The sequence below is a fragment of the Camelus dromedarius genome, chromosome 14 (genome assembly GCF_036321535.1).
Source record: "Camelus dromedarius isolate mCamDro1 chromosome 14, mCamDro1.pat, whole genome shotgun sequence".
NCBI lineage: Eukaryota > Metazoa > Chordata > Mammalia > Artiodactyla > Camelidae > Camelus > Camelus dromedarius.
In genome coordinates this window covers 59,359,589-59,585,421 of record NC_087449.1, presented here as the reverse complement: position 1 = coordinate 59,585,421, position 225,833 = coordinate 59,359,589, and the positions used below count along the sequence as shown (strand labels likewise).

At 53.2% G+C, this 225,833-nt stretch overlaps 1 protein-coding gene across 7 annotated transcripts; it reads left to right on the top strand.

Annotated features, from left to right (window-relative positions):
• The first annotated feature begins 28,628 nt into the window (after window positions 1-28,628).
• On the top strand, window positions 28,629-179,427 carry ARHGEF10L (Rho guanine nucleotide exchange factor 10 like). 7 transcript variants are annotated; one of them, XM_064493999.1, is made up of 27 exons: window positions 28,629-28,924; window positions 78,331-78,406; window positions 84,961-85,143; window positions 85,939-85,972; window positions 97,458-97,549; window positions 99,198-99,281; window positions 102,839-103,008; window positions 110,352-110,460; window positions 112,846-112,952; window positions 115,077-115,154; window positions 116,109-116,288; window positions 117,288-117,404; window positions 118,814-118,906; window positions 119,630-119,803; window positions 123,781-123,926; window positions 125,693-125,874; window positions 128,700-128,815; window positions 129,300-129,427; window positions 130,749-130,849; window positions 139,392-139,513; window positions 143,909-143,995; window positions 145,137-145,363; window positions 147,010-147,164; window positions 152,476-152,624; window positions 169,733-169,907; window positions 177,024-177,146; window positions 178,366-179,427. In XM_064493999.1, exons 2-27 carry the CDS (start codon window positions 78,373-78,375, stop codon window positions 178,902-178,904), a joined length of 3,705 nt encoding a protein of 1,234 aa, XP_064350069.1. In that variant the 5' UTR covers window positions 28,629-28,924; window positions 78,331-78,372; the 3' UTR covers window positions 178,905-179,427. The 7 variants fall into 7 exon arrangements, with proteins under 7 accessions (XP_064350069.1, XP_031320048.1, XP_064350070.1 ...); XM_031464188.2 differs by lacking the exon at window positions 28,629-28,924 and adding an exon at window positions 45,294-45,364; XM_064494000.1 differs by lacking the exon at window positions 28,629-28,924 and adding an exon at window positions 62,064-62,116.
• The last annotated feature ends 46,406 nt before the right edge of the window (window positions 179,428-225,833 follow it).

Below are 225,833 nucleotides of genomic sequence, written 5' to 3'. Positions count from 1 at the left end.
CGCCAGCCCCCCAGCCACCGTCCTTCCGCTTTCTGTCCGTGGGGTTTTGACTACTTTAGGACTCATCATGTAAATGGATACGAAGTTTCTTGAAAGTCATTTTTAAATATGAAAACAATGCTGAGATGGCTGAAGCAAAGTAGAAAGATAACAGGAAAGGAGGGAGGAGACTGTCTAATTGAGACAGGAGGGAAGGGGGCAGGGCAGAGCCATTCAAGGAATGACAGCAATTTAACACCAAAACGATGGAAGATTCAGCTCCCAATTGGCCTTGAGGATTAAGTTGGCGGGAGCTTTGGCTTCTGGTAGACCTTGAGCTTCATTGTGTGCGCATTGTAACAGCGTGATAAATAACATGCCCGCAGGTGCCATGACAGCCCCAGGGCTAACTGCAAAAGGCCAAAAAAATCCCAGCCCGTTCCCCAGGGCAGTTGAAATGATCCCACCTATAGGCGTGTGAAGCTACTGAGCCCATAAAAACTGGCAACACCACGCCTGGCGGCCTTTTTCGCTCCCTCCGCTTCAGAGGTGGCCCGCACTCTGTCTATGGAGTGTGTACCTACTTTTACTTTAACGTGAGCACCCAACTCCCACACCTCTTTCCTTGTCTTTCTCTTGCACTCTGTGCAGTATGTCTCTCTCTAAATAAATCTACCTTTACTCAACTGTGACTTGCACTTAAATTCTTTCCTGCGTGAAGCCAAGGACCCACACTTGGCGGGGCACGTCCCAGGGGCTCAACCGAGGCCTGGGACATGGCCCTCCTCACGCCCCACATCCATTTTTCCTGCATCATAATGACCCATCACTTTGAAAATATGTGTGTATTTCCTTTTCCAGCGGTACTTTCCGGGAACCATCAAAGCCAACTGCTATTATAAGTCAACTATACTTCAGTTAAAAACCAAAACGGCTGCATTTCATGGCAAGGGGCTCTAGCGAGTTGAAACTGATAAAAGATCATGAACTTGGAGTGGCCTGGGGCCAGACTCAGGAGACCTAACTGAAGACGTTTTCCTGACCCACTGAAGGAGGATTAATAAAATGGCCGCACTTAGGCTAACAGATTGCTTATTCTTGTGCTTGCCCTTAAAACGGTCAACTCATCTGACCAGTTGCTACTTACGGTTCCGGGCCCATCGTTAACACTAAAGCTATTGATCTTACAGTTTCTACTTTATTCCAGTAATTGAAGGTAGTAATCAAGCTTGGTCTCTGAGTCCTTCTCCAAGGAAAAGGTCACAGGACTGTAACCTTACAAAATAGCCCGAATTACCAAGAAGACCACACCTTGAGTACTTATGAGATAAAGAGATCTAACCGCTGACCTCTACAGAATTGGTCGCCTGGAGGCATCCTGACGCCATTCTGTCTTCTGATGAGAAAATGATTCTGTTGCTTGTTACCGATGCTTTATTGTTTGAGCTCTGGCTATATAACCACCCAGCCCCATCCCCAAGGTGGGGTCACAGTTTTGAAGGCACTAGCCTGCTGTGACTCCCCTTTGCCCTGCAAAGCAATAAAATTGCCTCTTTTCTTCCAAGCTCCAAGACCTTGTCTCTGGGTTATCTGGCTCATCAGGGATGGGGGCCGATCTTTTGGCAACACCATGAACAGCAGAGTTTTTTTTCTTCCAGCATAATTGAGATATAATTGACACACAGCGCTGTGTAAGTTGGAGCTGTATAGCATAACGATCTGACTTACATCAGTGGGGCTTGTTTCCACCAACCACCTACAGACCCAGGGCCTCACTTGGGCCTCTCCAGGGTCCTAGTTTTCCAGGCTTCACCTGCACAACACCATGAACCCCCTTTCCAGGGCTGAAAGCCACTGATCGCCCCCTCCCAAACCCACGCGGTATGTCTCTCCACTGCCCTGTGTTCCCTTGCCCCTAGTAACTCAGCCAAATAATGTTTTCCATCTGATGTCCTTCAGTTTTTAAAACCTAAACACAACCAGTATCCATTTTGGCTGATTTTGTTTGGGTGGGGACCAGATCAAGGACCAGTGGCTAAACCTCAAATTCCCGTTGCAGTGGGGCTGGGCCCTTCGAAAGCCATTTAGTTCCTGCCCCGAGGGGATCTAAATGCTAAGCAGAGGCCCATCAAGGGCCGGAAAGAAAGCTGGCAAACAAAGGCCACCTGTTTTGAGAAATCAATCAAGATTAGTGCTTTTTCTAGGAAACGTTGGGTACTTAACACATGTTATTTTATTGGAAGTAGGCTTCCAATTGTCACTTCCAGGAGATGGAAGCTCAGAGAGATGAATTGATTAGCTTCAGCTCAAACAGTAGGAATAGAATAAAGCAGGGATAATGATTATGGTGATGGTCGTACATACTGAGCACTTACTAGGTGCCGGGCAAAGGTTCATGTACCATATAGATGTGTACGTTTATACAATTCTCATTAATAACATTATGAGATGAGCACTATTTTCATCATATCCCCATTTTACAGATGATAAAACTGAGAAACAGGGAGAGCCTGTCTTAAAGCAGCCTAGCTAGTCCTCAGGGGAGCTAGGACTTCAACCCAGGTCATTCACACCACCTGTTGTTAACCTTTGGCTTACCCTGACCCCCGACCAACGGGCTGATTCTAAAGCCCTCCCTCTCTCCAGTCACCCTGTACAAGTGAGACAAGAGGGCAGGGCACAGCCATTAAAAGAATGACACAGCAATTAGCACCAAGATGGTGGAAGATTCAACTCCCAGTAGACCTTGAGCTTCATTATACCTTCACTGGAATCTATTAGTATGGTAACTGGCACTCCCACAGGTGCCATGGCAGTTTTAAGGCACCATAAAGTGTCAAAAAGTGGGTGGTGGCCCACTTCCTGGGACCCTAGCCCCTTCCCTAGAGTAGTTGGAATAATTCACCCACTTGTTAGTGTATAAGGTTACTGAGCCCATAAAAAGTAACAACCCTGTACCTCCTGGCCTTTCTCTTGCCTTTTTTTTTTTTCACTTGTGGTCATTAAATGTCAATTTCTGCTGACTTTGCATTTTTAATTAATTTTTTTATTGAAGTATAGTCAGTTACAGTGTGTCCATTTCTGGTGTACAACACAGTGTCCCAGTCATGCATGTACATGCATATATTCATTTTCATATTTTTTTCATTAAATGTTGTTACAAGATATTGAACATAGTTCCCCATGCTATACAGAAGAAAGTTTCTCTTGCCATTTGAGATGGCCCACACTCTGCCTTTGGAGTGCACATCTCTTTGAATAAATCTACCTTTATCCAACTATGGCTTGCTCTTGAATTCCTTCCTGCGCAGAGCCAAGGACCCTCATTTGGTGGGGCGGGTCCCAGGGACTCTCCTGGGACCTGGGACCTGGGGCCTGGCCCTCCTCTCGTGCCCCAGTTTTCCTCTATCACGTGGATAACACTAGCAAGTTCGCTATGGGCAGACTTGTGGTCTGGGGTTTGAAATGATTCCATCTGATCTCAGGCAGGAGCCAGGACGGGGGGATTCAGCTTCTACCCCTGGGGACCACCCGGGTCTCCCGTGAGAAGGGCACCGGCTCCCGAGCCTCAGAGATTCTCCCAGGGACACCCCCACCTCCCTGTGGTGGAGTGGTTATCTTTCAGCAAAGTCTGAGAGATCGTGTGCCCGGCTCCTCACAAGAATTTGCACGTCTGGCCCCACCTCCGTTCAGGACTGGTGAATAAAACAGGCTCCCTATGTGGGTTTTATGTCTGCTTTCTCAGTTAAGAGTTTTAGCACTTTTCGGAAACAGCTTTTTCTACCTTCCAGGTCCTTCAGGCTTGCTGGGAGGTTAACCCTTTGCTCTCCCATCCTCTTTTTCTCAAATGGAATCTTTCTCTCCCTCCTCCTTTTTTTCCCCCTTAAGACTCTTTTCACTGAGGTGTAATTTCCATATAGTGAAATGTGTGGATTTTAAGGTACAGTCTGATCAGTTTGGACAAATGCATACAACGGTGTAGGCCGCACCCCAGTCAGGATGATGAATGTGCCCATCACTCCAGAAAGTCCCCTTGGTCCCTTTTCTCCTTCGTGAGCCCTGGGTGAGGGCATTCACAGGATGCCGAGTGATCCACCCAGAGGTCCAGTGCCTGGCCCTGAGCTGGGTGCCTGTTCTCTATCGTCTTGGAGCAGAGGGATACTCAGCCTTAGCCTCCTTGGGGCTGCCTGGTTTCATTACGTGGGAACCTAGGCAATGAGAGGTTGATGTGAGCTACAGAAATAGCCCAGCAGAGGGCCTTTCTAGCTATGGGGAAAATGCGGGAGGGAGGCCAGGTAATTTACGAGTGTGTGTGTGTCTGCGTGCATAAAACCCCTCCATGACAATGTATGCTGTTAAAGAAAGAAAAGTTGCACTGGACACTAGTTAAAAATCATAGGAGGATTTTGCAAAACTTTGCAGTAGGGGAGAGACTACTGCAATATGGAGAGAGACTGAACTCAACTCTGAATACATCACAGATGGTGGTGGGGAGGGGGTGGATTTATAGCCAAGTGGCAGAGTGAGGCAGGTGAATAATTTTTCTTTAATAGGTACCCCTGCCAGGAAGGAGGCTCACCTGATTTATCCATGATGTTTATTTGCCCCTGGCCCAGATCAGGGAGACAAACTTAGAGTATTTCTGCAAATGGGGGTGGGTTCGCCCTACATGTAAATTAGTTTTTTTGGGGGGAAACTGAGAGGTGGAGATGGGGCAGAAGTGAAAGGATAAAATTAAAAGGTAAACACTTGTTCAGAGTTAAGGTGACTATCTCAGAATTAATTTGATCTGAAGGGGAGCAGACCATGCCACCCCCAAAATACACCATTTTGTCAATATTGATTATTTTGAATTAAAGTTACTTGAGAAACAGCCAGTGCAAGAAGAACATTCTGCTCTCCTGTGTCCCCTGAAAGTAGGAGATAAATCTCCCACGTGAAAGGTGCCCTCCCTGTACCAGGACGAACAAGGGCATCTTCTCGCCAGAGGGAATTCAGGGCTGAGAAGCTTTAAACAAAACTTGTTACCTCCTCACTCATTTACTAGCCCAAACCCAAGCTTCTTTGTCTTGTCAATTCTTCACAAACTTGTTTCTTTGTCTAAAATGTATAAAGGCTTCCTGCTTTGGTCGCTGCTTTGAGTCTCATGTTTTTATGAGTACCTGTACATAAGAAATGAAATGTGTTTTTCTCCTGTTCGTCTGTTTTATGTCAATTTAATTATTAGACCAGCCAATGAACCTAGAAGGGAGGAAAGGAAAATTTCCTCCCCTACACTTGCTTTCCTTTAGACACCTGCCCTAGTGTTCCATTCTTTCAAGGCACCAGCTTTTGGACGTATTTCTTTGACAAATATTTACTGAACACTGACTGAGCCAGGGACTGTTCCTGGTGCTGGGGATACAACAGTGACCAGACAGAGATTCTGCCCTCTTGGGGCTTCTATTGTAGTGTGGGGAGACAGATATTAAACACGATAAAGAAATGAATTGCAGCAGGTGTTAGGGAAGGATGCCATGGAGGGGAAGGAGAGAAAGAGGACCATGTTGAAAGGCTTAGAGTTGCAAACAGCAGAGGGCAGGGACAGTTTCACCCAAAAGGAGACATCCTGGCTGGGGAGTTAGCAGGGACATAGGAGGATACCTGGGGGAAAACACTGGGCAAAGGGGAAGAAAGGAGATGCAAAGACCCTGAGGTAGGTGCACGCCTACAATGTTGAGGACCCATAGTCAAGGAGGCTGGTGTAGCTGGAGATGAGGGAGAGAGGAATAGAGGGGAGGAGATGAAGTAGGAGAGGTAGGGGATGTAGAGTAGGTCACCTAGGGCTTCCTCTGGATCACATTGCTGCTCCTGGAGATCACTGAGCAGAAGACAGACACAATTGTCTTAGTTTTTAAATGGATTACTTTGCTATGTTGAGAACGGGGCAAGGGAGGCATCAGGGAGGTCAGTTAGGAGACCAATGTGAAAATCCAAGGGAGGACTGAGGTCGGGGAAGGTGGTAAGAAAAGGTCACATGGAGATTATCTTTTGAAGATGGTGCCATTAGGGTTCATTGGCTCTGGGCTAGGGGGGAGGACAAAAGGATGACATGGGAAGTATGGAGTCATTGTCATCAAAGGAGAGAGGAAGCCCCACCTGGGTAGAAGCAGGTTGGAGCCGAGTGTAAGGGGAACAGATTAGAAGAGGGGGACCACTTGGAAGCTCAGTTTGGGAGATGCTGACATGAGATGCCATTGGACATCCAAGCGGAGATGTCGAGCAGGTAGCTGGCTCTCAGAGCCTGGAGTTGGGGGGAGGTTTGGAGATATAAGCATGAGTCATCTGCTTCAGCGTGGGTGTACTATTTAAAGCCTTGAAATTACGTAGGAATAGAATCTCAGATAATAGCTCTGGAAAGCCTCTCACAGCTCCACCAATCCAATGCTCAAATTTCACAGGAAAAAAAGGGAAGCTCAGAGAAGGGAGGTTACTAGTCTAAGGTCACACAGCTCACTGATGGCAAAGTTAGGAAGACCATGATTCTCTGGTTGCTAAGATCAGCGCCTTTTCCTACACCCAGCTTGTTATTGTATTTTTTATGATGAATAAGACTCACAGGTCCTAGCACTGTCATGTGACCTCATGGCACACTCATGTGACCTCCCCCAGCCTCATGGCGGGTGGGGCTGAAGGACTTCTGACTCCTGGTCCAGTGCTCCATTTTCCCCAGTCCCCTGTCTCTGCCACCTCCTCCAGGAAGCCAGCTACCTCTCATGTTTGGACTATCCCTGGACCTTCTTTGTCCTCTGCCCATCTGCGCAGACTCTGGATTCCAGGTCTTTGCCACTATATGTCCTCAGCATTTAGTGGTGACAAAGATTCTCTTCTTGACCAAACTCTATGCAGGGTCCTCTTGAGACAGGAGTGAAGGGGGCAGGACACAACCATGGAGGAGAGGACAAACACTGGTTAGAACTGAGTAGCCCCAATGTTGTAGGAAAGTGGGGCGTGAGAGGATGGCCATGTCCCAGTCCCAGGTCAGTTCCTGGGATGCGCCCCATCAAGCGAAGGTCCTTAGCTTTGTGCAGGAAGGAATTCAATAGTGGGCCATAGTAAAGTGAAGGTAGATTTATTCAGAGAGATGCACACTCCATAGACAGAGTGCAAGCCATCTCAGAAGGCCAGAGGCCATGAGGCACGAGGGGTTAGTTTAAAGTAAAAGTAGATACACACTCCGTAGACAGGGCGTGGGCTGTCTCTGAAGGGGAGAGAGAGAGACAGACAGACAGACAGGCTTAGGAGATACACATTCCATAGGCAGAATATGGGCCATCTCAAAGGGCAAGAGGCAGCCTCAGAACACGGGGTCATCTAAGAAAGTGAGATTGGCCATGAGGTGTGGGGGCAGTCAGTTTTTATAGGCTCAGTAACTTCATATGCTAACGACTGGGAGGATTATTTCAACAACTTTGGGAAAGGGGCGGGGATTCCTAGGAACTGGGCCACCACCCACTTTTTGACCTTTTAATGGCCAGCCTCAGAACCGTCACGGTGCCTGTGGGAGTACCACTTAGCATCCTAATATATTTCAATGAGCGTGTAATGAAGCTCAAAGTCTACTGGGAGTCGCATCTTTGATTGCTGTGCCATATTCTTCTAAAGGTTGTGCGCTATCCCCTTCCTTCCTTTTCTCACCAAGATGGTGGGAGATTCGACTTCCAGCAGACCTCCGGCCTCTTTATACGCTCACTGTAATACATGCACAGTAAATGGTACGCTGCAGGCACCCTGACCATAAAAGGCCAAAAAGTGGGTGGCGGCCCAGTTCTTGGAAATCCCCGCCCCTTCCCCCAAATAGTTGGAATAATCCTCCCACTTTTTAGCCTATGAAATTATACAGCTCATAAAACCCACAATCCCACACCCTGGGGCCTCTCACCTTCTGGGACAGCCCACACTCTGTCTATGGAGTGTGCATCTCCCTGAATAAATCTCCTTTCACTCTACTATGGCTTTTAAATTCTTTCCTGTGTGAAGCCAAGGATCCTCACCTGGCGGCCTGTCCCAGAGAGTCACCGGGGACCCGGGACGTGACCATCCTCTGTCCCCCCAATTTCCTGAAACACTGAATTCTCTTTTCAACTGGGCCCTGACTTGTGGGCTTCTGTGTCCGTCTCTGCATTGTCCTGCGTTCTCGGCAAGAATCCAGCCAAGTCAGTTCAGCTGGAATCCCCCATTGATATCTGATCACCCTTGATATCTGATCGGGTTCCTCATCCACCACCTCCCCCAGGTGATGTCAGATCACCCTGACCTGCCTTCTGCAGGAATCCTGCCAGGTGGGTGTGATGCTGTGATTTATAATGAGGAAGAGGTAGCCTTCCTCCTGTTTCTGGCACAGGGCTCCTAAAACCCCTGTCATTTCTGATAGAAGAGCCATCAGGGACATCTTTTGTTGCCATGTTTATTTTTGTTCTCAGTTCCTGAAATAGCCTCACAGTGACAAATGTGAAATTTTGTTGTCCCTAACAAGGCCCCTTTCAACCACACTTTAATTTATGTTAATGAGGTGACTTTTGGGAAGCCCTTAAGGATGGGGGCTGGTTGTCAGAGGCACCCACCAGGACTAGAAGTTTGGAAATTTTAGCCCCACCCCTCAAATTCCCCTACCTCCAGGAAGGGGAGCAATACTGGAGATTGGGTTCAATTACCAACGGCCATGGTTTAATCATAAAATCTAGAAGATGGGGGTTTGGAGAGCTTCTGGGTTGTTGAACACACGAAGATGCTGGAAGCTGGTGCCCCTTCCTCACATATTTTGCTTTATCTCTTCCACTGGGCTGTTCCTGAGTTGTATCCTCTTATAATGAATTAGTCAGTTACTAAGTAAAATGTTTTCCTGAGTTCTGTGAGCCATCCAGCCAATTAAGCAAACCCAAGGAGGGGGTCACGGGAACCTCTGCTCTGTAACCTGTGAGTCAGAAGTGCAGGTAACCACCTGCACGGCAGCTGGCGTCTGGAGTGTGTGTAGGTGAGCAGCTTGGTGGGACTGAGCCCTTAATCTGTGGGGCCTGGTGTGAATTCCAGGTAGACAGTATCAGGATGGAGTTAAATTGTAGGACGTTCAGTTGGTGCTGAAAAATTGCTCGGTTTGGGACCCCCATTCCACCCCACCACCACATTTGGTGACAAATACAAAAGTGTGTTTTTTCTTCACAGTCCAGGATCCCCCTGACTGCTGTCTCCTCTTTGTAGCTGCCCATCCACAGACCCCCACTCTGCCCATTGGCTATCCATTCCCACTTTTTCTGGTCGTGTTCTGAGTTGAGAGATTCCTCCTTTACTGCGGAACCTCCTTGTGGGGGTCCCCTCCTATTGCAGTGGTCCCTGAATCCAGTCTGCCTTGCTGTTCCCCAAGAGCCCTGCATAATTTTCTCTTCTTCTTGCAGGAATAACCCCCTGGGGGCGGGACCCTGGTGGCTGGCCATCTCTGTAAACTGCTCGGGGCCCAGTCCAGCACCAGGGACACGGAAGTGACCCAGTGAAGATTTGGAAGGTCCGCTTGCTCAATCTTGTGCTCCAAATTCATGCTTTTGAGGGGACATGTCCACAGCCAGTGGGGAAGGAGGACACATCCAACGGCCTTCCCTATCCTTCAGGCCAAGCTCTGGGTGTGAGTCTGGGGGGTTTTGTCTCTTGTGGGAAAACCCGGATTAGCTTCCTTCCGCTCGGGACCAGTCTCTTTGCTAAAGAATTTCCCTCCCCACTTAGCTCCTGAAAAGCGTCGTCTTTCCTAGGTCTGTGAACAGCTCTTACTCGTGTTCTTGAGCTAATACGGGGGTTTTTCCGGCAGTCCTGACACTGGGGGCCTGGTTAGCCTCGAGGGTAGGGCCGCCCTGTGCGCAGTAGGTGTTTGGCAACCTCCTTGGACTCCACCCGCTCGATGCCAGTAGCGCCCCCTTCTCAGTCATGACAACGAAATGTGTTTCCAGATGTTGCCAGATGTTCTCTGGGAGCAAAATTGCCTCCCCCGCCCGCCCTCGGTTGAGAATCAGAGTTACTGGAAAGAATTGTTTTCAGCTGTGGTAGCAGGAAGGGAGCTGGAATGGGGCCCCTACAGGGGGAGGTGACCAGAACCAGATGTATTGCTTTGATCACTACACTGAGGACCATTTTACGGCCACGTGTTTTATATCTAGTGGGGGCCTCAGAGACTGCTTCTCTCATTGTTATAAACTGCCCTGGAGGTGGGGGCAAATTCTGAGAGAATTACCAGGCTCCCTTGGTACAGTGAAAGGTGATGACACGCAAATGATGTCTTGATTAGTGAAGGAAGAGCCAATTCCACAAAGGGAAGGGGAAGAAGAGAGAGTTTGGGATCTGATCCTGGCCCAGCTCTAGATGGCTGTGTGGCTTCAGGCTAGACACTTAACCTCTCTGGGCTGTGAGGATCAAATGCACCCAGGGATGAGGGGTGCCCAGTTGACCTGTCCAATAAATGCAGATTCCCCATTTTAACTCTTAACGATGCTGAGCCTGATGGCGACCAAAGTTTCCTAATGGCCTTGTGATGTTGAATTCTGCAAAACCAAAACCAAATGTAAGGATTGTCCAGCCAGTGGTAGATGAGAGGGCAAATTAATGCTTGGTAATTATGCTCTGCAAGCAGCAGTGAGAGCCAGGATGGTGCCTGTTTCTAGGAAGAAGAATCAAAGAGTTAGAGGTCATTCAATGACTTTTGCTTCATGCTGAACTGGCTCAAATGTTCTCAGAAAGTTTGATGTTTTCTTAAAAATGTCTGTGGGAGATGAAATACAAACATATAGCTTTTATTTATTTTTATTTTTAATTTTTTTCTGAATAGCTTTTAAAGGAAGGTTTGACAGCTAAATTCCATGTCCTTTATTTGCAGGGCCAGCACATTGTACCCACCCAGCCCCCTGCAAATCCCTAATAAATAAATCTACATAATAATGTTGGAATGGGGTTGGGGAGTGGGTGCAGAAATCCCATCCAGGTTTGCAGATGGCGTGATGACCACAGAAACTAGTACCAAACTAGTTTGAACTAGTACCAAAGAGAAAAGAACAAGTTATTCTCTCTTAGGCTGTGGAGAAAAGGGAGCCCTCCTACACTGCTGGTGGGAACGCAGTTTGGTGTAGCCACTGTGGAAAACAGTATGGAGATTCCTCAAAAGACTAGGAACAGACTTACCATATGACCCAGGAATCCTGCTCCTGGGTATATATCCAGAAAGAACCCTGCTTCAAAAAGACACCTGCACCCCAATGTTCATAGCAGCACTATTTACAATAGCCAAGACATGGAAACAGCCTAAATGTCCATCAACAGATGAGTGGATAAAGAAGTTATGGTGTATTTATACAATGGAATACTATTCAGCTATAAAAACCGACAACATAACGCCATTTGCAGCAACATGGATGTTCTTGGAGAACGTCATTCTAAGTGAAGTAAGCCGGAAAGAGAAAGAAAAATATCATATGAGATCGCTCATGTGTGGAATATAAAAAAGCAAAAAACAAAAAACAAAACATAAATACAAAACAGAAACAGACTCACAGACATAGAATACAAACTTGTGGTTGCCAAGGGGGTGGGGAGTGGGAAGGGACAGACTGGGATTTCAAAATGTAGAATAGATAAACAAGATTATACTGTATAGCACAGGGAAATATATACAAGATCTTGTGGTAGCTCACAGCGAAAAAAAAATGTGACAATGGATATATGTGTGTTCATGTATAACTGAAAAATTGTGCCCTACACTGGAATTTGACACAACATTGTAAAATGACTTTAACTCAATTTAAAAAATGTTAAAATAAATAAATAAATAAATAAATAAAACAATTTAAAAAGTATATCAAATCTTAAAAAAAAAAAGTTAGTTCTCTCTTGACTAATATTGGACGAAAAATTGAGCCGGATCCACTGAAGAACTGGCCACCCAGGGCTGATCATTTTGAGGCTCTTTTCTTCCTGGGGTTCTGATTGGATGGCTCAATGTTTTGTCCTGGATTTGAAGCTCTGAAAGAGCTAGATCCTCTCCCTGTCTCCTTCTTCCTTCCCCCTTCCCTCCCTCCCTCCCTTCCTTCCTTCCATTTCATCCATCCATCCATCCATCCGTCCATCCATCTATCCATTAAAGATACTAATCAGGCAAAACCCTAACTAGTTAAATGCAACCCTCCTTGCTCTCACCCAATCTTTATAAGTGAGATGAACCTTTAAATCACCTGTATTCCCAGGACACAATTTACATTTTAGTATAAGAATTATCTGCATCACTATCAGTTTTCTACAATTTCCAGAGCTATAAGTTACATTAAGACTACGAAAGGTGGAGGTGGGCAGCTATCAGGACCTCCACTACATTTCAGTCTTCCACTCCTCTTGTCTCCTCTCTGCCCTTCCCCCTTGTTCACTCCGGTCCAGCCACACGGCCCCCTTTCTGTCCCCTAAGCTGAATAGAGCCCTGTCCTCAGAGCTTTTGCCCTGCCGTCCCTCCTTGCCTGCAACGTGCTGCCCCCAGACATCCCGGAGCTCTTCAGACCTTGTCTCCCTCAGAGCTCTGCTCAGGGGTCACCTTCTCAGGGAGGTACCCTTCCTGGCTTTATTTCCCCCTCCAGCACTTCCTATGACCCGGCTTCCTCTGCATTTCCTTGTAAACCGTGGAATCCTGTCTCCCCTACTAGACATTTGTTGAATGGAAGATTGGAGTGACTGGTAGGTCCCTAGGAATTATATTATTTTTAGAGTCGTAAGAAGGTTTAAGATCTTTTTGGCACCCCGTTATGTTAAGGACAAGGAAAGGAAGAGCAAGAGAGGAAGGATCAGGACCCAGGAAGGCAGTGGGAGGTAGGGGTGTTCCAGAACCTGCTGCTGGGCTCAGCCCTGTCCTTGTCATGTGACACTAGACCGAGTTCCTTCACCTCCTTGAAACGGTCTCCTTACCTTTAGAACCGAGGTGCTGCTGTGGCTAGTGCTTGTTAAAAGGATGTAGGCGAACTGTGCAGCCCAGCACCACTGAGCAATGCATGTCTGAAGGGGATTAGAAGTGCAACCGAGAACTGTTTTTTTGGAAGTCTGAAGCAGAGCCCAGGACCCTCAGGGATTGCTTAGAGCAGTGGTGATCCAACTTTAGCATCACCCACAGCGAGGGTTGGGGGTAGATGGGAAGAGCCTTGTTTGATAATCTGCATTTCCAGCAATTTCCCAGGTGACAAGGTGCTACGAGCTATGCCGGCTGGCAGCCCAGCACTACTTCTCTTTCTCCACCATCGCTCGCGGTCCACTCTGAACTTGCGGCTTCTCTCCTACCTGCTCAGCCCAGCTCCCAGCCCTTCCTCCACCCTCCTGAATCTGGCCTGAGATTTCCTCTTCAGTCCTTATGCATCTTTACACATGTGGTTCTTCTCATCCTTCTGGCCCCACTAACTCCTTCTCATTCTTTAAGATTCAGCTCAGATAACATTCTTGGCTTTTTTTTTTTTTTTTTTTTTTTTTTAAATAATGGGTAAGGTGGCCTATGCCAATTGCCCTGGCTAATTAAACCTAAATTGTTTCGGCCTCAGTGAATTGGACTCCTGAATCAGGCTACCCACTGTGCTTTGCAGATCACCTCCTCCAGGAAGCCTTCCTGGACTCCCCAGGCTCAGTCAGGTGTTTCTTCTGAGCCCTGTACTTACCTCTCTCATAAATTTCCTCTGAGGGGACTGTGAGTCCACTGGGGCAGGGATTATGCGTTATTCATCTCAGCATCCCCAGTCCTTCTTTTCACTGAAGCCAGCAGAGGGCGCCTCAGCACCGTGATTCTGCTTGGCTGGGGTCAGCCTCTGGGTTGAACAGCCAAGACCGTCCTGTCCTCAGGACGTCTTGGGGCAAAAGGGAGGCTTCCCAGTTCTTTGAGAACCAGGTCACCTGTGGTTAAGTGCCTGGGACTTGGGCCCAGACATGCCTAGCTGTGTGATCATGGGCTTTGTGACGCGCCCATCTGACCCTCTCAATTTTCTCTTCTATAAACTGGCTATAATAATGCCTCTTGGGAGTTTGTGAGTATTTAATAAAATGAGCGTGTGAATTGCTCAGCTCAGAGCCTGGATCGAGAGTAGCACGTCTACCATTCATTAGTTGGGTGACCACGGACTAGTGATTTCACCAGTCTGTGCCTCAGTTTCCTCATCTATAAAATGGGGATAATTTAAACTCCCTCCTCATAGGCTACCTCCTCATTTCCCTTTATTATTATTGTTCCTTGATGATGATAATGATCAAGCCTCGATATTTACCTGTTCCACTGTGACTGGTTACAGGTTCAGAGTAAAAGCTGCTTCACCACGTGTTCCTGGGCTCCCCTTGCTCCCTCTGAGCTATTGCTCCTGGTTGGGGTGAGATCAGCATCCCAGCTTTTCCTGGGAAGGGTCTGTTGAGGCTCCTAGCCTGAGCTGAGGTGCCAGGGGAATCTGGAAACTTGGCTCCCCTGAACCTGGCTGAAGCTCACGGCAAGAGTGAGAGTCCAGGGTGCTCCCAGGATGTCCCCACACCCACCCCATGGAAACCAAGATTTCCCTGGGCCCCTGAGCAGGCCTTGCTCTCTATGAGGGGGAGGGGGAGCAGGCAGCAGTGGGGCTGGTGGCTGGGTGAGCCCTATAGCCAAACGAGGGGCAGGAGCTTGGACCACCACTCTCTTCCTCCATCCACCCAGTGGGGACGATAAAACTTGTGACCTTCTGTCTCCATTGCAGGGCTGGCTGGCAGAGCAACATCTTTATCCTAGAGTCAGATGTAGGGGAAAAGCCCACATTTTGGAGGCTGATGACTTGCCTTTGAACTCTGAGTCTACTTCCTACCAGCTGTGTGACATTGGGCAAGAGACTTAACCTCTCTGAATCTCAGTTTCCTCAGAGTGATGCTTGGAGGACTGAAAATGTTCTATACATGTTGTGTGTGTCTAATTGTTTATATTATGTTAGAAAGCAAATGAGTTTCTGTGCAATCTTCAGTTAAACCATACGCAATAATATTCCCCAGGCCGGCGCCTTGACACTAGCGGTGGACCTGACCCTCTGCCCTCTACATACATGATTTCTTTGATTCCTCATAGCAACGATGAAAGATCACATCACCATCCCAATTCACAGATAAGAAAACTGAGGCTCCAGGAGGTGGAGTGACTTGTTGAAGACCTGCATTTGCAGGACCAGGTAGTTCCAGAGGCTGTGTCTGGGGTGGAGGAGAGGGCGTGAGAAGGAGCCCAGTTCCACCCTGGACACATCCCACCGTCCTGACTGCTGTGCCCAGGGCACAACACCAGGGGCACATTCATACTGCAGCATCCTCCCAATGGGACCTGGCCCCCGGGGCTGTCCCTCTGAGCCACAGCTGCGGCCGACTACTGATTCCTGTGACGACAGTCTGTGAGGACAGCATTGGAGCTGGTAATGATCCATTATGCCCATCACTGGCCTCTTGGGACCTGACCCCCCTCCAAGCCATTGGCTTCTGCCCCCGCTCTGACTTGCTTTCTGTTTCTGCAATGTCTGGAGTGTGTCCCAGCTGTTTGTGCAGTGAATTTAATTCCCAGGGTGGCCCTGAGCTTGGCAGGAGAGAGACACAATAGGAATCTGACAGATGAGAGGGTGGCCAGACAAATAGATACAAATTAGTTGTGCCTCTGAATCTCACAGCGGGGGCTAACTCATCCTTAGAATACTGTTCAAGGGCCTAAGCTGGAAAGGGAAGAGGCTCAAGTTCAACACCAAGCAACGTGAGTGTTGGTGACTTGAGCTGAGACTAGAGACAGGACGGTGTAATGGTGAGGTGATGGGCCTGTGTTCAGATCGTGGCCCAACCACTTTACAAGTGACAAAAATGGCCACCATGCCTTGTTTCTACCAGTGGTGTGGAGTCTATTTCTACACTCCTTGTTTTGACCAACAGAACGTGATGGAGATGAAGACATGTGACTTCCAAGCCAGGTCTCAAGAAGGCTTGCCCACCTGCACGTTGTCTCTCTTGGACCTTTGTAACCTTCATATGTCATGCGTGTGTGCTAGAGTGCTGGGGGTGAGGGGCCACGTGGAGGAAAGCATCCCAAGTGAGGCCACCCTAGACCCGCTGACAGCAGACCCAGGAGCCAGCCAAGTCCAGTCGAGATCAAGTTTGGTCCTGGCCACAAGAACCGTACAGTTACCATGAATGGATGCTTATTGTTTTCAGCCATGGAGTTTGGGTTGGTGTATCATGCAGTGACAGTTTATCGATCAGTCACATATCATGGTCAAGTTGCTTGCCCTCTCTGAGCCTCAGTTTCTTTCTCTGCAGATGGGCGGGTGTGGTAATCGTCTGTGTCTCAGAGGATTGACACGAGGAGTGAATGATACACATGTAAAATACTGAGCACAGTGCCCGGCCGGGCGAGGATCAGCAGGAATGGGCCTGGTTGTGTTGCCTTAAGACACAACTTCCAGAGAGGGAGGGTCTAACTCAGTGCTAGAGTGCATGCTTAGCATGGTTCGATCCCCAGTACTTCCATTAGGAACATTAATTAAAAATAAATAATTAGTATGGAGATTCCTCAAAAGACCAGGAATAGACTTACCATAGGACCCAGGAATCCTGCTCCTGGGCATATATCCAGAAGAAACCCTACTTCAAAAAGACACCTGCACCCCAATGTTCATAGAAGCACTATTTACAATAGCCAAGACATGGAAACAGCCTAAATGTCCATCAACAGATGACTGGATAAAGAAGTTATGGTGTATTTATACAATGGAATACTATTCAGCCATGAAAAACAACATAACGCCATTTGCAGCAACATGGATGTTCCTGGAGAATGTCATTTTAAGTGAAGTAAACCAGAAAAAGAAAGAAAAATACCACATGAGATCACTCATATGTGAAATCTAAAAACAAAACATAAATACAAAACAGAAACAGACTCACAGACATAGAATACAAACTTGTGGTTGCCGAGGGGTGGGGGGTGGGAAGGGATAGACTGGGAGTTCAAAATTTGTAGATACTGACAGGCATATGCAGAATAGATAAACAAGATTATACTGTATAGCACAGGGAAATACATACAGGATCTTGTGGTAGCTCACAGTGAAAAAAATGTGACAATTAATATATATATGTTCATGTATAACTGAAAAATTGTGCTCTACAGTGGAATTTGATACAACATTGTAAAATGACTATAACTCAATAAAAAAAAGTTTAAAAATAAATAAATAAACCTAATACCCGCCCCCTCAAAAAAGAACAACCTCCAAATCTCAGTGAGTGAAAACAAAGCTCTATTTTCTGCTACTTGTCGATGGCTGTGGTCCGGAGGATCAGTGCATGGTGGTTGCTTGGAGTCCCAGGCTGATGAAGTTCCCCATCCTGATAAGTGCCATGCCGGGCACAGGGCCAGAGAGGAAGGAAACTCGGTGCGGTCTCGCTCTGCCCGGAAGTGGCACAACTCACGGCCCCAGCCACCCCAGGGGTCAGGAAGTGCCATCCTTCATACCAGGAGGAGAGAGCCGGAAATATTGGGTGAACAGCGTTCCTTAATGTTAGCTATTGTTTCCTGCTTTTCAAGTCCAGGGAGTAGAAAAGCCAAAACAATAAAAGACACACTGCTCACACAAGGAATAATCGCAGCTCCATTTCCTGAGGGCCTACTGTGTGCTGGGCACAGCGAGAGTCCCTTACATGTGCCATTGAGTCCTCGTTTCCCTTTGACGGGGATGTGCTACGGGACCTGCCGAGGGTCCGGGTTGGTGGCAAAGCCGGCATTTGGACCTGGGACTCTAAAGCTCACTTTCCTTCTGGTAGACTACGTGGTCTCTTTTCAAAGCCCCTCAAAGGCTGTCCCTGGGCTCCTATTAGTTACGATCAGAAACCCAAAAAGCCATCTGCTTTTGCACTTTCATTCCTCCTGCTCCTTCCAGTTTCATAATACATCTTCCCTCGGAGGAATTCCAGTGTGCTCTGGGATGTGCCAAGAGGCTAGGGCTTTCTTATCCCCATCAGGCTGGGTGCAGGCTCCTTCCCTTTGCAAAGCTGCTCATAAGCACTGCCGTCACTCACTGCACTCTCTCTGTTTGCCCCCAGATGCTAGTGCCTTGGAAGCATTTTCTCACTGAAACCTCTCTGCAGCCCTCTCATCTCTATTTTACACAAGTGGGAATGGGTGCACAGAGAGGTTAAGAGTCTTGTCCAAGGTCACACAGCTAGTGAGGAACTGGGATTGCAGCCCAGGTAGCCTGGGCCCACTCGAAACCACTAAGGTATAAAGGGCTTTCACATCCTTGAGCTCATCTCATCTTCCCCTAAACACACACATAGACACACACACACACCACCACCACCACCAAACCTGAGAGATGAGCAAAGCAGGTATTACTCCAATGCTGCAAACATGGAATCTGAGGCCTGGGGAATGGACATGTTCAAGGACTGGTCACCCGGTTTTGAGGACAGTGCTGTTTCCACCCTTGGGGGTTCAGAGGATGCAGTGTGGGTGCTCGCATTCTGATACCTATTGCTGCGTAACAAACAGCCCCAAAACTTCATGGCATCAAACAACTATTTTATGATGCCAAAAGACTCAGGGATTTGGACAAGGTGCACTGGAGACGACTTGTGTCTGCTCTGTGATGGCTGGGTCTCAGGTGGAAGACTTAAAGCCTGGGGTGGGGTGGGGACTCGGGAGCTGGGCACTGGAATCATCTGGAAGCAATTGCTCCCAGCTGTGGCTGGGACTCAGTGGGACCTCTTCATGTAGCTTGGGCTTCCTCAAGTCATGGCGGCCTTGGGGGGTCGTTGGTGTTTACATGGTGGCTCTGGGGGTAAGTGTGGGCTAATGGGATTGAGAACACATGGCCTCTTTTGACTTAGCAGTAATGCTTCTGCTGCATCCTGTTGGCTACACAAACCTGCCCAGATTCAGGCATAGACCCTACCTCTCCATGAGAGGGGAGTCAAAGCATTAGTGGACATGTTTAAAAACTGCTCCAGGTGGATAGCATCAATACCTGACCAGCCCTCAGGGCCATGGGAAGCTGGCAAGAGAGTGTGGAACCCTAATGGGATGGTGCAGAGGCTCAGATTAGCATTGCTCTCCAGCATCCCATCACTGTCTCTTGGCCAAACTGGGTCTTGGTGTCCTCATCCTGGGGGACATGCTTCTGGTGGCCAGCAGGGGGCGCACAATACCCCTTGGCATCCAGAGGTCAGGAGAAGGGAACAGCGGACACTCTGGTAGCCTTTCTGGATATAACTGATCTCACTGCCCAGGGAACTCCAGCTTTGTCCACACTGTGTCGGCCCCCTCCCCACAAACTCCACAAAGGACTCTTGATGGCTTTTTCTGCTTCTCATCAGCTGTGCCAGCCCCACAGAACCCCCTGGGACAGCAGCCTAAGCAGGGGGTCCAGCACTGGCTTTGCAGATGGCAGATCATGAGCTTGGGAAAATCACATCTCTGGTCTGGACTTCGGATTTCCCAGATGCGAGACCGAAAGATTGGACTACGTGATCCTTCGGTTTCTAGGGCTCCAATTATCAACTGAATTTCTGAAAGCCTCACCTCCCAAGACTGACTGCAAGCTCCTTGAGGGCAGATCATGTCTTCTTGACTCTGGGCAAGGCACTGCCCCACTCTGGGCCTCAGTCTTCTCATCTGGAAAATGGGGATGCCGACAATACCTGCCTTAGGGTGTCGTTGGGAGGTAGACAGACTTATGGAAGCGACTGGCACCTTAGTAGGTGGTCACTGACAGCTTTTTTGCCATCTTGCTTTGCTGCAAGAAGAACCCATGGAGATGGGTTCATGAGTCACTGGTCTCCTTGGGTCCCCTGAGGGTTTAAGGAGAGTGTGGATGGTTGAGAGCAGTCCATCAGAGCTACTGGGTGCAGAGTTTCAGGAGGAGACCTCCTGAAGCTACCCTTTTGTGGCTCCAAATGGGAGCTGAGTAAGGTTTCTGAAAATACTCCTTGTCTTTACAAAATGACCTTCTCTCCCGGGCCTCTGCCCGAGGCCTCCTGCTGTGCGATGTGGGCACCATGTTGGATTGTGGGTGGGCATCAGGCCCGGGGGCCACGGGAGATACTGGAGAGTGGGGTGGAGCGTTGTGAGGCCCCAGCTGAAGAGCTTTCTTGGCAATAGGAATCACTTATCTTTTTCTAACATTCCTTCCTCCCAGGTTTGTCCTGTGATCCTGAAGCCTGTTTGGAAGATTTTGAAGAAGCAGCATTAACTTTTGAAAGCATAGCCTGCCATCACCATCGGGACCCACGGGCTTCAGAGAGGGCAGGGGTGGGAGAGAAAGGCCTCTGTGAGGGGGCCACTGGAAGGGATCAGCCAATCAGCCTTTAGCCTTTCCAGGACTCAGGGGGAGGGGGAGGGTTGCCTTTGGTGCAGCCAGGCCCCCTGATGTCACAGCTGCCCCATTCAGGCTTGTGGGCCGAGGGCCGTACCATTCGGGGGCACCATACATGTGACGGCCCCACTCCAGGTGTGCATTGTGGCTCCCCTGCCTTATGCCCAGCCAGCTTACATCTTCCATGTCCCCCTTTCCTTACCTGTCCTCCATACCTGGCACCTGCCTCAGTTTCCCCAGGCTGGGCCCTCATGCCTTGCCTGTCTCTTGCAGTGGAGAGGGGCTGGGTCCTCCTTTCTGGGCCCAGGCGTTGAAGAGATGGCCCCAAATAGCAGTGCTACCAGCCTCCTAACACTGAATGATGCCACCTGCTGGATGTCACTGTCGAGACCCCAGCCTGGGATGGATGTCTGATGGGCTGACGTTTGCCCACATCGGGCCTGAACTGAACAAAACCGAAGGCTTCACATCCCACCTCTGCCTCTTTCTCTCTGTGGGATCACGGACAAGACTGTCCCATCATTCTGAACCTCAGTGTCCTCACCTGCAAAATGGAGATAATACTAATAAACCTATAAGAAATCTAGAAGGGTGACTTTTGGTGGCACAGTAATGGGGGTGGAGCAGCCATTTAGCAAATACCAGCTGTCAAGTTCCTCCCCGTGGAGCGCTACCTCCAGGTAAGTTTTCCCCACCTGTGTCGCACCTAGACCCTCCTCCCTCCTTCCACTCAGCTCTGGATGGTCAGTGCAGATGGGGCAGCTGAAATCCTGAACTCCAAGGGGAGAAGTTTGTTCTCTTCTATGCATTTGTTTTTTGTTTTTTTGGGGGGGAATTAAGTTTATTTATTTTTAACAGGTACTGGGGATTGAACCCAGGACCCGTGCATGCAAAGCACACGCTCTACCCCTGAGCTCTGCCCTCCCCCTAATTCTATGCATTTTTAATGAATTGCCTTGGCCTGGTAGAGCTTTTCAGTGGGTCTGTTTAAATGACAGATAAGAATCATTTGCCGTTAGCCTGGCCGTCATTAATGTAAATGGGGCTCCTATATTATTCACTTCTGCTTTCTTAAATTTACTTTATCTGTTTATTCATTCAGTCAGTGATACTTAAACCCCTACAATGTGCCAAGCCCTAGGTTAGGTGCCGAGGACACAGGTGAATCAGACAGGTGGGCCCCTGTGTTTATGGAATTCCTAGCAGAGTTAATGGCAGAGATAAAATCCAAGCAAACACACAGATACACTACAAATTGCATAAATACTTTGGAGGAAGAAAACTCATTTGCTTATTAAAGCTTAAATGATACAAAGGTAAGTTTCAGCCTAACCCATGGAACCAGAAGTTTTCCTGGGATACTATGATAAAAATGGTGATAACCATTGACGGTCCCTGTAGGTATCGGTGGCCTGCTAAGACCATGTATGTAAATGAAGGCTTTATATAAATGAATTCCTTCACTCAGTGCAACAGCCCTCCTAGCTGTGTCATCCTCATTTTACAGACAAGCTTACAGAAGTCAAGGGGTCAAGTGACTTGTCCAAGGTCACATGGCTTGCTAAGGAAGCGGAATTCAAACTGGAATTTGTTTGATCCATCCCTGCTTTAATTATAGACCTCGTCTGTGCAGGGCTGGCTGGGGCTCGTGCTAAACTGTTTGTCTTTTTGTTGTTAAGCTGGGCAGGGAGCTTTGAAGCTGCGTGGCTGGAGGCCTGGGAGAGCAACAGGAGAGAACTGACTACTGGGACATGTTGTCTCCCTTGGGGATGAAGTCTCCTGTCTGAGCTGGGACACGGGATGGGAGGGCAGTGAGACTCAGGGCTGGGGGTTGCTAATGTCCAGGCGCAGCCCAGAGACTTGTCTCTTAACAGGTGGTAGCAAGTGGTGTCTTTCTCCAAGATGCACTGTCCTTTCCACCTGGAAAAGAGCCCCTGGCCTCAAGTTTGTTGGCAAAACTGGATGAGAATGATGGGGTGGGGGCGGGAGCTCAGACTCTGCGTCCACATAGCACCTGATGGCCAGCATGTCTCATGGCTTTGACCTTTCACGCTCTCAAGGCTGTGGCCAGGTGGCTTAGGAAGTTGGGAGCCAATATGAAGAAACTCAAGTTCAGCATCTGGATTCCCTTCTTCCTGTCTTCCTTGCCATCCGCAGCCCCCATTCTGTTCTCCCCGTGGTTAAGAGTCTGGGCCCTGGAAATTAAAATAAACCTAGATGGAAATTCCAGCTCTCCCACTTTCTAGCTGTGTGACTTTTGACAAGTTACTTCACTTCTCTGAGCCTCAGTTTTGTCATCTTTCAAATGGGCATAAGAAGACCTGCCTCTCAAGCTGTTTGGGAGATTACGTAAGATAATTTTCATCAATATTTCATCCAGCTTCTGGATGATCACCTAGTCTCAGTCGATGAGCATCGCGTCAAATCCGATTCTTCCAGGAACGTGGGGCGTCGGCATCTCCTGAACTGATGTGAAGAGTCCGCAGAACAGAGCGTGACTACAAATTTTCGTCCTCTGAGTTTGTTCTAACTGCATGAATGCTTATCCATGCAAGAGACTATTGATCCTTCAGAGTGGTCACCTGCCAGGAGGCTGTTCTGGGAACTCAGCGTTTGGAAATGTCTCAGAACCTGTGGCACAATTCTGAATGTGCTTGTTAGAGGCACATTCATCCTCTGAGGGCGGGTCTGCTGTTTGGAATTAGCAAGGAACCTTTTGGACCCAAGACTGCTGACTTTGGGTGGAGGTTTGAGCTGGGAAGTGCTGACAAGGGAAAATGAGAGTTAAAATACAGGGGGCGGGGGAGGGTGGAGGGTGGAGGAATGTTTTCTACCTTGGAGGGCTGTGGGTCTAATTTAAGCAGTTTTAAAATAAATGTGCAGAGGAGGGTTCTATTAAGGGTCAGGAAGAGAAGCTTGGGGTATGAAGGTGCCAGGCCTTTTTGGGGACTGACCTTGGGCAGGAGGTGACACCCTCCCAGAAATAACTGTCCCCAGATACTCAACTAAGAGCCTTTCATTTGCCAGTACGGAGCCCTGCATGGATGGGTATAAGCAAAAAAGGGAACATGTATTCCGGGAGTTCAGGGGTGTCCCAGAAGCCCAGAGAGCTGCCCTGGCCTCATGAGGGGCTGAAACCAGGAGCTGGACGGCTGTTGGAACCCAGGCAGCCTCTGCTCCTGCCTGTCTCTATTCCTATGGTCTCTCTTTTCCTCAATTTTGATAAAATATATATATTATAAGATCTATAATTGTGACCATTTTTTTATTGAAGTATAGTCAGTTTACAATGTTGTGTCAATTTCTGGTATACAGAATAATAGTTCAGTCATACATACGTATATTCTTTTTCATATTCTTTTTCATTATAGGTTACTATTAGATATTGAATATAGTTCCCTGTGCTGTACAGAAGAAACTTGTTGCTTATCTAATTTATATGTAGTAGTTAGTATCTGCACATCTCGAACTCCCAATTTATCCCTTCCTACCCGCTTCCCCTGGTAACTGTAAGCTTGTTTTTTATGTCTGTGAGCCTCTTTCTGTTTTGTAAAGAAGCTCATTTGTGTCTTTTTTTTTTTTCCTTAAGATTACACGTATAAGTCATATCTCATGGTATTTTTCTTTCTCTTTCTGGCTGACTGTTTTTAAGTGTATAGTTTAGTGGCTGTCAGTGCATTCACAATGTTGTGCAGTTGTCACCACCATCCAGCTCCAGAACTTTATCATCCCAAACGGAAACTCTGCATCCGTTGAAGAACAATTCTCCGTCTCCCCTCCCCCAGCCCCTGGTAACCAGCATCTGCTTTCTGTCTCTGCGAATTTGCCTATTCTAGGTACTTCATATAAATGGAATCATATAATACAACCTTTTGTGTCTAGCTTATTTCATTTAGCATAATGTATTCCAAGTTTATCCATCTTGTAGCATGTGTCAGAATTTTACTCCTTTTTAAGGCTGAATAATATGCTATTACATGGATGGACCACATTTTGCTTATTCCTTCATCCATCAATGGACATTTGCGTTGGTGCTGCCCTTTGGCTGTTGTGAATAACTCCAAAAGCCTTATCTCATCCCTGCTTCTCTCCTTTCTTCTGGGACTGGATTCCTCAGTGTCTCTGGGCATGTGGCAGAGGGTGGCCACCCCACAACTTTTGAGTCACAAGTGCTCAGTTCCAGCCACCAGCAGAAACCCAGTTCCAAATTTCAGAGTCAGAGACCGTGACTGTCAGATGTGCTCGCCAGGGCATGAGGTCATGCGGGGCCAACATGGAGTCCATCCTTGGAAGTAGGGGATGGTTGTCAGAAAGGAAGTGAGAGTTGTTTGGGACTGGGCAACCTCCCCTTCAACAAGAAACTCAGCCAGAATACCCTCCGATGGAAGTACTTCCATGTTTGATGAACCTATCTGGAATTTTTGACTCAGAAGACTCAGAAAGATGCTGTGCTAATCTCTGCCTGCAGGCATGCTTTGTGTCATCTGGCTTGTTGTTTTTAAGTATGGGGGCCTCTGCACCTCATCCTGGACCCTGGCTGGGCTGACATCGTGACCTGGCCTGGGGACCTGCTTACCTCGGAGCCTGGTTGGCTGCAGGTCCAGGAGGAGGGGGTGCCGTTTCAGACCCTCTGGGGCCGGTGGTCCCTGGTGTCTCCCTGCATCTGCTCCAGCATCCTCACGCATCCTTCAGGTCCCCAGGAGACCGACTTGTACCTTTTCCAACTTCTGTTTCATGAGGATGAGCCGCTAACTAGCTGACATGGGACACATATCTTTATGACATCTCAGTTTTCTTATTGATAAAATGGCTAATAACACCTGTCTGTTTTCTCTAGCCATTGGTGCAGATGTCACATGGAACTGATGACTACAGAGCAAGGGTTCTCAAGGTGGGGCTGTTCGCCCCCTGCCCAGAGGGCATTTGGCAATGTCTGGAGACATTTTTGGTTGATACAACAAGGGGGTGGAGGTACCACTGGCATCCAGGGGTTAGAGACCAGAGATGCTGAGAAACACCCCACAGGGCACAGGACGGCCCCCACCACAAAGAGTTATCTGGTCCAACATATTAGTGTAGCGCCAAGGGTGACACACGCTGGTTTAGAGCTGCTTGGAAGAGTCATTCATTCTGCAGATCTTTCTGAGCATCTTTTGGTGCTGGGTTTGTGGGGAGGAGAGGGGGTGGTAAGGATTCAAGGACAGAAAGGACCCAGCCCCTCCCTATAGTGGGAAGAGGGCAGAGAGCCTGGCATGTAGCAGGCTACTTAGATACTTAGATATTGTTTCTACATCAAAGTTTAGCCTCAGTTAGCGGCAAGCTCAGTGTGGGACTGTGTAGGCCCTACGCAGATGGCAGAGAAGACCAGGGATAAAGGCTTGGTGAGTGGGGGTGGGGGCTCTTGGGTCCCTGGATCAGCGAATAAATCACGAGCTGTGGGTAAGCATGGCCACTGCTGGCAAACAGGGGCTTCCAACATGCTGCCCTGCAGCCTTGCCTAGCAGAGTGTTCTTAGGCAACCAGTTGCTGTGTGGAGGGTAGAAAGCAAGCCTCGCTTAACCTCTTGGAGGGAACAACAATTTGGGAAAAAGGAGTGGAGGTGGATTGATTGAATTATTTTTTGAACTCGTGGCTTTTTCTCAGCTAATATTCAGTCTCTCCTCTGCCCCTGGGCCTTGTGGGTGGGTGAGGAGAGGAAGGGCCAGAGAAGAGAAGACCCCCAGAGAGCAGGAGAGGGAATTCCAGAGGACTTCATACCCTTCAGAAGGTGGGGGGATGATGTGGTGGTCCAGGTGTCCAAAGGAAACACTGAGAGTGACTCTGGCCCCTCCCACCCTCCTTCCATGACCTTTGGTGCTGCTGCTTCTGGGAGCTGAAGGCCCAGGCCAGCTCTCCTGGGTGGGTGGAGGCAGTGCCCTCTGGGGTGGGGCTCTGGGGACAAGAGAGCAGCCTCCCAGCAGTGGCAGCCTGTCCCCAGCCAGGGCCAAGGGGAGGTGCGGGAATGGAGGCCAGGGAGGCAGTAACGGACAGCATCTCTCCTCTCCAGGCCCCCAGGACCAAGAACCACCCCTCCCAGGCTAGGCCTTCTTGAAGGGCGAGCCCCCCACCGCTGCTCCTGCGGGTGAAGGGGCCGCTCCTCCATGGCCTCCCTTTTGCTCACACTTCAAGCCCTAATAGTAATGTTGGCCAAACTCTAGCCCTGATGGAGGGCTTCTGGGGGACTCTAATTCTGCAGTATTCACCTTCCCACTTCACAGTTGGCTCGTGGAGGAACCAGGACTCAAACTGAGGCAGCCTGCCTCTGGTCCAGAGGTTGGCAGCCTTCAGGGTGGGAATCCAGGGAACTGGGCCTGTTTACTTTCTCCCGTGGGGCAGAACTTCCAATCCTACTGGAGTTTGCATTGTGCCCCAGGCCTGTGTGTTTGCCAGAGGCTTCTGCTTCCATCAGGCCGTGATTCAGAATATCCATCTACTGCACATTGTGTGACCTTGGGCAAGTTACTGATCTCTCAGAAGCCTCAGTTTCCCTCTCTGTAAAAGGGGGAGACACTTCTGTGAGGCTTATACGAAGCTATGCATGGAGAGGTTTTTAGTGGATAAAACGTGTAAAAGCCAAAACCCAGGATTAGCAACATCATCATCACAGTCACCACCACCACCATCATCATCTCCATCATCGAAGGCAGGGATGAGCCAGCTTTCTCTATAAGGCCAGACAGCAAATATTTTTGGCTTTGCAGAACCTGCAGTCTCTGTCACTACTCAGTTTTGCTGTTGTCTCTTCAAAGCAGCCATGGGCAATAAGCAAATGGGTGTGCCTCTGTTTCAATAAAACTTTATTTACAAAAACAGGTGAAGGGCCGGATTTGGCCCGAGATAGTTTGCCCCTCTCCACCCACCATGTTCCCAATCTAAGACCCCGAGGCTTGCTTGCTTGCCAGTGTCCTGCAGCAGAAGGCGGAGCAGGGTCCAGGTCAGGTTTGGGTGTGAAGTCAAAGCTGTCTGTCAGCATTTTAAGGGCAGGGCTGACTTCCTTTGAGACCCCTTCCTGGGTTCTTAGGAGCACATAGTTAGGGTAGAATAAGTGTGTGTAGTTAAATGACTTTTTTCCCCTCATGTCCAGATACTCATGCTCATAATCAGCTCAGCAGATGGTTGACTAAAATCTGGGGGTGGTTAATACTGACAATGAGAATGCAAACAGGGCCAGCCCCGAGTGTGCCATCCTACTTTCCTGAAAAGGCATCTTTGTGTTCAGAGTGCCGTGTTGTCCGTCCTCTAGCCACCGGGACTCCAGCCCCCTATCTCTACACAGTCTAATTTAATTCTTGTGAGAGCTCTGTCATATAGGAACTATTATAATTACTCCAATTGACTAAATGCCTGTTGACAGATGAATGGATAAAGAAGATATGGTATACACACACACACTGGAATGTTATTCAGCCATAAAAATAATGAAATAATGCCATTTGCAGCAACATGGATGGATATAGAAATTATCATACTAAGTGAATTAAGCCAGAGAAAGATAAATATCATATGATCTCACTTATATGTAGAATCTAAAAAAATGATATAAATGTACTTATTTACCAAACAGAAATACACTCACAGACACAGAAAACAAACTATGGCTACCAAAGGGGAAAGAGGAGTGGGGAGAGATAAATTAGGAATTTGGGATTAACAGATATTCACTACTATATACACAATAGATAAGCAACAAGAACCTGCTGTAGAGCACAGGGAACTATATTCAATATCTTGTAAGAAGCTATAATGGAAAAGAATCTGAAAAAGAATATGTACATATATGTATAACTGAATCACTATGCTGTACACCTGAAACGAACACAACATTATAAACCAACTATACAGCCATTAAAAAAAAATCACAGTAATTACTCCAGTTGAACAAGGGGGAAACAGGCTTGGAGAGACAAGGCCACTCAGCTGGAAAGGGCAGGAATTCAAACCTGAAATGTTCCAACTTCAAAGTCATGTTCTTTTCCAGCTTCTCTGGTTATAAGAGTCCTAGGTCATGGAGGAACCTCCCACCCTGCCCTGTGCCCATGCCGTGAGCCCCTTCCCGGGCCAGTAGGCAGCTGTCAGCACTCAGCCCTTCTGCTCAGAACCCCCTTTTAGAGGCCCCCCCCCTTTGTTCACACCCGTCCTTTCTTCCTACCCTGGCAACTTCCTGGTCCTCCCAGCCCAGCCCTGCCCTGCCTGGCTTGACTCAGTCTAGCCCTTCTTTGTGGGCTGCTCGGGGCCGCCTCCTGTCCTCCTGCCCGCCTGCCTGGCAGGTCTGGCTGGTGAGTGACTCACACACCTGCGCCCACTGCATGCGCAGCAAGGGAGCCAGTGAACGTGACCCCTGAGCTCCTGCCCACCAGCTGAAACAGACGAGACCCCTCCCTGCCGCTGGAGCCTGCCCCCATCACCTGCACTCACTTCTCCTGTGGCTGGAATTGGACTGCACAGAATCCGGGTCAGGCTTTTGGTTTTTAAACATCTCTGTCCCTCGCTGAGTTGGAGGAGAACGCTTTGGAGGTCACTGGGTGAGTGTCTGGGTCTCTGTTGTTGTTGACACCCTTGGGCTCCAGGCCCAGGGACACCCTGCTCCCTCTCAGGTGGTGGTGGGGCTTGGAATGCCTTGTGCTGGACTCAGGGAGGAGAATGCTGCTGGGAGCCTCAGTGGCCAGGACCCTGACCTTTGTGGCTAACTTGTGGGGGCAGGTCAGGGTAATGCCGGGGTGAGGGAAATAGAGGGAGCCTCTCAGGGGGGTGTGTGCGGTGGAAAATTTCCCCAACTCCCTTCTTAGGGTCACAGAGTTTGATAGTTGCGGCTGGATGTGGCCTCAGAGGACACCTAGTTCAACAGCATCATTTTACTGCTGGGAAAACTGAGGCTCGGAGGAGAAGGAGTAACTCAAGGTCACACTGTGAGTCGGTGGCAGAGCGGGGACAAGAAGCCAGAATGAGCTGCTGTCACCCCGCCCAGTGCTCCTTCCTCGCTCCTTAGTGCCTGCTCCTCTGTTTCTGCCTCCCGGGACCCCCCGACCCCCCTGGTAGCCCTCTCCCATCTCATCCTATCCTGGCCATGTTAGAAGGGAGGAATTACTGCATATGCAATTTCATAGACGTGATTTCACGGGCTCACAGTTGGAAGCATTTTAAAGGTCACCCGGGCAGTCCTGGCTGTGAGTCTCTGACAGGTGGCTGTTGAGCCTCAGCTCGAGTATCTCCGGTGATGGAGAGCTTGAGGCTTTTGGAGGCAGCCGGTTCATCTGTGTGGCCAATGTCTGGGGAATGACGGTATCATGCTTGCTGGGCGCTTACTCTGGGCCGGGCACTTTGCTAACCAAATACCTTACATGTATGAGCTCATTTAATCCTCCCAATGCTCCTAGGAGGTAAGTTTTATTATTATCATTCTTGTCTATAGCTGAGGAAACAGGCACAGAGAGGTTAAGTAACTTACTCATGTTAGCACAGCTTGAGAAAGGGGAGCTGAGATTTAAGCCAGACTAGTCTGGTCCTAGAACCCGACTGAGCCCTCACTCTGTCACTTGACTGCTACCAGGCGATGATGAGACTTCCTGGGGCTGGGTACCTGCTGGGCTGGCGAGGCTGAGGTTTGTAAGGGGGATTTTAGATGACTGCGTGTCCCTCTGGCTGACCTCCCAGAGGGATAAGGCTCAGAGAGGTGAGGTGACCTACTTGAGATCATACAGCTGTGAGGTCAGGCCCTCCCTCCTGGCTCCTAACAGAGTCTCTGCCGCTGTACCAGGCTGGTCCCTCCTTCCAGTGGCTTTTCCTTCAGAGAATCCTTGTGCATCTGGGACAAAAGTGTCTGAGTGATGCTGCCTCCCCAGCTTTCAGTCCCTGAATCAGGGTCTCCTGAAGCTCATTTGGGAACCACCCCTTCTCTTCCTAGGCTGAGCTCCCTAGAGTGATGCCACCAGTCCTCCCAGTGGGGTCTTTTCAGTTGCTGGGACTTTGGAGTCTTCAGGGGGTGCTGGTTTGGCCCCACTCACATCCCTACCACCTACAAGGTGAGGGGAGTCTCTAATGTCTCCTTCCAGAGCTTCTGCCCTAGAACAGTCACTTGGGCAAGAGGTTCCCATGGTGATTCCGTTCCATCTTCTCCTCCTGGTAGTAATGATGATACTAACAGTGATACTGACTGCGCCACTGTTACTACATTTCCATTTATCGGGCACTCACCGTATACTAAGATCTGGGTCAGGCAGCCTGCCTGCCACAGCTCACTTAGTCCTTCGGAAAACTCCCATTTCACAGGTGAGAGAGCTGAGGCTCAGAGAGGAGAAGTCACTTGCCCAGGGTCACACAGCTGGCCAATGGCACTGAAATCATTGGCAGAAAGTTGCAAGCTCACGTCATTCAACGTGGTGTGCTGAGTTCACAAGGCCATGGGTCCAGCTTGGTTGACCCCAGATTTCAAGCTTTTCCCACTTGGCACCTCTGGGCTGGGCTGCGCTGAGGTAGGATTTGAGAACCATGGGTTCTGGTCGCATTCTGCCTCTAAATACTACAGGACTTTGGGCAAGCCACTCAGCCTCTGGAGGCCTAGGTCACCCCATCTGGGTGCAGGAGTTGATAATTTCTTTCCTATGATCTCACCAAGGTCTGTGAATTACAGTAACAGCTGTGAATGCCTTAAAATCCTTGACACCACAGGCATGCAGAGAATTAGTGTGAAGAGAGGTAAAGAATGACCCAAGCAGCATCTCCAGTCCCCTCTGTCCCTGGGACAGCTTTGACATTTAGTCCCCACAACCACCTTGGGATGCAGGGACACAAGCCCGGCTCTACAGCAAGGAAGCTGAGACTCGGGAAGTGCAGTAACTCGCTTTTGGTCACAGGACTAGCAGGCAGGGAAGCAGAGACTTGAACCCGGTCTGTGTCCCCAGAAGTGAACACCCCCATCATGATGAGAGACAGCTCCTTGGGGATGGGGGTCTCCCAGGATACACAGGCCAGGAGTAATGAGTGGGTTTTGAAACACTGACCCTTTGGATTCAAGGAGGTCAGACTCACAGGAGCAGGTTCCCAGGAGCTCAGCAGGTGGGTAAAAGGCAGGTGGGATGGTGCTGCCATGAAGTCAGTCCCTGGCTCCCCTGCTAGGCCTCTCCCACTTGGCCCTTCAGCAGAAAGACAGGGACCCCCTCCCTCATCCTTCCTTGTCTCAGGGACAGAGGCAGTCCTTGTTTCAAGGATGCCAGGAAAACAGGGAGCTCTCCTGAGCCATCGTGGGACCTGCTCTGCAGGTAACCTGGATCCCTCCTCCTGGCTCAGCTCAGCCCATCTCAGCCACTGTCTGATGCCCCAGCAGAGGGAGGGAGGCAGCGGGGCTGGGTAGCAGCTCTGCTCACCTCCTCCCTCTCCATCTTTCCCTATCCTCTGGTTCTCCTCCAGAACAATGTCGAAATTAAATCTGATAGTCATTCATTCTATCTGATAAGAGGGGTTCCAATGTCATGGCTTGTTTGAGACTGGCTGGGGTTGGGGAGGGGACCCTGGGCTGGAAGCCAAGAGGCTACCACTGCTCCCATTTCATTCTTCATGTTCTGTGCACCCTTGAGCAAGTCCTCTGCCCTCTCCTGGCCTCAGTTTCCCCCTCTGTGAAAGGAGAGGTTTGTTTTGGATCATCTCTAAGGGCCCTGCCAGCTCTGAAAGTCTCTGAACTGCCTGAATGGATGGCCCCGAGGTGCCCTGTGAGCCTGCTGTCAGCCCTCTCTCCTCCCCACTTGGCCTGGCCAGCAGAGGAATGTAGGGGAGGCTCCCATTTGCTTCTGATACATGGGGACCGGAAGACAGAAGTGATCTCCATAAAGACTAGCTCCTCTTCTGTCTCGCTGATTTTTGGAATAAACCCAGGGGGGCAACATTTGTCCTGAGGTGGGAAGCCCCATGAAAAAGACTGCAGGACCCCCAGGCAGGGCCACTATCCTCCTACCAGCACCATTCTGTTCCCTGGCCCTGCAGCATTATCTCGCTTTTTAAACTCTGAAATGGCTTACTTCTAGGAAAGCAGAACTTATCCCTAAGATTCTATTGGTTCCCTGAGCTAACTCCTGATTGGTCTACTTCCCTCACTCCTGATTGGTCCATTTCTCTCACTCCTGATTGGTCCATTTCTACAAAGCTTGTTCCTAGTTAGTCAACTTTGTTATACCTTATTTGCATATGATGTTACAAAATGTTGCAAAGTCTAGACTGGTAGCCTATAAAAGCCTGTGTAAACCTCAGATGGGATCCAGAGCTTGAAATGTTAACTCCTTTGGTCCCACTAGCATAATAAACCTGAGTTCTCCAACTCTAAGTGCTGCTTGGTCTCTCACCCAAATCCAGGTTGCTGTCACAACTGAGCTGTAACACACTTTACTGCAACAGTCTGACTGCAGGGGAGAGGCTGCTTGAGGCCCCTTCCACCTTATTCCTGGAAAAAGGATGGACGTGGGGGTCAGACTTGGGTTTAAATCCTAGCTTTGTCCTTTCTGATGCTGTGAATTTGGGCGGGGTTGCTTGGTCTTCGTTTTTGCATCTGAAAAGGAAGGTAACAGTACTGAGCTCACTGAGGCAAGTTAGGAGGGTTATCCCAGGCAGGGCACTTGGCCCAGTGCAAAGTAAATGCTCAATAAAGGGGAGGACATGTCCATGGCACAAACTCCTCTTGACTCCAGAATGACAGGATGCCTCAGTGTGCTGTCCGGGACCTCGATACCATATTCCACTTGGAAGAGCGGTCTCTGGGTGTGATGGGGATGCTGTGGTGCTAGTTCTAGTCTTTTCTCTCCCTCTTTCTTAACATGTTCCGGAAACTACAAAGCTGAGCCACATCCCTCAATGCCTGCTTTCCTGGGACTGCTGGGCTTTTCACCCCGAGTCCTCCTTTCCCCATGAGACACTGGAAGCTCTAGGCTCCAGCCAGGGAATAGTTGGGGGTGGGGGGCAGCCTGCTTCACACTGACCTCACCCCCAAATCCTGCTGGCTGGCTCAGGTGACCGATCAGAATTTACAGGGTATGAGGATTTGTGGGTCAGGATGAAATCTCTTTAATTAACTAGAGAGCAAGCCCCCTAAAGCTCAAGGCTCCTGGTGGGTGCTGCAGAATTCCAAAAGAACACCCAGGGAAAAGGCAGGGGCTTAGATCAAACCCCAGGGTCCGGCGCAGCTCTGTTCCTCAGCGCAGTCCTGGAGCTACACGGCAGGGAGGTTACTACAGACGCACATTTTACAGCTGCCCCAATTCAGAGACAGGTGTTTTGGGACTGAGCAGATGAAATTCCCTGGCAAAGTGGTGGTGTCTGGGAAGGGTAACGTGCCTGATAAGGCTACACGCTGTTATCTCAAAGCTCATTACCCCAAAGACACTTCTTTTTCCCTTCCCCTAAAGATCTGCATACTTTTCTCTGCACTTCCTGGAATCCTGGCTGGGGGATTTTCCAGTTAGCAGAGAAACTTGCTTCCTCCTGCTTCACTGAGGGCATCCGTGGTTGGGAGTTGGGGAGTTATTGTCCTCTAGTTCTTTCCTTATTTTCTTTCTTTCTTTTTTTTTTTTTTTTGTGGGGGAAGGTAATTAGGGGTTTTTGTTTTGTTTTATGGAGATTCTAGGGATTGAACCCTGGAATCTCGCATGCTAAGCACACACTCTACCACTGAGCTATCCCCTCCCCCTCCTCTTATTTTTCAGTTGCGTGCATCCATCTGTCCAACTATCCATCCATACATACATCCATCTGTCTATCCATCCATCCAAAGACTGCTTATTGAGCATCAGCTCTGTGCCAGACACTACATTCTGGACATAAACTGTGTGTAACAAAGACACACTCCTACCCTTAGAGAGATTATAGTGTAGCAGGGGTGACAGACAATTTAGACAATACACTACCTCAGGTGCTATGGCCTTATCTGTTTATCAGTTTCCTTATCTGTTGCATGGGATGATAACAGTACCTACCTCCCAGTATTATTGTGAAGATTTGATGAGATAATACAGGCAAAGAGTTTGCCCAATTCCTCCCTGTAGCAAGTGCTCAATAAACGTTAGCTGCGATAATACCAATGATCACGAGCATTGAGGAAGATGATGATTGAGATCACCTAAAACAGTGCCTGCTACTGACTAGTATCCATGTACATCTGAGAGTTGTTCTGGGCAGGCTGGCTCTCCTCAGCAGCAATAGTAGGTAATAGGGGAATGGTGACCAAGGTCCGGTCCCAAGCCAGTTTCTCAGGGTGGGGCAGCTCATGAGTTAATCATCTCAACAAAGGGGCCGTGGATGCTGGCCATGCCATCTGGCGGCAGGGTGTGTGGGTCTGAGGGCTTCTCATGAGAGCCTAAGCCAACGCAGCTGCCCGTCTGGTTGGCCCAGTTAGGAGTTGGTTATGAAGCGTCTTAGGATGAAATCAGCGTGTGACCAGAAGCTGTAGACTGCTTGGGCTTCTCAGGGCTGGGGCAGGCTATCTGAAAAGTTCCTGGAAGCTGAGAGGAGGCAGGGCAGCCAAAGGCAGCAGAGGTGGGGATGAACCCCTGTGTTGGGGGCTCAGCAGGGGGAGGCCGTAGATGAAGTTCTAAGGGAGAGCAGCCAGAAGTGGTCAGGGGTTCCCTGCTGGTCCCCCATGGGACTGATGGGGGCTAAGGATGGCAGTTTTATTCACCAGTGTACCTCCAGCTTCTGGAACATTGCCAGGGAAATCTTAGGCACTTAATTGGGAGGATTAGTTGAACGCATGCTGTATGGTCAGGCCACCCAAGATGGCTGTTCTCTTGTTCTCTGTACATCCTCTGCTCGACCAGTCCCTGCTTTACCTACACTCTACACACATGACTGACTTTTTTTCTTGATCACAGAGCCTAATCAGTAAATGCCTACATACTTGCCCCCTGGCCCCAGCTAGCGATTGCTCTAATCTTCAGATCAGAACTTCTCCACCATGACTTATCAAAGGGGCAGTGAGGGGCGTGTCCTCTGCTGGTTTCCCTGGTAACCAATGAGCCAACCCGATGTCAATTCCCTCTGTAACCAGTAACATCCCTTTCCCCACTGTAGCGAAGATTGTCACCATGTCCTACCCACCATCTGCCGCACATGGTGGGGTGTCGTGCCAGGACCTCACTTCAGACGTAAGACCCCCCTGTCCATTAAACCATTGATGTCTCTGTCACTGACTCTAGGCTCTTTCTTTGGTCTGGAGGCTGGGCAAGCACAGGGCTTGCAAGTCTGTTGGGTGCAGCCCAACACACACCAAGGGTCTATTGGGATGGTCGTTTTAACTAGCATGCTAGCTTACCTCTAAGAAGCAGTGGTTCTGGAACCCACAGAAATGCATTCAAATCCTGGTACCCCACTTACCAGCTTTGTGGGACCATGAATGAGACGTTTCCTCTTTCTAAAACTCAGTTTCCTCATCTGTAAAATAGGAATGACAAGATCAGCATTGAGGGTTGTTGTGTGGACAGGAGATGATCAAGGAATTTAGAAGTTACCCAACAAAGAGTGACTGCTATGGTCACCATCCAGGCATCTGGGGTGACACCCAACGTTGTGAGTCAGGGCCGTGGGATTGGGCTGGTGGAGATGGGGTGTTTGCTGAACTCCACATTGTGAAGTTTTGGGGAGAGGTGGTAGGTGGAGTCAGATAGACCTAGAATCCATTGCTTACTTGCTGCGTGACCACAGAGACCTACCTCTCTGTGCCTAAGTTCCTCATGTGAAAAAATGGAGATCTTGAAAGCAGTCGTTCTGTAGAGCTCTTGCAAGAGTAAATGGGATCACGCATGAAGAGCACAGGGCCTGCATATCCATCAGTAAAAGGGGGTTTACTGCTCAGTAAAGGGGGGCTGGCATTATCATTGGTGGCCATCAGGGGAGGAATGGGGTGAAAGGGCTTTGTGAGCATGAATGTGAGATATAGCGAGGGACTCTGGGTTTCACCCAAGGGAAGGGGCTCAGGTCCCTCCCTGATGTGTTGGGAATCCCAGCCGGCTGTGTCTCTGCTGACATATTGTGTGGGCGAACAGGACCATCCTGGTGAAGGCTTTTTGGTCTCAGAAGATGCTTGTTTCCAGGAGAAAACTGAAGAAAACCATTCGGCTTAATCTCTTGGGTTCCAGGGGGTAGGACTTGAATGATCTTAACCTGAGGCCACAGGATATGGAGGAAGAAGCAAATTCTGGATTCAAATCCCAGCTCGGGGTTGGGGGGATGGAGTGGGGTGGGGTGGGTATAGCTCAGTGGTAGAGCACATGCTTAGCATGCAAGAAATCCTAGGTTCAATTCCTGGTACCTCCGTGAAAAAAAAACCCTCACACAACAAATCTCAGCTTCTCTACTCTCCCACTGTGTGACCCTGGGCAAGGCACTTAACCTCTCTGGGTCTGTTTCTGTATTCATAAAACCAGGCAAAGCCACCTTCCTTGCAAGGTTCCTTGGAGGCCTAGCACACAGGGGGCCTCTGTGAATGGGAGTGAGTTGGGCAGGTTCCACGGAGGGCGAGGGAGTAGATGTTAATGAACACTGGGGCTGGTCCAAAAACCCAGTCTATAAAACTCCTGCCTGCAGCTTCTGGTGCGTTGCTAATGGGAGTTTATGTGAAGGACACAACGGGATAAGGGCCCATTGTTCCGAGTGGGGACGGTTTTATGACTCTTAGAAAGCGTCTTTCATCTGGGAGACCAGGGAGCTTACGGAACCTCCCAGCCCTGGGCGGAGAAACTAGGGGCTGCTGAAGGTTTCTGGGGCTGGTGCCAGGCTGCAGCCACGGCCAGGCCCTCCCTTGGCAGGGGCTGAGGCCTCCCTGGAGTGTCACTGCAGCGACAGGCTGACAGCTGCCCAGCTTCTCTTTCCCCAGGCCCAGGACCTTTTCTCCTGGAGTCCTCCTGTCTGGACCCCAGTCCCTAGCCTGGTCTGCCTGGCAAGGCTGGAGGCTCACGGGGTCTCCTGCGTTCCCTTTCTGCTTCCCCTCCTCAGCAGCCCATCCTTTTCATCCTTATGGAAGCTTCTAGAATAGGCTTGGGCCCTGTCTGCTGTCAGCTGACAGGCTATTCTCATTGCCTGGGAGCCTCGCCTGGCACCCCCAGCCCTGGGTAGAGGCAGTAACCTGATGCCAAGAAGTGAAGACCTTGTCTCTCTGTCCTTTCTGGCTCCTTGGCCAGGCCCCAAGCAGAGAAATCCAATCTCCCCTTGGCTCAGCACACACCCCTGAGCCCTCTGCCTGCTTAATCCCAGTGGAGGCTCCAGATACCCTGAGGGGTGGGTGAGGCTGGCTTCCCAGTGTAGATGGGGCCAGCACGCCGGGCCTGTGGGGTCTGGGCTGAGTGGCGGAGAGAGCATCTTTATGTGTTTGCAGCTGCCTTCGATGGCCTGGACTGGACTTTTCTATTTTTTTTTTTTTTAATGGAGGTACTAGGGGATTGAACCTAGGACCTGGTGCAGGCTAAGCATACGCTCTAGCATTGAGCTATTTCCCTCCCCGCCAGGCTGTAACTTTTCCCTTTCCCCGCATCGTCTTTTCCACTTGGGGCGATGCAGAAAGGCTAGAGCAGGATGTTTGGGTACATTAATTGGTCCCAGGACCTCCCCTGATTCTGCACCAAGACAGTAGCCATGAGCAGTGGGCACTTCCCTCCTCTTGTTGTAGGAACAAAAATCCATCCAGGTGAGTGCAAGTGAAGGTGGGGAGGGGCTCTGTAAGGACACAACAGGTCAACTCGGGCGGACATTCAAGGCTAGGACAGAATGTCTTTGTACCTCAGTTTCCTCATCTGTAAAACAAGTATAAAAGTACCTATATCATAAAGTTGCTGTGAGGAAGAAATGAGTTAATACGTGTCAAGTGATTAAACAGGGCCCAGTATAGAGACTTATGGAAGAGTCTGCTACTATTTTTGCTATTAACTTTGCTAGGGCTAGATGACCTCTGCCTAAACTGTCTTTTTCTCCCCCTTTACTCTGCACTCCTGCTTTTTTTTTTTCCCCCCTGATCCTTCAGAACCTCAGCTGGAACTTGGCTGTGGTTTCTTGCAGCATGAATGCTGGCCCCTGGCTCTGCACCATCTTTCAGGCTCAGCGTCTGTGGTCATTTGACCCACTCAGTCTCTCAGCTCTCCAATTCCAAATTCCTGGGCGAGGCAAGCTGATTGGCTCGATTTCGGTCAGATGTTCTCCCTCTTGTCCAATCAGGTGTGCTGGGGAGGAGTGGGCTGTCACTGCACATGGAGGCGCACGCGTCCTGGCACGTCCAGCCCGGCCTCTCGAGAGGCTCTATCAGAGCAGCAGAAGAACTGTGAACAGTGGTTTGGTGCTTTTTTCTGTCCATCCACAGAGGGTGTTCCACATTTCTAAGCATTCAGGACAAGCTTTCAGAACTCCTGCTGCTGGCACTTGGAGCCTGTTTGGCTTACCAATTGTTGGCCCATTTAAAATCTCAAATAGTTGTCAGAATTAAAAATCAGGGGATTTCGTATAGAAATCTGGATTTCTAGCTTCTCTTGGGGAGAAAAAACAAAGCTTGGGAGACACTGGGCATAGTGACTCTTCTACTAGACCTGGGTGGTGACTGCCTTTTCTACCTGGGGTGATGCTTTCCAGGCCTCCAGGGTCCCCTACTTCCTTCATTTAGTGTCCCCAGCCATGAGACCTCGTGTTAGTTGTCACATTCAGCCTGCTTCTCCAATTTCCATCTCCCACCTGGCCCTCCAGGTCCTGGGGTTTGCCCCCTTACTCCGTATCCTGAGAAGGGACCTGCACAAGGAAAAAGAAAAGTTATATAGCTTTTCAAAATTTGGAAATATGTATATGAGCCCAGTTCTGTGTTAGGCAGTCCACAAATATTATCTTATTCAGTCCTCTAAACAACCTCATAAGGTAGGTATTATTACTTTCATCCATACTATACAGATGATGACACTGAGGCTCAGAGAATGAAGCACTTTGCTCTAGATTGGCACAGGCCATCTGACTTTAGAAATGACTTCAAACTTACAGAAAAGCTGCAAGTATAATATGACTTTCCCTCTGAAGCATCTGTGAGGAAACTGCTGACTTGATGTTTCTTTACTCTGGGTATTTAGTGTGTGTTTCCTATAAACAAGGACACGCTCCTGTACAATCACGATAGAAACACCAAAATCAGGAAATTCACATAATGTCTTTCTACCATCGAATCCTCAGACCCTATTCAAGTTTTGCCAACTGTCCCAATAATGTCCTTTATGAATAAAGGATGGAGTTCAGAACCATGTGTTGCCTTTGGTTGTCGAGTCTTCTTGGTTTCCCTCAATCTGGAAAAGTTCCTCTGTCTTTCCTTGACTTTTGTGACCTTGGAGAAATGGCTGAGTCCAGGGAAAGAACAAGTGGAGCCTGAAAGATATTGTTGGGCCAGAAATTAATAAGCTGCTCAAGAAGTGATGGGAACATAGCAAAAGGACGTGGAAACCAACTCAAGGAGGCTTCCACTAGCCAAACCAAGGGCAATTTGAGCATCAAAATGAGTAACGAGCGTAAGGATTTATATTACATTGAATAATAGGGAACCAAGAGTCCATGCTGATGTGAATAAATAAATGAATAAATCAGAAGACACTTAGAGGAATGTCCCTCTACTTGGGTGTGTTTGATGTTTGCTCTTGATTATGTGAGTTGTGCATTTTTGGTAAGGATAGCTTAAGGTGATGTGTCTTTCTTGGTGAATGACATCAGGAGACTCATGATGTCCAAATATCCCCCGACTGGTCATGCTAATCTAGTCTGACCACTTGGGTGAGGAGGTGTCTGCCAAGTTTCTCTACTGTAAAGTTGCTCTTCTCCCCTTTGTGGGGAAACACGTATTTTGCGGGGAAGTACTTGGAGGCTGTGTAAGTAGCATTCCTAGCTTCTGATTTATTCAATTATTTATTCACATCAGTATGGACTCTTGGTTCCCAATTATTCAATGTAATATAAATCCTTACGCTCGTTACTCATTTTGATGCTCAAATTGCCCTTGGTTTGGCTAGTGGAAGCCTCTTTGAGTTGGTTTCCACGTCCTTTTGCTATGTTCCCATCACTTCTTGAGCAGCTTATTAATTTCTGGCCCAACAATATCTTTCAGGCTCAACTTGTTCTTTCCCTGGACTCAGCCATTTCTCCAAGGAGCTCTGGTTTCTTTTCACAGAGAATGGGATTTAGAAACCATGACCTGTCTTCTAAGTATGTTCATTGCCACTGGGTGTCCTTGCTCCCAGGCCCTGTTGGTGGACCGAGCTATGAGCTGACCCCAGTATCTCCAATTCCAGTCCCACACTACAGGGTTCATTTCACTTTTCTCTTTCATATTTATAATTCCCTTCCCCAACAGTGTTTAGAGTTTGAACTCTTGACTACCGCTATACCAGGTGGCCTCTTCTAAATAACAGTTATGATTTTTTATGATAATATAATATCAAACTGCACATTTGTCTAATTTTGTCAGTGAGCTGTTAGACTATATATGTTAATCTCTATTAGACTGTGTTAGATCGATCTTTCAAAGTCCCATTGGACAGAAGAGGGCAAAAGGATTATTGTTCCTTTACAGGTATTGGGACCAAGTGGAGGAGGTTAAGGACTGGTCTCAGGTCCTATGGAGAGCATGGAGTGGCAGAGCCCTGTACTGTGTGTGTCCAGCCCACTGGGCATGAGTGTCCATCACCCCCAGTGGTTGTTTTGAGAGAATCTGAGACTACATCTTCAAGAGAAGTTGCTGCTCAGGCTGGCCTCTCCCTTTCACCAATGTCCATAAAGTGGTAGCTCAGAAAACTCTAATTTCCTTCTCTACCTGGGCCCCCAGAACCACCTATGGCTGTGCCTTTGACCTCAGTTTGTTTCCCTACAAATGCAAGTCTTGAATTGTAAGGGAACTGGGAGGTGGTGGGGAGATTGCTCAGTGCATCCCAGCCCCCTTCAAAATCCATCATACTGAACAAGAGCAGGAGTGTTCTGGGAAGAGGGTTCATCTTGGTAAGACAGACTCTGTCATCCTCACTCATAATCAAAATGCGATCCAGCCTCTCTTAGATAAGAGCTAGCCGCTTTCTGCACTCCCTCCATTCAGACTGCCTATGCGAGAGTGGTATCTGGACTTGGGAAGTCCACTTTCCCATCTACCCACCTCCTTTCAATCTGCTACAAGGCTGGGCTGGTAAAAGGGGGGCCAGGCTGGGAGGCAGAGGGGAGCCCTGGGTTCCTATCCTCTCTTTGCCACCAGCTTGCTCGACAACCTTGGGCAAGTCACTCAGCCTCTCTGGGCCAGTGGGAAATACCACCATGCCCTCCCTCCCTCCCTCCCTTTTTCCCAGGTCAGCAGTGGAGACAGAGAGAACAGAGGCCCAGGCCCATCCAGATGTACCATTCATGATTATGCTTACACAATAAATCCTGTACCACCAGCACGCTCAGTGAGTGGGAAATTCTGGTTAATTGAAAGTTCTGGGACATGGAAATGTTCCCAGAAATCCCTTTTGTTCCTTTCGTGCCTATTGAAACCATTTGCTCATCTATTTAGCAAATATTTGCCTCATGCTTATGCTCCATCAGGCTCTGTCCCAGGTGCTGGGGATTCCAGCATGCACGAGGCAGCAGAGTCCCAGCCCCCGAGGACTCACTGTCCAGGGGAAGACATGGGGCAAATACAGCACACAACACAGTAGGATGCGTGCACTGAGGAGGGGACCATAGGATGCTATGGGAGCCTGGAGCCCAGTCTCAGAAGCACTAGAGAAGAGATGCTGAGAAGGTGTTATCTTCATGGAGAGTATCAAAAAGCCACCGTGTTTGGGGGATGGAGCAGTAATGGCATTTCAGGCAGAGGGAACAGCATAGGCAAAGGCCCAGTGAAAAGCCTTGTACATTCATTCATACTGTGGAGCTTAGAATGTGAGGCTGGGGAGCCAAGAGAGAAGGGGTGTGTGTGTGTCAGGATAGCCAGATGGTGGAGAGAACAAGAACGCAGGACAACTGGCCTGAACTGGGGCCTGGCCTGGCCTAGTTGAGGGCTGCAGGCTCATTTATTCTCGAGTGTGTGTCTCATGATGTGATTTTTTTTTTCTTGTATAAGTAGAATGTAGAGGGAAAATGAAATGAAAACACTAATTCACAGAGGAGGGGCCTCAAGGTCCATGGATGACACAGGGCTGGAGAGATGGTGGTAAGTGGAGGAACACAGCTCTGTGTAAGAGGTCACCTCTCCTTGGGACCTTCAGAGTGTGACTAGGGGGGCCTGGCATTACCAGATCTTTGGATTTGTTAAGAGAAGCCAGCAATCAGGCTATTTAGGGTAAATTTCCCAATGGTTAAATGTTGGTAACTAATTAACAATAATAAAACCACTGTGGGCAAAACAAAATGCTTAAAAAATTTTTTTTTCAACTTATTCTTTTTTTTGAGCACCTTTTTTATAATTGCACATTTAAAGAAATTTTCTTAAATTTACTTTGGGGGGGAGGTAATTAGGTTTTTATTTACTTATTTTTAGTGGAGGTACTGGAGATTGAAGCCAGGACCTCATGCATGCTAGGCAGGCACTCTACCACTGAGCTATACCCTCTTCCCATCCAAGATGCTTTTGTAAGCTCTATTTGGTCTATGGTAGATCACAACCCCGGACTGAGAGGGTTCTATTGATAAGGGTTTGAAGGTGTCCAGTCCGTGTGCCCCTAACCTGTGCGGGGCTCTGGGGGCACAACGGGGGCCTGAGGCATGGCCTCTGCCCTCAAGCACAGATCATAGCTGCCCTCAAGCTGGAGACAGGTGAAATCAGTGTGTGCCCAGAACCAAAGAACAAAAACAAAAGCAACTCACCAAAGCAGAAATGCTGTAGAGCTCAGGGGAGAGGTGGTCAGGGAACAGAGGCCACAAGGGGGGCTTCCTGGGGATTCTGGGCCTTCTAATAGTCCTGGGAGGGAGGGTAAGCCTTAGTGCCTCCAAACAGGGGGCGGGCATTCCAGACTGGAGGACTCAGGAGGGTTCAGACTCAGGAAGGAAACAAGATAGCCAGGGAGGGAGGTTGGAGTAGGTCTGAAAGGCTGGGAAGTGCAGGTCCAGGGACCTGTACTTGGCTCCGTCTATGCCAGCAGGACCTGAACCTCTAAATTCTGGTCCAAAATTTAGACATTATGAGCCCTGAGGTCACTCGATGGATGTCTGTTCTTGCTGCTTTTCTGGCGTTTCAGAAACTTCCCTCCATGCTGTCATGTCGTCATTTTTTTGTCCCTGGAATGGATGCCCCAGCAGGGCAGGGGCCTTGCCTGTTTTGTTCACTGATGTCTCCTGCATGCCTAGAATGATGTCTGGAACATAGTAAGTGCTCAACAAATATTTACTGGCTACACACTATGAGCCTAGTGTTCCCTAGGCCTGGGGGTTAGGACAACTCTATGAAAAATTCTTAGGAAAAGCTCTATAGAGCTTATGTTCTTGTGTGGAGATGGACAATAAACAAGCAAACAAATCAATGAATAAGATGATTTCAGAGAGAGTGGACTGGTATGGCTTGTCTCGCTGCACTGTAGTGGTCTGTTATCTGTGTCTCCTCCTAGTCTATGAAAGCCGAGGGGGCAGGGATGGGGTATGTCTGGTTCCTTGTTCCATTCTTAGCCCCTAAGGCTGGTGCCTGACAAGTAGGGAGTAGTTTTTAAAAAAAAGTTTTTGCTGGTGGTATGTTTTTGTACACAGGCCAACACAGACTCCAGCCAACATACACCTGTGCCCTTGGAGGCTGCAGACTTCATTATTATCATCCCAGGAGTAATTGCTGATAAGCCTGAGTGTGATTTTCTTTGCAAACAGAGAGGTAGCAGGGAAGTGTTTAATAACAGCAGGGATAATCTTAATTAACGACCTGATAACTATAATTAATTGCATCATATCCGGAGGCCCTCTTTGGAATTCTGAGACAGAGTAACTAGCGTTTGGCAGCTCTAGGGGCTAGAAGGGAGGGGTGTGCTAGGATCTCGGTTTGACCACTTCCTTGCTGGGTGAGCTTTGGCAAATTACTCACAGCTCTGAGTCTAAGTTTCCCCATCAGGAAAATGGAGCTACATGGTTAGGGTGATTACTAGTTCAAAGCCCTCAATGACAGTAGCTGCAAGGACCATGGTTCCTGAGGTTATTAACTGAAACCAGGATGCAAGGCTGATCTAAGGTGGTTAGGAGGGGATGGAGGGGTCTCTGCCGCTGAGATTGGGTGCGGTCCCATCACAGGTCTGGGTTTTCCTCTGGGGCCAACCCGGGAATCCCTCACTCTCTGAGGAAGCCCTGGGCAAACTGGAAGCCAGGGAGAAGCAAGCAGGCAGCGTGGGTGCGGGACCTTTCAGGAGAGCGCCTGGGAAGGGGGAGGGTATGTGGGAGCTTCTGGTGGGAGAACTGGGGAAGAGAGAGGGGTCATGGAGGGGGTGAAGGGGTGAAGTGGGTCCCTGTGTGACCCGAGACCAGGCTCCACCCCTGATGGCCTCAGTTTCCTCACCCGTGTGGCCAGAGGCTGGGTCGACGTGACTCCGGGACGGCCATCGGGAGGGATCGATCCCTCCTGTCGCGGGGGGTGGCTGGGGGCAGCTCCCCGCCTCCCGGGGGTCTCCGGGCGCGGCCGCGGCGGCCCGGCCACCAGGGGTTAAGCGGTGACTTCAGCCGCGGCGAGCCGGCCGGGCGGCGGGCGGCGGGCGGGGGCGGCGCCGCGTCGCGCAGTGCGCGGCGGCGGGACCAGGCCGCTTGGCGGCGGCGGCGGCGGTGGCGGCGGGCGCACTCCCGGCCGGGCCGTGACCTCGCAGGCGGCGCGCGGCGCGGCCATTGGCTCGGGCGGCGGTGGCGGCGGCGGGCCGGGCGGCTGGGGCGCGGGGCTGGGCCGGCCCGGCCATGGGCGCCCGCGGCCGCCGGGGCAGCTGAGGCGCGGGGCGGCCGCCGGCGCCTTTGTGAGCGGCGCGGACAACAAAGGCGCGGCCGAGCGGCCGGAGCCGGTGAGTGCGGCCCGCGGGGCGCGGCGGGGCGCGGGGCCGGGCTGGGGGCCGGGTGGGGGCCTCCGCCGGCGCCCGCGGCCCCCGAGACTTCGCCAGGGAGTCCGTGTGGCCCTGGATCTCTCCGGGGCCGTGGGCGTCCCTGGGCGAGTGTCCCCGAGTCCAAGGTCCCGGTCGCCCGTGTGGTCCCGGCCCCTGCATGCGTCTCCGCTTCTGCATGATCCTGTGTGTCCCCGATTCTCCGGGGAGAGTGTCTCCCGGACCCCGTGTCTCCTCCGTGTGCCCTGGGTGTGCCTGCGAGTGTGTATCTGTGTTTCTGGGGGTCAGAGTCCCGGGGCCGGAATCTCCTCTCTGCGTGTAGGTCCCTCCAGTGTCATTGAAGTGATTGTATCACTCGTGTGTGTATCCTCTTACCCCACAAGTGTCCCATCCCTCTGCGTAACTCTTGTCTGGCCTTTGTGCATCGGCGTGTGTGTCTGAGTGAGTGTGTGACCTTAGCAGGTTCTGGGAGGGACGGTTTGGGAATCACCACCCCCACGCTCTGCTTTACTTTCTCTTCGGTCGGGGAGGGGTGTGCTTTCAGGTCTTGCTGTCACCGTGGTTCACCTCCCCCTGGACTGACCTGAGGGTCCCTGGGTTTACACGGAGTCAGGGAATGTACTTCTTGCCTCTGTTCTGGGCCAGCTTCTCCCCCTCTGGGCCCCTGCAGAACCGGGGCAGCCTCCTGGAGGAGGGGAGTGTGGGAGGCAAGATACCGGGGTCAGCTGGAAGGCCATGGCTGCACAACCTGCTCAGGCCTGGACACTCCTTGAGGCAGAAAAGTGTGTCCGGAGTGGGCCCTGTGAAGATGGAGACCTGCCTTCTAGGGCTCCAGGGGTGGTAGCTGATGGGGAGGCCAAGCCCGATGTAGGAACATGTGGGGATAGTTCTTCCTCCCTCTCCCAGGCCGGGTTCCTGGGGCAGGGGGTCAGGAATCTCCCTTTAGCCTTGAGAGCCTGAGGGTGGTGACCCTGCCTCGGGCTACAGTAGGGGAGTGCTGGTGGGGGCTGGGGTGGGATGCACTTCCCACTAGCTTTAGAGCTGAGATATTGCCTCTGCATCCTTAGCCTTCCCGAGGGATTCAGTCAGGAGAAGTCACCCCCGCCTGCCAAAGCCCCATCTGCTCCTCCTCGGATGCTGGGGAGAGAGGACAGGTTGTGCAGGCTCATTAACATGCTCAGTCCTTCCCTGCAGGTCCTGCCTGGTGGCCCTGAGCTGTTGGTTCCTCTGTCCATCCCCCCAGCATTTGTCCCATGGTGTCCAGGCCTCAGTACATAAACTAGAAAGGAGGGCACAGTCTGGAAATCTCCAAGCTCCCTGTGATTGGGGGGTTAATGGTGAAGCTCGGAGCCCTTCTTATGACTTGTGAGGCTCCTGGTGGTACTCGTGTCTTTCTCACTCTGCTCCATCATACTTGCCTTCCCGAGTTCTCCTGTTTCTTCCTCTTCCACCAAAGAGCCTTTGCCCTGACTGTTCCCTCTCTCTAGAAAGCTGGTCCTATCCTTCCCCTCTTTGCTTCTCACTCAGGGATCTCCTCCTCTCTGGGCAGCCAGGCTGGCCCAAGAATTCCTGTTCACAATGCTCTTAGAGCCCTCGCTGTGGTCTGGGTAGCTTTTCATACCTCCCAGTGGACTGCAAGCCTTTGAGAGCAGGACCATGTCTGTCTTGATCACCAGCCTAGAGCAGTGCGTGGCACATAGTAGGTGCTCAGTAAACGTGGGTTGTGTGGATGTCCAGGAACTGTTTGCTAAATTGTGCTGTTTCACAGTTTAGCTGTGGAGGAGTCTGGGGAAAGGGGAAACTTGGGTGACTTTTGGGGGCCCAGGTACCAGATTAGTTTAAGAGGAAGGCCTACGGTTATTTAAATCAATAATAAATTGACAGATAACTGTAAATTAGCAGATCTTTGTTGCATCTGGTATGTGCCAGATGTTGGGCTAGCTGCTGCACATGTGATCTCTTAAGCAGTGGGAGGGAGCAGAGGGGAAAGAATATAATCTTAGATAAGTTTTGAAAAGATAAAAGTGTGTGATATGTACTGTGTACCCGTGTATGATAATAGTAACTTAGATTTATATCACTCTTTCATGTCCACTATCGTTTCTACAACAGCCCTGATAATTAGGCAGTGAAGATGGGCTCATACCCACTTTACAGATGAGGAAGATGAGGCACAGCATTTAAGTGACTGCCTAAGGTCACAGTCAGTGAAGGACTCAAGCCGGGGTCTCCCTGACCACCCAGCCCCTCCTCTCTTCTGCAAGCTTGTCTTCAGTACCTTTGTATTCTTGTCTACCATCCTTGCCCTCAAGTCCAAGGGAGAGAATCGGGCTCATAAACAGCCAAGTGGGACAATGTTCTCTTTCTGCCCTACTGTGCCGCATGGGCCCCCAGCTCAGCTCCTTTCTTGCCACGTGTCCGGGAAGAGTTCCTTGTCTCTCTTTGCCTCAGTGGAGGGCATCAGAGTCACCTTCCTTTGGGGACCTTGTCTGATAGAGCTCCTGGGAGTGACCTGTCCTTGCTTGGCCATGCTGGGCCCCGGGCAGTGGTGTGCTGGAGTCAGTTTGTACCGAAGCATGAGAGCTGATTGCTAAATTTTAGGAATTTCGTGAGCTGGCTTTTCAACGTAAGTTTATAGTATATAAATTGGCTGTAGTATATAAATTTACAATGAAATAAATCATACTAAAAACAGGGGTGGTAAGTACTCAAAATACAGTACTTCTGAATTATTTTGCTGTTTTTCACCATTACTTATGTATTTGTGGTTATTTGTGTCTTTTGTTTGTGTATATTCATGCGGGTCTTCCTCAGCTTACAGTGGGTCCTGATAAACCCTTCGTTAAATTGAAAATGCGTTTAATAGATCGGACGTACCGAATAGCATAGCTTAGCCTGATCTACCTTAAATGTGCTCAGAGCACTTCCATTAGCCTGAAGTTGGGCCAAATCATCTAACCCAAAGCCTATTTTATAATGAAGTGTTGAATGTATCATGCAATTGATTGAATACTGTACTGAAAGTGAAAAACAGGATGGTTGCCTGGGGACAGAATGGGTGTCAGCGTATGGGCTGTTTCCCCTCGTGATTGCGTGGCTGGTTGGGAGCTGGGACTTGCTGCCGCTGCCCAGCATCACGAGAGAGTGTTGGACTGCATGTCAGCAGCCCGGGAAAAGATCCAAATTCAAAATCCCAAGTACGGTTTCCACTGAATTCCTATCACTTTCACACCATAGTAGAGTTAAAAAAAAAATTGTAAGTTGAGCTCTTGTAAGTTGGGGGCCGTCTGTAATGTACATACTGGCATGCTGCTGCCCATGTGTCCCAGCTCTGTTCAGTGGTGTCACCCTGTAGCTTGAAATTGGCCATAGTGAGAGAATTCACATCACCGAAATTGGAAGACACTGCAAATCTAGGTTCCCTCTGCCGAGAACCAGTTTGTTAAACATTTACTATCACACCATTGGGACCCAGCAGTGAGCGACCTGGGCATAGCCTCTCCCTGGAGTTTGCATCCTGATGTGACAAGACTGCAGGGCTGCTTTAGGGTCCTCACAGGAGCAGAATGGGATCGGCAGCTGCTGGGCTGGGTCGGCTCTGATGGTAGGGTTATAAGTTGCCCTCAAATGAGCTCTCCAGTCCAGAAACAGTTGCTCATATTACCACGCACCAAGAAGAGGGGATGTAGGATGAGGATAAATTTCAGTTAATTGAGAGCCTGCTTTGCCATTGATTGAACAACCACACTCAAGATGACCCAGGTATCTGGGAAGCAAAATGGCTGTGGTGTCTGAGGATGGACTGTGGACAAGTCACATAGCTCGGGGCTGGTGAAGTTGTGATGGTCAGGGCACAGGTGGCTAGAGCTGTCTAGGGGTGGCTTAGGCCACAGTGGGCAGGACCGTCTATTTGGACTCAGGGGCAGAGTAGATTCAGACTTGAATGGACAGACTAGCTCTTGTACAGTCTGAGAGCTCTGGTTGGGAGAGGGCATGTGCCTAGTTACTTACAGTGGAGGTGTGTGCAGAGGACAGCAGAAGAATGTGGGGAGAGGGCAAGGGTCTGGGTAGAAGGAACAGCACGTGTAAAAGGCTCAGAGGCATGAGCTGTGGGAATTTCAGTCTGGCTCAGGTGTCGGGTGAACCGAGTCTGCAGAGTTTGTGCAGAACTGGTGAAGTCCTGAGCCTTTCTCAAGTCAGAGCACACAGCATCATCTGGGTACCAGCAAAGGAACCCTGCCAGTCCTCTTCTGTGAATCACTGCCCATCACCCTGCAGATCTTTAAGTTTTCTTGGTAGTTTCTTGTTATCCCCAAAGCTTGCTGCTGCTTCAGCCCCAGCATGTAGCTGGTGGCTTCTTTTTCTTTTTAAATTTTTATTGAAGTATAGTTGATTTACAATGTTGTGTTAATTTCAGGGATTCAGTTATACATATTCATATATATATATGTGTGTGTGTGTGTGTGTATTCTTTTTCAGATTCTTTTCCATTGTAAGTTATTACAAGATACTGAATATAGTTCCCTGTGCTATACAGTAGGAACTCATTGTTAATCTGTTTTGTATGTAGTAGTTTGTATCTGCTAATCCCAAACTCCTAAGTTATCCCTCCCCCTAACCCCTTTCCCCTTTGGTAACCATAGTTTGTTTTCTATGTCTGTGAGTCTATTTCTGATTTATAAATAAGTTCATTTGTATCACTTTCTAAGATTTCACATATAAGTGATATTATGTGATATCTGTCCTTCTCTGTCTGACTTTAGTATGATAATTTCCAGATCCATCCATATTGCTGCAAATGGCATTATTTCACTGTTTTTCATGGCTAAGTAATATTTCGTTGTATTATATATGTGTATGTGTGTGTGTATATATATACACACACACATACACATATATACATATATACATACATACACACACACACACACAAACCACGTCTTCTTTATCCATTCATCTGTTGATGGACATTTAGATTGCTTCCATGTCTTGGTTATTGTAAATAGTGCTGCTATGATCATTGGGGTGCATGTATCATTTCAAATTAGAATTTTCTCTGGATATATGCCCAGGAGTGGGATTGCTAGATCATATGGTAACTCTGTTTTTAGTTTTTAAGGAACCTCCGTACTTTTTCCATAGTGACTGCACCAATTTACATTCCCACCAGCAGTGTAGGAGCGTTCCTTTTTCTCCACACCCTCTCCAGCATTTATTATTTGTAGACTTTTTAATTACGGCCATTCTGATTAGTGTGAGGTGATACCTCATTCTAGTTTTGATTTACATTTCTCTAATAATTAGTAATATTGAGCATCTTTTCATGTGCTTGTTGGCCAGTTGGATGTCTTCTTTAGAGAAATGTCTATTTAGATTTTCTGCCCATTTTTTGATTGGGCTGTTTGTTTGTTCATTTGCTTGTTTTGATATTTTGCAAATTTGTTTATATATTTTGGAAATTAATCCCTTATTGGTCTCATTGTTTGCGAATATTTTCTCCCATTCCGTAGGTTGTCTTTTCATTTTGTTTATGGTTTCCTTTGCTGTGCAAAAGCTTTTAAGTTTAATTAGGTCTCATTTGCTTATTTTTGCTTTTATTTCCATTACTCTAGGAGATGGATTGAAAAAAATACTGCTGCAATTTATGTCAAAGAGTGTTCTGCCTATTTTTTCCTCTAGGAGTTTTAGAGTATCCAGTCTTACATTTAGGTCTTTAATCCATTTTGAGTTGATTTTTGTATCTGGTATTAGAGAATGTTCTAATTTCATGTAGCTGTCCTTTACATATAGCTGTCCAGTTTTCCCAGCACTGCTTATTGAAGAGACTTTATTTTCTCTATTGTATATCCTTACCTCCTCTGTCATAGATTGATTGACCATAAGCATGTGGGTTTATTTCTGGGCTTTCTATCCTGTTCTATGAGTCTGTTTTTGTGCTAGTACCACACTGTTTTGATTACTGTAGCTTTGTAGTATAGTCTGAAGTCAGGGAGTGTTATTCCTCTGGCTCCGTTCTTCTTTTTCAAGATTACTTTTGGCTATTTGAGGTTTTTTGTGTTTCCATACAAATAAAAAAAAAATTTTTTTTTTTGTTTTAGTTCTGTGAAAAATGTCATTGGTCATTTGACAGGGATTGCATTGAATCTGTATATTGTCGTGGGTAGTATGACCATTTTAACAATATTTATTCTTCCAATCCAATAACATGTTGTATCTTGCCATCTGTTTGTGTTGTCTTTAATTTCTTTCTCAGTGTCTTATAGTTTTAGGATTGGCTGGTGGATTCTTAAAAATAGGTTTCCATTTTAATATCAGGCCCAAAACAAACAAACAAACAAACAAACAAACCCCAGAATTGGGAAGCTGGGTCTGCTGCCCTCCCTCCACCCCCAATAATACTGGAAAGGCCAAAGATAAAAATAACTGTTACTTAGGTTATCCAGTGGTTTTGGTTACATACCTCTGCTACTTTATGCCCTTCCTTTAGTCAGATCATTGGGAGCTTGTTTGTTTAAAGACAACTCGCATTTGTACTTTAATGCTTGTATATAGCAGACATTTTTCGTGCATTGATTAATTTAATTCCCATCCCGATCCTGCAGTTGGGTCCTCTTATCCCATTTTATAGATGAGGAAACTGAGGCTTAAGAGGTTGAGTGACTTTCCCAAGGCCACAGTGTATGTGGCCGGGCTCAGACCAGGTGGGCCCTGAGATCTTTCTACTATTCCCCATTGTTCTGTTTTCCCTTTCCCTTTGAGGAGGGGAAGAAGAGAAGATTTGACAGATGTCTGGAATCTTAACACACCCTGTCATTCTGTTGGAAGTGAATGCGTTTTTTGTCACCCGCAGAGCTGGATTCATCACCCTGTGGTGTGGTTTAGGGTCAAGGCCCAGAATAGAGCTCAGTGCCCAGATGAGCCCCTGGGCCTTGTGTCTGGAAAGAGCTGATACTAATGCCTGTATTTACGGGAATAGCAGTAGCTCTGCTGCTGAGTGACAGGCATGCGGGAGCTTGTCTTCGGTGGTCCTGAGGAGTGGGTGCTGTCATCAGCTCCTTCCTGCAGCTCAGGAAAGTTGTCTCGCTTGCCCAGAGTCACGGAAGCAGCCTGGGTTAACCTGGTTCTATCTGCCCCGGAGCCCCAGCTCTCAACCCTGGTCCTGGAGCAGCGCCACCCCTTCCAGGGCCTGGCCTGGCTGTGCCTCTGACGGCCCCTGGCAGCAGGGCCCACACGCTGTGGGAACTAGGGGCGGGCAGGCCATCTCTTGGCCAGAAACGCAGGTTGGGCCCACCACTTGGTGAGAGCCTGTGCTGAGCCAAGGGCTTCATCCTTCCCTGACCTGTCCGTCCAGAGGGCGCTCCCTGCCAACGAGTTCGCCTCCCCACCCACCTGTCTTGGGCCCTGGCCTCGCCACCACCTTCTTGCTGCCGCCCACCCTCAGTCCAGGCAGTGCAGGTGCCTTGGGGTGGCCTCTGCCTGTGAGGCGGCATTTCTGGGTCTGGACCCCCTCCTTCCTGAGAGCCTGGCCTCTCCAGGATGCCCCCTCCCAGCGGCCGCCTGATTGGTATGCATCCCTGAATTCCAGCCATTAGCACCGGAGGCGGGAACCAGCTCCCATCCCTTCCCTCTCTTCATTGTTTGAAGTGGGCAGACTTGGAGTGAGCTTTGAAAATGCAGGCTTTTTATTCAATTTCCCTAGAAAAACAATGGTTTAAATTAAGTAGAGGAATAATAGTCTCTGGAAATTGAAGAAAAATATTCCTGAACCCAGACATTACCCAGAACTTTGAATTTCTTTTAAAATAATGGTTTATTTTACTTTAAATTATGCCTGTATTATGTGACCATTGGAGAAAACTTGGAAAATAAAGAGAGAAGAAAATGAGAATTCCCCTTCATTGCACCACCTGAAGACAGCATCTCTCAGTGTTGCGTTGTGTAACATTTATTTATTCAGTTACCTATTTAGGGCCCCCAGAGGGCTGGAGCTGTGCTGGGCCTGAAGCGGGTGTGGGTAAATGGCACCCTGCTCCCTGCTGGGCCTCTTTCTAGGCTGGACGTGGGGCAACTCACTTGGCCCCTCTGTACCTCAGTTTCCTCATCTGTAAAATGGATATAACTCAAGTACACTGCTTGGGACAGACAGTGCCTGGTCCACGGAGGAGCTTGGCAGTGTTGGCTGTTGTTACAACCGTGAACAGGCCAGCTGTACGGAGCCTCGCCCTTGTGGCTCTCGTGTGATGGTGGAGACAAAACCCAGAGGAGTCAAACAGATTAATAGAGTAACTGCATGTCATGGAATTCGTCCTGCGAGGGAAACAACCTAATGTGGTATCATGGGAATAACTGGGGGGTGGGGGGTGGTGTTGGGAGAGGAGGGGGTGTACGTGGGGGGTTGTGGTGCAGAATCTGTCAGCTGGAGGTGGTTGGGGGGGTCTCTATGAAGAGAGGCATTTAGGCTGAGACTTGAGTGACAGGGAGGACCCCCCCATCCCATCCCCCTGCAAAGAGCTGAGGGAAAAGTGTTCTAGGTGTGTGCACAGCAAATGCAAAAGCCCTGAGGCCAGAATGATCCTGGCCTGTCTGAGCAGCAGAGAGCCCAGTGCCTGCAGCAGGCAAGAGGGAGAGGGCTGTGTAAAAAGAGGCTGGGGAGAGCACTGTGGTTCAAGGCAAGCGGTCAGGACAGTCAGTCCAGGTGCAGTGGGCCCGCCATGGGCCATTTCTTTTGTTTCCCATGAATACCTTTATTAACAAAGTGCAGTCCCAGGATTCTGGCTGTTAGTAGCTCGTACAGAAATATACCTTTTCCAGACAGTTTGTTCAGGAATTACTTACTGGGTGCCTATGACGTGGAAGCACTTGAGTGGGTGCCGCGGGGCGGGAGACGGACACACAGATGAGTGAGGTGATGCCTCGCATTTTGGTGACCATGTGCCTGCCTTCCATCCTGCGTGTGGGCTCCGACTGACCTCAGGAAGGGGCGCTCTGGCTGCGGGGGAGGGGGGAACTGGCCGTGGGGGCGGGGGTGGAGCTGGGGCCTGGAGGAAAGGTGAGGTGGCTTGGGCTTGAGTGGTGGCAGAGGAGTTGGGGAGAAGTGACTTATCAGAGAGAGAATTGACTGGAACTGCTGGTGGATTGGTCACAGGAAGTGAGGAAAAGAGAGGATTCCAGCAGTCAAGTGTGACTTCTAGAATCTTCCTCTGAGTATCTAGGTGGGTGGTGGTGTCATTAACAGAAGGTAGTTAAAGGGGTAGGGGAGCATGGGTTTTGGAGAATCCAAGAATCCAGCTGGGGATAGGTTCACACTGAGAGGTTGCTTAGAAGTGCAAGGGAGTGGCGGGGCCCCTGGGCTGGGTGTCATTAGCATATAGAGGGTGCAGGTGGGACAACCCAGAGGGGAGGTGAGGGAGGATGAGCCAAGAGAGGAGCCCGGGAAGGGGCAGCCTAGGTGCCAGGGGGAGAGGGAGTTGGGTATCTGGGAAGCTGCCGTGAGGACTGTTTCAGAAGAGAGCTAGCGGTCAACAGGGCTGCAGGGCGTTGAAGTAAGGTCAGACTCTGGAGGCGGTTTGGGCCTTTATAAGAACACTTCCGGAGGAGTGATGGGGCTGGAACCTGAAGTGGGAGTGGCTGCGTGGATGGGAGGGGAGCAAGGAGAAACAGTGTTTGTGGACAGTGCTGAGATGTTGGGCAAGTGAAGGGGAGGTGGGAAATGATGTCCTGGGTGGAGGGAAAGGGGGTGGGAAGGGAGAGTGCTTTGTGTTGGTGGCCGGGACTGCTCTGAGAGGGGACAGGAGACCTGGAGCAGACACAGAACCTGGATCTTTAGGGAAAGGGGAGAGGGTGGTACCCAGTGTGATGATGTGGGGTTGGCAGGAGGAGGGGTTGACCTTTGATGGGAGCAGGGATGCTCTTAGGAAATGGAAGAAGATGAGTGGATTTGGATTATACAGGAGGGGATGTAGGAGTCAGTCCCATCTGATGACCTCATGTTTCTCAATGAAACCTTGACCAGAGGAGGGTGGGGTAAAGGCCCACCAAGACTGCCCACCCTGGGAGAGGTCATTCTGCCACCACTAAAGGAACTGACAGAGATGGCTGTGTCCCCACAACAATGGAGGCAGCCTCAGCCCACTTTTGTATAGAGAAAGGATCAGAGAGGTCTGTGGTTTGTCTGAGGTGGCACAGTGGGCTGAGCCTTCATTTCCTGACTCTGTGGGGCTCACATTCTGCAGGGCGCCGGGCTGCCGGGGCGTGGGGCCCTTGCTGGCAGATGTGTCAGCATTCGAGCCAATTGGGAGTGTGGTGTCAAGGGAACTCGGTCCCTGCAGCAGAAGCTTGCTGCCCTGTGCCTCCCTCCCAATTTTCTCCCGCAGAGTTCAAGTGCCAGGACCTCGCCTGTCTGTGCCAGGCACTGAGCTAAGCACCGGGAGATTAGCTTATTGCGTCCTCACCGTAAGTGAGGTGTGGGTGCTCTTATCCTCGTTCTCCGGTGGGTAGAGAGACCCCGAGATGTGACATACCACCCCGCAAGCCCGTGCCAGCTACGGGAGGGGCGAGGGTCCACACCCAGCGAGTCCGGCCTCCTCTCCCACGACACTCACCGCAGAGGAGGATGCCAGAGCTCGTGCATTAGTTAATGTGTTTTCATTTGCCTGTCCTCACAGTTTTCTCTCAACACACATTTATTGGACTCCTACTGGAAGCCATACACAGGACTGGGAGCTCAGGATGCGTGAAATATGGTGACGCTCCTTCTGGGTGGGATGGGGAGTCGGGGCGCAGGCAGGTGACGTGGAGAGAGGGGGAGTACCTGACCCAGGCATCACATCGGGGCTCAGAGAAGCTTCTTAGGGATTGCAGAATGGAGCAGCCGAGAGGCAGAGTCAGTTTAGGGCAGGGGGTGGTAAGCGTCCCAGGCATGTGGAAAGGCTCCGGGTGAGTGAGCGCAGAGTAGGGCCCTGCCCAGTCGGGAGGGGCTTGGTGGAGGGACACCGCTTGAGAGCTCTGGACATCTCAATAGGACCTGGCACTTTATCTTGGCCACGGGGAGCTGATCAAGTGTCTCTAACTAGGGAGGGACCTGATCAGCATGGTCAGAACTTTTTGTCTTGAGTGGAGACTGAGTTGGAGGGACCAGAGACATCAGGGAGACCCTTAGCGGCTGTTACAGGCTCTCTGATTCCTGCTGCTCCCCTCCTGCTCCCCAAACTTTGCTTGTTTCACACTCAGAGAGGTTAAACAACTTTCCGGAGGTCACACAGCATAACAGGGCATCCAGGCTCAGACTTGAATGAAACAGCCAGAGCCTCAAGGGTGGAAGCAGGTGGTGAGTAACTCCAGGGAGGGCTCACCGGAGGCTCCCTTAGAATGTCACCATCTGTGGGTTCCCTTGTGCCTTTAAATGTTGCCCATTTGCAGTCTCAGAGAATGGGTGGTGCCTCTGGGAGGGAGGAGCTGGGTCTGCTGGGAGCTGGGAGGTGGCCTTCCCAGGAGCCAGGGCCCTGTGTTTAAGCAGCTTCCTGGGGTATTGGCTTCCTCCCCAGTGAGTGATTGGAAAACTCTCTGGGGTTGGGCCAGGTCATGTGAGGCCAGTGAGGGAGGCGGTACCCGCTGGGGAGGGCAGCTGTATTTGACTGAAGCCGGGCAGAGGCCTCATTCTTGGGGGCTGGGAGAGATGGGGAGCAGTTCCCAGAGCCCTGCGCCTTAGGAGCCCCATCACTTTGGCAGGTGTCTTGCCTGTCTGGAGTCCTGGTTACCTCATCTGTGAGATAGGGATACTACTAAACGTGTTCCCAAGGGATTGACAGAATGCCCAGTGTTTGCTGACAGGAATCCCAACATCCCAGAGCCCAGGGCCTCTCAGGAAGAGTGCCGGCCTGGGAGCCAGGCTCCTGGGTTCCAGTCCCGCCTCTTCCTCAAGCCAGCCGGGAGGGCTTGGGCAGCATTTCATCCTGCCCCTGACTTCACCCTAAGCCTCAGTCTCCTCTTCTGCAGAGTGGCCAGGTGGAGAATCTGGGGCCTCTACCAATTCTAATAATCCACGAGTGGAAGATTGCAGGTTGCTGGGAGTCTGCAGGAGTCAGACATCTGCCGTTGTTTCCTACTTCTTGTCCTCTGTCTCCTGAGGGACAAGAGGAGACTAAATTGAGAAAACAGCTCAGGAGCCCTATAGTTAGATAGCAGTCTAGGATCTAGTTTTATGTGTGGGACATCTCAGTCTGGAGAAGGACTGTGACTTGCGCCAGGTCACAAGCCAGTGGCGGCCAACCTAGGAACAGAAGAGGGTTTGGGAAGCTGGATCCTCAGCCTCACCTCCTGGCCTCTTTCATGGGCATGACTTCCTGCCCAGGCCCTGTACCACCCGCCCTCTCTCCCTCCCATCAGAAGAACAAGAACAGAGCCACAATAGTAAATGAGAGGAATCCTCTTGCTGAGTGTAAGGACAGTGGTTGTCGTCGGCGCGGACTCTGGAGGCAGGCTGTCTTGCTCAGGTCCCACCGCCCCCGCTTTCCAGCCCTGTGACTTTGGGTGAGGCATGTAATTCCTTTTAGCTTCCAGCATTCTTCATCTGTGTCTTGATTTAGGCAGTTTCTGAAATTGCAGGACTTTTCAGTGCCTTTAACATGCTGAGTATTGTTAGTCTCCAGGAGGGAGATTTCTACTCTGATTCTTCCATGGCCTTTGACCATTGAATACCTTTTTTTTTCAGTGAATATATATTCACATATTTCAGGACATAAGTGCTCCCCCAGATATGCAGATTGAGAAACACATGTCAGTGGTTCCTCGGAACTATTTAAACATTTAAACTCAGGCCCTGTGGACTGATTGTAGGGGCTGGGGTAGCATCCCTACTGAGCTGTGACACAATCAGCCCCCTCAGCACTCTCCCTGGGATCAGCATCACCACATCCACCCAGGCTGTTTCTGCTCGTTCCGTTCTCTGATGCCCCCTTCTCCCTGGAGTACGAGTTGCTTTATCACCATACGTGGTGGAGAGGGAAGGAGCCTCCCATGATTGGAGCCAACCTGTCTTCCTGGGGCAGCAAGAGTGGCTGAGATATCCAGGGCTGGCAGCCGCTGCCCCGCTGCCTGGCTCACCTGGGAGCATGTGCAGAGGCTGCGAGGTAGGGTGAGCCTGGGGCATGGCCACCTGGCTTAGGCAAGATGCAGGGCTCCCTAGGCCTCAGTTTCCACGTCTGTAAGGTGAGGCTAGGCTTAGTGACGTGTCAGTTCCCTTTGGGGCTGATGTTCTGAGGAATGGGCGCAGCTGGTACCTTTTGGCCTCACGCCCTTGTTTGCTGGGTTTCTTAGGGTCATCCAGGATGTCCTGACAGGAACTTTTCCCTCTCAGGAGGTTAGGTGTGCATGAGGTGCTGGACACAGCAGGTGTTCTGAGCACTCGGGGAACCATGAGCCGGTGATTCTCATACATTCGTGTGTGCCAGAGTCACCCAGACAGCCTGCAAAGAATGCAGATTCTCGGGTCTCCCCAAGAGACTCTATAAGTTTGTAGGTTGGGGTTGGACCTCAGAATCCACATTTTTAAAAAGCCTCTCCATCCTTTAGGTTGTTCTGAAGTCAGTGGTTTAAGGACCACACTTTGAAAAAGGCTTTTAGACTCTCTTTGAGCTAAAAAATGATGAGGAGAGTGACAACCTGTTGGGTTTGGCCATAACTCTGTGCAACCCTGTCCTGAGCTGCCCTCATTCATGGTCACAGCCCTCAGTAGCCGGCTACTCCTCTGCCCTGCAAGCAACTGTTTCCCAAACCTGGTTGATTATCAGAATCTCCAGGAAGCTTTGGAACAAAATACGAATTCTTGAGTCTCACCCTTAGTGATTCTAAACCAGCAGATCTTGGCTGGGACCAGAAAGCTCCATGTTTAAAAAGCTCTCTAGGTCTTTTGTTCATTTGTTTCTCATTCATTCAGCAAATATTTATTGAGACTTGTGATGGTCTAGGTGCAGGGGAAGGTGCTGAGAACATAATTTTTAGGCCAGACACAGTCCTGGACATTGTGTCACGTGTGCTACAGCCTGGTGAAGTAGACAGACAGCGTCACGTAGGGATGCTCAGCCAGGGTGGGGAGGTGCGTGTCTAGAAATTGGTTGGGTCAAACTAAATACCTGGGGCGAAGCTGGGATCCTGGATAGCTGAGCTCCAGTAAATTCCAGATTGAAGTAGAACCCTGAGCCCAGTGGCCTCTGGTCACTGCTTATAGACTCCTGTCATTTGTTCATTCACTTATTCATCCACCCATCCATCCATCCATCCATCCATCCATATATCCACTAATCCACCCATCTACCTATCCATCCATTGATCCATCCACTCACCCACCTACCCATCCACCCATCACTCTTGAATCTCTGCCGTGTGCTGAAGACTGCACTGGGTACTGGAGAGACAGAGATGAAAAGCATTGTCCCTGCCCTCAAGGAACTCATAGTCTGATGCGGGAGTCAGAAAACAAAGCAAATGATTCCAGTCCAGAGTGTTAGTTGCTCGGAGGGGCAAGTGGCAGCCTCTCCCAGTGGGCTTCATCATGCAAGATTTCCCTGAAGTCGGCTTGTATGAAGCTCAAAATGTAGGTAGGGCCCGGCTTCCAGGCCAAGGAAGGGTCTTGTCCTGGGCAAGGCAGGTCATTGTGGCTGGGGCAGGTTGGGGAGCCTCTTCTGCTCCTGAAGCTCAGGCTTCCTCGGCTGGAAGGTGGAGAATGGAGGGGCCCCAGCTCTCACCTTCCTCAGCTTCCCCAGCCTTCAGCTCTCTTTGTGCGGATCAGAGCCATTGCGTCTCTGGAACCTCATTGAGCCCATGGCTCCTTTCCAATAGTGGGTCTCTCCTGCAACCCAAGGGCTCTGCCTCCATCGGTGGGTGAGGAGGAGAGGGTGGGGGGGGGGGCAGGGGGTGTGCCAAGATGCAGGGGTGGCTAAGACCTTTGGCCTCGGGAATCGGCCTAGTTTTGACTCTCACTTCTGACTCTTGTCAGCTATGTGTCCTGAGGCAAGTGTCTCAGCCTCCCTGTGTTTCAGTTCAAATGGAATAATACCAGCTTCTCCCTCATCTTCTTGGACCGATTAAAAGAGTTGTCGAGGGTAAAGCACTCAGAGCAGTGCCTGGCACCTGGGAAGCACCTGATAAACGTTAGCTGAAATGTGGTGCTTTGGTGGCAGCTGTGCTGGGGTGATTGGAGCCAGAAGACCTGGTTGGGATCCCACCTCTACCTTTGACCTTGGCAGGCTGACTCAGGCTCCAAGCTCGGGTTTCTCATCTGTGCAATGGGGATTGATACCCCGAAGGGTTGCTGGGAGGAGCGCTGAATCTGGTGGTCCCTTCTCTGCACTGGCCTTATTACTGAAATCCGAAAACGTGGGTCTTAACAGGTGGAGTGAAATCTTCATCTGGTAAGAGTGGTGTGGATGGTCACCTCCACAGCCCACAGAATCTGGGGCCTCATGTCTGTATGGCTGCTCCTCTTAGTCCCAGCCTCCCCCTTCACATGCCCTCACTGGTTTCCGAGATCCTGTGGAAATGGATCATCATATGACAGGGGCTGGGGTCTTCAGAGCAGGGTGCTGTGGCGGGGTGGGTTGCATAAGGGCACAGGGAAAGGACTGTCCTTCCCCAGCCAGTCTGGTTGTGTGCCCTGGAGAGACCAGAGTTCCTGACACCTGTCCTGGACCCAGCACCCTACCTCTCCCACCTCATGTCCCTGCTTGGTTTGAATTCTCAGGGCTGAGTGACTCAGGCATGCCTGATGCCCCAGAAGATTGGGGTCACAAGCAGATAAATATTAACCCCAGATATCTAGCTCCAAATGTAAACCTGTTTGGGCTGGCTGCCTGGGCGACTGCCAGGTTCTGAGCCTCCCGGCCCAGCTGATGGCCAGGATAGGCGAGTGCCTTCCAGGGGAAGAAAAGGCACCCGATTTGTTCCATGTGACTGCATTTATTTGCCATTACCGTCTGGGGTTCGGGGGCTGCTGTGTCTATTTCACAGTGAGGAGGAAACCGAGGCAGAGAGGGCAGGAGGTTGGCTCAGGTTTACACAGCTAATGACGTGGACCTGGGGTTGGACCCAGGAGGGTTTCCCTGCAAAGCCCAGGCTTTCCCCGCCCCAGGCCCCCAGGCCCCCCGCAGTCTTCTCGCTGCTGGAAGGGCCATGCTAGGATGCCTTGTGGGCACTGATGCGGAGGTTTGCTCTCTGGCTCCTCTGAGCCTGGGCCTCAGATTCCCCTTTTGCAAAGTGGGGACAGGCTGGCAGGCAGGACCCAGCCCAGGCCATCTGTGCAGTGATGCCGTGGGCAGCATCACGGGGAGCTCTTCCTGTTTGCAATGTACAAAATTCTCCTGGGACCTGGGCGGGGGTTGGGAAATAACCATCTGGCCAACCAAACAAGCCTCTTGAATATCATGTATGAGGCACCCGGGGGACACCCAGGGCCCAGCCACAGATCCATCCTCTGGGAGCTGACCCACGAGCAGGAAGAGAACACAGATTTGGAGCTTCAGGACTGGGTTTGAATCCTGGGTCTTATTAGCTGTGTGATCCTGGGCAGGTGCTTTCGTTGGGCTCAGGCTTGGTAGCTCCCTCATTGGGCCGTCGTGAGGAGGAAGTCAGATGGTGTTTACAAAACTAGTATAAAGTTGACTTCCTTCTCAGGCCTTCAGGTGATAGTCTTCTAAGGCTGAAAGTGACCAGCAGGTCTGTAAGGTGAGTGAAGTCTGCTGCCCCAGGGATGCCAGCCGCCCAGGAGTACCATAGGGTGGTTCTGCAGGCAGCTGGAGGTGGGGCAGAATGGGGCCTTCCTACCCACAATGGAGCGGGTAGGAAGTGGGGCTGAACTTTGTCGGGGAGAGAGGGAGATGCTGGCTTTTACATGGCCCCATCCACCAACCTCCAGTCCTGTAGGCAGCGGCAGCCCCGGCGTGGCCCTTGGCCGTTTTCACAGACCGGGAAAACCAGAACCCTGGGAGAGGTAGTGACTTGTCCAGTGCTGGTAGGAGTTGGTGGCAGAGCCAGCCTGACCTCCAGCCCCAGGCCCACGCTGTCCTGATGCTGCTCTGTCAGCCACCTGGGGTAGGTCCCTGGGGCTGTGGGCCTCCCTGGCCTCTCTGCCTGCGCGGAGACAGCTATGCACGGAATATTCTGGGGCACATGACTCACAGGCTGGCCCTTCTTTCACCAGGGTGCTTTTGGTTTTCCTGTCTTTATTTTTCCCTAATAAGGTCTCAGGCGGCGCTTACCTCTCCTTTCTTGGGGCTTAGAAGGACGATGTTTTTTGCCCCAGGAAGCATGTCCTGGGAGGGCTGCCGTTAGATGGCTGCTGGACTGCAGGTGCTCAAAGGTGGGAAAGTTTAAAGGGAGGCCAAGTGGGGACATCGGAGCTGCGCAGACCTGGGTCTGCAGCTCACTGCCCACGCTCCAGCCATGTGACCTCGGGCAAGTCGCTTTGCTTCTCTGAGCCTCAGTTTTCTGACTCAGTTCAGTGCAACCCACATTTACTGAACACCTGTTAGATGCCAGGGTCGGTGCTGGATGTTTCGGGGAGAGCAGCGAACAGATTCAGCTGCTGTCCTCCAGGAGCCTGGAGAGTGAGCGGGGAGTCACACGGGGGCCTGGCTGTCCACCCCGAAGCATTGGGATCTTGTGAAATAACACGTGAGGCACCACACATGGCTCCTGGTTTTACTAGAAGCTCAGAGTATCGTTGTGAGCCTCGGTTTGGTTCCCAGCTGGTGAGAGCAGTAGCTGGGATTTCATGTGAATTACCATCGCTTTGATTTCACGCTTACTAGCAGGAAAGCACAGAACCTACTTCCGGAGGGACGACCTTGATCTTCCGTGCACACTGGTGATTTGAGTTAGTGTCAGCTGAGGCTGTCAGCTGAAGCTGCCATGTTTCCATGTGCCCCCTGACCTTGGCAAGGAGGGAACTGCAACCTAGGTGATGTTCCAGTCCACCCCCTGGCACGGAGTGGGCACCAAGAAGCATTTGTTGAACTAATAAGAGGGGCAGTGGCAGTCTGGAACAACGTCCTGGTGACGGTGTGATTGACACGGGGAAGGAGGGAAGGCTTATGGGTGTCCTGTGCAGGAGGGAGGAGCCTTGTTCTGAGAAACTCCAGAGGATGAAATGAGGGCAGGTTTAGACCTTTCTAACGTGGGAAAGTGAGTCTTCTGCCAAAGGAGGAATTCAAATATGTGAACGTGATGTGGGACATGACTCAGGCTTGGGTGTAGGCGGGGCATATATGGAGTCACCACTCTGTGCCAGTCACAAGGCTGGGCTCAGTAAGCTCCTTCGGGCCGGGAGGCTTTTCCTTTTTTGTTCTCTGATGTATCCCAAGCACCGAGAACAGTGCTTGGTTCACAGGGGTGCTTACTAAACATGGGTTGAATGAATGAATGAATGAAGTACTTAATTGGGTTCCAGAAGTATCATTATACCCAGTTTGCAGATGAATAAACTGAGGCTCATGGAGGTCAAGTCACACATTTGCTAGATTGTGGGGTCAGGAGTTGGAGTCAGGGCTGCCTGATTTCATACCTGATGCTCTGACCCACCCATCTGCTGGGCTCCTCAAGAAGAAGTTCAGCCTCTCAAAGATTCCCCTCTTCTGAGAGTGACCATTTGTGGGAAAATACAAATGGCTTGGCTCAAACAGTGGCAGGGCCGGTTCTGCGAATCACAGTAGATACCCTGGCTGTTAGCTCCTGCTCTGATCAGCGGGTGCCCTTTTATTTTTATTTATTTATTTTTAATGGAGGTACTGGGGGTGGAAGCCAGGACCTCGTGCATGCTAAGCATGTGCTCTACCACTGAGCTATACCCTCCTCCCTGTCCCCAGTGTGTGTCCTCTTAAGGAGCCAGGTTAAGAGGGGACTTGATAGTGCCAGCCCTACGGAGGTTCTTCTGGGATTGATCTGCCATCATGATCTTCTCAGCCATGGCAGGGGGGAGGGTGCTGGCTCAGGCAGTGTCTGGCACACATCTGGCACAGTGGGGCCTGAATCTCGGGCAGATCCTGCCTGGGGGTCTGCTGCAGGGTGGTGGCTGGGTTGGCATGGGTGAATCCTCCGTGTTCACAGGGATATGTACCTGTTCTCAGCTCCTAGGTGGTTCCGGATGAGACTGGCCAGAGACGTGTAATATGTGTGCATTCAGCTGCCCCAGGAGGGGCTGCTGGTTGAGTCTTTGTTGGGGGCAGTGCAACTCGAACCTTCGCTGGGGGCCCTGGGCCAGAGCACTTTGCTGGTCCCCTAAGTTCTCCTCCTGATGTGCTGCCCCTCAGGGGCCCTGTCCCATCAGCTCCCCATGAGTAGGGCCCTCATGGTCCCATCTGCTCACCTGAGCATTTCCCAGGCAGCCCAGGAGCCCAGCAGATGGGTAACTGGCTAGTGGCTGAGGTCTGAAGGTGCAAATCCCATAGGGGTTCAAGACACAGCCCTGCAGCCAGCTGGCCTGGGATCAAATCCCAGTTTCCCCATGTATTGACTGTGTGACCCTGAGCAATTTTCTTACCCTCTCTGTACTTCTGTTTCCTAATCTGTAAAATGGGGATGATAGTAGTTCCGCTCTCAGAGGGTTGTTGTAAAGGTTAAAGTAATTGTAGGAGTACAGGGCTTGGAATGGCTCTGGGCATTTAATTAAGCAGTTAATAAATGTTAGGCCTTGTGACGCACTCTCTCCTTGGGGGCACTGGGCAACCCGCGGAGCTGTTGCCTTTTTTCTGTGCCCAATGCCAGGCCCTAGATACCACCCACTCAGTACTGCTTTCGTGGATGAGTGAGTACTTGGGCCAGGTCACCAGGGAGATATGAGAAATGGCAGCGTAGGGACCCCTGACTCCCATCGGAAGCCCCCTTTCTCCCTTCCTCCCTCCCTCCCTCTCTCCTGCTCATGTGTTCTCATTGCTACCGTGCCCCAGGCCTTGCAATGATGAACAATTCATGCTTTTGCTCACTGTGTCAAGGAGCATTAGCTGACGCTCCCCCCATCTAAGTTCAGGGCCACCCGCAGGAGTTCCCACGGGCCTCCAGGTCTCCCCCACAGAAGCACTGCCTGCTGTTTACTTTAGGTCCCCATTCAGTTCACCTTCCCCTGCTGGACTGTGGCTGTGTCTGTCTCTCTTAGCCCTGCGCCAGCCCAGCGGGCCCAGCCTGGTGCCCAGCACGCTGGAGATGCCTGATGGATAAGTGTTGAGGGTTGAGCCGCGCACGAGGCTCGGGGATCAGAGTGGAGCCGGGACAGCCCTGGCCCTGGAGAGCTCACGATCTGGTTGTTTATTCATGAACTGAGAGACAGCTGCTGGATGCCAGGAACGGTGCCTGGTGCTGAGGACACGAGAGGCAGAAGACGTGGCCCCCGCTCTGAAGAGGTTACAGTCTGCCCTGTCTCCCTCCTTCCTGCCCTCGCCCCCACTTCCTGTATTCCAGATGCTACCCCAGGTGGTGGAGGCACACGGGGAAGCAGGTTGTGATCTCTGTCCCCAGTCTAGTGGGGAGATCCGCGGAAACAAGTAGCCAGAGCATAATGCACTTTCTTTAGAGACTTGTAGCCTGGTATTTATCTGCCATGGAGACCAGTGGCAACAACTTTGGTCTTTGTATCCCTGTGACTAATAACAGTAACACTACCCTGCATCAACAAGCCAGTGCCTGCTCTGGATCCTCAAAGGAGTCGACCAGATGCCCCAAGAACAGAGGTTTTTCCACTTTGGCACAGTCGGCCCTTGAGCCGGATAGTTCTCTGTTGTGGGGCTGTGCTGTGCACTGTAGCATGTGCGTAGAATCCCTGGCCTTCACCCCCTACATGCCACTAACATCCCCCTCTCCCCCAGTTGTGACAACCAAAATGTCTCCAGACGTTGCCAAATGTCCCCAGGGGGACAAAGTCACCCCCGATTGAGAACCACTGCCTTAGATGGATCAGTAAAACCGTAATTGTGTAAATCAAGATGGAATGGAAAATTTGGAATCCAATACTCCCTCCAAAAAAAGCAAAAGAGGAAAAAAGTGCCCACAACATCCTGTCTTCCTTGGGTGCCTGCGGAATCTGGTTTGGCATAAAATGCAAATGTCCATTGGGAGGTGGGAGGGCCCTTGGAGGCCGGAGCAGTTGTGTGCCTTGGCCCAGGCCTCGCAGAGCCAGAGCCTCTGGCAAAATTAATGGGGCCATCGCCAGGTCTTATGTCCCCTCGCTCTGTGTGGTTACAATGGAGGGCAGGTCATCTAATGAGTACGTGGAGCACACGGGACCAGCATTGGTCCTGGGAGAGTTGGCTTGGAACATTTGTCCGCCTCAGTCTCAGTTAAGCCCTGGTGTCCTCCCTCACCTCATAGTGTGTGTCCTGGTTTGTAACGATGTATGGACTTGTGTAATTGTTTAGCGTCTGCCTCCCTGGGGCACTGTGGACTTCAGGAGGGCAGGAACCAAGTCTCCAGAACCTTGCATGGTACTTGGCATACAGTCATGCTCAATAAATATTTGTGGAACAATTAAGGGCTGTTGTTGGATGGATCCAGAGATAAAGACTGGCTTTTCTGCCCTCCCCTTGAGTGCTGTTAAGTCCCCAGAATGAGGCAGGGGGGCCTGGAGACCTCAGTTCTGACATTCATGGCACATGTGTGGAGGATGTGACCTTTATCTCTCACTTCCTGGTTTGCACCGTAAGGTGAAAGGAGATGGTGTCTCCGTACTCAGACCAAGACCTTGGCCACAGGACAGACGTCAGATGAACCTGGGAAAGGCTCAGCCGCGGCAGGGACTGTGCGGTGGTCCGTGCGTGCACCTGCCCCTCCGTCTAGCATTTTTAAGCACATGTTCGGTGTGCTGGCTGCTGGCAGGAAAGAGAGCCCTGGATTCTGCCTTCCCAGGCCTGTCTCTTTCCACAGGTCACTGGACGATGCTCCTGATGCGGTGTCAAGTGACAGTCGGGGGCAGGCTGGGGGTCCCTGTAAGTTTGCTGCCTGGAGAGGGGTCGCTGACCCTGAACTTAGCTGAGTACATTTGAGTTCAAGCAAGGAAATGGAGCATCCTGATATTTGCAACTCCCCCTAGGGCTGATTCTCCAGCCAGGGTGCTTTACGTAAGGGCCATATCTGCAGCCAGCTGCGAGGCCCCACCTCTGCCTGACCGCACGAATTCAGGCAACTGGAACATCTCCCTGGCACCAGGCGCTGAGTTTGGTCATTGACGCTGCGTTTCATACCAATTAAGAGAGCTCAGCATCACTGCCTCTTCCTGGGGTCCTCCCCTTTTCTGACTGTGACTCCTTCCCTGGAATCTTGACTTTAAAAGGGGCAGGAGGCCAGTGGAGGCTTTGGGGATCTCACATAGCTGAGTGTTAGCTTCAGGGCCAGGTCAGGCTGGTGGCTGTCCCAGAGCGTGGCAGTGGGCAGCCCTACCCCTGAGTCGGGGGCACTGTATGGTCAGGTGCTGCAGGAGAGGCTGTCCCCCTCTAACCTGGCTTTCACTGACCCAGAAAGGCTCCAGAGGGCAGTGATGGGGAGGGCTCTGAGACTGCTCAGCTCTACCTGGGACACCCCCCACCCCTCTTGTAGGCGGAGCTGCTGTTCAGTTAGAAGGAGATGGTCATTCACTCATTCGTTCATTCATTAAACAAACATTTATTGAGCACCTACTGTGTTTCAGGTTCTCAGGGAGGCATTTTATGTAAATTATGATCTTATTTAATGCTTATAACAACCCTATACATTGGGAATTCTTAAGAGTTTTCCTACGAAGGAGAGAACCAGGGATCAGAACAGTGAAATAACACCTTTGTGTCCCAGTGAGTAAGTGGAGAGCTGGAACCCAACCAGGTTTGATGGCAGAGCTTACTCTCCTAACAACCAAACCTGGGGCACGATGGTGGCAAAAATGGGGTACCCGAGGGACACACCCCACAGGACCAGAGACTGCTTCAGAGTGGGGGCACCCTGAGTGCTGTGGGCCCCCCATTTTCCGCTGGGCAGCTGGGTGTAGGCAGAGGTGGGCTCATAGCTCACAGCTCCTGGTGAGGTTTCAGTGCCAAGGGCAGAAGGACTGTGAGGAGGGAGGGTAGGAATTCTCTGTAGAACCTGCCTGTGGGCGGCATCCAGTTCCCCGGTCCCTCATGAGTCCAATTACAGGGTTGATGAGCACCGGTTCAGCTCTTGCCAAAACTGATAATAAAAGAGGACTGGTTCCCTGTGGGGTCATAGTCCAGGATCTGACTCCACCCAGAACAGCAGGATTCAAGGCAAATCTATTTCATGGTTGGAACCTCTACTCTCTCCCCACAGCCCCTCCAGCCCACTCTCCTCTGCCTGCTTCCCAGAACCCAAGGCAGCATCTTCTCAGAGGTGTGAGGTTAATTGCAAGAGAACGGGCTGGATCCCTTGGCCTGTAGAGGGAGAGGCAGTCAGGTACAGGGGAGACTGGACCGACCTCTCCACCTGGGGCTTACTCATGGATCTGCCCTTGATAAACTTCTGGACTGTGGACAAATCTCTCTACCTCTCTGAGCCTCAGTTTCCTCCTTTGTAAATTGGATGCCCCACCCCTTTGTCCCCCTTTGGAGGACAGGCATTTCTGTCCCTCCCTTGCAGGTGCTGAGGACGGGGAGCAGCTGGAATGACACGTCTTCCCTGGGCGAGGGTGCCACGTTGTTAAGGGGGTGGTTTGATCTTAAGTACTAGGCCTCGGGGCTGAGGCCTCTGGGTCCCCAAGGGCTCCACGCAGGGCTTGCGTTTCAGGAGACCTCAGATGCTGCCCAGCCAGCTTGCCCAGCCAGCTTGCCCAGCCTTAGCTGAGTGGGCTGAGCTATTTTTAGCTTGAGTTTTGCAAAGGTTATTTCTTTCTGCCCAGATCTCTCTTGTGGGACCCAGTGGATGGCCCCCTCCCTGACAGAGGCAGAGCTTCAGCCAGAAGAAGAGACTGGAGCCAGACTGAACCCTTGTGGGCTTTGAAAGGGAAGCCGTCTCCACTCTCTGTGGCCTGCCAGCTAGGGGTTCCTTCCCTGGAAATGTGGGTGTGTGCCAAGGTCCCTCACCTGCCCGAGCAGGAGAGACAGTGGTGCACCTGCCTGCCAGAGCGGCCAAGTGTGGCAGCCGCTGGGGCTTTGGGGTCTTGTCCCCTCTCCTGGACACATGCTTCTGACTCGCCAGAGCAAGAATGTGGTCTTTTGGGGAGCGAGCTTGTGAAATAGTCCAAGTCCTTCCTCCCACCGTGCCCTGCCCCTCTTCTGATCACACCCTGGCAGGGGCCCCAGACCTCCTCCCAAACTGGTTTGGGGGAACCGCCTCTTGGACCGCTCGGCAGTGACTCTGTGAAGTGCTTCTGGGAGGAGCCGTCCTGGATGCAGGCTGACTTCAGACAGTAGGAGGCACAGCCCCAGGACTGAGGGACCCCCCCACCCGGGCCCTAGCCGCCTTCTCCCCTCCGCTGCTGGTGGGGGTGGGACTGACCCTGGGGCTGTTGTGAACTAGCATCTCTTCGTTCATTCAGCACGTGTGTGTTGAGGTCTGCTGTGTGCCAGGCACTGTTCCATGGCTGTGGATGGAGCAATAAACTTAAGTGACAATGTCTACATTCTGATAGGAGGAAACCGGTATAAACAACTAAAATATACAGATGCCCACGGGTGTTAAATGCTACGAGGACAGGGAAAACAGGATCAGCAGGAGAGTGATGGTGATACGTGTGTGTTGTTCTGAAGAGGGTGGTTGGAAAAGGCCTCTCTGACATAGTGACCTCTGAGCAGAGCCCTGAAGGAGGCGAGGGAGCCATCTATATGTGTATCTGGGGGAAGATTATTCCAGGTGGCGGAAACAGCAAGTGCAAAGGCCCTGAGGTAGGGCATTTGAGGAACTGCATGGTGGGTGGTCGTTGTGACTAGAGTAGAAAAGCTGTGGGGAGAGAGGTGGGATCTGAAGTCAGGGAGGTCGTGAGGGGACCGCATCTTGTAGGGCCGTGTAGGCAAAGGTGAGGCCCCTGGTTTCCACTGTGGATGAGGTAGGTGGCACAGTCCTTGCTGTCCTTTTCTGGTTTCTGGGTGTGTGTGCAGTGGGGCCCCATCGCGTGGGCCACCCAGGATGCGGCTGATAATATGGGACCCTCCAACTGGCATTTTTTTGCCTGACCCTTCAGCCTGGGGCCTCCTGCCTGGACTGGATCGCTGGGGACAAAGGGGTTAATGTGCCTGGGGACTTGAAGGAGCAGGAGGAGGGGCTGGGGGCTGTTCTGGCAGCACCCCCTTCCCCCGGGGTCCAGCAGCTTCTCCAGGCTGGCTCTGGTTTCCTAGCAACAGCCCCCAGGGGTCCCTTCTGCCAGGAGCGGGTGGGCTCCTCTGCCCAGAGGCCTCCTTTGGGGTTGGGGGTGGGGATCCTCTCCTGACCTGTTCTGCCAGGGATCATTGACCAAGGGCTTACCTAAGGGGTCAGTGGGGGTCTCGAGAGGGGACGCCTACTCTAGGCAGGGACAGAGCTGCCATTGTCTGAGGCTTCAGCCATCGGCCAGCCTCACCCCTGCCCGCAGCAGGAGGGCCCTCCTCTCAGAGCCTCCCTCCCCCTTCCCACCTCAGGAAGCTCACTGAGTGGCCTGGCGCCTAGTGGGCAGTGAGAGGAGCTGGCCCTGTTGTCTGTCGGGCTCCCTCTGGGAGGCTGCTCCCCCCACTCACCTGTGCGCTCACCCACCACTTCTTTACCCAGGTGCTGGCACCCTGTGAGGACCAGCCTGAGGGTCCCTCCTGGCTGTCCCAGCTCACAGCCTAGGGACCCTGCTCAGCAGCTGCGTGGCCTTGGGAACGTCCCTCAGTCTTCCAAGCCTCGTGGTCCTCATCTGCTGTGGGAATTAGACAAGCAGTGACAAATACTCGGCGGGGGGTTTGGTGCCTGGCAGCGCTTAGAAGATGCCAGCTGTTATCATTTCAGTGACATTAATCTTGTGATCTCAAGGATGATGAGGGTCATGAAGGTCAGGGCTGGTATTCAGGTGGATGGTCAGCCCAGACTTAGTTGAGCAATCTGTAGAATGGAGCAACACTGTCCTCAAGGAATGGCAGGAGCTCTGGGAAGGGAACTAACATTTATTAAGAACCCAGTGGCATTGTCAGACCTCATTCCACTGACGTCTGCATCTGACCAATGAGGACAGGAAGCACAGAGACAGTGAGTAACTTCCTGAGGTCTCGCCACTGGAGAGCGGCAGATGGAGCATGTAAAGCTGGTCTCTCCAGCCCCAGGCTGAGCCCTGTCCAGGCATTTCGCCTCTCTCTTTCCAGAACTCTCAGTTCTGGATGTAATCCCCTTGCTATGGCTCTGCCTGTGTCTTTTTGCCTAAGGAGCCCCTGGAGCCATCCCCCTCCAGAGTCAGCAGCAGGGGGCCCTGTGCACTAAGGGACTCAGGGCAGAGCTGCCACCCTGCACACAGGGGCTGCAGGTCCCTCTTCTTGGCCAGACTCTCCATCCAGCTTGCAGCTCCTCCTCTTCCTCCTGGTCCTGGTCTTTCTGGGCAGGGCAGAGGATACCTGGGGGGCTAAGGTTCCCAACTGGGCCCGTGCCCCTCCTTCCCCTGGATTGGAAGCCCCGTACCCGCAGCCACCCCAGGCCCAGGGACACCCCAGCCTCAGAGGTTCCTCAGTGAGTGGATCCTAAGCAGATGAAGTTTTCAGGCTCTTGGGGTCTCAGCCTCTGGGCTTAATTCGGTGGAGCCCAGCAGCTGTGGTCTGGCCTGTGAGCTAGTGCTCCAGACACAGACGGAAAGCTCAGTCTAGGGAGGGAGACAGTTCTCATAGGCGCTGTGGGTGTCCCTGCATCACCTGTGTCTTTGAAAATAGACTTTCTCCAGCTGCACCCATGAGCTGCTGAATCAGAATCGTGGACCTGGGACTTATGTATTTTTTAAACCAGGCTTGGCAACCATTGCATGAGATGGGTCTAGGGAGGCCTCACAGAGAAGAGGGGTCTGGGTTTTGAGGGTTGAGTAGGAGTTGGCTTGCTGGTTCTAAGAGAGAGAGAGAGAACTCTCGGCGGAGGGAACAAACAGCCTGAGCAAAGGCCCAGAGATACAGAGTAGATCTGCGCAGTGATGGGCCTGAAGCCCTTCGTGAGGGCTGGAGCAGTCAGGCCAGGCGGGGGAGCTGCTGAGACCAGAAGCCGATGGGGAGGTGGAGGGTTGAGTCAGTGAGGGCCTTGCTTAGGCCCTGCACTTCATTCCCAAGGTGGCGAGGAAGCGTCCGAAGGTGTGCGTTGTGGAAGAGTCACTGCAGCAGCAGAGGTGGGGATGGGTTGGCCAGGCACACGTCTGACAAGGGCTGAGAGTGAGAGAGGCCTCTCGGAGGGTATCGATCGTTCCACGAGGATCTTGGGTCCTGACCAGCCCACACCTCTGGGTTGCCCCCATCCCGTACTTTTTTCCTGGCTTGCAGGAGATGGACATGGTGCCTCTGAGGTCTGAGTCGGAGTTGGATGCCTGGACCAGAAGCTGTTCCTTGTTTTCCTCTGTGCAGGATGGGGCGGCATTTATGCTTCCTCTAGCCAGGCTGCCCGACTTGAGTGGGCCAGCACCTGTGCTCCCCCACCTTCTGGGACCGCCTGCCTGCCTGGACCCCTGCCCACCCTCCCCTCCCCAGCCTTCCCTGTCCTCAGACTCCTAGCCTGCCTTGGGCAGCTTCCCTGACTTTCAGGAGCCTTCCCAGTATATTTCTCCAGGCCTCATTCCAGGGGAATTGATGGGACCACTCAACTAAGTGGGAGGTGGGAGGTGGGAGGTGGCCCAGGAAGGAGTGCGCCTCGTGGCCAGGTGAGGCTTGCCAGCTGGAAGAGGGTTTCTTGCTGGGCCTCTGGGCTGGATGGACCTTGAACTCTAGAGGAAGGGGGAACTGATAAGCACTTGATTAAATCAGAGCCAGGAAGACACCTGCTGTGGTGAGCAGGACTGCCGATGAGGGGAGGGGAGGGAAGGGCCGATTCTGGCTGCTCTTGGGTGGTCCTGGTCACTGAACTTGACCTTCTGGGGCACACCTGGAACTGGGGACTCCCTCCCTCGCTCCTTTGCTCCTAGCCCTGTCTGATTGGGTTTGAGACGCACAGCTTCCTGTCAGCCATTCTCTGCCGTGTAGTGGGAAGAGCACTGTTCAGGGGTTCTGCCTGCCGCCCAGGCTTGGCGGTCATTTTTAGAGAGATGAGCCCCAAGAGAAGAAAGTCTCCCACCACCCACGTGGAGTGCTGCTAACATCGCTGTGACAACTGTGGCCGCTGCACGCTGAGATCTTGCTGTGCGGGAAGCAGCCGCATGCACCACAGCACAGGACCCCTGCGAGGCGGGCGCTGGGGAGAAGGATGTCAATAGTTACAGCGACAAGTGGCAGAGCTGGGATTTGAACTCAGATCTAGCGACAGATCCCACGCTTTCAGCCCCTGCCGTGGCGTCAAGTCCCTTCCCCTCCTTTGGACTCACTTTCCACATCCGCAAAGCAGGAGCAGCGCTGCCGTGCAGCTGCTGTCTGGTCTGACCTTTTGCTTTCGTTCTCTTTTTCAAAACGAGAACCCTTATTTCCATCTTCCCTCCTTATGCCGCCCACTGTAGAAGATCAGCAAAATTCAGAAAAATTGAAAGAAGGTCAAAAGAAAATCTCCTGCAACCCTGCCACCCAAGCAAACACTGTTCCTATTCCTCGGTGAGTTTCCTCCGGTCCTTTTCCTCTCGGCACTTTAAAAACACAGTCGGAAGTAGAGTGTAGAGAGTTCTGTGCTCAGCTGGTCCTCTCTTGGTTTTCAGTCGACTCCTCCACCAGCCAGTCTGCCTCTTTTGCCAGAGACCGCCGTGGCAGGAAGGTTCCGGAAGAGAGAGACTTATTTCTGAAGCACCACACTGCATTTCCTCTGGCTCAGACTCCCACCGTGAAAGCCTCCAGACCATGCAAGCCTCAAGGAAGACATTAAAAAAACAATAAAAAAGGAAATAGCTGAGCAACCCCACCTGTTTGCTTAGCGAGTTCATACCTATGCCCTGGCTCCTGGCTGGAGCAGCCCAGGGCATCATGTGGGTGGGTGCTGTCAGGCCCACTTTACAGAGATCTAGCCCCAAGCTCCGAGAGGCGGAGGGGAGAGGGCGAGACATAGCCCAGCCTGCAGGTGGACCAGGCTGCCCTCAGATCCCCATAGCTTGAAACCCTGGGGGTTCCTCTTTGAGCATCCACCAGGGTCTCTTACACTCCTGGGATGTGGAATCCAGACACGTGGTCCCATTTGCTGTTTCCCATTTTGGTAGTAACATGGCAAGGACCGGCATCTTGGCACTGGCCAAGCCTGCTGGGGCTTTGTGGTTGATCTCATGGATGCCCTTGGGAGTCCTGTGGGCCAGGTAGCAGGACCCCCATTTAACAGATGAGGACACTGAGGCTCGGAGATTCAGCCTGGGTCTCTGTCTCCCAAGGTGGAGCCTGGGCATTGTTTCTTGTCTTATCGCAGAAAGAATTCAGAGATGGAACGTGGACGTTAAGAAATTGAAGCAGGGATTTATTAAGGGATAGACTGCACACTGTCGAGGGGAGAGTGGGCAGGCTCAGGTGAGCAGCTGTGCTGAGTTTCTTGGCAAGTTAGCTACAGAGAGTGTAAAATGAATGGGCAGAATATTCATTGGGGAGGGAAGGGTTTGGGGTCGTATTCCCTGATTTTCATCCTAGTTCCACCTTCCTGAGGGGAGGAGGGATTTTTGTCTTTATTTAGTCTGGACTGGAAGTGTCATGGCATTGGTGCATGATGGGTACTTCTAATCTGCAAGGCTAATTTTATTGTAATGAGGGCATAATGAGCAAAAGGTTACATTCAGATACTGGAGATTCCTGCCTTTTCTCACCTTTCTTTGTCTGCCTCCAGGACATTTGTCACCCCAAAATGTGTGATCTCTTATCAGAGGGGCAGGGTCCTGCTTTACTCTGTCCACTCAAGGACCCTCATTGTTCACATGATGTATGGTTTCCTGCCCTCCCATTTTTTGCCCAATTCCTGCCATTTGGCCTGGATCTCCCATTCTCTGCTCATATCTTGTTATCTGCCTGCTCTAACAGTCATCAGAGCCTGTGCCCTGGGTGTTGACAGCTGTAGACTAGTGTGTCCCAGGGACCCTTTCAAGAGCTTTACTTGTATTAACTCTTAGTTAAAAACAAACAAACCAACCAACAAAAAACTCTGTGAGGTGGATACTTTTAAACCCCCATTTTGCAGATGAGTAAACTGAGGCCCAGAGATGGGGGTTCAGTAACTCATCCAAGGTATTATAGCTACTGAGTGGTGGGACCTAGGTGGTATCAGGTAGCCCTGAACTCTTTCCTCACTGTTGTGCCATTAGGCTCTCTAGCAGGGGCATTGGGCTGCTCTGAGCCATCCCTACTCCCTCGCTCATATCCTTCTAAGACGTGGGGCGTATGTGTACAAAACAGTGGCCACAGGCCTGTGGGTGTGCATGGGACTTGCTGACCTGTGTCCTTGCCTGGGGACCTCACTACCCCAGATTAGTCTGCAGCAGATGCCTCCCAGATTCCAGCCCTGAAGTCCAGGGAGGCCGTGTGATTAAAGGAGTGAGACTAGGGTTTGAGGTCAATGCTCCCAGGTTGAACCCTGGTGTTGTCAACTTATTCCCTTGCCTCTGTGACCTTGGGCAAATCGTTACTTCTCTAAGCCTTGGTTTCCTCATTTACTAATTAATAATAATAATAATAATAATAATAATAATAATAATAATAATAATAATAATAATAATAATGCAAATAAAGCTTCTGACTCCTTAAGTATTCGTATCTCTCTTCCTTTCTGGGGAAAGCTTTGGGCTTGGAGGTGAGGGCAGGAATTATCCCTGAAGATGAGGAAAAACAGGAGGACATTGGACTTTCTGGCCTAAAGGGAAGGATGCTGGGTTTCTGCATGATCAGAAAATTGTGTTTAATGAGCAGGTTGCACAGAAGCCTGGGCTCGGTGCCTCCCTTTTTCTTCCTGCAAAATGGGTATAAGTCTCCTTGCTCCTTCTGAAGTGTTTCTGAGTGAGCCCACAGGGAGGACGGACCTGCAGAGGAACTGCTGTGCAGCTGCTGTTTGATTTTTCAGCTTGCAAAGGGATTTGCAGACATTTTAGTTTGCTTTCCTCAACCCTTTGCTGAGAGTTTTCGGTGTGAGGCTAAAAGGCACAGACACACACTTAGTGGAGAGCAATTTTGCATTCAGTGAAAGTGAAAAATGTAATTCTCTCAATTACCCAGCAGATCCTTGTCTAGGAATGTACCTCACAGGTTCACGCATCCATTTGCTCAAGGCCCTGTGAATGGAGGATGGTTTATAACACCAAAGCCCGGAAACAACCTCAGTGTGCTGATAGGGATGATGTCAGTTACGGTATATCCTACTCCCCAGAATATTATGCAGCCATTAAAAAGTGAGATTAATTTCTAAGTACTGTTCTGAAATTATCACAGAGATTGTTTGTTTTTGATGGACGTACTGGGGATTGAACCATGCACTCTACCACTGAGCTATTCCCACCCTGCAGACCATGGAGATTCTTAAGCAAAAAAAGGTGGTTACAGCACAGTGGGTGGAGGGTGCTTCCTCCTGTATAGAACAAGGTGGATATACAGGTATACAAGCCGGGACATACATGGCATAGTTCTGGAAAGACTGATAAGAAACCAGTAATGGTGGTCACTCTTGGGGTATTTGGGAGACTTACTTTTTGTTGTACACCCTGTGTATTGTTTGGAATTTGAGAGACAGCAGAGCACAGTGGTTACTTAATGAGCACACACTGGGGCCCATGGCCTGAGTTCATACCCTGGCTTTGCCGCTTGCTAGCTGTGTGATCTCAGGCCATTTACTTAACCACTCTGGGCCTCACTTTCTTATAATTTGGATTAATAGATGTTCATGTTTGTAAAGTACTTAGAATAGTGTCTGAGATACAGGAGGCACTGCATGGATGTTTGCTGTTATTAATTAACTGCCACTTACATGCATTCTGTTTTTATTGAGGAAGCCAGCTAATAAAAATAAAGGCTTTAGAATTGAAAAGGAAAACAGGTGCGCAGCCAGTTTGTGGTAGGGGCTGATTAGAAAGGAGGTCTCTGTGCTTTCTCTCCTTCCCAGGGAAATCTAGCAGGACCACCTCTCGCTCAGAATTGGGGTGTGAATAGGGAGTAGGGAGAACCCTTTCCCTCACTGCTTGGCAGGGGACATCTGGCAAGGTTGGTCCCAGGGCCCAGGAAGCCCAGTGGAGGCACTGGCCTCTTGGTTGCAGGAGCCTCCACTGCGAGGCCAGGAGAGGCTGCTCTGAGCATTTGGTCTTCTGCCCCCATCTCGAGCCATCTGCCTCTCTGCTGCTCTGTTCCTCCCTCACACCCACGTGCCATGGCCTGGTGGCCCCTTCCCAGCGGCCAACCTTGTGTGGGCAGCACAGGGAGAGACAAGGAGTGATTGGCCTTCAGTGGGGCTGTGGGGGCGGGGGCAGTGAGAGGGGCTGGACCTGAGGGCACCTGTGGTTGCTGGGCAACCAGGAGGAGGAAATGTCCTGGCCACGTGTGATCCAGCCTCTGGAACCCGGGGGCTGATCCTGATCCTGGCCCCTGAGGCTGGAGCTTCACCTGTGAGACTGAGGGGACCCACCTGTAATTCTCGCTGGACCCACCAGGCTCCTGAGGATCCTTGGCATTGGGCAGAGGAAGGTCCGTGGCAGCAGGGCCTTCAGGGGAGATGGGTTATAGTTCTGCAGCTGCTGGTTTTTCTCTGGGTTAATGATTTATGAGGGTGGGGGCTGGGCCCTTTCTGGAACTGTCCTGTGCTCCCAAAGTTGTGTGAGAGCTGGTGGGCAGGTCGCAAGCCAGTGACCCCTCTCTGTGGCTGGAAACTTCGGCCTTGAACACCATCTAATTAGACTTCCGGCCTTCTTTCCACAGGCGAGCAGCTGGGACGGTGCGGGTCTGAGCTGCACCTTGTCGATGGCTTCCTCCCGTCCTCCACAGGCTGCCATAGGTATGGTACCCGGGTTCCTGCTCAGCTCGCCACTGAACAGGCCGCGAACATGGGGGCTGGCAGAGGGCCACTGGCTTTGGAGCAGGCGGACCCTGGGTGTGAATCCGGCCCTGCTGGTGGTGAGCTGTGTGCCCTTGGGCAAGTGACCTCACCCTTCCTCCCCCAACTCAGGGTCCTCGTCTACAACAGGGAAATAATAATTTCCTCCTTACAGCACAGGCTCCAGGCAAGCGTTGATTCTGCAGGTGTCTCCCTAGGAGATGAGCAGAGCCACTCTGGGGACTGAGGTGGGCTTGAGGGTAAAGCTTATGAATTGAGAATAGGGAGCTGGGTCCAAGGGGAAGGGGCTGGGCTGCCCATCACCACCTGCTAAGGTGCCAAGGTCAGGTCATCTGGCAGTGATGGGGTTGCCAGAGTTAGCAAAGAATAAAAAACAAAACAAAAAACAACAACCAAAAAACCCAAAAGCCAAAAGCCAACCCTCCCCCATACTTATGCTAAAAAAAAGTCTTGTCTTTTATCTGAAATTCAATTTGATGTCCTGTATTTTTATCTGGCCACCCTAACGGTGGGGCCTCGGACGCTGAAGGTAGAATCGAGGCCCTGCCCTGGAGGAGCTGGACACAAGGCCGCTTCTCTCACTGGGCCCAGCTTCTCGTCCTCTTGTTCTTTCTTTTTTTTCCTTTTAAAATAACATTTATTGGTTGTCTTTACCTTGATCATGAAAGCAATATATGCTCATAGAAAAATTGAAAAATACAAATATATATAAGAAATTAAGAGTAAGCCATAATTCTGCTCCCCAAAGCTGACTACTATTAAGCTACTATTAGTTTAGTTATGGGTTCTACTTTTTATATTTAACAAGATATCGTGAAACATTCCCCTATGTCACCAAATATTATTTGAAAACATTTTTGTTTTAGTGGCTGCACAGTTTGCCATCTTTTGGATTCACCAAGATTTGTGCAGCCCTCTCATTAATGTTAACAATCAGATTATTTCTAACTTCTTCACTGTCATACATAGCATTGAAATGACTACCCTCATAGCTCAGTCTGATTATTCTCATAGAAGAGAGTCTTAGGAGTGCTGACTGCTACATTTCATCAACATTTCAGGGCTCTTTATGCACGTTGCCAAATTATACTCTGCCAGCAGTATGCAGAAATGCCCACCTCCCCAAGCCCTGGGCTCCTGGAGAGTCCGTCTAACATTTAACTTTGCTTACTGCAGTCAGGTAGAGTAATGGTGATAAACTGTACAATAGCAGAGTTATCAATAATGTGGCGGCAGGCCGCAGGAAGAAATGCCGATTATGGAAGAGAGAGTAGCGAGGAGGCAAGGGGACACGTGGTTTCGTATCTCTATTGTCCTCTTGTTCTTTTCTGGGGGCAGCAGTTAGCAGAATGGTATTGAGCAAGGGCTGTTCCTCCAGCCCAGCCCCACCACTGCCCCTGTGAGCTCAGTTGAGTGACTTGGTGTCTCTCTGGCTCAGTTTCATCACCTACAAAACATGGGGCTGATGACACGCCCTCCTGTGTTGTTGCAAGGTTTAAATACAAGCAGGGCCCTGGCGTGTGGTAGCCAATCACTCGACGTGCGGGAGCTGTTATCACTGGGTGTTGGCGGGACGGGCTTCATGCACTCTGCTCTGAGCCCGAGGAGGAGACTCTTCCCCGCTGAGCCTCTGTGTTATTCTGCCACGAGTAGGGGGCCAGCATGGTGGGCCCACCTTCTCCATAGCATAGGGTGGCCTCCTGGGTCCTGGCCTCCTGGACTCGCTGGGATTGGCTCTCCCGAGGATGAGGCGTGTCCGGGAACAGCATGTGTGCTCAGCTCCCCTGCTGCCACCTGTCTAGATGGGTGGGAACGGCTCAGTTCGGCTCTCAATTATCCAGGGATGGGCCTCCCGAGTTTTCTTTCTGATAAGGAGCCCTGTCTAATTGCCCGGGTCACCGGATCCTGGGAACGGAGCCTTGGGGATCAGGGCATTTCCTGAGTCACGGCTGTGGCTGTGGGTCCCAGGATGCCCCCAGCGCACTGCCCATGCTGTTATAGGCACCCTGCACCCTTTCTCCCACACAGCAAGGGGCCAGACAGGCAAACTGTGAGCAAAGTTATTTTATGACGAAATCAATTCGGTTCCCTTCAGCAAACATTTGACAAACATTCATTGTTCTAGGTGTATCTGATATTGCAGGCTAGTGTCATCTGGTTGAACCGGGCTCTTTGCCACTTTCTGATCCTTTGAGAGCTTCGCATCATCTTAACAAATAAATTCAAATTCCCCCAAATGCCTCGTTAGCTGTCTTTTAACTCCGTCATCCTTGCTCATGTCTTCCCTTCCACCCCGCTGCTCCTTGTTTGTACTCTGCTCCTGCTGTGGCCTCAGCCTGGAATACCTCCCCCAACCTGAGCCTGTCAGACTGGTGCTCGCCCTTGAAAGCTCTGTGTGGGGGCAGCCTTGTGCCCAAAGCCATGGCGAGGCCCCAGCGAGCATAAGCCCCATCCTGTCTTTCAGCACCAGCTCAGTCTCTTGGGTTTTATGTTTTCCTCTTGTTGTATCTGCCTGCCTTACTCCAAAGTGAGCTCCTTACCATTAAGGAACAATGTCTTCTGCTTGGACCTCCTGGCCCAGGGGTTGCTGGGAACAATTCCTTGGATGCAGGCAGGACTGTGTTGATGGATGGGCTAACTGAGGCTGTTTGAACTCTTAAAGAGAGGCGATGCAGAAGTACCCAAAGTCCCTGGACACAGCCTGAGGGGCTGGGTCGCCTGGGGCTGGGCCTGGCCTGTGAAGAGGGAAGGCCTCTCCATCTCACCCAGGGTCAGGGGCTGGGCTGTGACTCAAGGCAATAATAATAGTAATAAGGATGGAGATAATGATGATACAATGACAGTGACCATGAGTAGAGTCATCATTGTAAGGAGAGCTGACATTTAGTGAGCACAGACCTCGCACTGGGTGCTTTCATGTGTGTTAATTCACTCCATCCTCCCAACAACCTTGTGAGGTAGTTACTATTATTGTCCTCATTCTGCAGATCAGGAAATGGCAGCTTGGAGGGCTGAATTTAACTTGACACTCACACAGCCAGTCAGTGGGAAAACTGGGAGTCTGAACCCAGGTGGTCTGACTGTGGCACGGTAGTGACTCTGTTGATACTGGCCATGGGCAAAGGGAACCCTCCCTTACTGTCTGCTGCGCAGATTCAAGTGGGCAGGACCACGGGCACTAAAGCCCCCTTGGCCAGGATAGGTCTGTATCTGGTAGCCTAGAAATAGTGGGCACAGACTTTGTCCCTTACTTAAGAATTTTTTAAAGTTTTAAAACTGTAACCCATAGTCCCAACAACACGTGTGTGTGTTCAACACTTATTGTGTGCCTACCATATGCTGGGCACAGTACCATATGCTGGGGATACGATCGTGAGTGAATCAGACAAGAATGCCCGCCCTCAGGGAGCTTATGTTCTAGTAGAGGAGACAGCCAGTAAAATAAATAAAACATACAACGTGTCACGTGCTGATAAGGGCCACAGGGGAAAATAAAGCAGGCAAGGCAGATAGGGAGCCTCAGGGTGTCACTGTGGGCAGTTGTGGCCGTGGCAGCCTCGCTGGGAGATGACATATGATAAAGACCTGAAGGAGGTGAGAACAGGGCGGAGACTTGAACTGAACATGCAAAGGTCCTGAGGCAGGAGCAGAGCTGGCACATTCACAGTCCTGCAAGGAGACTGGTGTGACTGGAGCTGAGTCAGCGAGGGGAGAACAGTTGAAGATTCTACACACATGCATGTTTGATTCTGTATAGATAAAGCTCTACAGATCCAAACCAGAATTGTTGAAAACAATATCAAAAGTAATACTAAATGTGATTTTATTACTATTATAATTAAACATTAAAAATATTTCAAGTAAACAATTCATAAACAAAACAAAATGCTGCCTGGGAACCCTGTAATTGATTTCATGAGAACTGTGATTTGAAAACTGCTGATTTGGCTTCTGACTCAACTCCTGGATTTCCTTTGTTAATTCATCATCACGAAGCCAAGTGTCCCCATCCAGGCCCAAGAGTTCAGGGGCTCAAGTGACTTCCAGGAGGCAGTAGGGCTTAGTGGAGAGTATAGAATGGGAACTAAGGCCAATCTGGGTTCAAATCCAGCTCCCCACTTATTGGCTGTATGCCTGTGGGTGCATCACTTCACCTCTCAAAACCTCTGTGGCCTCGTACAAAATGAGAGTGGTCGTGAGGCTTAAACAAGGAGCCACGTTGGGTGCATCTTAGCCAGAGTCTGTTTATCCTCGTCTGGGGAAGGAGCTTGTACCGCAGCCCACATCACTGCCCAGAGGAGTCCACCCCTGCCGATGTTGGCCTGTGGGGGCCCCGAAGCTCCCAGGAAGAGGGGCTGGACCCCTACCTCAGTGGCCTTGATCTGGTTGTCACCCGCCAGAGGAATCGGGGACGGACGGCAAGCTCTGGGTTCTGCTGCAGTCAAGCAGCTGAGGAAGGGGCTTCTTGAATTAGATACATTTGCAGCTAAAATGTTCTGCTCTGGAAGCCCCGGGTCACTGTGGGGGAGGGATGGGATCTTTCTAATCAGAGAGACTCCTAGAATCAGGTATGTCCATCTGTCCAGCTGTGGGTCTGTCCAGCTGTCTCTCTGCTCCATCCACCTCCCCACCCACTTATTTACTTATCCATCTGTGTACGCCTGCTGGGGCTGGGCCCACAGACGTGGACTAGACAGTCCTGACTTTGAGGATCTGGGGCTGGGAGGGGACAGTGATTACAACAGCAGATGTCATTGTGTAACACAGACACCAGGCACTATGCCAAGTGCTCCATCTACCCCAGCAGTTCTCAACCAGGGGCAGTTTTGTCCCCCAGGGGACATCTGGCAATGTCTGCAGACATTTTTGGTTGTCATAGCTGGAGGGTACATCGTGGGTACACATCCTGTAGTGCCCTCACCACAGAGACCGCGCAGCCCCAGTGTCAGAAGTGCTGAGGCTGAGAAACCCTGACCCACATCTCGGGTCATGTGCTTACCAGCCTTATGAGTAAGGTGCTGTTTTATTCTCCAGATTACAGAGGAAAAACCCAAAGTTCAGACAGGACCAGCTGGGCCCAAAGCTCATGCTATAAATTGTATGATGTGAGCTGTGACATGATTGCTCAGGGCAGCCCAGGGAGGTGTGGTCAGCTTTGCAGACTGAAAACCAGGCCACACTGTCCTTGGGTTTTGGAGCGGGTTTGCATGAGGTAGGAAGTTGGGCTTAATGAACACTTGAGGTGGCTCAGATTCTAGGAAAGAAGCCTCCTAGGGAAGGAGGCTGGGGGACTGCAGCTTGGTGAAATGGGTTGGAAGCGGAGGGCCTGTTACGCCTTTTAGCATAGAGAATCCATTTCTTCACTTGTTTAATGAAAGTTTCTGAGTTCTACATGTCAACTGGAAAAAAAAAAGGCACAACCTGAAAATTGAGAATTCTGTTTTATCTAACAGACTTACTGAGGACTTAAGTCCAGGAGACAGCCTCTCAGATAGCTCTGAGGGACCGCTCTGAAGAGGTCAGAGAGGAGCCGGGATATAAAGGAGTTTTTGCAACAAAATCCACGTAGTCAGAACATCAAAAGATTACTGGTAATTAAAGAAAATGGACACCTCAAGTTAATGAGTTTGGTGCTTTTCTGTGTATGGGAAGATACAAGAGTCTGGACTCATTGAAATCATTCCTTTGATACGCACCTTAGCTATCTGGGGCCAGTAGCCTGTTCTTTCCCATCCTGAGTCCCCTCAGGGTGCATGTTGCAGGGGTGGGGGGATGGGGCGGGGCTGCAGTGGCTGATGACCTGATGGCTGCAACATCCTTTGTTTACTGATATGGCAGGTGACATTCCTTATCCACATACCCCAGGCTGTTACACATTGTGCAGGAACAGATGAAGAAAACCAGAGGCTAAGACAGAGAAGAGATGTGGGCAGGGGGCCTCTGCTCCAGTCGAGGCTTGAGGGAGGTCAAGGCAGATCTGGCCATGAAGGGGATCTCCCAGGAGAGGGGAGCAGTGAGGGAGGGTGGGCAGACCTCCATGCTGGGAGTGTGGGGCCCCTATACCAGATAAAGCACAGCATACAGACCAAGCCCGTAATGTACAGACAGAAATGAACACGTGGAAATACACACGAAGGTGTGTGCCCCACATGCACGTGTGCAGATGCGTTAAAAGAAAATCCCATGCTTATAAAATAGGAAAATAGAAAACAAGAAGACGGAACACTCTTACATTCAAGTGCAGATGCAGACATGCTCACTTGGAAGATTGCTCCCTGCCCTCTGTCTACTGCCTACCTGCTAAGAGCCGCAACCTACTCCCTGGGCACATAGGGGGCCCAGGAGGGCCTCCTGGCCTGGGTGTGGGTTTAATCTTGTCTTTGGGACCTGCCCTCGCGCCCTCACTCAGAAGCTTAGCTGCTGCCCACTTCCCAGCCACCTCTCTTGACCAAACTCTGAGACCCTGCTGCCGGCTAACTCCTCCTCCCTTCCAGGAGATCGGCTGCTTCCTGGAGGCCCAAGCCCCTCCCCCGAGGCGGAGGATGACCCCGGAGAGACCTTTGAGTTTGACGACAGTGACGATGACGAGGACACCAGTGCTGGCCTGGGTGTCCCAGGCGCTCCTCCAGAGGAGGCAGACACCCCACTGATCCACTTGGACTCCGCCCCAGCCACTGGTAAGGTGTTCTGGGAGCCTGAGTTTTCCCATTTCCGGGCCTCCGGGCCTCTAGGGAGCTTAGGGCTGCGTGGAGGCTCTGGGCTCCCAGTGATGTCTCATGGCTCCTCTGCTGTCCCCAGAAAGCAGGATGGGAAGAGAGGCCATTGAGAAGAAGCCGCATTCCTTTGCTCCCCTTGGGAACTGGAGATTCCTAGCATTCCTGCAGCATCTGGTGCACTTTGGCATGTCATAAATTGGCGTGGCTGGCCCTCGCTTGTGCTTCAGCGACAGTGGCTGCTCAGGGCTTGTGTCTCTGAAGCTCCCCCTCCCCCTGCAGCTTCTCCCAGGGAATCACACTAGCCAGAGCAGCAGCTTCTCAGAGGCTCCCCCTTCAGTCTGCCCTGGGGGCAGGAGGGCCCTGATAAGGCCGGTGTTAAATCACAGCTTCTGGGCTCTTTGATTCTGTCATTGGGAGGGATTGGGGACTGGACTAGCAGGAACTTCCTGTAGGGCTGGGGACAAGGGGCTCCTTGAAGAGCTGGGGGTGGGGGGACAGGCCTAGAGCAAGCTGGCCAACTGGTTCTTGTCGGAGCTGGGATGTGGGCCGTGGGGGGTGGGGGCGGGGGCAGGGCAGGTAGGACAGGTAAGGGAGTTTAATGATAGGGGAGAAGGAGGCAGGAACGCAGCAGGCACCAGGCTGGCCAGGCCCTGTCTCTGGTTCCCCCAGGGAGGCTGGGAAAGGGGGTGGGGACAGGCTGAGTCCTTCAGGCCAGCCGCTGGCCTGACAGGCGCTGCCTCTGCTCTTCTCCCGCAGACCCAGATCCAGCGGCCGCACCGCCCCAGACGCAGTAAGTGAGCCTCATTCCTTTGCTTTGGCGGCTGGAAAAAGAGGAGAGACTGGGCAGGAGGTGTGGGAAAGGGTAGTGCTGCGGCCAGGAGGGCTCAGGACAGGTCTTTGGCTGAGGAGGAACACATTTCAGGATCCCTGGGCCGGAAGGAAGAGGTCAGTCCCTGAAACGTGTTGATTTTCCCTTTATTTTTCCCACAAGCCTATGAAATAGAAAGCAGGCCTGGGTCCAGATCCTGGCTCTGTCCCTTGCCAGCTGTGCGGCTTGAAGGAGTCACATAAACTCTCCAAAGTCAGTCTGTTCATATGCAAAATGGAAACAATAAAGTCCCCACTCCATGGGGTTGTGGCTGGGAATTAAACAGCTCTCTGGGGTTCCACCACGCAGTGCCATCGCCGTTTGTTTTGCCAGTACCATTCCTTTTCCCCTTCTGTGACTGTTGTTGGGGACTCTGCCCTACTCCACTGGGAGCCTGTCTGAGGCAGGGCAGCCGAATGGCTGAAAGTCTGAATGTTGGGGTGACTGCCTGCGTTGGACTCTGGGCTGGGCCCTGGCCGTGGGTCCTCGTGTAAGTCCCAGTCTTCTAGGCTTTGGCTTTCTCATCTGTAAGATGGGCCACTGCTTCCTGCCTAGACAACTGAAGAACTCTTGGGTAAGACCTAGCAGACATCTAACCAAGGCAGTTACCTTTAGATCTGTTCCCTCTGGGGTCTCCGGCAAATGGGATGACGCATTTGGGGGTTGGGGACCATGACAGCTGACGCCTTTCAGAGCTTTGCTCATTGCAGCTCACTGCCTGGCTTTGGGGACCTGGGTGTTTAGGGAGTCCTCTCCTAAGGGAAGCCTTAATGGTGGGTCTAGGCTCTGGGACTTATGGCCTGGGTGCCTGGGTCCTGAATTAAAATCCTGCCTGCACAGGTCGGGGGAGGGGTGTGTGAGCCTCCCTTGGCTTTCCTGGAGTGAGCTGCATCCGGTGGCGAATTCTCAGGCAGCTGGAGGTCTGAGAGATGCAGATGGTGGCCCTGGGTCCCTGGAGCCAAGGCCGTTCTGGACTCAAATCAGGAGTCCTGATTGGTACTTACCTGCCTGCTGGAGAGGGTGGGCCCCAGGAGGGCTTCTGCTGGGCCTGCCGCCATAATTAAGGCCAGCAGTTCGGGCCAGGCTCTCCACCTGATTAGGGACCTGAAATGAATCAGCGGTTCTGCACCTGGGCTGGGGAGTCCCGAGATGGTTGTGATCTCCCAGGGATTACGTCCCTGTAGGGTGGGCCTTGGCTGAGCAAATGAGCATAAATTCACTGATGGAGAGAGGGGAGTGCTGTCCACACCGGGAAGCCACTGAGCAGGGTCAGGCGTGGGAAACAATGTGGGTGGGCATCGAGCAAGTGCACCCCTATCAGGAGTCTGGCTCTCGGATCTCTTGGGCCACCCTCCTGGAGAACCTCATTCCCTGACCTCAGGGTGAGGGGTGCAGGAGCCTGTGCCGTCTCTGCCTGCCTTCTCTCTGTGTATCCTGGGGACCTGGTGACTGTAGCCAGATCGTGTGTCTGGCTGGTGCCACACTGAGGCTTTGTCACAGTGGCCCCGAGCTGGTGCTGGACCCTGTCAGGATAGCTCAGTGTGGGCCAGTGTGGATCTGAGCTGCTTGTGAAGCTCCCCGAGCCCCAGTTTCCTCATCTGTAAGAGGGAAATAATATCTACCTCTAACGGTTATGAGGAGTAAGTGAGGCTGGTCGAGGGAAGCACTAAACACCCACATCATGTTTGCTTCTGCTCCCACCACCCGGTCGGTTTGGTTTCCACTGTGGTGGGGCTGAAGATGGCGGGCCCAGCGCCTCTGACTCCTAGGCGGGGCCTGGCTGCCAGGCCCGCGTCTCACCGCCAACAGGTGCAAATAAGCATCAGCTTCTGAGTTCGCTTAGAGGGGCGTTGCTGTGACGTGGGCCCGTTGCAGAACATGAGCATAGCAGGGGTCCCAAGAGACCTCCATTCCAGCCCCTTAATGTTACAGATGGAGAAACTGAGATGCTGGCGGCCTCCTGACTCCTTGTCCAGCGTCTCCGCATTACTCCCAGCTTTGTTCTCTCCCCTCCAGCTCTCCGTTTACTTAAGTTCCAGCTCCTTCTCCAGTTGGTGAATTTCCACTCTGGAGTCCTGTGGGAGAAGAATCAGTCCAGATCACTTTCCCTCTCCTTTCCTTCTTGATTTTCTTTCTTTCTTTCTTTTTCTTTTTTTTAAGTTCCCGAAGGTAGTCACTAAGCACATGTTGCTTTTGAAAAAACAAATCTCCAAGTGGAGGACATTTCACCTCTTCTCACTGCATTTCCTCCGCTGTCCCCTGCAGGCTTGAAGTGGCCTTGGGCTTTGCCTGGCTGTCTACCTGGCCTCCAGAGAGACAGGAGCTGCCTGACTTGAGGCCCCTGAGGCACAGTTGGAATCATTGCCCAGACTCGGGCAGAGCTGCAGCCTCCAAGTGACCTCACTCTCATCAGGGCTCTCGTCTCCAGCTGGGGGAGGGAAAGAGGCAGGGCCAGTCCTTGTCCCCACTTCCCAGCTGGTGAGCGGCCCAGGCAGGAGCGTCTTGGGTAAAGTGAGGGCTGGAGACCGGGTCTTTGAGGGCCCAGGAGCTCGGGCTCTGAGTCACAGAGAGCTGGTTTCAGGTCTTGCCTGTTATGTACTAGCTGTGTGTCATCGGGCAGGTTGCTGCCTGTTCTGAGCCTCACTTTCTTAATCAGTAAAGTAGAGCTAATAAATCTGCTTCCTTGCAGGGATCTGCGAGCTGCACATAAGTTAGCATTTACCTGGTGCTGAGTCTGGCTGGCACACGCTGGCCATTCCAAGTGTATTTGCTGTTGTCATTCTGGTTTAGATTTGGTGGGAGAGGGAGCTGGTTGGGCTCTGTACCTGGGTAGTCAGGCAGTTCTGGATTGGATCCAGCTTTCTCTGACCAGCTGCCCCACCTCTCTGCATCTGTACTGGGGCCCGGCCGGTGGCTATGAGGACACTGAGGCTGATGTGTGTCCCAGGTGACCTTGATGGGGGCACTGGGTCCATCTCTGGCTTTGAGGCCTGTGTAGGTGGGGTTGCCCAGAGGAGGCGGCCAGGCTGCTGTGGGGTAAACAGAGTTGCTGGCATTGCTGTGTTGTGCCGAGGCCCATGGGGTGATTTCGGGTCAGGCCCCCCTGCTGAACGAACCCAAGAAGTGAGATCTCGTCCGTCCTGCTGCTGGGCGAGAGAACCTCCAGGTGCTCAGCCAGCTGCTGCCGCTTTCTCTTTCCTCAACAGGACATATTATCAGGTAACAACAACAACAACAACAGATAATAATAATAATAATAATAGTAATAATAATAGTAATAATAACGACTGTGTGTACTGCATACCAGGCACCAAGCTAAATGCCCAGTCCCATTTAGGTCTCCCATCATTAGGAGGAAGACACTGTCATTACCCAGGACACAGGTGGGGAAGTCAAGGCTCAGGGAGGGTAGGTGGCCAGGGTTCCATATAGGTAGTACACATTCATTCACCAGACTAGAAGCAGGGCCTCCCCGACCGGAGGCCGAGTGTTTGGCCGTTATGCTGCCCTCCAGGAATGCTCTGGGGACTCTGGGTCCAAGCTCAGGACCTCAGACTTTTGTTCACGCTGGGGCATGTGGCCTGCTCCATTTGAATGATCCCCTTCTGTGAATGTTTACTGGGGTAAGAGCTTTGCCTGCTATGAGATCTAACTTTGCCTCTCAGCTCTTGGGAGAATAGTTTCCAAGCTGTCTCTGGAATGTTCCACAGACCCCACCTGGGGAGCCAAGCAGAGTGGCCTCGGCACTGCCTGTGTGTGATTCTGGGGGAGGCCCCTTCCCTTGAAATGGGGCAGAGTGAAAGCAGCCCCCTCCCCCCCTCCCCGGACAGAGGTCTTGTGATGGTAGAGCGGTGTGGAAGTGTGTCTCCCCACCTGCAGGATGGCTCCATGGGGGCAGGGATTTTTTTTGGTGAGGGAGGGGGGTATTTTGTTCCCTGCTGTGTTCTCACGACTCAGCAGGCACAGGGTGAGTGCTGAAGTCTTCCTGTTGAACAAACGATGGGTCTTGATGGACAGAAGGACGAGTGGTGTCTGAAAGGCGACTTTCAGTGTCGCCATGAAAATGATGAGAAAACACACAATATGGAAATGGAATCTCTGAACCCGGGATCTGATTCGGGCAGCCGACAGGGGCCAGGACAGAGGCCAGTGGGGGGTTGAGTGGCTGATTCGGTGATGCCGATGGGGCCGGCTGCCATTTCCTGAGCCACACGCGGTGCTAGTGCTTCCTGCACATGATCTTGTCTCCTCTGTACCACGCAGCCCTAAGAGGTGGGGCTACTGATGCTGCCCATTTTGTAGATGAGAAACTGAGGCTGAAAGAGTGGAAGTAGTTTGCCCGAGATTTTGCAGAGCTGGTAAATGGCAGGGCTGGAGCTCGACCCATTTGACTCTGCAGCCATCCATCGGTTGGAGCTGTCAGGGTTGTCCTTTCTGGCGGACCTTGAAGCCTGTGCACTCATGGCTACCCTGTGCGCCCTGTGCTCCCTGGGAAACAAGAACGTGTAGGTTGCCGGCTCCCTGTGTTTTCCCGGACTCAGGCCGTACCTCTCGCCTCCGAGGGCACCGGGCCCTCTGGACTTGTTTGTTTTTCTGCCCATCCCCATGGGCCCCCTGCGGCCTTGGCATTTCCTTTTGGGTCAGGCCTTTGGCTCCTGGCCCGGCTGCAGGGACTCTCTGTGGATCTCCGGAGGTACCTGTCCTGCCCCTTTCTGGGCTTCTCCACACAAGATGGACTGTGTTGCCCACTGGCCAGCATCTCTTGCCTGGGCCTGGACCGAGAGGAAAGCAGGTGGGCAGCTGGATTCCTGGAAGGGCCAAGGAGACCCATCCTCCCTGGACACTTCAGGGAGAGAGAGGATCAGGTCAGGCTCGGGGAAGCCGCATTTGAACAGAAGGGAAAGGCCTGCCTGCAGCCTGGCCATGGCCTGTGGCTTCTAAGGCGTGAGGTGTGGGGAGCACGGAGCCTCTTGGGAGGGGCAGCTCGGCAAGACTAGAGTATCCTCTGACCCCGGGAAGAAATGGAGCCGTCCTGCAAGGTTGCAGACTCAGTCTGGAATTGTCTGGCATCCCAAGCTTGTCCCTAACCTGCTGTTTCCTCAAATCCAGAACATTCATATCCTTCTGTGTCCTGACCTGCAGGGTCTGCATGGGCCTTGGGCCTGGGAGAGGCCGGCTTCCCTCAGTGGAGTCCCTCATGGAAGGGTCAGGGGGACCAGGCCCCTTTTTACCATTAAAGACCTCCTTCTGGCCCCTTGCCAGTCCCGACATTGGAAAAGCTGTATTTTTGTTTTTGGCTTTCCTTTTTTCCATCCCTGGTTACAGGGGGTTACCACCTCGGAGCCATGGCCTTGGGATCACAGGCCCTCTGAGTAACCAGGATGAAGGCCACACTGTCCCTGGCCTGTAAAAGATTCCCTGGTTCACATTCACCACACCGAGTCCCCTTTCGGGAGGGTGTGAAGTCTGTCCCTGGATCCCCGCAGTGACAGGACGCTGCCTTACACATCTTTCATCCCAGTGCCTGGCACAAAGAAGGTTACTAATAGTTCTTTAAACTGCATGGACTTTGCAGTTTATGTAGCCCTTTCCACACACATCTCATTTTGATTTGCACAACTGTGGTGGGCAGATTAAAGACCCCCCCTCAAAGATTTCTGTGTCCTAATCCCCAGAACCTGTGAACATGTTACCTTATACCACAAAGGGACTTTGCAGATGCGATTAAGGTAAGGGTCTTGAGACGGGGAGATTATCCTGGATTATTTGGGTGAGCTCAGTGGAATCACAAGGGTCTTGTAAGAGGGAGGCTGGGTGAGCCAGAGTCAGGGATTGAAAGATGCTGCGGCTGGTTTTGAAGATGGAGGAGGGGCCACAAGCCAAGGCTGCTTCCAGAAGCTGGAACAAGACAAGGAAACAGATTCTCCCCAGGAGCCCCCAAACAGAGCTCAGCCCTGCCAACACCTTGCTTTCATCCTAGTGATACCCAGTTTGGACTTCTGACCTCTGCAGCTCTAAGATAATACGTTTGTGTTGTTTGAAGTTTGGGGTAATTTGTCCCAGCGGCAGTGGGAGACTGACACAGCAGCCCTGGAAGGAGGGAATTATTATGGGGCCTGTTGTACAGACCCAGAGAGGTGCAGTCGCTGGTCTGCGGGGGCTGGGCTGGCAGGTGGGGGCGCCTGGGCTCAAAGCTGGAAGGTAGGGGCTCTGTTTGTGCTTTCTCGTCAGCCCCCGGCCCACCCAGGCCAGCGTTCTGCTGACTAGCTGGGAGTCCCCCTGCCCTGCATCTCTGTCCTTCATCCTTCTGTCCTGCACATCTTTGCTGAGTGCCAGGTACTGCGGTGATCCGAGGGGGACAGTCCCTGCCCTCGGGGGCTGACATTTTGTGCCTGGGTGTGTGTATGGGCTCTGTAGCCAGATAATAATGGCCTGCACGTATTCTGCACTTATTATTCTCCAGGCCCTGTTCTAAGGGCCTCACCCACCGCGTCTCATTAATCCTCATGACACTCTCAGGTGGGTGCCACCATAATCCTCATTTTATAGGCACAGAGAGGCCACATTGTCAGCCTTAGTTCACAGAGCCGAGATGAGGCAGAGCCAAGGTTGAACCCAGCCGGCTTCCAGACCCAGTGTTCTGACCTCTGCCCTCCTGCCTCCCACTTAGATCTGATTTGGATCCCATCCACCCGCCCTCCACATCAACTTCATGACCCAAGACCCGTTCCTTGTCTGATCTGCCTAACCTGCCCTTTCATCTCTGTAAAGCAGAGGCTAAATGAGATGGGAGGACCGGATGCTCTGTCAGCGAGCTGCTCACTGTCCCCAAAGGGTGTGTGTCTGTGTAAGGTGGGACCCCATGCTGGCCAATCCATTGCCCAGTGATTCTGGGGATGTGTTTTCCTTTTTTTTTTTTTTGTAAATAGTCATGCATGTTTATTGTAGAAAATTTGGAAAGTACAGGAAATGATAGGCTAAAAGCCGCCTTTAATTTTCCCATTGTATGTTCCTGTCTAACTTCTTTGCTTTGCAGATATACAAGTATACATATGTTATATATATACTTTTTTATAGAACTGTGGTTTTATTCACATGCTGTTTCACGGGTCACCTTTTGACTTAATTACATGTGATGGGCATTTTCCCATGGGAACCAATATTCAGCAACACCCCATCAGTCTTATTGCTGGGGGTACAGTGCCCGTCCAGGGTTTGACCGACAAACCTGGGACCCTTAAGATCTCAGGGAGCAAGGCGTGTGCACCAAGGAGCAGAAGGCCAAGGCCAAGGCGGGGTCTGGGTCAGCATCTGCAGCTGTGGGGCCAGCTCACGTGTTCAGATCTTCCCCTGGGGGCTTGATGCTCACTCCTCCTGAGGACGGTGATAGAGAGACCTGGTCAGGGGCCCCTCAGGGGCTCCTCAGACTTCCCTGGGGGCTCCTCAGCACTCCCCTCATTCAGTAGTTGGACTTGTGACCACGTGGGGGATGGCACAGGACAAACAGGCCGGAGCCCAGAACCCTTCTGTATGTGAGGGGTGGCCGGGCTGCAGCGGGAAGAGGTGAATGCACATAGCGACCCTGTAACTGGAGGAGGGGTGGAGGGGGCGGAGGGTGGAGGGGAGCAGGGCACCAGGGGGATTTTTTGTGTGCCAGACCCTCGTGTGCTAAGTATTTTACCAGCCTTCTTTGTTTACTCCTTCCCAGAACCCTAAGAGGGAGGAATTGTTGCCCATTTCACAGATGTGGAAACTGAGGCGTAGAGAAGCGCCAAGTGCTCTCCCTGTATTATCTCAATTAATCCTCACAGCAGGAAGTAGAAGCAATTATTCACCCTGTTCCACAGCAGCTAGAGGACGTTAAACCACTGTGTCTGCAGCCAAGTGGCAGAGCTGCAGTCTTATCCCAGGTCTGTTGGCTCTGGAGTGTCTGTCTCTTCCCACCTTAAGCTCGTGATCCCCGGTTCTCAACTCTGGCTGCACATCAGAGCCAGCAAGGAGCTCTCAAAACACCGGTATCTGGTCTCCTCCCAACTCACGGGGCAGAGTCCAGAGTAGCTGGTGCAGCAGCCCTGGGCCTGTGTCTCTGAGGAGCTTCCCAGGTAACTGCAGCGCCTGCTGCTTTGGGTCCTCCGACCAGATGCTCTTCAGGGTCCTTCTGGCTTTAATGTGCCGTACGAACTAGAAAGTGGCCAGGGCTGAAAAGAAATCTGGCAGCAGGCTTAAACTGGGCTTGATGTTTTTGCCCTTCTTCTGGATCTCTTAGATTTGGGGACAGGGGAAGTGGTGCTGGTGGGGGGTTCCTGGAGGCAGGTGACGCTCTGAGTCAGGCTGTCCTGGGCGGGCTCTGCTGTCACAGCCCCCTCTGTGTGCTGCAGATTGGGTTTTACTCAAGGCCTTATAAGGCTCGTGTTACTCTGGTTGTTTCAATTCCCAAAGGTGGAATTCTTTGCTCTTTCATATTTTTCATACCTTGTCCTGGAAAAGGCGCCAGGAATGCCCAGTGCATGTGTGTGTGCACAGCCAGCCTGGGATCCTCAGACCGTTCTGATTTGAGGGGTCCTCTCCCTGACTGTGCACGCTGTGTACCCTCTGGGAAGGGACCTTGTGGAATCTGCTGAGCAGCTGGGCCCAGCAGCAGCAAGGATGGGGGCACTGCCGTTGTCTGGAGTGGGGCTTCTTGTCTTTAAAATAGACCGGGGAGGGGCATCCATCATCACTGAGTGTCCACTGTGTGCCAGGGTTGACGGAATGAGAGATCAGGGAAGAGCTGAGCTGGTCCTTGCTGTCACAGGGCACCCACTCCCCTCTCGTCCCTGGAGAGAGAGGAGGTGGGCGCAGAAGTTGCTTTTAGCTCTGTGGTGGCCTCCCAGTGGACTTGACCTAAGTCCAACAGGTGTACACTGTCGTCGGGGGCCTGGGAGAGCCCTTCTGTCATTTCTGCCCCCTCTTTTCCACCCAGTTCTTTGCTCTCTGGTCCTCCCCAGGGGCTCTTTCCTTTGTGTGCAGACGGCAGTGGCTCCACCTTGTAAGACTGGTGCCATCTCAGTGGCTGGCCTTTCTCACCTGTGTAAGCTGAGAGGCATTGGAAGTGCGGGAAGCTCAGATAAGGGTGAGATAATTGGCCTCTTACTGCTATTTATGGCTCTTTTATTATCTGAAACCTTTGGGGAGGCCCCAGAAGGCGTGTTTGCTCACAGGGAGAATCAGACTTTCCAGGCAAGCAGCAGCTGGGAGAGGCTGCCCCTAGGTGGGCGCAGGATGGGTCAGTGGCCTCGGCAGGCAGCCAGAAGGGCCGGGGAGGGAGGAGGCACCCCCAGCTTATTTCTTGCTATGCCCTCTTCCTCCGTTGCCTGGGGTCGGGGGGTCTTCCCCGTCTCGTCTGCCTGGGGAGCGCCTGCTGCAGTCTGGGGGCGGCAGAGCTGGCGTCAAGAGCCAGGCTTTGTAGGCAAATTGCAGCTCTGCTGCTTGCTGGCCAGGTGATTTGGGGCAAGGCACTTGCCTGTTCTGGACCTCACTTTCCTCATCTGTAAAATGGTCATAATAAGACACACACTTTCCTCAAGCATTCAGCATAGCGCCGGGCTCAGAGTAGACATCAGCCCAGTGCAGGGCAGGGGGGTGGTGGTTTCCAGCCAAGCCTGGGAAGACCTGTGCACCCACAGGCACTGGCCTCTTCCCTCCCCTGGGGCTCCGGCTCTCTCTGCCTTGCCTCAGCCAGGGGGCAGTGGGGGTGGGCTTGAAGGGGACTTCGCTCTGCTGCGTGACCCCCATGGCCCTGCCCGGGAAGCCAGGGCCCTACCTGGGCAGTGGCTCAGTTACATTACCTAAAATGAAATAAAATGAAGAATTAAGTTTCTAGTCACACAAGTTCCACTAGCCACCCTCCAAGTGCTCAGTAGCCACACGTGGGCTCACCCGATAGCATGGCCATTTCCGTTGTTACAGTCGTCCGTGCTCTGTCACCTGAAACACAGTCAGAAGAGCCCAGCTTGCAGGCCCAGTAAGCTGGTTTCACAATCTGGCTCTGCCACTCATGGGCCGTGTGATCTTGGGCAGGTTCCTCTGTCTGCCACCTGCGGAGCAAGGATGTGTTACTGGGAAGGTGAGGCCAAGAGCTCGCTCACCGGAGGTGTTCCACACCTGCCTCTCCTCCCTCCTCGCCCCCTCGTCGCTCCCCCTCCTTCTCCCTCTGGCTCCTCCCCCTCCTCCTCCCCTACCCCGTCCCACTAAGGGCTCGGGTGCTGGCAAGTTCAAGTCAATTCTTGGCAACAGTAGCTGCTGCCTTGGACAGTTGAAGTCCTCTACTCTCTGGATTGGCAGATGTGGCTTTTTTTTTTTTTTTGAGCATGGGCTTAAAAAAAACCCAAACAGAAACTTTGACCTTAGGCTAGTTTTAGATTGTAAAGGTAGCACATAGAGTTCCGTATACCCCCTCACCACCCTGTTTTCCCCACTGTTAACGTCTCACACGACCACAGGACTTTTGTCAAAATGGAGAAACTAGTGTTAGTACATCCCCATTCTCTGAACTCCTGCCTTTACCTGGATTTCACCAGTTTTTCTACTTATGTCCCTATTCTGTCCTGGGATCCGATCCAGGGCCCATGTGGCACTCAGTTGTCATTTTGTCTGCTCCGGTCTGTCAGTCTCTCGTTTTTCCCATTTTTTTCATGATCTGGAGAGTGTTAAGGAGTAATGGGTAGGTATTTTATAGAATGCCTTCCCCTCCCCTAATCTGGGTTTGTTTGGTGTTTTTCTCGTGATTAGCCCAGAGTCATGGGTTTGGGTTAAGAATCCCACCAAGGTGAGGCATCTTTCTCAGGGGACATGATATCTGCAGAACATCACTGGGGACGCTCACTTGATCACTCAGTGAAGGTGGTGTCTGCTCTGTTTCCACTGCTTTCCCTTTGCTCCTCTGCTCCCAGGAAGCTCGTTTCTGAGTGCAGCCTGTCCTCAAGCATTTGTGGGGACTAAGCTCAGCCTTTTGTGCATGATCTTGTGAGCTTCCAGGTCCTTGTGTCTCAGAGGCAGGGCCCCCCAGCCCTGGCCTCCATTTCGTGTGTGGAGAATGGGGACATGGAGATTCCCACTGAGTCAGCCCTGGAGGATGAAGGACAGGTTACTCTTGCTTAGAGAACACTTGATCCTTATCACTCAAGACTGTGAATACGTATGACCTTTATGTTTTTGTAAAGCAGCAGGTGGGCCTTACAATTCCTTCTAAAGGTGAGGAGACTGAGAGGGAAAGGGGCTTGTTCAAGGCAACCCAGCCGTGGCCACCCCAGCCCTTCTGACTCACAGCCTTGGGGGTGACTGGCCCTGTCATCTGGTGAGGGCTGCCTGAGGTCAAGGAACAGTTGTCTGTCCTCTGGGCTCACTGGCCCTGTTTCTCGGCCCACAGGGGGCCAGCTGTGGTGAGCAATGGGGAGGCAGTGGACGCAGCTTTCTCTGGGGTCCGGCGCTCCAGCTGGAAGCGGAAGAGCTCCCGTCGCAGTAAGTTCCCCCCCCAACCCTAGGAGGCCAGTGTCAGGATCGCCTCCCCTTTTCCAGGCCAAGAGAGCCAAGTGGGCTCACACGAGCTGAGGGGTTGTCCTTGATGGGTGGCAGCTCTTAGGTGACCGGCCACTGCCCACACTTGAGCGTTGCCTCCTCTGCTGCCTGATGAGAGCCCAGGTCCAGGGGTGGGGGTGGATCGCACATTCAGCTGTTCATCTGGTCCCCAAATCCTTCTGAAGCTCCTGCAGCAGGCCAGGGTGATCTGGGCAGTGGGTGCACCCTGGTGACCAAGACAAGGTCCCTCTGGGAGCCGAAGCAGACACATAGGTGGGCAGTCACCTTGCAGAGGGCTGGTGCTGGGATGGGGAGGTGGGAATTGGGAGAACCCATGAATCCCGAAGGCACAGCGAAGGAGCAGGGGACAGGGGGCGGCCTGTGCCAGGGCCCAAGGACAAGGGGATGCCTGGCGCCTGGGAGGCATTGAGCCTCAGTGTGGTGGGGGGGTGGGTCTGAGGGGTGAGCGGGGTGAGGTGGGGCCTCAGAGACCGTGATATCTCAAAGGTGACAGGGAATCATGAGAGGCCACGAGAGAGCCATGTGGCCATGTTTGCTTTTCAGTCCCCTCAGTCCCCTCAGTCCCCTCAGTGTGGGATGGGGGTGACTCTGTGGGTGGGCTGGAGGCTGTCCACAAGAAGGAGGCTGATGGCCAGCGCTGGAGAGAGGTGGGCAGGTCTGAGAGCCATGTGGGAAGTTGGGTGGGGGTGTGTGGCTCCGACAGGGCTCGGGGGTCCTGGGGCCACAGGAAGCCCTGCAGTTAGGACAGTGGGGTCTGCCGAGTCCAACTGGTCCCATCTTCACTGAGGGCCTGAGGGGCAAGGACAGCCTTCCATCAGGGGTGGGGACTGGTTTTCCAAACCCTAGCTCAGCAGGGGCCCCCGCCCACAAAGAGGGCAGAGACTGGGCACACAATTTCAGAGCATGTGGTGGTGGGGAGACCTCATTACATCTTCTACCTCGGGGGCTGCTAACGTGGGCAGGGTGTGCTCTCTGCCCTGCTCGTGGCTCCCCAGCAAAATGTTAGGGGTTGATGGGCTCATTTGCTGAATTTTCCACCAATCAGGACCCCGCTGGCTGAGTTTTGGGGGCTCTCCTTAACCCCACTCTCTAATCCATTCCCCCCACTCTGCACCGTTTCTTCTACTCACCAGGGCTGCGTTGCCCTCCCTCCACTGGGTGGGAGGTGGCTCCCTTCAGAGTAGTCCTGGGGGCCTGAGTGACTGAAGAGGCTTCTAGGCCCCAGGGCACAGGTGCTGGGTCTGCTTCATGTCCCCGCAGGTGCCACCAGCCAGATGGGCAGGCCTGCGGGTGGCAGGGAGGGGGGTGGGGTGTGCTGCAGTCACTAAGAGGGCGCCTTGGAGGGGCTGGGGGGTGGGAAGAGGCAGTGAAAGCCGGGTCTGCCCTCGGAGAGCAGTGGCAGGCAGGGGCTCCCTAGGGGCTGGGCTGCAGGATGCTGGCCCAGCTGAACCGCGGGGATGCAGGCGGAGGAGCTGCCAGCTGGTGCGGTCCTGCTGTCAGTCTGGCAGCCGCCTCCTGCTGGGGCTGCCACAGCCTCGTTTGTGCTCTTTTCCTCTCCCTTCTCTCCCAGTCGACCGGTTTACTTTCCCCGCCCTGGAAGAAGATGTGATTTACGACGACGTCCCCTGCGAGAACCTGGACGCCCATCAACCCGGTAAAACCTCTTCCACGCGGCCCACTTCTCCCGGGACTGGTGGGGTGGGAGGGCGGGGCCTGGGGAGGGTCTTCTTCTTCCACTTCCTCTCTGGCCCCACCCAGTCTGGGGCCCCTCCTTCTGGCTTTAAAACCACCGGGTGATCCCGGGAGAGTTGGGAGCTGGCTGAGGGCGGGGCCAGGCTAGAGCTGGGGAAGCGTTAGAGCTTCGGGAGCAGAGGGATCCTGGGCTGTGGTCCCCAGGCAAGTCATTCACCTCTCCAAGCCTCCATTCCTCCTGAAAATGGGTTACTAGCCCGGGCTTTCCAGGGCTGTGGGGCTGACAGCTTGTGAAAGCTGAATGGTGAAACGGAGAAAGCCTGGGAAAGCCTGGACCCTGCTGGGGGGAAAGGCCCACGGTGGGCTGGGAAGGCAGGGAGATTGTGGCCACAGTGGGGACACAGGGAGGAGGAGGGCCAGTCTTGCTGGACCTGCAGGCCCCATATACCCACTTTGTTGGAGGGAGGGCTCCCCAGGGAGGGGGCTGTTTAATATACATTCACAGTAAGAGCCCTCTTTACTTGAACATGATCTTCATGTTCTTCTCTTCATGTTTTGTCTCATGTAATCTGCTTCCAAACTTTGACTTAGGGTATTACTTTCTTATTTTCACACAAGGAAACCGAAGAGGTGGGGCTGGGATTTGAACCTGGGTCACTCTGACTCCAAGTCCAGTGCTCTGTCCCCTACCCCCAAAAGGACTTGGGTGGTGTTTTATGACAAATGAAGCACATTTACTCCCCCTTATCAGCCAACCCTGTGAGGCCGGTAGGGCAGGGCTTATAGCTCCAGTTGATGGTCACATCAGAGAGGTTAAGCCACCAGCCCCAGGTCACACAGCTAGAATTTGAAGAGACAACTGCTTGACTCTGCTTTTTCTATTACATTGTTCTGTCTGCCTTCAGGGGTTCCCCATGTAGTGGGGGAAACAGCTCCTGCATTTGAGGATCTCCTAGGCCGATGGAGTGGCTATAACCATCCCTGGGCAGCATATAGTCCAACGGGAGAGACACACAGACAACACAGTGAGGCCTTCGGACCCCCAGAGACACACTCCTGACGCCTGTCCCAGGAACAGGGACAGGTGGGCCAGTGATACACAAATCCCTTTAGCAAGTTCTGATGAGCTTGGAGCCCACTCCTGCTTGTAGCTCATGTGATTCCAGGAGAGATGGGAAAAGATGGCTGCAGGAAGGTCCTGGAGCCGGGAGATCTGAGTGGCCTCTGGCCATTATTTGACGCCTTTGGGCTGTTCTCCCACCTGAATCAAATCAAACTACCAATAACGTGGTCCCAGTCTTCACCGGGCACCGTCGTGTCCCCAGGGTGTGGGAATATGGCATGCCCTGTGGTTTACCCTAAGATGGGTAACAGCGGGTGGCCTGGGAGTTGGCTCTGAGCCTGTAGATTGAGGATCAGGACCCCTGCCCTGAGAACCCCATCCTCAGGCTCTGGGAGGATTGAGGCTGACCCTCAGCAGGTGCCCCACACGAGGAACACTGTTGTTGTTAGCATTACACCTGCCAGGGCCCGGCACTGACCTGCGTGGCCCATGGGCTCAGTGGATGCTCTGTGGGGAGGTTGTCAGTGAGGTGCAGGCCCTGCGGGCCAGTGGGCACTCACAGCCCTGGGTTAGAATCCTGGGGGCTCAGGGCTCTGTACTTTGGGCCTTGGCTTCTTCATATGAAGTCAGAATATCCTGACCTCACAGGACTTTGGGGAGGGTGGCACCAGAGAACTTTGGCTTAATCTCTCTGGCTCTAGTCTACGTATCTGTAAAATGGGGCAATAACAGCTTCCTCTGTGGGCTGTTGTGAGGATGCCGTGGGGTAATGGATGTGGGGCAGTGAGCGGGTGGTGGCAAGTGCTTTAGAAAGGGGGCCAAGATCTTGAGCACTAGTGAAGCCCAAGGCCCCAGGAGGCAGGGGGTCGGGACCAGACTGTTGTGAGGCCCCTGAAGGCTGAGGAGTTGGCGCAGGCTCAGGAGGCAGTGTGGTGAATGGATGGAGCCCCCTCCCCACTCACTGCCTGGCTGTGGGCAAGCCGTGTGTCTGCTCTGGGCCCCTTTCCTCATCTGTCTAATGGGAGGGGTGATAACCTGCACCCTGCTGACCCCACAGGGCTGCTGGGAGAATCTAGTGAGACGTGGCCTGTAGATGAAAGTGGGTGGGGGGCCGGTGGCCCTTGACGGAAGGGGAGGTAGGCAATTGAGATGCCGCGCGAGTCTTCCTCGGGGGCAGCCCCAAGAATGGGGCTCTGCCCCTTGGCTCCCAGGTCACTGGGCCTTCGCTGCAGTGATAGGACAATCAGTGCAGCCTTGTAAAAAGGTCACAGCCTGGTCACCAGCTGCTCTCATCCCTGGAGATATTAGTCACTATTATTTTTTGCTTAAAAATAACCCCGTGCTCCCTCCTGATCCTGGGCCCTGAGTCTCCAGCTAAGCCCCAGTGGGTCTGTTTTGCTCTTTGGCCGACAATCTCTCCAGACCTCCCTTACCCCCCAGCTTTCCGGTGGGGGGGCAGGTGGGGGCTTTGGGTCATCAGCGCAGTGACACCCGAGCCCACCCAGTGCCCCCACGAGTAACGATCCGCTGCCCTTTGCTGAGAGCCTGACCACGTGTCAGGCTCTGTGCTGAGAGCTTTCTGTGTGTATATTTTATTTACTCCACCTTTCAGCGTATCACCATCCCCATTGTGCAGAGAGGTTTCTGAGCAGATTTTTTTCTTAACCTTTCCCAGTACTACATTTCTTGTGTGTTGACAAAAAGCATTTTCACAGCCTAGGAAGTGAAGCCCAGGGGGTGAAGGTGAGGCAGTGGAGCTGGGGCTGGGCTGGGACCCCTGTGTTCTGGCCCCGGGAGAGTGGCTTTTCTACCTCAGTCTGAAGGCAGCGTCTCAAAGCCGACTTGACTGGGACCCCAAGAGTGCCTGGCCCTGGTGGCATTTGTTCCTCCAGGCCAGTGGACTCTCTGTTTTCAGTCCAAGGCATTTCCTGTGGGGCTGCGGAAAATCAGGGAACGCGCCTGATCACTGGGCCAGGCACGCCCCCTACTGGACCATCCTGGACCCTCACGGGAACTCAGATTTGGGGTGAGGGAGCTAACTCACTGAGGGCTCCATTTTATCCCCAAGGATGCTGAGGCCAGACCTGAGGGCTTGAGTCAGGATTTGGTTGTAGATCTTCTTTTTTCCACGAAAAAATGCTGAAGAGGCTCAGAGTGAGCACTCAGATCCTAGAAGGGGGATGCCAATAGTGGGAGGAAGTTACTGAGCTTCCTGTGTGCCTGGCCCATTTCTTGGGCTTTTCTGCATTTTCCATGTCCTCCTCACCCTCTGGGGTGGATGTCGTGTTGTCCTTGCCTCCTTCTTATGGGAGGAAGTGGAGCCGGAGGCCCAGGGCCAGGACCTCATTCACTACTTCACGCCCACCCCTCACCCCCGCCTGCCTGGGTTCAGAAGCTGGGTCTGGCAGACTTGGCCTCAGGACCTGCACTCACCTGCCCTGTCTTTTGGCCGGCAGGGGCGGAGAAGAACCTGCTCTATGAGGATGTGCACCGGGACGGGGCGCCCCGGGAGGCCGAGGACCTAGGCTGGAGCTCCAGCGAGTTTGAGAGCTACAGCGAGGACTCGGGGGAGGAGGCCAAGCCGGAGGCGGAGCCCACCAAGCACCGAGTGTCCTTCCAGCCCAAGGTGAGGGGGCCGGGGGCGTCTCTTACCCCAGCCAGGGCACCCGCAAGTGGGGTGGTGAGGGCCAGGCCTGAGACGCGTATCCAAACGTCAGTGACTCCCACGAATGTGCGGTGAGAGAGAGAGAAGTGGCCCAAGTAGTCTGGAGACAGGAAATGACCCACCTGTGTCGCTGATTGGCCGTGGAGAGCCCTCAACCTGGGATGGGCGTGGTTAGTGCCTGCCTGCGGCCGACCCGGCAGCTGATGACGATGCTCACGGGCTCAGATCTGGCTTCGGAATCCTCCTCAGCACAGTGTGTGGGCAGCCCGACCAACCATTAGAGTTGACACTGGGATCAAATCAACTTTATCTCCTTGCCCTGCAGGATGCTTCTTAGACCAGTCCTAGACCCACACAGCCCTCTGCCCTGGGGAGCTGAGCAAGCAGGCTAAGACAGAGCTGCCCGGTAGACTTCTTTCCAAAGCCTTTCCAAGTGCCATCCATGCAGTAGTTGCTTCTGGTGTTTCTGCCTGGAACAGGGCTCATTCTGCTGATTTTGTGGAGGGAGCCACGGAAGCCGAGAGGAGGATGGATTGTCTTGTTCCCCCTTTTCTGTGTCAGCCTTCCTCATCCCATTTGTTCTGGAGAAGCCCAGAAGGCAGAGTGTATCCATGCTTAGATTTGGGACCAGAGGTGACTGGGTCCCTCTCAGGTTCCTCTTAAAAGACACAGACAGGCAAACGGGCTCAACCTGTCAGCGAGTCCTGCCTGAAGGTGAGGCAGGGAGCAGGCAGGGGCCCCAGGCCCGGGCTGGGATTACAAGGGCCTCTTGCCCCTTTCCGAGTCTGGGGATTCCCTCTGGGAGTGGGGTGCAGGCAAGAGCAGCACCCACAGCTTAGAGTCTTCAGACAGACTTTCCCCAGATAAAGGTGGGCTCCCCACGTCCTTGGGAAGCCCAGGGGCTGAGCAGGCCTCCTTGGGGTGGGCCCCCATGGATGGGGCCACGGAAAACAACCTGGATGTCTGGCAAAAAAACTAAGCATCTGTGACACCTACGGTGTGTCCAGGCTGTATCTTAGGGTGTGGGCTGGGGTACCTGGGAACAGGAAGACCCAGTTCTGGCTCAGGGAACCTTTACAGTCCAGGAAGATACCGAAGATGGAACAATTTGTCAAAACTGTGGGAAAAGATGCCTTTCTGTAAACCTGAGCCTGTGTGCCGATGGCCGCCTGCCTGACCCAGGTGGGATTTGATGGGTCTAATCACGGAAGGCTTCCGAGAAAGGTGGGCTGGGAGTTGGGGTGCAGGACCCAGGGAAGATGGGAAAGTTGTCTCCAGTTGGAGGAAGGGCCCAGGTGAAAGTCCGGGAACAGACTCATTCCTGCTTCTGTCCTTGGAGGGGGAGACGCGGTCTAGTTTGGGGAGAGAGGGGACTCTGGTTATGAAGCCCCCACGCCCTCTGTACCCTGTAGCCTCTTGATAGGAGGGTAGGACTTGTGCATCTCAGCCAGACTCTGGAGAGTGCGAGCAGGTGGGACTCCAGGCCTGGGTCCCCCTTGTTCTCAGTCTCTAGCTGTCCCTCCTGATCCCCCATGACCACTTTCCCGGCCCCTGCCCTCTTGCTGGGGACCGGGAGGGAACCGTTGTTACCTCTCTGGGCAGGATGCAGGGGATGCTGAATTGGGCTCTCCAGTGGTGGTCCTTAGACTTGCATGGGCGTTAGGATCACGTGGGTAGTTGGTGGAAATCACAGATGCCAGGGCCTCACTCCCAGGTTCAGGGTTTGGGTGGGGCCTGGCAATCTGCTTTTTAACAGCGCTCTGTCCCCAGGACACTCTGAGAAATGCTAGGCTGGCCTTCACCTTGGCCCAGCCCCCAGGGTGGGGTCTCTGGGGGCTGCCTGTGGACTTAACAGCCCTCACATCCTCAAGCTGGGGGCTTGGGACTCTCAGCAGATAAACGATGTGGCAGAGTCCTTGGAATTTCTAACCATGAGGGCTTTTTCTCCAGCCATGGGCCAAGGCCCACCTGCTCCCCGAGTAGCAGGCTCCCAGGGAGAAGGGAATGTAGAAGGGCCTTTCCTCTGGCACCCACCTTGGCCCAGAAAACCCCTCCCAGCCCTGCCTGCGGGGCCCTGCCCTCCTGAGCTGCTTAGGGTGCATCTGCTCCCACACCTCATGCTGCAGCAGCTGCGTGTTGCCGGGGCCTCCACTGCTGGGCTGTGTTGTCTGTGGGGACACTGGGCAGCAGAGATCTGGGGAAGTGCTGTGTCCCGTGCTGAGCGTCTGACCGCGGGCCTGGCACCCTGTGCAGCTGCAGGAGAACCAGTGGGGCCCCTCCTGCAGGTGTCTGGCCAGGCCACCCCTCAACGGGCAAATTTTTGCCAAAGAGAGGGACTGAGGTGTCTGTAGAGAGACAGATGTAAGCAGGAGCCTGGTCCTGGTTAACAAGGGCCTGCTGGCTGCTGCCCACAGTCAGTGGGAGGTTTTTTCCCAGCTGTGGGATGGGCTACATCAAGCGTTTCCATCCGATTGTGATCTCTTCGTAGTTAAGGTCACCGGACCCGGCTGGCCAGAGGCCTGGGCAGCAAGGCCAGCTGTGACCTCAGCTTGTTTGCACTGATCTGGTCAATTCCATGGTTGACCTGTGATCCCAGTTCTTCTGACCCTGAGAGAGGCAGAGCCCAGGGCCTTTATGAGTTTGTCGTGTCAGTCTTATTACAGATGAAACAGAATTCCAGCTTTTTTGAGAGTCTGAGTAACAGCTCCCTGACCTGCTGCTTTGCATAACAACCGTGAACACTTGCCCAGTGTGCTACAGCTTACAGAGCAGTTTCATTTATTTTCCCCCAATACCCTGGAGTGCTTGGTATGATTTGCTCTAAGAGTCTCCTTTTGTTGATCAGAGAGCCTCAGTGACAGAAGCTCAGAGAGGTTAAATAATGTGGTGAGGGCCGCACAGCCCGTAAGTGGTAGAGCCGCAACTCAGCATCTCATATAATTTGAAAGAAAATACCTTGTCCATCCATCTGTCCATCCATCCATCCGTCCATCCATCCATCCATCCAACCAACTGTCCATTCACTCAACAAATACCGAGCACTCATCGCTTAAAAGATGGTGTAGTGATAGCTTTTATTGTTTGGAACACTCAGCGAAGCTCTGGGCCTTACCTGCTCTGACCATTTAATCTTCTCAGTGACACTGTGAAGCTGTAATTATGGCCCCGTTAGCAGTGAGGAAGCTGTAATTCAGGCAAAGAGACTTTTGTGGCTGGTAAGCAGGGAGTGGTGATTTGAACGCAGGCCCACCTGCCTCCAGAGCTCACGCTTTGCCCTCTGCTCGTCTGCTTTCCTGCAAGTAGTCCCCGTCCTGGTCTTCTGTGTATTTTACCAAATAGCACGATCGCACATACAGTTGATGCGTTTGAATGTCTGTCTGTTCTGCCAACTGTCCCGTCCGACTGTCCATTTGTCTTCCCAGATAGTATGTCAGCCAATCAGCCACCTACCCGTCCCTCCAGATGCCCGCCCAGCCCTCCCTCCTTCCATCTGTTCCTCCCTCTCTTCATCCATCCTTCCTCCAGTGGTGTGCTCCAGCTGACTCGTCCTCGCTCACAAGGACCCAAGAACCAGTGGTGCACATCTCTTTCCAACTTCACCCTCAGTGATTGGTGAAATTGGCTGGTGTTGGGGGCGTATTCGCACCATGGAAATACTCCACAGCAGGACCCTTTTCCCTGGAGAACCGCTTGTTCAATATGTACTGACATAGCCCTGCTTCAGTCCAGCCACTAATCCATCCGTGATTTTGTTCATTCATCTCACTGTCTGTTCATCCCTCTGCCCATTTGCCCAGCTATACAGTCATCCAAGTAAATTTATCCATTTGCTCACCCATCCACCCCTCCATCCATGAACCTGTCCGTCTACCCATCTGTCTGTCTGTTGTCTGTCCATCTGTCCGACCACCCGTCTCTCCACTCACCCGTTTGTGCATTTGCCCACTTGTGCATTTATTACCTTGCCCACTCATTCCACCCATCCATCCACCTGCCATCCATCCATCTCACAAACTTGCCAAGAACCTCCTATGTCACGAGCCCCATGCTGAGCCCTCGGGATGGGGAGATGATTGAGACACAGTTCTTGTCCTCCAAGCACTGTCCCCCTTCCCTGGGAGGGGGCCTGGGCTGTCCCCGCCCCCACCGCCTCCCCCGCAGCTACAGCGACCCAGCCCCCAGCTGCCTGGCATGTTGAGGTTGGACGCTACTGATTCCAGGCAGCAGCCCAGCCATCCCCAGGTCCCAAGGCTCCCCTGCCCCATCTGCCACCTCACCTGAGTCTCCTTTTTCCTCTGTTGTCCGTGTTTTGTCTCCTGCCTGCCCCGCCTGCTCCTCTCACCTGCTCTCCTTCTGCCTGGCTGCTTGGGGGCTCCAGCTTTCTCCAGACCTGACTAGGCTAAAGGAGAGATACGCCAGGACTAAGAGAGACATCTTGGCTTTAAGAGTTGGGGGGAGAGACATGCAGGAGCTGAAGCACAAGTACGATTGTAAGGTATTGTCTGTCTGTCCCTCCCAAGTCTGGGGGCTCCGGGGGGCCTTTCCTGCTGCTTCTGGGGCCGCAGAGGGTGGGGCTGAGTCCCAGGGCTGCCCCGAGACCTGGAACCTGGCCACGTCTTGTATCTGTTGCACAGACTGATGTTGCAAGCCGGCTTGCTCCTGTCCACATCCTCACCTCTCTTCCCTGCCCCCCTTAAGTGACACATTAACCATCCATAAGAATTTCTGGGTGGGCTTTCAAACTTCAGGGCCCTCAGAATCACCTGATGCTTTGAAAAATGCAGATTCCTGAGCTCTACCCCCAGAGAGGCTGATTCTGCTGGTCTGGGCCAAGGCCCAGGAATCTGTAAATTTGCTAACTCTGGCGGGTGGGTTTGGGTTACCCTTGGAAAAAATGTGGGTGTTCGTAACATTGGACTTCCTCCTGCTCTGAGCTGTTCAGAGAGACCGGGGTAAGGTGCCAGTAGGAGAAACCACCGTGCCTTTTCCTCAGTGGGACTCAGATTTGTGCATCACAACGACAGACAGCATGAGCTTCTGTTAACCGGCACCAACATGTGGGCTTTGGAGGCCTGCAGGCCTGGATTTGAATCCCAGTCCCACCACTTCCTCGCTGTGTGATCCTGGGCAGGCGTCTTGACCTCTCTGAGCTTCGGTTTCCTTGCCTGTGAAATGGGGGCATGAACAGTACCAGCCCCAATCCCGGGGTGGCTGTGAGCTCAGCCCCGTAAGGTGCTTAGTGCTGCGCTCAGCACAGTCTAAGAGCTCAGTGGACAGTGGGCCTGACTGTTTTCTCCCCAGGGCCCCCGCAGGCAGCTGTCTGCGGCTGTCATTTAGCCTTAGGGAGGCCGGCAAGTGAAGTAGCTGGCTGATGGTCACACCAGGGGTCAGCGGCAGAGCTGGGGCTCAAGCCGAGCCTGTGCACCCTCCGTCCTGTGGCCCCGCCCATTTCATCAGCACCGGAGGCCTCTCTGGAGGAGGCGGAGGCCCTTATACACATATCCTCTGAGAGGCCTGTGACTGGGGGTTGGGGAAGCTGAGGCCCAGAGAGGAGCAGGGAACACGTGGAGGGTTTGCCCTGCCTCTGGCCTGGGAGTCGGCCCCCGCTCTGTGCCATGAAGATGGTGGAGATGGCAGGTTGACTCAGGGACCCCTTCCAGGGTGTTCATCTGTTGCTCTTTTTCACCCAGGAAAATGCCAGGACAAGAACTTCTGATGGTTCCCCCAAAGGCCACTTTAGGGGTTCCTAGAACAGCACCCCCAACACCTTTCTACCAGGACAGGAACTGGGCTTCAGGACAGAGGTGTCCAGTCTCGGGGCTGTGGCCCTCCCCGAGCATCTCTGGCAGTTTCTCTGGTCCCTCTCATTTGATTCACAGGTGGTTATGACACCCCACCCTCCCCACTCGGAAAGTCCAAGTCCAAGAATCATGGCTCTAGAATTGTACCGTTTAGATGCAGGGAAGGGCCGGAGACTTCCCTTTCCCGCCCCCGCTGGCTGTTGGCTGTTTCCAGAAAGTCAACTTTGTTCCTGAAAAGCTACCACCCTGTCCCCCAGCGTCAGCGCCCACTGGGTGTTCAGCCAACCTCCCTTGCCCAGACCTTGAGAACTGCTGGGGCCCTTACACGGGGGACCCAGGGGTGTTTGGAGGAAGGTGATAGGGAGTGCAGAGACCAGGGACCCCTAAAGGCACGCTCCCCACCTTCAGCAGAGAGCTTCCAGAGGAGAGGGTTTTCCTACAACTGTGCTGTCCATTATGATAGCCATGTGGCTCTTCAAATTTAAATTAGTTGAAATTAAATATAACCAGAACTTTGGGTCATCGGTCGCCCCAGCTGGCTTTTGAGTGCTTAGTGGTTACGCGTGGCTGGCGGCACGTACTGGACAGTGCAGATAGGGAGTGTTTCCATCCTCCTGGAAACTTCTAGCACTGGCTGTGTGTCAGGGAGGCTGCCAGGGCCGGGCTGGGGGCTGAAGGGACAAAGCAGAGAGTTAGGGGACAGCAGCTCTGTTTGCAGGCCCAGGGTGCCCGCTGCCCCTCCCTGGACCAGGCTCCGCCTGTGCCCTGAGTTCTGCTTCGCCTGCTGTGCTGGGGCCCCAGGTCCTCCCCGCCCAGGGGAAGCTGCCCCCTGCTCTGTGGCGGCTTCTGCCTCCCCACGCCTTCCTGGGCAGTGGCTCAGTGAGAAATCTAGCTATTTGAGGGGCAAGGGTTCTGCAGATTGGTTGGGGTGCTCACCTCCTCTTAACCCTTGACGTTAAGCTCGGGCATTTGTCCAGCGCATTTTATTGTCCAGCATTCCATAATGCTTTCCCAGCCCCTGTCTGTTCCATCCTTGCAGACCTGGCGGGGCTCAGTGAGGAAACCAAGGCTCAGGGAGGTTGTCTTGCCCAGAGTCGTGCTGCTGGGGAGTGGTGGTGGTGGGGCTGGGATTTGAACCCAGGCCTCGGACTCTAGGCCTCGAGCCCTTTCCCTGGTGTTGCAGCGTGTCCTTAATTTGACACCCACCCAGTAGTTTGTCCCAAAGGGAAAAAATCAGGAACTCCCCTTGCCGGGAAAGAGGGTCCCCCAGGGAGATCCCCCCGGGGTTTGAGGCCCTTCTCACCCCTTCCCAGGAGGTCTTGGGGTGGTGCTGCCCTGCTGTCTTTCTTGGCCTCTGCTGCCACCTCCCTTGGAGAGAGTGGGCTCCGGGATCCCCATGTCTGCAGCTCTGGCCAGGAGGCCTACATGGGGCTGGTGGCCCTTGATGGCAGGTATCCCAGGGCCTCCCTCTGCTTCTCTGATGAACTCCTCTGCCTTGCTCAGATGACCCAGCTCATGAAGGCTGCCAAGAGCGGGACCAAGGACGGGCTGGAGAAGACGAGGATTGCTGTCATGCGCAAAGTGTCCTTTCTGCACAGGAAGGATGTCCTTGGTGAGTCGCTGAGGGCTGGGCTGGGGGCAGGGTCAGTGCTGGTGTCTCTTCTGGGACACATGGGCCTCTCCCTTCCGTGGTCTTTGTCATGGCCGACTTAGTCTTCTGCCTTCCACACTGTCTGGCTCACCTGGCTTCATCTTTGAATGTGCTGGTTCATTCCTTTGTTTATCCATTCACCCATCTCTCCACCAGCCAACATTTATTGAATACCTACTAAGTGCTGTGCCCCATGCTGGGTGCAGGGACACCAAGATGAAGTAGGCAGCATTTCCTCCAGGAGCGCCTGGTATGGTGGGGGGAGCAGGCATGGAAAGAGGAAATGACAATGCAGATGGACAAGCCGCACAGTGGGGTGCCGTGGCAGGAGCCTGGGGGAAGTGAGTCTGGGGTGTGGGAATGAAAGATCAGGGAGGTGCTGAGAGCAGAAGAAGGAGACCCAGGTTCCTCAGGCAGCAGGAACGTGGCAGGGAATGGATGCTCTGGGAGGAGGAGCCAGCATGTGCAACGGCCCGGAGGTGGGAAGGTATGAGATGTTCAAGAAATGATTTTCCTGATAGTCAACATTTATAGAGGATCTGTTGTGTGCCAGCTACTCTCCTAAGAGCTTTATAGTTTCTCATTTAATCCTTATAAACATCAAACAGGTGCAGAGGACTGTCTTGTTCCCATTTGGAGATGAGGGAACAGGCACAGAGTGGTTCAGTGACTTGCCTGGGGACACACAGGCAGGAGGGGCTGGAAGAGATTTCTTCCGGGTGGAGTGAGGGCAGGAGTGAGAGATGAGGGCCAAGTTAGCACAGGCATTCAAGCCATGGGGATCTTTGAGACCCTGCACCCTCTTGAAAAGCTATGTATTTTACCCTCTCTGTGCCTCAGTTTCCTCATCTGTGCAGTGGGGCTAATCTAATATCTGTCCCATGGGGCCTTGGTGAAAATGACTGCGGTAGCGCATGGAAAGAGTCCTGCACAGCTCCTGACCCCTGTGTGGCAGCCACTAAGAGGAGGTGTTTGGTGCTGGGACGGCGTCTCGCCAACCTAGTTCCACTCCTGGTCCCATGACCTCCTGGCTGTATAACCTCGCCTGGTTCTTCCCCTCTTGGAGTAGCAGGTTCCTCTGTGAAATGGGTTTAAACCCACCACAGTGTGTGCTTGATTCAGTGCTAAACCTTTAGGGGAACCCTGGCCCCCGATGCAGAGGGGAATGGGCCGAGGAGCCATTGCAAACTTGGAGTGGCCTGGAGAAAGGACAGCGTGGTCAGGCTGGCTGGGAACTGTTCCTGGTCACTCTCCCCACCCCCAGGCTGGCCAGGCGGCCAGCAGGCTCTCCGCAGGCCCTCCCCACCCTGCCTGCTAGTCCAGAGCCTTTCCTAAAGTGACCCTCCCACCAGAGGCGTTATTAATAGCCGTGGCAGGGCTCGAATCACCAGCCAAGAATGTTACCCAGTGGCTCATGGGGGAAGAGGAAGCCGCGGGGCCGGCGGCTGGGGTGGGTGCGGAGTGATGCCCGGGGTACCATGTGGGCCAGGCAGGAGGGCCTCCACCACCCCCACCCCCACGCTGTCATCCGCTGTCCCTCCTCCTCCTCCTCTTCTGTCTCCTGCTCAGGTAAGGGCCCGTCTGCGTGTCCCTACTCCCTCGGCCCCCTGGAGTCGCTGCCATTTCTTCTTTCTTGCCAGCTTCCCCACAGCACCCACTTCCTGCTGCCCACGGCTGCGGTGGCTGCCCCCGGGTTTCAGAGCTGTGAGCAGCAGAGTCCCGTCTCCTTGTGCCCATGCCTCGCTCGTGGGGCTGGATCCCTGCCCGGCCAGGTCGCTGCACTCTGCCGGGCCTCCCCTCTTTCTCTCCGCCCGAGCCTCTGTCTGTCTCGATCTGTCCTCAGATCTGCCTCTGTCATGTCCACGTTCTCCTATTGGGCACCAGCTGAACTTTTTCCCTGTTGGGTCTCTTTGCATTTTTTTTTTTTTGAAAGATGAAAACACAGCCTGTTCTTCTCAGGGCTTACTTTCTTCCCCCTTTTCGGCATCCAGAAGAAAACTATTTTTAGTTTTAGCCTAGTGATGGGGACATGGGCGGCCTGGCCTTTGCCAGGCCAGAAATGGGCGGATCTGAGCAGAGACAGAGACCTCCAGCAGAGAGGATTCTGAGAGCCGAGCCCTTGCCACACACTGCTTAGAGCTGCGTCCTTCCCTCCCTTTCGTTTCTGGGTGGACCCTTCCAGCACAGTGGGGCAGTGAAGGCTGCGAGTGGGCTCTAACCCTCTGCGGCCCCAGGAGCTGCTCATCCCAGGACCTTGGTCTAGGGGGGTTCCCAGCTCCTGGGGTCTCAGCAGCGTGTGTCATCCCTGTCTTGCGTGTGTCACCGGCCCATCATCTGACTTTCCAGGTGATTCGGAGGAGGAAGACATGGGGCTCCTGGAGGTCAGCGTTACAGACATCAAGCCCCCAGCCCCGGAGCTGGGCCCCATGCCAGACGGCCTGAGCCCTCAGCAGGTCTGTGGGAGGAGCAGGGTGTCTTCAGGGGGAGGGGTGTTGGGGCTCCCAGCCTACCTACCGCCTGGGGCCCTGCAGGTCTGGGTCTTGCAGGGGAGGTGAGGATGATCTGGGGTTCTTGGCAGAGCCCCAGCTGGGCAGGGGGCCTCCTGAGTTCTCTTTTCAACCAACTGCACAGACTTTGCAGATTGGGCCCGGCAGGTTCCATGCTGTTGTCCTGGGGGGTGGGGGTGGCCCCCTGCATTTGGAGCTCTTGCTTCCCAGCCTCGCAGCCAGAGCAACTCCTATGTAACTGTTTCAAACAAAACGATTTGAAGAAAGGGACGGCAATAAAAAAGGTTTGTGAAGCTTTGAACTAACCCAACTCAGGGAGTCTCTGGAGGTGCCCGGCCCCACCCTCCATCCACCTGTCATCAGTTCAGGCCTCAGAGTTGCCGTGGGCTTCCCAGGAGTCGGGGCTTCCTTCTCCTGGAGTGTCACAACGAGATCTAGGCAGCTGTGCTCTGGGACCTTGGCACAGTCATGGTTAAGTCCCTCCCCACTGGGGTCTTCCCAGCCATGAGACAGGGTGAGAGACCCCCGCCCCTCTCTGGTCATGAGGACTCTGAGCAAGACGTCTCCCGGGCAGGGATTGGCCGGCTTGGAGTTGGCAGGAAATCCTGATGTTGGACCCCTTTTGAAAGTCGGAGATACGGCTGCACCGCTCGTCCTGGGAGTCCATCCGCCTCCTTCCTTCCTTCTTTCGCCTGCCTGGCCCCTGGCGGCACTGAGACGGTGACCCCCCCCCCCCGCCCCCTCCCCTGCAGTGAGTCACCGTCAGAGCTGTTGGAGCTTGGAGCCCAGCGGTGCCCCAGGCTGCCAGTTCGTCATCCAGGGTTCCCCTTCCTGGCCTCGGCAGGGTCTGTCTCCTCGGGAGCCTTTTGCGTTTCTTGGATCAGCAGTGTTCGTTACTCTAGGCCAGGGGCTCTCAACCGAGGCAGTTTTGCCCCCCAAGGGACATTTGGCAATGTCTGGTGATGCTTTGGTTGTCCCAGCTTGGGGTGCTGCTGAAATTTAGTGGGTAGGGGCCAGGGATGCTGATAAATGTCCTGTAGTGCACAGCACGGCCCCAAATGTCAACCTGCTGAGCTTGAGAGCTCTGCTCTGGGAACACCTGGGAGCCTGGGGATCATTGACAATGCATCCAACTGTGGGACAGCTTGAAGGACGGTGACCTGGCTCGTCACACAGCCGTGGGGCAGTGGTCATGCAGCACAGTGGGAAGAGATGCCAAGGGTGTACCAGAGGCAGGAGGGAGGCGGCAGAGGGGAGCAGGGGAGATGGTGGTGGTGGAGCCTGGATCGAGGCTCTCAGGATGGCTTTGGGGGCACAGTGGGGGTCAGTCACCCTCCAGCTCTGGGCCGTGGTGGACAGGCTCCCCCCTTGGCCACCTCTCACACATGATGCCTTTCATGAGCTCTTTCCCAGCTTTGCTGTATGAGAGAATCACTTGGGAAGCTTAAAAACCCCCACTACCCAGGTGGAACCCTGCAGCATTCACTCAGAATGTCTCGGGTGGGAGCCATGTGATTCCAGTGTGCAACAAAGGACCCCCCCCCAGCCATGCTGCTGGATCCGGGTGAAGGCTTCTTGATAGGGTGCTGGTCGGGCTGCACCTGAAGGATGCACTAATTTGAGGAGAGGTGGGGATGGCGGGAGGGGAAGAGGGAGGGGCCCACTTGGTGGGGTGGAAGGGCTCCCTGAGGGCTATTCTATCAAAGAAAGAATTTTCTACTTGAGTTGTCCAAGGATGGAGGAGGTTAACTGTTCCTGTGGAGGAGAGTGGTGACTCCCCATTCCTGGGTGTATGTGGGACCTGAGTCCCAGCATCTGCTGCCCCCATCCTGCAGTCTAGGGAGCACGGGTGTTTGTCTGGGGTGGGCAGGGGTTCTGGAAGGAAATGGTGGCCTGCCAGCCTCCAGTGGTCTCAGGAGCAGCTTTGGGAGGGGCACTCCCCTCTGTCCCACGGCCATCAGCTCCACTGGCATCGTGGCTGCTCTTCCTGTACCCGGGGCTCCTCATGCAGCAAGTGCTCACTCTTGCTGCGGTTGGCACAGGTGCTGACTGTGCTTTCTGTCCGAGCAGGTGGTCCGGAGACACATCCTGGGCTCCATTGTGCAGAGCGAAGGCAGCTACGTGGAGTCTCTGAAGCGGGTACTCCAGGTGCGACTCTGGGGGCTCTGGGGAGAGGGCAGGGGAGACCCCAGAGGGGCATTTTTACAAGGAGTGTTTGGCACTGTGGGCAGTTTTAAGGGGAAGGGACCAAAGGCCCAGGCTTTTATGGGGACAGCAGGACATGGGGGACACCATGAATTCCTGATGCCTGGTGTTCATGGGAAGCCTGCATATTCTGAAATGATGTCAAGAGTCAATGAAATGGGCTCCATCCTATAGACTTGAGGGCACGTAGTCCCTCTTGTGCCCTCCTCGCCACTCTGGGAGCCACTGGGGCAGGGGCTGTGGCTCCCCGTTATCTTGGAGCTCCCTGGGGTGGGGAGTAGGCTGCACCCTCTCTCTCGCCATCAGGTTGCCCAGGGTTTGCTAAGGAGGTGCTTGTGTGACTAAGGTGTGCCACCCTGGTCTGTAGTTGGCGTTCCTCAGTCTTCTGGGATGTTGTGGCTTTCAGAGTGAGGATACCAGAAGGGAATTGGGGTGGGAGGAAGCGTCCCCTCCTGAGTTTGGACCCACAGTAGGGGAGCCCAGGCCTCAGGCAGGTGGAGATGAAAATATCTCATGTTTCTGACAAAGCTGGTGGGAGTGTGTGGCTCTAGGTCTGGGGGACCGGGGACCTTGCTGTGGCATCACCGTCACTGCTCCATTAGATGGACTGGCTCAGTCGTGGGCAGAGCCAATCCGGGCTGGGCTAGCCCATGGGTCTCCCCCCAAACCCAGCTTAACACATAAGTCACAGGGGTAGGTTGTGGATGGGCCAAAGGGCTGGGAGTGCTATGTTCATGGAGATCCTTCCAGAAGGACAGGTGAGGAGTGAGGGGTGAGTGCTCCCCCTGACAGGAACGTCTGCCGAGTTCTTCTTGGCCTCGTGCAGGTTGCCGTGAGGGCAGTGGGTGGGGGGCGGTGGCCTAGCCTGGGGGTGCTCACTCCTGCCCGCCCTGGCAGGATTACCGCAACCCTCTGATGGAGATGGAGCCAAAGGCGCTGAGCGCCCGCAAGTGCCAGGCCGTGTTCTTCCGCGTGAAGGAGATCCTGCACTGCCACTCCATGTTCCAGATTGCCCTGTCCTCCCGCGTGGCCGAGTGGGACTCCACCGAGAAGATCGGGGACCTCTTCGTGGCTTCAGTAGGTGTCCCCAAATTCTCTTTCCCCAGCCCACTAAGGTGAAAACCATGGCCCAGCCTCCTGCCTCCACCTGGTCGTCTTTCCAGGCTAGTCAGGTCAGAGGGTGGCAGGGCCTGAGTCAGCGTGACCTAGGCTGGGGGTGGGCATGACACCTTCCAGTGTGTCCATGGAGATATCTGCCAGCGTGGTGCCAGTTGAGCCCACTTGCTGCCCCGGCTCCTCCCATGTGACAGCTCCTCCAGGAAACTGGCCACTGTGGGCAGCCACTGGCCAAGTGCTTGCAGTGACCACTGAGTTGCTCACACAGAGCACGGCCTTGGCCCCAGGGGATGCTGCAGGATGTGGGGCCCAGCCCACTGGGTCATGCTCTTGGAGATCTGGCCTGGTCCCAGCCCAGCTCTGCAAATTGGGGCAGCTCCCGGGCTCTCTCGGGGCTCAGGTCCCCATCTATGGAAGGAGGGGGTGTGCTGAACTCACGTGTTTTCAAACTGAAGTCTGTGGGCCCTAGAGAGATTCTTGGGGTAAGAAATGGTCAAGTCAGGGGAACCTGCTTTCATCTCTTGTAGGAAACTGGGCTCTGTTCAAAGGCAGAAAGTATTGTTTTGAAAACCCTAGAGCTCAATAGATTCAACACCTTGGTTGCTATGTCCACAGGGCTCGGGGTCAGGAGCGCTGTCCTTGAGGGTGGAGGGCCAGGGGGTGGTGAGGACGTGCCTGTAGCAAAGGGGTGTCACAGCCCCCTTCACCTGTGGGCAGGGCTGCCGTGCTGGGGAACGAGGAGTGGCCCTGCCTCTTTCTCCCTGTGACCTTGGTGTCTTTTCATCTCTCTGAGCCCTGTCCCCTCCCCTCACCAGGTGACCGGTTTCCTGACCCCAAAGCTAGCTGAGACCCTCTGGGTGGAGGAGGATGGTCGTGGCCGGCAGTGAGGGTGGGGGTGCTGGCCGCCCTTCCCTTTGCAGGCATGTGACCCTCCCGGGGCCGGGCCCACCCCTGTTTCAGTTTTCCAAGTCCATGGTGCTAGACGTGTACAGCGACTATGTGAACAACTTCACCAATGCCATGTCCATCATCAAGAAGGCCTGTCTCACCAAGCCCGCCTTCCTCGAGTTCCTCAAGGTGAGCCTGAGGCGGGTCTGGGGCCCCGCTCCGTGGAGCCCTGGCCGTGGTGGGGGAGGAAGGTTTCCCCCGAGGCAGGGGATGCTGTAGCATCATTTCTTTGGCCCGGACACTTCTGTTCTTTCCTTTGGGGCATCCCAGTCCCACGGGAAGAAAATGCACCCCTCACCCCCTGCAAGGGGAGGGTGATAAAGAGTTAAAGTGTCTGTAAGCCGCTTGGGGTCCTGGAGCTCTGACAGGTGGGGTGGGGGGAGGCCTGTTACATCTTGCGAGGGTGAGATGATGGGTAGGTCCGTGGTGGTCTGGCGGGCTGGGCTGGAGTGGGTCTCAGGTGTGGCTCAGGTGGTGGCCCGGCTGATCCCTTTTCCTCGTTTGTAAAAGGGTGAGGAGAATTCCTTAAAGGGGTGCCTTGGAGGTCACCTGAGAGAAGAGTGGTTAAAGGACCAAAGGCCTCGTGTAGCCATGGGGCCAGGTATCTCTCCTCCCTCCCGTTTCCTTGGTGCTGAGCCGGGTGGGTCAGACTAAGACCCCGCTGCAGGGAGCGTGCCACCGAGCGGAGGTTGCAGGGGGCTAGGAACTGGGGCCTCAGCCGGGGAACCCACAGCTCCCATCCCAGAAGGTCGGGGTGGGGTTTCTCAACAGGGTGCCATCTGACAGGGGTCCAGCGGGATGGCAGGTGGCAACAGGTGGAGACAGAGGAGAGGATATTCCAGGTGCAAGGGTGGTGGGGCAAAGCTCAGAGGCAGGAGGATGAGTGTGGGAAGTCTGGTTGGATGCTGGGAGCACTGGGTGCCTGTGGGGAGTCCCAAGAGAAAGGCCCAGAGCAGCTGAGTTCAGTCTGGGCAGGTCTGGGCCTCCAGGCTCAGGGGCTAGGTTGTCGTATTGCAGGCAGCATGAGCCACTGAAGTTTTGAGGGGAGCCAGATGGAAGCAGCGGCTGGTGGAGAAGTGGCAGCATCCTGTGCTGTAGGGACTGAGGGCGGGGTCCAGGTGACAGGTGTGTGGGCGGAGTGGTGGAAACAGAAGCAAGAGACAGGACAGTGAGACCCCCTGTGCCCACCCCGCATCCTGGCCCTGGCCCATCCGCTTTAGTTTCAGTGGAAGGAGTGGTTGTCTTGGCTACTTTGAGAGGGCTGATCTCTCGAGTAAATTGCTGAATGTTCCAGTCATGTTTTTAGTGCAGAGACCTTAACATGATGCTCTGGACCAAGGGCTGTGCAGGGGACCCCTGACGTGGCAGGGACCCTTGGCCGTGGAACCAGGGACCTCCCTGGGCTCTTCTCTCGGGCCTTGAGGCTGAGCAGGGTCCGGGGCGTGGGGAGAGGAGTCCAGGACGGACCGCATCTGTGCCCCGGGCTCTGGGCCCTCACTGCAGAGGGTCAGTGAGTGACTCCACCTGGTCTCCAACAGCGGCGGCAGGTGTGCAGCCCCGACCGCGTCACACTGTACGGACTGATGGTGAAGCCCATCCAGAGGTTCCCGCAGTTCATCCTCCTGCTGCAGGTACCCCCCTGGGATTCTGGCGGCCACCCACCCTTGGGGTCTGGTGGGGGCTGATGTGAACCTCGTGGGGAGAGGGCAAGAGGCTGGGCTTCTTATCCGTCACCCATAAGCCACAGGTTGGCTGTGCACTGTGGGCAGGTCCCTTTCCCCCAGCCCCCTCTTTCACTCCTGGATCCGTCCGTGGGAACGCTGAGTGACCGGAGGTGGCATCAGCCCAGGCTGTGGGAAGGGAATGGAGGCATGGGGATCCCAGCACCTGTGGGGCTCCTGGCAGGAAGGAGGTGCCCGGTGAACGTGCTGACCTTGGCAGTAAGGACTGCTGAGGGAGTGTCAGCCCCACACAGGGCCTGAGAGCTTGAGACAGCTCCCCTGATTGCCGGGGGCCCTCTGTTGGTGGGTGAGCCCCCACTGGGGAGGGTTGAGCAGCCAGGCTGAGGGCCCCAGCAGCGTTCCTTCTCTGTCAGAGCCGCCCGCTGCAGGAGTGGATCTCATCCCAGCAGACTGTTGATCAGGGATTGGTCCACTCAGTTGTTTGATTTCTTCACTCACTAGCTGTTTCTTGAGGCCTTGTCTACATCAGGAACCATCTGTCCTGGCTGCAAGCTGGGCCCCTTTTCAGACCTGGTCTCCGTAGAGGGTGTGGAGGCCGAGGCTGTGACCCCAGCCGGGGAAGGGTCTGCTGGGCTGGGGGTCTCAGCCTTGGCTCCCTCTGGGCCCTTGCAGGACATGCTGAAGAACACCCCCAGGGGCCACCCGGACAGGCTCTCGCTGCAGCTGGCCCTCACAGAGCTGGAGACGCTCGCCGAGAAGCTCAACGAGCAGAAGCGGCTGGCTGACCAGGTGGCTGAGATCCAGCAGCTGACCAAGAGCGTCAGCGACCGCAGCAGCCTCAACAAGGTGTGTGCCTCCCACCTGTGCACCATACCAGCCCTGTGGCCTGTCGCCTGCCGCCTGCCGCCTGCCGCTCGGCCTCCTGCCCCTCGGCACCCACCAGGTGGCAGTGTTCTCTGCAGGAAGTGATTCCTTGCTTCTTCCTGAGCCCGCACCCTCACCTTGGGGATTAGTCTTGACTAGACCCCTACATTTGTTACTAGTCATGTGATTTTAGGATAAAAGCTGATTTTGTTCATCAGTGTAATCGCCAGTAAAGACGCCAGAAATGATAGCCTGGTATTGGGCTTAAATGAGCAGGCTGTGGAGTCAGAGTCTAAGTATGAATCCAGATTGCTGTGTGGCCTCAGGGGAATCACCCAACCTCTCTGAACCTTACCTGCTTCTTCTGAAATGAGAAGAGTTAGATGGGCCTGACCTTCAGGGCTTTTGGGAGGCAAAGGAGAGAGTCGACAAAGCGGTAGCGCCCTTAATACAAGGTGGCTGTTATTATTGGTGTTATTTTAATTTTAATTTTTTTGGGGGGGGCAGGGGAGGTAATTAGATTCATTTATTTATTTTTAGAGGAGGTACTGGGGATTGAACCCAGGACCTTGTGTATGCTAAGCATGTGCTCTACCACTTGAACTATATCCTCCCCAATTAGTAGTATTTTTAAAGAAGAAAAACAAAAACTCCATGCCATGTTTTGGGGTTGCAACCTAGGAATATTCTCGCAACAAAGAATCTTGAAAAAGGCTCAAATGAATCTATAGAGAACCCCATTTTTGAAACACAAAGCTGGTGTAAAAAACATTAGTCACCTCCTAGGGTCACTTGTTGGTAAATTTAGTCCTCTGTTTCCCTAACGGCTTGTGACCTGAGTGGCCCGCAGCTCAGATCTGGGGGGTCCGGTACCCAGGCCCCATCTTCTTTCATTCACCAGAGGTTAGAGGTTGGCCTAGATGGTTCAGGGTGAAGCAGCTCTGCCCCAGGGCACGTGGCGAGAACAAGGGCTGTTCTTTAGGGAAGGGACATCGTGTGGGGTCACAGGGAGGTGTTTAGATCTTCTGGGCAAAAACAGGGAGCCTCCTGGCTCTGTGGGCTCCAAAAGCAGAACTGTGACTATGGCCATTGAGATTTCAGCTACATGGGGTGGAACTTTGTAACGTTCAGGAAAGGTCACTGGGAGGACCCTTGCCCTTTCCACGTGGACCGCACTGTACAGTGCATGATGCTGTCAACGTGCATTGTCATCTTTGATCCCTGGGAAGCAGGGCTGGGACAAGATAATCCAGGGTCCCTGGCATTTCTAAGCTTCAGAGTCCTGCATCTTAAGTCTCTCCCACCTCAGGCCAAATTCAGGCTGTATTTAGGCCCACACTGAATTTTTTTAGAAAACGGAATTAGTTGCCAACTCTTAATGACGGAGAGATGTCCCATAAAATTTAGACTTGTGCATCTTTTTGAAGGGTTGGGAGAGCTGGTCCCCTGGGCCACCTGAGTAGTGGCTGCCCACGCCCCTCAGTCCCCACCCATGTCTTCCAGCTAAAGTTACCTGCTGGCGCTGCAGGCATCTGGGTTTACTTTGCTGGTTCCATGAGGATAGAGCTGGAAGTGAAGATGGGGCAGGGGACAGAGCCGCCTCCCGGGGATGTCCCCATCCAGGATTGCTCAGGGTGGGCCTGAGGGGTGGGGCCATCCCCTGTCCTCGCCTCCCTGCAGGACTCCCTCAGCCAGCCCCACACAAGACCTCTATTCTGGGATGTTTTGCCAGAAAAAGACTTCAGCCCAGCCACGACCTCGGTGCTGGGGTTTGATGGTCTTCGCACTTGAGAATGTCTTTTTCTGTCCCCGCCTTTGTAACCAGGTGGGTTTCTCTTGCTCAGGCTCACACACCTGTGTGGCCGCAGTGGGAAGCGATAACTGAGCAGGAGGAAGCTTTCCTCCTTAGCACTTACCCTGGGAAGGGCTGTCTGTTCCCTTCCTCTCTGTCCCCGCAGGGGACCCGGGTTGTGAGGAGCAGCGGTCACTGGCTGGAGGTTAGGAAGGCCTGTGTGGTGTTGGGTGAGGAATTGACAGCCCCGAGCCTCAGTTTTCCCACCTGTCAAGTGGGTGTATTGGATACGTGTGCGATGTTGTCGTGAAGTGGATGGTGGTAGCCACATGCCGCTACTTCCCCGGCCAGGGCCCCCCTTTGGGCAGTCTCGGCCAGTTCTGAGACCAGTCCAGTGACTTTCCTCTTGCTGCCTGTCACCCGGAGAGAAGTGGAAATGAAACTGGGTGTGCCCAAAGTGGAACCATGTCGGCAATTTCAAAATGTGCCTGCTCAGGACCTGGCTCCAAGGGGCTATTTGTGCAATAGCTGAGCTTTCTTTTGTCTTTCTTTACTTTTTCTTTTTTTTTAAAATCTGCTTAAGTGACGGGAGGAAGGTTGCTGGAAGCCAGGGGACTTTCCTCGCCCAAGTTGTGGGTCCTGGCACTCTTGGCCGTCTTCCGTGAGGCCTGATGTCTTCAGGGTCCCATACGTGTTGTCACCTGCTGGCGGTCAGCTTGGTGGTGGAGGGTGTGGGATGGGGGATCCCAGCCTTAGCAGTTATGGGGGGAATCCTGGGGGACCTCGAGTGTTTTATTGCGTTGGGAGCAGCGGGGCCTTCCCTGACTCCTCTCGTGCCCGGCCAGGAGCCAGAGGGGATGCAGCTGGCTGCCCGGTGCTGGGGACAGTCCGTGTGGCCTGGCTCTGTCCTGCCCTGCCACTTAACTGGCATTGGGTCTCAGTGAGTCACTTGACCTCTGGAATCTCCATCCCCGTGTCCAGGAATGGGCATGGCCCGGGGGCCCTTGAGTGGATTAAATGAGAAGTGGACTATTCAGTGCCGAGCACAGCGCCTGGCACACGTGGGCACATGGTGCCACTCAGGCTTTCGTGCTGCCTGGAGAGACACGGTTCTTCGCAGACCAGCAGGGTGTTCTCTCCTGGAGAGGTTTTAGGACCATCCGCCCTTTTCCTTGTGAGGATGGGGAGGAAGGTGGGCGATGCTAACTGTCATTATCAGAGTCACAGTTTTGGGGAATGAATTTGGCTGAATACTCTCCCCACCTCCACCTCAAAAAAAATCCCTGTTAGTAAAGAGATGTCTTCCCAGTGGGTCTCTGGGTCTGATAGTGGCCCTGATGCTGGCAGGGTTCTTGGTGTCCAGCCCGAGATTGGCAAATGCCTGCTCGGATGCTGGAGGCTTGAAGGTCTTCAGCCTCCTCAGAGGGTTGTCCCATAGACCAGCAGATCTGTCCTAGCCCCGGCATGAGGTCTCCCACGAGGCCAGTGGCCGAGGCTGTTCAACAGATCAGGGAGATGGACAGGATCTACCTCCAGGCCGGGAGCCTCCCTGTGTGAGGCCACATGGACAGCGGCAGAAGTGGGGACAGCGACTGTCTGTGGGGTGTCCACTGTGTGCCACCGCAGGGCCAGCTCCTTGGGCATCACACAGGACGGGCACTCAGAAGGGCTTCCCATTTGGTTTAACGCTCTGCCATCACCGTCTTGAAATCCTTAATAACCTCTGAGTGAGCGCCACGTTTTCCCCGGCTCTGGGCTCTGTGGGTTATGTCGCCAGGCCTGGTCACCTGTTTCCTTGGTGATGTGAGTGGTGGAGGTCTCGCCACCTGACAGCTGAGGCAGCTGAGGTGTGGAGAGGAGATGTGACACCCTGAGGGCTCTGCAGCAGGTGTGCGGGAGCCAGGGTTGGAGCGCGGATCGGATCAGTGCGGGGTTGTGGAGGGGATGGCAGTGGCTGGCTCACCTGGGCGGGGGGGTGGCTGCAGGGCAGGGGGAGCAGTCAGTGCCTCTGTCCCCCGGGATCGGGGGTGTGGCGTGCCTTATCCTCTGCCTCCCGCAGCCTCGGTCCCCTCGGTGTGTGTGGGAGAAGTCTGGCTCTTTGGCACGGTGACATCTGTGTAGCAGTTGTGTGCGATGCTGGTATTGACCCGACTGTCCCCTCCCCCAGCTCCTAACCTCAGGCCAGCGGCAGCTGCTTCTGTGTGAAACACTGACGGAGACCGTGTATGGTGACCGCGGGCAGCTGATCAAGTCCAAGGAGCGCAGGGTCTTCCTGCTCAACGACATGCTGGTCTGTGCCAACATCAACTTCAAGTAAGCGGGCCTGGCTGTCGCCCCTGCCCGGGGCTTTTCCTGTCGTGTCCCAGTCTGTCACAGAGAGGCCAGGGTCCTATGTGAGCCCAGCTGAGGTCCTGACTTCCTCTTTGATCCTTCTGTGCCAGCTCTGTCCCCGGTCCCCTGAGCTAGGAAGCACCTGCAGAGGTCACTGAGGGCAAACAGCTGTCCGTTGCCCAGGATGGTCTGTTCTGGAACTCTGCCGTCAGAACTGAACAGCCTCCTGAGTTTTGACCACTTTGAAATTCAAGAGATTCTTCCTTGTGTCCAGCCCAAGTCCCTGCTGCTTTAGTTCAGATAGAGGTTCCTCTGGCCAGATCTCAGTGTTTTCTTAGCATGAGACCTTGCCTTCCCCGCTCCCTGCAGGAGCCTGGTTTCCTGGTCCTGGGTCAAGGTGGTAGAAATAAATGCCCAGAGCCAGGCTGCCAGGCTGTGCCCTGTAGTCAAAATTGGAGCCCTGGAGTGGGTTGAGATTCTTTAGACCAGAGTCTACAAACTCATGGCCTGTGGGTTCCATTAGGCCTCTGGAAATCTTAGATTTGGTTCACACGGGGAGTTCACACAGAGATCCAGACATCTGGCTTCTCTTGAAAATGTGAGGATTCCGCATCCTCGGCCCACATTCCCTGGGGCCACACGGGCCTGCAGCCGGGTCGTGAGAACTCTTCACTGGGGCTCCTGCTCTGTGTGCTTCACCGTCCACACCTGGCCTGGGTCACTCGTGTCCCCTGCAGATGAATGCCAGCTGGGACCTTTGCAGTCAGACCCGCATCCACTTGAGTGGAGGAGAATCTCGGTTCTCATTATTTGGCAGCACTTTCAAAAACATTGGCAACAGTAACCCAGTATTGGCAACTGTAACCCAGCTCCACAAGGGAAAACAGTCACCCGTGGTTGAATGTTGACCCCAGCCTGGCTCTCCCACCCCCCAGTCTATTCATTCATCACATATTTATTGAACCTATACTTCGTGTCAGTTTGCCAGGACAGGCCCTGGCCCTGGCAGGGGCCTCAGGCAAGGAAGCCTCAGTCCCAGTTCAGTGTGGTGGTGCTGACGGCCGACTCACTCACTCACTCACTCACTCATTCAAGCACTGTAATTTTTAAATCTCATTTACATCCCGGGCTCCGTGCAGGTGCCAGAGATCCGACCAACACGCTCTCTGCCCTCCTGTTGCCTGGAGCCTCGCGTGGTTGAGAGTATGATGGGGATGCTAGTGGCCCACTTTTGGGGGAATCACTTTGGGTGATTTGGGGCGAGTCACGTGACCTGTCTGAGTGTCAGTATCCTTATTCGGATTAACACAAGCTTCCTAGCAGGGTCTTTGTGGGAATCAGAGGGGATGGAAGGCTAGCCCAAGCCAGGGAGAAGGTCCTCTGCGTGGTCCCCTCTGCCCACACCTGGCCCAGCCCAGTGGCCGGCCCCCAGGGCGTCTCAGCACCTGCGGAATCACTCATAACTGTAACAACCCTTCTTGTCTTTTTCCTCAGGCCTGCCCACCACAGGTATGGGCTTGGGGGCTTTGGGTGGGTGTGTGATTCTGGATCTGGGTCTGGGGCCTGGATGCCCTGATGCTGCTGCCTCGTCCTGGGCTCCCCGCTCCACCTGGCTTGGTTTTGGCCTGAAGTCTGGTGCTTGGGCTGTGAGTTGCCTGGCTGAGCTGGTGTGCTGAGGAGTGGTGTGGGGCTAGCCCTGGGGCTGGGTACCGCGGGCTCTGCAGGGCCTGTCCTCTCTGTCCTGGCAGGGGCCAGCTGGAGATCAGCAGCCTGGTGCCCCTGGGGCCCAAGTACGTGGTGAAGTGGAACACGGCGCTGCCCCAGGTGCAGGTGGTGGAGGTGGGCCAGGAGGGCGGATCCTGTGATAAGGACAACGTGCTCATCCAGCATGCCGGGGCCAAGAAGGCCTCTGCCGCTGGCCAGGCCCAGAGTGAGTACCTGCCCTGACGCCATCCCGGGAGTGCCGAGGGGCACTTGGCCGAGAGACGTTTCTTGCTGTGCATAACTGTACACAAACACACACCGACAACACCGCCTGTGTGTGCGCTCCCCGCAGTCACACCTCCACCCCACACCCTGGACACATCCCCACAGCCCCCGCCTACCCCAGCCCCGGATGCCCTCATGCGCACGCGCACATGTCTGCATACACGCATGTACACACATGCAATGACCTTGAGTCAAAAAGCATGACCTCCAGGCCTGCCTCCCTGTGGGACCTCAGTTTGCTCCTATTGTACAGTGAGGGGCCCCGGTGACGCCCTGTCCCCGAAACCCTCAGAGCCCAGGCTCAGGGATGCCCGGCTCTGCCTGGATCCTCCTTCCCCTTTCCTGACCGTCCCCTCAGACTCTGTTGGACAAGGACAATGAGAACTCGGGCTGGCGCTCGGCAGGCCCCCTCCCGCCCTGTCTGCGCCCTCATCTCCATCTCTGCGGTGCTGCAGCAGTGACTTCTTGGCCACTGCCCTTCCCTCCACTTTGCCCCTTCCTGTCCTGTCCATCCTCTGCCATCCCCAGGGCCCGACTCTTAAAAAGGCACTTGAGCTGTACGTGTCACCCTCTGTCTGAAATCTGCCGATGGCTTCCCACTGCTTTTGGGGTGAAGTCCCAGGTCCTCACTCTGGCCCCCTCGCCTGTCCTGGGGGCCTGCCCACTAACCACCTTAGCCCAGTCCACCCCCTCACTCCCTGGGCTGGGCCACCCTGGCCTCTCGGTTCCTGGGGGGCCAAGCCACCCCCTGCCACGGGGCCTTCTCCTTGACTCTGCCCTTTTCCAGAGTGTCCTCCTGCTGTCCTATTTTTGTCCCTCTGCCCATATTCACCGTAGCTCACTTGTCGCTTCCTCCGAGAAGCCCTTCCTGATTCCTTCAGACTAACCAGGTCCCCGTACTGTGTTCTCAAGGCCCGGTTGTGTTTTCACCTCCACAGTGACGGTCTGGTTACCATCCCGTCTCTTTCCTTGGTGTGACTGAAGCCCTTGCCAGAGCCTGGTGCGTGCTGAGTGTTAGCAAACGTTTGTTGAATGGACAGGGGACTAGCAGGGAGGCACTTGCTCTGACCCGTCCCCACTGGCCAGTCCTGGCCACCCCTGAGCTGGGAGGCGGCTCTGAGGGAGGGACTCACCACACACACTCTTGCCCTGGGGTGGCTGTGCCCACTTCTAGGCCCTGCACCTCCCTCCCAGGTCTGGGAGGCAGGGAGGAGCGCTTTGTGTTCCTGGCTCACAGAAGCCCCCGGGAGGGGCTTCCGGCCCGCCTGCCTCCCTCAGAGGCACCTTCAGCCCTTGCTTCACTTGTCTCTCCCCGCACCACTTGGGCTCTTGCTCTGGTGCCCTTCCTCCAGCCACTGTTCTGTCTGTGACCACATTCCTCCAAGCAGACCAATAGGCTGCTAGACCCCTTCAAAGGGGAAAAAAGAAACCCTTGTTGAACCCCAGTTGGCCCTGAATGATTTTTTTGTTATATTGTTATTCAAATACATGCAAATATAAGACTAAGTGTAATAAATCCCTTACACTTATATCCCAAGAACAACTATAAAACCAAAACAAAATCACAAGTGGAATAAAAATGAAGCTACGAAACAATAAAATTTAAATTAACAGCATTAATTTAATGTGATGGGCGATGTTGTTTTTCTGGAACCAAATTGCCCTCAATATGAATGTGGCCTCTTACTGGGCGGGCTCTTTTGAGTTCTCTGCATCCGTACCCCAGGGAGCCTTGTGGTGTCCCTGCTCCCCACCAGCTCACCCCATTTGGGTCACTGAAGAGCCCTTCTTTGCCCTTTGTTTGGTGTGAGCGTGTCTCCCACCTCCCATGCTCGCCTTGCTCCGTCCTCATTATCTAGTGACCGTTCATGTAGCACCAGAGTCTGACGAAGCCCTGATACCATGCAGAGAATGTGGCTGTAAAGTCATTATATCCAAGTGATTGAGGATGTGCATCAGGTTTTAAGATAATCATCTACATGAAAACCCAAATTAAATGCCTCCGCCCCTCCCTGGGACTCCATAAGACCTCAGCTTGGGTAACTGTGGCCTACAGAACACAGCCCAGATTCCCTAGCGTGGCGTTCAAGGACTCCCCATCCAGTCCTGCTGGGCCCTCCTGTCCTGTCTCTGGCCATCCTTCCCCCATTCCCAGACACTGCATTTGTATCATCATCAGTGATCTGAGCACCCTCACCCTGCATCCCATCTCTGTCCCATCGCCCTGATATCTTTCTTTCCAGTACCATCTGCGGTTGTTAATTGACTGCTCCCCCACCCTGACCAGGTCATAAGCTCCATAAGAACAGGGACCCTGTCTATCTCACTTACATCTGTGTCTCCAACATGTAAAATAGGACCTGCCATGTAGTAGGTTCTCAGTATGACTTTGAACAACTTACCGTTCATGGGCTTTCTCAAGCCACAGTGCCTTTGCACCTGCTCTTCTCTTTTTTGGCAGTGCCCACCACTCTCCTGGGCCTGTGAAGGCTCCTTGCCCTCTCATGGGCACAGTTGATTCTCAGTCTTCTGGTCTCCTGTGACCCTCTGTATAGACTGAATGTGGCCCAGATCCCATGTGTGAGACCTTGCCTGTGATTGGATGTGTCCCCTTCAGTAGACAAGAGCCTGATAACGTTTCCTTCTGTATCTCCAGTGCCATATCCCCAGGGAGACAGCATTTCTTTTTCACAGTGAGTGTGTGCTTGGGTTCTTCTTGGCACCTTCCCCACCCCCTGAGGCTGAGTAGGGTCTCTCTCTGCCCAGATAAGGTGTACCTCGGCCCCCCGCGCCTCTTCCAGGAGCTGCAGGACCTGCAGAAGGACCTGGCTGTGGTGGAGCAGATCACCCTCCTGATCAGCACGCTGCACGGCACCTACCAGGTACACTGCGCAGCCTTGGCAAGAGAGTGTGGGAGGGCTCCTCTCTGGGCCAGTCCCCCTAGGTGCCCCGGCCTCTGAGCTCCAACGAGCAGAGTCCTGGCTGAAGCTCCTGTCGCACCTGAAAGTCTGGTGTGTGGCCTCTGTTTGGGCTGAAGCTCTGGTGTAGGTTGAATGGGGCCTGGCTGTGGGCATTTTTTGGTTCCCTGTCCAGTGTCCAGTTGGTATTTATAGCCCCTTTGTGAGGCTCACCTCTGGTTGGGGAGGAGGCTGGGATGCTGTGTCCCTTTCAAAGAAGGGGTACGGGGGTGTTCTGAACCAAGGCCTGGAGCCTGGGGAGTCCTTGTGGCCAAGTGAGCTGCCCAGGTTGAGCTCCTGCCCTGAGCCCCAGCTCCCCTCCCCCAAGGCTCCCCAACAGCGGGATCTGGGGTGGCTCTCGGGGAGCCAGCGGGCTGTGGGGTGACCTCCTTGGCCTCCTTGACCCTAGAACCTGAACATGACCGTGGCTCAAGACTGGTGCCTGGCCCTGCAGAGGCTCATGCGGGTGAAGGAGGAGGAGATCCACTCAGCCAACAAGTGCCGCCTTAGGCTCCTGCTTCCAGGGAAACCAGACAAGTGAGAGGAGGAGGAGCCCTGGGAGCACGGCTGTGGTGGGAGGGGGCGTGGCCTGGAGCGGGTGTTCACGGTCACATGGGTGAATGAACAAATGAAGTTATGAGTGAATAACAAATGACAGTTTGCACCTGGGGTGAGCCTGTGGTCTGCTAGGATACTTGGACACTCTGCCCTTGGTCGGTAGACTGTGCATTCCCCTGGGACCAGGCCCTGGGCGTCCTCTCCTGGACCCAGCCCCCCGACCCTCCAGTGCCCACGCAGGAGCTTGTGCTCAATAGACCCGCAGCTGATGTCTGTGGAGTTGATCCCAAGTTGGGGAAAGGCATCTGTCTGATCCCCGCTTGACAGGTGAGGAAGGTGAGGCTCAGAAGAAGCAGACAGAGCTGGGTTCTGACCTCGAGGCTGAGGCTGGCACAGTGAGGGGCTCAAAACCCAGGTTCTGACATCCTGGGTGTAAGGGGGCAGGTAGGGGACAGTGGCTGCAGGAAAGGAAGATTGGAGCGCTGTTGTTTGAGAGAAGGGCCATGAGGCAGGGCCAGGCATTAGGACGCAGGGCCCAGACTGAGTCAGCGGCTTTGAACTCGAGTCTGAATCCGCCACCGCCCTGCTGTGTGGCCTGGCACTGGCTCACAGCGCCCTGCTGGGTGACTCCCTTCCCTCTCTGGGCCTCTTCCTCCCTATGCACCATAGAGGGTTAGTGACACTGGCCTGCCCACCTCCTGGGGCTGGGATGGACCACAGGCTGGGGGGAACAGGCCCCAGAGATGAAGAGGCCCCCACTGCTCCAACGTGAGATGACTGTGTGGTGGCAACGGTGACCTCCGGCTGCCCCAAGCCTGTGCACAATCCTGTTCATTCAGTCATTCATTCATTCACGTGCCCAATCAGCAAATGTTTACTGAGCAACTGCCCTGGGCCAGGTGCCGAGAATAGGCCTGAGTGAGAGGCTCCCGGTCAGGCATGTGCAGGTGTCTGACAAGAACTGCAGAAGGCTGTCCAAGTCGGGCCCTGGAGGGCCTCTCAAGTTGCAGCCTGTGGAGGGCCAGACCCTTTAGACACTCAGACCAGGGCACCTGGGGCCGGGCTGGGGGGTGTGGCCTGGTCGCTCTGGGGAGTTACCCTTCCTGGGGTCATGGTGGGTGAGGGACTCCTCCCCCAGGGGACTGAGGCTTTGCCAGGCCCCCAGCCTCTCTGGCCATGCTTTGATGCTCTGCTCAGACCTCACTCTGTCTCCAGGGCTCGTGGCTGGGGGAAGAGCTGGGTGCTTCCCCGGGGAGCCAGGCCTTGTTCCCGCACTCAGTTCCTTGTCCTCTCTCTGCAGGTCCGGCCGCCCCATCAGCTTCATGGTGGTCTTCATCACGCCCAACCCCTTGAGCAAGATCTCCTGGGTCAACAGGTTGCACTTGGCCAAGATTGGACTCCGTGAGTAAAGCCCTGGAGTCTGGGGTCAGGAGTGGGGACAGGGGAGGTTTGGTGTGTGTATGTGTGAGTACGTTGGGGATGTCCAGGCTCAAAGGGGTGGAAGCTTCTGAGTGGAGGGAGGTAGTGCAGCAGAGGAACAGCTGAGGCCAGAGGCTCTGCTTAGTGACCTTGGACACCTCACTTCCTCTCTCTGAGCCTCAGTTCCTCCATCTGTAAAATGTGGGAGTTGCCAGAAAATAAATTAGTGGTTGCCAGGAACCTGGGAGGAGGGGGGAAAGGAGAGTGACTGCTAAGGGGACTGCTAAGTGACTGTGGGGGTGATGAAAATGTACTCAAATTAGAGAGTGCTGATGGCTGCCCAACTCTGCGAATATACTAGAAACCAGTGAAATTATTTTCTAAAAGGATGGGTTTTATGGTAGCTCAATTATATCTCAGTAAAACTGCTATTAAATGACGATGCAGATTAGACTAAACTTACTGTCAGTGAAGTCTCTCTCTTTTTTGTATACTTTTTTTTATTGAAGTACAGTCAGTTTACAGTGTTGTGTCAATTTCTGGTGCACAGCACAATGCTTCCGTCATACATGAACATACATATATTCATTTTCATATTCTTTTTCACCGTAAGCTACTGCAAGATATTGAATATAGTTCCCTGTGCTGTACAGTATGAACTTGTTGTTTATCTGTTTCACATATATTAGTATCTGTAAATTTCAAACTCCCAATTTGTCTCTTCCATCTTCTTCCCCTCCAGTACCTATACGTTTATTTTCTACCTGGGAATCTGTTTCTGCTTTGTAAATAAGTTTGTTTGTCTTTTTTTTTTTTTAGATTCCATGTATAGGTGATATCATATGGTATTTTTCTTTCCCTTTTTGGCTTGATTCAATGAATTTTCTCTTTATAACTTTTTCTCCTATGCACCCCCTAATAATAATATAGATAAATAATGGACATTTATGTTTACAGAGTACTTCCTGTCTTATAAACATTTTTCTAAGCATTTAACCCACATCTCTTTCATTTCACATTCACAATAACTCTAAGAGGTAAGTCTGTTGTGAATCCCTTTATACAGTTGAGGGTTCTGAGGCCCAGAGAGGTGCAGTGACTTGCCTGAGCTCACACAGTAGAAAGGGGCAGAGTCAGCAGTCAGAACCTGGGTAGTCGGCCCCCAGAACCCACTCTCGCTGCCTGTCCATTCTGCTTCCTCAGGTTGATGAGCTTCTGCCTGCCAAACCACATTTGTTAAGTTATAATTACTTATTTGTGCTTTTTTATAAAGATTGACAAAAAGCCTAGTTTCTTGCCGATCAGAGCTATTATGCTGTGACACGCTAGAATTCCCATTTGCTGATTCCGGTCAATAGCAGTGATTTTTTTGGGTTTCGTTTTATTTTTTGTTTTTGTTTCTGGCGTGATCCTTCCCTAGGTAAGTGTGCATTTCCAATAGATTTTAAAACATTTCTGGAAAGGAGTCAAGACCTTCATCGATGGCTTTCACCAATTAAAAAGCCTATTTATTGAGTCTCTACAGTAATTTTAGGCATCAGGGAAAAGAACAATGACAAAAACAGAAAGGTCCCTGCTCTCAAGGAACGTACAGTTCACGAGGGGCAGGCAGAGGTTACACAAGGAACAAATGAACAGTGGGGGGTGCTGTCAGCAGGGTAGAGCTGGCCACGTGACTGGCACTGGCCGGGGGGTCTGGCCTGTTGTCAGGGAGGGCTCTGAGGAGGTGACATCTGAAGCCCTGCAGAGATCTGGGCAAAGTGATCCAGGCTTTGGAACAGCAAGTGCAAAGGTCCTGAGGTTGCCAGAGCTGGTGAATCGGGGGAGAAGGAGGCATGTGGAAGCGGGGAGCAGGTTTTCCAGAAAGCCAGGGTGAGGTGTGTGGACCTTGTCCTGGACGTGTTGGGGTGCTGTTCGTTGCAGCGCTGAGAGACGGACAACAGCATGACCTGACTTCTGTTTAAGTGGATCATTCTGGCAGCTGTGCGGTGAGGGCACATGGAGGTTGGGGAGGGAAAGGGGCGAAGGTTGTAGCTTTGGAGGGGCCAGTTTCAGAGGCTTCTGCTCAGCCAGCCCTTTCTTGGATCTGGTATTGACATTGTACAGGCCTCCACTGGATGTTTCTGGGTGACCAGGAGGCCTGCGGATGGCGGAGGAAGGGTTTTAAGCAGAGGCTGCCCCTGCCCTGGCAGAGGACTGTGGGAATTCTGGCCGAGGAAAGATGAAGGTGGGATGTCTGCTGGGCCCCCAGCTGCATGCCCCCCTCTCTCCTCTACCTCTCAGAGCGGAGCATCTTGGGCAGGTGACCGAGTCCTGTTTGTACACCTGCTCTAAAGGTTTGAACCCCCACTGCTTTGCTGAGTGGGCCTTGGTGTTGGCGGGAGAGGAGCGGACTGTTGTGAGCATCCCCGTTCTCTGTGAAGACGCTCAGCTGCCTTATCCCCACGGTTTCACTGCAGCAGAAGTTTTAATGGAGGAGAGTCATTTGAAATCTTATTTGAATGCTTGGGTTCCCCTGGGGCTTGAATAATTTGTTTCTTTTATTTTGCCAGTTTGTTTTTTTATCTGCAGTGCCTGGTACAAGGGGGGAGGGTGGGGAAAATAATCTGACCCCGTTAGAAATAGAATATGTTAAAAACATTTATTCACCAAGGCTGTTAGTCCTTTAATTATTATTTTTTTTTTCTGTATCCTCCTCTCTCCCTGATGACAGCATGCTGAGATCATCGTGCGCTGAAGAGGAGAGGGCTGGAGTCGGGGCGCCTGGGGTCTGGGATGGCCAGGGGTCAGTTCTACCCCTTGAAAGGGCAGGGGTCCTGGGGAATCTGGGGACCTAGTTTACGTCCCAGCGAGGCCACTGCCATGAGGTGCGGCCTGAGAAAGGCAGGGCCCCTCCCGTCACTTGGCTGCGAGTTCCATGGGCATTTCCCCTGTTGCATTTTGGCATCTCAGCACCACGAGAAATGGAACCAGACCTCGTGGGTTCAGTTCCCAGCTCTGCTGCTTGTCAGCTCCTTGCTCTCTGGCTAAGGAATTCGCCTCCAGATATTTTGGATTCTCCATCAGAAAATAGGGGTAATGCCATCACCCTCCTCATAGGGCTTGTGCAAAACATACGAGGAGATGGTTCCTGGGGGATGCCTGGCACATGGGAGATGCTTCTAGGACGGGGGTGTCTGCATCTCATAGCAGGAAAGTGACCATCCTCGGGTCACTCACAGTTTAGTGCAAAGTAGGGCCAGGGTATCCTCCACCTCTCCCTGCCCATAAGTCTCCTGTCCATAAAGGCTCTGGAGAAGGGTCACTGATAGGAGGCCCCAGAGCAGGTAGAGAGGAGGTTGGGGGCTTCTGGCTCTCCCTTCCTGTGTCTCCCCCATCCCTACAGCCCTAAGTGCCACACCCCAGGCCCAGATTTGCTGGACCCTTTCTCTCCATGGCCCCCCTTGTTCCCACCCTAGAGGACCTGGGCCAGGCAGGCTCCAGGCTGATCATACACTTGTAGGGACAGATCTGCCTGCTGGGGAGGGCTTGGCGAGCTCTCCCTCACAGCCTCTGACTTGGTGAGTTTTCCAGCCCTCAGTTCTCATAGTGACCCCGATGCCCCACCTCACAATGGATCCAGTTACAGAGTCCTGAGTGTGTCCCGGGCCATGTGCCGAGCGTGTTCTAACTCTCATCTCTCATCTCCACTAACCCTCAACCAGCCCAGAAGTCGGCGCCAGGAACTGCCCAAGGCCTTGGCTGGGAGCAGTGGGTCTGCCCTCCAGGAGGGGGGCTGAGGGCACTGGCCCTGGAGCCCGACTCGCGTTTTACCCCAGCTGAGTGACCATGGCCACCGCCTGGCCTCCCTGGACCCCAGCATCTCTCTTTGCAGGGGTGGGGTGCTTGGATACAATGCAGGTGGAGGTCTCAGCAGCCCCGACGTCTGTGGCCATGGCCAGCAGCATCTCCGTGGTGCTGGGAGGTGTGAGGGGGCCGTGGATTTAGGAAGGTAGAGGAAGGCAGCCTGGGCTGTCCGCTGGGGCAGCAGCTACAGGAAGGACTCTGCTGGGACTGAACACAGGAGGAGTTTGGGAGGCAGGTGGGGCTGGAGAAGCAGGGCAGGGCTACAGGGTAGAGGGGCGGTCTCAGCCGCCCTGAGGCATAGTAGCAGGCATCCTTTTAACCATGAGGGCGGTGATCACAGTGAGTGCTGTATCTTGAGTGCCTAATACACACTAGGTATAGTTTTTCCAGTGCTCACAACTCCAAATGGTTGGAGTTAATTTTCCTCATTTTCCAGACGGGGCCACAGGCTCAGAGGTTACACACACGGCCTTTCTGGCAGGGTCAGCCTCTTGCAGCTGTCAGGTTCCTGAGGGCTCGGGGTAGGGGGAGCGGGCAGGGTCGTGGGCTCCCGCTGCCCTCCGGGATGCTCTCGAGTTCTGTGGGTGCTGGCTGACTGAGCTGGGCGCTAAATAAGCCCCCACTTAACGTCAGTTGGAAATCGTGGCTTTGCCGTCGGTGCTAGTTCTTAATGTCACTTATCCCAAGCGGGCTTTCCATTTTCAGCCGCAACAGCCTTCTAATTTGGGCTCAGCCACTCCGGTTTTGTGACGGGAACAATGGCAGTGGCAGATGGGGAACAACAACTCCATTTTCCTTTAACGTTCCCAATCGCAGGCAGGGAAGGCACCATCTGGAAGGAGAAGGTCAGATCATTAAAAAAATATATAGTAATAAATTGCCAGGGCTTGATGGGCTGTGTTGGGGGGGGCGGGGGAGAAGGAGGGATGAACTCGGCGCTGCGGTGATGGGGGCGGGGCCGGGGTTACGTCCACCTGCTGAGCCGCAGTCGAGGAAGCGGGGCTGGACTGCTCTCTGAGCTCCTGTCCGGTGGAGGCGAGGGTCTGCGTGATGGTGACCGCCTTGGGAGCAGGGTCAGGCTCTTCAGTCTCACTTGTCTTTATTCACTGTCCAGAGCTTGTCCGAGAGGCAGTGCGGCGGCCGCGATGTGAGCTTCTGCCAAGGAGAGGGTGTGCCCCGCAGGGGCACATAGTCAGGCTGTACAAGGTGCCCCCCTGGGTGTTAGTTCCTTGGCTCCTGGGCCCTGCCTTTGACTCCCCTGGCCTCCATTTCCCCAGTGTAGACGGGGATGGAAACACTGACCTCCCCTAGTGGCTGTGGAGTTGAAATGGGTCGACGTGTGTACAGGGCTTTGTAAGCTGTGAAGTGCGGTGCACACGGTGATTCTGTTACGGTGACGCCATCCTGTGCGTAGCTGTCCCTTCCTTGATGGCCTCTCCTCTGTGATGGCAGGAACCAGGTTTCACATGACTCTGTCTCCACGGCCCAGTGGGGTGGAGGGCCCGACACTGGGAACACCTCTGCACCTGTTTAGGGAGTGAGCTCAACACCCTGCGAACCCGCTGCTTGAGGGGGTGGGCGTGTGAGCCCCAGAGGGGCCGGTGCTGGGGCCTCTGCCGGCGCTGGTTGTTCACCTAATAATAATTCGTGACATTTGTGAATGTCTTCGACTTCTCAAACAGTGTCTGCACCCGCCACTTCATTGCAGTTCCCCGCACCGTGACCGACATGCAGAGCCACCTTCCTCTGGTGGCAACAGCATTTTTAAAGCCGCTTTATTCAGGTGTGATTGACAGACAAAAAGATGTACATGTTTTGTGCATGCAACCTGATGAGTTTGGAGGTGAGCCTGTGAACCCCGTCACCATCTATGTCATAAACAAACCATCCCCTGGAAAGTCCCCTCCTGCCCTTTTACTTACTGTTGTTATTTTTTTGGTGTGATAAGAATACTTAACCTAAGGTCTATCCTCTTAGTGAACCTTTAAACACACAATACAGAATTGTTACCTATAGGGACAGATGGTCTTTAGGCTTTACTTCTATGTAAAGTAATTTGGTCTTGTATGAACGAAGCTTTGTACCCTTCAGTTGATTCCTCCTCGTTCCCCCTCCCCAGTTGATGGCATTTCTCCAGTGCTCGCTCTGTGCTGGGCAGGGTGGGGGTGTTGAGGGGTGGTGGGGGGAATTAGGGGGGAAGTGAGGGTGTGTGACTGCTCTTTGTGGCCATCATTCTGATTGGATACATCTGGAAAATGGGGAAGAGACTTTGTTCATGCCACACAGGGGTGTTGATGGTCTGCTGTGTGTCCAGCACTGTGCTGAGGGTGGGATGGTATAGGGGATGATATGGAAGGTTTCAGTCTTGATGGAATGTGGGTAGAGTAGGGGAGCCAGTGGGCACACACGCACATGAAACACTCCTACAGGCACATGCATGCACCACACATCCACACACACACGCATGCACACGCACACACACACACAGAGGGAAAAAGAGGCAAGCCAATAAAAGAAGCAGAAATTGTGGTAAGGGCCATTACACACACCAACTGGCTGAGACAGAAAGTGATGGAAGTGGGGGAGGGGTGGGGTGATGGACAGTCAAGGCCATTCTGAGAAGGTGGAGGTGAGGGGCGGAGCCAGCCCTGGAGAGAGCTGGGGCAGCATTCCAGGTGGAGGGAGCTTCCCCGGCTCGCCCCATTTAAGTTGCTGAGGAAAGCCTAGCACAGTGGAGCCTGTGACCGGGGGATGAGGCTGGGAGGAAGGGTGGGTCCTTGCAGCTCTTCTGGAAGAGGCTGGATTTTCCGAGTGGACAGGGACTCGATTGCCAGTTATAAGCAGGGAAAGAGCAAGGTCTGTGGAAGTTTTGCAGGATGGCTCTCTTTGCTATGGGGGACTGACTGTAGAGGGCAGGAGTTAGCACGGAAAGACGGGTTGGGGGGTCCCATGTGGCTGCTGGGTACCGTCGGACTGAACTGACACTTCTGCTTTGCCACTGAGTAGCCATGTGCGGGGGGAGGGCTGCTGTCGGACCCTTTAGCTGATGACATTTCCTCCCATCTCCAAAGCTCTAGGCACCCCTCATCTTGATGTCATTGCGTTAAGCAGCCCCTCTCACCTGGGCTGCCCTGTCCAGTGTGTCTCGCTTTCCAGGGCAGAGCTACCTCTTCATTGTCCAGTGTCACCATGTCCAGGGTTGCTCATGCCCAGCGACGTTAGTGGGGGTCTGGTTGCTGGAAGATTGCCTGGTTTAGTGTGAAGAACCTGGACTTTGAGTCAGACAGACCTAAGTCCCTCTGTGGGCTCTGCCTCCTAGCCGTGCACGTGACCTAGTCAACCTACTTAATCCCCTATTGTCAGTCTCATCACCTGTAAGGTGAAAATCGTTATTCTGACTGTGCTTGGTTACTGTGAAAACCAAGGCAGGGAACATGTCTAAAGCACTTAGTGTGCTGACGCGGGGACACGTAGTAGGCGTGTCTGAGCCATGTGCTGCCCTGCTGTCACCGGGTCCCTGGAGGCAGCCATCACATGGAATAAAAAGAAGACGGGCTCTAGCAGGGAGGAGTCCCCGGGAGACAGTGGTTTACTCACTCGCTTACTCTCGCATTTATTCTTTCAACCCATGTTGGCTGAACACTTGAACACTTACTATGTGCAGACCACATGCTGGGTGCCAGGGAGACAGTGGTGAACAAGACAGCCCAGATCCCTGCTGCCTTGAACTCACATTCTAGAGACATCTGGAGACAGACCATAAATGAGGAAACAGAAAACATGATTTTTGATTGTGGTGAAGGCTGTGTGGGAAGTAAGACAAGTTGCTTAGTGTGGTTCCTGAGAGAAAGGGGCCATCATCGGCAGGGTGGTCAGGGAAGACTTCTTGGATGTGGTGGCATGTGAGGGAGCCCAGACCCATGTGAAGGAGATGCCGCAGAGAATGTGGTTTAGCAGATGCTCTTGAGCGCAGTGGTCTCCAAATGAGAGTCGGGGGTCCAGGCTTGGGCCGAGTATTTGCACTTCTAACAGGTCCCCAGGGGCTTCGATGCCAGCTGGACTGGGGGACCCAGAGGCAGGTGACCCCCTAGGTTTTGGGGTAGGTCTCAAAGGAAGCAGGAGAGAGCCTTCCTCTGGACCATCGTCATCACAGTCAGGTATAAAAGCAGCATGGCTGTGTTGTCACAATCCAAAAGCATCTTGTCTGTCTGCTTGTTTTCGGCTGCCTCCCACCTCTAGAAGGTAGTGGCGTCAAGGTAGCAGGGGCCCAGACTGTCTGTGTTCAGTGTCTTGATGCTTTTTGAAGCCCTTTCCCATGTGTTATTTCACGGGATCCTTGCAGCCACTGCAGGACGAAGGCATTTTCATCGTCCCTGTTTCATAGGTGAAGCAAATGAGGCTCAGAGAGTTGGGGGTGGGATTTGCACAAGGTTGCTCAGGGAGATGGTGAGCAAGCTGGGACTCAAACCTTAGGTTTCCCAACTCCCAGCCTGGGATCCACAGTGGGACCACGGAGCGGGGCCCGATTTCATCCCACTGGGCAGGCGTATGGCTGGGGGAGCTGTTGGCTGGGTCAGTCCGCATGCGGGCCAGGCCTCGGGGCCTGCGGTGGCTCCCTGGGCTGGCAGGGCTCCTCGGACTCTGACTGGCTTCCACCACCTCCTTCCTCTCGCCGCAGGAGAGGAGAACCAGCCGGGCTGGCTGTGTCCAGACGAGGACAAGAAGAGCAAAGCCCCGTTCTGGTGCCCGATCCTGGCCTGCTGCATCCCTGCCTTCTCCTCCCGGGGCCTCAGCCTGCAGGTGAGTGGCCCGCATCTTGCTGAGCCCACCACGAAGGTGGCTCTGGGGACAACCGGAGTTTCCGGGTTGTGCCCACAGCAGGAAAGACCTATGTTCCAGCTGCCGCTGCTCAACTTCTTACTGGTGGAGTCGGTCAAGCCTTTTTGTGGCTCTTGGCGTCAGCTCTCCCACCAAAAAAACGGGGTAGGTGCCCTCTGTGGGTCAAGCGAATGGAAAATTCCGCCCTTTTAAGCTAACAAATAGCAATGATCTCATCAGTTGATGGCATGACTCCCAGCTCAGAAATGCCAGACTTTGTGGGTTGGACCCTTGATGATGCTGCTGGAGAGGGGGTGGGGTGGGCAGCCGGCTTTGGCTCCACAGCGGTCACACCTCCCATTCGTCAAGCTCCCCAGTGCTTTGCTGTCACTCTCTGGTTTTAATATTTATAAGAATCCCATGAATAGATGTTTCCAGATCTATTTCACAGTTAAGGAAACTAAGGCTCAGACAGGTGACATGATTTTCTAAAAAACAGCACAGCTGGTAAGGAATGAGCACAGGAATTGGAAACTCGCTTTGACCCCAGCACCTCTGGTGGTAACTACAGGGATGCTCAGCTCCAATGTCATTCGTCCCTGATGTCCTGGCTGAGCTCACTCCTCCATCAGGAAGAGTTACTGCCCTCCTTCTCCCAAGAAGATGAGGTCATCTAAGCTTTGGGGAGGGGAGAGCAAGCTTGGGACATAGGCCCAGATTGGTCCCCAAGAGAAACTGGGCTGTCGGCTGGGGCTCTAAACAGCTGAAAGAACATACCCTTGAGACACCGGTTCATTCAGTCTTGCATCCGTTCTGCATATAACTTTTGAGCACCTACTGTGTGCCAGGCCCTGCGCCGGACACTGGGAATATGATGGTGACCAAAACGTACAAGGTCCCTACTCTCATGTAGCTTTCAGTCTAGAGGAGGAAGACCGGTCATACCCGCCCCCGGCACTGGCAAACAAAAGGAAGTGGAAAAGAGTGATGAGTGTTACAAAGAGAATCAATCAGATATAATGGATACAGAGATGGGGCCACGTAGTAGGGGGGTCGGAGAGGGCCTCTCGGAGGAGGCAGCATTTAAATGGAGACTCGAATGGCGAGGAGGATCCAAGCCCGTGAGGGCCCAGGGAGAGGATATTCCAAATAGACAAGCTAACGCAGACGCCCACGATGGGAGCGGGCGGGGCAGCCGATGCGAGTGGCTCAGTGAGCCCGGGGCGGGGCGGGGAGCCATCTGCCTCCTCGCACTGGGGGACCTGGGCCTGGGAATCTCCTCATTTGAAGCTCTTGGGCCTGGGGACCGGTTGGCTGGAAGCATCCTCAGCCCCGTCCTGGCCCCCCGCCTGCCATCTCCTGAGGACCCCCCAGCTGTGTGCGCCAAGGGGACCGTGAGTGACTCTCCCAGGGCAGTGGGCCTGTGGAGCTCCTGAGGGACATGCCAGCGCCTGCATGTCCCCATTTGCTGGGCCCCAAGACACCGTTCCTGCTCTGCCAGCGCCGGCCTCCCACCCCGCACCAACAGATGTGCCCCATCAGCTCTGTGCCAGCAGCAGGGGAATTAGGGCCTCGGAGTGCCAGGGCCAGGTCGTTACTGCAGAACAGATGTGAGAGTGTCGGCCGCCGCCTGGGCCCCACTCCCAGCCCACCGCCTCTCCCCAGGCCCAGTCCCAGGGGCCCAGGACTCGGGCTCCGTGGCTGGTCTGATGGGAGCTGCAGCTGCGTGTGTTCTCCCGGAAGGGCTTGCCACTCAAGCCCCTCTCCCAGCGTGGACCAGATCGGCACTCTTGCACTGCCAGCTGGATGAGGGCATGTGTTGGGTTCTTTCCCTCAAGGGAACAGGGATGCCGGGGCTGCAGGAAAGAGCATCTCTCCTTTCCGTGCTGAGGGTGCCCGGTGCCTGCGCTGGGCTGCACCCAGGCCTCCTGACTCACAGGGAATTGTTTGGGGGTGGGTAGAGCACCCTGGGAGCCACCCTGCCCTGGGTTTGAATCTCAGCTGCCTGGCGTCAGAAATGCCTCTTCAGCTCTTGGTGTCCCAGCTGCGTCTTCAGTGCGGAAACTGGGGAGGCCCCGGTGTCTCCCTGTCTGGGTTAAATGATTCTTGTCGAATGCTTAGTAGCTGCCGTGTGGCATGCCCTCAGAGTTCAAGAATCGGAAGCAAATATCTGATGACATTTTGGTCCCCAGGAAGGAAAACACTGGTGTCTTGTTTTGGGGGATTTCCAATGGTCTGACTGCTGAGGTCTTAGGAGATTCTTCTTGGTCCTCCGGCTCCATCCCAGCTGGGGGCCTGTCCCTGGAGGGGAAGAGAGGGCAAGGGGAGTGCTCAGTGCAGACCCATTCCCCCTTGGGCCGAGGCCCAGTTAGAGGCCGGCCTGGGGGCAGGGGCTTGGGGAGGGGGTGTGGTACTGCCCACTCTGAGGAGCTTTAACATGCAAATGCCTTGGGGGCCCGGATCTGCAGCCTGGCCTGCCTAGGCCTCAGTACACTAGCCAAGTGGCCTCTGTCCTGACCGTCACCCTCCATCAGCCAGAATTGCTATTCGGGGGTCCCTGTCTCCTTACCCTGGGCCGCAGTAGGAACAGTCGTCTGGAACAGCCTCCCCTCATAGTGTTGTCCTGCCGATTGAGTTACTGCGTGTAAAGGGCTCTCACATCCCACAGGAAGTCCCCGGTAAGCAGTGGCTGCTGCCGGGTGCCCAGCCCTGTGCTAAGTACTTTACATCCTATCTCTGGTCCCCATGGCCTGATGCGACGTCAGGGTCCCCACGACCATGAGGAACTGGCTTGTGGGGTCACCCAGCCCGTAGCAGCTGAGCTGGGACTGGGGCCCACCTGGCTGTGCCCACCACCTGCCTCCTTTGCCCAGCCTGTGCTCTGCTCTGCTCTACACGCAGCACCTTGGTTTTGGGGAGTCGGCTTCCTGGCACGGACGGGACTTCTGGGCCCAGGGCCCTGCCTGTCCAAGGAGCTGTTTGAGTTTTTGCCATCGTCTTGGCCACAGACCCTCTTGATTCGGCTGACATCCGGCCTGCTGGAGTTGCCATGGAAACGTCTGTGCCAGGGCTACGGTTGCCCCCTCCCGGTCTGAGAGGTGGGGGGCAGCCGCCTGGCAGAATGGGCCAGGCACCCAGCTGGATGTGCCCCGCCAAGATGCAAAGTGATGGGGAGCAGGGGCCTGAGGGTGCCCAGGAGGCCAGGCCTGAGCTGGACCTGAGCTCCCAGCTGGGCAGAAGTGGGAGTCTGGTGTGCCGAGGCCTCCAGCGTGGCAGCCTGGCCTCTGGATGGAGTTCAGCCACGAAGGGCACTGTGCTGGGAGTCGAAACTGAATTCCAGTCCTGACTCTGCCAGTAATTTGCCGTGTGACCTTGAGCCAGTCATATGCCCCCACCCTCCAAACTTCAAGTTTGCTGACTCCTAAATGAGGGGGCTGGGCAAGGTGACCTCTTTGGACCCCCTCACCTATGGTTGTTAGAGATTGTATGAGAATATTCCAGTAGGGCTGGGACCAGTCAGGTCTTCAGCACCAAGGGAGAGCAGCACCTGCCTGCCAAAGGGTCCAGGGGTGGTCGTGTTCCCCCCAGGGGAGGCGGGGTCGGGGGGCACCTTCAGTTCTCCCCGCTCTGCCTCCTTCCCCTTCCGTCTAGCTGGAGTTTGTAGCCAGGTACATGAAAGGGCCAGGCCATCTCCTTGCCTTTCTGCCCTGGCCGAAGAGACAGACAGGCAGATTTAGCTCAGGAAACAGGCCCCAGAGAGCTGCCTGGTGCAGGGTCTGGTACAGGAGATGCACAAGGAGCAAGCAGCTGGTGGCCCTCAGTGACAGCCCATTAAAAATGGAGACCCCGGTCCCCTTGAGTGGCCTGCACAGGCTGTCGCGCACGCTCTGGTCCTGGTGGGGTCATCGGCAGAGGGTTTCTGTTGGCCTGTGCATCTCCTCCACCGTGCTTCTCTAGGGGCTGCAGGAAGGCCAGGGACCCTGGCACTGGCCTTCTGCATGGTGTGGGGCAATTGCATGTCTTCTGTGGACCTTGTTTTCCCCATCTGTATAATGAGGAAGGTGGGTGTTAGTGGTTTTCAACAAATCTTATCTGGAAATTGCTCAGTTTGAAAAACACACTGCTGGCCAGAGTTTCATTCCGGCCCCTTCCAGCCAGAAGGTTATTGGAGAGCGATAGTTGAATGTGAGGGCATAGGAACTGCCTGGACAGGAGCCCGCTGAGTTCCTCCCCACCTCCCCCAGGGACCTCCCTCGGGGCCTGAAGGCGACCCAGGAATCTGCAGGTTTAACAGCCCCCTCGGGTGGCTCAGACCACGGTCCTGCATCTCGGGGACCTGAACCCTTAACACTACCTCTGCTGTCCCTATCTCCGCAGCTTGGGGCCCTGGTCCACAGTCCTGTCAGCTGTCCCCTGCTGGGCTTCTCGGCTGTCAGCACCTCCCTTCCACAGGGCTACCTCTGGGTGAGTAACCCTCGTGCCTAGCCAGGGATTCCGACCTTAGGGCATGAGCTGGGAGGGTGGCATCTGGGACAGGGTGCTGGAGAAAGCCGCCTGCCTTCTGGTCCCCATTTTGGGCACCTTCTGTGCCAGTCTCTGAGCACTCGGCAGGTGCAACAGGAAGCCAGGGTCCAAAGAAGTGAGCAGGACTCGCGCAAATGGCCTTGGTGCCATGAAGGAAGTGGATAGGTTGCTGTGCAGAGCGTCTAAGTGGCAGATTCTTCATGCCAGGGGTCAGGGGGCAGGACTGCCCATCTCTTGCAGAGATCCAGCCCACCTTTCTGCCCCTGGGGTTCCTGGCAGAGCCTCTCTCATTTCAAATGGGCGCCCCTGACCCCTGCTCCTGGTGGTGCAGATTGTGGCCTCCCATAGATTCCCCGAGGTTCTAGCCTCACCACCCCGCTGGTCATCCTCTAGTTCCTCTTGCTTGTTCCTCCCTCCAGGAACTCAGGCAGGAAAACTCTAACTTACCCTTTGGAGTCCAGCTCAAATGTCCCTTCTGAGGGTGATTTGTTCTTCACTGTTTACCCAGTGTCTAGTACATGACGTATCCATCCATTTATCTGTTATCCTTCCTTCCATCCATTCATCCTTATAATCATCTGTCCGTCCATCCATTAAGTCATCCATCCATTCACCCAGTCTTCTGTCTCTTCCTTCCATCCACCCATCTATCTCACCATCCATCCACATCCATCCGTTCAGCAAGTACATTTGAGTGCCTGCCACGTGCTAGACACAGAGGTAAAACAGTGAACAAGACAGAGGAGGACATTGTAAAGGGCAGAGAGTATGTTCACTGTTGGTTGAAATTCACCCTAGAGATAAGGGAATACAAAGCTGACTGGGTATCTAGTCCATCTTAGCTCTTTACCTGATTTCCTTTGGTCCCTGAATCTAAATTGTTGCCACGGCAGCTGGGAATGAGTGACCTTCAGTGACAGCAGGGTATATGCGGGCAGGAGGCGGGATGTTCCTCTTGATGCCTAACCCCGTGGCCAGGAGAAGTTTGGGATGCGTCACTGGCAGGGCAGGGGCTGAGCTCGGCCTCTGCTCTCGTGGTCCTCGCCTGACACCTGATGGCCTCTCTGGGTCTCTACCCCAGGTCGGGGGCGGGCAGGAGGGCGCAGGGGGCCAGGTCGAGATCTTCTCCCTGAACCGGCCCTCGCCCCGCACGGTCAAGTCCTTCCCACTGGCGGCCCCTGTGCTCTGCATGGAGTACATCCCGGAGCCGGAGGAGGGGGAGAGTGGAGACCAAGAAGAAAGCCGCACGGCTGCGGACGCCTCAGCTGGAGTGCATCCCACCATCTGCCTCGGGCTCCAGGATGGCAGGTGAGGGGCCAGGAGGAGGGGTGAAGCATAGCCCTGGGCAGGGCTGGGCGAGGCGGGGGCTGTCCCTGTAGCTTTGGCTTGTCACCACCCCCAACATTCTCCACCTCTGGTTGGGAGCAGGAAGTGGGGCCAGGGGTGCCTAGTGTAGGAGCCACAGCATCAGGGGGCTGCTTTGTGCAAACTGGCTCCCTCCCAAGTAGGGTGATGGGTAGGGTGGTACCAAGGGGAACGCTGGCTTCAGTGTCAGCCGAAGCTGGATTTGGATCCACTGTTTCCTCACTGTGGATCCTTGGGCACGCTATTTGACCACTCTGAGCCTCAGTTTATTGTCTGTGAAGTGGGTGTTAGAATCTCCCCACTCAAGGCCCCTGTAGGAGTCTACTGGGTCATGGGACATGTGAAGCCTTCTGGTCCCTTTGCCGTCATTGACAGTGTCCACCCATCTGGGGTCCCAGTTAGCCCTGCAGGGCAGATGAGGGCCCTGGGTGTGCCCGGGCTACGAGATCTGCTGGCAGAGGGAGCTCCCCTGTAAGACACGCCTGGAGCTGGTGGGTGAGTCCTGTGGTAAGGGGAGCCCCCCGCCCCACAAAGCTTTAGCCTCCTGGGAGGTCCACCCTGCAGACGAAGAATGAATATTCATCCTGGTTAACTGGAAGGTGAAGATGGTGATTAATAGGACCCTGACATGGGCCGCACCTCCTCATCCTCTTCATCCCCAGGCTTTTCACGCCTGTCCTAGAGTCACTGGAAGCGGGGAGAGAGGATGTTTCCCGAGCACCTACTGTGTGCTGCTTCTTGGGCTGGGCTGTGAGCCTCAGAGCAGCCCCCCAGTGAAGTGTTTTCTCCCGTTTCCCACACAAGCAACTGAAGGAGGAGCTAAAAGCTAATGTACGTAGGACCAACTCGGAGACTCCATAATGTCCGGATCTGGATCTGCAGAACCTAGGGGCCCAGTGAACATTTTTTGTTTTTAATGAGCTAAAATTAAACAATGTAAAATTCACCATTTTAACTATTTTAAAGCATATGTTCATGATGGGCAGCTGTCACCACTACATAGTTCTAGAACATTGTCACCCCCCAAAGAAACCCCATATCACTCCTGTTCCCGTCCCCCAGCCCCAGAACTCATTGCCCATCGCTGTGGATTTATTTTTCTGCACATTTCATACAAACGGAATCACGTGATGTGTGGCCTTTTGTGGCTGGCTTCTCTCGCTCAGCATGATGTTTTCAAGGTTTATCCATGTAGCACACGTCAGTGCTTCATTCCTTTTTGTGGCCAAGAGGTGGGCATCACCGCCCCATTTTTTGGAGAGATCTGAGGCTCAGCCGTCCAGGTCAGTCAGCTGGAGGTGGCAGGTCTGGATTTGCCCTCGGTCTGTGTGACCCTAAAAACCATTCTCTCAGCTCCTCTGTTGTGCCGACTCTGGAGCACCCTGTCTTCTATGGGACAGGGGCCAGGAAGCACCCTCCTCTAGAAGCCCCCATAAGGAAGTCTGAGCTACCAAAGGGTGGAGTGCCAGGCTGGTCACACAGCAGGGAGGCTGGCTGAGTTAGAGGGGGTCCTGGAGCCCTCTTCCTAGGAGGGTATGTGGGGAGGGGGCAGGTGGGGGTTAAGTGAGTCACCCGGCCTCTCCCCGCAGCATCCTGGTTTACAGCAGCGTGGACACAGGCACCCAGTGCCTGGCGACCTGCAGGAGCCCAGGCCTGCAGCCCGTGCTCTGCCTGCGACACAGCCCCTTCCACCTACTTGCTGGCCTGCAGGACGGGACCCTTGCTGCCTATCCTCGGACCAGTGGTAAGGATGGGGGCCTGGAGGGGCAGGGCAGCCCTGGGCTCTGGCTGAGAGCCAGATCCTGCACCAGAGCAGCTGTGGGAGGCTGGCCATGGAGGCAGCTCAGAAAAGAATCAGGGAATCGAAGTGCCGGGGAGATTGGGGATCCCTGACCCTCCCTGGGATCCCTGCAGGAGCCGGGTGGAGACTGGTGGATAAGAGCAGGGCCCCTGGGCTCAGATAGACCTGGCCTCACGTCCAGGCTCTGTCCTGACAACAGCTGTGACTGAGTGAGCAGCGTCTCCTCTTTGTGCCTCGGTCTCCTCATCTGTAAAATGGGAATATTGGTAACACCCATTCCTCATGGGTCCCTGTGGGTTGAACAATTCAGTGAAGGCAAAGCAGAGGTCCTGGCGCAGCGAGTGCCCAGTGGCATTAGGCATTTCGATGTCCATTATTTTACTGAGCCATTGATGGCACAGATGGCGACATCCGGAGGGTGAGGCTGATCGTGTTCCGGCTGCTGTGCGCCAGAACGGGTAGCGGTGCTGAACGCGGGCTCATTATCCTCATTCTCACTGCGACCCTTGAAAATTGCCTCCTCTTTACTAATGCTAAGTCTAGGGCTAAGGGGCGGGAGGGACACGGAGTGCTGTGGTCCCCGTCCCCTTGAGGCTGGTTCAGCTCCCTGTTTGATGAGCGGAGCTGGGCAGAGCGGAGAGCTGTCCCCCCGCCGCTCCCCCAGAGGGGCTGATGTGCCGGCGGCTCCGCCTCCCGCGGCCGCGCGCCTCTGATTGCTGCGTCATCACAGCCTGTTGCGGGTGATAAACGGATATTTGTACTGAGCTTTTTTTTTTTTTTTTTTTTGCCACTTGGCACTGTGTTGGTATTTTAAATTAGCTTTTGATAAGGCATTTATAGTTTTTAATTAAAGCGGGTAGAGGGAGGGAAAAAAAGTCCCTCTCGCCATCAGACGGAGCGTGCGTGTGAATGTCAACGCGGGCTCAGATCTTCAGAGATTTCGACCAGGGCTGCTAAAGGGACTTCCCCGCTCCGGCTCCCACGGGAGCCCGGGAGCCCCGCCCCGCCCGCTCTGGTCCCCAGTTTGGCTGCCTCTGGCCCTTCCTCTCTTGGTTCCTGATTCATCAGTTTGGGTGCCCAGGTTGGGAGGAGGTGAGCAGGTGGACCAGTTTGCGGGGGCTGCCATGACCAAGCACCACGAACCCAGTGGTTTAAACAGTGTCAGTCATTAATCGTCTCACCTTCGGGAGGCTACACGTCCAAGGTCAGGGTGTCAGCAGGCCTGTGCTCCCTGGGGCGCTGGGGAGGGATCTGTTCCCAGCCACTCTCCCAACTTTGGGCAGTTCCTTGGCTTGTGGGACCATGACTCCTGTCCTCACATGCTGTTCTCTTTGGGTGATCCTGGGTCAAACATCCTTTTGGAATAAGAATCCCAGGCATGTTGGATTAGAGGCCCACCCTCCTCCAGGGTGACCTCATCTTAACCAGTTATATCTGCAACAGTCCTATTGCCAAACCAGGTCACATTCTGAGGTACTAGGGGTTCAGACTTAAACATATGAATTTTGGGGGACACCATTCAACCCTTAGGGGGTGGGGGTGTCTAACCACTGGCTTTCAGCCTGAGGTTGGCGCCTGGTAGTTTGTCAGAACTGGAAGAGCCACTGGGGACCATTGGACCTCACACCCTCATTTTCTGGGTGGGAAGGGACTCCCCAGGGTCCCATGGGTGAGCTGAGACCTGAACCCAAGGGTCCTCCCTCCAGGGCTAGAGTCCTCTCCAGGTTTAAGCAGGCCTCTCTGAGCAGAGCTGGGTACCATCTGGCCTGGAAGAGGCGGTTGAGATGTTCCAGCAGGCTCCTCGCCTTGTAAACATTTGTCCACCAAATATTTACTGAGCACCTACTATGTACCATGGATACAGTGGCCAGTAACAGATGTGAGGCTGCCCTCACAGTTTACAGAGGGAGACACATTAAGTTTATAGATAAGTCAAATGAACAGGCAGCATGCTTATAATTATACATCATGCTGAGGGTGCTAAGGGGAAGAGCAGGGTGTTGGGTGAGAGCCTGAACCCCTGAGCATGGGGTGGGCTGGTCAGCAAAGGCCTTTCTAGGGAGCGGGATCCTGAAGCTGAGACCTGAAGAAGAAGTGGCCAGGCAAATGAAGAGTTGTGGGAACAGTGTTCTTGCAGAGGGAACAGCATATGCAAAGGCCTGGAGGCAGGTGGTTGGTCTGGTGGGGGAGGTCATCTTGCTGGATAGTAGCCAGCAGGGTAGACAGTGCCAGGCAAGGTCTGGGAGCAGATGGGCTTAATCATGTGGGCCTTGGGTTTGTCTCAGTTGATGGGAGGTAGGGGGAAGTGTTGGAAATGGCTAAGCATTGTGCCCCTCTGGCTGGTGGACAAGAGCAGAGGCTAGAGGCAGGGAGGCTGTCTGGGAGGAACATGTACATGTCCATCTAGAGCCACTGGAAGGCAGGGAGCAGGGTGGAGGGATGGATCCCTCAGCAGGCTTGGGGTGGGGAGGGGCTGTCCCTGCTCAGAGCTCACACTGATTGTGTTTAAAATCTTAGAATTGTGGCCTGTGGGGACTGAGAAGAACCTTAGAGGTCAGAGTTCTGTCCCCTTGGGATGCAGATAGGAAAACAGCCCTAGCAAAGGGAAGGCTCTTGTACAGGGTCCCACCCTGGGCCCTCGAATCAGGGACTCCTGTCCTGTGTACTTTTTCATATAACAATATTGGTATTATTAAATTTTATCAGTTAGTCACTGTCCTGGAGTCGGGACTCTTAGAGGGTTACTGGAGGCGCCCAGCAAGTGCAGGAGTGGTTGATGCGCACGAGACCTTCAAAGGTATCAGACCCTAGGCCCTACCCCAGGCAGCTGTGCTATTCCAGGAAGTACAGAGTAGTACACGGGCTCTGGTGGCCATCACTGCTAGGCCTGTCGGGCAGAGCTGGCATTTCCCAGTTTTTGGGATGTGGTTTCAGCATCCCTGACTGCTTCCCCTCTGGCAGCTCCCACCTTAGCCGTAAGTGGCAGGAGCTCCCGCTTCTGGCCACAAGCACTACTCACTACTGGCCACTGGGGGGCGCTCAAAGCCTTGCATTTTTGTGGCTCTGGTTTCCTGGTGGGAGTCAGGGTCCCCTGTGGAGGCCTGGCCTCCTTGTGGTCACTCTCCCCTCCTGGATGCCAGTACTGACCCCAGGGATTTTGGAACCTCTTGGAACCTGAGAGGGTGGCAGGGATTGGGGAAGGAGGCTAGGACCTGGGTCAGTGGAGTTCCAACCCTCCTTGACCCACTCCGCTTGGGTGGCTTTGTGCAAGTTCTCGGCTGCCTGGGTCTCTGCTGTCCCATTTGTCAAGTGGAATCAACACCCTTCCACGGGCTGTCGTGTTGTGGCAAATAACAGCAAGCAGCCGGAGCTAACGAGCAGCAGGTCCTGTCTAGCTGCATGGTTTGGACCAGTTTCTTAAACTCTGTGTCTCAGTTTTCTCAGTTGTAAAACAAGGATAAGAATAGAACCTTCCACACAGGCTGGTGGGAGTTTAGGAAATAATTCATGGAAAGAATGCCTGGCGTGCCTGTGCATAACAGAATGCGGCAACAGTTGTCAGCGCTCCTGCCTGGGGGCCGACCTTGTGCTAAATGTTCTACACAGTTCATGTGATCTCTGCAGCATCCGGCGAGGTGTAGGCATGGTTATGACGCCCACTTTACAGATGAGGAAACAGGTTCAGAGAGGCGACATCACCCATCCGAATCCATGCAGAAGTCGAGAGGCTGCAGCCAGGATTCTGGCTCAGCCTGCTTCCCACATGCTTATGTTCATGGGCTAGAACTAACTGGATGGGTGTCGATTGGTGGGGAGGTTCCTGTTCCCCAACTCTGAGCTGAGCTGGGAGTCTGCCAATTTTAAGTAGGACTCAAGGCGAGAGGAGAGCCTGTTTTACAGGAGGGGACAGTGGGGTGGTGGAGGGGAATCTGGCCCCTCCTCTGTGGGCTCCTCCCCATACACGCCTCCAGCTCTGCGGACAGCTGTTCTCCATCTTGCTACCCAGCGGCTGGCTCAGAGGGAGGAGGGCCTGTGCTGGGGTAGTTTTGCATCCCTTCCGGAGACCCCATGGAGCAGGGATGAGGGTGGCTGGGCCCTGGTGAGCTGGTAGCAGGCTCCGTCCTGCCTCCCAGACCTACTCTGCCCGTCTCTCTGGGGTGCCCCCCACTTTCTGCTCAACTCTCCTTCCCTGCCTGGCACCCTGGCAAGACAGAACAGCCACTGGGGTTCTGTGTGGCATCTGGTGTGACTTCAGAGAAAAACCAGCCCCACTGAACATGGCTTGCATGCCAGGAAAAGTTCTCGACGTGTCCTTGGGTGAGCTGAGCATCCCTGAGGCGGGCAGGGGAGAGCCTCATTCAATGCCAGGCCAGGTCCCTTCGTCTGTCCGCCTTCAGGGATAACGGACTGGAGACTGACGGCCTCTCAGTACTTCCTCCTTCCACACCTAGGGGTGGTGGCGTCTCTGGAGAGGGAAGATCATCAGAGATCTTGGTAGAGGTGACAGAGTGCCTGGGAGTAGGTGAGAAGATCTGTGGGAAGGCAAGACTCAATCTCAACAAGTTACAGTGTCAGAAGCGTCCTCAGAGACACTCTTGTTGGCACCGCCTTCCCCATTTTACAGATGGGGAGACTGAGGCCTTGAGAAGGGGAGAGATGCATTTAAGGTCCTAGGTGAGCTGCTGGCAGAATCAGGGTCAGGACACTCTCTGCTATGTCTCTCTGCCTTTTTGGCAGGGCTGTGTGGATGTTCCCTCTTCTGGGAAGCCTCCCTGGGTTTCCTGTGTGCAGAGTTGGTTCCTTTCATCTCAGCAGCTCTCAAGAGCCCCTGGGTGTGCCTGGCCATTTGTGCTTGGCACCCTGTCTGGTAACTTCTGATTCATCCGCTGTTTTCTCCAGCCAGCGGGGGTTTCCTGGAGGGCAGGGTCAGTGTCTGATTCGTTTCTGTCACCCCAGCACCCAGCACACAGCCTGGCATGGAGTAGGTGCTTACTAAGTGCGTGTGGAGTGAACAGGAGAGAGGGAAAGGCAGGGAGGGAGGGAGAACTGGGGAGTACAGCCCCTAAAGGGGGTGTAATGTAAACTGAGCTGGATGGGAAGAGCCGCCCTCCCACTGTGGGGAGGAGGAAGGGCAGAGAGAGGGGCCAGCAGGTGCTGTGGGCCGTGGGTCCCTACTGTTGAGGACTCCTGAGGCCCTGACCTGTTGGCCACTCCCCATCTCTGCTCCTGACCTGCTTTCTTCCTCTCCCTCCAGGAGGTGTCCCCTGGGACCTGGAGAGCCCGCCCGTGTGCCTGACTGTGGGGCCTGGGCCTGTCCGTACCCTGCTGAGTCTGGAGGACGCCGTGTGGGCCAGCTGTGGGCCCCGGGTCACCGTTCTGGATGCTACCAGCTTGCAGACTCAGGTACCGGCCCTGCTTCGTGGCTCGTGGCCCCAGGCCTTGGGGGTCATCTCTGGGTACAGCCTTGCTGACCCTTCTTAACCTCTACCTGGCACTGCTCCCGGCTCCCAGCGGCGTCTCAGGGATCATCAGACTTTGCTGGGAAGCAGAGGGGGCCAGGATCCCTGTTGGGCCCTGCCCTCTGCCCGGACGGGTACCCCTGGGCTGCCGTAAGGGGAAGGGTCCCAACTGGACTGCACCATGAGCCCGATCCTCAGTTGTATCTGCTGCTGCCCTTGGAGGTGAAGCTGGGGTCCCTGTGCTCGTACTGGTACCCAGGACCCAGCTGTCCTGAGAGGACAGCTACAGTGTGGACGCAGCCATCTCGGACACTGGGCTCTTTAAACACGTGGATGTGGAGGCTGCTGAGTCCTGCCCTGTCCATCACTGGCGCCGCCCAATTCTTGGCCCCTGGGATGAGAGCCTGGTTTGGGGGCTCTTTTCTGGCATAGCCAGGGCCGTGATGGTCACTGACTAACAGCCTTGCCACAGCCCAGGGTCCATCCCAGCATGTCTCCTTGAGCGGTATTTTGGCGATGTTTGCCGTCATTTGATTGCTTGGATTATCAACTTGAAATGAGCTGCCCCCAGGCCCGGAGGGGAGCTGCGGGGACGGGCTCATGGGCAGAACAGACTGACTCCCAGTGAGCCTCCACGCCAGGGCCATCTTGCCTGCATGGCCATCTCTCGTATGGCCATAGATCAGCCACTTGACAGCCAGGCGAGAACACAAAGTTGGGGCCTGAGATCGTAAGGTCACGGGCAGTTAGGGCTGGATCCCGGATAATACAGTCCTAGTTTGGCAGAAGGGGACCCTCAGGGCCAGGGAGCTGTGGGTGAGCCTGGGTTCCTGGAACTGAGCCTCTGGTCCTGGGCTTACTTCCCCATTTTTGATGAAGCACCAGGCGCAGCCTTCGGAGCTGTGCACGCATGGATCCGCCTTCCGGTTCTGCCTCTTACCTTCTGGGGCCTGGAGGGGCATCTGTGAGCACTGGTTTTCTCATCTGTGAAAGGGGCATAAGCATCCATTCCTGGGGTCCTTTTGCCCACTGAGTGAGGTAAGGCTTCCAGTCATGGTCCTGGTAGCCCGGAGATGTTTGACTAGCGACTCTTCTGGGTGCTGGAGTGGGGAGGTGGGAGTGCTTCACCCGCACCTTAGCCAGCAGTGAGGGGTGGCGCCGTGGGGGCGCCGGGTGACTCCTGGGCTGCCCCGCTTCAGGGGAGGCTCGAACACCCCCTCCCCCCATGCACTGCCCATGACACTGAGGACTTCTGAGCTCACTGGTGCTGCCGGGCCCAGCCAGGTGGGGTGGGCTGGGGAGGGGCCAGGAAGGCGCCAGCAGGAAGCACCCTGCTGCGCCCCGCCTCCAGCTTCTGGATTTCTTGCTCCTCTTTCTCCTGAGTGGAGCCGGGGTGGGGAGGGGGATCCCCGAGCAGCAACAGCCACAGAGTCCCCTCTTAGTCCCTGGATGTCTTTGAGGGGCTTCCTTGCTCCCCCCAACCTTGCCACGTCCCTCCAAAGGCCTCTCACCTCCTTGACCTTCCGAGAGGATGGTGAGCAGGGGGAGCTGGCTCCCCAGGGCCTTAGGGGTCCCCGACTGGCCTGGGTCTCAAGACATCTGTCAGGAAGAAGAGTGAGGCCCCCCTGCAGCCCCTTCCCAAGCGCCCCTGACTGTCCCCACGCCAGGCCCAGTGCCTTCCCTGCTTTCTCCTGCTGGCGTCCTGCACAGGCTCTTACTCAGCCCAGGAGGAGAGCCGTGTTGAAGGGGTGCTCAGCCAGCAGCTGAGCCTTGGGGCTCCACTTAGGGCAGTGGTGGGAGGGAGGGGGCCCCAGCCATGCCCATGGGGTACTCAGTCTGATGGGGGAGACACAGCCTGCCCTCTGTTCTCTATGTGGGGAGAGTGAGCCCAGAAATGTGAGGAAGCCAAGAGCAGAGTGAGGATGAGATGGGAAGAGGCAGGCTTTCAGAGCTCCGTCTTGGCCAAAGGACACTGTTGGCACTGCCATCAGGGGAAATGAAACATGAGAGGAGGAAGGCAGCCGAGGTAAGTGGGAGGCAGGATGTGAACTAAGAGGTGTTTTCAAGGAAGAGTCTTCTAAGAAAGAGTCTAGAGGCTGCAGGACCCTGAAATCACAGACCCGTGGGAGCAGAGAAGTGACTGATCATTGGGGAGGAGCTGTGGGCAGCAGGGCCTGAGGAGCTGGTGAAAGCTCAGCTCCCAGGGGGCCCCTCCTAGACCCACAAGACTTTCAGGATGGGGAGGGATGGGGAGGCATCATCAAAGGCAGAGGCCTGTTCCTGTCCTGGCCATGCCCACCTCGGGTCTGCTAGGCACCCGGCTCCCTTGCCAGCAGCCTGCTTCAGATGGGACCACAGCTCTGTCTCCACCAAGCTATGCACCCTTGGACAAGGCACCGAGCCTTCCTGGGCCTCAGTCACTTCATCTGTAAAATGGGATGACCGTGGGCAGACTGGGTGGGAAAGTTTATGTGAAAGGGCTGTTTCACCCGGTGCCTGGCACATAGTAGTGTTGGATGAGCCTTGGTTATTGTTGTAATTATTTGCCTAACCTAAATCCTTTTTGCCGTATATGTGATTTGTTTGAAAAATCAAGCTGCTCCCTTAGAGTCGGTGCTGTTGGGTGTGGGGCGTGTGTCCGCATTGTGGGTCTGCCATCCCCTCACTTCACTGGCTGGAGGGCTTCCTTCTGCCGACCACCATCCTATGAGCCTGAGATGGATGGACAAAGGAAATAACGAAGTCCAGGCAGGACCCTGCCTAGCCCTTACCCGATTTCGCCCCTCGCCAGCTTGCAGTGCAGTCCTGCCCGGGCCCGACCATCCCTTGGGCTGAGTGGCCACGAGACTCCAGCGCGAGGCTGCAGTGATTTAAGATTAGTTCTCAACCAGCTGCTCTTAAGAAGGGAATCAATATGGCCTCTCCCCTGCTTTGCGCACATGGAGGGCGTCCGGAGGGCGCTCGGCGGGGGGAGCCAGGATGGAGGAAGGAGTGACGGAGGAGGCTCAGCAGTGGGACCGGAGGGAGCCTGCGCCCTGTCTGCAGCCCAGCGGGGAACTTGAAAAGTTTGTGCGTGGGTGGTGCGGGCAGCTCGCCTTCAGTACACACAATCCTTCGCACAGTAACGAGGCTATCGCCATGCATATTTAATCAAGCCTCTCTCCGTTGCTGCTCGGAAAAGAGGAAGCCAGCCCACCTCCACACAGGGCTCTGGAAACGACTCTGGCTGGCTGCTGCTAATGACCAGCGACCCGGCAGGCTGCACACTTCGCTGGGCGCCCACCGCACAGCCAGTGGGCTGGGCTGCTGTCCGGCTGCTGTGGTCCTGAAGGGGCACCGAGCGCTCAGTCCCTGCAGCAGCGTGCCTCAGCTCAGAGGAGGTGCATCGCTTACTAGCAGCGATGTGGCGGGCTCTCCCCCAGGGCTGAGAAACCCCCCATGGGGACTGGAGCTCTCAGAGCTGCCCCGTGCTCACACCAGGGGGCCCGGGGGGATCCTGTCAGCTGAGGGTGTGGTTGTGTGGCTCTGGCCCAAATGTGAAGACATTCCTGGATGGGGTTCATCCAGCGATTGTGTTAACTCTAAGGAGCTTTCCCTGGTTGTTCCCACCCCCAGGAAGTAATGATAACCAACATATATTGAGTGCTTAGTGTGGACCAGGCATCGGGTTAAGTGCTTTACAGGTATTGGCTCATTTAATCCTCAAACCACCCTGTGAGATGAGTACTATTATTATTCCCACTTTACAGATGAGGCCATAGGGTCCCAGAGAGGTTAAGTGACTTGCCCAAAATCACACTGCCAGGAGGCAGAGCTGGGATCTGAGCTCAGGCATCCGACTCCTGAGTCTACTCTGAACCCCCGTGTCGGCTGTCTGGGTAGCCAGAGCCTCAGTCTCTGCTGACTGCACTGTCTCCCTGCAGTGCCAGTCCTGTCGTATGCGACTCTTAGGCAGTCTTATTGTTTAAGTGCCTCCTTTTCCCACCAACACGTCTTCCAGGCCAAGGATTACACCCTGTTCATCTTCACTTCCCTGTGTCTCTCTGGCTCACGTAGCTCACGTAGCAGGTGCTCTGAGTAAACAGTCACAGTGAACGGACGGTGTCCTGATTTGCAGGCCTTTTGCACAGGGGGCTGGAGGAGTGGACGTGAGTGAGATCTGGTCTCAGCAGTTCAGGAGCTCAGAGTCCAGTATGGGGAGCAGGCCCAGGACAGTCAGTAGGAAGGGCCCCAGTGGGAAGAGACCTGTGGGGACAGGCCCAGTCCCGATGGGAACCCAGGGGAGGCACGAGGCGTGCCAGACCTGGTGGGAGAGGGGAAGGGAGCAGGGGAGGTTCTTGCTTGGGACCCCTGAGCGGGGCGGGGAGATGTCGAGGGGGCAGAGGAGGCGGGGAGGATGCTCTGGGCCCAGGTCGAGTCACCCCTGTGCTGTGTGGAGTGGGCGTGGGCAGCTCCCCAGGAGGGGCCTCCGAGCTGCGTCTCCATTAGGTCCGCTTGGCCTCTGCCAGCCGCCCCTGACCTTGCTGAACCCGTCCCCACGGAGCCGGCTCCGCAGCCTGTCTCTGGGCTTGATGCTCGCCCACCGACTGCTTGTTCAGCTCCTTGATCCCAGTGGAGGCAGTGGCAAGACCTGTTAAATAATAATGTAGCTCACCAGGGCCTGTGTCAACACCACATCCTCCGTGTTTATTATCTACATCGCCACCTTCAAAGTCTAATCCAGTCGTCTGGAGTTCATTTTAACTGATCGCTGGAGGGGAAGCTGGCTGTGGGATGACTGTTGCATCTTGATTAAAAAAAAAAAATAAAAAAGCAGGAGGCCTGTGGGGTGCACTCTGCCAAGTTGGTGCAGTTGGGGGACTGGGGCAAGGCTGCTCCCCGACACAGCATGGGCTGGGGTCCCTGTTGTTACCCTGGCTGGCGGGGGGGGGCCGTAGGGACAGGGAGGGGTGCTGGACAGGGCTGGGCTGTGAGTGTGCTTTATGCGGTTGGATCCTGGCGCTGCTGCAGAGATCCTCTGGGCCCATTGTGCAGAATGGGAAGTCGACTGGAAGGCAGGCCTCTGACTTGTAGTCTGTGACCTCTGCTCCCCAGCCGCGCTGGCCTCTCTGTTGGCCTCTGAACGTGACAGGCTCCTTCTCACCACCAGGCCTTTGCCTCTGCTGTCCCCCGGCCTGGAACAGGAGCACCACGCCCACAGAGCATCCCTCTGGCGGCTCCTCATCACTCAGGTCTTGGCTCGGCTGCCCCCTCCCCAGTGGGGCCTGCCCTCACGGCTCCATCAGAGCCACCTCTGCCCCCAGTCAGGGTCCTGACGCGTCAGTGGCTTTGTTATCATCAGACTGTTGATGTCTGAAACGACCTCCTAGGTTGTCACTGTGCCTCTGCACCCACCCGGCTACAAACAGAAGAAAATGGGGTGGGGTCTGTCTTGTTCGCCAGCACACCCCACCCCGTGCTGGTGGGAGCTTGCAAGGAAGCCTCCTTCTGTAAGGCGGGTCAGGAGGGGACCTGGCTGCCACCTTACACAATCTTTCTGGGCTCAGGATTGAAAATCTGGGCAGGAGGAGGCTCAGGGCACTGGGGCCAGTTGGAGAAGTGTCCTGGGAGGAATTGTGCCTTCAAGGCAGGAGGCCAGGAAGGCCACACCAGATAAGGTGGGAAGGAATCTGGGGAAAGGGCTGGTCAGAGGGTCTTGTGGCTGAGAGGGGTGGGTCCTGCTCGACAGTGGCCACCACCGCAGGGCAGAGTGATTGGGCAGGTGGGACTGATGCGGGTAGGACAGCAAGAGTCCACAAGAGTCCAGGTCCCACCTCTGACCCGCCCCTGTGCCAGCCTTGATGTGTTTCCAAGGCAACCTTCTCTGCTCCCAGAACCTCCTTGTTGCAGTTACAGAAGCACGGGTCTGGGGCTCCTCCAAGCCCTGCCTGGAAGGTGCTGGAACACAGGGCAAGTCGTGTCCGGGTTCGGACCCTGGGCCTGGCCCCCACCCCTCAGGGCTATTCCAGCTCCGCATCCTGGAGAAGCCCGCCTGGGCCTCCCCCTGCTCTTTCCCTTGCACTGGGCCACGCCCTGTGACCTGCTGCTGTGGCACCGGCCTCGGGCCGTTCGCCTCCATCGCACTTGGCACAGCTGTGTGTCGATGATCAGATTGACCCGTTGAGGGCTGTGCGGGGCAGGACTGTGCCTGGTAGAGTCCCCTTGCTGACACATTCCTGGTGCTGAGAGCAGGCTGACGCGTGGTGAGTGCTCAGTGAAGGCTTGTGCAAACAGGGCATTTCCATTAGGGAAGAGGGCTATGTCTGTGGTGGGTCTAAGTGTGCAAGGGACATGTGGCAGGGGCGTGCAGAGCAGTTGATTGGGGGCTTGATTTTAGCCAGCTCCGGAGCTGGGCACTGAGCTCATGAAGGTGCTTCCCCAGATGCGTGCTGTCAGGAATCCCTCCTGTAGGGGTTCCAGCGCCGCCTGCCCCGGCTGCTTCCTGGTACCTGGGCACTGGCGTCTGATACCGGCATTCATGCTTTTTGTCACTGAGCATGCCAGGAAAGAAACTTCTCTGGCTTCCTGGACACCAACAGCCCCCAGATTTCCCCTTGCCCATCCCCACAGACACCCGCCTTCCCCACCCTTAATTTTCACATTTAGTGCCCAAACTTAGTTTGCATGTATTAGCTGTTGTAAATCTATCATAACAGTGTGACGCGGCATGAATAATGCATCACTGGGCTGTATTAGTTTTCTGTCTCCTGTCTTATTTATGACACGAAACGGGTGGGAATTTGCAAAAGTGAAATCTAGGCGCAGGGCTTCCTGGGTAATGGTATGCAAATTGGCGTGAGGGCAGAAAGATTCATGAAGTCCTGGGGTGTCCAGGAAGCCTCCACGGCCCGGAGTCCTCGTGTTCAGGCCACCCAAGCTTGCGGGTCCAGGGTCATTTTACTCTATGGAGTCATCTCAGTTCAGCAGTTTTGTCTGATTTTGTTTTTCAATGTATGTGGCATTGTTATTGTTGTCATTTTTTTTTTTTTTTTCTTTTTTAAATTAAAAGTTGGCAGGTGAAACTTGAGAAATCAGTTTCTTTAAAGATTATAGAGACTTCCCAGGAGGCTCCAACGGTAACAAATTCCAAAGGAGGGTGAGTGTTTTCTAGCAGCAGAAAGAATGGAGGTTAGATGTTCAGAAGGACTTCCTTTCAGGAAGCTTCTGAAGAATGCAATGTGGGGGCACCGAGAGGTCAGGAGTGGCTCAGGGCCACGGTTACCTCCCTGCTCTGGGGTCTGGGGGTTGTGAGAATGTATCCCAGGGGACATCTTGTGGGACTCAGGATGAGTAAGGAGCTGGACTCCAGGCCCACTCTCTGCTCACTCAGAAGAGCTCAGGCTTTTCCTGTCTCCAGCGTTTGGTCTTTTCCCCATCCTGGAAGATTGAGGTTGATGAAAGGGTTTCATGGTTTTAAAAAAAAAGTTTGAAACTGTTGGCTTAGGGAGCAGGTTCCGTGAAGCCATGGCGGAGGAGAGGGAGACCGATGGGAGGGGACCATAGAGAGACAGTAGACCCGGGGCTGACAGTGGCAGCTGGCACCTCTTGAACCCCTGGCCCCCAGCCTCTCCAGCTACCAGAGTCTGTCCTCCCCACATGTAGCTCGTCCATGTCCCCTCCCTGCCCCCCATGGCTACTCTCCCTTCTGAGCCCTGCTGCAGGGTTGAGGGAGGACAGGCACCATAGGAATAGCTGTTCAATCCCCGGGAATTTGGCAGAGACACAGAGAGCCACGGACGGACCCACGGAGTGCCAGGCCCTGGGCTGGGCCTTAACACAGTGGAGGCCGGGATCCCGCTGGGGGAGGTTTAGGCCAGAGCCTGGCGCCTGAGGTGCATGCAGGTGGTTATGTGATGGCCATCGTGAGCCAGGTGGCCGGGCTTGGGGAGGGTCTGCCCGTTGGGAACCTTCTGAGGGCATTTCCGGTGGCCCCTGCTGCCTGGTCTGAGCGGGCTCTGATGGTGGTCAGACGAGCCCCGGCTTTGTCTTGATCACAGCAGAGCCTGACCTCTGATGTGGCTGCCACAGCTCCCGAGTGGTCTTGAGTGTGGTCCTACGCCTGGTCTGACATGTGGCCCATGTGCCTCTCACTTGCGTCCTGAGCGGGAGGGCAGCGCAGCCACCTTGGAACCTGCTCACCGCCGCCGCTGAGCCCAAGGGGAATCTGGAGTCTCGGCTGTCATGGGGTGGGAGGGCCCCTCTGGTTAAGCCGGTCCCTTGGGTGCTGAGCAGATGCCCTGGGAAGGGGTGGGTGCTGCGGAGAGCTGGGGGAGGGGCCTGGACTCAGCTCCCTCAGGCAGGGCTGCAGGTTCAATGCAGTCTGCCCCTCGGAGCTGGGAAGCAAAGCAGAGCCACTCCGCTGGGTGCCTGGAAACCTTTTCTGAGGTCTGGCCGCTGAAGGATCTTTCTAGAACAAAGCTCCCCTCACACCTGACCCAGCATCAGAACCACCCAGGCTGCCTCTCCTCTGTGCTTCCAGCCCCCTGGCTCAGGGGCAGGCACTGGCTGCGGCTCCAGTTTGTGTGCTGGGCCCTGGGCTCCAACGGTGGCCCCCACCCTCATGGACCTGCCCCTGTTGTGGGTGTGGTGAGGGGGTCATGGGGTTGACAGAGACCCCCCATCCCCACGTCCCCAGTGAGTTAACGCTTACTGGGACTCACCTAGAGGCTGGTGCATATAACTGTGCCACACCTCATCACTCCCCTTTTAAAGTTGAGGAAACTGAGGCAAGAACTGGTGGAGCTGGGCCCTGGGCCCTGATAGTCTGGTCCTGAGCCCATGGCCTCGACACCTCTCGCAAGCAGGAAACAGGTGACCAGATAACCTCTGGCCACAGTGATGTCACGTAGGAGGTGAGCCTGGCACCCGAGTGCGACCCCGCTACTTCCAGGATAGGTCACTCCCTTCGAGTCTCCTTTTCCTCATCTGACCAGAGGCTCTGTGGTCCTGCCTCCTGGTGAGGGTTGCAGGGAGTCCGTGGGTTGAGCTGAGCTGCGGTGAGCGCGGCCCAGGTGCGCGCAGGTGCCAGGACTACACGTGCCGGGCTTTACCGCTTGGTCTTCACTGGGGTCCCTGCGGAGGCTGGGCAGCGGCAGACATCAGGCAGGCCCTGGCTCAGCCTGGCACCTGCTGGTACGGGCAGGGCCGGAGCAGACTCACAGCCAAGGTGCTTTGTGGCCTCAGGTGGCCGGTGGCTCCCTCCTCAGGTGTCCATGCTGTGTGCGCTGGCTTGCATAACTGAAAAAAACAAAGGGAAGTTAAATAGGACTAATGAGGAGAGTCTCAGTAGCCCACGCTTTGCGCTGCTTTTTATATTCACTTCTTCCCGAGCAGCCAGATGCACAGGTGGATTTCAGTTTAGTTTTGTTTTTAAAGGCAAAATGTCAGCGTGGTCGCTGCAGGAGCACCCTCCCCGCAGAGCCGCTTTCTGTGGCCCTTGCTCTGGGTGTGGTTGGGGCGGCAGCGGGGTCTTTGCCTACCTCCTTATGTGCCTAGTGATAAGTAGGCTGTAGTGTGGGAACTTTTAACTTTGGGGGGCCAAGAGTGGTTTGCAGACTCTTTTGAGGTGATGGCAAAACCTGTTAACCATCTTTCTAGAAAAATGCACCAAACACCAAATTTTGCACAGTCAATTCCAAAATGGGTTGTTGAAGACAAGTTTGGGATTGGCTGTCAGTCTGGGAGCTGACAGAGATGTCCATCCCTCTGTCTCTTCTGGGTTCCCGAGGTGTCCCTGAACCAGGAAAGCCCAATACCCAATGAAGTCTCTTGTTAGACATGAATGGCCTCGCCCCCACTTTACAGATGAGTAAACTGAGACCCAGAGATGCTCACTGACTTGCTGGTAAGAGGTGGAGCCTCCCTTGGCCTTGATCAGGTCAGATTCTGAAGGCAGAGTGATGAGCATCGGACGGAGCCCACATAGAGGTGCCTGTCCATGGCTGGGAGGTCAGGTGTAGGCTTTGGAGTCCTGGTAGGGTGACCACCTGTCCTGGTTTGCTCAGACAAGGAGTTGGACTTCCAGTGCTACAACTGGGACCTCTCTGGGCAAACCGGGGTGAATGGGTCACCCTAGGTTTGAATGTGGGCTTTCCCCCCATTTTCCAGGCACCCTGACTCTGTGAACTGCACCCAGCCTCTCAGTTTGTTTCCTCAGCTGTGAAATGTTGCTAAGAATAAGCTAGATCAGGGAAGAGAGTTGTGTGCTAATTGCCTTTGAAAGACCGCCTCTGCCTGCCCACGGCAGCTGCTTGGGGTATGACCTCTGGGTCTCCATCCTCAGCTGGTCCCCTGGCTGGCTCCTGGGCTCTCACTGCCCCTTCTGGGCTCTTTCCCTCTTCTTTCATGAAGGCCTCTGGGACGATGAAATATTGCGCCCTGCGTGGGCAAGGCCTGGTACACAGTAGGCGCCCCGCAGGCAGTCAGTCTCTCTGCCAGCCTCCTGCCCTTTCCTCAGCAGCTCCCAGCCCCGAAAGCTGCAGCATCCCTTCCTGGTTCCTTGGTGTCATCTCGGCTCAAATGACTTTGAGTGCTGAGCCGCTTACCCTGGGAATTTATGGAAACCAGGCACAGAAACGTCACCTGGAGGCACATAAATATTGTAGGGCTGGAGGTTGGGCTGTGTCAGCGCTATTTGGGGCAGCATCACTCACCTGAAGCCCTCCAAGCAGACGTCTGCAGCGGGGCAGCTGTGAGGCTGTGGGAGAGGGCGAAGCGGACACGGCTCCTGGGTGCCTGCGGGGCGCCTGGTTTTCTCCCCACTCCCCTGACCAGCTCCTGACCGCAGCCAGCGTGCCCGGCGCCCTCACGGGGTGCTGCCCACTGAACCTCCCAGAGCCTGTAAGGTGCGTTCTCCATCTATCCATCCACATCGACAGATGGGAGAGGAGACCCAGTCACCCCACCAGATACGAGCTGCGAGGCAGGCCCAGGCCCTCCCTCCAGCTGCTAGCTTTTTAAATTTAATTTTATTTTTTTAGTAACTTTATCTCTCCCTCTCAACTTTTAAAAAATAGTTTTAATTAATTAATTTATTAGGGGAGGTAATTAGGTTATTTATTTATTTATTTATTTTAATGGAGATTCTGGGTTTGAACCCAAGACCTTGTGAATGCTAAGCATGTGCTCTACCACTGAGCTGTACCTTCCCCTCCTCTTTTTCAATTTAAAATATTTCAAGCTACAGGTTAGTTGAAAGAATAGTACAGTGAACACACATATATTCTTTACCTAATAAACCAACTGTTAACATTTTACTGTAACTCCCTCCCCACCCCCCGCCAAATTAGACATACACACCTTTTGGGGCTAAATCATCTAAAAGCCAGTTGCAGACATCATTACGCTTCACACCTAAATACTTCAGCCTGGCTGTCTTCCGTGACTTCAGTTGCATTGTCACACCCAGGAATCAGTATACTGTCCACGTGAACGTTTTCCCGGTTGTCCCCAAAGTATCTTTCATAGCTGCTCCCCCTCGCCACCTCCGGTGTTCATCTGGGATCACATGTTGCGTTTAGTTCTCACATTTCTTTTGTCTCCTTTTAACCTAGAATAACTCCTCCCCCTCTTTTTTTTTTTTTTTTTTGTCTCCATGATACTGACTTTTTTGAGAAGTTCATGGCAGTGTCTTGTCAAAGGTCCCACGATCTGGAATTTCCCCATTGTATCCTCCTGATGGGGTTCGAGTGTTTGGCCAGATTCTGTGTAGGGAAGCCGTGCTTTCCTGTCGCATCACTGGGGAGGCAGGACATGCAGGCTGGCCCCATCCTGGGTCACTTGGTCAAGGTGGGGTCTGCCAGGCCCCCCATGGTAAAAGTACCAGTTTCCCTTTGTAATTACTGCGGGTGTTTCTGGGAGAAATGGGTGAATATCCTGTCCCTCAGCAAATTTTCACTACAAACTTTATTTAAAGAGGAGTTTGCTTCCTCCCACTGAATCCCCCTGCTTTACTGCTGCTCCAAATTCATAGATTATTTTTAAAATCCAGTGTGCTGTAGTCTAGGACCACCATTATTATTTTTGATGCTCAAATTGCCTCAGATTTGGCCAATAGGAGCCCCTTTGTGCTGGCTCCTGGATCCTTTGGACACTTCCCCATCTTTCTTTGAGCACTTCCTTGCTTTGCTGCCTCGGGACAGGTTCTAGGCTCATCTGGGACTTCCCCTGCCCTAATCAGCCATTTCTCCAGGGTGCCCCAGCTGGCTCATTTCGTGGGGAATGGTGTTTAGAAATCAAGATGTGGTGTGCTCATTACTGCTCGGGTGTCACTGCTTTCAGACACTTCCAGTGGACAGAACCAGGAAAAAAAAAATCTCAGGTTCATACTGATACCTCTAATTCAAATCCAAGGTCATAGAACTCTACCCTAACCTTCTCTCACTCTGCCCTTGACGGTTCCTAATAACAGCAGTATACTTCCGTCACACACTGTTGTAGAATCACAGTGCCGGTGCTGCCACCGCCACCACCAACACCACCACCACCAAGCGTACGAAGTAAAGTTCAGGATTTCTTTGTGGATCCTTTTGTCCTTAAACAAGGACCAAGGGTGTGTAGTCAAGAGTGATGAGTTCCCGACCTACTTGAATGGGTTCTTTTCTATGTGGGTGTGACCATGTTCCAATAAAACTTGATTTACACTGAACAGGCAGGCTGATGTAGCCGGAGGGCCATTGTTTGCAGACCTCTTTTCCAGAATATTATCCTAACAGAGCAGTTCACGGTGCAGGGTAAGCAGCGAGTGAGTAGCTGTGCCTGGACCGTGTAGGGGCCGAGTAGGCAGGAAGCACGGGGTCTTCTGGAGCCCAGAGGAGGGGCGTGACTGGGCGGGTTGTGCAGATGGGCAGGGGGCCTTCTTCAGGGACAAGGGGATAGAGGCCTCTTAGATGATACAGTGGTCCCTCACTCCTGGGCCCCCAAGACCTGGCCAGGGATTAGAGAAGGGGTCCAGGGGGGAGAAATGGGGAGCCATGGCCTGGAATTGGGGTTCCAGTTGGGCACTGGCCCTGGTTGGGAGGAAGGGAAAGTTTGATGAGCAGACTGCCTTTCTGTGCAGTGAATTCTGAGTTTCTCTCTGGGCAAGTGAACACCCCATGTTTGGAAAACAAAATGAGATGCACGCTTGTCCGCAGTGAGCCCAGTGACAGCCAGGGCTGGGCCTCCCTGCCGCCTGCTCCCACCCAGGGGTGCCGTGCCCAGCTCCCTCAGCCCCCTCGGGGACCCACAATGCCAGCATGCCACCTGCTCCTGCCAGGCATGCCTGGAGGGCCCAGCCAGGGTGCCTAGGACCTGGCTTCCACCAGTAGGCTCCTGGCGTGGGGAGGGGTCCTGGGGAGCCTGGAGATGATGAGGAGTGAGAGGCGGGGCCTGGAGCTGCCCTTGCTCATACTGGTCCCTGCCCTCTCCCCACCCGCCTCACCACTGGGCCTGGCGGGTTTGCACAGGCCTTGGGCAAAGCCCCTTGGGCCTGGAGACAGCCTTGTTATGCCTCTGGAGAAATGAGCCTGGATTTCCGCTGCTGACTTCTCTTTTAATTAGATTTTGACAGCAGCACACAGGGCTGACTGGCTGCAAATTCAGGTGCAGCTTTCCATGGGCCCGGCCTCTCGGTTTCAGCATGGTTTGGCTTTTTTGGTCAGGAAATGCTCCTGACCTTCCCTCTGAAGCCAGGCAGGAGTCTTGCCTGCCTTGCTGCATGCATGTGAGCATGCACACGCCTTCCTGCTGGTGTGTGTGGCATGTGTATGTGTTTGTGCATTTGTGTGCAAGTATGTGCACGCTGTTTTTTTTTTTGAAAAGTCTGCAGGCAGAGCATGTTGGTGCCCCTTCCATCCCACTACCCCAGCCGTTCATCAGTCTGCTTGTTGACGGTGGGCCCTGCAGGATTCGGATCCCACCTTAGTGTCTCATCTGTGATTGAGGCTGGTGGGTCCTCAGCTGGGCTTTCCCATCCATGCCCCTCAGGGGTGTCCTGTTTGAAACACGTGCTCTGCCTGGCTCTGGGCCTTCAGGGATGCTGTCTCCTGTGTAGGCTGGTTCAGGAAACTGACTGCCTGCCTCCCCTCGCCCCTTAAGTGTGTCCTCGAATGAGAACTCCTCTCGAGAAAAGAGAACTGCAATCCAGTGCTTGCAAATGCTAAGCTGGGTCTGTGGAAGACCGGATAAGTGGAAATTCTGACCCTCGCCCTGCGCTACATGGATCAAGCCTGGCTTTGTGGAGGCTGTGAGGGGGCCGGGCCTCCCCCCAAATCCCAGGGGCTCCCTGGCTGAGTCTCCAGCTCCTCAGGCTTTCATGGGGGAAGGGGAGGGGTACTGAGGAAAGAGGAACCCACAGTGCCAGCAGGACACGCCCACAGGAGGCCCTAGTTGGAGTCCCTAGTCTGAGGGAGGAAATAGCTCTCAGCCCTCTGAGTGTGCCCAGCCTGATACGAGACCCTCTTTGAGCTCCTCTTCTGGGATCCTTGACTCTACTGTTCCCCTCAGCCCGTCAGGCCACCCCACCTGGGCCGCAGAGCTCAGCCCTCAGGGATGGGCTTAGAAAAAGCGATTTCCTCAGCCATCTCACCATCTGGCCCTCCTGGGCCCCGCATCCTGTTGGGAAATGAACACTGAGTTCATTGGCTTGGCTTCCCATAGAGACCCCCTGCCTCCAGCTGCTTTATTTCAGTGGGATACATCTGGTAATTTGAGCCAGGATGAAGTGGGAGGCCGAGGCCGAAGCCAGGGCTGGAGAGACTGCAGGAAAAGAAACCGGGTCCCTTTATTGCCACTGCTTACTTGCTAAGCCCATGCAGGGCCCAGAATTCTCCACTCAGCCCCCTCCTGCACTTGAATACAATATAAACTCTTCACCATGGACTTCAAGGCTCTCTGGTGTGATCTGGGCCCTGGCCACCTCTCCCACCTCTGTTGTGCCACCCCGTTCCCCATCACTGACCGCCTTTCTGTTTCTCAAACACAGCAAGTTCATTCCTGCCCCAGGACCTTTGCACTTGGTGTGCTCGTTGCCTGGAATGCTCCCCTACCCCGCTACCCCATATCCCAAGGTCCATTCCTTCACATTTTTAATGTCTCTGACAAATGCTACCTCCTAGAGAGGCTTTCCCTGGCCACCCAATCTTAATGGCTCCCAGTATTTTTTCTATGCAGTGGTCCTCGTTATTGGGACTCAAATTTATTTGTTTTAACTGTGTGGGCCACTTTGTTATCTTGTTCATCACTATATTCCCAGGACCTAGACCCATGCCAGGCACATAGTAGGGACTCAAGAACATCTGTTGAACGAATCAGGCCATATTAGGAGCTGGGTTTGTGCTAAGCTCTCCCTCACCCAGATCCTTGTAGTCTTCAGGACAGCCTCTACCTACAAAGAGGGAAACTGAGGCCCAGACCCGTGAAGTAATTGAGGAAATGAGATTTAACAGCAGGTCTGGATTCCGCATACGTGTTCTCTCGAACGTCTCCTGCAGTCTTGGGCTTGTACCCAAGGTCTATTACTCTTTGTTCAAAAAAAGAAAACTGGAAAGGAGGACAGCCACCAGGCACCATGCGAGAATGATCCTCAGTGGAGGCCTGCCTCTCCTGCCCCTCCCCTTCCTCCAGTTTGGGATGTGGCCTTTTATTTTTGTTTCTTTTTGCATTTACAGTGATAACATGCACGTTTTTCTATGTTCATCACACAGTCTCTGTAAACATGATTTTGAACAGGTGTAGGGCAGCCCACAAGGTGGACACACCAGAGGTATCTGATTGTCCCCAGGTGGGGCATCTGTCTAGTTTGACGTGCTGGAGTTGCCTCTGTTTGAGTAACAACTCAAAGTTGTAGCTGGAATTCAAGCATCCATCCTTCCGCTCTTTGGCTCGATTTGTCTGTGTGCTGGGCCCTGTGCTGAGCATGGGGGATGCTGAAGGGCTGGAGGCTGTGTCTGTCCTCGGAGCTCATAGTCCAGTGTGGGAGGCAGCTGAGCAGGGCCAGAGCTGAGCAGGGCCAGAGTGGAGTAGACTTCGCCAGGCTTCAGTGTGGCAAACAGAAGGGAGTGGCTGGTGCACGGGCAGCTGGGGCAGGCTTCCTGGAAGCCAAGTCTTCAGCTGTGGAAAAGCTGCTCCCAGGAGGGCATTGGGTGATGCGTGTTGCAGGCAGGCCATCGCAGGGGCAAGGGTATGGCCGCATAGTGTGTCAGGAGCATCCTTCAGGCCCGGCTTCAGTTGGCCTGAGTGTAGGGAGCCTGCCTGGAAAGGCGGGAGTTGGGGCAGAGCCGGGGCCTGGAATGCTGAGATAAGGAACCTAGACTGTCTCATGAGGTAGATGGGAAACCTGTTGTTTATCTCCTCACTTTGTAAGAGTGTTTTTTTTTTTCAAGATCAAAATTATATATATACCCATAAAAAAAAATCAAATAGCATGCAGTGGTTTATCCAGAAAGGCTGGTTCCTCTCCCCTTCTCCAGTCCTGCTTCCTGGAAGAAAATACTTTCACCTGTTCTGATTTTAAGCCACCGGGCACCTCCCTTGTGACTCTGATTATCTGCTCTGCTGTTTCTGGACTCATCAGTTTTTGGACACTGTGAGCTGCCTCCCTGCTGTGAAGATGCGGTCCCGCCCACCTCCCCTCTCCCACGCTACCCTTGTGCCTTTGAACATTTAGATAATATGCAAACGCTGCCTCTTCGTCTTCCATAGGCTTTCAGCTCTGTCTCTCCCTTGCATCACGGTGTCGTGCCAGAGCCTGGTCCTCTCAACTCCCGAGCGTGCCCTTGTCTGTCTTGGCTCTTCATTCAGCACTGTCATATAGGTAGCTTGAGCTGGGTTTAGAAGTTTTTACACCACGGGAATTGGCAGACACAACACACCGGGATTCCCCCAGCGGTTGTTAAATGTTCACGCACACGCACTGCCGGGCGTCTGAGGTGTCTGCCAGCCGTTCCTCGGGTTCAGGAAGCAGCCAGGGTAGCTTGGCCCCCATGGGCTCGGCCGGCCCGGCCCAGCACTGACAGCCCCCTCTCTGTGCCGCAGCAAAGCTTCGAGGCGCACCAGGACGAGGCCGTGAGCGTGATGCACATGGTGAAGGCGGGTAGCGGCGTCTGGATGGCCTTCTCCTCTGGCTCCTCCATCCGCCTCTTCCACACGGAGACGCTGGAGCACCTGCAGGAGATCAACATCGCCACCAGGACCACCTTCCTGCTGCCCGGTGAGGCTGCTGCGGGGGCACCATGCCCTGCTGTCCCGGGCTGTGGGGGAGGGAGGGAGCCGACACTCGTGGAGCATCTAGCACGGCCCGGCCGGCCCATCTCACAAACCCCATCTCGGGGCAGCCCTTGGTCAGCCTTGAACACTGGGCCTCTGCGAGGGGAAGCAGCGGGCTGGGGACTGGAACCCGGGCCTGTCCTTCCCAAGCCCTTCTGGCTGTCGCCGCGTGTGCTCTCTCTCCGCAGCACAGCCGGCTGGGGTTCGTGGGAAGTCGGGCTCCGAGCTCAGTGGACTCCCTCAAGCCTGGAGGCTGCTAAAAAGCCATGCTGGGCAGAAACCCAGGCCTGTCTACACCTGTCACTCCTCAGGTTGACCCAAAACCCCATTCTGCTGCAAATCATCTTCAGAATAAGGCAAAGGGAAAGAGAGAAGGCCAACCAAGGGCGTCTTTCCTTAGAAGTTTTTTAAACAAAGGCAGTGTCCCTCTTGGTTTGCCAGTTAGGCTTTGGGGACAAAGGGTGGTCAAAGGCCTTGGACGTCACTGCCGCGGGGCCATGTTTCCGCCTGCAGAGACGTCTGGAGGCGCAGTGGAGAGGATTAAGATCTGAGCTCACCTAGCACCCTGCCCCCACCTGGTATCTGCCTGAGGCTTGGGTGGAATTGGCTCCCGGCATCTCCCTTACCATCTGCTGCCTGAGATGCTGCCCACATCCCTGCAGGCTGGGCTGGGCTGTAGAGAGCCAGGGCAGACATGTTCTGGGAGCACGGCCGGCTTTAGAGCAGCCCTCAGGGCCAGCAGACATCGACTTGCCTCCCCGCTTGGCCCAGCTGCCACCAGACAGACTCACGCAGGGCTGGTCTGGGAGGATGCAGACTCTGTCCTGTCCAAGCCCAGCAGACAGGGCTGGGGGCAGCAGCTGGGGGAGCCAAAGGGCCCCAGGGCCAAGGAAACAGAGCAGGTGTGACTCACTGGGCCTGGAGCCGATTGTCACAGGACTCCACAGGTGGGCCGGGGCAGAGGCTGGAGGCAGCCATGTGCTGAGCCAGGGGTCTGATCTCCCTGTCTTGTGAGGCTGGGCCATGGCCAAGGGCAGGAACGTTAGCCAGCACTTCAGAGGCCATGGGGCCCTTACCCCAGAGACCTGGTCCCTAACTCTACGTGGGGCACCCAGAGATCTGGGCTCTGGCTTCTTCCCGACTGGTCACAACCAGCCAGTCCTTGAGTCTGGACTGGTGGCCACAGTGGGGGATGGTTATGAACAGAATCAGCAGTAGCAGCGATGGTGTCTAGTAGCTGCCACCCTGCCACGCGCTGTACAGCAAGCTGGGCCCCAAGGGCTTTACGTACAGGATCTCACTGTCCCCATTTTACAGATGCAGACACTGAGGTTTGTCCGGCAGAGTGGCTTGCCCGTGGTCACACAGTGGGCAAGACGCAGGGCAGGGAGTCACATCAGGTCAGACTCAGTTGGGAGTCCCACTGCATGTAATAGGGGAAAAGAGTATTTCAGAGGTGGCTGGAGTCCTGGCTCAGCCCCTCGGGGGTCTCTGGCAGGTGTCTTTGCCTCCTGGAGCCTCTGGTCTCTCTGTGGGACAGGAGGTGGTTCCTGGCTCGATGTAAATGCCACCAGGCACGGGAAGATGCCTTGGCTAGGCCTGGGGCGTGTGTGAGGGGCCTTCTTAACATGCTCCCTGCGGCGTGGGGAGGGGCTGGGGGGGGCCTGTGTTGTGGATCCTCCCTCCCTCCCTCTCTCCTTTATTTTTCACTTCAGTTTCATTGTCTCTCATAGTATTTAGCCATTATATGAGGTAAATCTATTTTAACTACAGTAAAAATTTCTCTGTATCACAGAAATATTTCCACATTTATGCTGATAGCTAAATTATTTCAAGTTATTGAAACACTGGAAAAAATGGAAAATCTTATGGGCCTTTTTCATCTTCTCAATCCGTCTGTGGGGATAGAGGTGAGTAGAGAAAGAATCAAGTTTATCAGGCGGTCGGAGGCAGGGTTTGCTGACAGAGCCAGCCAACGGCAGGTGGAGAACCAGCAGCTCCCACTGGCTCACTGTGGGTTTAAGACGCGTTCTCACGTCCACTGGCTGACTTGTTCTCTGCAGTTACCCTTTAAAGAGGAAAGGACATTCTTAATTATCACGAGGATTTTTTCAGAGCAGGTAAACTCAGGAGGTTCAGGGTCTGGCTTAAGGTCACTCTGCTAAGGAGGCCAGAGCCAGGACCCAAATCACAGCTCTCTCACAGACTTTCCAGGCAGCGTCCTCCTTCCCCCCGCCTCCGTTCCCCCATCTCTACAACGAGGGCCCGAGATCTGAGTCGGAGCTGGTAGGGCAGACCAGAGCCTGGAGTCGAACAGGCCCTGCTGCCACCCTGGCTCTGCTGCCTTCCAGCTCTGTGACCCATCTTCCACCGCCACCTCTCAGGGCAGGTGTGGGCCTTACCTGAGGAAAGCCCCCCGTGGTCCCCGGCTTGAGTAAGTCTCAGTGCGTGATGGTGTCGTCCACCATCGTCATCTTCATGGCCACCCCTGCCCCTCACTGCACTGGCGCCCCGTCAGCCACGTGTCTCCCTTGGGGCTCCTTGCTAACCCCCCAACCCCAGGTCAGTGGCCCTCCCACCACATCAGCGCCATCGGAGCAGACAGAAGCTGACCTCTCTGGGGCTGGATCCTTGACACGTCGGAGCAGAGGCTGGGGTTCCTGGGTGAGAGCTTCCTGCAGGTCCCCAGGAGTTACAGCCTTGGGCCTCCTTCCCCCAGGCCTGACCTTTCCCAACATGCAACACTGGGGAATCCGGGGACCTGCAGGACCGGGACGCCCTGGACCCAAGAGCCAGCCCCAGGTGGAGGGAGGCTTCAAGTCCACCCCCCCCCCCCGGTGCCCTGGCGGAAGAGCAGCAGAGCAGGATTCTTAAATTCTTTATTAGAGATCTTTTAAAAAGGATTTTAGGTGTTTTTTCTTCCTCCACACCAGCAAATGAAATAATTGTGTAATTAGTAATAAATTTGTTCCTCCTCTAAGTGTAGACTTTTTTTCTTAAGGGCGTGTTAAAAATTCATCACGCTTCCTTCCCCCGACCCCTTTCCTCCCCTCGCGTCCCCGACTGGTATTAATGCATTTTGGAACCTAAACTCCCTTCTCCTCTTTAACTAGACAGGTCATTAATAAAATGTTCTCCGAGAGCCGGAGCTTTTTAAAGTTGTATATCTCCAGATAGATGGCTTGGGTGAGTTGAACACTGCTGCATTAAAGTCTCTGTGATAAAATATTTATACACCATTAGACTTTTTTTTTTTTTTCTTTCGGACTGTTTGTGAAGTGCCTCGCTCTTTTCCTCGAGGCAGAGTGGGAGGAGGAAGGACCCTGGAATGAGGTCTGCAGATGAAGCCATTTCTCAATTCCGGCATCTCTTTTCGGTTTCTCGCTGCCCACCTTTCCTCTGCCAGGGTTCTGCTGTCCGCTGGGGGCCGTGGGGAGGCAGGGGCATCAGGGAATGGTTCTCAGGCCCCACGGCGCCTTGGAAGAGGAGGTGAAGCACGTGAGATGAAAAATTTGCTGCTTCGCCCTCTTGGCTTTATTGTTTTTGTGGGTTTATGGCTCTGGTGGAGCTGATCTTAAAGACGTTTGAGTCTCGGTCCTTTTAATAATCACAAACATTGTCCTAATAGCCTCCATTTATTGATTGTTTACTATGGGCTAAGAGCTGTGCTCAGCTGTGTGTGTATATTATACTCTGTGTGTGTATGTGTATTTATGTGTCTTGTGTGTGTATATACTATTTCTAATAATCATATTACTTGCTCAGTCATAAAACCAACCAGGGGATGTTTACAATACTCACTGATCAGTAGAGAAAGTGGCTTGTCAGTTCACGCAGCTGGTAACTGACATCATCACCCACGTCCTCACTCACTTCTCTGCTTTCATTCATTGATTCATTCTCTCATTCACTCATTTACTCACAGGTACTTTTTAAACAAATGTACTGAGGTATATTTGATTTACAATATTATATAAGTTTCAGGTGTACAACACAATGTTTCACAATTTTTAAAGGTTACGTTCCCTTTATAGTTACAATGAAATATTGGCTCTATTCCTTGTTCTGTACAATATATCCTTGTAGCTTATTTAGACATAATAGTTTGTGCCTCTTAATTCCCTCCACCTGTCGTGCCCCTCCCCCTTCCCACTCCCTGCTGGTGACCACTGTATCTCAGCTCACAGGTACTTTCTGACTGTCTCCCATGAGCCAGGGTATTCAGCCACGACCTGGGGAATCATCTTTGAGTACACAGATGAGCTGCTGCCCTCAGGAAGCTTACACTTGGGGAAGCAAACAGTGAAGGAAGGGAAAAGTTGAGGAATTGCAGATGGTGACCAGAGGCAAGGAGAGAGCATGGGGTGGGGGGGTGATGGGAGGGAGCTCAGAGCCAGAGCCTCCCGCACTTTCTGATTTCACGAGGGCTGGGAGCACCCACCGCTGGACTGGAGGCTTCCTAGGGAGCCTACGCTGTCTGAATTGATGCAGGTGTGGGGAGCCCCAGCTCTGTGATACCCAGATGCTGTTTGTGAAACAGCCTAACGTGTTGGTTTCTCACCATCTCCCTGCCACCACCACATCTCAGACGCCACTATCTCTGTCTCCTGGGTCTCCTTGCCCCATTCCCTCTACCCCCGCCTCCATTACATTTCAGCTAAAACGCTCCTCTAAAATCAAGGTGTGTCACTCCCCTGCTTAGATCTGCCAGTGGCTTCTCATCAGGCTGGGAATGAGCAGCACCCTCCCTGCCCCAGCCGCCCACTCTCTGACCCTCCTCCCCCCAGTCATCTCTTATCTCGCAGGGCCCTCTTCCCTGAGCTGCACTGGCTTCTGTCCTCCTCCTCAGACTTGCTAGCTCATTCTTCTCACAGGGCCCTTGCACATGCTGCCTCCAGGGCTTTCGCTTAGGTCTTGGCGTGGCTGCCTCCTCCTTGTCATCTCATCTCGCCTCCTCACACCTGCCTCCCCATCCTCCCAGGAAGTAGAGCAAGGCACACAATCAGGAATCCTCCACCCACTCTCTGCCTCATCGCCCTGTTTGAATCCTCTGCCTCGTATTTATATTCCTGGTGTATGTTTCCATTTCCTCTTTCCCTTCCCAGGGCTGCATTAATACAGTAGCTACCGTTAAAATGAAAGTGAAATTAAATGACACATTCAGTCCCACTAGCCACATTTCAGGTGGCTAATGGCTACCAAATTGGACAGCATGGTAGGGAGCATTTTCATGATTGTAGAAAGTTCTAGAGTTTCCTCAAAAGCAGAACTTTGTGTGTGTGGTTCCCGTTGTGCCTCCAGCACCGAGTGCAGCGTCCCGCACACAGTAGGTCCGGGGGACGTCCCAGGGTGCGAGTGAATGGGTGATGGTATAGCACAGTGCGTTAGAGGATGCTTTGTGAACCCCGAGACAGTAACCCTCTTTCTGGAGTGACTGTGGAGCCACACCATGCTGCTCTGAGACTGTTTGCTCCGAGAGGAAGCCCATATACCTACAGGTATGGAGCTCAAGTAACTTGCTCCAGACTAGAGAGGCAGTCAGAGTACTGAACTGTAATAAGTGGCGGACCTGGGCTCTACTCCTTCCTCTGTACTCATCAGCTGGGTGATCTCTTTGGACCTTAATTTCCCCATCTGGAAAATGGGCACAGCATCAGGGTCCTGCACAACTCTCAGCTGTTGCGCAGCTTCCGTTAGGCTGGAGCAGGTGTACGAGTGCCCTGGAAACTGCAAAGCAGTATTTCTCAAAGTGCGGTCCCTGGACCAGCAGCATGCGTGTCACTTGGGAACTTGCTAGAGATGTAGTTTGGGGCCTCCCTTCTGGGGTTGGCCCCTCAGTTGTGAGCAATCCTGGTGGCGCTGACGCATGCTTAGCTTGCGAACTGCTGTTCTAAGCATCATTTCACATGTCACGTGACATGAATTGGAATTTCCTTTGGGGGAGAATAAGCCTCTCAGGGGGCCGAAGAATTCAGACCAGAAGCGAGACAGCTCTTTGAAAGGGCAGGAGTGGGCTCCCAGCCCCTCCCTCAGCCCATTCCCATTGACTGGAATTGTTGGCAATAGAACAACAGTGACAGTGGCAGACAGCACCTACCTGTGTGTGACACGTGCCAGGCACTGGGCTACGTGGTTTATGATCAGTGGCTCATTTAATCCTCAGGGCAAAGCTGTGAAGTATCAACATTGCCGCCTTTTGCAAGTGAGGGAACCGTGGCACAGAAAGGTTTAGGTTCTGGCCCCAGGACTCATGGCCAGGAAGTGGCAGAGCCGGAGTTTGAACCCAGCGCCTGGCCCCAGAGCCCGGCTCTCGGCCATTGTGCTGTGCAGCCCACACCTGGCTTCCTCCCTGTAAAGGGCAGAGGTACCCGCCTTCCCCACTATCCCTGTTATCGCTGGAAGGAAGAGACAGCTCAGGGGACCTCTGAACAAGAACTAGTCTGGACTGACGTCAGAAGCATGACATCAGTTCCTGGCACTGAGTGGCTGTTTCACTGTTGGGCCTGGGGGCTGCAGGGTGCGCTGCGCCCTCACCGAGGCAAGGCCCATGTGGCCAAGATGTCAAGCCTGGGCTGGAATCCAAGGGTGGCGGCAGACTGCCAACTCACCCTGGAGCCCTCCCCATGCATCCCGTCTGCACCGACGTCTACTTCACCTTCCACCGCCACATTCCCAGGCCTCTCTGGCTTGACTCCCCGGCTGGCTGGTTGTGTTGCTGGCGTGGAACAGCCCTTAGCCTCCACTTTGTGCCAGATTACCTGGCCGCTGCATCGAGAGCTCACATGGGCCAGCACTGTGGCATTGCCTCATTACATCCTCAAGGCAGCCCTGCTTTACACAGGAGGAGACTGAGGCTGGGTCAGGGGAGTGCTCAGCTGGGGGACCCAGTGGCCAGATCCCAGCCAGGCCAGCCTCCCAAGCCCCACGTCTTAATCTCAACCCCGTCCAGCTTCTTGCTTGTCTTGGGAGAGGAGCCTTCTCCTCACCTTGAGGCGGCCCCTGGGACCCACTGCCGTCCCCCCAGAGGATGTGCCGCTCATGCTGGCTTCTCTCTCTGCAGGCCAGAAGCACCTGTGTGTCACCAGCCTCCTGATCTGCCAGGGTCTGCTCTGGGTGGGCACCGACCAGGGTGTCATTGTCCTGCTGCCTGTGCCTCGGCTGGAAGGCATCCCTAAGATCACAGGTGAGGCTTGAGGAGCCAGTCTTACAGGGCCGGAGAGTCAGCTGCAGATAAGCAGGGAAGGGTGGATCTTGTGCCCAGATATTTGCCCTCTCTTCTGATATGGGGGTGGGGGGGATCCATTCTCCAGTGTCCTCTGTCATCGCAGGTGGCACTGTGGCTCAGTGGAATAAACTCACCCCACCCCACAGTCTCCCACCTTCACTCTGAGTCTCGATTACCTAATCTGGCAATGGGCACAGTAGGTTTGAAGACTGACCCAGACACCTGACTAGTGGCAGAGGCTCTGCTGGGCCCCTTCTGCTCCCTCCCCACAGCAGCTCCAAAGTATCCAGGCTCCAGAGGCAGAAATGACTGAGGGCCCTGGGGATGGGGTCTGTGTGCAGCTGTGTTTACGTGGATTGGAGGAAGGGCTGCCCTGACTGTGGCACTTGGGTCCAGGAGAACAAGGGTGGGGTCAGGGAAGACCTCAGAGCTCTGGGCCCCTCTCTGCCTCTGCCCTGAGAGTGAAGCAGCCTCTAGCTTCTGCCAGAGGGCAGGGGTGAGTGGAGAGGAGGGAGAAGCCCCGAGGGAGACCAGGCCCAGGTGGGTCTCAAGCTTCTCTGCCAGAGAAGACTCTCTTCCTAAATTGCAAGATTTCCCATTTTCATGACTTTATCACATAAGTCAGTTTGTTCACCCCAGGCTCAGTCCTGGGGTGGCAGGGATGCACTGGGCAGAGACCCTGCCCCCAAATGCTGACAATCGGGTGGCGGCAGCTTGTAGCCAGGGTGACAGGTATCCTGGAGTCTGTGGGGTGCAGAGACGGGAGTGATCCTCTCCCCATGGGTGAATGCAGGAACACTGCACTGTGGAGGAGCTGAGCTGGGCTTCAAGGCTGAGTTGTAGAATCAGGTGGCTGGGAAAGGCTCTCTAGGCAAAGGCAATGGTTTGGGCAAAGGCTTGGAGGCATGAGCATGGTTCAGGCAGGGAGCTGCAGATGCTTTCACACTGGGGTTTCCCAGGTGGTTTGTAAAGTCACTCATGTTTCCTGGCTCCCCTCCAAGGAAAGTAGCCCTGGAGCGTGGAGAGCCCTCCCCAGGCCCATGGCCTTCTGGGAAGCTTCCAGCATAGATTGTAGTAACCAGCAAAAACCCAAAGCAAAACGCAGAAAGTTCTCTGTTGGGTGCATCCTGTAAAGCTCTGGGCCTTTGGGCCCCTTCTCTCTGTCCCCTTCCTACAGGGAAAGGCATGGTCTCGCTCAACGGTCACTGTGGGCCTGTGGCCTTCCTGGCTGTGGCCACCAGCATCTTGGCCCCCGATATTCTGCGGAGCGACCAGGAGGAGGCCGAGGGGCCGCGGGCCGAGGAGGACAAGCCGGACGGGCAGGCTCACGAGCCAGCGCCCGTGCCCGCGAGCCACGTGGGCCGAGAGCTGACCCGCAAGAAAGGCATCCTTCTGCAGTACCGCCTGCGCTCCACCGCCCACCTCCCGGGCCCCCTGCTCTCCGTGCGGGAGCCGGAGCCCACGGACGGCTCAGCCCTGGAGCACAGCGAGGAGGACGGCTCCATCTACGAGATGGCCGACGACCCCGACGTCTGGGTGCGCAGCCGGCCCTGTGCCCGCGACGCCCACCGCAAAGAGATCTGCTCGGTGGCCATCATCTCGGGAGGACAGGGCTACCGCAACTTCGGCAGCGCCCCGGGCGGGAGCGGGAAGCCGGCCCCTTGTGGGGAGACGGACAGCGCCCTCCTCATCTGGCAGGTGCCCTTGATGCTATAGCCCCCACCTAGGCCACACAGCAGCAGCCATGCCAGCTCTCAGCCTGCTGTGGGCCCTTCCAGCGGTCCAGGGGCCCCAGGGAGCACTGGATGGACTCGCCCTCCAGGGACCTGCACCGGGCCACGCGGACGGGCCTGGATCTCCAGTACTACCGGAGTGAAGCAGAGGAAAACCTCTTCCTTTTTAAGAAAAAAAAAAAAAATTTCAGTGTTTAGGAGAGTAGTTTGAGTTTGGGGAAAGGGAGGACACCTCTGGAGGAAATGGCCTATTTTAAAAGCAAAAAACACAAAACCTCACAACTGCCCGGCAAGCTCAATGCCTCTTGTCGGGGCCCGATCGGGGCACAGGGGTGGCCGCCCGCCCCTCCTGGAAGGGCGTGTGCGTGTGAGTGTATGAGAGCGTGTGGGCTGGTGTGTGAATATATATAAATACGTATATATGGTGTATATTATATGTGTATAAATAAAGTCTGTACATATTGGAGCTCTGGGAGATGCTGGAATAAAAAGCAAGAATAACATCAGTACTGGGTTGAAGGTTGTTGTGTTTTGAGATGTGACACCGGAAGAGACGGAGCAGCTGTCACTGGATAGGGGTTGTTCTGGAAGCAGCAGGAAGGATCGAGGCCAGACACCACGAGAACCGGCCCTAGACCTGTGCTGTCCAGTGCAGTCACCACTGGCCACGTGTAGCTCTTTAATTTTTAAATTAATTAGAATGAAATAAAATCACAGATTCAGTTGCTCAGCCCCATCAGCCACATTTCTAGTGCGGCTGGCAGAGCCCTGCGGGTGAGTGCCGACTGCATTGGACAACACGCATGTGACTGTTTCCATCATCCCAGAAAGTTCTCTTCTGCTTGGGGAGAGGGCTCTTGGGAACTTCTTTTCTGAGTATGTTTTGAAGAGAAGGCTGGGCTCTGGACTGGTGTGGAGGCAAAGGCGTTGGCACCTGCCGGGCAAGCCTGGGAGGAGATGAAGCTGCAGGGCTTCGTGGTGTGGAAGATGGGGGTGTGGAGGATGGGAGTCAGGGCCGTTGCTCTGGGCAACAGAGAGATGCAGGGAGGGGGCTGAGGTCCCTGGGTCTGAGGGAGGATGGGGTGAGTCCCCGGGGGTGGGAGCAGAGCCCAGGCTGAGGGGTGGGACTGGTGGATGGGCTGCCTGGGGCCTTGGCTCAATCTCCATTCATCGCTTTCTAGAGCTGCCTGCAGAAAAAACCCCAAACCCCCCACCCAAAAGGGAAGTTTTTCCTCCGTATCCCCACCCATCCACTTCTGTCATGTGTCCCAGTGTGTGTCCACCCACCGTCCACTCACCCATCTGTCCTCCCTTCCGTAGTTAACTGTAGCAGCACCAGGATGCAGGGAGGAGGGAAGCTGAGCTTGACGGAGATGGGAGGCAAACCTCTCAACCAGACCCGGCTGCACAGCTCCGGGGAAGCTCCCAGAACCCAGGAGGAAGAGCCGCCAAGGAGAAGACATTCCAGCCGTGCCCTGACCGCCTGCTGGGACCTCGTCCGCTGGAGGAGTCATTCCCTCATTCCTTCCTTTCACACGCCCCTCACGCTGCTGCTGCACTCAGGCACCATGCTGGTTACTGGGGCCACAGAGGTGAGCAAGGCACTGGCCGTCCCTGTCCCCAGGAAGTGCCCGGCTGGAGGGGAGGGCAGGCATCAGGCCAGTGGGCGAGGCCAGGGGGAGGTCAAGGGTGCTGCAGGGAAAGGGGGAAGGGCCTCCTCTTAGGGGGAAGCAGCAGCCTGTGCAGGGATTGGCTTATTCCTGGAGGACAAGTGGTCCAGCCTGGGTCCCTGGGAGAGGGAGGGGGATGCCATGTCTGGAGGAACCTGGTCCTGACCAGCTACCTCCATTCCAGATGAACCCATCTTCTCCGGGCCTCAGTTTCCCATTTTGTATCAAAGGGAGACTCGTCACTGTCCTGCCCACCTTTCACGGGAGAAGTTCCTCTCTGAGAACAGATGGGATAGAGTACATGTCTTTCTTTCCATTGCTCAGGTGAATTACTGAATGCCTGTCTGGGTGGGGCCCTCATGGGTACCTTTATCCCATCAGTCAAGTGCGGGACAAGACTTTTCCTGTGATGGTGATGGGTTAGTAGAGGCCACTTGGGACAATGGGACGGTGAACAAGCCTGGAGTCTAGGGTCTGGCAGGCCGGGATCAAGTCCAGTTCTGCCAAAGCCTCGCTGTGTGTCTTCCAGAAGCATCCCTTCACCTCCAGGCCTCGGTTCCCTCATCTCTGAAACGGGGACGATGACACCTTGCAGAATCGCTGAGGACGGTGGTAACAAGTCCACGGAAAGCGCCTGAATGTTCCTCCGGCGGCAGCTTTGTGAGGGTTCCTTATGTCGTCGCAGCCTGCCTTGTTCCAAACGGTCTGAGGCAGAATGTTCATCTTAAGACGTCCCCCCTTTCGTGCGGGAGTTGGCGTCTAAGAGCTCTGCGTGTCTGTTAGATCCTGAGACCTGCAGATCGCTCAGCTGAAGGGGACCCGGGAGATGGGATGGGGCCCGTGAAATCCGTCACTGAGAAAATGACTGACTCCGCTACTGTAGTGAAATTATCATATCAGTCAACAGCTCATCTCCCGGGTCTCCGACAACAGAGCGGGGGAGGACGGGGGGCGTCGGAAACGGCTCCCGAGGCGCGTGGAGGACGTGCCGCGCATAGCAGAGGAGGTGCTCGCTTCAGATATTGATCAGAGTAATAATAACCGTAAGCGCTCTGGGGGCACGGCTCATTTCATCCTCACAGCTGCTCTCGCAGTGGCTGCTCTGTTTGCCTCGTTCTGCAGGTGAGGGATCCCAGGCTCAGGGAAGTTGCTTAACTTCCCTGCATCAGGGCCAAGACAGAGGTCTGTCTGCCACCAAAGTCAGACTCTTAGCCACCAGGTGACTCCGCCTCCAAGAGCAAAGCTTTGGAGACAGAGCAGAGTTCCAGCTGTGCTTTCCCCACTTACTAGCTGTGTGACATCTGGTAAGTGTCTTAACCTCTCTGTGTCTCAGGGAGGGGATATAAACAATCCCTGCTGTGGGAACTGAGTGCCATTCATTCCGTAATATATTGAAAGCTTCCTATGTGCTGGGACCCGGATCTCCAGGTGGGCGCTGGGTAGACTGTGGTGAACAAAGGACCACACACACCTGTCCCCATTCTACCTACGGTGGGTGCAGAGGGAACAGACAATAAGTAAAATGTGTCAGGTGGTGTCTGTGCCCTGGAGAGAAGTGACACTGAGGAGGGGGCATAGAAAGTACTGGGGAGGAGGCTGTGATGTTAAACAGGGTGGCCAGGGAGGCCTCACTGAGGAAGTGACATTTTGAGCAGAGACCTAAAGGAGGAGCAGACGTGAGGCCATAGAACATTCCAGGCAGAGGGAACAGCAGATGCAAAGTGTGGAGGCAGGAGGGTGGCTGCAGTGGAGGGAGGGGGCACAGTGGGAGATGGTCCTGCATTACCAGATCGGATTGGGGAAGGACTTTGCCTTTTCCTTGGTTACTTAGGAAGTCATTGAAGGGTTTTGAGCAGAGGAATATCACCATCTATCTTTGGTTTTCTAACAGTCACTTTTGGCTGCTAAATTGAGAGAGTGCGTGGGGCAGGGATGGAGGAGAGTGTGGGAGCCGGGAGACCACCAAGGAAGCTGTCACCCTAATCCAGGTGCAAGATGCTGGTGGCTGGGACCACGACAGGCGTGGTGGAGGTGAGAGGCAGTGGCCAGATTCTGGAAGGAGTCTGATGCTAGAGGCCATCAGAGTTTGCTGATGGATGGGCTGGGCGGGAAAGGGGAGTCAGGGTGACCCCAAGGTGTCTGTCTCGAGCAATTGGAAGGATGGAGCTGCCGTTTACTGGGGGGTGGGGATAGCTGCCGGAGGGCAGGTTTTCTAGGGGAAGACTGGAATTGGGGTTGGGGCAAGTTACATTTGAGTTGTCACTGGACATTGGAGCAGAGAAGCAGAGGGACAATGACTTTAAGTTTGGAACTGAAGGGAGAGGTCCAGGCTAGAGGCGGGTGTGAGCCTGGCTGTATCTCGAGGGAGCGGAGGAGGCGTGAAGAACTGGGCCCAGGGAAGGCGGGTGTTGGGAGGTCTGGGAGATGGACGGGACGCTCAGGGAGCCTGAGAAGCCCTGGCCGGGCTGAAGGGGAAACTAAGAGGGCACTGCGTCCTGGAAGCCACACGGAGGGTCTCAGAAGGAGGAGGGAGCCATTGTCCACGTCGAATGTCAAGGAGACAGTGAGATGAGGCCTGAGAACTGACCTTCGATTTAGCCACATGGAGGTCATTCAAAGAACCGACTGATCTGGGGGAAGAGCCCAGGGGAGTGGGGCCCTGGGTGAGGCTCTGAGGCCGAGGTGGGCTGGGTGGTTCTGGGGGCCCCTGTGCTGGGGTGCAGGGAGTGACAGGCGTGGATGCGGGAGTTCTGGGGGCCCAGAGTTTATCAGCCCACGTGACTTCTTCTTCTTCCCCTTGCCCTTGCCCAAGAGGGAAAATGACTCTAGTCACCCCTGATGTGCAGACACAGCCTTCAGATAAGCCTCTTGTCTGGAGGCAGCTGCGAGCCGGACCCATCTCCCTGCTGGGATTCTGCGCAGCTGCCAATTGGGAATCTCAGGCCAATGGCAGGTTGCTCACCACCTACCCGTGGGTACCCTAGCCCGCTGTCCCTCTCCTGCTGTCCCCACATCCCTGCACTTAAGGACACTCACCACCTGGGCCATCGCATCCCTGCAGGCCCAGACACCCCCTGCCCTGCTGTCCCTGCCACTGTCCCACCCTGGCGGGCATGTCAGGGACGTAGACCCCTGCCTGTGGCTCTCAGCCTCCCTGTGACCTTCCTGACTTTCTCCTGGACTTGTAAGGCTCGGGGTGTGGGGTGGGAGTGCCGTTCCCTCCCCAGGAGCCCAGGTTGTGTCCTCCCTAGTCTGTCTCATTTCCGACTTGCTGATTAAAACGGGATTTCCTGCCTGAGAAGAGCCACTCTGTGGCCCGTGGGAGTCTCTGCTCGGAAGTGGAGTCTTTTTTTTTTTTTTTTTTAATTGAAATATAGTTGATTTACAATGTTGTGTTAGTTTCTGATGTCCAGCAAAGTGATTTAGTTATGCACTTTTTCACTTAAGGTTATTACAAGTTATTGAATGCAGTTCCTTGTGCTGTACAGTAGGACCTCGTTTATTCTGTATATAGTAGTTTGTGTCTGTCAATCCCAAACTCCCAATTTATCCCTCCCTGCTTTCCTCTTTGGTAGCCATTAAGTTTGTTTTCTCTGTCTATGAGTCTCTTTCTGTTTTATAAATAAGTTCATCTGTATCAGTTTTTTTAGACTCCCCATGTGATATCATATGATATTTGTCTTTCGCTGTCTGACTTAATTCACTTAGTATGATCATCTCTATAGATCCATCCAAGTTGCTGCAAATGGCATTATTTTATTCTTTTTAATGGCTGAGTAGTATTCCATTGTATAAAAATACCACAACTTCTTTACCCAGTCACCTGTCGATGGACATTTAGGTTGCTTCCATGTCCTGCCTATTGTAAATAGTGCTGCTGTAAACAATGGGGTGCCTGTATCTTATCAAATGGGAGTTTTCTCCAGATAGATGTCTAGGAGTGGGGGTGGCTGGATCATATGGTAAGTCTACTTTTAGTTTTTTAAGGAATCTCCATACTGTTCTCCATAATGGCTGCACCAACTTACATTCCCACCAGCAGTGTAGGAGGGTTCCCCTTTCTCCACACCCTCTCCAGCGTTTACTGCTTGTGGATTTTTAAATGATGGCCATTCTGACCAGTGTGAGGTGATATCTCATGGCAGTTTTGATTTGCATTTCTCTGATAATTAGCAATATTGAGCATCTTTTCATGTGCGTCTCGGCCATCTGTCCGTCTTCATTGGAGAAATGTCTGTTTAGGTCTTCTGCCCAGTTTTGGATTGGGTTGTTTGGCTTTTTGTTATCGGACTTGGAGCTTTACTCTGGCTTTGTTGAAGGAAGTGCTGGGGCTTGGTTTCCCCAGAAGCAGACCCTGAGTCAAGGATTTTGATTCAAGTTGTTTATTAGGGAGGTGAGGCCAGGGGACACTGAGCGGGGATGTGAGACAGGGACGGGAAGGAAGCCAGATCAGGGTGTGTTACTGAGCAGCCAGCCTGTGTGGGGAGTTCTGGGGACATACAGAGCACTCCTCAGAGTTTCCCCGGCCAAAGGGTGAGGACACTGGGCATCTGTCCACACCTCTCATCAGTAATGTCCCTGGCTCAGGTGCTCCCAGAGCCATTCATTCTGGCCATCCAGCCTGCCTCACTGGCCAACCAGAGAGAGGGTCTCAGACAGAGTGTCCCAGATGTCCCCAGGAGAGCATGGTGAGTGCCCAGGAGAGCTGGCTGTGGCTTTTATCATTTTAAAATGTCTTCTTCCCCAACAAAGCCAGGCTTTCAAGAGTATAGTCCTCCTATGGGCACAGAAATATCTAATTTGGAACTCAAAGCTGGTTGTACCCCTCACCCCCCGCCTCCACCCCATCTCGGTCAGCTTGGGCTACTATAGCAAAAGGCCATCACTGGGCGGCTTACAATTTCTTTCTCACAGTCCTGGAGGCTGGGAAGTCCGAGATCAAGGTGCTGGCTGATTTGGTGTCTGGTGAGAACTCTCTTCTTGGCTTGCAGGCTGACTTTTTGTTGTATCATGGCGTGATGGAGAGAGAAAGCTCTGGTGTCTCTTCCTCTTCTTTGTTTCTTTATTTTTTATTTTTTAAAAAGAGGTACTGGGGATTGAACCTAGGACCTCATGCATGCTAAGCACACACTCTACCACTGAGCTATATACCCATCCCCCACTCTTCCTTGCCTTATAAGGGCACTGATCCTATTCCTGAGGGCTCTACTTTCATGAACTAATCACCTCCCAAAGGTCCCAAACCCAAATACCATCACATTGCAGGCTAGGGCCCACCTGCAGCTCAAAATACCCGCCCTCTCCTCCCTTGCAACACACACACACACACACACACACACACACACACACACACACACTATCTGGCATTGTTTTAGTGAGATGGGGACCAGGGAGATGTTGGCTCATCAAAATTTCTAGGGGATGAAAATAAACCTCAGGTTTATATCTCAAACATCACCTCATGGTATCTTTTCACTAGGCTAGAGTCACTGGCAATATGAGACTGTCCCTGCCCTCATGGAAAATGCAGTCCAGCAAGCAGGAGGCTGATGCCAAGGAGATTCAATCAAGGAAGGCTCCCTGGAGGCAGTGAGGTGTGATGCAGCAGATTTGAGCTCTGGAGTGATTCAGACTTGGGTTTGAATCTTGACTCTGTCATGTATTTACTATGTGGCCTTGGACAAGTGACAACCTTCTGTGCTTCCGTGTCCTCAGCTGAATAAGTGGCTTGATAATGCCTTCCTTGCAGGGTGGCTGTGAGCACTCAGTAGATGTTAGATATTGGCTCTTCCTGTTGTTACCCCTTCTAGTCTTGCTGCTACTCCTACGAGCATTGTTTCAGCAAATCTTCAAAATTAACTGGAAAAGGAGAGAGATGAAGAAATGGAGGCTCAGAGGGTGCAGGAATTTGTGTGCACGCAGCCTGGGGAGGCGGACAAGGACGGTGGGGCAGAGGTCTGCAGTCCTGGGGAGGTCTGGTTCTGGGAGGGACTGGGGCTGGGGTAGGGGTCGGGGCTGTGTTCCGGCCCAAGCTCTCCTGGCCTGTTTCCAAAGCCTGGACTCAGCTGGGGAGACCTCAGCTGTCCTTCCCTGAGGCCAGAGCCCTGTCAGGCTCCTGGGCACAGGCTTTTTGCCCTGTCAGAGGGTTACTGGCCCTCCTGCCACCAGTGCATCTTGTGTGAGCCTATGAAAGCCCAGTACACACACACATGAGCCAAGGAAGCACCCCATTGTTCCACGGGGGTCACAGAGCCCCTGAAACCTGCTTTCTTGGGGGCCCGATGCCTGCTTTCTTTAGACTGCCAGGCACGAGCATGGGGCTTCATGTGGGCAGTGGCCACACAAGGGTGGAGTCTGAGCTTCAGCCGCAGGATGTGGGGATGTTTACTGCGCTGACTCCACCAGTCTCATGAGTGAGATGGAGCCACTGACTAGAACGTTCCCAGTCTGGTGGGGGAGAGATCCTTGTTCTCAGGGAGCTCCCAGTCTGATGAGGGACTCACAGCCCCTCTCACCTATTTTGATGGGGAAGCTGCTGGTCCAACAGGGAGACACGAGCCTGCCCTAGGGAACCCCAGCCTGATGGAGGAGACCCAGCCCAGCTCTCGGGATCTGCCAGTTTGATGGAGGAGCTACAGTTTCTACCCAGGAGGAGATAGAGGAGAGATATCCCTGCCCTCCCAGTCTCCTGGTGGAGACCCCCAGGTTGAGGTGGGAGATAATTCCTTGCCCTTGGTGAGCTGCGAGTCTGAGAGGGGAGGCAGGGCCCTCAACTGTGGAGAGATCTGATCACAAGACACATCATGGAAACTTTCTCACGACGCAGGCCTAATTACCACGCCGCTGAACTGCTCTGAAGTCCTCATTTACACTTTCCTGGGGAAATGGCAAATAGCAAGAATGTGTAAATTGAGGAAAATTAATATAATTACCTGAGCTATTTCTTGTCATCTTTTCATATCAACAGAAACGCCAAAACTTTCCTGGTGAGAAGCCTGGACATTATAGGCCCTGTCCCCGAGGCCGACAGCTGGCTCCTTCCCTGCAGGGAACACATTCTTCCAGATGCCAGCCCTGACGGATGGGTGGGCTGGGTGGTGGAGAAGGCACTGGGCCTTCAGTTAGGAGATGGGGTTCAAGTTTTGGCTCTGTTACCACTTTGTGTGTGACCGACAGGTCCCTGCACCTCTGGGAGTCTAAGTCCTGTCCAGTATGAATCCAGATGTGAGGATCCTCCTAGAGGAGGTCCTATTATATCTCTACTTTACAGATGAGGAAACTGAGATCAGAGAGGTGAAGTCACTTACCCAGGGTCACACAGCACAGAAGAAGACCTCAGGGCTGCAATCTGAATGCCCATACCTTAAATAAACCCTGCGCTCCCTGCCACCCCGTCCTCAGTGGTAAAACAAGGCCCACTTCCCGGCCCTGCCCCTTTCCTCCGCTGCCTGAGGACAGAGGTGTGAGAACAGGGGCTCAAGTGCCAGGACAAGCCACAGACTGTTTGCAAACCTTTAGCTTCAGCGTCCTCTCCTAGAAATTGGGGCTAGTGGCAGCATGGACTGCGTGGGCTGTTTTGAGAATGAAATGAGTTAACTCATGCAAAATACTCGGGGCAGCCCCTGGCCCATAGTAAGCCCTCATTTAACTGGATTATCACCTCACCCAGGAGCCCTGCAGGCGTCTGGATATGAGATGCTCTCCTCTAGAGCGTTAAAGCATTAAATGCACGTTGTGAGCCCTGAGCACCTCCCTTCGAGGGGCAGAGCTCTGCTTCAGCCTGCCTGGAGAACCCAGCAGTGTGAGCAGAAGGTTCTATTGGTTCTGCTGGCTCAAGACACAGACACTGGTGCCTCTCACCAAGCGTTTTTGGAAAATGAGGGCAAAGTGCAGCGAACACGTGCTGCCTGACAGATGTCCCATTGTGGGCCATTTAAGGGGTCTAGGAAATGGACGGTTTAAATTTGCAGAAAACATGCCTGTGTTTGAGCTAGTGATACCCCAGAGCAGCTTTATGCACTCAGCATGTGTCTGCTGCCGGCTGCCTTGCTCCAGGCTCTGGGGCCAGGGCAGTGGGTGAGCAGATAGAGTCCCTGCCTTCCTGGAGCTGAGCCTCCAGCCTCAGGGGCAACACAGGTGTGAAGAGAGAAGGTTCTTGCAGGCCCAGCGTGTAGGGGAGAGAGCGCTGGCCTCAGCATCTGCTGTGAGATGGTGATCACTGTTCCCATCCCAGGCGGCTGCCTGGGGTAAAGGAGCAGTGCTGGCAAAGTGCTCGGTACAGGACCCGCTCACTCAGTGGTGGCTCTTTTCAGGAGGGTGATAGTAATAGTGGGCCTGGTTAGCAGGGAGCACGTGGCCGTATGTGGGGGCAGGGGGCTGGGGAGCATCCTCTCCCAGGGCCCACTCTGGAGGGAAGGGAGATCCAGGGCGCTCAGCTGCAGGAGAACAGGGTACCACTGTGAAGCTGGACTCTGTTGGCAAGCCCAGCACTGGGGGCTCCTGGTTCCAAGGGTTTGGTGGCTGTGGCCCAGGGTGGCCAGGGATCCCTCAGCTCCATTCCAGAAGGCCTCCAGAGTTCTTTGAGCCTGAACTTAACTCTGACTGACAGACATGATCTTTTCCCCCTGTTATTTCTGCTAAATTAGGTGACCAGGCCTTTTCCTTTGGCAAATCCAGGGACATGTATTTGCATGGTATTTTGCATAAATCAGGGACTCATTTGCATCCATTTGCATGTTTCTCTGGATATGAGGTTCAAGAGGCTCAAACTCAATGTGTGTGAAATGAAATAAGCATGTCAAGTCCAACCTCTCTGAGCTGGCCAGAGCCCCGCGGGCAGGGATGGAGGGGCTCAGAAGGGCCGGCGCTCTCCTGGGGACAGTTAAACCATGGAAGGACTCTGGGGCCAGCTCTCTCCTGTGATGCTCAGGACTGAGGCGAGAAGGAGAGCTTTGCACACTGGGTACAAGGAAGCTGAATAAGCTGAGATGAAACCACAGGGCGGGGTTTCCTCGACACCCAGCACAGACCTTGGAACAGGTCGAGACAGTGAGGGGTGGTAGTGACCCTTCTAACACATCCTCATTATTGAGCACCTCCTGTGTGCCAGACACTGTACTAGCCTGGCTACAGGTGAGTCCATTTTCATCTCAGAGCCATATGGGGTGCATTATCAACCCCATTTTAGAGATGAGGAAACTGAGGCACAGAGAGCTGAAGGGACCAGGCCAGAGGACTGGTCTTTGGAGGCCCTGGACTTTCAAACACAGGCCAATTTGTTTCCGGAACTTCTCTGCTTTGATGAGGGAGAGTGAGAAGACCAACATTTGGCAGCTCAAAGAACCCACGCTGGAGCCCCTGAGTATTTCTCTCTCCGTGTTTCACTGGACTGCATCATGGGGAAAAGAACTATAGGACCAGCTGTGCCTCCAGAATGACTTGGTTTCCATGGCAACAAATGCACAACAGCCCAGGGACAGGTGTCCCCATGGAGGGGTGGAGGGGAGCTCTCTGAGGGAAGGAACTTCAGGCCCAGCCCCTGGCCCCAGGCCTGGCATGGAGCAGGGCCTCCGTGAGTGCTTCTGAAGTTAATCCACAGATGGGTGAACCTTAGGTGGCACACCTGCTGCCATTGTTTGCCTGTCCCTCCTGGGGTGGGTTAAAGATGCTGAAGGTTCTTTGTCACTGCCCACCACTCAGACGTCTTTTATCTTCCTCTTGAATCTGAGTCGGCTTTTCTGCTTGACAATGGAACACGATGGGAGGGACGCTATGCCACTTCTGGGCCTGGCAGCTTCTGCTTTCATGTGTTTGGAAGCCCTGAGTTGCTGCGTGGGAAGTTCAGCTACCTTGATGGAGAGATGACTGGGGCTGATCCATGGAGACAGAGAGGACCTGAGAGAGTCCCGGCCATGGATGCCACCCACATGGGTGAGGCGTCTTGGACACTGCTGCTTTGTCGAGTCCCCAGGTGACGACAGATTCAACTGATGTCACGTCGAGCAGAAGAGCCACCTAACTGAGCCCTGTCAACTCACAGAATCATGACAGATCATAACAAAGGGTGTTATTCTAAGATGCTAACTTTTGGAGTGGTTTGTTTCGTGTAACCACATACCTCCCCCTCTTCTGGTAGTAAAAGTACCCTTTTGGAATGTCCCCCTCACCTGCTCACCTGGTGGGAGTGCAGTCTTATTAACACCTTGTTTCTTCAGTCACAGGATTGGGTTAAGACCTGGGTGTAGTCAATATAATATTAAACCACCTGGCAATAGTGATTGGCCCAGAGAATGGCATGAGACTCTAGATGAACCAGTCAGGGCCCTTCCCCTGGGCTTTATATATAAACGCTGGCTGAGAGAGGCTCTTTCTTCTGGGGTTGTGAAGCTGGGATGACGTGAACCCAGAAGCTCTCTGTGGTCATGTTCCCCATCCCCATCCCTATGCCAGCTCAGAACAATTCCAGCCGCCATGGGAGAGGACAAAAAAGGTGGTGTGGTGACGTCAATGGGCCAGCTCTCCCTCTGGGCTTCCCAGTTTTATGAGCCAATAAGTGTTCTTTTTTCTTTAAGGTGATTTCTGTCACTCGAACTAATGGGACATATATCATACTGAGTCCATTTCTTGGCCTTATCGAACTTAGAAATAGCCTGGGCTGCACTGGTTCTGTCTCAGAGGCTCAGTCCTCATAGGAAATGAAAGGAAAGGACCTGCTCTATCCGGGGCCCCGGGGCTGGGTGCCGCACCTTATTCTGTGACTGAACTCACAACTGCCTTCAGGGAGGTGGCTCCTGACCATTCTGCAGGGTGGGGGCAGGTCAGAGACTGAGTGGCAGAGCCCCACTGATCCTCTCGCTACGTGTGGCGGTTCTGCTCTGGGGCGGAGCAGCGAGGCAGAGACCAGGCGCAGGGTGGGAAGATAGGCAAGGGAAGCCCATTAATTTCTCCAGCCTTAAATCAATTTAATGGGAGCCTCCGATGACTGTGATTTGATTTTTCATTTTCAGTATTACAATTATCAACTGATCTTACTGGCAGCTCAAGCTTGAAATGGGACAGCATGGCAGAGGCTGTCAAAAAGGGAACAGTACCAGATTACACCAATTATCTAATATTTTGCTAATTAGACACCCGATGCATCTCTCTCGTTCCGCAGGGAGAAAAAAGGCTTCACACTATCATTGTTATTCTTCTTTGCTGATCGGTGGTTATCATGTACCCCAGCTTGAGGATTTTACATCCCAAGGAGAACTTCCGTTTTCAGCATCCTTCATCCCCACAATGCTGCCTCACGTAGAATCAGGGAACAGTTGAAATCTTCCTTTAGTCCTTCTTGCTGCTCTCCGAGGGGATGGAGTGCAGTGTGCTCAGCCTCTGTGGGCTAACACCGTGTCAGGGTGCAGGAGGCATGGTGAGAAGTTTCAGGCACCCCCAAATGTAACAGCAGGGTGGCTCAGAGGAGGACCTGTGGAAGGGATTGGGCTGGAATGTTGCTTAGAGTTAGAAACCTTCCTTCCCCTTTATGGATGGCAAAGAGGCTTGTAGGGACGAGTAGGGGCTCAGATGCCACAGAGATTTGTGACAGAGCTGTGCCTGGAGCCCAGATCTCCTGGTCCCCGCTTTCCACCCATGGTGTACAGCCAGTGTGAACTCTAGGTTGTTTAAATCTCCGTGCAATCGACAGGTTGATAAGAAGGGAAACGTCACCAAATGTGTTCAGGCACTGTCCCAGCCCACCTGTCTGCAGGCTGCACGTCGGCACAGCTGTCCCTCCTTAGCACTGGGGTGGTGGTAAGGGCTTAGCTTTAGGGTCAGAAAAACTGGGCTCAAATCCCCCATCTACCACTTACCAGCTGTGACCTTAACTGAATTCTTCAACCCTTTGAATCCCAAAGGGAACAGAAAGCCTGGAATGAGAGAGAGCTCATGAGTATCAGGAGTTAATCATTTATCCAGTAGCATCATTTTCAAAATGGACACACAAGGGCAGTGAGGGGGCTTCATTAATTTATTTTAGTATAACCACAACTGCTGCTATTTCCTGAGGACCCACTATGTACTCCAGGCGTGTGCCAAATGCTCTATGTGTATCTCACTTCACCCATGTTGGAGGCAGGATTGTCATACCCATTTTATAGCAGAGAAGACTGAGGCTCTCAGAGCTCAGGTGACTTGACTCCTGTGGCACATGGCAAAGCCAGGATTGAAAACCAGCTTGTTTCCAGAGACCTTTAGAATAAGACAGGTCCCCCCCAGACCCTTCAGCCTCCAGAGGATGCAGTGCATGGGGTTGGGGGGTGGGAGGACTGGAGAGAACAGAGGAGGGACAGTGCACCCTGGAGGCACCAACCACAAGCCCCTTCACCTCTCCCTGGATCCGGATTCCTAGAGCTTGGGGCAGCTGTTCTCAGAAACGTGGTCAGCTCTGCCCCGCTGAACTTCATTATCATTATCAAATTAATTTACGCAAGCCAGTGTGGCCACCTAATTAAGACGTTTCCCAGGGCCCTGTGCCGGGTGTTTAATGAGGTGGGAGCGGCTGGACTCATGTTCAGAGTGTCCTGGGGTGAGGAGGGGAGGAGGTGTCAGTGCGTGACCTGACCGCTGGGGGGTCCCTGCTCTGCCGCAGTCCCTGCTGGGAGTGCTCAGCCCTGGTCATTGCCTCCAGCCCCCTGTGCCTGCACCTATCCCGCACTCCAAGGACTTCTCGGGAAGGAGGGAGTGCTGTGGCCTGCAGTGCCTAAGTTCCTCGGAGTTAATTCTGTAAGTGGCTTTCTTTTGTGCCTGATAATGGCTCAGCCCTGAACCAGAATGCCCCCAATTTGGTTAATGAATTTCTTTTTGGTCCATAAATGAGATTTTTAAGATGGGAGGCCAGGCAGAAGGCTGTGGCATAATTCCAAGTGAGCGAGAGGCCGGCTCCGAGGGAAGAGAGGAAGGGGCAGGTGGCAGAGCTTTCCTTAGGAGGTGTGACGGATGCTGAGGTGAGGAACAGTCAGGGATGGCATCCTCGTTTCTGGTTTGGGCAACTGGACAGAGAATAGTCAGTCTTGCCAATTCATTCATTCATTCATCCATTCATTCATTCAACACACACAGACACGCACACACTCTGCTCACCTATTTGCCAAATCCTGGGTGCCAAGTACTGGGAATAAAACTGTGAACAGAACAGACCAGATCCCTGTCCTCCCAACATGCAATCTTAAACTCGTGAACCAATTAGAATCATAAAATCTTGAGCCTTGGGGTCATTCACTGAATCTTAAAATCAGAGCCTCTTTACAAGACTTCTATTAACTTCTATTAAGTGAGTGCTGACTTCACGCAACATCCCATTCAATCCTTGCAATGATCCCGAGAAGTGGATTCTAGGGTGATCCCCATTTTACAGATGGCACCACTGAGGCTTAGGGAAGCACCAAGTTTTGTAACTTGGTCCCCAAGTGGCTGAAGCTAGCATTAACCCAGGCCTCCCCAATGCCTCTCCCCTCCTTTGCTGCCTCCCTCATCTTACAAATTGTGGTACCTTCTAACAGGTGTGATTGAGCATCCCAGAGCATCCTAGAGCATCCTCCTTGCCCCTGAGTCCCTCTGTGGCATCTTAAATGAGATTTTGCAGCCCCTGCTTGGCTCCATGTGCATCTTTGTCCTGATCCTGAGCTCTCAGGCCCCTCCCTTCTTCCCCAGTCCCCTTCTCCCCACCTCAGCTTCTTCTGTCTCCAGTTCACGGTTCTTCTCTTCCAGTCTCAGCCAGATTCCTGGAGCAGGCATCCTGGAAGCCCCCACTCTTGGCCTTCACTGTTACTCCCAACCTGCTAAGTCTGCTTATGTTGGCTGTAGAGGCACCTTGGGTCAGTTGGGAAGGAAAGACTGATAATGGTAAAAACAAGGTTTGCTAGCCCTCCTGTGGGCTTGCTGCGTGCCGTGCCCTGCCTTGTTTCATCATCCCAACGTTGTAGAAGATACTGTCGCTACTTCTGTTCTACGGATCAGGAAATGAGGCCCAGGGGGCACACAGCTGGTAAGTGGCAGAGCTGGGATTTGAACCCAGGACTCTGGCCACAGAGCCTACCGCTTAGCTAGTGTCGTGTGGCGTTGGGAAGCTGGATGAGAAATCCCAGTGGGTGAGACTGCATGAGATGGGTCTGATCTGCAAACAGCTGCCCAGTTTGCCATGAAGGGAGGCAGGGAGAGAAGGCTGGAGCGGCCTGCAGAGGGAGCAGCTGGCCTTGTGGCCAGCAGCAGACGGTGCCCAGTGCCTCCCTCCTCACACAGGTATCACTAGGTACCATCCCATTGTGAGCTGCCAATCTAAAGTGGGCTTCCTTCCCAATCTTACTTTTACAGCACTGATCAGTATCTAAAATTGTTATGGTTTATTTGTTTATTTCCCTCCCTTTAGAATGAAAACTCTAGGAGGGCCGGAGCTCATTTTGTTCACTTGGGGCCGAAGCCCAGATACCCACAATCCTGTATTGGGTCCCTTGTACACCTGCAGAGAGGACGATGGATTTTCTCTGGAAGAGACCAAATACCCCACCCCCTTGACTGTGGCACGGTCTAAATGTGGGCCTGTTACCATCCGATCATTTCAGATCCAATGATTACAACCAAACAGAAGCAATCACCAGTCGGGGCCAAGTCCCCCCTTCTTCCTTTCCCAGAATTAATGCTGTCGAAAGATTTCTCCTCCCTGCTCCCTCCAAGCCCTGCTCCCAGCTGTGACGTCAGTGTGGCTGTCCCTGGGATCCCAGGCTGATTTGCCTTTAAATTTTACAACCTTGTTTATGCAGCTTAAGGCCCGTGCCTTAAAGACCACACGCTCCACTGAACATTTATGACTGCAAATGGCTCTCAGCGTGGGCGAGGAAGGGGGCTATGCATGGATGGGGTGGGGTGGGTTCAGGGGAGACCCACGGGCTGTCAGCCTTGGCTTCTCCCTTTCAGAACTCTTCCCTTGGCTGACCTGCTAAATCTTTCCTTGGGCATCACTTGGTTCAATAGTTCCCCGACACTGACCAAGCAGCTCGTGTCTGTATACTGTACTAAGAGTAAGTGTAGAGGCGGGCAGGACCTCTGCCACTGTCTTAGGTGGCTTGGGGAGACAAGGATTTGGGTGTGAGGAAGTGAGGGAGGCAGGCCAGGGTCGGGGAAGGCAGGGGGTCCTGCCAAACAAGCATTTCAGGCAAAGCCCCGCAGACAGAGGCCTCAGCGTGACCCTGACGGGGATTCTGGAGGGTAAGTTACACCGCAGAGTTGGACTTGGCCGGCGATCTGTCAGTCACTGGCCACGGGCCAGCCTTGGGGTTGCAGAGTCCCAGACAGCTCACCCCCTTGAAGTCGTGGACAAAGCAGCCCCCAGCCGCTGGAGGAGAGCTGCAGGTGCAGACATCAGAGGGGGCGCCGGAGTCCACGGGGAGGCTCAGAGCGGGGAGGCGTCCCGGGACGAAGGGCTCTCCCCGCCAGATTCCAGTTCCTTTAAAAAGTTAATTTATTCAGTTGCTCTCTAAGATTCACAGGAGAAAGACAGGTAAATTATCAGGCACTTAATCCACATCATTAATGGGAAATAGCTGTTTGCAGAGTATTTCCGTGGAGGTCTGGACAAGCACCCGCCAGTCTTCACTACAGGTGTTGATGAGTTCATGGGCAGGTGGCAAAAGACAGTCTGGTAAATGAGACAATACTGAGTGATGCTCGTGACCGCTAATAATAACCACTCGCCTCTCTGAGCGCTCAGAACGTGCCTGACGCCACGCTGTGTGCAGTACCTGTCTCCTGACCCCTCACAACAATTCTCCGTGGCAGATACTGTTATTATTATCCTCCTTTTACAGGTAAGGACATGGATGCACAGAAATGTTGTGTCATTTGCCCAAAGGCACACAGCTTATTAGTGCAGAGTCAATCCTTGGACCTCAGAGCCTATCCTTAAAAAAAAGAATAGTTCTGGGCTTCAGAGGAGATCACTGGGGAGCCCTTCACCCAGCCTGGGTAAAGGGTCAGGGAAGTCTTCCTGGAGGAGGGGGTTCCTGGTGACAACTTTCTGGACCCTGTTTTCCCTGTTATTCATTCAAAAATTACTGAGCCCTGGAGGACCATGGAGAACCACGGAGAACAGGCCTGGGAGAAATGATTCTGAAGGAACAGACATTCCTGACTCTGGGTTCTGGGAAAACAGGGGGCAAAGGGGCAGCGAGGGTGTCCCTGGAGATTCACCCTGAGGAGAGAGAGGGACTCGCAGGCCTGGAGAGGGGTGGGAGTCCTGGGACTTGGGTTGTGTGTCCTCAAGAAAGAAACAATTTTTTGAGCCTTTACGAAGTGCTGGGAGCCATCCTCAAAACAGTCCTGGGGGCGTGACTTTATCACCTGCAGTTTCAGATGAGGAGATGGAGGGTCAGAGAGGGGAAGGGGCTGCCTAGGGCGGCACAGCTGGTGGGAGCGGAGCGGCTGCTGGGTATGGGGCTGGGCGAGCAGCTGAGTCTGCGGTGGACTACGGCAGGACAGAGGAAGATGGAGAGAGGAAGGAACAGAAAATCAGGCGGCTTTTGGAGGTGCTGGGAATCTGCAGAGTTGGTCCCCACATTGTCCCAGGGTGCTTGTAAATCATTGCCTCTGCCTCCCTCAGCCTCAGAGGTGAGTGTCCGGCCTCTGTGTTTCCACATCCTGAGAATCTTAACTGCTCAGAAGCTCTGGGCCCTCCCACCTTGTCAGACACTCAGGCCCTGCAGAGAGGTGCCTGCCACCTCCTCTTGGCAGTGGAAGGTCAGAGTCTGGGGTCACCCAGGAGGGACCAGGGATGGGGACACACCTGGGTTCTAACATCTCTGCTGCCTCCTGCCAGGCAGTAACCAGGGCATGCTGGGATCCTCTCTGAGCCTTAGTGTCTTCATCTGTACAATGGGTATCTTAAGCCTCTCAGCCCTGTCCAGGCATTCCAGAGGGGCAGGATTTCCTGTCTCAGGCCTGGGAGACAAACCTGGGAACCAAACACTGCTGATTTAGCTCAGACAGTCCTGGGCGGGACCTGTGAGGAACAGGGAAGCAGGAGGGGCCCATCCTGCCCACATCTTTTGGTTCTGACTAGGGACCCCAAGAGGGAGGCTCCCGGTGCCAGGAAGAAGCACAGGCTTTATGCCTGATGGCCTCCCCAGCCCAGCGGTGGACTTTCGCTCAATGTCTTTGAGCCTCAGTTTCCCCAGCATTCGTGCTCAGTCACTGGAGCTGTTGTGACATTTGTTTCCTGGTTCCCAAGGGAAGTGATTCTCCCTGATCTCTCACTTCTGATCCATTTCTGGAACTTTCTAGGCCTTCTCAGGCCCTCAGCCATTGCCGCCTTGGTGCATTCACAATAGATGAGGAAACTGAGGATCAGGGCAGCCACACACCAGGATGGTGCTCGCCGATGGGGAGGGAGCGTCCCCAGGAGAGGAGAGCCAGCTCACTGTTGTGGGCATCTTACACACACGCACGCTTAACAAGGGTTTTGTCATCCTAACACTTCCGAGTTTCCCAAAACACACTGTAGCACCTCGTCCTAGTAACTGAAGGATGCAAATGGAAACAGTGAGACTCTCATTTTTGGCCCAACAAATTGGCAAAGGTGGACCAAATGATGTTCCTTGATGTGGGAGATTGTGGAGTGAGACAGGCTGTTTATCCCTGGCTGCTGGAGCAGAAATTGGTCTGAGCTTTCTGGAAGAGAGTGCTTCTATATTGTGTTAAAAGCCTCTGGCAGTTAGTAGCCTTTGACTCCCAGCCATTTTACTTCCAGGAATCCATCCTCAAATGATGGGAGACGAGGACCATTCAATAAAGAAATATAAAGTTGTCCACGGCCGTGTTACTTGACTTGTAGTAGGGGACCTGAAAACACAGTGTTTTCAATTTTTTACATGTATTTGCCTTTGGCACACAGCTCATCCATCAACTGCAATGTGAAAAAAATGCAGCCCTTTTTATTGCTCTAAAGCTGAGCTTAATTTTTATTTCAACTTTCCATTCTGACCAGGGGCAGAAACCTAATCTCTGTGGCTCAGGCTCCCCACGCCCCCTGCCTCTTTCACTGCTTGGGATGTTCTTGCACAGTTAGTTCTTGAATCATTTAGTCACTGCCTGTCCCCACCCCACTCCTGATCCTGCAGGCTCTCCCAGCCTATGGCCGTCAGAGTGGAGAACATTCTCCCTCTGGGATGTGGGGACCCGGCAGACAGCAAGCTCAGGCCCTCTGGCTGGACCCTGCAAGCAAACATTTCTTCTACTCTTATTCTGTGTCAATGCAGGGACTTGGGAGCGGCAGATGGGGCCTTTTTGTCTTGGGATTCCGTATCTTTATGGAGTTTCCGCCAGAATCTAGCTGCTTCTTCTCCTCTCTGATACCCTCACGCTTAGCCCAGGGATTGCTTAGCTGGTCTGGGGTGGGAATCCTTGCTTTTATACCTTCCCGCCTTCTTCTATGTCATCTGCATTGTGTCAGAAGTCGAGACAGCGCGGTTGCCTGGACTGGGGGTGGGGTGTGGTGGGGGGCAGTGGGGTGCGGTGGGGGTGCTAGTGCATGAAGGGGGACTCTGTGGGGAACCTTGGTTAGAACCCCAAATCAGAACAGCTGAAATTTATTGACCACTTTCAATGTGCCAGACCCTATTCTAACAGATTTATATGTATTAGCTCATTTATTTTCTTAAAACTGACTTAAAGAGTTGAAGAAACTGAGGCTCAGGTAGACAAGGAATTTTTTTCTTTAAACCAAGGTTACATAGCTGGGAATAGTTAAGGTGAGACTTTGAACCTAGGCAGTCCAATTCCCAAATTCCTGCTCCCAACCATTCCTCCCATGGGCAGCAGGGGCTGGGAGGGGTGTTGGTGGTGAGAGTGGGGTGGAAATGCTTTGAGCCCTCAGGGTTGATTAAGAGAGGGAAGGATGTTCAAGGTCAGCTCCCCCTCCCCTTCCCTGCTCCTTGCTGCGGTGACCTGCCCTTCACCTGGGGAGGGCCAAGCGCCCCACTGGCACGTGCATGGGCCAGTGTTCTGCCGTGGTTACTAAGTCTTGGGCCCCCTGGCCTTGACCTCAGCTCTGCCTGTGGAGTCGCATGACCACCTCTTGAGGCTTCTGGTAGTGGATGAACCTTGCACGGGAGCCTTGGATGCTAGATCCTTCTATGGTGGGCTTGGGAACACAGCCTCCTCCCACCCCACAAGCAGCCCGTTCCCGTGGAGTCCTAAGCACCTGCTGTGTACTCTCTATGCTGTCTCAGTGGACCTCAGATCAGCCCCCGTGACAATTCACTTTTTGCAGTTGAGGAAACTGAGGCTCAGAGAGGTGAAGTCACTTACCCCAGGTCACACAGCCAGTAAAGGGGCACCTTGGGATTGGATCCCATCTGGCTTTGCTCATCCCATTCCATCAGGGGTGTGACCAGGAGGTGTGGTTCCTACTTTAGAATTCTAGACCTGACCAGGCCCTCTGGGGGATGGGGCCAGGGTTTGGAGATGATGGGATTAGGGAAGAGGCCAGGGGTCTGTGAGTGCCAGCCTGAGGAACTGTGAGCCCCAGGAGTACTTCCCATGGGGATTCCCTTAAAGGAACTGTGTGAGAGAGAAGGATGGTGACAGAGCTAAATCAGCTTTGGTTTTTAGGTGATGGGCTCTGAGGTCACACAGACTTGGGCTGAAATCCCAGATCTGCCTGCTACCAGCTACGTGGTTTGGGACAAATCTATTGTTCTCTCTGAGCCTTGGGCTTCACATCTAGAAAATGGGTATAACAGTGCCTCCCCTGACCCTGTAGTTGAGATGAGATCGGGTGCGTTCAGGTTTGGCCACAGATTCCCCCGATCCTGCAGAGAAAGCAGAGTACAAAAACCCACACATAACCTTAGCCAAAATCACCGAGTGTTTTCTATGACCTGGGCACCATCAGAATCCTTCACACCCTTAACTTCATTTGATCCTCATGACAACCTGATGTGGGGGAATGCTCAGAGATTTAAGTCACCTGCCCCAGGTCACGCAGCATGGAGGTGGCAGAGCAGGACTCAGCTGGCCTGACTCGCGGGCCCTCAGCGTCCCCTGCCCTTCTCTTTCTCTGTCCCTCTCGTGCTTGGGCTGTGGTCCTGGTGCTTCTGATCCTGTGGTGCCTCCAGAGGAAGCTGACTCAGGGTTTTGCTGGAAGTTTCCATCAGCTTCCATACCTTCCTGCTGAGTGTGGGCCACTGGAGGGGGGGAGGGCATGGGCTCCCTGAGACATAAGAAGCACTTGCCTCAGCCCTTCCTTCCCTCCCCCCCTCCCCCACGCTGGTGGAATCCTTTCCAGGGACAGTGATGTACTCTTGAACTTGTTGGGGAGACATTCAGCTGGCACTCCCAGCTCAGCTCCCCACCTCCTGCAGCCACGTGGGGGCTGGTGGTTGACAGTGGACCCTGGGGTAACCCTAAGAGACTCCCTGAAGCCTTCCGAGCAGTGCCAACAGGCTCATGACTGCAGAGACCCCTCTCCTGGAGCACAGCTGTCTCAGCTTGGGTCCCCAACCAGAAAGCAGACTCTCAGACAAAGCTGGGTCCGGGTAGTTGATTTAGGATTGATCCCAAGGACCAGGGAAATAGAATAGAGATGAACGCAAGATTTATCAAATTAGGTTTTGGCATGGAGGGCTGGTATTCTGTCTTGCTGGAACCTTCTGAGAAGAGGTAGGAAATGCGTCTCTGAACTGTCCTCCTGGGGGCGGAGGGAGAAACAGTTACAACTTGTTCCCGTCCCCCGCTGGTTGAGGTGGCCCCAGGGGTGTTCACTCCCCCCAAATCCGGCAGTGCACATGAGTCCCACTGCAGCTTCAGAGAAGGGGAAAGAAGCAAGAGGTCAGCATCCTCAGAGCTGGGAAGTGGCCTCTGCATAGAAGCTTCTGGAAGCCTGCAGCAGAGGCTGGAGAAGGGATGGGGAGTGGGAAGTGGGGAGAGGATTTGCAGAGTTACTCAAGAGGTGTCCAATATCTCTGACCCCACTGATCAATCCCTCTCCCCTCCCCAAGCCACGGGGACTTGGGAGTACCCTGCTTTGCCAATGGTCTGGAGTCAAAAACCACATTTGGGCTTCTGTTACTTTTTGTCCTTCTTAATGTGCACCTGTTCTGTTCCAGACTCTGTGCTGAGCACTGTGACATCTTATTTGAGCCTCACAATTCTATGGGGGAGGCACTATACTTTCTTCATTTCATAGGGGAAGGAAATGGAGGCTCAGAGAGGTGAAGACACATGCCCTGGGTCACACAGCAGGAAGAGTGGGTTGGGCTTGGCAGCCGGACCTCTTTCCTGCTACAGCTGTCTGTCAGCTGGCTCACACTTTCTGCCTCTGCAGCAAAACCTCTGGGCCAGCTTTCCTTCCTCTGTCCTATCCTCCCTGTCACTGGGGCCAGACCACCTGGTGAGAGGCAGGTAACACATTTTTCAAGGGAGGAAGGCATAGGGGAGGCACTGGGTGGGAAGGAGGTGGAGAAATGGGTGGATGTGGGGAGCTCTGTCAGGCAAGGCTGTATCCTCTTAGTCCTGACACCCCCTCCCCCATCATGTGGTCCCTAGTCTCGTCTCCCCACCTCCCCCGCCCATCCTCGTCCCTTTCGACTCCCAGAAGGGCCTTCACGACTCATCTAGTCCAGGCTTTCAAGATGCCTTGAAAGGAGTGAAATCCTTTGTTGAAATGACATCTTATGTGGACTCCCAGAACATCAAGCAGATAAAAGTGAGTCTAGTCTGGAAGCGGCTGGGGGTCAGGGCCGGAGCTCCACTCCCCAACCCCCGTTCCTCTACCATCTCGCCTTCAAAATTCCCCAGCCATCCCAGGAACACTGTGGTCCCAAGGGATCCACTTTGAAAATCCCTAATCGCATCCATACCCTACTTGAATCAATGGGGAGGAGGCCCAGAGAGGTCGCCCAACTTGCTCAGGGTTACCCAGGGATTTGCAGGCAGAAGCCAGGCCTGTACTGCACAGCATCCAGAGTGTGTGTCCGCTGTGTCCTCTATGCAGCCAGGGGCCCCACTTTGTAAAATTCCCTTTGCAGATGCCACGTGTGCCCCCGGTGCTGTTGGCTCACAGCTGCGGAAGCCGGCCCTTCCAAATCCTTATCGTTAGAGCAGGGATCGTCATCCCCAGCCTTCCCCCGCCCCGCTCTCTAGGCTGAGATAAGAAGCGCTATCTGTCTCACAGAACAGAGCTCCAGGAGCAGCGGACGTAATAAATGGTGTTTGCTGATCAGTCCGTGTTCGTTGAATCTCCTTGAAGGAAAGACACAGAAATAGCTCATTGGGCCCCCGAATACCCTGAGGCCTGACTTTCCCCAGGGACCTGAGGACCAGGCAATGTGAGACCCCTGCCTTTACTGGGCCCCTTTCTCACTGGGAGTCCATAGGGAGGTCCCCGACATGATGCAGGGGTGAGCTGGGTGACCAGCAGGCAGGAGGAGTGTCTGGTGTCTAGGTGGCCTCCATCTGGCTGTGTGTCCCTAAGTCTCGGCTCCTCTTTGGGCCTCAGTTTCCCCATCTGTACCAGAAGCCATTGGCCTGGATCTTCTCTGTTGCTTTAGTAGCTCAAGCAGCCTCTGTCCCCTAACCCCGTGCTGCTTTGGACCCCTGCTGATGCAGGCGAAGCTTGTGGGCTCCCTGCCCCTCGTCTGCATGCCTTGGGACCAGCTGCACACTGAACCCTTTCCTTCACCTCCGGTGGTTCCCACCTATTCCCCTCCCGGAGGACCAACTCGAAAGGAAGCCTGTCCTTTGTCAGCAGAGCTGCCTTGTCTGGCAAACAGCTTTCATCTCTGTGAGCAGGACTTCCCGCCGCATCAGCAGAAACTTCTGGCTGGGGAAGAAACGGCCAACTCTGGTGGGAGCCTTGAGAGAGCCCAGCCTCTTGTCCTCCAGAATGTCAGGGCTGGAGCCGGCTGTGGGAAGCTGGCTGTGCTGGTGTGGCAGCTCAGTGGTTAAGGACAAAATGGACCTGGCCTTGAAATCTGCCTCTGGCACTTACTTGCTATATGACCCGGGGCTAGTTGCTTAATTGTCACCTGACTCAGTTTCCACGAACTGGATTATGGGGTCTAATAATAGCATCTAATTAAATTCTAGGAATGGTTCAAGAAGTAAGTAACAAGTATAAAATATCCAGCACACTGCCTGGGACATGGTAGAGACGCTAGTGTGTTGAATTGATTGCATTAACAATCTCAGTTTTCCAGTCTCTCTTGTACCTCTATCGTTTGCAATAAGACCTCGCAGCTGCTCTCACTCAACAGGCAGAGTCTACTTCCCCACCTCTTGCACCTGGTCTGGCCTCATGATCGCTGTGGCCAGGTGGGAATGTGGTGGCAGCGATGCCGCACCAGATCCAAGCCTAGGCCTTGTACGTTTCCCCTTGTTTGCTCATGCGCTTTTGCTTTGTCGTGAGAACAAGTCCGGGCTAGCCTGTTGGAGGATGGGAGATACACGGAGAGGAGATAAGTAGCCCCGGTGGATCAGCCAACAGCCAAACCTCAGACATAGGAGCCCAGCCCAAACCAGAGCCACTCAACTGACCCACGGACTCAGCTAAATAAATGCCTGTTTTAAGCCACTGAGTTTTTAATGGTTGTTATGAGGTGGGAAGTCCCATGAAAAAGACTGGCAGGACCCCCAGGCAGGGCCACTACTCTCCTGCCAGCACCATCCTGTTCCCTGGCCCAGCGGCTCTCACTTTTTGCCTCTGAAACGTCTTACTTCTAGGAAAGTGGAACTTACCCCTACAATTCTATTGGTTCCCTGAGCTAACTCCTGATTGGCCCATTTGTAGTACTTCATTTGCATGGAGCTCATTCCTGATTGATTATTTCTCTCCCTCCTGATTGGTCCATTTCTACAAAGCTTGTTCCTAATTAGTCAACTTTTTTATAACTTATTTGCGTATGATGTTGCAAAGTGTAAATTGGCAGCCTATAAAAGCCTGTGTAAACTTACAGAGGGGATCCACAGCTTGGAGTGTTAACTCTTTTGGGCCCGCTGGGGTAATAAGCCTGAGCTCTTCAACTCTCCGAGTGCTGCTTGGTCTCTTGGCTGGATCCAGGTTGCTGTCACAACTGAGCTGTAACACACTTTTCTGCAACAGTTACACAGCGTTGCTATGGCCTAGATGACTGATACAGATATCTGTATTATTAAACTCAGGATGTCAGAGGTAGCCCTGTGTACTAACTTGCCATGTGGCCTTGGGAAAGTCAGATCTTTCTGAATTGTTACTCCGATTTGCTAAATAGCAGTAATAACACTTGGGCTTTTGTGTTGCTTAGGTGCTGGAGTTAGGCTGGGGTTGGAACCCTAGCTCTGAGTGCCTGACCTTGAGATATCACTTGACCTGTCTGAGCCTCATGTCTTTCACTTGTTGGGTAATAAAACCGTCTTAAAAGGACTGTTGTGAAGGTTAGAACTTCTCATCTCAAAGGTCGAGTCCAGTGCTTGGCACATACTAGGCGCACAATTCAGTTAGCCATCTGTTGCTACAAAACAAAACACCTCCAAACTGAGAGGTTTAAAACAATAATTGTTTACTATTTTTCATGACTCTATGAGTTGATGGGTTGGTTCTTCTGATCTGTCTGTTTTGGTAGCATGACTGGGGTGGGGGTTGGGGGAGGCATGTTCCTGGGAAACGGGACTTCTCAGTGCTAAAACCAGAGAGTCCCAGGCCAACTGAGATGGTCACTGTTGTTGCCTGGGTCATTTGTGCAGCTGCAGCCAGTGTGGGCTTGGCTGGCCTGGGGCATCCAGGGTGGTGTCACTCATGGGGTTGTCGGTGGCGGCTGGCTGTGGGTTGGGAGCTCAGTGAAGATTCTCTGCCGGGTCTTCTCCACAGCTTGGGCTTCCTTACTGCTTGGGAGTCTCAAGGTGGCATTCCATGAGAGGGTGTTCCAAGAGAAAAAGCCCCAAAGAGCAAGCACCTGGAGAACATCCACTGGCTCCAGCTTGTGCATATCCCATTGGCCAAAGCAAGTCATGTGGCCCAACCCAGGGTCAATATGGGAGGGGCCTCTATGAGGTCAGAAATGCAAGGAGGCCAGGGCAGGGGGCATGGCCAGGGGTGGGCACCAGAGTACTGGTCTACCATAAGCTTCTTAGGTGGTTTGGGTTGTTGCTGTGGTTCTTACTGATATAATGAAAGGCCTGGATTGATGATCTCTGAGGTCCCTCCCTCCCAGCTCCTGTGCTCTGTGATCCAGGAGGATGAATGACTTGCCCAGAGCCACATGGGGAGGTGGGGGCAGAACCAGATAAATCTTGGGATTCACACAAGCAGCACTATTGATAAAGCAATCAGTAACTGAGAAACGACAGAAACATAAAACATTACACATCCGAGCATTGGTTAAGAGTTCTGAATTTGGCAGAACCGTCGCAGGGGCAGGCTGTTATATGCCTGCATTATTGTACACAGTGAAGTCTTAGGAAAAAAATTCAGAGGGGCCTGGGACAATGAGGGGTGACAGTCACTCAGACTCTATAGCCCCCTTCCCATGACTGTGCAGAGGCCCTGCAGGAGGGGCAGTGTTTTCAGGCTAACGCTGAGAGTATGTTTTCAAACTGAGGCTCAGAGTGGTCAAGTCATTTGTCCAAGGCCACACAGCCAGGGCATAGCAGAGCAGGGATTGAAACCAGGACTGTCTGCTTGAAAAGCCCAGGGTGTATTTTTCAAGGCAAGCTGCCTCCAGATTTCATAGCTTTTCTCCAGAAGGCTAGGTCATGTGGTCACATGGGCACTACCTCTTGCCTCTCCTCTCTGGTTAAGGTTAGACTTTGGACCAGGGTGAGTTCGAGTTTGAGGATCAAGCTAGTCCCTTACTGATTGTGGGACTTCGAGGAAGGTCCCTAACATCTCTGGGCCTCAGTTTCCCCAGAGAGCTGTAAGAATGAACCGAGAGGCTGCACCCTGAGCCCTGAGCCTGGTGCCTCACTCCCATAAACCCTCCGTAAAGCTTATTGTTATCCTGCGCTGAAACCCTGCGATCCTGAACCTGGTAGTGGCAGCAGGGACAGTATGACGGATGACCAATCCAGGCCTCTTTCAGACAGGATTCTCCCCTCCAAGGCCCAGGAAAGCAGGTGCAGCTATGTCTGCCTCCTCCTCCTCCACCCCTCTAGCCCCCTGGCACCAGCGGAGGATGGAAAGGGAAACTTGAGCAAAACGAATTGGTTGGCCATTGGCGCCAGCTGTTGATTTATTCCTGGGAAGGGCCCTGTGTCCCCCGGAACGGTGACCTCTATTAATGTTGACGTGTTCAAAAGCCACATATTGGGATGCAGCACGCCTCTCCTGTCCCTTTAAAGAACCTCCTGTTAAGTTTCAAAGACCCTGGAGGAGCGTGAGGAGTGTCTGGGAGCGCAATTCCTCCAGGAGGAATATTCCATCAAATGCCTGCGTGATAAATGGGGGCCCAAGCCACTGCAGACACTCACCTCCAACGAGCTGCCCAGCCCGGGAGACTTCACTTGCAGGGATAAAAGGAGATTCATTCCAAACGGAATGCCTGAACAAACAGCCGGCGCCAGTGTGCGTATCTGCCGCCCTGTTCTTTGCTGCAGCCCCGTTCCCTCTGCCGGGCCGCAGCTAGTCTGGCCTGGAGGAGGGTCAGCTCCTTGCCAGGAAGTACCATCAACCACACAGACGTAGGAAGGGGCCTCTGTGTGCCCAGGACGTGCTGGGTGCTTTGCGTAAGCTGTCTCACTGCGTGCCCACCATTTGTGGCCAGTTGGGGGTTACTATCTCCATTCTGCAGAAGAACGTGAAGCCCAGAGTCTGGGACACTTACCTAAGGTCACACAGCCCAGTAAGCCAGGAGCCAGGACTTTGACTCTGAAATGGTTCTCTTTGCACTATTTAGAATGCTGGCACTGGATGACCTCTTAATGGATAGCAGTACCTACCGTGGCATTTTGTAACATGGAAACGGAAGCCCAGAGAGGGGTTATGGCTAGTCCAAGGTCGCACAGCCAAGTTAGTAGAGAGGAATTTTCTAGTGATGAAAGGAAATGCAGCTCTTAGCTCATAGTTGGTGCTGACTAGATTGAAGTCAATTTCATACCTTCTCCGCACTCCCACTCAAGGCCAAGGGAATGAGGGGCCTTGCCTTATGGGTGGAGAGTCAGCTACGGGGGCAGCCCTAGGGATCAAGGACAGCATTCTGCTCTGTGGGTTCCCAGTGTAGGTCCGGACCCCAGAGAATCTGGGGTTGCTTAGTGCCTTCCTGGAGCCCAGGACATCAGCCCCCTCTGCCCTCTCACTCTCTCTCCCATCCATGCCCCGCTCCTAGGAGAAGGTCTCGAACTGACTCTTCAAATGCCTTTAATGCTTTCACCCTTCCTTATTGCTCACAGGGACCCCTTTCCCTTGCCTCCTGCAGGATGGCTGCTGGTCCCTCTTTCTTGCCTCTGGCCCTTTCTCATGCTGTTCCCCCAACCAGAACACGCTTCCCTCTCTCCTTGCCTACCGCCCACCTCCAGGGCTTAGCCGAGGTGGCCATTAGCCTGGGTGTGTGCCCCTCCTCTGGGCTCCTGCAGCCCCTGGGCTCTCAGCACTCATCACCCGAGCCACGATTTCCTATTCTAAGTCTGTTTCCCAGTGTGGACTGTGAGCTCCTTGAGAGCAGGGTCTAAGTCGTTCACCTCCCCAGCTCCAGGGCCCAGCACACAGTGGGTGCTTTGTAAACACTAGTGTAACTGGATTGAGTTTGTGAGCTGCTGTTCCCCTGGGATGTGTGTGTGTTTAGGGGCTTTGGATCCTAGCTGCTCCTTTGGGAAAAGGTCCAGGAGTCATGGTGTGGGTCCGAGGGTCCTGCAGTTTCCTCCTCTGAGCCTCACTGCAGGGAGCAGCCTGTGGGGCCTGGCTGGTCAGGGTCTGGTCCCCACCGCCTTCATTCCTCATGCCTCCAAGCTCCCCATCAATCCTGCTCCTAATGTGCCCAAGGATTGATATTCTTCCTTGGCCTGGCCGAGGGCTGGATCGATTCCTGTCTTAAAGGCACCAGCCTCCCTTCAGAGCCATCAAATGAGCATTTTGTGGAGGTGGTTATTTAAAAAACAGCACCTTGCATTCTGTTCTTGACTCAGAAATACCGCGGGCTCTCGTTTATTGACCCTGGGCACAGGGCAGTGCTGTGTCCCCTGCTCTGTGTAGATGAGCTCATTTAATCTTTCAGTAACCATTTAAGATGGGTTATTATGATCCCCTTTCAGATGAAGACATGGAGGAGGCTCAGGCTGGTTTGGTAACTCGCCTAGGGGACAGAGCTGCGACTGGAACCCCGTTTATCTGATGCTGGGTCCATATGCATAGTGGGGACCTAACCCAGCTGGGGTGACACCCCACCCAGCAGCTCTCTGCCACGCCCAAGGCTCAGGAGATGTCCCTGAGATACCCTCCTGCTTGCTGCATCCCATCACCACAGCCCCAGGCCCCAGTCCTGGGGGTGGCTCCCTCCCTCCCATCACTCCCGCAGCCTCCAGCCCGCTTGATTGCAATTAAGTATGAGAACCACTGAATAGGGCTCGACTGATAAATTAATAACCTTATCTCACCCCAGCCAACTCTGGGGCCCCGCATGCCTCTGGCTTGGGGGTGGGATGACCTTCTTTATCAGGCTCCAGGCAGTGCTCAGATTTTCCTTCTTAGACAAGAGGGCGCAATGATCTTGCCTGCTGGCTGCTTCCTGTCCCTGCCCCATGGGCTGCGGTTGCTAGTGCCCTACCACTGCCCGGGATTTCCCCAGAGCCGGGGGCTTCTCTGCAGAAATGTCCCCCAAGTGGCTGGTTTGAAATCTCAGGGCTGGATTGGCTCCAGAGGTTATTGGGCGTGTTCCTCTGTCACCGTGCAGGGAGTGGCCATGTTCCCTGGAAAGGCTGGCTGTTTGTTGGGGCTGAGGTTGTGAGTCCTTGCAAGGGCCACTGCCAGCCTGCCGGCTCCTGCCTTCAAAGATGGAGACCTGTGTTGAGCCTGGTGCTGGACATAATTAGTGCAAGACAGAAGGGAAGCACCCAGGATCCTCTTTGGCGGCTGGTTTGTCCTCCTTCTGAGCGTGGTGGTGAAGGAGGGTCTCATTCACCAATGGGACCATGAGGGCTCTTGTCTTGCGGGCTGCAGAGAGGCCAGTGTTGCCTGGAAAAAATTACTGCCTGCTCGGCTGACTTTAGCTGGTTCTTTTGCCGCAGGGGGAGACCGTTGTCATCATGAAGAGAATCAGACGATGTAGGAGGGAAAGAAACAGCCAAACGTGTAACATGGTCCCAAATCCTAAATGCTCTTTTAGGCAGTTCGATGTAACACAAAGAGCACAGAGGCCGGAATCGGTTGTACCTTATGGAACCCTGCTTCTGTCACTTGAAAGCCAGTGTCTTTGGATGAGGGACTTGGCTTTGCTGAGCCTGCTCCCTCTGTGAGCCGTGAATTACAGCAGCAGGACGTGCCTCCTGAGGACACACATGAGTCCGTCTGTGTAAGTGCCCTCAGCAGGGCCTGGCCCAGAATTAGGGCTGTGAAAGTGTTTGTGGTCACTATTTTGTCTTTATATGACGATCTTCTGAGAGGTCATCAGGAACCTGAGGCTCAGAGAAGGGAAGTCATTTGTCCAGAGCTGGAATTTAAACTTATAAATCCTACCATCCCTTGGATACTGTCTTTCTTTAGAGGGCAAAGGCTAGGGCTCTGGCTCATCCCTTTGTCCTTGATTCATCATATGGCCTTGGGCAAGTCACATCACCTCTTTGGGCCTCAGTTGTTCCATCTTTAAGATGGCCATATTGCTTTTGTTGAATGAAGGCCAACAACTTGATTTGATGGATTGGATTAGATTGAAGGGGCCTCAGAAATGAGTCAGGCTGATTCTGTCCTTTTAAAGATGTGGTCACTGAAGCCCAGAGAAGAGGAGAGAGTTTCCAGAATTACACAGCATTTGGGATGGAGCCAGGATGAAAAGTTTCCAGCCTCTAGGGCCAGCACCCAAGAGGTGACCTCAGGGGGCCCTCTCTCCTGCTGAGACCTCTGGGTTCTTCCCACCTGGCAGGTGTGTAACCCATCTGCCAGCTGCAGGCTCCCTGCTTCTTGCCTCTCCCTCTTCTGCCTCTTCTCAAGGCTGGTTAGGGCAGCGACTCTGGTTCATTCTGTGATACATGAATTCAATGAACATTCATGGGCTGCCAGTGATGTTTCAGGCACTGAGGTAGAGAGAGAAATAAATCACAGCCCTTACCCTAAGGAGTCAAGTGAATAATGTTCAAAGTGTCATTCATCGACCCTTCTATTCTTTCGCCAACCATTTATTCATTCATCTATCCATTCACTCATTCAATAAATAGTGACTACCTTCTGTATCACAGGTACACGGGGATATAGGAATAAACCTGGGACAGCCCCTGCCCTCAAAGTCACCCCCTAGTGGAGAAGACAGACAAGACGACAGACAGTTAAGAGGCTCTGAGCTCTGAGCTCCCACCAGATTCCAGGTCTGGGCTGCCAGACCTTTTCTTGAGCTGATCTGGTGAGAGGCTGGGACAGTCCTCGCAGGTCTGTCTCAGGAACAGGGTGGGGCTGCCCGGACCCAGCTGGGAGGGCATCTGTGGTCCTGACATGCTCCTAAGCCTCCCTGAGCTGGGTTAGGGGCTGCAGCCCAGAGCCTGCTATAAAGTGCGCCCCTCAATACCTTGATGATGTCAGGCATAAGAATGCAACCCGTCTGCCACGGGGAAGGGGAGGAACTCCATTTCCCAGCTATGAAATTATTGAATATTTAGGACCCAGAGTGGATCATTTAGAGGGGGAAATGAATTTCTCCGGCTCCCTCTGGCCGAGGTAAATCAGCTCCGATGCTCTCATACGTTCATTTACCCCTGCGGAGCGGGTCTGGATGGGTGTCTATGCAGAGGTAACGTAATCGCTCTTCCAGAAGTGGTAACAATTGCTTCCAAAGCCATCAGCTCCCTCTTAATGCTGGTGTGGCGGACCCCACTGGTCAGCCCCTGCCTGTGTACGTCCCCGGGGCCTGGCGGCCAGGAGGGGGAGGGGTGGGGTAATGCCATTCCCTCCTAATGGTTGAGGTCTTTCTGTCTTGACAGGGCATTGAGCAAGATTTAAGCCTCAGTCAGTAACAACAGGGGACCCAACAAAGTGCCTGGGTTGGGCAGAGGGCCTGAGTCTTGAGGCAGGAGGATCAGCGGTTGCCGGATTTAAGTTAGACTTAAGGAAGGACTTCCCTTGTCAGAGGGTGGTTGTGGTATTGCTCTCCCTAGGTGACTTGTCAGAGCAGAGAAGACCCTCTTCCGTGGGGAATGGAGGCAAGGGATGGACTGAGTGGCCTCTGAGTCCTGAAGGACCCAGGATTCTGTGATGCTCAGATTACCAGCCTCTGAATGTGTTGAAGACTCCTGCCTTCGCACTGGACACGGACTAATTTTTTTCTTCACAAAGTCATATTCTTCTTGACCAGGGCTTGGCAAACTTTTTCTGTAAGGGCCAAATAGTAAATATTTTCATTTTTGCTGGCCACACAATTTCTGTTACAACTACTCAGTTCTATGGTTGTAGTGCTACAGGGGCCATAGACAATATGTAAATGAATGGGTGCAGCTGAGTTCCAACAAAAATTTATTTGTAAAAACAGGTGGTGGGTGGGATTTGGCCCCCTGCCATATTTTACTGACCCCTGTTCCAGACCTTCCAGATTGTCAGACTGAGCTGGGGGTTTCTGGCTCTTGTCTATTTTTGAAACTGCTCTATTTCATTTTCCTGATTAGAAAAGTAATGTTTGCTTATAGTGAAAAATTAAAATAATGTAGATGGTGAAAGCTGTCGGTCACCCTCCCCCTTCTCAAAGGCACCCACTGTTCAGTTTCGTGTCTGTATATTTTTTTGTCTTAACACTGTATTCTTTTTAAAGGTCATCTTGTACTGATGGTATTTACTGAGGCTGTTACATTTTGAGTCCCAGGTTGACTCAGGTTGAAAAGAAAATGGGAGATGGCTGCTGGGAATTGGAGCCCAGGGTTTTAGGAAATGGCTTGGTGATCTTTTTCTGTTTTCTTTTTTTTTACCTGGAACATTCCCTCCCAGGGAGCTGCTTGGTGTCTTTGAGACATCTGCTGTGTGCCCAGCTGATGGAAGAAGTGGGTGTGGGTGCGGAGATGCAGGGAGGAAGCCAGGGCAGTTCCTCACGGCCGGTGGGAATCAGAAGTCACCAGGGAGAACTTGCAGAGCCCAGCAGTGGGACAGGGGCCCTGACACACCCCGGAGGCGGGTGTTCTTGGCAGCGGGAAGGGGAGTCCTGAGCCACACAGGGTCAGGTTCTTTGGCTGCCCCAGAAGCTCTCCCAGCTTGGGGCACTGGGACATGACCTGCTCACTTTTGGAGGAGCAGGAATGCGTTTTCCAGAAAACCCCTGGAATACAAAGGAAAGATGCTGCCTACCCTCTTCCACCCTCTACTTTGAGCAAAAATACATTAAAATGATGGGGAAAAGAGGGTACAAAGAAAGAGAGAAACCTAGTCTTGGAAAAGAGCTCCCATGGTCCTCCCCCAGGGCTCTCATTTTCCCTGGGGGCAGGGAAACTGACTTCCCTCATGGGTCCTAATGCCATCTGTGCCCTGAAATCGGAGCTCAGATCCCCAGAGAGGGTTCCGTGGAGGAGAAAATGTTTTTTTCCCCAACAGTGACAGGATGGAGAAGAAAGAGGGAGAACAGAACACCCTGGGCCAGCTGTGCATCTCCAGGTGGGAGGTGGGGAGGAGGGTGGGGCACACCTTCCTGGTTGCTTGGCCTTCACTCGCTCATTCCCTGTCCTGGGCTTTCTAGGACCACGTGCAGATCTGATCCAGGCACAGGGAGGGCCTGGTGTGCCACGGTTTTCCATGAGAGGTGTAATAGCCTGGTAGTTATAAGAACAGGATCATCCAGATCTGGGCTCAAGTCCCAGCTTCGTCACCTCCTCACTAGAGACAAGATTTGCCCCCTTCAAACCTCAGTTTTCTCATCTATAAAATGGGTGTAATATTAGCACCTTAACAATCACATGCGATGATCTATGTAAGATGCCTGCCCCAGTGAAACCTACAGGTCTCATCCTTTATTCCTTTGATAAAATGTAATTGGGGACATCGGAATAATCTTATACTAAATCTCAGGCTGACAGATGGTCTGGAAAACCCTGACTATGAATGGTCCATCTTTATGTACTTATTGTTCTCTGGAATCTTAAACAAGTCTCAATGACTCAGTTGGACTGCAAACTCCTAGGACAGGAACCTTGATTGGCTTGTTCACAATAGCATCTCTAATGCCCAGCCGAGGCCTGGTGCCCAGCAGATACTTCTAACCAGTTGTGGGATGATCAGCATGCTGAAGGTGCCCAAGGGCTTTCTCCCCGGAGAGTGGAAGAGGCAGAGAAGCCCAGCGGTGACCTGCAAGCCTCTGCCTCCTCTCTGGCCCCCGGGCCGAGGCCCGGTGTCTCCCCTCTCTTTCTCTGGCAGCTTGAGAACAGGCGGCCCAGTTTTCCACACCACCGTGTTATACCACAAATTAATTTCAGGTTGGCTGAATCCAATTTGGCTCCTGAGCTAAAAAAGAAAAAAAAAAAAGATATAATTAAAAAACAATAACAACAATGGAACAGAAGTTCAGCTATCGCAGTTGATTTTTCAAAGAAGTTGATGATGGGGAAACTAGTGCAGCGCTGCGTGGTTCTGGAAGCTGTACCAGGCCGGAAGCAGGCTGGGTGGGTCCTGCCTCTCAGTGCCTTTGCGGTTCCAGGAGGGACCCTGAGGCCTGGCAGCTCCCCCACACCCACCATGCATCTGCACCCTGGGACAGATCTTGCTTCCTTTCCTTGAGGCCAGGCTGACCTTTGTCCCGCTTTGTCTTCTGCAATGCCGAATCTCCGGTCAGCTTTCTGCAGCCTTGCACTGTGCTCTCTATGACCCACTGCAGGCCTCCACCCTCGACCCCTGCTCCTGCAGCAAGGCTCCCCAGCTGCCCTGCCGCGCCCTCTGAAAGCATGGACCCAGCAGTGTGGAGCTGGAAGGTTCTTGAAGAACGTGGGCTCCTAGCCCCTCTTGAAAGCTGATGATCACAGCTGGCTGTGACTGTGCATCTACTGGGCGCACATATCTCCTCCCTACGACACTGAGAAGTATGCCCCCTTTTTATAGATGGAGAAACTGAGACTTGGAGAGGTAAAATGCCTTGTTCACTGATAGCAACCAGCCAGGAAAGGGTTAAGTTGGATAATACTGTGCTAAACAATGTGCTGTGTAACAGTTGGGAATACAAAAACAGGTAAGACGAAGGCCCTGATTTCAAGGAGCTCACAATGAGGGCAAGCTTTGATCCAGGCAGACTGGCTGGTTGAGTGGATGGATGGATAGGTGGATGGTTGGATGGATGAGTGGATGGATGTATGGTTGGATGGATAGATGAATAAATGAGTGGATGAATGGATGGATGGACAGAACAACAGACAGACAAATGGACAGAAAGCCAAATTTGGGGATGTAGAGAAAAACAGGCATTAAAGAGGGACTGCACAGTACATACCTTTGTCCTCAATATGATGAGTCACCAGTGAACAGTTCTTGCTGGCCCTGACATTAGCTTGCTGTGTGACCTCAGTGATCCATTTAACCTCTCTGAGTGTAGTGGTGCCATTTGTGAAAGGAGGGCTTGGATGCCACAGTCTCTAAATTCCCATGAGGTGCTGATGTTCTCTGATTTTCTAAGTCTCTCAGCCCCACAGTTATAAGATCCACGCTCTTACTGGAAAGCAGAGGTGGTTGTGTGGGCAGTGGTGGTGGTGGTGGTGGTGGACGGAATTTTAATTCTGACTTGCTGAAATTCTCAAAGAGCAGCAATTACAAGCTGGCAGCTGAGAGTTAGACACAGGTATCTTGTATTTATGCCCATAAATACTGTTTTTTCTTAATTAGCAGCCAGCATTTAAAAATCAGGCAATTTTTCAATTTCCCTTGGAGAATTGGAAGGTTGGGTAACACGGGCTCCCACTCCCAGCATAGTAGGAAGGAGGCAAGCTTTGCATTTAGCCAGAAGGAATTCGATTTCTAGTGCTGTGAATCTTTGGGGGAAGTTACTTAAACTCTGTGCCTCAGTTTCTTTATCTGTAAAATGGGAATAATGGTTTTACCTACCTTGTAGGGTTGCTGTGAGGATTAAATAAGCTAATAGGTGTAGAGATGTGCAGAACAGACACAGAATGGTGCCTGGAACACAGTGAGGGGTGTGTAAATGTTGGCTTTTCTTACTGCTCTTTTTTCCCCCATGTATATTAGCCTGCTCAGGGCTGCCACAACCAAACGCTGCAGTCTGGGGGCTTAAACAACAGAAACTTATTATCTCACAGTTATGAAGACTGGGAGTCCGCGGGAGGAGGAGGGTATAGCTCAGTGGTAAAGCACATGCCTAGCATGCACAAGGACCTGGGTTCAATCCCCAATATCTCCATTAAATAAATAAATAAAGCTAATTACCTCCCCCTCCATGAAATAAAAAAAAAATTTAAAAAAAAAAAAGACTGGGAGTCCAAGATCAGGGTGCTGGTAGGGTTTCTCCTGGGGTCTCTTTCCCTGGCCTGCAGACAGCTGCCTTCTTGCTGTGTCCTCCCAGGGCCTTCCCTCTGTGCACCCATCTCCTTGGTGCCTCTCCCTCATTTTACAAGCACATCAGTCCAATAGGATTAGGACACATGTGTATGACCTCATTTAATCTTAATTACCTCCTTCAAGGCTCTGTTTCCAAACAGAGTCACAATGGGGGTTAGTGCTTCAATTCAGGGGGAACAACTCATTCCAAGCTACCCTGGTGTAGCATCAACCCAAGGTGAACAGCAGCTGCTCCCTCAGGACAGGATTCTTTTTTTTTTTCAGTTCACAACAGTCCCATTTAGGGTGACTACCTTTCATGGTTTGCCTGGGACAGAGGGGGTTCCTGGGACGCCAGTCTTTCAGCTTTAAAACGAGGCAACCCTGGACGAGTTGGACACTAGAGTCCTAATCATAGCCTGCTTCCTGCTTCCATCATTTATTTTACCTGCCCAGCCCCTGAGGTTTGATCTGGCCCCAGGAAGGCTGATGGGAGATGGGAAAAGACGAGGTCCCTGTGCATCAAGGCTCCAGGCAAGTTTCTTGGCCAAGGGAAGGGGAGAATGTAGCACTGGGGACTCTGGGAGCCTGGGCTGCCGAGGGTTAAACCAAGAACATCCAGCAAACACCAAGGGAAGGAACCAGTAAAAGCATTATCATGATTAATGTTATTTCAAAGACTTAATTTTCCCCCCTCTTTCAGAAATGTTTGTGCACTGTAGAGTGCTTTCTCTTGATTCTGAGTGTCCTTCCCCTGGAGTAATTTGAAACAAGGTCACTGTTCACCAGGCGAGCATCCTTGCCTCTGATCTATCCGCTGACAGCCCTGCCAGGCGGAGGAGCTGTGAGCAGCAGGAGGCGGACTGATGGAGGAAGCTTTCAGGAATGAGCCCTCCCTGGCTGTAACCTCACCTTGCCCAGAGGTGGACAGAGTCTTCAGTCCAAGGGGCAGGAGTGGGAAAATTCTGGGGTGAGGACCAAGACTTTTATCCTTGCTCTGCACCTTGTTGGCTGTGAAATTTTCAAGTCTCACCTGCAAAGTAGGGACAAGAATGGCAGTCCCCTTCTGGATGGTTGTGTTAGGTCTTGATTCTGAGAAGTTGGTGCATTTCTCAAACTCAACCGTGCACACCGATCTCCTGGAGTCGGGGAGTGAGGCAGACTCTGAATTCCTAACAAGGGCTCAGGTGGTGTCTGTGCTGCTGGCCCATTGGCTGCAATATGAATGGCAAAGATTGTGAAGATGAAATGAAATGTAAGTTCTTGGCATCATAGGAAGTGCTCAAAGTACGTGTTACTTACCATCATCATCACCACTACCACCACAGCCACCCTCAGCGTCATCACTTCATCTTCATCACCTGTATCCCTGGCATCAGTAGCATCTTGTTTATCATCACTGACATCACCGCCTTCATCGTGGTTGGTATCATCGTTAGATCTTGTCTATGCCCTCCCTTGCTCCCATTCTCCAGGGGAGGTAACTGAGACCTGGAGATGATCTGAGACTTATATCAGCTAGTTTTATACATAAGAGAAACTCTCAGGACTGGAGGGCTGGTCTGTTGAAGTAGACAAGAGTCTGGTGGTTGAAAGTCGGGAGGCTGAGATTCAAGTTCTGCTCTGTACCTTGCTAATTAAGCCTGTGGACTTTCCAGATGGCTGGGCTGTGCCCTTAAGGGTTAGCCCATCTGACTCCTTCCTTTAACATCTCTAACATTTGGTGAGACTGAGGCCAGGTAGAGGAGAAGATACCCAGTTAGGGGTCCAGCTGCTGGAGCGGGACAGTCCTGCATTCAGATCTCTGCTCCTTCACTTGCTGGCTATGTGGCCACAGGCTAGTCACTTCACCTGGCCAAGTCTGTATCTCCATCTGCAAAATGGGGTGTGATGGCCAGTTTCTAAGATGTTCTCAGATGATCCCCACCTGCTGATATTTACACCCTTTTATCAATTTTCTTTCTGCATTTATCAGGTTTGGTTTGTGAGACCAATAGAACATGGCAAAAGGGATGCTATCCACTTCCAAGGCTAAGAGATTAGGTTGCTAAAGATGCTCTGTCTTGGGATTCCAAGCCCCGTCCTTTCCTCTCTCCCTCTCTGATCACTCACTTTGAGGGAAGCTAACTGCCGTTTCCTGAGACCACTCAGGCAGGATGTGGAGAGGCCCACGTGGTGAAGAACTGAGCCTCCCAACCACCACAGGAATGAGCTTGGAAGTGGATTCTCCAGCCCCCGGTTGGGCCTTGAGATGAGACAGCTGTCCTGGCTGACAGCTTGCCTGCAACCTCGTGGGAGACGCGGAGCCATCCAGCTAAGTTACTGCCAGATTCCTGATCCTCGGAAGCTGCATGAGATAATAAATGTTCGTCGTTTTAAGCTGAGAAGTTGTGGGGTAATTTGGTACACAGGAGTGGGCAAATAACATATGGGAGATAATAATATCTGTCTTGTAGGTGGGATGCGAGGATGAAATTCAGGTAGGCGCTTTGCATAGCACATGGTGCAGGTTGACGTCTCTGAAACTGAACAACACAGGGACAGCATAAATCACATCATTGACAACACCCAGGGTCGCATAGCAAGGGGGTGAGAGGGTTGATGATCCTATGGCTCCCAGATGCTCAGTTTTAACTCTTTTTGTCCCCTAAGTCTTCGTGACCTTGGTGGGCACCAGAGACGAAATGATGGGATGGAGGGGGAGGGAGAGGCGCTGAAGATATGATGGTGGTGATGAGACTCACTGGGCCTCTGGGAGAGGGAGCAGCCATGGTATGTGCAGGGGGGCGTAGGGCTGAGGCACGGAGTTAGTGTCTATGTGCGTGTGTGAGAATGTATGTGCATGTGCACATGTATATATGTGTGCATGTGTACATGTGTGCATGTACGTGTATTGATATATGTTTATGTAGGTGTGTTTATATAGGTGTGTGCATGTGTAAATATGTGTGCATGTGCAGATGTATGTGTGAGCACATGCATGCTTGTGTATACACACGTGTACACGTGTATGCATGCGAACATGTGTGTATGTGTATGTGCGTGTGCGTGTGCATCTGTGTAGGTCACCTCTGAAGACCCTTCAACCCAAGAGCGACTGATGGTCTGATTCATTGCTTGTTTCTGGGCCTTCTCTCTGTGGAAGGCTCAGAAAAACCATGGCAACAAAGAGATGATTAATGAACAGGGATGGAGGAGGCCAGGAACCAGGGTGTCTCTGAGGTAACAGAGAAGGAAGCTCAGGAGGAAGGTTCGCTGGGGTTTGTTTCCCTGACCACGTGGGGCTTCTTGGGTAGAGAGCGATCCAGGTGGGTCTGAGTGGGAGGGAAGCCCTCGGATTCCAGCCCCAACGTTCCAGGGAGCACAGGGCTCTCAGTGACCACCAGCTCATTGCAGGGCATCTTCCTCAAGGTTCTGGGCTGCTGAGTTAGACTCATTTTTCTTGGGAAGCTGTCCATGCCTTCCACCAGATTTTCAGATGGGACTGTGAACCATGGAGACTTCCTAGATATTACTTATTGTAGAGACAAAAGAAATGGAGGCACAGAGAGGTTAAGGAAACCATCTCAGGTCACACAGCAGGCTCAGGACAGAGTCAGGGCTGGAATCTAGGCCTCCTTGATGAACACTCTGTGCCTGGGTGGGGTCTATGGTGGGTGTCCCGGGACGCACTTGTCCAGAGGCCTCCTGTATGTGTGGGCCTCTCTGGCTGGTGGAGCCTCTGCTGGGAGAGCTGGCCCACCCCTGCCCCCTGCCTGGACCAGATGGGCCGCCCTCTCATCCCCTGTCTTTTCCACCTTTGCATTTTCACAGGGAATAACTGGGGCAGAAACTTCTGGGGGAGCACAAAATCTGCCAAGTTTGAGTCTGGCATCAGCCTGGGTGCCTGGATGCCAGGCAGAATGGAAATAGAATTAGTAAAGGGGGCCCCTGGGGGACGGAACTGCTGGAGGAAGCTTGGCAACTGCTTCTCCTGGCGCCTGCCAGACCTTCCATCTCAGGAATGCCTCCTCCCCGCCAGATCCTGCTTGCCATGCTCCAGAAACATCTGGGAGAGACTGTGCTGGCATGTTCTGGGGTACAGAAATGGGTTACAGGGGTCCCAGTCATGTATTCAATCATAAACATCTTCCAAAGAAAGGGAATCAGTGTGCATTTGGAGTGCCTGCTAGTGCAAGGCACCGAGTGAAGCCCCTGCATATCCTTTGCTTCATTTCTCATCACACATGGGATCTAGGAATCCCCTTTTTGCAGATGAGGAAACTGAGACTTATGAACTTTAGATGACTTGTGACTTGCCCAGAGTCACCCAACTTTTAAGTGTTGGAGCTGAGATTTGAATCCAGAACTGCCTGTCTCCAAAACCTGCCTTATTCCATCTCTGATATCTCTCTGAGTGCCCTCTACACCCACTATGTCCATGTGCAAGAGATAGATGTAAATGAGCTATGGACCTTGCCCTCCAACCATGCATAGTTTAGAGAGGGTATTAGCTATTGCTACTATGTTAGTGCTGTGTAACAAATAATCCCCAAATCGCAGTGGCTTATAACTCTAAGCAATGATTCCTCTTGCTCACAGTGATTGGGTCGGCTGGGATTGCTCTGCTTCAGGCTGCAGGCTGGGTCCAGGTCAGCTTCACTTGTCTCCATCTCCTTGTAACAGTGGTTACTAGGTTTCTACTTTCATGGCTGGGCAGAAACATACAATATCCCCTAAAGCTTCATCTTGAAATGAGTGCCCTGACCTGCCACTCACATTCCAAGGCAAGTTACATGGCCAAGCCCTACATTGCTGGGATGGGGAAATTTTATTTGCCTACTCTGATGGGAAGCTCTACAAAGTCATATGATGAAGGCATGGTGTCTAGCTCTCTAACAGGAAGACAAGAAGAATAGAGAACCATAACATAATTACCTGCAGTGGGGAAGACAGACTTGTGATGATAATACTGTAGTGCATTTCATCAAACCTAAGAAACCATAAACTGTAAGACACACCATTAATTTAGGTACCACTAAAAAAGAAAAGTGGCTGCCAACTACAGTATGACATGATGCTTTTCCAGCTCAGCGTATTTTTATTTTATTCTTATGGAAAGAGCTTTGATACTTAGACATGGAAGTGACAATAGCATGAATGGTCTCAACCAGGTTTACTCCTGAACAGCCAGCGACAGTGACAATGACAACTGTGTCCCAACAGCCACTGTCCAAGGAGACAGTGAAATGTCATTGATAGCCAGAAACATCCTGATTTCAAAGATATGAAAATGTGAAAACATGTAGGTCTTAGGATTGATGAAATGCATTGTTTACTCATGGTGAGAGCTTGCTCTGAGGTGGACACCATGCTAAACATTCTATGTGGATAAACCACGTGTAGCTCAGGACAACCCCAGGGGACATTATTATCCCCATTTCAGAGATGAGTAGAATAAGTCTCAGAGTAATCAGTTGTCTTGCCCAAGACCCACAGTTAGCAAGTGGAAGAGCTGGGATATGAACCTAGGTCAGTCTGACTCCAGAGATGAAGTGGTTAACCGTGTAGAGAAGCTGTATCTCAGTTTCCTCATCTGTAAAATGGGGATCACAGAGGTAATTACTGCACAGGTGGTTAGGAATGTTAGAAGATTGAAAACAGTGTCAGGTACAGAGCACTCAGGACATGTTGGTCATTCTGATAGTACTTCTTGTCCCTCTGCAGGACATCAGTATAATAAAAGCTAAGACTGAACTCAGAGCAGAGGGCTATGGGAGCCCCGAAAAACAGGCCAGTAGCTTAGTGATGTGGGGGAATTGTCAGGTCAGATGTGAGGAAAGCAAAAAGCGTGTGTGATTCACACATCCATTTACTTACTCAAACACATTTGTTTATCTACTGTGTGCCAACAGTACAGAGTGACTGAATTTGAACCCCCAAATTTGGAAGGTAATTTAAAAAATTTGAATTATAATTTATCTGCAGTGAAATGCAGAAAAGTTCAGTTTGAAGTTTTTTTTTCACAAATGTAAATATCTGTGTTACCACTGCCCCAATCACAATAGAGAATATTTCCATTACCCTAGAAAGTTCCATTGTGCCCCTTTCCAGTAAAACACCTCTTTCTATTGCATTTTTTAATTTCTCTCGCTGTAGATCAGTTTGGTTTTGAACTTCCTATAAATGGGAGCTGGCAGATTGTGCTGTTTGGTGTCTGGCTTCTTTCACTTAACATAATATCTGTAAAATTAATCCAGGCATTGGTTGTTCTTTTTGCATTGCTGCGTAGTGTTTCTCTGTGTGCTGGTTTATCTATGATTACCCTGCAGCTGCAAATTCACCCTTCTTGCCTGCTGGGTGAAAATGGAGCTGGGCCCTTTAAAATTTTTTCCCCATTCAGCCGGCAAGTTAAGCTTCGGGCAGTAGAGGGCGCTGGAGAGACCGCGCGGCAGGAAAGGCTTCTGCTTCCGGGTTTCCATGCGCTCACAGGCAGGCTTCTGCAGCGCGTGCAGCCTCCCCAGCGCCTGGCTCCTGCAGTGCACAGTGGTAAGTAGCGCCAAGCGCCAGCACCCCGTTTTAGGCAGTTTTGTAGTGGGGTGCCTCTGGTGAGACACCTCGTGTAAGCAGCTTGTGTTGTAGCCTCCAGGGCAGAATTCTGGCAAGTCCCGCAGGTTGGATTTCTAGTGGGTTCCACCCGCGTGGCACTAGACCGGCTTTTTTTGCATGTCGTGAGCCTCAGGCGTGCCCTGTTCAGCAAGGTCTGCTCTGGAGGGTATGTGCGTGGGTTTGTAGGGGCTTTTCCTGGGGAACTTTATTCCAGTTTTGAGAAGGGGCTCTTCCTTGGGGACCCTTTCTCGGCCCTAGATGGGAGCTCCTCCTTGGGGGTTCCCTCTTGCTTGTTGGGGGGCTCTATCTCAACCTAGTGGGAGGTTTATTTTGGGGGGGCTCTATGCTCTATATCAGCCATGAGTGGGGACCCCTCCTTGGGGGCTCTGTCTCATTTTGGGGAGACTCTTTCTTTGGGACTTGACCTCAGCCTGATCATGGGGATGCTTCCTGGAGCGGGGCTGTCTTTGGGGCTCTATCTCAGCTCTTTCTTTGGGACTTTATTCCACTTCTGGGTGTGATGGAGGGGGACTTATCCTTGGGGGTTCGACCAGAGCCCTCAGAGCTCTCCCTTGGGGACTGTACTTAGCCCTGCAGGGTGGGTGATGGAGTCTTAGGGGCTCTGTCTGAGCTCTGTGGGCTGTACTGCTCCTTACAGCTGCTGTTCTTATATTAATTGTAGTTCTCTTTTTTCTTTATTAGCAAATGCCTGTTGATTCAATCCTTTATTATAAGTTCACAATTCTTTTTTAAATTAAAAAATTTTTAAAAAATTTTATTGAAGTACAGTCAATTACAATGTGTCAGCTTCTGGTGTACAGCACAATGTCCCAGTCATGCATATACATACATATATTCATTTTCATATTTTTTCCACTAGAGGTTATTATAAGATATTGAACATAATTCCCTGTGCTCTACAAAAGACTTTTGAAAAAAATCTATTTTTGTATATAGTGGCTAACATTTGTAAATCTCAAACTCCCAAATTTATCCCTTCCCACCCCCTTTCCCCAGTAACCATAAGATTGTTTACTAAGTCTGTGAGTCTGTTTCTGTTTTATTTTTAGAGGAGGTACTAGGGATTGAACCCAGGACCTTGTGTATGCTAAGCATGTGCTCTGCCACTGAGCTATACCCTCCCGTTGTTTCTGTTTTATAGATGAGCTCATAGTGTCCTTTTTTTTATTCCACATAGAAGGATATCATATAGTATTTTTCTTTCTATTTCTTTCTTACTTCACTTAAAATGATGATCTCCAGGTTCATCCATGTTGCTGCAAGTGGCATTATTTTATTCTTTCTTATGGCTGAGTAGTATTCCATTGTATAAATATACAACGACTTCTTTATCCAGTCATCTGTTGATGGACATTTAGGTTGTTTCCATGTCTTGGCTATTGTAAGTAGTGCTGCTATGAATATTGGGGTGCAGGTGTCTTTTCACATTAGAGTTCCCTCTGGATATATGCCCAGAAGTGGGATTGCTGAATCATATGGTAAGCCTATTTTTGGTTTTTTGAGGAATCTCCTATTGTTTTCCATAATGGCAGCACCAAACTACATTCACACCAGGAGTGTAGGAGGGCTCCCTTTTCTCCACACTCTGTCCAGCATTTATCGTTCATGGACTTTTGAATGATGGCTGTTCTGACTGGTGTGAAGTGATACCTCATTGTAGTTTTGTTTGCGTTTCTCTGATAATTAGTGATATTGAGCATTTTTTCATATGTCTATTGGCCATTCGTATGTCTTCATACAATTCTTCATTTGAAACGCTCCCTGTTAAAATGACTATGTGGTTTCTTTTTCTTGTTTGGACCCAAACTAAAATAGAATTGGTGTCAGAAGTGATAACCAGGAGATGGACCTATAGGAATGAGGTTTGTGAACTGGTTTTCTCATGCCTTTGGACTTCAGCATGAACCCTTGCCAGTGGGAAATGGGATGCTGGTAACCCAAGGCATGTAGTGGCCTTACAGTTAACCAAGTTGTCACCTGTGGTTGATTGAGATAAAGCCTGGCTGAGGCACATCCCTTAGGAGCCTGAGTGATGCTGCACTTGATCGTTAGGGCAGTAATGATGACTATAAGGAATGTGGGGTGGGGTGGAGTGGATTCTCAAGGGCTCTTGAGAACTTCCAGAGAGAAAATGACAAGCTTGGGTCCATTAACCCTCTCTCATTTAGTGTGAGAACCAGAGAGCTTGCATGACAGTCCCTCCAGAAGCTCTTTATTTCTTGCAGCTCCAGGGCTGATATTGCTGAAAATCAAATACAAAATTTAATTGTGCTGGTTGCTGAATTACAACCACAATTGAATTCGCCTCTTGACAGATTGCCCATGTAAAAATTAGGGCATTAATTGAGAAAGAAGTGAGGGTCATGACATGTGGAATGGGGACGTCTGTGGGGCCCAGATGAAACTGATGATCTCAAACCCCAAGTGGCTTTGAGCCTCTCTTATCGGTGGTGAGAGTTGCCCTCCTATGTCTGGGCAGGCTGTTGATCCTCTGCTTAAAAACCCTGTAATAACCTCAGTGGGAGCACATGCCCTGAAAGAGGATGCCCATTTTCCTTAAGATTCGCTGGAACCGCCCTCCTGTTGTCACTAGACTCTAACGGTCAGACCTTAGTGCATCCCTTGGTGACAGAGACACACTGGGACCTGTGAGGCAAAAGCAAAAGAATTGCCAGACTTTGCTAATATATATCTGTAGAAACCTGGAGAACATGACTGGACTGGGAGTGGATTCTAAGGGTTTTTGACCAAACAGGGTGGAATATCACATTGCATTGGGCTGAATTCACTGCTGTGGATGTTCTTACTAGAGATTCAGGGTTTGGTTATTAGCGTGTGCAGCTGGGAGCGGCTCTAACAGCTTACTTGGTTGGTCCTCTGAAATTTGGACTCAACAGTGGCCTACAATTAATGAGGTTGTGATGTCATGATGTGGAAGAGGTAACTGAAAGTCTTGGCGATACAGGAATGTTGGACTGAATGTATTACA

Excerpts from the sequence above, each read along its gene's own strand:
- ARHGEF10L (XM_064493999.1), top strand. The coding sequence starts at position 78,373 with ATGGCTTCCTCCCGTCCTCCACAGGCTGCCATAG. Across the intron at positions 128,816-129,299 it reads CGCTGCACGGCACCTACCAG|AACCTGAACATGACCGTGGC; the intron begins GTACACTGCGCA and ends CCTTGACCCTAG. Across the intron at positions 147,165-152,475 it reads TGCCTATCCTCGGACCAGTG|GAGGTGTCCCCTGGGACCTG; the intron begins GTAAGGATGGGG and ends CTCTCCCTCCAG.